A 271,424-nucleotide genomic window follows, 5' to 3' on the forward strand; every position below is an offset into this window, starting at 1 on the left:
GCAGGGAGCTGGCGCTGTGAGAACACGGTCCTCGGTGTGCTCCCCAGGAACACAGGAGTGTCGGTGCCCAAGTGTCACGGGGTGGGGTGGGGCATTTACACGGGAGAGAACCACAGACACACGTGTGACGGGAAGACGCGAGGGGCACGGAGGGCCGGGGACGCCGCGGCGCCCACACGTGGAAGTACACAGCAGAAAGGCGAGAGGGGCAGGGGGGCTGGCGGCGGGCGGGGGCACGCGGGACGAGCTCGGGGCTCCTTGAGCAGAACTGGCTGAGAACCCAGGAGTCCTCAGGTGCCTGCCGTTGAGAACCTGGGCGCGTAAACCTGTGCGAAGGAGTGAGAGCTCGGAAGCTCCGGGTGAGCGATAGGCTGAGGACGCGGGCCCGCGCGTGGGGCCCGCGAGTGGAATCGCGGGGACACGGGGGCACTCGGGAGGCCCAGAGCAGCGAGTGTGTGGGGGGGAGGGGAGGCTCCGCCTTGAGGGCTCCCACAGATCCACTGTGGGAGGGTCCGAGGGTCTAGGAGGGCTCGCGATGGGCCAGGGCCCCAGCTCCACCACGGACACCGGGGTCCCCGCCGCCGACGGCTTCTGAAGCGGGCCAGGAGGCAGCAGGCGTCCGGAGGGGCCCCTCAGGCCTCGCTGCTCCCGCCGATGCTGCTGCCGCTGCCCTGCTCCACCCACACGAGGCGGGCCTGCTCCTGCAGGATGCGGCCGCGCACCACCTTGGCTAGCTCCTCGGAGTGGCCCCACGCGTGGGCCGGCACCCGCACCCAGGAGCAGGGCAGCTCCCAGAGCGCCTGCTCCGAGCTGCGGCACTGCCGAAGCAGCTCCGAGTCCCGGGTGCCCGGCCGGCCCAGCAGACCCCTGCCGGCAGAGGGGACAGGCGGCGGTCAGAGGAGGGGACAGACACCGCGGCGGACGGAGGCGGAGAGACAGGGACCTCCTCAAGGAGGAGGAAACGCTGGCCTCACCCTCCCTCACCTGACGTCCCGGACGTTCTTCTCCGTCACCTCCACGTGGATGACAATGGGGTAGATCTCGTGCTGGACCAGCTCCCGCACGCCCCGTGCGCCCAGCTCCAACAGGCAGTGCTTCTTTTCAGGACACGGAGGCGACATTTCACTCTCAGCCCAGAGACGCTGACCTCCCTGCCCCCACTAGGCCCTCCAGGCACAGCCCCCTACAGGGTCCCGTGTCCCCCACCAGAAGGGCCCTGGCAACGAGGAAAGTACCCCAGGGGAAGGTGGGAGACCTGGGGACACAAGTCACGTGCCCGCTCTGGACCTCAGCCTCGCCATCGACGGGATGGAGCGGACCCCACCGGCGCTCCCATGTCTGACAGCCCCCAGCCGGCCCCCAAGGTAGCAGCGAGTCTGGGATGGGACGGACAGGTGAGGTGTACCAGCCCAACACCTCAAAGGGGACCCGCGTTCCACCGCCCCGGCCCCCCCATCCGCAGGGGAGGAGACAGGCCCGTGGAAGGGACGGGACTCGCCCAGCGGCTCTGCGAGAGAGCCCACACTCAGACCAGCTCTCTACCCCAGAGGGGCAGCTCCCCGCCGCCCCAGCACCTACCTTCCCGACGGACTCCTGGATGGTGCGGATCCTGCTGCCCAGCCCAGGGGTGGCAGGCTGGGCCTTGGGGGCTCCCGGTGCTGAGGACGAGCACTGTTCCTCCCCAGAGAGGCTTTCTGCAGAGCGGCGAGAGGCAGGGGTGAAGGGCCCCGTGGGCCCGGCCGCCCGTGGGTGCCGCCCGGCCCTCCCCTCCCCGGGCACCCAGGCTCACCCGCCGGGCACACTTGGAAGTCCAGCCGGGAGCTGGGCAGGTCTAGCAGGTTGCGGATGAGCCGGGGCGCCAGGCACTCAGGCAAGAGCACCACAGGCCGCAGGGCGGACACCAGCAGCGGCCGCACCAGGCTGTAGGGTTTGAGGCTCCGCTCTGGCTCTACGGCAGGGCGGGGGGCAGAGGAGGTGAGGGTGCAGGCAGGGCCCCAGCTCCTCTGTCCTAGGGTGGCCAGCCCCTCGAGCCTCAAAACCCCATCCGCTCTTCTCAAGTCCCCCCCTTTTTTTTCCCCTAAGACCTGCTGCTGTTCCTTTGTGCACATGCACGCATGTACACACACACACACACACACACACAGCAGCCCCCTGCAGGAGCTTTGCCCCCAATCCCCCGCCCGCCTCACCTTTGCCCAACCCCAATTCCAGGTCCTTCTCCTCTCAACAGCCAGAGAGAGGCTTTAAACCTATAGTCAGATCCCGTAAGTCCCCTGCTTTCAACGTGCCAGTGACCTCCCGCGACCCTCAGGAAAGAGAGCACATTCCCCACGTGGGTGACCCAGCCCTGCCAGAGCCTAGAGGGGCAGCGAGTCACGTGCCCCAGCACACGGACCGACTGCCTCCAAGCACAGGGCCTCTGCGTGACTTGGGGAGGCCAGAGCCCCAGCCCGGCAGCTCTTGGCCCAGTTAGACCCCACGCTCCCCTCAGAGCCCAGGTTGCACCTTCCCTGGTCCCCAGACGTGCAGGGCCTCTGGCGTGCGCTCCAAGGCACCCAGCTCTCCTCTATTACACGTGTCACGCTTCAAAATTATGTTTACGGGTACGATGATCTGACTGGCGGGCAGCTGCCTCCCCCTGACCCCCACCCCCGGGGCCATATGCTCCAAGGGGAGGGACCACTGTGTCCCCTGGGCCAAGCACACTCTGTGACAGACCTGGCGTCCGGCTCGCATTTGCTGTACCCGGTGTTCTGCACGCGCGTCACACACAGCCATACCTCTGTGCCTTTGCACAGCTGCGCCTTGTGCCGGGAACGAACTCCTCTTCATCCCCGAAAACCCCACCTCAGGCAACTTCCCTTCCGGGAAGTCTTCCCTCACCACCGTCTTCTTGCCCCTCGGAACTGCCGACTCCCTCCTCCGGGCTCCGCCAACCCCTCTCCCCGATCTGACCCAAGGCCTCCCCCCTACTGCCTCTCAGACACCCGCTCGGGGATCTTGCTGGCACCGGCCGGCACACACACGTGAGAAACACCACTACAACTGCTCCGCCAGACAAGAACAGACCCGGGCCCGCGTGAGCCCCGGGATCCTACACCCCCACGGTCACCTTCGCACACCGGTGCCTCCCCCCAACTGGCTCCCTCAACCCCAGTGGCCCGTCTCCCACCAGGGGGAGCCCGTGTCTCAGGCCCCGGACACCCTGCCCTGCTCCCCACCGGAAGCCCTTCAACGGGCTCTTGCAGGCAGAATGGACCGCCAGGGCCAAAGGACACCCAGACGTGCACCCTCCCAGACACCAGCACGGGACGCGCCTCTGCAGCTGTGTGCTCACCTGAGCAGGGTTCCATCAGCAGCTGCTCTGGACAATCTCCGGCAGAACCTCCCACGTGCTTGGGCTTCACCAGCCGGAGTTGGTCCAGGGCTCGCTTCTTCAGCTGGCGGGGGAGAGGGGGGCACGGAGAGAGGAGCACCTGAGGGCCCAGCCTCCATCCCACCCTCAGCGGGGAGGAGATGAATGGGACCCCCCCCACCCCGGCAGAGGGGCCCCGGCTGCCCCCTGGGTCAGCCCGAGAGGCCCCCTCCCCGCCAGGCTTTCTCCTGCCCCCACCCGGCCCAGCACAGCCCCCCTCTCCCCAGGCAGCTGACGGTAACCATCCCTATGAGCCCAGGGAAGCAAGCCTGTGGGAGCCAGTTAGAGCTAGAGGGGCCTTAGGTCTACAGACGGGGAACTGAGGCCCAGAGACCAGAGCGACCTAATGTCGCCTGAGAGGCAACCTTTGGAACCTCTTCCAATGAATTAGCAACGTGACCCTGGGTACGAAAAAAAAAAAACGGCACCGACAAATGACAGCACCGATGACACCAGCGGCCAGCAGGGAACGTGACAGACACTGAGCCCCAGATGTCACGAACTCACTGAAGCCTTCTACCCACGAGGCAGGCAACGTAACTTCCCCAGTTTTACAGATGAGGAAACAGAGCCTCAAGGGAGGGTCAGGTGCTTGTCCAAGGTGGCGCGGTGGGCTGGCTGGCTCGTGGCAGAGCTGGGATTCCACCCCAGGCAGTCTGGCTCCAGAGTTCTCAGCCCCTCTGGCCTTCTGAGTGATTTCACTTCTCTGAGCCTCACTTTGCCCGTGTGTAGGGCGGCCGGGGGAGGCTCACCCGGCCCAGCCCCTACCCAGGGATTGGAAAAGGGGGTGTGATTGCCATTCTGTCAAGTGCTGGCCGTGGCCAGGCCTGCTCCTGAGCTGCCTCGTTTAATCCTCTCAACTACCCTGGACAGTGAGCCCTGCCGTTGTCCTGTCTGCTGGGCATGTAGGAGATGATCAACCGTGTCCAGGTGAAGGAGCGAGGTGGGAGCCTCCCTCCTCTCCTCCCCCAGGGCTGTCAGACAACGGAACCTGGCCTCTCCCCCTTTGGACCCCACCCTTGGTAGGCCCTCTCCCCAGACCCTTGCCAGCCCGCCCAGCATTGCTTACGTTACTTCGGGGCCCTCGGTGCCGGCTGGAGAGCAGCCCTTTCTCCTGAACTTCTAGGAGCTGCTGGGCTCTGCGGGGTAGGGATGGGGGTGGGGTGGGGTCACATGGTGCATTTGTAGGGAGAAAGGGAGCCCCTTACCTCCTCTCCTCCAGCCCCCTTATCCTGTCCCGGAGGATAGTGAGGGACTGCAGGGGGAGGGGAAAAAGCCTCCTATCCTGGTCCCGGCTCCCTGCGGGACCCGCCCCCAGACTCCCGGTTCTGCGTCACCTCTGGTAATTGGGCACAGTGCCCCGGTCCAGGTCCCGCAGCGTAAGGGGGTCGACCCGTGTGCAGAACCACTCCTGCCGCCGCTTGTATGCCGGGTCCACCAGCCGCAGGATCTCCTGGGCTTTCACACACAGGGCATGAGGGTCTGCACGCTCGGGCAGGGTGAGGTTGGCTCGAATATAGAAGGGCTCAGTGCTCAGCCCCTTTGTCCAGGCATCTAGGGCCTCGTGGAAGGACTGACAGGCTGGACATGGGCAGGGCGGGGGCAGGAGGGAGGGCAAAAGGAGGATTAAGTAAGTCAGGGATCGGCCTCGGGCTCCATCACGCCCCTTTCAAGGCCTGAGCTGCCAGAACCCTACCTCCCCCCTCTTAAAGTGAGAGTCTGAGGCCCAGAGAGGACAGGGACCTGCCCGAGGCTACCAAGCCCACTAGGAACAGAACCAGGCCTTGAACCCGGGTCTCTGGACTCCTGTCATGATAAGCTCCTTAAGGAGGAGACAAAGGACAGCCCGCAAGGGCAAACAGTGGGCGAGGGAAGGGCACTGCTGACAGCCAGGCTGCAGCCAGGCCTCAGTTGTCCCACCTGCATCACGGGCTGGACAAGCCCTCTTGTGGGCTCTCAGCTCTGACCTTCTGGGACCCGGGAGTCCCCAGTCCCTCGGCCCTCGGCCAGACTTACCCTTGAAGTCCATCAGGAAGGGGAGTGTGGACGCCTGGCTCCAGAGCAAGGTTCTCTGCTGGGCCTCACCTTCCAGGCCTGCCCCGTCCAGGCCAGCAGCCTCTGCCCTTGGCTGGGAAAGAAACCCAGGCAGGCAGGGAAGGAAGGAAGTGAGCTTCCCAGGCCACCGCAGCCCTGGGGCTGAAGGGAGACTGGGGTGGTGGTGACATATCCCGGTAATTCAGATACCCCACCTCACAGGGCACCTAGCCAATCAGATCCTTCCCCCATCAACAGGCGTCGTCCTCACCCAGGGTGTCTGTTCTTTTCCATGCTTAAGGGTGGGGATCCATCCAGCCCCTGCCCAGTCAGATTTAATTTACTGCTGGCTGAGGCAGGCCAACCTGGGTGACATCTCTGAGCCTGCCTCTGCTTTGGGTCAACCCCCAGAAACTCCGCCCAGTGACCTAGATCTGCCAATCAGAGGGCATCCAGCCCCAGCTAATGCACTGGCTCCTCCCCCAACTCAGAGGGAGGGGGTCTCACCTCTCTCGGCTCCCCCCTGGCAGACCCTGGCCCGGAGAGCACCCTCCGCACCACGGCCCCAGACCAGCTGTCCCCAAGGAATGACAGGCCGTCTGGGCCCTTGTCCTGGGGCTCAGGCCCCCCGGGGGGCTCCGGCAAGACACTCGGATGGCCAGAGACCTGGGAAGAGAGAAGGGAACCAGGAATTAGAGTTCAGTCAGTATTTCGACTCAGTGCGACATTCCCAGGAGAACCACAGCAATTCCCCAACCGAGCCACGACTCTCACCAACCCTCCCCCAACTCACCCCAGGGCCATTGCACCCGCTGTGCCTGCTGCCCGGAATGCCCTTCCCCCTCTCTTCTGCCTGGCAGATTCTGCTCATCCTTCAAAGCTCAGTTCCAAAGCAACCTCTCCCTCCCCGACCCCTGCACGAGGTTGAGGCGAAGCTTCCTGCAGGATCACACCCTCTGCGCTTGCCCAGAAAGAACACCCTCAGGACCAGCCCACCATCGTGCTCAGCTCTGGGTCCCCAGCCCCAAACACAGCGTCCGGCACATGGCAGACGACAAGTAAAAGCTCGTTATGCTCACAGTTTAGCGGGGGAGGTCACCGTTAGGACACAACACAGACCAGAGATGGCTACAGGCGGCCGTGGGAGCACCGAGGGGAGCGGCTTCCCAGAGGAAGAGGCAGCGGGGCTACCCGGCGGTGACGAATAGAGGCGCTTCAGGAATAGACAGAGAGGAAGGTGGTGCTCCAGGCTGAAGGGCTGGCAGGGGCAGAGGTGTGGAGGACAGAATACAGGATGTGCGGAAGGATTTAATAACAACAGTGATAACAGCGGCAGCAAATGCTTACCGAGTGCTCCCCGTGTGCCAGAAACCATGCTAAGCGCTTTGCCCTAATTAGCTAATTGAACATCATGGGAAACAGCTCCCAGAAAAGGCAAGCTGGAGCCAGCCTGTGGAGGGCACACAAGGAAGGCGTCTGGCCTTCCTCTTGTGGGCAGTGGAAACCACTGACAGTTAAGACAAAGAGTCACCCAGATCCCCATCGTGGCGGGGTTCTTCCTGTCCCTGGATGAGAACCTGTGAGGCCCTGCGGCCGGCGCAGACACAGCCGCCTGAAATTCCCTTCTGTGAGCCCCCCTGGCCGGAGGATTAGGGAAGAGGGGAGGCCAGAGTCCGCAGGGGAGAGGCCCAAGCGTCCCCCACCATCGCCCGCCTCCCCACCCACCCTGGCAACTTCTGCCCACGCAGCCACACTGCCCCCTGCTGTCCGCCCAGGGTGGGCAAGGCTATAAGGACTTTAACACCGTCTGCGCGCATGTGGAGGGGGGGAGTCTTTGCCCCCAGGAGCCCTTCTTGGCTTCCACCCTCTCAGTCAAAACAAACAGCCACGCCCACGGGGCTGTGACCGGACACGGGTGCCAGCCTACCTTCGTAGGCTCCCCCGGCCCTGGGAATGTCCGGGCTGAGTTGATGGGCCAGGGCAGAGATGGGAGGCCCGAAGCTGGGTCTGGCCATGCTGCCCCCTGGCTGGAGAAACACAGTCCCACTCCAGACCCCAGCCTTAACTGTGCCCTAGATGTGGACGAGCGAGCTGGCCGCTTGATTCTGTCACCACATCCATAAAGCCAGGACGATGAGGACACTGTCTCCCACCGTGGGTGTGAGGGTCGGACCAACATAAAGATGATGCAGGGGAGGTGGAGACCAGAGGCCTCCAGGAAACCTCCAACTGCAGGCCTGGCCCCTAAGAGGGTTGTGAAATTCACAAGGTCACGGCCAACGCAGTGTTTTATCGGAACAGAATAGAAAACGCACACCAGCCTCCCCTCGAGTAAACCCAACTATCGTCCCGTGACCCTTTTGTTCCGGGCACGTGTCCTGAGTTTCTGTCAGGTGGGGTACGGTCAGGGGACTCTGAGAAAAGTGGCACTTGCAGGGACTCCGGGGCCAGACGGCCTGGCTGCTTAGCCTGTGGTCCTCAAGAGCCCCATCGGCCTCCGCCTCCCTCATCGTACGTACGACTCAGGGAATTAAGCGTGGGACGCTCTTAGAACGGTGCCACGTTAACTAGGTGCCCGAGAGAGGTTACACAGCTACTGTTACCAGGGGTGACTCAGAAAAGTCACCTCTCCGTGGCCGGCAGTTCCCCCACCTGTTTCAAAGCCACAGACAACCGAGCATCAGGGCTCCCCCAGGAGGCAGCCCAGCAGGCAGCCTGCACTCAGCCCTTCCTGGTACCAGCTGATCGGCCCCCTGCCCCCTACCCCCTGCCTTGGCACACCAGCCCCACCCCCAGCCCCGCCATTCACCCCAAGTTTTCAGGCTCTCCCTGCCAACCTGGCTCAGGCACCGCCTCCTTCAGGACACCCTTGCCCACCTTCCTGAGGGACCCAGTGACTTCTCTGGGCCTCCAGAGTCCCCCTGGGGAAGGGGGGAGAGTCCGCCTGGCAGCTCCCAGGTCCAGTCGGGTCCCTCTCAGCACCAGGCCTCAGCAGACAAGTGGATGAGGGAAGAGAGAGGAACACAAGGCCAGGGAGGGGGGGCAGTCCAATCTCTGGACTCCTGGGTCTCTAGCAACACAGTCTGACTGACCGGGGGGCAGGCCCTGCCAGGGAGACTCACACTGACCCTCCCCTAGTGACCCTCACCCAGCACTCGCCCCTCAGCGCCCCACTTGCACTCTCTGGCCCTTCCTCACTGTCTGTCTGTCCAGCCCTCAGCCCGCCCCAGCAACCCCTGTCCTGCCCCCAAGGCCCTAGGAGCCCAGAAGGGCAGGGGAGGCCGGACCGCTGCAAAGGCCCAGCGCACGGTGAGGTCGCACCATGACCGGGAGCTGAAAGCAGCTTAACCAGAAGGAAGGTCCATCGGAAAAGCCCAGTGGCCTTGGGACAAATTCCCGACTCTCCCTGGGCCTCCTTCTGGTCATCTGTATCATGAGGCTAAAAACACCAGCCTTGCCGGGCTACTCGGGGAACCTGAGCAACAGCAGCGATAAAAACAGCAAAGGGCTAACACTACCGCTCACTCTGAGCCAGGCACTGTTCAAAACACCCTAAGGGGAACACCCGAAGCCCGTGACAACCCCATTTTACAGAGCAGGAAACCGAGGTCCTGGGGAATTTAGGGACTTGCCCCAAGCCCCTCGGTAGCAAGTGACAGGGCTCCAGTGTCTTGTTCTTTCCCACTGTGCTCTGTGCGGGGACACTGCCCCAGGACGCGCGCAGGCACCACCCCACGCACCAGCCAGGCTCTCCCTACCCGCCCCCCCCCCCGCATCTGTCCACATCTTGCTGTCTCAGTCCCCCGTCCCTGCCCCCGCCCCAGTGTGTGTCCTCCCTTCAGCTCCCTCCTCCCCAGGAACTGCAGAGGTGGCCCCATGATCACATGGAGGGGGGGGCAGGGACGGGGCCAGAACCTCCTGCTCCGGTGCCCCCTGGACAGCAGCCAGGACCCCTGCTGCAGGCTGAACCGAGCTGGAGGAAGGGCCAAGGCAGGCAGGAAGGGAGGCGCCTCCACCCCTTCCCCTAGAAGCACGTCCTGCACCGGGAGAAACAATGTCGTGCTGGCCCTGCTGCCGGAGGGCTAGAGTGGGGGCAGGGGCCTGGACCTGGGCCTGGTCAAGCTGCTTCAGGCCCCTGGTCCTGCTCTGCCCCTATTTCTCGGGTGATCTGCCCTCTGTATCCAGCACCCCCGCGTTGCGGCTGTTGACATTCAGTGCTCCCCAGGCCCCTTCCCCAAACGCAAACCTGCTGAGGTCACTGTGGGTCTTAGCCCTGGCACTTTCCAGCTGTGTGACCTCAGGCAAGTCGCTCAGCCTCTCTGAGCCTCAGCTTTCTCCTCTATAAAACAGGGATGTAATCATAACACCCGCCTCCCAGGACGGAGAGAACGCTGTGAGGCAGCCAGCGGCCGGCCTCGCGTTTAGTAACAGCCACATCTTGCTATGTTTCCCAGCGGGCACAAGCCGAAGTCCACACTCCCCTGACTCACACGGCCAGCCTGACTCATGAAGCCCGCCCTGGCCCCCTCCCCCTCCGGCTCCAGTCACCGCCAAGCTCCGGGCCATCCCTGGACAGCCTCTGCCCTCTGCTCTTCCCCACTCACCCAGCTGCCCTCCCTACCTGGAGTTCGAAGTGCACATTCTCGACTCATCTATCGCCCGCCCTCCTGGGACCCATCCGCGAGCCCGACCGGGGAGGTCACTCGACGACCAACACTGACAGAACCGCAACGCATGCTGGGCCCGTCTGCTTCACGACTCCTGTCACGGGCTTGTGGCCAGCCCGGCGGCGGCGGGGCTCCCACCCCACCCACAGCGCGAAGCCTTGCCGGGAGGCTCGGTCCTGCTGGGGGCTCAGCGCCGGGAGGACGGCAAGCAGAGGGGGGTACGAGTAACGACTACCATTTACTGAGCACCTACTTAACAGCTGGCAAAGCAGGGTGCTTTACTGACACGAGTCCTGAACCCCCAAACACCCCCACGCAGAAGAGATCACTGACCACCTTCAGCAGATGAGGAAATACGGAGGCGCCGAGAGGGGAAGTGACCAGCCCGTCACCCAGACGATAAGCAGCAGTGACAGGATTTGAATCCCAGGTGTCTACAAGCCCGAATATTCTACGGTTGCCTGAGGCTAAAGCTGAGCTACTGATCCCTCCCACCCCCTCACCCTGCTCCAGGGGTCTGACACCACCCCCACCCAGCCCTGCCTGGCCCAGCTCTACCACCCCAGGCAGCCGCAGTACCTGTTGAGGAGATCCAGGCCACAGCCTCTGGCCAGGAGGCCATCCGACTTCCCAAAAGGCCACACGCTATCAGAGGACGAGGACGAGGAGAGACCAGGAGACCAGGGCTTAAGCGTCACACTCCCTGGGTGGGGAGAAAGAAGGAGGTTCCGGGGCTCCAGACCAAGCAACCAGGGCAAGCCGGGGCCCGTGAGAAGGGGGCGAGGTGCTCGAGCCCAGGGCTTTCCCAGGACCTTGGCAGGTTTGACACCCCAGGAACACACTGCACCCACTGGGCTCGGGGCTGGGCCGGGGCCAAGGTGACCCTTCGGTTCCCTGGAAGGGGTTGGAGGGAGGGCCGGGACTGAGGAGCCGGTACAGTGAAGCCAGGCCCAGGAGAGAGGAGCAGGCCTGGGCAACGGGTGAGCGGCGTGGCCCAACTCCCCAGGGGCCTCCGGGGCACAGCCGCCCCGCCCGGTCAGGGCACGGGGTGGGGGGCCTCAGGAAGGGGGGCGCAGGCAAGGGCAGAGCAGGCAGCACAGACCTCAGGTGGGCTAAAAAGCCACCCCGGCAATGAGCCCTCCCCACGGAGTCCCTGAGGGCCGTTACCTGTGATGTCCGACATACTGCTGAAGGACCTGGGGGGAGGAGGGCAGGGGAGGCAGGAGCTGAGGCACAGGGGGCATTCTGCCCCCGTCCCTCCTCCCCTGCCGCCTGGCCACCAAGAGGTCCTGCCGCCCCCAAGCACAGGTAGGCTACAGCCAAGGCAGGGGTCCCAGGCACTGGGCACTTGGGCCAACCAGCTCCCCTAAACTCACAGGGCGAGAAGCTAACGGTCCGACCTCTGCCCCACGCCCCTCCCTCTAGAATGCCCTGACCTGTCCCTGAACGCCACCCCCTCCTGGAAGCCTCCCTGGACTTCTCACCCCTCATCTCACCTCTTTCTGCCTCTGTCATTCGTGGCTCCCACGTCTGCTCCCATACCAGACTGTGACTTCATCACCCACCACCCCGCCCCCGACCTGGGTCATGGCCATGACTCTGAGGACCCGGGTCCCCGGAGCCCCGGCCATTTAAAGGCGGTAAGGGGAGGTGCCCACCTAGCTCCGATGCTGGTGCTGGCGCTAGGGATTCTGGGACGTGGCTGTTTTCAGAAATGGCAACAGCATCTCCCTGAGCCTCTACTGCTGCCTCCCCATCCTGCTTACCTCTTAGGGGGTGCGGGGTCCTCCTCACGCTGCCGGCGGAGGATGGAACCGGCGCTCGGGGGGAAGGGCAGGATGGAGAGCCGATTGATCTCCTTCTCGCTATCTGTGGCCTCCTCCTGCCAACGCCACGACAGGGCCTGGGTCACCTCCGATCCGCCTCCCCCACCTCAACGCACCTACTTTGTGCCCGTTCCCCAGATGACAAGTAGGGCCCGGGGTGGAGGCGCGGGCTCTGCACGAGTACAGTGGGGATCCCGTGGCTCCTGGCACCCAGGCCTAGCGCGGAGCTGGCTCTGGGCGAGCTTAAGTAGGGGACTTGGCCTTCATGGGCCTCGGTGTCCTCACATGAGAAATGGGACTGTCGGCGAACTGGAAAGCACCCACAGGTCGGTAATGACATTACACGAATGCTGTCAGCATCCGCACCCCACCCCCGACACGCTCAGGGAGGGCAGGTGTCTTACCGAGGTGTGGGGCTCAGATCCCCCCGTGACGGCTGCTTCCCCAGCTGCTTCCGGGCCTCCCAGCAGCGGGGGGAACTCGCTGAGGCTCCAGGTACTGCTCAGGTTGGAGCACAGGGAATGGGAAGAGGCACAAGCCTGGCAACAGAAGGGGGAGGGAGGAGGTGAGCGGTGCAGGGCAAGGGCCAGCACCGGGGACCCGGCAGAGAATGAGACGGCTGGATCCCTGCTCTCATGGAGCTCACAGCCCAGCAGAGACCGACCATAAACACACAGGCAGATTAAGGAAATAACCCCAAACTGCCAAGAGACCAGGGAAGGAAGGTGCCTAGTGTGGGGAAGGCACTCCCAAGGGCCCACCCAGCCTGGGGGCATCAGAGCACTCTCCAGAGAAAGTGTGGTTTGAGCTGAGGACTCAACGATAAGTAGGTGTTAAGCAGATAAAGTTGGGGAGGATGGTCTAGGCAGCTGGAATGGTATGTGCAAAGGCCCTGAGGCAGGACTGTGACACAGTCCAGGAATTAAAAGACTGTGACCCAGAGAACAAGGCTAGAGGTAGGAAAGGGCCCAGCCTTCAGGCCTCCAGGGCCTGATAAGGGGTCTGGTCTTTGCCTAAGAGCAAAAAAGCCACTGAGGATCTTAAAAAGTAACAAATGACAGATTCATGCTTCCTTTGTTCTATTCCTCCAGGCTCCATGCATCAAATGCTTGGCCAAGGGATCATCTTCAAGCAAACCCAAGAGAGGAAAAGGCAGAGGTCCTAACAGAGGTCCAAGGACTCCTATCTGGTTGACAAGGGGTGCTGGCTGGCTGTATGAACTTGGGCAAGCCCCTGACACTCTCTGACTATACAGTGAGGGAACTGAACTAGCTGGTCTCTGAGCGGCCTTCGGGCCTCATGCAGCCGGGCTTCTCCAAGAATATCCAAAAGCAAACTTGACACCCTTCTTTTTTCTTTTCTTTTCTTTTTTTTTTTTTTAACTTCAAACTATTCCTAGTGCCCCAGGAGCAACCCCAGAAACCCGGAGACCCTTTCCTGTCCCCTGACGCACCGACCCACACCCACCCCAGTCGAAAGTTCCACCAGGCCTGCATATTCTCCGTCCTGCCCGAGAGCTCCCTCCAAGACCGGCATGCTCTTGACCCAGGGCGAGGGCTCCAGCCAGGACCCACACATTGCCTCCTGGAACCTGCATCTTCCCAAGCCCAGCTGAGGGATCCCAGGGGGTCCCACCCCCCAGACTGAGGTCTCCCACCAGGTCCTGCTTGTTCCCAGCCCCGGCCAAGAGCTCCTGCCAGGATCCCAGCATTCCCACCGGAACTCTCGTGCTCCTGCCCCCTGCTCACCTTGAGGCAGGAGCCCCCCTGGACCCGCTGCAGCTGCGCCTCCAGCAGGGCCTTGGCACCCTCCAGGCTGGTGAGCGCGGTCAGCAGCTCGTCGCGCTCGGCCTCCAGGCCCCGCACCTGCTTGCGGTACTGGTCCTTCTCGATGAGGCTCTGTGAGTACTGCAGCTGGATCCGGTCACGGCTCTGGATGGCCTGGGGAGAGCGGCCAGAGAGGGAGAGTGCAGGAGCCGCCCTGACCCAACCGTCCTGCCCTCTCGGGCAGGGCCGGCACAAGACCAGCCGCTAACGTTTATCAAGCGCTTCCTGGGTGCCGGGCCCTGTGCTAAGTATCAGGCCGCCCGCTCAATCTTTGCACCAGCTTTCCATGGTGGAGATTCTCTTTGTCCTCATTTTACAGACAGCCCGGCCAGCGGGCACAGAGCTGGGATCCAGAGTCAGGTCCAGGCTCTTACTGTTTCCCAAGAGCAACGGAAGCCTCTTCTGGGAAACGTCCTGTGTGCCTCGGCCTTTACTCACAGCATCCCAGCTCCCGGGGGAACCAGGGTTCAAACCCAGCCCACTCCACCCAAAGCGCTTTTCCCCACCAGGAAGACCAGGGTCCCTGGGAGCTGGGCCATGACCGGGACCTGCCACCCAATGTCTCAAAAGGAGCGGGAGCCAGAGATGGTGCAGATTCCTGGGTCCCCCCCCCCCCCCTCCTCCGGACCACCTGGGTCACCTGCACCTTCCCCCGACCCACCAGGGGGCCCCGAGGCCCATTCTAACACGTAGACTTCCACTCCTCTAGTAGGATTCGAACTTGGTGCAAGGGCAGCACCTCCCGCCCTTCCCCCCCGCGCGGGGAGCCCCGTACAAGGAGGGCCGGTGACCTGGAGGAAATAGCTCACCCTGTGGCCTCAGGAGGTGAAGGCCAGGGCACCCAGGGCCCGCGAGCCACAACTTCGGTGAATTTCCTTCACCGGCAAATATTAGCAAGCACCGCCCTGTGTAGGCCTTGCCCTCGACGTGAAGGGAACAAGGGCTCCGGAGGCGATGGGTGCCGGGACCCCCTCTCCTCGACCAGGAGCTGGGGTGAGGCAGGTGTGTTGGGGGGTGCGGGGTGGGGGGGGTGGGAAGGTTGGCCTATCTGAGTGCTTCCGGTACCTCGGCCCACTCGCCCCTCCTAAACCAATCAGCGCTCCGGGCCGGGCGGAAGTCTCCGGCTACGGTTCTGGCCCCGCCCACTCCCCCTGTCTCCCGGGTGGGAGCAGCGGTGGCCGCCCTCACCTGGTCGCGCTCCTTCTCCACCTCCTCCAGCTGGGCCAGGACAGTGGCCATGCGGTGCTTGTACAGATCACAGTCCTTCTGCAGCGCGCGGTGCTTCAGCCTCAGGTCCTCCATCTCCTGCAAGTACTGCGGGGCCGGGAGGGGGCAGGGCGGGGCGTGCCCGGCTCAGACCACAGGCCTGGGGCCCCCCCGGGCAAGCTCACCAGCAGGTGCCCGGCGGGTCCAGGGAGAGAGGCCTGAGCCTCAATAACAAGCGCCCCACCTCCCTTGGCTGAGTGGCCTGGGCCACCGACCGACTTCACCACCCCGGGCCTCAGTTGCCCAACCTGTAAAACGGGGGCGACCATAACAATGGTACCTTCCCAGCCAACCTCGGCCTCCCCATTTATCTTTTTTTTTTTTTTTTAACGTTTATTTATTTTTGAGATAGATAGAGCGTGAGTCGGGGAGGAGCAGAGAGAGAGAGAGAGAGAGAGAATCCGAAGCAGGCTCCAGGCTCTGAGCCATCAGCACAGAGCCTGACGCGGGGCTCGAACCCTCAAACTGTGAGATCGTGACCTGAGCCGAAGTCGGACGCTCAACCGACTGAGCCACCGAGGCGCCCCTCGGCCTCCCCATTTAAACTGCAATCTGCCCCCTCCCCCTGCTGCTCTCCTTCACGCACAGCACTTATCACCCTCTGCTACGTGAAGTAACGGACTCGTGTGAGCAGAGTGCTGTTGGTCTCCCCTGCTAGGATTTAGCCTCCGCAGGAGCCGAAGCCTTTGTTCTGTTCGCTAACGACCTCAGTATTTGAGAACAGACGAGTGCGCCTTTCTTAGCCCGGTAGGCACCTGGCGCACAGTAGATGTCAGAGAAGGTGATGCCCGCCCTCCCCCCTGCTCTCCCCAGGAGCCGGTCTGTGAGCAAGGAGGAAGCGGGAACCGGGCAGGGACGGGGCAGGGGTAGGGTAGGGCGTGAGGCAGACGCTACCTTGTCCCGCAGCTCCTCGGCCCACTGCAGCTCCCCCTGTACGGCGTGCAGCTTCTGACAAAGATCCTGCCTGCTGTCCTGTGCCTCCCGCCAGTCATGCTCCAGGATGTCCAGGAGGATGCGCTCTGAGCCTGGGGCCCCCAGCCTGCTGGCCTCCTGAGGGTCATAGTTCAGAGGCCGCCTCAGCCTCCGGCCCAGGGCCCACCTTGACTGTGGCAGGAGGGAGGGGGACACACAGCCCTCGCCCCCGCCCCCTCAGGCCCGCCCCACTAGCTCTGCCACCGTGGCCACGGGCCTTGACCTCTCTGGACCTCCCTGTCCCAGTCTGTGCAGGAGGTGTGGCCCACAGCCCCGCACCCTCGAGGGAACATCTGGGGTGGAAATGAAGTGAATGAGGACGTGCCTGCCCAAGTTGGCCCGGATCTTATTCCTAAACAAGAACCAGGCCCGCTCGCTCTCGCTCCGGCCCCCCGGCCAGACCGCCCAGGGCAGCAGATGGGTGCCTTTTCCAAAGCCTGGCCCCACCCCTCTGACACTGGTTCTTCACGGGGGCTGAGCCTGGCCCAGGCAGGTGGCCCAAGGGCCCGAGATCCAGCCCACAGAGCCACACCCCAGCTGGGCACCCCGACCCTGTGGGAGTCCTGGCTCCCATCCCCCACTTCCTGTGTGGAGCACGGGCCAGACAATAGGCCTGCTGACTGGCCGGGGGCCACCCAAGCCAGCCCCAGGGCCATCCAGACCTCAGGGGTCTGAATCTTTCCAGGGTCACGGGCTCCTCTACAAATCTGAGGAAAGCTGGGGGCCTCTCCCCAGAAAAACGTTCACACGCAAAATCAGGTGCACCGTTTCAGGGAGTTCGGAGACCTCCTGGGGTCACCCACGGGCCCCAGACCAAACACCCGGGGAGGGCCCAGCGCTGAGAGCCCTCCGCTCAGAGCTGGAGACAAGAGGCTAGCCAGGGTTCCGCCTCTGGTTCTAGAATCCTCGTTCTCCAGGTCTCAGGAGGATGGGTGAGCGGCAGGCGGTCTGACCCCCCCCCCCCACTCCCCCTCGCCACCCCTCACACCTGCGGCAGACCCTCCTGGAGCTCCTGGAGCGACGCCGTCAGTCGCTGGTTCTCCGCGCGCAGCTCCGAGACCAGGTCCACACCGTCTGGCTCCTTGTCCTTCTCCTTGTCCTCGGACCCGGGGAGCGGCCCCCTGGCCCTCCGCAATAGGGTGCACTCCTCCTCCAGCCGGCTCACCTTGAGCTTGAGCTGATCCACCTGGGGCCCAAGACATGGGTCAGCCCAAGGAGGGACAAGGCCCAGGGAGGGGCCACCGGCAAGGCCATGGGGAGAGGCTCTGCTCTCTTGACTCCTGGTGCCTCTGGGGTTCCCTGAGCAGCTGGGGCCGGGCTGGGCTGTCCCCGGGGAATCTGCTGCCAGGACTTTCGGGTGGGTGTCCTCCATCCGGCTCGTCTGCCCCACAGCTGGGACACAGAGCACAGGCAATTCGGCCCAGTGCCAGCACGACGGAGGAGGAGGGCCACGCCAGCAATCGGGGGAGCCGTGGTCCAGGCCCGGCGCTGCCTCTATCCCAGCATGACCTGGGCAAGTCGTGGCCCCTCTCAGTGCCTCAATCTCCTCACCAGGAAGATGGGCCCCTTTGATCCCCCTGTTCCACATCCTACCTCCCAAAGTCACTGTAAAACTCCACAAAGACGGGGGGCAGGGGGGGGGAAGGGAGAGGCAGGCAGGGGGCGGGGAGGCACCTGGCTGGCTCAGTTTAAGTCATGATCTTGATTTCAGTTTAGGTCACGATCTCACGGTTCTTGAGTTTGAGCCCCGCATCGGACCCTGCTGACAGCGTGGAGCCTGCTCGGGATTCTCTCTCCCTCTCTCTGCCCCTGCCCCACTGGCACAGCCCCGCGTGTGTCTCTGTGTGTGTGTGGCACACGCACGCTCTTCGCTCTCTCTCTCTCTCCCTCTCAAAGTAAATTTAAAACATTCATGGGACGCCTGGGTGGCTCAGTAGGTTAAGCGCCCAACTTCGGCTCAGATCACGATCTCACCGTTGTGGGTTCGAGCCCCGCGTCAGGCTCTGTGCTGACAGCTCAGAACCTGGAGCCTGCTTCAGATTCTGTGTCTCCCTCTCTGCTCTGCCCATGCTCGCGCTCTCTCTCTCTCTTAAAAGTAAATACATTTTTAAAAAGTTCAAAAAAAAAAAAAAAACCATTAAAAAAAAAAGAATTCAACAAGACCGTAGGTGGGTAGAGGCCTTCAAACCACCAGAGGCTGCCTCCAGAGCTGCCAGGGGTGTGACAGTGGCTGTCTTCACAGCTTTAAGTAAAATCCTGGAGCCCCAACCTGCCACCAGTTTAGTGTGTGCAGCCAGAAGCCGGCCCGGGGTGGGCGGCGGACGGCCGAGTGGTGGCCCGGCAGGGAGGGCTGCATGGGCAGCCTGCTGGATTATCGGTGCACTTGGCCAGAGCTCCTTTCCACGTGGGGTCTGAGGCGTCTGGACGGTGACAAGTCACTGTTGGGGTAAGGGCACGATGACCTCTGGTCCCCCGCGTAGGCGTGTCAACGTCTGGTGCCCCGGGAGTGCCCCGGCCTCGCTTGGAAAATGGCTTGCAGCCCCGCCCCCGCCCCCCCCCCCCCAGCGCCAGGCAATGCCACGCCCCCCCCCCACAGACACACACACACACACACACACACACACCCCATGAGGGTCTGGATGCCGGGTCAAGCAGCTGTACTCCTCCTCCACAAAGGACTCAGAAAGAAATTCATGACTCTCACATTCCTTTCCCCTCACAAAACACGCTTTGTGAACCGCCAGAGAAAGACAGCTAGTTCCAAGGGCCAAGTGTGGTCACACCCTCTCCAGCGAACTGCGGCCACACACCGCGGCCTCCGGCCTGACCCGCGGCCAGCAGGCGCCCCTGATGAGCTCAGAGGACGGGGCCCTGGGGAGTCTCCCCCCCCCACCCCCTCCCCGAGCACCAGGAAGCAGGGATACATTTAATCCCGGTGTACAAACTCACTTAGCACAAAATTACAGTGTTCGGTCCTTAAGTTGATGTTGTTCAGAAATAACAGCTCATTAAATTTGCACCTTATAAAACACAGTAGTAAATCCCGGCCGCCACACACCTGCCCCGGGAGGGGGGAGGGAGGGGGAGGCGACCCAAGCGGCCAAGACAGGCACCTTCAGCTGTTCTGTTCGTTGCCACCTGCAACACCTCTGTTAATTCTGGGGCAGAAAAGCTCCAGAAAGTTCAGGCAAATGTACGGTAGCTACGTGTAAAGAAAATCTTATCTGTTCATCGGAATTCAGCCCTGACCCTCTGGCCCCTAAACTAGGGAAAAGCAGTCCCTATCTGGCAAGTGGCAGATTACCTGCCCCCCCCCCAGGGGGCCAGCCAACGTGCAGATAACACGGACTGAACCTCTTCTCCAACCCTCTACCGCACCCCAGGGGATCCCAGACAGCTGTGCACACACAGGACGTCCCCCCCCCCCCCGCCCCAGTCGCAGGCACACGTCTGCCACTTCAGGGGACCCAACCCAACGGTGACACAGGCCACGCCCCTCCTGATGCTGCTGGACCGGTGGCCGTCACACTTTCCTCTCTGAGAAGCAGAACTTTCTTCTAGGAAAACCTCACAGCAAACCCCACGTCCATGTCAGAGGAAGCAGACGAAGTGAAGCGTGGGGGGAGCCTAGGCCACCCTCTTCACTCCTCGGATCCTGGGAAATGCTCCAGCCAGCCTCTCCGTGCCTCAGTTTCCTCATCCAGAAACGGGGACAAGAGCGGCGTGCCCCCCACCCTGTCCCAAGAGAGTTAACTGAAAAAGTAAGGGAGTTGGTACAGGGCCAACGCTGAGGACTGAGCCCGGAGACTGGAGGTGCCGAACCACTCCTAGGGCATCGTTGTCCGTGACCTCCCGCCAGGATAAGGCAACCGGGGGCGCCTTGCAAGTGCCAGCCTTTCGTCAATCTGCCGACAGTCAGAGGCCTCAGCTGGCCCATCTCGTGCTAAACACCAAGCAGACCCTCAGACGACCGCCTCCCAGCCACCTCACCTCACACCCTCCCATCGGCCACCTGCACCCTTAAGCGGGCCTGGCTGCCTTTCGACCTGTGGCCTCGATGCCTCCGATCAGGATTCTCTTCCCCAAACGTCCACCCACGAGCATGCACGGCCACGGGCTCTGGTGCAATAAGGCACCGGCACCTCCCACCTGCCACCCTCCGTCCCCGGGTACCCACCACCTGCAGCATCACGACGACAGCTGAGGCTCACAGATCGGGGGGCTTCAGATCACACAGTCAGAACCCACCCCAGGGAACCTCGTACAGGACTGTTGGGAGAGAGCGAACCGTGTGCTGTTGGCACCTGTTAAAGCCTCCACGAGCACGAACTCAGGAAGTCCTCTGGACAACTCCCTGAAGCAATAAAACACCGGCTTTACCCCCTCCGCTAAGCCCCAGGAAGGAAGCAAGAAAGCGAGGCTTGGTGTCTCAGCCCCCTCACCCGCCGCTCAGGGGGGACTGGTGAGCTCTCACCTGGACGGGAGCAGGCAGCAAGCAGAGCATTAGGGGCCGGAGGCCAGCCCCGGTGCCAGGCGGACCCGTGCAAAGCCGGGCTGTGCCGCTTCCGGGCTTGGTGACCTTGAGCAAGGGCCTCCACGCTCCAAGCCTCAGTGTGTATGTTTCAAAATGAAATCGCGCGCAGCGGGGTCACGTGACGCGTGTAAACTGCGTGGCGCAGAGCAGCGCTTCATATGCCATCAGCGACTGATGACGACACGGGTTGGAACACCAACGGCACCAGGCACTCAATGTGTCTAGAACCCTGGGTCTTCAACTCACGAAACCGTCATTACACTTGATCTTAGCCAAAAGGCCGAGAAGCGATCACGAAACCGTCATTAACCAAGGCTTCTTCACCTCGGCACTTGATATCTGGGGCTAGATAATTCTCGGGTGTGGGGGCCGTCCTGGTTAGCAGCGTCCCGGGGCTCCACTAACACACTCCTCGTCGCGACAACCAAAAACGTTTCCGGACGCAGCCACACGTTTCCAGGGGAGGGCAAAAGCACCCCTGGTTGAGAGCCACCACCATGACCCAATGAAAGAAGCGCTCGCTACCGACATCCCCGTGACGCAGATGAGAAAACGGAGGCACAGGACGGTGGAGGGACCTGCCCCGTTGTCCGACGGCTGGCACACGGTGGCTCGGGGACACACGCTGGGTACCGCAGTGCCGTCACTGTTTTGCAAAGGTTGCCCCTTCCCCCCTCTACCCTGCCCACCTCCCCAGGGCCTACCGCCAGCTGCAAGTCACGGCTGCGCAGCACGGCTGAGTTCTTCTCCTCGCTGAGCTGTGCCAGGCGCATGGCGATCATGTAGTTCTCGTCCTTGAGCCGCAGCAGCTCCAGGCTGCCCGCCTCCCAGTCCTCCCGCAGCCGCTGGCAGCGCTCCTGTGCCTGCTGTTGCTCCCGCAGCCGCTGCTCCAGTCCTGCGCGCTCCTCCTCCAGCATCCGACCCCGAGCTTGCAATTGCTGTTCCCGCTGCAGCTGGCTCTTGCGAGCCTCCCGCAGCCGTCGCACCTCCGTCATCAGGAACTGGGTCAGGCCCTCGGGCCCCTCCTCATCTGCCAGGGACGGGGGAGAGAAAAGTCAGGGCGAGCAGATAAAAATCCAGCGGGATGGCAGCCTGCACAGAAAAACCCAAACCACAAAAGCACTAGGTGGAAATTCGGGCATGTAGTTTGCTAATTTTGGAGTGGAGAAGGCCTTCCTGAAGAAGGTACAGAATCTAGACCCTAGGAAAGAGAAATTGGACAAGTCCGTACAAAAGTCTGTTGAAGATCTGAACAGTGAAAGATGTAACAAGGAAGTTAAAAGACAGACAGCAGAACGGGAGAAAGTATAACAAATATAACAGAGAACTGGGAGCCACGATATATAAAGAGCTCCTACAAATCAATAAGAAAAAGCAAACAAATACATGAGGGACAACTATTAAGAGGCAAGTTCCAAAACAAAATCGGTTCATAAACAAAGGAAAATATGCTCCAACTCACCAGCAATAATAATCATAATGGTGACAGTAACAGCTACTAACATTTAGCTTCATTCTTTGTGCTAAAGAAATTAATTTAGTTAAGCGCATGACAACATCATGAGGTAGGTACTGCTATTACATCCACTTTAAAGACAAAAACACTGGGGCGCCTGGGTGGCTCAGTCGGTTAAGCATCCGACTTCGGCTCAGGTCACGATCTCACACTCCGTGAGTTCGAGCCCCGCGTCGGGCTCTGTGCGGACCGCTCGGAGCCTGGAGCCTGCTTCCGATTCTGCGTCTCCCTCTCTCTGACCCTCCCCTGTTCATGCTCTCTCTTTCTCTGTCTCAAAAATAAGTAAACATTAAAAAAAATAATAAAATAAAATAAAGACAAAAACACCAAAGCACAGAAAGGTCAAGTCATCTGCCCAAGGTTTACTAACTAGTAAGCTGTGAACTACATGTCTCAATGAAGTACAAGTTTAAAATAATAAGGTATTATTTCTGACAGATCAGAATTGGCCAGAGTGTTTTCACATGATCCCCAGGATTCGTGACACTAGAGCAAAACGTGCACTCATACACTGGTGGCGGGATGAACGTTGATTTAACACTTAAAATACATAGGAGTCTCTGAGAAATTTTCCTTCCCAGATCCTCTCCTCCTGAGACACCCGTTTGCACAAACGTGCACACAGAAAAGACGCTCCCGGGGGCACCCGGGTGGCTCAGTCAGTCAAGCATCCAACTTCGGCTCAGGTCACAATCCGATGGTTTCAGGAGCTCAAGTCCCGTGTCAGGCTCCGTGCACTGACTGCACAGAGCCTGCTTGGGATTCCCTCTCTCTCCCTCTCTCTCCCTCTCTCTCTGACCCTTCCCCACTCGCACCCTGTCTCTCTCAAAAAAATAAAAGTATTCAGGCTTTGAGTTCAGACTAAACGGATTTGAATCCCAACTTGGGCAAACTGCTTCAGGTCGCCCCATGCCTCAGTTTCCCCATCTGTTCAACAGGAATAATGAGAGTGCCTCCCGACAGGGATGGAGTAAGGAAACTCTGTACTGGTGTCCGAGGCACCAGCACCTGTTGTGGACTCACTCACCGAGGATCATGGAGCAGCGCTGGGCAGGTTCCTGGCCCGTGAGCAGCGTGAAGTGCTCGGGGTAGTAGAACTCCAAAGCTTCCAGAAAGGCCTCATATCCCCTCTTGCCGCGGCAGCGCAAGATGTCCATCAGGCGCCCTGGGGAGTGGCAGGGGATACCCAGGGGTCAAGGTCAGGACTTTCCCCAGTGCCTAGCCACTTCCTCCCCTTTCCCTCCCCGATGCTCCAGGGCCCACGTTCCCCAGACTTTTTATTTCCCCAGATTTTTGAGTCAGTGACACACACAGGGGCCTGTCTCGACACATCGGTGGGGAGAGCCTGTCTGCCACAGGCAGGAAAGCCAGGACCCTCCCGCCAGGGTACCTGTGCTGCAACAGCTTCCCAACCCCCCGGCCTACCCCCACCCCACCCCCCACCCCCCCACCCCCACACACACAGATACAGGGCCAGCGAACCCTCCCTGCCTTTTCAATGGCACAGAGGAGTCCCCTCCCTCCCCAAACGCAAAGTAATACACTGTATTTCTCCCACCGGCCAAGGCCTGAAATGCCACCATTGGACCCTCATCCCTTTGCCAGCTCTGGTTCAAGGACACAACCCTGCGGGAGAGGGCACCCTCACAAAGCTGTGACGGGTCTTGAGCACTTAGGGCGAAATAACCCTCCAAGGAATGCGTGGCACACGGGCAGGAGAGGGCAGAGAGAACCCAAGAGATCAAAGGGCACAAGAAAGATGCCGCGTCCATCCACTAGGTCCCAGATCTAGACTGCGGCTGACAACCACAATCCAAGTTCCCTGCTCCAGAGTGGGCCCAGGAAGCGGGAGGCAACTGCAAGGCAGACAAAACCCAGATGCCCGTCTGGGCACCAAAGATCCGCTGGGTCGTGATGGTGGTTCAGGCGGAGGCGGGATGGGGGGGAGGGGGGGGCACCAGAACCCCTGGCCTCCGGCTCCAAGGCTCCGTGCGCCGCGCTCGGAGGACAGTCAGCCCCGGCGGAGAGGCCCGACCCCACGCGCCCCCCGCGGCTCACCGGTGCGGTTGACGCGGCACGGGAAGCGGTAGGTGCTCAGCACCTCCTCCTCGTCCTGCTCGTCGATGACCCGGCACTGGCGCAGATACGGCGTCAGCTTGGCCGGGTTGAGGGAGCGGGTCAGCCGGTGCCGGACGCCCTCGATCCGCTCCCACAGAGCGTCCTCCTCCGCCTCGGACCCCGAGCCGGCCCCGGCCTCGTCCTCCGCCTCGCCAGCCTCGGCCCCGCCCGGCATGGCCGCGTCCTCGGGGTCTGCGGGCCGGAGGCGCGAGGGGGCCGATCAGCAGGGTCGCCCACGGGCCGGGGTGCGCCGGCCGATCCCCGCCTCGGGGGCGTCGCCGGCGCCCGGCCCGCCCGCCCCGCGCCCCCGGGACTCACCCCGCACGCCGCAGCCGCCTCGGGCTCCCGGCTCCGCGCTCGGGCGGCGGCTCCGCCGGCGCAGGGGGGCGGCGTCCGCGGCGCCCCGGGCCCCGCCCCCGTCCCCGCGGCCGCCGGGGCTGCCCGGGCCCCCCCACATCGCCGCCCCGGCCCGGGCCCGAGCGTCCGGCCCGCCAGCCACCCGCACGTCCGCCCGCACGCCCTGCCTCCCGGCCCTCCGGCCGCGCGCCTCCCCCCCGCTTCCTGTTTCCCGCCGGCGCTCCCGGCCCCGGCTCGGCGGGGTCCGGGCGGCCCGCCCACACCTGCCCGGCCTCCGGGCGGGGCGGGGGCGGGCGTCGCACGCTCACCACCCCCACCCCCACCCCCCGCCCACGCCGCGACACACCTTCCCCGCGGCGCGCCGCACCGGCCGCCCCTGGCTCGCAGCCCGCACCGCGGCCACGCGGGCCCGCGTCCCGCCCGCACACGGCGGATACTGTCCCGGGGCTCCCACGGCGCCACGGTCCCACCCAGCCTCCACCGCGCACCCGCTCTGTCCGTCCGGACGCCGCGCGCCCATTCCCAATCCCTGTGTGCTCCGTGGCCATGGCCGTGAAGCGTGGGGCGAGGGCTCGCGGGCCGACAGAACCCCGCCCCCCAGCCCCAGAGCCCTCCCGGGTCTAGAGTGGGGCCACCGAGGCCCTCGGTGCCGGAGCACCGCCTGGGAGCACTCCCTCCTGGTTCCCACCAGGGTCCCTCTCTGACCGCCTCCTGCCCAAGCGGGCAAGCGCTTCCCCTCTTGTACCTCAGTGTCCCCAAAGAGACTGCCAGCTCTGGCACCTTCCCTCAAGCTGCAGGGCAGCCCCTGGGTGGGCACCAAAGGACAGAGGTCAAGGCCGCCTCAGAGATGGGAGTCTGAACTCTCAGGACACCACTACTAACGCCCGTCCCAGGCATGAAGTCTCATCGAAGAACACGGGGGGCCAGGGGCCCCATGTTTCCCAAAGGGTGTGCCTCCAGAGGCTGGATTCAGAAACGCCTGGGAGTGGTTCTGCGGTCAAAGTCAAGTAAATTTGAGAAACACTGCGGCCATCCTCCCCCCGCCTCCCGCCTTGGGAAACTCATGGTCACTTACCAAGATAAAGTCGATACCCATATCTACTGACACATGTGCCATCATCTCTCCACGAATTAGAAATTGCCCGTGGTGCCTGCTGGGAGGGAAGACCAGGAGGGGGCAAGTCCCAACCCTGACCCTTCGGGGAAGTCATCATCCCGGGCGGGACTGAGAAGCGGAGGTAATAAACCAGTGAATAACAGAATTTTTGTAAAGTGTTTGGCACGAAGCTGGCACTCAGTGGCAACAAGAACAAACGGTTTTGAGCTCTTATTATGTATGGAACGTATTTGTGTCCCCTCGTTTTCCAGACTCGAGCTCCTGAAATCAACGACCTCGCAAGGTCGCTTCTCCTATTATCCCCATTTCCCAGGTGAGGAAACAGCGAAAACATAGGGAGCCACGTGGGTGATCCCGGTGGTGCCGTGCGAAGCCTGGGGGGAAGGGGGGGAGTCTGCCCTGCCCTGCGGGAGACCCCGCCACCTGCCAGCACAGGTGCCTCCCCAGGCTCTTGGAGCAAGCAGCCCTGTTCGGTGCCGTGGGCTAACCACGGCAAATTAAATTGCTTGCAGCACTAAGAATAGGGAAAAACTAAAACTGAGGAAGAGGCATGACCGGAAAGGGCGGTTGTGCAGAAGGAACAGCCGGTGCAAAGGCCCAGGGGCGGGAAATCTCACTTTACGTTCCCAAGGGCCCTTCGTTCCCCTCGCTTGCTGCAACTTGCGCCATTCCAAGCCATCGGTCCTGCTCACCAAAGTCCCTGTGACTCAGAACCCCCAGGGGTAGAGATGAGGTGAGTGGGCGGTCCTGCCCAGAAGGCTGGTGAATAATCATCCCACTGGCTTCACCCAGGGAGCCCTGACCCTGTGCAGCGATCTGAACTCATTGCATCTCACGCAAACCCAGAGGGGAGGCCTGTCGCTCTCCCAGGATGAGGAAGCCGAGCTCAGGTAAGGCTATGGGCAGACTGTCCCATCCCAACCAGGAAACCGATGACGTCAACACGCCCTGGGGAGAAGGAGCAGCCTCCGTGTGGACGAGGAAACCCAGCTGAAACCCGTGCTCTGCCCCTCATTCGTTACTGGGCTCCGGGGAGCTGGAACCTCCTTTCCTGGCCTCATTTTCCCTACCCATGCGGTGGGGCCGGCCTGAACAAAAGGAACCCGTCCCATGGCGCGGACCCTGGAAGCTGACTACCTGCCTTCAAAAGCCCCCTTTTTTTTATTTTAAAGGAATCTCGGGGCACCTGGGTGGCTCAGTCGGTTGAGAGCCCGACTTCGGCTCAGGTCACGATCTCACGGTTCGTGGGTTCGAGCCCCGCACGGGGCTCTGTGCGGACAGCTCAGAGCCTGGAGCCTGCTTCCGGTTCTGTGTCTCCCCCGCGCTCTCTGCCGCTCCCCTGCTCGTGCTCTGTCTCTCTCTCTCTCTCTCAAAAATAAATATTTAAACATTTTTTCAAAAATAATAAAGTAATCTCTACGCCCAACGTGAGGCTCAAACTCACGACCCCAAGATCAAGAGCCAGCCACTCCACCGACTGAGCCAGCCAGGCCCCCCTCGAACCCCTTTCTCGGTGCCTCAGGCTCCTTACCCGTGAAACGGCCAGGATAACAGTACCTATCAGGTAGGGCTATTCTGAGGGTACAACGAGTTAACACACCCAGTGCCCTGCACGTAACAGGTGTTCACTAGAGTAGCGGCTGTTGCAATCCACAAGGGTCTGTCTTCTGGGGAAACCCGCGACCCCAGCGGATATGCTGCCCCCCGCCCGGCCACCCCACCGACACGCCCCTCCTGGCTTCAGTGCGTGCACACTTGAGCTCCAAAGAAACTTCCGCGCTAGTCTCTCTGGAGTACTCCTCCTCCGCCCGGAACGCTCTCCCTCCCTTCTCCTCCATACCTTCAATTCTCTGCTCACATGCTCCCTCCTCAGAGAGGTTTCCCTGTCCACCCTGAGGAAAGGAGGCCCTGCCGTCATCTTTCTGTCTCCGCCTCCCATACTCGCCAACATAGTGGAAGGCTTCTTCCGTGCTGGGGTCCTTCTGAGTGCTTTCCATAGATCAGCCCTCACCACCGACCTGGGAATTAAGCCACTCCTACCACCCCATTTGATGGATGGAGAAACGGAGGCTCTAAGCTAAGTAACTTGCCTAAGGGCACCCAACTGGGAGTAGGGGATCTGGGAATATAACCTAGACACGGTCTAGTTCTGGAGTCAGCTTGAGTTTGCTTGGGTTTTTTTTTTTTTAATTTTTTTAAATATTTATTTTTGAGAGAGAGAGACAGACAGAGTACAAGCAGGGGAGGAGCAGAGAGAGAGGGAGACAGAATCCGAAGCGGGCTCCAGGCTCCGAGCTGTCGGCACAGAGCCCGACGCGGGGCTCGAACCCACAAACCGTGAGATCGTGACCTGAGTCGAAGTTGAACGCTTAACCGACTGAGCCACCCAGGCGCCCCGAGTTTCTTTTTCATAGACTTTGTTTTAGGGGCGCCTGGGTGGCTCAATCGGGTGAGTGTCTGACTCTTGATTTCGGCTCATGATCTCACAGTCATGAGCTCTAGCCCCATGTTGGGCTCTGTGCCGAGGGTGGGGCCTGCTTGGGATTTTCTCTCTCTCTCCCTCACTCCCCCCTCTCTCTCAAAAAAAAAAGAAATAAACATTTAAAAAATGGATTTTGTTTTTTAGACCAGTTTTAGGTTCACAGTAAAACTGAGTGGAAGGTTGGGGCACCTGGGTGGCTCGGTCGGTTAAGCGTCAAGCTTCGGCTGAGGTCACGATCTCGCGGTTTGCGGGTTCGAGCCCCGCGTCGGGCTCTGCACCGACGGCTCGGAGCCTGGAGCCCGCTTCGGATTCTGTGTCTCCCTCTCTCTCTGCCCCCCTCCCCGCTCATGCTCTGTCTGTCTCAAAAATAAATAAAACATTAGGAAAAATAAATTTTTAACTGAGTGGAAGGTACGGAGATTTCCCATATACCCCCCACCTCCCCCCATTATCATCAGCTTGCTTTTCAACGCTGCAGAGAGGAAGGCTTCCCGGAGGAGGCAGGGCAGAGGCTGAGCCTGGGAGAGTGGAGCAGATTTGTGCGCACAGACTGGGGAGCTGGCTCCCGCAGCAAGGAACTGAGTGTGCCCGGGTGCAGCTGGCATGAGTGGAGCAGAGAGGGCCTGGAGGGAGCCCTGGGGAATGAAGTCATTGGGTGTTCCAGCCGCCTATTGGCGCATATCAACCCACCCCCACATAAACAGCAGCCAGCTTGTTTAGTTGGCGAACCTATAGCTGGTCTCTGCTCACGTGGCATCAGCTGGGACCCATGAAAGGGTGGTAGAGGCTGGACGGCTGGGGCCCCTCGGGTGCCTCCACCTGCGGTCTCCCTGCACAGTCTGTCTCCACGGCACGGTGGCTTCGGGACAGCCAGCTTCCTACATGGTGGTTCCAAAGACGCATGTCTAAAGAGAGTCAGGGGAAACCATCACACGTTACGACCTAGCCTTGGAAGTCAGCCAGTGTCCCTTCGGTCACCCTCCGCTGGTCAGAGCAGTCGTAAGTTCACCCAGGTACGGGGCGGTGGGGGGGACGGGCGCAGAGCACGGACTGCACCTCTCGACGAAGGACTGGTAACATTCAGAGGAGCATCCGGCTCTTGGTCCCAGGGTTGTGAGTTCAAAGCCCACGATGGAGGCAGAGATTACTTACTGAGGCATAAAACACACTAAGGGGCACAGATCCTGAGCAAACGCTCAGTCGATTTTTTCCTCAGGTGTTCACCCAGGTGACCACGACCCAAACCAAGAGACGGAGCGTTTCCAATGGCCCGGTCAAGACCACCTCCAGAGGCAACAACTCTTCCGTCGTTCATCACCGGGGATTCGTTCCAACGATTTTTGTCCTTCACGCGAATGGAAGCACCCGGCGTTCGCTCTTTAGTCCCTGGAGTCTTTCAGTCACCGCGTGTCAGAGAGAACCTTCCATGCGGGCACGTGCGCCTGTAGATTGTTCTTGCTCCGGAAGAGAATTCCCTCGGGGGACTATACCGTCGAGCGCGCATCGCGGTAGATCCCGTTGGGGGCGCTGTCCGACGGCTGCTGCTGTGGACATTCGGGGCCACTTCTTGCGCTACAGGCATCCAGGCGCTTCTGCCGGATTCCTACTCGAGGTTGGGCTTGCTCGGTAACGGGGGGGGGGGGGGGGGGGGGGGCCTCTGTTCGGCCCCCGGCCACCCACCAGGCAGTCTTGCCACACGAGTGAGTTCCACATCCCCACCAACACAGGCGGCAGTAAGTTGAATTCTAGCCAACCCCCTGGAGGTGAAGTGGAAACCACTTTTTCGAGTGAAGTCTCACCACGAGCCAGTTCCTAAGACAAATGAAAGGGGACGTAAAGCGAAAGCAAACGCTGCAGACAATCGCGACCCTAGCCACCCCAGGGACGTCGCTAAAGAAATGAGCTCAGAAATGGAGAAGCTGTGGGGACTGGGGCCAGCCTGAAATGCACTTCAGTATAGAATTAAAACTAAACAAGGGAAGAGGTTACGGCGGAAACACACACACACACACACACACACACACACACAATTCAAGTGTTATAAACGCCAACAGAGCAAAAATAATATAAACAACATTAACTGGGAAGCAGGAAGGAGGGGAGCGGGTTCAAGGGCAAGGGTCATTCCATCTTCCACCTCAAAGAGTCGGTTCATTCTGATTAAATTGAAATATGTAGTTGTTTTTTTTTTTTTCCCATCACTCCAAATATTCCAAGGGAGAGATGAGAATGGCCGACTGGATACAAATAACCCACCCAAAGACATGCTGCTTACAAGAGACACAATTTCAGGGCGCCTGGATGGTTCAACCTATTGAGTGTCCCGCTCTTGATTTGAGGATCGAGCCCCGCATTGGGCTCTGCAAGGACAGCACAGCGCCTGCTTGGGATTCTCTCTCTCCCTGTCTGTCTCTGCCCCTCCCCTGCTCGCGCTATAAATAAGGACATACATACGTACCTACAATAAATACGATTTAAACATAAGAACACAGGGGCCCCTGGGTGGCTCAGTCGGTTGAGCGTCCGACTGCGGCTCAGGTCTTGATCTCGCTGGTTTGTGGGTTCGAGTCCCGCGTCGGGCTCTGTGCAGACGGCTCGGAGCCTGGAGCCTGCTTCGGATTCTGTGCCTCCCTCGCTTTCCGCCCCTCGCCCACTCACACTCCGTCCCTCTCAAAAATAAGTAAACAGCAAAAAAAAAAATTTTTTTTTTTAGATAAGAATCATGACTAGAGATAAATGGGACATCTCAGTCAGGAAAGATATCATCATCTCGAATTTATAAGCGCCCAGGGGCAGAGCTTCAAAATAGAAGCAAAACTTAACGGAACTGGGGCGCCCGGCGGGCTCAGTGGATGGAACGTGCGACTCTAGATCTCAGGGTTGTGAGTTCCAGCCCCATGCTGGCTGTAGAGATTACAAGAAAAGAAAAGAAAAGAAAAGAAAAAGAAAAGAAAAGAAAAGAAAAGAAAAGAAAAGAAAGGAAAAGAAAGGAAAAGGAAAGAAAGGAAAAGAAAAGAAAGGAAAAGAAAAGAAAGGAAAAGAAAAGAAAAGAAAGGAAAAGAAAAGAAAAGAAAAGAAAAGCAAAAAGAGAAAAAGAAAAGACCTCGTTGGGAAAAAAAAAAAAAAAACAACACCTTGGGGCACGTGGGTGGCTCAGTCGGTTAAAGGTCTGACTCTTGATTTTGGCTCAGGTCATGATCTCACGGTTTGTGGGATCGAGCCCTGCATCCGGCTCTGTGCTGACAATGCAGAGTCCGCTTGAGATTCTCTCTCTCCCTCTCTCTCTCTCTGCCCCTCCCCCGCTACACTCGCTCGCTCTCTCTCTCTCTCTCTCCCTCTCTCAAAATAAAAAACCAACTCAAAAAGAGAAAGAAAAAAAAAACCTTAATGGCACTAACAGGAGGACCAGACGAACTACAGTCATGGAAAGAGACTTCAACACATCTCTCAACAACTTTATGTGAATTTAGCAAAGTCACTAATATGGGATCAGTATACAAAATCACCTTACATTTCTGTCCACTTGCCACAAATATAAAACATTTTTAAACTGAAGCCATTAGACGCCCAGAGGATAGGATAGGAGAAAATCTAGACAGCCTTGGGTTCGGTGATGACTTTTTAGATACAACACCAAAGGTACAATCCATGAGAGAAGTGATTACTCCAAGGTGTTACTTCGTTAAAATTTAAAACGTGTGCTCTGCAAAAGACAACCTCAAGAGAATCAGAAGACAAGCCACAAACTGGGAGAAAATAGTCCTAAAGGCATATCCGATAAAAGACTGGTATCCAAACTATACAAAACTCTTAAAACTCAACAAAAAGAAAACAGACAGCCCAGCTTAAAAAGGGGGGGCAGGGACACCTGGTCAGCTCGGTCGGTGGACTCTTGATCTTGGGGTCACGAGTTACAGCCCCACGTTGGGTGTAGAGGTTATTCAAATGAAAACTAAAAAAAAAAAGAGGGGGGGAGGAGGGACAAAAGATCTGAACAGACACAGACACTGATCTCTAGGTCATGAGTTCGAGCCCCAGGTGGGGTGTAGAGGTTACTAAAAAAAAAAAAATTAATTAACTTGGGGTATCTGGGTGGCTCAACCGGTTAAGCGTCTGACCTTTGATTTCAGCTCAGGTCATGATCTCACGGTTCACGAGATCGAGCCCCACATCAGGCTTAGCGCTGACACGGAGCCTGCTTGGGATTCTCTCTCTCTCTCTCCCTCTCTCTCTGCCCCTCCCCCTGCTCACGCACCCTCTCTCTCTCTCAAAATAAATGAATAAATATTTAAGTAAATAAATAAACTTGGGGCACCTGCATGGCTCAGTCAGTTGAATGTCCAACTGTGGCTGGGGTCATGATCTCACGGTTGGTGAGTTCAAGCCCCACATTGGGATTCTCTCTCCCTCTTTCTCAGCCCCTACCCCACTCGTGCTCTCTCTCTCTCTCTCTCAAAATAAATACATAAACTCAAAATAATTTTTTAAATAATAAATAAACATTTAAAAAAATTAAAGGTGGAGTCGAGCTATATATACTGATGTTGGCTATTAATTGCTTAATTAATTAATACGGATGTGGATATGGATTGATATGATATTAGTTAATTAATACGGATATTAATTACTCCAAGATATTTAAAAACAAACAAGAAGTAAAAAACTATTTTTTTTTAAAAGATGCGCATCAGGGCACCTGGGTGGCTCAGTCGGTTGAGCGTCCAACTTCAGCTCAGATCATGATCTCACGGTCCATGAGTTCGAGCCCCACGTCGGGCTCTGCCCCGGCAGCTCGGAGCCTGGAGCCCGCTTCCGATTCTGTGTCTCCCTCTCTCTCTCTGTCCCCTCCCCTGCTCTCAATCTCTCTCTGTCTCTCAAAAATAAATAAACGTTAAAAAAATTTTTTTTTAAAGATGCTCAGCATATAGCACGGAACGGCACATTAAAACAATAATGAGATCACCCACCCATTAGAAGGGCCAAAATCCAAAACACTGACAACACCAAACGTTGATGAGAACGTAGAGCAACAGGAACGCTCTTTCGCGGTTGGTTGGTGGGAACGCGAAACGCTACAGCTACTTGGGAACACAGTTTGGCCGTTTCTAAGAAAATGAAACACAATTTTCCCATAAGACCCAGCGGGCGCACTCCTGGGTATTTACCGAGAGGAGTTGAAAATGTGAGTCCACACGAAAACCTGAGCATGGACGTCTGCGGCAGCTCCATTCACCGTTGCCAAAACTTGGAAGCAACCAAAACGCCCTTCGGTAAGTCAATGAGTAAATAAACCGTGGCATAGCCACACAATGGAATATTGTTCAATGCCAAACACAAACGAGCCATCGAGCCATGAAAAACACGAATGTATATTACTAGATGAAAGAAACCAAAGACTACATACTATAGGATTCTAAGTCTACGGCATTCTGGAAAAAAGCAAAACTGTGGGGACGGCAAAAAGATCCGTGGTTTCCTGGGATGGGGGCAGGGGAAGGAGGGGTGAATAGACGAGCACAGAGGATTTTTAGGACAGTGAGGACTGTTCTGTGGGGTACGTGATAGCGGACACATATCATCTCACATTCGTCCAAGCCCATAGAACGTTCAACACCATGAGCAAACCCTAATGTAAACCGCGGACTTTGGGTAACAATGTGTCAAGTTGCTCGATAAACCGGGATGTTGACAGTGGGGGGAGCTCCGCATGTAAGAAACACGTGGAAACTCTCTGAACTTTCCACTCAGTTTTGCTGTGAGCCTGAAACCGCTCTACAGAAAATAAAATCTATGTTAGAGAATTAAACCAAACCATCTATGGGAGCGTCAAAAACATCAACTTCCTAGAAATACAGGTTCCTGCTATCCGCAAGTGTTCCTATGAAACTTTTGTAAGCTGAAATGCTATAAAGCGAACAACAGTTACCCTTCGTTTATATGGAAACATGTTTTAGCATTCCCAGGCCCAAAAAACAACCTCTCTTAGGCTTTGCTGATACCTTAGGACACATCTTGCTAATAGACGCACCAAATAAATCCAGACCAAGCGTCGATTTGCAGACACAGTTCAAAGCTCCGGCGGCTTGAGGCTGAGTGGGGTTCTCGGGGCAGGAGCTTGGCGGGGCCCCTCTTGCTGCCTAGGGAGCGTGCGGCCTCTGTGACGGCCCCTTGAAAAACCACCGCGGAATGCTAAAAAAAAAAAAAACCACAGTGAGATTCCATTTCACGACCACTAGGATAGCGGTAATCAAAATGACAAACGGTACTAAGGGCTGGCCAGGATGCGGACAAATTAGAACCCCCTCCCTCACACTGCTGAAGGCAAAAAGGGGCAGCCACGGTGGAAAAGAGTTTAGCAGGTATTTAAAGGTAGAGTTAAAATTTAAGGTAGAGTTACCACATGACCCAAGAATTTTCACTCCCAGGTATCGAATACCCAGGAGAATTGAAAAGATCTGCCCACACACAGGTTTACACGTGATGTTCACCGCAGCGCTATTTATAATCGCCCCAAAGTGGAAACAACCTAAATGCCCATCAACTGATTCGCGAATGAACAAAATGTGTATATTCGTACAATTAAATATTATTCAGCCACCAAAAGGAATGAAGTCCTGACGCACGCTACCGCGTGAATGAACCTTGAAGACGTTATGCTAAGTGAAAGAAACCAGACGCAAAAGGTCACTCGTTGTTTGATTCCGTGTATACAAAACGTCCAGAAGAAGCAAAGCCATAGAGACAGAAGGTTCCAGTGGTTGTCAAATGCGGGGGATGGGGACAATAAGGAATGACCATTACTGGGTATGGAGTTTCTCTGGGGAGTGTTAGTAATATTCGAGAATTGGTGGTGATGACTTTATAACTTCGTAAATGTACTAAAAATTGTACACTTGAAAATGGCGAGTTTTATGGTATGTGAATTATATCTCAATTTCTCATTTTTAAAGAACAATTTTGTGTCGTTACATAAGATCTAAACGAACCGGAATTAAATAAGACCTAAATAGGGGCACCTGGGTGGCTCAGTTAGTTAAGCATCTGACTTCGGCTCAGGTCATGATCTCGCGGTTCGTGGGTTCGAGCCCCGCGTCGGGCTCTGTGCTGACAGCTCAGAGCCTGGAGCCTGCTTCGGATTCTGTGTCTCCCTCTCTCTCTGCCCCTCCCCTGATCACTCTCTCTCTCTCTCTCCCTCTCTCTCTCTCTCTCTCAAAAATAAATAAACATTAAAGTTAAAAAAAAATAAGACCTGAATAAATTGAGGGATATATCATTTTTATGGACGAGAAGACTCAATATTGTAAACATATTGATTCTTTTCAAATTACAGTTTCAACGAAATCCCAGTCAAAATCCCAAGCAGTTCCCCCCCCCGAAATTAACAAGCTGATTCTAAAACTTATATGGAGATGCAAAGCAAAAGTGTTTTCCCTAAAATACAAAAATAAAGAACAAGGGACACCTGGATGGCTCACTCAGTTAAGCAGCCAACTCTTCCAGCTCAGGTCATGATCTTGCGGTCATGGGATCGAGCCCCACAGTGGGCTCCATGCTGAGCAAGGAGCCTGCTTGAGATTCTCCCTCTCCCTCTCTCTCTCTTTCTCTCTCTCTCTCTCTCTCTCTCTCCCTCTGCCCTTCTCCCCTGTTGCTCTCTCTTTCTCTAAAAAAGAAAAAAAAAAAAAGAAAGGACAAAACTGAAGAACTTACTATACCAGATAACAAGAACTATTGAAAGTATAGAAACTCAGGCCGTGTGGTGTTGGTACAAGAACAAACAAACAGACTAGTGGAACAGAACAGAGTCCAGAAACAACACACACTTGATCTATGACAAAATGTCACTGCAGTGCAGAAAGATGATCTTTTCAGTAAACAGTGCTGGGTCAACTGGACAGAATTGGGGAAAACGTGACTGTGTGTGTGTGTGTGTGTGTGTGTGTGTGTGTGTGAAATCTCCCTCTGCCCTCCTCTTATAAGGATACATGTGGTTGTATTTAGGGCCCCACTACATAATCCAGGATAATCTCCCTATCTCAAAATCCTTAACTTAATCGTGTCTGCAAACACTTTGTCATATAAGGTAATAGGTTGCAGAGGTTAGGATGTGCACGTCTTTGGGAGCCCACTTTTAAGCCTACCACAACCCCTACCTCACACCATAAACAAAGTCTACACCTAAGTGAGAAAGATTCAAACAATAAAGCCTTAGAAGAAAATACAAGAGAACATCTTCACGATCTTAGAACAGGCAAAGGTTTCTTAAACCGAACACAAAAGCACTAACCATTAAAATATATAGATATATATAGGGGCACCTGGGTGGCTCAGTCAGTTTAACATCCGACTTTGGCTCAGGTCATGATCTCGTGGTTCATGGGTTCGAGCCATTTGATCTCGTGGTTCATGGGTTCGAGCCATTTGATCTCGTGGTTCAAGGGTTCGAGACCCACGTCAGGCTCTGTGCTGACAGCTGGGAGCTTGCTTCATGGATTCTGTGTCTCCTCTCTGCCCCTCCCCCACTCGTATTCTGTCTCTCTCGCTCAAAAATAAATAAAAAAAAAACATTAAAAAAACAAAAAATTTAAATATAGATATATAGACTATATTAAAGTGAAGAAATATGTTCAATAAAAAAATACACTTTAGAAGAGTTAAAAGACAACCCACAAAGTGGGAGAGGATATTTGCAATCCACATATACAGTAAAAAGTTTCTACTTGTGGGGCGCCTGGGTGGCTCAGTCGGCTAAGCGTGGACTTCAGCTCTGGTCATGATCTCACAGTTCGTGAGTTCAAGCCCCACATCAAGCTCTGTGCTGACAGCTCAGAGCCTGGAGCCTGCTTCAGATTCTGTCTCTCTCTCTCTCTCTGCTCCTCCCTGGCTCATGCTCTGTCTCTCTCTGTCTCAAAAATAAATAAAAACATTTTTAAAAAACTTAAAAAAACAGCAACACTATTTGTAACAGGCAAAAACCCGTAGACTACCCAAGTGTCTATCAAGAGTAGAATATCAAGAGTAGAAATAAAGTGTGGTGTATGCCCACACTGAAGGATCACACAGCGATGAGAGTAAATTAATGTACAACTGCAGACAACAACGGGGGGGTCCCACAAACAGGATGTCGAGCAAAAGAGGCTGCAGACGAAAGAGGGTATGATCCCATTTACACAGGGAACAAAAATAGGTCAACATTTGACAGGTCGAGACCGTGGTTCCCTTTGTGGGGAGTGGGAAGGAGGCCCAGGGAGGGTTCATGAGGGACCCTTTGGGTTCCATGGCTTTATCCGGGCGCTGGCTGCATTTCGTGTTCTGTCTATATGCGCTTACAAGATATATGCGTGTGGGTAGTTACATTTCAATAGAAAATTACACCCAGTGGGCGCCGGGGGGGTGGGGGGTGGAGCTCAGCTGGCCGAGCGTGCAATCCTTGATTTCAGCTCAGATCCTGATCTCACGGTTGGTGGGATCGAGCCCCACCTCGGGCTCCCTGCCGACAGCGCAGAGCCTGCTTGGGATTCTCTCTTCCTCTCTCTCTGCCCCTCCCTTGCTCGCCAGCTCTCTCTCTCTCAAAATAAATAAACTTAAAAGCAAAAAAAAAAAAAAAGGAAATTGTACCCCAAACAGCAGATTTTACGTAGTAGTATGGATCAAATGCAGACATGTAATTAAGGGACAAAAGTAAATGCACAAGGTATATTGCGTGCCACCGTGCGTTTAGAGCAGGAGGGGCGGCGGCGAATATACGCGCGTGGGCGTGTCTACGTGCACGTCTGTAATCCCCCGAAGGGTGTGGAAGAAGCTGCCGTCGGTGGACTGCCTTTCCGGGGGGGGGGAGCTGGAGGCCTGCGTGAAGTTTGCTCAAGTGTATTTTCAAAACTAGTAAGCTAGTTCGCACACACTTGGAAGTATTTACAGAAAAAAAAAAAAAAATGGACACCTAAAAAAAAAAAAAAATGTTCAAAAGCCCAAAAGGGTGCCTCAGGGAAAGGCTGAGCTCTGAGTTTTGGGGGGGGGGGGGGGGGGGGGATTCGGTCGGGATCAGAGAACTGCAGGGGGCCGCCTGAGGCCCGAGGGGGGTGGGGGGCTCACACGTGCACCCGGACCCCCTTTGCGGATGGAGAAACAGAGACCCAAGGAGAAGGCGGCAGCCCAGCTCGGCCCCGCCCGCCCCCATCCCGAGCACAGGTTTAGCTTCCGCTTGTGGATAGCGGCTGCGGCTTTGGAGTCAGACGGGGGTGGAAGGTTGTGTGACCTCTGGGCCGGGGTCCGCTAGCCTGAAAAGTGGCGGTAACAACCCCCACTTCCTACTGATGCGGGCAGAACCGATGGACGGGGGCGGAGCGGCCGCGGACAGCAGGAGCTCTGTAAGTGGCCGCCACTAGCCGACGGCGGGGCGGGGACCCGGCCGGAGCCTCCGTCCGCACTGCTCCGAAAGGGGCACAAGGTGGCGCCCTCCCCCCGCGCGTCCCGCGAGGTCCCAGCCTCCAGGGCGTTGGCTCCTGCAGGGACGGAGAGCAGGGGGGGGTGGGGGGGGAAATCCGCGTGGACTCACGCGATCGCGCACTTCTGGGCCCTGGGGGTGGAAGGGGGGAGCGACGGAGGGTGGCTCTGCTCAAGGAGGCAGGGCGGGAGGGGTTGGCCTCCCCGGAAGGAGGGAGAAGGGGAAAGACGATCCATCTGGATCTTGTTTAGGATTTTGCCCGCGGGTTGAGTGGTGGTCCCCGAAAAGATAGGTCCCGCCTGGAACCTGTGACTGTGACCTCAGTTAGAGAAAGAATCTTGGCAGATGTTATCAAGATAAGGATCTAGAGATGAGATTATCTTGGACTGTCCAAAACCAATGACAAGCGTCCTTGCGAGAGCAGACACCGACCGTATGGGAACAGAGATTGGAGGGGTGCGGCCACTAGCCAAGGAGGCCGCCAGAGCTGGAAGAAGCAAGGAAGGACTCTCCCCTAGCGCCTTCAGAGGGAGCACAGCCCGGCCGGCATTTTGATTTTAGACTTCTGGCCTCCAGAACTGTGAGAGGGTTCATTTCTGTTTCAAGCCACCCTCGTTTGTGGCCATTTGTTATAACAGCCCCAGGAAATTAACACGGATGTTTAAAATCCCCCCCCCCCCCGTTTGGGGCGCCTGGGTGGCTCAGTCGGTTAAGCGTCCGACTTCAGCTCAGGTCACGATCTCGCGGTCCGTGAGTTCAAGCACCGCGTCGGGCTCTGGGCTGATGGCTCAGCGCCTGGAGCCTGCTTCCTTCTGTGTCTCCCTCTCTCTCTGGCCCTCCCCCGTTCATGCTCTGTCTCTCTCTGTCTCACAAATAAATAAACGTTAAAAAAAAAAAAATTTAAAGAAAATAAATAAATAAAATCCCCCCCTGCTGCTCGGCCTGCGGATCCCACCCCCAGTAGCCTACAGGGTGGTACCCAAGCCCCCCACCTCCTGACCCCACTATTTGCTCCCCAGATCCCAACTCCAACCTACCCACTGCTTTCCAAACATGGGCTCTTTCATACCTCTACACTTTTGCTTTCGCTGGTGCTCTGTCTAGGGTGCCCTTCCCTATGGGTCCCCTGTAGAACTCCTATACACCCTTCAAAGCCCTCCCCAAACATCCTCTCCTAAGTATATTCGTGTATCCTGACTCCCAGCACAGCTGGGCTCCCCTCCATTCCCCTCAGCCACTGTGCTTACTCACCCATGTATCATCACAGCCAGGTCAGCTCTGGGTCCCCCACCTTCATCTCCTGCCTTCTCCATCCCCCCCCCCACCTACTGCCCTCGCTCAGGCCTCCCCATCTCTTACCAGACCCTTGTGCCTGCCACCTCCTCGCTGGTCTTCCTGCCCCAAGCGGGTCCTCCAGTCTATCAACGCTCTTGGTGCTTCGACCTATCTTGTCACTCCGCTGCTCAAAAGCCTTCCATAGCTCCCCGCTGCCCTGAGGATGATGTCCAAAGGGAAAAAGGTACCTCACATGCCTCTCCCCACCTCGCACCCCACCCCGGCGATGTCTAACATGCCCATGTGCTACAAGGCCTCTGCGCCTTGGCATAAGCAGTGCCCTGGGAGGCCCCCTCCCTGTATAACAGGCACGCTCTGACCCACGTTCTCTGCAATACCCACCAGTCTGCAGCGACGACAGCTAAAAATATCTTCGGACTGACTGACCACCCACCAGGTGCCCATCTAAGTGCTTTCTACGTGTGGACCCTTGGAGTTCTCATAACAACCCCGGGAGAAAAAGCACCATTACTGTGTCCACGTCACAGGTGGGAAAACTGAGGCCCAGACGGAAGAAGAGATCAGAAATGGCAGAGGTCTGCGCTGTCATTCCTCCCGGTGGGGGCCTCAGAGCTGTTGAACACACTGTTGAAGCCTCCCCTTATTCACCCCGCGGCCCCCCACCCCAGATTAATCGCTGTCCCCTCCGTGGCTTCTGGACTCTGTGCGCACACCCCTCACTGCACTGAGCGGGAGGGACCCGATGACGCGGTGGTCATCCCACCAGGAAGCACCCAAAAACCTTCTTTGCTTCCCTAGGCCCGCGGTAACCGGTGCGGGGTAAGGGCTTCAATAAACCAGAAGGGAGGAGTGAACCACTGAATGGTTTCCAGGTCCTGGGAATTTTTTCAGCCTCCTCAAAGACAAGAATAAATTATGCAAATCTCTGGAGCCAGAACTTTTGCCTTCTCCCTCCCACTCTCCCTCCTCCAACCCCCCTCCCCTGGTTTCTGGGAGGGCACTGGGCTCTCCAGAAAACGCCCCAGGCTCTCTAGTGGCCCGTTTCCTGATCACAGACGAAACTAGAGCTTAAAGCTGGTGAATCACTAACAGTCACCAGCCAGGGCCTGTTGGGGTGTCGGGCAGGAAGGGAGAAACCAGGTGCCCCATCCACCTCCCCTCATCCTACCCCTGCCACCCCCAGCCCCGTCATCACCGTGCGAGTGGCCTCCTGAGCCTCTGTAGCCTGGGCGACACCAGGTGGAAAGGGCCTAGCCCTGGGTGCAGGTGACTTTGAGCAGTTCCTAGACTGTCCTCGCTCCTCACCCCCACTCGGCCACTCCCAGGTTCCAGTGAACCTACAACCAGAACGCTTGCAAACCCGTTTCCCATCCCGGGGCTGGCGACTCACTGATGACACCCAGGGAGGTGCAGCACCCCCATTTGAGAGGTAGGGAACCCACCTCAGGGAGAAGGAACTCCTGAGCACCCACAGGAGGTAAGGAGGACACGGGAAGCTGCATTCCAGCTCTCCGCCTGCCAGAGGGGTTTAAAGCAAGACCAGCCATTTCTTGATTCAAAGGTCCTACTCTTAAAAGGACAAAGTAGGGGTTCCCAGCTCCTGCCCCAAGAGTCTAGAAGCCGCTTGTCAAGTGTTCCAGGGGCTCGAGGCAGGTCAATAAGATGGGAGCGATTCTAAGTACCTACACCTCACAGGATTGTTGTGAGACTCCTATGAATAACATAGAAAGGGTTTAGAGCCGGTGATGCAATACTCTCCAAACTGTAGCTGTTTTTTTATTATTTTTTTTAATTTGTTTAATCTTTATTTATTTTTTTGAGAGGGAGAGAGAGAGAGAGAGACAGAATGTGAGCAGGGGAGGGGCAGAGAGAGAGGGAGACACAGAATCTGAAACAGGCTCCAGGCTCTGAGCTGTCAGCACAGAGCCCGACGCGGGGCTCGAACTCACGGACCGTGAGATCATGACCTGAGCCGAAGTCGGACGCTTAACCGACCAAGCCACCCAGGCGCCCCGTAGCTGTTTTTTTACAGGGTCTTTTGAAGGACTCCCTTCCCAAGAATGAGCATGTGGAGTGAATCCTTGTCATCAGAGAGGAATGCTCCCCACACCTGTCAGGGAGAAGCTCAGGCCTGGGGCCTCCTTATAAATCCTGAGACTTGTCCCCCCCCCCCCACCTGCCAGGTCAGAGTCCGGGGGTGGGAAGCTGATATCTTTAATAAGGGCCCAGGGGTTCCTTGAATCAGCCAAGTCTGGGATCCCAAAAGAGTTGAGAATTCAAGTCACTTTTTGAAGATGCTTCTGGTTAACACACCTTCCTCCCACCTGTCACCCTGTCCTTGGGGGAAAACCAACTTTCTCTTGTTCCCAATTAGTAATACCACTATTCGTAAACTGGTCTAAGCCCTCCCTCGGGCCAGGTGCTTTGCTAAATTAATTCTACCCACCAACGGCCTTCTGAGGCCGGTTCTCTCTTTAGCCCCATTTTACAGAGGCGGACACTGAGGCCAGAGACCTAGGTCCCAAGGTCATAGAGCTGGAACTTGAAAGAGCCAGGGCTCTATTCGCCGCCACAGTGTGGCCCGTGCCAATAGCCCCAGGTCCTCTGAGAAGGTGCCTAGATGCCCCGGGGCAATTCTCTCGGGAGCCTGTGGCCTCTCTGGGTGGCTGCACAGAGCTAGAGGCCAAGGTCTCAGTCCCAGTCTCCAGGACCTTCTCTTCACCATGGCCACGTACCCACACCGAATCCTGCTGGTTCCTTTACCGGACTCCCCTCCGCCTCCTGGACGAGGGCAAAAGCGGGTGCTCCAGAGCCAAGGAAAGTCCAGGCTTTGAGGCACCCCCCACCCCACACGATCTCCCCTCACTCCCTCACCTGCTCCTTTCTCCAGCCCCATCATGTCGCTAGCACCTCTCGAGAAGGGCAGTGCCTTTGACCAGGCTGGTTCCTGGGTCAGGCACACCGTTTCCTGCCTGATGGTAGACTTCCATGTTGAGAGGCGGCCTCCTCCAGGAAGCCCTTCCTGACTGCCGGCTCTGGGTTAGCTGGCTTCTCCGTGCCCCCACCACTGTCTAGAGGATGACTGCCTCAAATAGTCATGACCTTGTGGCTGAAGGATCCATATCTCCAGGTATTCTAAGCTGGCCGGGAAGGGGGCGTCTGGCAGAGACAGAGGACAGGTGTCGCTCACCTCCTTCTGGGTTAGGGAGGGAGGGCAGGAGGGACAGGGCCAGTCTCCCTGCCCTGCCTCTTCCCCTGGCCGTGACCTCCAGGCCCTGGGTCAATACCTGTTGGGCAACCAAAGGACAGATTGGGAGAGGCTGACTGGTGGGGGAGGAGGGCAGGGCTGTTTGCTTCCTGAGGGGCAACTTTGGCCAGCTCCTCCCCTCCACCTGACCCCCGGCGGCACCTGTGCTCTGCTCGGACCTGGGACTTGGAACGTGGAGGGATTCTGTGAGGTGTTGAAGACTTGTCTTGGTCTGAGGTCTCTCCAGTGGTCCTGAGCCTCCAGGCAGCCCCCGCCCCACCCTCCAGAGACGGTGAAGGAAAAAGAAGGCTGACGGAGTTGCTGGCCCGTGGCCCTTGCCCACAGATGAGAGACTGTGGCTGCCAGAGGCTGGTCAAGCCAGAGCTTAAGTCTTGTGGCCCCCGCGGGGCAGGATGGGGTCTGGCCTCCTCCCTCCCGGCTCCCACAGCCCTCCCCTATCCAAGCAAAGGGAGGGCCCTACGGTTGGGGGAAGAGAATGGGGCGTGTCGTCCAGACTTGGAGGGGGCTGTGCCCTGGAGCCACGGATGCTTCCTGCGGACGTTCGGGACGTCGGACTCCCACATTCCTGGCCATTCCAAAGACTCCTCACTCCTCCTCCCTTCTCGCCTTCCCCAGTGTAGGGGGAGGGCAATGGCCTGGGTCTGAGCTAGCAGCGTGGGGCCTCTCGGGGGAGGGACTGAGGTCTGGGCTAGAGGGGCTGCTGCCCGGGAGTCCTGTCCCAGGCACCGCCCCAGGGGTCCTTATGATTCTCATAAACAGGAAGTCCCCCCCCCCCACCCTCGCAGACAGGCCCCTGTGTGTACCGTGGCCGGGCTCTGAAGGCCCAGCGGCCCTTGACCTCTCCGGCTGCTTCCTGTTAGCTGGGCCAGAGGAGAGAGAGGGAGACAGAAATGGCCTGAGATGGGGAGAGGCCTGAGGGAGTGTGAGAGCAGAGAGGAGCACAGTGAGGCTGAAGGGTCAGAGCACATAGTAGGCACTTGAGAAGTAACATGCCCTGGGCTGCGGTTGGATAGGGAGGAGAGGGACCCCCCCGCCCCCGGGGAAAACAGCACAGTTAGAGAGAGGCTGGACCTTCCCACCCCGGCCCTCACTGAAGCCTAGCACATAGTAGGTGCACAGAAAGTATGTGACACCTATGTTTCGGATAGGCAGGGAGGGGGTGCTCTTGGGGGACAGCACTACTGGGGGAAGGGGACAAAGGGGCTCCCCCGGCCCGGCTGTGCCCTGTGGGTGGACAGCCCCCAAGACTCAGCATCCCATTGTCCCTGTCTGGCCCCCACCCCACCCCATCGCTGGCTGGGCCAGGCCACTGTCTCAAGGCCCTTTATTTTTAAAATCCCTGCGGTGTTCCCACCCCAAACCGAAGGAGCCGTGCCAGCCACAGATCCGCCTGCGGCCTGGGCTCAGGGCCCAGAGGCGCTGGGGGTGGGGCATCCGGCCACCCCGCAGCTGCCGAGGCAATTCCGGGAGGACTTCTAGGCCAGCCAGCCTGCCGGGCAGAGTAAGGAGGCCCCTGGGATGCCCCCACCCTGGGCCCAAGGTGTCAGCCCAGAGGCCCCTAGGGCAGCCACCAGATTTGTGTGTTAAGCCCAGGGGCATGTTCTTCTAGACAGCGTATCTTGTCTCCCCAAATTCCACCAAACGTGTATGTGTGCCGCACCTACTGTGCGTCAGGAAGGAGGCACAGGCTCGACCTTGTGGGGGCGACAGGTGGGCCAGTTGTGAAGCAGTTGTGGAAGAAGTCCCCAGCTCCCTCCAGGCTGTGTGGCCTTGGGCAAGTTATTCAGCCTCTCTGAGATCAGGCTCCTCCCCCGTAAGATGGGACAATGATAGATACCACAAAAGGCTGTGGGCCATCTCACACGCACCAAGACAGTCATGGGACCTGTCCTCATGGAGCTTAATGTCCTGGGGCGGGGGGAGGGGGGGTGGGGAGGGAAGGAGGCAGAGGGGGGCCCCTGTATGAACAAGGTCACGGCAGTCACTCAAGACATGACGCAGAGGCACAGAAAGGAGGGTGCTGGTGGGATCAGGGGCGGGGGCAGAAGTGAATTTAGAGGAGCGGTCTTGTAGGCTTTGGAAGAGGTGACTGGGGGCTGAGAAGGAGGCAAATTTTCACTCATCTTGGGGAAGAGGGTTCTGGGCCGAAGGAATAGCGGTGCAAAGGCCCTGGGGCGGGAATGACCTGAGATAATGGGTAGGGAAGGACTTTGCAGACTCTCGAGGGCTGTGCACTTGGCCTTCCGAGTGGTATTGTTATTGTCATTATGTCAAGTATGGGGAGGAGACAGGAATGTCAGGCAGACTCAGGCCAAGGCTGATAGCTGTCCCTGAATCCCTTCCCCTTGGCTTCCTCCACCTAGAGAATGGCAGGCTGGCCATGTGCGTGGGCCCTTGGACTATAAAGGGCGTTCACTCTGGCCCAACTCGTTTTCCCCTTTGAGCCTCCCAACAGCTATGAGGTAGGGCAGGCAGGGTTTATTATCCCTGTATCCATTTGATGGATGGGGAAATTGAGACGGTGGTGGGCCCAGGACGGTGGTGGTGGCTTGCTGAGATCACCTAGCTCATTAATGGCAAAACTGAGCCATGCGCCCAAGTAGCCTGGTCCCCGGGCTAGTCCATTCACCCTGCAGTGGCTCCTGGGGTCCCCCACCTTGACCACCTCCCCCATCTCCTTACCTCCCCCCCCCCCAGCATCTATTCCGGCACCCACAGAGCAGCACACAGACTCCACCAGGAGGTACCAGCCTCCCCCCCCCCCACCCCCAGGCTCTAGCCAGAGAAGAATGCAGCCTGACCCTCCCCGTGGGAGCTCTGGCCAGAGGCCTTGGCAGAGGAGAGGCGGGCTGAGTCAACAAGAGGTTGGCAGGGGCTCAAGCTGCCCACCGAGGTGGAGTCAGAGACCTACATACCCATACCCCATACCCCATCCCTCGCTCTCCATGCCACCCGCCCTGCTCCTGGTCTGGGCACCAGCCAGCCCAGTTAACCCCTGCAGGCCTGACAGAGGAACGGCCTGGTGGTAAGAATCCATCGGGGCGCCTGGGTGGCTCAGTCGGTGAAGCCTCCGACTTCGGCTCAGGTCACGATCTCACGGTGTGCGGGTTCGAGCCCCGCGTCGGGCTCTGTGCTGACCGCTCGGAGCCTGGAGCCTGCTTCGGATTCTGCGTCTCCCTCTGTCCCTGCCCCTCCCCCACTAGCGCTCTGTCTCCCTCTGGCTCAAAAATAAATAAACATTAAAAAAAAAAAAGCTTAAAAAGAATCAATTGATCGATCACCCTGCAGGGAGGTGCTGTGGGACCTCAGGTAGGTCACTCCACCTCTCTGGGCCAGTGGCCTCACCCGTGAGATCCTCTGCTTACCCCTGAGGATGTTGTTGGAATCTTTATGAATGAATAAAGGTCATTCTGCACATAAAAGTGTACCAGCCACTGTGTCTCTCCTCTGCGAGCTGGAGGAGGGATTCCTGGGTTCAAAGGCGAGAGTGGCGCCCCATTGCCAGGGCCAACAAGCAGGTGCTTAATGAGTACTTGCTGTGATGTGACCATTGAGTCCGTGGAATGACTCAGGAAAGTACGAGAAGCCTAAACATCTGTGATCGTCATGACACCCCCCCCTCCCCCGGCCTGTGTTTGCAAAGCTCCTTCCCTAGGCATCTTCTTTGATCACGGGCATTATTATTCCCATTTCACAGAGGAGAAAACTGAGGCCTGGGGAAGCCAAGGAACTGGCCCAAGATCCGCAGCTTGGGACTAATTGGAACCAGGCCTTCTGACTCCCAGGCAGACATTTGGGAAGGGGGAACCTCTGGGGGCATCTGGGTATAGCACCAGGAGGTGGAAGGAGGAACGGTGAGCAGGGGTTACAGAGAGTTGATTTCTGTTCCGTTTCAGAGAGAAGTTCTTGACCGGCAGAGCTGTCCTCTTGGGGTGAGCTCCCAGGGACCAGAAAAGTAGTGGGTACGACCCATCAGTCAGGGATGCTTCTGAGCATGTCCAGCCCCACGAGGATGCGTGTGTGGCACGTGAGGTTCCTTCCCACATACTGAGACTGATGGAACAGGGTCTCCTGGGGGGCTCAGAGCCTTTGCCCTCGAGGCAGCAGGGCACTGGGGACACTGCAGGCATGGGCTCGAATCCAGTGGGAACACTTCCAAGCTGTGAGAGGTTGAGGAAGTAACTTTACCTCCTCGGCCTGTTCCCTCGCCTGCGGAATGGTGCTGCGCGGACCACAGCAAACACAAGCACCAAGCCCGGAGCTCCAACTCGAGTCTGACATTTAGGAGGTGCTTAATTAATATTCCCCTGGCTTCTAATGATCGCCCTCTGGCCATCCATCCAGGAGAGGCAGGAAGAAACCAGGAGCTAAGAAGCAGCGGCAGGGAGGAGAATCATTGGGTGAACCCAAGACTCAGAGCCAGGACCGCCGGGTTCAATTCCCAGCTCCGTGGGAACAGGCAGGTGCCACGAACGAGTTGCCTGTCTCTCCTCTGTAGACCGCGGATGTGAATGCCCTTCATCAACCAAAGGCGGCCAGCTTTTGCTAGAAGAAAATAGATGGACCCACGCACCCAGGAATGAGCCTCTAGGGTGAGGAAGGAGCCCCCAGCCCCATCCAGACAGGGCCACACGAAGCCCCAAGGGCCGGGCTAGGCCGGGGTGGGGGGGGGGGGGGGGATGCTGGAGATGGTCAGGCCAAGGCAGCACTGGCCTCCAGCCCACGGGCCTATCTCTCGGGCCAGGCTGGACGGCAGAGAATGGGCTATTGTCTCTGCTCCTCAAATACTTTTCCTGTCCCCCTGGCCCCTCCTCTCTCCACACCCAGCCCCCAACATCGAGAACAAAGGTCTCCGGGAGGACCCCTCCTCACTGCCTTTCCATCCAGGCTCCTGGACGCCTGGCCCAGCTCTGGAGAACCTGGCTCCATCACCCCTGGGACGACAGGGTCACCTGGCCCTGACCCTGTCCCTCCCCGCCTCCTGCAACGACAGACGCCTCAGACCCCCCCACCCTCGCCTCCATCCATCCACCTGACTGTCCTCCTCAGGGGTGGGGCTGGAGGAACTGACCCTACATCCTTCCTAGTCCCCGAAGCAACTTCTTGTCCTATTCTCCCAGAGAAAGGGAGTCTCGTGCCTGGGGGCGGGGGGCTGGGGGGGCCGGGGGGGGGGGGAGGCCCTTCCCCGCCCCCATTTCCCTGTAGAGCAGTGAACAAGGAATCAGAGCTGAGTTGGCCTGGAAGGGTCCAGCTGAGAAAACTGTTCCATACGGCCAGCCCCGTCCCCAGAGGCGTTTCCGGCCCTGACAGCTGCCTGCCTCCCTCTGGGCCTCACGGCCACGCCCTCCAAAATACCCTTGGGATTAACTGCCATCCTGACCCCACTGCTCCCAACAACCCACTCACACCCAGGCATCACCTCCAGAAAACAGCCGGGGCCGGCCGGCCAGGGACTAATCTGCCATCACCTTGTCCTCCGGCCCCACGCCAGCCCCGGGCCGGGCCCCGATTCCCCTCATTGCTCAGCTGTCACTCCAGCTGACTCCCCGTGGGGCACACACACTCGCTGCACCCAGCCTGGCTCTCCTGCCTTCGGCTTCGCACAGCTCCACGCGTCCGTCCGCCTCTTCCAGGGAGCCTTCCTGGAAGCCCTGCCAGGTCCGTGCTCGGTCTGAGCCTTGTCTGTCTGTGAGCCTGTCTGTTTCATCATATCGGGCTGGGAGCTGGCACACAGTAGGTACTCCACAGATGCTCACCCACACTGAAGGCGGCCACGGGGTGTGTGGCTGCGGGGACTGCCAGCTCTCCGGCGGACCGGCTGTGCAGCCCTGTGACAAGGCCTGCCCTCTCTGGGCCTCAGTGTCTCCACAGCCCTCTGAGGCCCTGACACTCCACAACCAGTGTTGACTCTTGGGGCTCTGCTGTAAAGAGGAAGGAATGGGAGGGCTGCAGTTTCCTTCCAGAAGGGTCTCCATCCCCTGGCTCCCTCAGACCACATTCCTGTCCTCAAGGTCAACCAGGGGAGAAAAACTTGGGGCTAGGTTGCAATCTAGTCTGTTAATGAGGAAACCCCAACAGGGATCCCAAGGCACCCCATTCCTGAGGGCAGCCATCACGGGGGGGCAGAGCAGTGGCCCAGGCTAGCCCAGGCCACACTACAGAGGGCCCGGCGTTCAAGGCCTCTCTCCCATCCTCCATAGTAGACCCTTCCCAGCTCATCCCCTACCCTCCTGAGCCCTGTCCTCTCCCCAGCTTACCTGCGGGCAATCTTACCCCAAGATACAAAGCCCAGCTCAAATAGCACCTCCTCCAGGAAGCCCCCCTAGACCTCCTCCATTAGTCCTCTGGCTCCCTGGCCCCTTCTACCACTGTTTTGGCCCTTCATCCCCACCAGGATCCTGGCCTATATCTTCCCTCCCAGACCAGAAGTCTCTGGAGAGTAGGAACTACACTCCTTACTCACTGCTGCCTCCTCACAAGGTACCTCAACCTAGGGCCTGACCCACAGAGGGAATTTACTTCATACGTGTTCAATGAAATCACCTCCAGGGGAAAGGAGGATGGTTAACAATAGTGATCTCGCTACCCTTTCTTGACCATCAGTTACAGGTCAGGCAGTGAGACTTACGGCTTATCAGAGATGACACAGATGAGGCCCGGGCAAAGTGGCCTGTCCAAGGTCACTCTGCTGGGGAGAGGCAAAGCCGGGATTTGGACTCAGTTTGTGTGACTTGCAAATACACGCTGGGTCGCACAGGTATCGCGTGGGCGACAGTCTCCTTGGCCCCGTTGCCGGTCTACCCTAGCTGACAAGCCAATCTGCCTCACAAACTCCCTCGAGAACCCAATGCTGTCGCCTTCCCCTGCAATGCCTGTGTGTGTCCGAGCCCCTGCCAGGGGTCTAGCCCACAGGGACTCTCCCTAGAGTGGTCCCAGGAGAAGGGCACCTGCCCTTATGGTGGCGGCAATCCTAGACAAGGACTCCTCTCCTACGCCGTGATCATTCGTTCCCCAAACACGCCAGGAGTACGGACATCACCATCTCGTGGGAAGATTCACAGATACCAATATGGAGGATGGAGCAGGTGTAGAGGAGAGGATCTCCTCTGAAGGAGGATCTCCAGGAGGAGGGGACATTTCAAAGGAGCCTTTAAGGACGTTTTGCCCAAGGGTGACCCGCTGAAGCAGGTGAGTGAGGTCTGTAAGTGCGAGAGAAAGGAAGACGTGCCCAGAGACCCGTGAAGGTCAACAGAGGCCAGGTGGGAGTCAAGGCCAGCGCTTCATCGGAAGGATGGGGAAAAGAACGGGTGAATGCATGAAGGGACAGGTGGGTGAGCCAATGGGTGTGGGTCAAAGGATGCTGGATGGAAAGAATGGGTGGGTAGACACACAGGCGTATAAATGGACGGGGGTGGAAGGATGCACGGGTGAGGACAGACGGGTGGAGGGGTGGATGAATGAACGGACGGGGGTGTAGGCAGTGGGTCAACGGAAGTAAGAAGTAGTTAGGTGATTGGATGGGCGTGGGTAGGAGGTCAACGAATGGGTAGGTAAATAGATGGGTAGAGGGGGAGTTAGACGCAGAAGTAGGAGTGTGGGTAGTGTGTGGAAAGACGGGTTGGTAATTGCATCCATGGGCGGACGGACCCCTGAACACTCAGGAGAGAGAAGACGGGGAAGACCAATCAATGGGCCAGTGAGCATCGGCTCAAACTGCCCAGACCCCCCACCCAGACGTCGGGAGGGAAAGGGTACCCGCTCCGCTCCCCAGGGAGAGGCCGGGATGAGGGCTGACGGGTACGGCCAAGCCAACTCACTCAGCTCCGGGATCCCACTCCAGACCTCCCTGGAGCCGGGTGGACAGCCGGTAGCATTACTTGAGTCCCCAAGGGGGAAGTGCCCCGCTCTAGCTGTGTCCTGCTCTAGCTCCACAGAGGTCTCCCTGCCCAGAAACTGCCTCCTTCCCATAAGCCCTAAGCCTCAGCCCACCCGGTCTGCAGGGGTGAGTGGAGGGGGCAGCTGAGCTCTGTGATTAGGCCGAAGGAAGGGGCCCGGTTCCTCTAGGACAGAGGAGGAGCTAGGGGCTCCCAGTAACTCGCTGGGAGACATTTGTTCTGCATTTTACACGGTTATTATGGCTCCCCAGGGTTAACCCCTGCGCTCCTGGCCACCGCCCCTCCACAGGGAAGGGAAAGGGACCACGAGAAATCAGTGGAGGACCAAAGCAGGGGTAATGGGGGACTGCCCATCCCTGCAGCCTTCACAAGGGTGCCAAGACCCCTCCACTCCTCCCATTCTCCAGAGGGGCACACTGAGCTGGATCAGTCTCCGTGGAGAGGGTATTTCAGTCCGGAGAGAGGCTTTGAACGAAGGGAGAGCTGCTCATAGCGTCAATTTACCCGTCTGTAAAATGGGGCAAAGAAGTCCTGACTCATGGATTGCTCCACCGTGAGTTAGTGGAGACAGAGTGCCTGGCACCTTGCGGGAAGGTTCTCAGGCACTGGTCCCCCGCCCCCGGCTGGGAGTTGGAGAGGACAGAGCCAGCGTGCGGTGGGTGGTAACCGTTTCCGCTCTGACTGCTTTCTCAGCCATCTCCGGGCTGGCAGCAACTAGCAGATGCCCGCGCTGGCATTATACCCATTCTACAGACAGAAGAAACCTGAGGCTCAGAGAAGCCAAGTGACTCGCCCACAGTCACACGATGCCTGGGAAGCCGCCGGGCCAAGATCTGAGGTCAGGGCCTTTGCCACGGCACTAAACTGCTTCCTCGAAGGCCAGCCGTTCTGGGGACCCTCTGACTAGAACCACCAAGTAATGTATCGTCTAACCAGGTCACCTTCGAGAGTGAAAGACTTGTTAATAATTATGCTGGGACCGACCTGGGCAAACAGGGAAGTATGGCCATCCTGCCACAGCGGGAGGCTTTGGGCAAGTCATTACACTTCTCTGCAAAGCGGACACGAGGGCGGGATTGTCGCTATGGGGCTCTCACGATGACTAAATGTCACAGTGCCGGTAGGAGACTGGAAGGCCCGGGGTTCATTCGATGTTCAATAAAGGCAGGTTATTACTAACGCTGTTAGTGACAGTGGCCACTGGTCTCTGGCTCCATCACTGCCCTTCCAGTCCATTCTTGGCTAAGAGTAAGACCGTCCAAGTACACATCTGAGGGGCGCCTGGGTGGCTCAGTCGGTTAAGCGACCGACTTCAGCTCAGGTCACGATCTGGCGGTCTGTGAGTTCGAGCCCTGCGTCGGGCGCTGTGCTGACAGCTCGGAGCCCGGAGCCTGCTTCGGATTCTGTGTCTCCCCCCACCTCTCTCTGCCGCTCCCCCACTCGCGCTCTGTCTCGCTCTCTCAAAAATAAATGTTAAAAAACAAAAAACAAAAATACACGTCTGACTCATGCCGCCTGCTGGCTTCCCCATCCCGGCCGGGGCGAGGCTGAACACCTGGCCCAAGGTTAAGCCCCCAACACCTGGCCCAGTTCTCTCCTAGCCCTTGACTGTGCTCCCCACCATCCCTGCCCTTCTTCCTCACCCATGCTCTGCAGCACCCCTGAGACCATCCCCAATTCTCTCCAGGACAAAGCCCCTCCAAGCCTGAGCTCTGACCGACGGGCGTCTCAGTCCCACAGCTGTGCCACTTGAACAAGTGCCGGAATTCTTTGTGCCTCAGTTTCCCCACCCGTCCATCTCTCCAGCTGGGGAAATAACCCCGTCCCTGGGTGGCAGGAGCATTCAGGGAACCGCTGAAAGAGGCCCAGCGCTCCGTGAGCAGCCAAACCTTGTCTCCTCCCCCTGTGTGTCAATATGGCCCTCGTCTCCAGCCAGGACAGCATTCAGAGGCTTTCCGCCAGCCGCGCCTGCCTCCTCCATGTGGATCCTTAGCTCTGAATCTTTGCTTGGGTTGGCTCCCCACACGACACAGGCGTGTGCACTCCTACGGCCCTCCCCCTGCCTATGTGTCCTTTACAACTTAAGTCAGGTATCACCTTCTCTGGGAAAACTTGTCGGGCCCCTCCACTCCCCTGCAGGCTGTTAGGGGTGTCTCCGGGCAAGGACAGCCCCCAGGATTTTCTGCCTGTCCCCAGGGAGCTCACAGTCTGAGGGGAGTATCCGAGGAGGGCAAAAAAAAAAAACATGAGGCAGGGATCAGAGCCCTGTCTCCCCTCCTTGAGGGTGACACAGGTGCCCGTGCATAGCTGTCCCCTGCCCCTCCTGGGTAGGGTTTCGGGGAGGGGGGTGCGCAATAATGCTTTCTAAACCCATCCATCTGAGGTGTGATCTCATCTACCTGTTCCGCAAGCCTCCTAGGTGCTGACAGAGCAGAGAGCACTTAAGAACGTGACCTCCGATGCCTACTGTTATTATCTTATTTTACAGATGGGAAACCGAGGCACAGCAAGGCTAAGCAGGGGCTAGGGCAGGCTGGGAAACCAGGCTGTGGGGTTCTAGGGCCCCCGTCCTTGACCACCACACCACCCACCACTCCGCAAGTAGCCTGCTGTGGTCTGCGCCCCCGACGCCCCTGCGGCCTGTAGAGGATTGAGAGCCAGGTGGACCGGGAGAAAGACAGCGGGCATCCCAGCGTGGAGAGCTCAGGGTCCAGGCGAGTCTTTCCGGCATTCAAGGCCCCGGGCGGGCTTCTGGGTTCTCCCAAACTCCCACAGGGAGCGGCTGGAGAGCGCAGGAGCCGGAGTTGTCAGGTCACGGAGCCCCAAGGCCACGCGGGGCGCCGGTAGGGGGAGGGGTGGCCGCACACGACCCGAGTCGCCTCGCCGGGGCTTCCCCGCACGTTCGGCGGCTCCCCGCCCCGCCAGCCCGGCGCCCCCGCCGCCCCCCTCCAGCTCCCGCCGCCACTCGGGGCGGCCCGATCGGTGCCCCGGAGGGGGCCCGGCCCCGCCCGCAGGCGGGAGGGGCGAGGCGCGGGGAGGGAGCGCGCCCACACCCCGCCCCCGCCCCCGGAGCCAGCCCGCGGAGCCCGCGGCCAGGGCGGCGCAGACCGGCCCAGCCACTCGCCCGGGCTGCGCGCCGGGACGCGCCGCCGCCGCCCGGGCCGACGCGCCCGCCCCTCGGCCCCCGGCCCCGGGCCCCCGGGGCTCGCGGAGCGAAGGTAACAGCGCCCCCCTCCCCCGGGTGGGCGTGGACGCCGGCGGGACGGTGGGGGGGGACCCGGCACCCTCTTAGGCTCCCGGGGACCGGGGCGGGGAGGGGGGGGGAGGGAGGGAGGAGGCCAGCCTGCCCAAGGCGCCCCGGGTGCCAACAGGAAGGCCCGTCGCGCAGGGCGCGGGGACCCTCCGAGTTTGGGGGTGGTTTTGCAAGGTCCCGGGCGAGCGGAGGGGCGCAGAGCACTGGAGCGGGCGAGCGGTAAAGCCGGCTGCGGGAGGAGGGGGCGCGCGGAGGGCCGTCTACGCTCCTTCCTGCCCTGGGAAAGGAAGGGAAGGAACGGGGAGGGGGCGAAAGTGCCGGAATGTCGGGCCCCTTGGCGAGGCCGGCGCGGAGAGCGGGAAGTGGGGGGCGGGAGGGACCGCAGGGGAGATGGACCAGGCACCCTGCCCCCTCCCCAACCGCCGCATTCCAGGCCGAGCAGGGATGAGGTCATCCCGTCCGGTTCCCCTCGGGCCACGACAGCCGGCTGTCCCTTCTCCCCTCCCCCGTGGAGCGACCCTCCCCATCCGAACTCCTTGCCTCCCAGAGGGAACGTTTTCTGGCCAAAGTCTTTCCCGGACTTCCAATCTCGACCGGCCTCGACATTGTTCTGTTCTTGCCTCGACCACGCAAGGTCCGCCCAGCTTGAAGCCCATTTGCTAGCCCGGGAAACTGAGGCCTAGAGAGGCGGTGGGACTACCCCCCGAGGCCGCAGCAAACGCGTTGCGGGGGCTGGAACCCAGGGCTGTGCGACACTTGGGCCACGGCCTGCCCGCCTCACCGAGTGGAGGGCTTGGGCTCTAACCTGCTTTCCTCTTACTCCCCCATGGCCCCTGGTGCTCCCATCTAACCCCTCAGAGTCCTGTCCCAGGGTCCGCGCTGCCCTTGCAAACAGCTTGCTGCCCCTTTCTGGCCTCACTTTGCTCGTGTCTCCACCTTGACCGGGTTGGGGGATGGGGTGTGCCTTCCAGGGGTATGAGAGGCCCCAGGGACTTGACGTTTTATTCCAGGGCCATAGCAGCCCTCATCCAGGCACCGTCACGCTGTCCAGCGGTCTGGGATGTTAACCAGCTGGACACTGGTGGGGAAGGGGCTGTGTGCGTGTGAGTGGCCTCCTGGATGACAGGTGGTGAGCTGGCAGGCACCAGTACCTGGGGTGACCCCCAGGTGAGCGCAGGGGTGCAGCCGCCCCAGCCTCTGCCCCCTCCCCCAATGTCAGACAGCCCCCAGCCTCCTCTGAACCACAGGTGCCTCCACAGCGGCCCCTGTCGGCCTCTCCTAACGCGCGGTCCCTGCCCTCGGCCTCAAACCCTGTCCTTGCGTCATTACCACCATTGAGTAACCTCTTACCAAGTGCCCCCGCCTGACTGTCTTCTGTAGGGTAAATATGAGGACTGCTAGGACACCCAGGCCGCTTGGTGACCACTCTTGCCTGGTCACCGGCACCGAAGCCGCACAGCTCAGCCTCCTGCTTCCCAGGCCTGCCCTTCTGGAGCTCGGCAGCTGGGCTTTGCCTCCTGCCACAGCTGTTCCCCTGCCCCTCGCCCCGCCGCTGTGGTCCTATCCCTCCCCTGGCATTTACTAGTGATGGTGACAGAATCCTGGGGAGGCTGCCAGCCACACCACTTTTTTTTTTTTCTTGCTCTGTGACTCGGGGCAAGTCGGTCCCCTTTTCTACGCCTCATTGTTTTCACCTGTAAAATGGGTGTCATGCGCATCAACAGGGAGGTAGGCTTTGCACCAGGACGCCTGGAGCCCTTCTTCCTCCAGGGCCAGATGGGACACACCTGATTGCCAGCGATACCCTGAAGTCAGTGTCAGGTGCCAAAGAGCTCCCACCAAGGACGCCCAGAGTCAGAGATGTTCGTGTTCATATGTTGGATTTGAACCGGGGCCGCCTGACTCCGGGACCTGGGGGTTTAATTACAGCACCTTCCTCTCTTCCCGCTCCTTTGGGAAAAAACCAGATTTCGATGCTGTTATTGTTTCCCACGTGGGAAAAACGGGTCCCCAGTAGCACTGCCCTGTCCTTGGCCCCACCACCCGGCAGTGTCTCTCTGTCGCAGCGGGCAAGGTGGAGAGGTAAGGAGAGACCTTTCAGAGGTGCCCAGGGGCACTGGGGAGGTGGGAGCGTCGCAAGATTGGAGCAGAAGCTGGTCTCGAGAGTTAAGGCAGCCATGGGGATTAGGTGGGGGCCAGAGTCCTCTCGGTGGAGAGAAGAGTGGCTCCTTCAAGGTGGACGCTGGGAGAGAGGTGGGTGGAGCCACACGGCAGACACAGTGGCCCCTCACGTGGCATTCAGAGTGACGCCCCCGCCCCCGGCCCATTCCTTTCCCGCCCAGAGATTCATCCGTCGTCTCTGCAGAGCTAGGAAACCTGGCCCGTGCCATGCACCTGCCAGGTGACCTTGGCCAAGTCCCTTCCCTCGGAACCTCGGCTCTGCTTGTAAAAATGGGCTCACCCTCGTGACCTCAACAGCGGGGCCTTTGGAGTCGGATGACATCATGTAATGGGTGGCCAGCTGCAGAGTGCTTCCTAACTTCAGCAAACATTCCACGAGGACTTCTTGGTGCTGGGGGTGCCAGGGAAAGGGATGATTCAGACACCCCCCCCTCCAAGGGGGAGGAGTTAGGGCTGGGGGGTGGATCAGATGGTGGGAAGGGACCAGAATGCAGTCCGAGAACAAAGCTAGCTTTGTTTTATTGCTTTCTTTGTTTTTTATCTTGTTATTTAACCGATTTTGAATTTCAAATAACATTCAAAGGGCAGTATTGAGATTTTGTATGTTGGAGGTGGCAGCGGTATTTAAAAACAAGAGGAAAAAAAAAAGTTGAGGCACACATCTAGGTCTTATCAACTTTTATCAGCTGAGGCCCCACACCTGTGGAGGTAAGTGACTTGCTCAAGGTCACCCTGCGAGGCCTTTGAATCCCCCACCTACCCTCACTTGGAAGGTGGCAAAGGGTGATCCTTTGGTATGAAGGTCATCACTAAGATCTCCTGTGATTGAACCCCTGTTGATTTGGCACCTGGCTGGTGCGGAGCCCAGGCTGGGTGCTGGGAGGGAGGAAGGCAGGAAAATCCAGGCAGCCGCCCCACCTTCAGAGTGTGTTGCCAATCTAGGGAGACAAGACGGGGCTCCAGGAGCCGATCAGAGGGCCATGAGTCAGAGGCTCTGAGTTCAAGTCTCAACTAGCTCTCTTGATAGGACCTGGAGCAAACTTGGACCCTTTGTGGGCCACAGGAAAACCAGAGGTCAGACCGTAGGCTCATAGGTGTCCTCCAGACTGCACTTTCTATGATGCTAGAAGGGATGGGGTCAGACCAGAAGAAGCTTAGAGAAGGTTGGGGCTGGGGAGGAGGTGGGGGAGATCAGGAGGGGACGGAGTGGGGAAGGAATCGCTTTTGGCACCTGCTGAGCTCTTTCCAAAACTTGTTGCCTGACAACAAGGCTCCTACGTCAATTTGAAAAATTAATGGTAAAGGTCTTTCCTGCGGGCCTTCTCAGAGCCTTGAATACGCTCAGGCATGCAGTAGGCAGCTGGAAAAAACCACTTTTGACCACAGGATCCTTTTTCCAGGAAGCACCTTGAAGGCGGAGGGTTCTAAGGAACCTCTGCGCAGGCTGTTTACACAGCAGTGCACAAAGCCTGTGGCAAGGCACCTCCTCCCTCCTGGCCTCTCCGAGTGAAAGACAATTTCACCCACAGAGAAGGGAGGTGATTTGCTCAACGCGCCCGCAGAAGAGAATGTAGCTTGGGGCTCGAGGACTCTGGGTCGGGAGGGCTCTGCCTCACCATTTTTACTATGTAGCCTCAAGCAAGTCACTTCACTTCTCTGTGCCTCAGTTTCTCCTCCCTAAAATAGTGCCTCCCGGGGCGGCTGGGTAGCTCAGTCGGTTAAGCGCCCGACGCCAGCTCCGGTCATGATCTTGCGGTTTGTGAGTTTGAGCCCCGCATCGGGCTCTGCACTGATGGCGTGGAGCCTGCTTGGGATTCTCTCTCTCTCTCTCTCTCTCTCTCTCTCTGTTCCTCGCTGCTCGCTCGCTCTCAAAATAAGTTAACTTTAAAAAATGAAAGAATACAAAATAAAATAGCACCTCCCTCCGGGGTGTCGTGTGAATGACACGAGTAACAGGTCATTTCTTGGCACTTAGTAGGTGCTTCATAAACGGCCTCCGTACAAGGACCATTCATGCTTTTTACAGAGAGACGTCTCAAGCGTGCAGCCCGATGAATTGTTTCGTGCCCCTCTCCGCTCCATACCTGTTCACAGGCAACAACCACAATTCCTACTGGGTCACTATTGTTTGCTTTGCCTGGTCCTAAGCGTCGTCCTCCTCCCGGAATTGTCCGGCCTGTCGTCTGCGCGCCCGCTCAGCACGTGGGCGGTATCCCCCATCGGGGTTGGTGGGTATAATCACTTGTTCCCTTTCGCTGTGTGACCCAGGATCCCCAACGGGGCCTACCATCGTTGTCTTTCTTTCAGGTCTCCACCGCCGGCCAGAGAGGGGCAGCTGGCGCTTGAGGCGCATCTGGTACCTTCTCCGTGTCGGGACAGGCATCCGTAGCGGTTTCCACGGGGCCGAGAGCCAGGCCTCAGGGACACGCGAGGGGGCAGCACCTCAGGAGCGCACAGGAGCAGCCTCCGTCCACCCCCCTTCCTCTGGGAAGGAAGGAGCTGAGAAGTGGATCCTGAGCCCCGGCCCCGGGGAGGGGGGGGCCCGGACCATCCACCGTGAAGAGCGGGAGCTGATGCCAGGCCCCCAGGGGGCCGGAGGAGCCCCTGCCATGAGCCTGGGCAAGCTCTCGCCGGTTGGCTGGGTGTCCGGCTCACAGGGGAAGAGGCGGCTGACGGCAGACATGATCAGCCCCCCACTCGGCGACTTCCGCCACACCATGCACGTGGGCCGCGGCGGGGACGTCTTCGGCGACACGTCCTTCCTCAGCAACCACGGTGGCAGCTCGGGGAGCACTCACCGCTCACCCCGCAGCTTCCTGGCCAAGAAGCTACAGCAGGTGCGGAGGGTAGGGGCACCGCCCCGGCGGATGGCTTCCCCGCCCGCACCCTCACCTGCTCCGCCCGCCGTGTCCCCCATCATCAAGAACGCCATCTCCCTGCCCCAGCTCAACCAGGCCGCCTACGACAGCCTCGTGGTCGGCAAACTCACCTTCGACCGCAACCCTGCCAGCTCCACAGACGGCCACTCCGGTTACGGTGAGGGCCTGGGCTGGCCACTCGTTCGTCAGGTGCCGAGGCCCAGGGTGTTCGGTGGGACGGCCGAGCCACCAAGTGAGCTCTTTGCCCCGCGTTAGTTTGGTCCCACCGTGGAGGTCAGGCCCGAACCCCAGACCATGGAAGGGGTTGGTGGGGGGGTGGGGCGGGGACAAGGGTCGCAAACCAGCTCACTCCGCAAAGCGCGCTGAGGTTGAGAGGGGAGGGGAGGGCGGTCCAGCTCTCCCCGACTCTAACTCGCCTCCCTGTGTCCGGGCCCATGGCTGAACCAGCCCGTCCCCTTCCACGGAAGCAGCCCCCTCGTGTCAGAATGACACGGTGGCGAGACTGAGAGTCTGGGCTCTGGATTAGAATCCTGGTTCTACCCGGTGTCCAGCACGCCGGCTGACCTCTGCAGGCTCAATCCTGGCCTGTATGTGTAATGGGTCCATTAGGGTCATTGCTAAGACTCAGCGACAGGACGTCGGGGCTTGTTGCTGTGTTTTTGTTATTTGCACAGAACCTGACAAATTTGGAAAAACCACTCACGCGGACAGAAGCCAGGGGGCCCTCCCGGCCGTGGTGGGGGACTGGCAGGTGCAACCTTAGCTCCGCTGGACAGCTCGCCTTGGGAAGCAGGGCCCCTGCTGCCACCTGGTGGCCGTTCTCTGCCCTGTGGCTTTGCCCCACTGCCAGGGGCTTCCTCGGGTGCTCCGCCCCCAGCAACGCAGCTCAAAACTCCGCTGAGGGCTGGTCCACAGTGACCACACTGTGCCTCGGGCATGGTAGTTTTGGAGCCAGAGGCTGGACCAGAGGTCCTTCGCAGGGCATCCGCCTGTCCTTTGAGTCTGTGATTTCTGTGCAGTCAGACCCCAGCTTGCTAGTTCCGTCCCCGTGCCCACAAACCCGTCCACGTGCTATGGGTTCGCCGGCAGCCATCGGCCACTGTCATGCAAGAGGACCGTGGCCATCAGTTGGGACTGCGAGTCAGGACGTTTTGAGCTCCAGGCTTGCCTCTGCCCCCTTCAGACCCTATGACCCTGGGCAAGCCTCTCCCCCTGTCCCAGACTGAGCCTTCCCTTTCTACGTCTGCAAAGTGGGAATGAGAATTGTGTCCATTTTCAACTTCTGGGTTGATAGAAAGATCCCGTGAGAAACTTCAGGGTTCGCTATATTGGAAAAGATGGGAGAATCTGAGGCCGGATGAGAGAGTGACGTGTTAGAGGCCACACAGCAAGCTAGGGTTGGTCCTGGCCCTCCCCACCCCGATTCCTGGTTAGGGACCCCAGCTATGACCCTTCTCCCCATTCTTCTAGGCCCGGACTCCGGGTTCTGCACTATCTCCCGCCTGCCTCGCCCGGAAAAGCCTCGTGACCGAGAACGTGATAGTGCCTTCCCCTCCGAGCCCGAGCTTCGCCGCTCTGACTCCCTCCTGTCCTTCCGCCTGGACCTCGACCTGGGGCCATCTCTCCTCAGCGAGCTGCTGGGGGTCATGAGCCTTTCAGAAGCCTCTGCAGCTGAGACGACCCCAGCCCCTGCTTCAAGTTCCCCAGCCCCTGCTTCAAGTTCCCCAGCCCCTGCCGCAAGACCCCCAGCCCCTGCCTCAAACCCCCAACCACGTGGACACTGCCCCAATGGGGTGACTGCCGGGTTGAGCCCTCTGGCTGAGGTGAGGGCCAGTGTGGTGGGAGAGTGTCCCCGTATACCTGCTGACACGGCCCCTAGCAGGCACTGGGGAGCAGGCTGGGGGGGCAGCCAGGGTAGCCACCGCTATACTGAGATCGATGCCCGGCGAGAGCTAGCGGGGGTCCTGCCCCAGGCTCGGGCTTCTTGGGAGAGCCTGGACGAAGAGTGGGGGGCACCCCAGGCGGGCAGCAGGGCCCCCGTGCCCAGCACGGTGCAAGCAAACACCTTTGAGTTTGCTGATGCTGAGGAGGACGATGAAGTCAAGGTGTGACCAGCTGGCCGTGGGCTCAGGACCCTTCCAGGGCTCAGGGCACTGCCCATGAACAGTGCAGAGCCAGCACCGAATAGCTACGTCCTGTCCACGATAGATGGGAGAACCCAGTTGCCCCCAAGCCCCTCCACGCCTCTGCAGGACAGACATGGGAGGGAGGCCGGAGGAGACCAGGCTTGTTCTGGGACCTGGGTGTTCCCGTGGGCCCTGCTGGGCTGCATTACCTAGCCCCTTGCCACTCTGGACCCAGGGCCGTTCCTTAGGCTCACCCCCCACCCTCTGCCACCCCCACTGGCTGGAGAGCCCAACCTCACAGTATAGCCTTTGTGCTGGAAAAGCTGTCCTTGCTGGGGGGGGGGGGGGACGGGGAGCATACCACACAGGGCCTTTGTCTCCTCTCCCTAAGGGACGTCCTGCCCCAGCTCATCCCGGAGCTGCCCCCAGCAGGGTCCCTCCTGCACCCGTCAGAGCCCCAGCCCTTGCTAAGGCTGCTTCCCCAACATTCCAACCCCAGAGAAAAGTCAGGTGCGACCTCACAGGGGAGGAATCCCACCTTCCTGTGCACCCCAGACCTGCTTCGGGGTCCTGATTAAAAAAGGCTTTTTGATAAAAGGCGTCCTGCAAGATGCTTGGGGACTTGGGAGAACAAAGTCAACTCCACCTGCTTAAAATACCTTCAGCATCGGGTTTGGAAAACCAAAGAATCTCTCCCCCCCACCCCCAAACCCACACCCCCAGGGCCCCCAGCGAGGGGAGGGGCCAAACCAGGGGGTAATGAGTAACCAGGCTGGAATGAATGTTCCAGCGATAAGAGGCCCAGGTGGGAGCCCTTATCTACAGTTCCTGGAACAGCCCCTGGCCCAGGTGCCTGGAACCGGGGCCTGCTCCGTAACCCCCCCTCCGTAATCACTAATCACTTGCCCCGGTGATAACTGCGGACCGAGAGGCTGCAGCGGGTGCTTAGAGGTGTTTGGGAGAATGTCCCAACCCCCACCTCGCAGCGCTCCGACCTTATGCCTCAGTTTCCTTCCCTGTCGCACGAGGCTGCTGGGAGCGCTATGGGAATGACCACAAGCACTGACGCAGGAAGGCTAGGTAAAGGCGGCTTCTTTTGTCTGGTCTCAGGCTCAGGGGAGGGAAGTAGGGTCCCAGGGGCAGGAACTGCTGGCCAGCAGCCGGGACTCAGCGGCCGCTGATCTGTGACGGAGCGGGAGCTCAGGATCGGGAATCCGCAGTGGGGTCTTTGACTCCGGTGCGGTGCTCTCCGCTCAGTCGATCTTGAAGGAGGTGATGCTCAACCCACCCTGTATGCTCAGGTAGCTCAGGTGGCTGTGGCCCATTCTGTTGGGGAAGGTCAACTGGTGCCCGTCTGACAACTTCACTTTGAATCCGTCATTGTCAAAGGTCACGGTGAACTGCGGCAGGAGGGAGGGTGTCAGGGAGGCCGGAGGCCCTGGAAAATGGGCCACGGCAGCCCCGGGGTTGGCCTCAACAGTGCCAAACCCAGGTCTAGGCCAGGGTGCCCCCCGCCCCCACCTGGGCTCTCTCTTTGACACCCTCCTCGGGCGCCTCTCCCCTCTGACCTCACCTTGACCTCTGACCCTGGGCTGAAGCACATGTGACCATCCTTTTGCTCCTCCCCCCAGGTGCCATCCAGTGAGTTGCAGACAATGACAGATTCACTGAAGCGTGGGTTGAAATGCAGGTCGACTTTAGATGACCCCTGGCCCAGATTAAGGGCAAATCTGCAGGGAAAGGGGGTGACAAGGATTAGGGGCCGGCCCTGGGTAAAGCTGCTTGGGTCGTGGGGTCTTGGTTGACCACAAGCTGAAAGAAATCCCAAAAGAAAAGCGTTAACAGAGGCCTGTGCCTTAAAACAAAGGAGGTGACAACCTGCTCGGACTCAGCACTGGAGCGTCATTCCATTTGGCACAGGGACTAAGGCTCTCGACAGGAGGGGGACTGATAGTGACAATCTCAGGAGTTCGGGGTACCTGTCCTTGGGGGAGAGCATTGTCCTTAGGTATCTGAAGATCCGCTGAGTGTGGCCATGAACGGCTAACCTCAAGTGGCGAGCTCCCTGTCATTCCAGGTATTCGATCAGGGGGCCGTGTGACCTGTTGACAGGATCCCTACAGCCTGGGTCAGACCGCCAAGGTCCCTGAGAGTAGAACATTCTGAGTCATGAATAGGGTGCCTTCGCTGGGAGGTCTCAGACCATGACCGTATACTTAGGGAACCCAAGTAGGAGAAAGGAGCGATTTTCCTCTTGGCTCCTACCCTACGCCTCTGCCCGCCTCTCCTCAACCAAAAGCGGTTGCGGATCAGTCCCAAGAAATTCTGTAACCGTGTTCTGCCCACGGGAGAGCCCGAGTGCCGAGCTGTTAACAACGGAATTAGAAGTGCGGCTAGTTCTAAGGGAGAGGATACAAAAGAGACCACTTGGCGCCCCCTGGTGGCTCTCTCTGGTGTAACGTGTGTGAAAGGCTGGCCTCTGCCCATTCAGCTGGGTGAGGAGGGCGGTGGGGGGAGGGGTGGAATTGGCTTTCCCTAGAGACACCTGACCCACAGGGGGCTGGGCAGATCTCTAGGGGCTTCTCTGCCTACCCCCTTCAGTGTCTTTGGGGGACACGGAGTTGAGTAAATAGCACGAGTTATGAAATTCTGGGGGTCCCCAAACCTAGCCTCGGAGGTGAAGGCAGGCCCCTAACAGGAGGGGAGCCAGCCGGGGGCATGGCAGGGATGTGAGCACGAGCAAAGGATTTAAAAAAAAAAAGGCCCCTGAGGTCGCTCTCCCCTGTGACCATCTCACAAGGCTGCCCTGCCTGCCCCCACCTTCCAGGCCTGTGGACAGCCCCCCTCCCCGGGTCGGGCCCACCCGGCCTCTCCCCTTGCTCACCCAACGGCGTCACTGGCGATCTTGCCCTTGATCTTCAGGGTTGAGCCCAACTTCATGTCCATGTTCACGATCTCAAAATTTCCCTGTGCCAACGGAGAAGCACGTCACGCACATGCCCAGAGCCCTTCTGCTGGCGGCCCCCATTCACAGGCACCTTCTCACGGGGCACTGAGCTGGGAAGGGAAAAAGCTAGAGTGCGCTGGTCAGAGCCTTCTAGAACTCCCTCTTCCCTGCTTTGCTTCACTCTCATCCACCCAGCCTGATGAGAACAGCTGAATGTGGACACATGGGGCCCAGCTGGGGGATCCTCAGTATGCCCATCTGTGAAGTGGGTACTGTGGTCTGTGCTGACCTTACAGTTCCCAAATAGGTTCAGGTGATGAAGGCACCCTTAGCAGAACCCCCCAAATGAGGATGTGTTCAGCTTCTGCAAAACCTTGGAGCCATTTTACTAACAGAAAGTGATTGTAACAGAGGCGTGCAGGGCTTGGCCCATCCAAAACCAGGAACTATAAAGCTCTGTAAGTCACATGTCTTGACATGTCCTATCAAAGTCCCTCTCCAGACCTTACTTTCCTCACCTATAAAATGGGCTCATTTGATTTATCCATTCACAACCAGTGCTAAGCCGCCCCCTCTGTGACAGACACTGCCGGGGGCCCTGAGGTTAGTAGCACCCACCTTCAGGCCGTTGGGAGGGGCAAGGTCACGTTTGCAGAGCCCCAGACATAGAGGCTGGCATGAACTACAGGCAAATCGAGGGACGGATACCATTATGATTACTTGCTGTTATGATCCACTCACTCCTTTTTCCATAGGACCTTAACAGCACCTAGATTTCTATATAGCACAAGTTTCCCACAGCTGCTCTGTGGTTAAAGGAAGGGTCTTGAAGCTATCTCTCTCTTTTTTTTTTTTTAATGGGGAGGGAGGATGGCTATTTTTTTAAATGCTTATTTATTTATTTTTGAGAGAGACAGAGAGGGAGACACAGAATCCGAAGCAGGCTCCAGGCTCTGAGCTGTCAGCGCAGAGCCCGGGGAGGGGGGGGCGAGGTGGGTCTGCTCAGACCCACAGACCGTGAGATCTCGACCTGAGCGGACGTCAGACACCCAACCGACGGAGCCACCCAGGCGCCCCTTGAAGCTATTTTCAAAGCTCATTACCCAACACTTACAAAATGTCCCTTTTCCCACATCCATGCTCGGAAGGCGTGTGGTTGGGGGTGGGGGGGAGAGGACACACGCAGCAGGTACCGAAGATCTCAAACATCCCGTGGGAGAACACGTTTACGTTGTGCGATTTCTGTTCACAGATTTTGGGTTTTTTCCTGGAGCCCGCACGCCTGAAACTCACAGGCCTGGGGCGCTTTGCTGACAGCCAAGGGCAGCGTCCTTGGGAGGATAGTCAATGCTCCCCCACTGGCAGCTGCCTTCTTTTTACCAAGGGGCAAGGCGATGCAGTGTGCACACACACGGCGGGCTTGCCCGGCTGTCCCAGGGGCGGGACATTTCAAAAGGCAGGTCTGAAAAGAGGCTGTGCGCAGCCCAGGAGAGTGGAGCCAGCAGCCCGCACACTGGTGAGGCGGGATGACTCTTTGTCGTGGGGATGGCCCGTGCATCCGAGGGTGTGGAACTGGCAGTCTGTATCCACCAGATGCCAGAAGCACCCTCCCCGCCAGTTGTGACAAGCACAAATGTCCCCAGATGTGGCCAAATGCCCCCTGGTGGGAAAAATCTCCCCGCCGTTGAGAAAACGGGGGGGTTAGAGGCAGGAGAGCCTCACCCGTCAGAGGGACGCTTGGTGTGACAGCTGGATTGCCGTCTTGAGAACCAGACAGGCTGGGTTAAAATTCTCCTCCAGCGTCTCACAGATAGACAAGTTTGCCGCTCAGAGACAAGGTTATCCGGTCCCTCCCAAAGATGTTCAGACGTTACCAGAAACATAGATGTCCTGCCACAAAGCAAGCTGTCACAGATGGGCGCTCTGAGGCGCACACACGGCTACAAGCAGACATCGTGAGCAGGCTGAGTCTTCTCGTCTCCCCCCAGTTGCCCACCCACCCCCACCCCCCGGACCCTGGACCAGTCAGGCTGGGGCCCGTGTAGGGAAGAGCACCCCCATTCCCTTACCACCTCCTGGGAGCTGCCTGGCTGAAACAGAAGGAGCAAAGCCCCCAAGGATAGAGGTGGGGGTTGCTACGGGACGGGAGCACCAGAAAGGCCAGGGGCAGGTGCCTCTGGACAGAGAAGGGTGCCGGTGGGAGCGTGCAGACCCGGGATCCCTGTCCTCACTCAGCAAAGTCTGAGAGAGACAACGGGGGCAAAGCCAGTTTGGGGAGTGGGGCAGGAGTCGGTGGTCAGGGATCGAGTCCCGACCCTGCCCCTGGTTGGCTGAGTGACCTGGGGCCAGCTGCCTCCCTTTCTGGGCCTCGGTTCTCCCATCATTAATGTAGGATATTTGGACTAGGTGATCTCTGGAGAAGGAGGAAAGAGAGGGCAGGGATGGGACGACCAGAGAAGGGGAAAGACGGGAAGGTCTCTGGGCCACAAAGTTGCCCTTGGGAGGCAGGGGGTGGGGAGTGCATCATCCCTGCCACACTGACCCCTCCAGTCACGGTCACATCCTGCACCTTACAGGTACTGGCTTGAACAGCGTCTCCCGAAAAGTCACGTCCACCTGAAACTTACGGATGCGACCCACCTGGAAACAGGGTCTTTGCAGATGTAATCAACTTAAGATTTGTTTAGGGTGGGCCTTCAATCCAATGTGACTGGTATCCTCATAAGAAAAGGGAAGAGAGGGGCCCCTGGGTGGCTCAGTCCGTTGAGCGTCCAACTCTTGACTTCGGCTCCGGTCATGATCTCACGGTCCGTGAGTTCGAGCCCCGCGTCGGGCTCTGTGCTGACAGCTCAGAGCCTGGAGCCTCCTTCAGATTCTGTGTCTCCCTCTCTCTCTCTGGCCCTCCCCTGTTCATTCTCTGTCTCTCAAAAACAAACGTTTAAGAAAAAAAAGTTAAAGCCCAGTAGATGTTGGCAGTTATTATTACGGACGAGATACGGAGTCTAGAGAGGGGAAGAGGTAGGTTCCGGCTCCCCCAGCAGGGTGGTGGTGGAGGGAGCGGAGAACATCTACCCTAGAGGGCTGTGGACACCGTCTGTCCGACTTGGTCAGTCTACGGACAGGGAAACTGAGGCCCGGAGAGGGGCAGTGGCTTTCCTCCAGCTGCGCTCCCCCCGCCCCCCACCAGCTGCCCCACTGAAGCACAGATGTGGGAAATGGAGGAGGTGGGCAGTGGGCAAGCCGGCATCCTCACCGACATGGTGGCAGCTCCCGGTGCGGCTCCCGGCGACTCCTGGAGGTCTGGGCTCAAGATCACGCCTCACAGCCCAGTTTATATTCTAGAATATTACACATTAACTCCCCCAAGGCCGTACATGAGGACTTTGGTCCCTCCTGCCCGGGTGTCTGCCCCCCTCACATCTCCCAGGACGGATGAGACGCTCTTCGTCCGGGCACACCCAGCCCAGCCCGGAGCCTCCTGCCCCGTGCCCGGCCCAGCACAGGACCAGCGCCCAGCCGGGCATCGGAAGCCAGCACAACCAGCAGGTGAGCTTGGCAAGCCACCCAAGGTCCTGAGCCCCACTTCCTCATCCTCGAACAGGGAGACTTGCTGTGTGAAAAGCTCGAAGCTTTAAAAAAAATAATAAAATCTTAAAAACAAACAAACAAGTAAATAAATAAATAAAATAATAAGTAATAAATAAAATAAATGTTAAAATAACAATAATAATTAAAAATTTTACAAAAGCTCAAAGCTTTTAAAAAAAGTAAAATCTTAAAAATAAATAAATTAATTAATTAATAAGTAAATAAAATAAATTTTAAAATGATAATATTTAAAAATTTTACAAAAGCTCAAAGCTTTTAAAAAAATAAAATCTTAAAAATACATAAATAAATAAATAAAATAATAATAAGTAATAAATAAAACAAATTTTAAAATAACAATAATAATTAAAAATTTTAAAAAGCTGGAAGCTTTAAAAAAATAAAATCTTAAAAATAAATAAATAATAATAATAAGTAATAAATAAAATAAATTTAAAAAATAACAATAATTAAAAATTTTTTTTAAAAAGCTCAAAGCTTCTCATTCTCTGCGATGTCGAGATTCGTTTTGAGAGACTTCTGTTTTGTCATCTCCCGTCACCCGATGGTTTTTCTGATTGTACGTGTAAGTCTTAAAAACGATACACAGTTGGGGTGCCTGGGGGGCTCAGTCGGTTGGGCGTCCGACTTCGGCTCAGGTCATGATCTCACGGCTCGGTCCATGAGTTCAAGCCCCACGTCGGGCTCTGTGCTGACAGCTCAGAGCCAGGAGCCTGCTTGGGAGTCTGTGTCTCCTTCTCTGCCCCTCCCCTGCTCATGCTCTGTCTCTCTCTGTCTCAAAAATAAAAATATTTTTAAAAATAAAATAAAATAGGGGTGCCTGGGTGGCTCAGTCGGTTAAGTGTCCGACTTCAGCTCGGGTCATGTTCTCACAGTTTGTGACTTTGAGCCCCACGTCCGGCTCTGTGTTGACAGCTCAGAGCCTGGAGCCGCTTCAGATTCTGTGTCTCCCTCTCTCTCTGCCCCTCCCCCAACTGTGCGCTCGCTCTCTCTCTCTCTCTCTCTCAAAAATAAACATTAAAAGGTGTGGAAAAATAAAACTGAAATAAAAATAAAAACGGTACACGGTTGGGGCCCCTGGGGGGCTTAGTCGGTTAAGGGTCCAACTCTTGATTTCGGCTCAGGTTTTGATCTCACAATTTGTGAGATTGAGCCCCGAGTCGGGCTCTGTGCTGACAGCACGGGCTCTGCTTGAGATTCTCTCCCTTTCTCTCTGCCTCTCTCTCTTTCCCTCAAAAATAAATAAATAAACTTAAAAAAAAAAAAATAGGGGCGCCTGGGTGGCTCAGTCAGTTAAGCATCTGACTTCAGCTGCGGTCATGATCTCACTGTTCATGCGTTCGAGCCCCGCATCGGGCTCTGTGCTGACAGCTGGGAGCCGGGAGCCTGCTTCCGATTCTGTGTCTCTGTCTCTCTCTGCCCCTCCCCCAATTGCACTCTGTCTCTCTTTCTCAAGATTAAATAGGCATTAAAAAAATTTCTTTTAGGAGCACCTGGGTGGCTTAGTCGCTTGAGCGTCTGACTTCAGCTCAGGTCATGATCTCACGGTCTGTGGGTTCAAGTCCCGCGTCGGGCTCTGCACCGAGGGCTCGGAGCCTGGAGCCTGCTTCGGATTCTGTGTCTCCCTCTTCTCTGCCCCTCCCCCACTCATGCTCTGTCTCTCTCTGTCAAAAAATAAATAAAAAGACATTTTAAAAATTTAAAAAAAAAAAAAAAAAAGAAGCAGACATTCATAACCTTACCGCCCGGAGGGCACCTGTTCTGTTTATGGCACACTTCACTCCTCACGGTTTTCTGTGGATTTTTATCCCTCTGTCTGGGCAATTGTTTATGCTGCTGCGTTCAGGAAACATTAAACCCACAAATCTATATTTCAGAACTAGATTTTAATGGCAGTGAAATATGCCACTTTTCAATGACTCAATTTATTGGCCCAATTTCCTCCCGCTGAACACTTACATTAATTCTCAACGGATGCCATTAAAAGTCCTGCTGCATTAAATCTATTTGCGTATAAAATCTGACTGCCTCCTGACAACTTATTGAGGGTGGATTCCCAGAAGCGGGATTTTTCTAGAGCCCTGGTTTGGCCAAGCCAGAGCGGTTTCCATCAGAGCTGGCAATGGCCACTCTGGAAGGGGTGGGGGGGAGGCGAGCCCTGCTCAGAACCCTCTGGTGCCAGGAGCTGATGGGACGCCACCTCCAGTCCCCTCCCCGCCCCCAGAGGAGGGTGATTTCCTCCTCTTAAGCCACGAGGAAATCAGTCCCTTCTCGCTTTTCTCCGGGGGCTGCGGTAAAAAGCCCAAGCGAGATAAGGAGTCTCCAAGTGCTTTGGAAACGGAAACTCCCTAATCAACAGAAACTACCCCTTGTAAAGGTGGGATTTTTCTGATTATAATGGTCATCCGGGCTCACTGTGGAAGGTTTCAGAAGAATGCACAAAGTAGAAAGAACGGACACGTTCACTTGTTTTGGGAGAATGTTTAAAGGGGGGGAACACAACCACGTTCTGAATCGGACTCTTTTCTGCGTATGTGTGTGATATGAGTGAAAGATATTTTAAAAGAAAGAAAGAAGGAAAGTAAGGGGGGCGGAGAGGAAGGAAGGGAGGGAGGGAGGAAAGAAGGAAAGAAAGAAACAAAAAATCAAAATCACCCACATTTGTATCTCCAGCCCGGTTCTCTTAAAAACGCTTACCTTCCTGGGGTGCCTGGGTAATTCAGTCGGTTAAGCAACTGACTTTGGCTCAAGTCATGATCTCACAGTTCGTGGGTTCGAGCCCCGCGTTGGTCTCCGTGCTGACAGCTCAGAGCCTGGAGCCTGCCTCAGATTCTGTGTCTCACTCTCTCTCTGTTCCTCCCCTGCTCGTTCTCTGTCTCTCTCTGTGTCTCAAAAATCAATAAACGTTAAAAAAATAAAACTGCTTACCTTCCAGGGCACCTGGGTGGCTTAGGCAGTTCAGCGTCCCACTTTGGCTCAGGTTATGATCTCACGGTTTGTGAGTTCGAGCCCCACATCAGGCTCCATGCTGACAGCTCAGAGCCTGGAGCCTGCTTTAGATTCTGTGTCTCCCTCTCCCTCTGACTCTCCCCCACTTGTGCTCCGTCTCTCTCTCTGAAAATAAAGAAAGAAAGAAAGTTTAAAAAAATCGCATTTTGGGGGCGCCTGGGTGGCTCAGTCGGTTAAGCATCCCACTTCGGCTCAGGTCATGATCTCACAGTTTGTGGGTTTGAGCCCCGCGTCGGGCTCTGTGCTGACAGCTCAGAGCCTAGAGCCTTCTTCAGATTCTGTGTCTCCCTTTCTCTAACCCTCCCCCATTCATGCTCTGTCTCTCTCTGTCTCAAAAATAAATAAACATTAAAAAAAAATTTTTTTTTTAATTTTTAATCACATTTTTGGGGGTGCCTGGGTGGCTCAGTCAGTGAAGCGTCTGACTCTTGATTTCTGCTCAGGTCATGATCTCACAGTTTGTAAGTTCAAGCCCCACACCGGGCTCTGCGCTAACAGCATGGAGGCGGCTTGGGATTCTCTCTCTCTCCTTCTCTCTCTCTCTCTCTCTCTCTCTCTCTGCCCCTCCCCTGCTCACATGCTCTCTCTGTGTCTCTCAATATAAATAAATGAACTTAAAAAAATTGTTTCTAAATCACACTTTTTGGAGACCCTCCATGGCCACGGTGGCCATGTACCACCGTTGCTCGTGGTACAGCGTTAAGTGAATAAAGTGGCAACGGAAGCAGGTTCCCAGGCTACACGATGGGCCTTACAGAGCTGCCCTCCCTGAATTGTGCAGGAGGCCATCAGGCTGCCGTGAGAGGCAGCAGCGAGGAGCAGCCACAGCAAAACTGCCAGCGTGCGCCCCTCCAGGGTGCCAAGAAGGACATCGCCGAGCTGGCCACACAGGGTACGTAGGACTTTGTGCAATGCATGGGATTGAGAGCTTCCAAGAAGAAAAGTAGAAACACAGCCAGGCCTTAAAGAGACCAAGCCTAAGAGGGGAGACGAGCTTGAGCACGGGAAACAACCAAAACACGATTAATTACAAACCACCCCCCACCCCCACCAATGAAAGGCTGCAGAAAGTTCCAGGATCCTGGGGCAGGAAGAGGTCCTCGGATATCATTTGGAACTGGAATCTGGGTGCCATCACTTCCCAGCTATGTGACCTCGGGAGCAGTTATTTAACCTCTCAGATCGATCTCTTCCTCTGTAAAATGAGACCATACGTGTTATAAGGATTAAGGGAGATAGAGCCTGGAGCTTTGTTAATAGTTAACAGATATTATTTATTATTATGACCAGGAGCCCAGTGCCCCACCTGTGTTGGCTGTGAGGAAGGTGGCTCGCCCCTACCCGGCAGGTGCATCTGAGTCCCCAGGCCTGTGGGAATGTTCTGGCAACCCCCCAGGGCCCCATTATGACTTTTGCGAGTTCAAGGCACTTCTGCCTTCATGGGCCCCTTCTTACATTAATATATATATATATATGCACATATATTTTTATATACACATATATAATTATATTTTACAACTGCACTGAATGAATCTATCAATGTACCTATATATAATATGTAATATATTATACTTATATATCATGTATAATATGTAATATATTATATTTAATTTATAATAATATGTAAATTCTATTATAATTATTATATTTAAGTTATATATTATATAGGTATAATATATTGTATATTATATATTACCTATATAATAAATTATACATTATATATTAATATACCTGAAACTACCATAACACTGCATGTTAGCTATAATGGAACTTTTAAAAAATGTTATATATTAAACATTTTTTCTCAGGGGTGGGTGAGATGGGTGAAGGGGTCAAAAGGTATGAACTTTCAGGGGCACCTGGGTGGCTCAGTCAGTTGAGCGTCGGACTTCAGCTCAGGTCATGATCTCACAGTTTGTGAGTTGGAGCCCTTCGTCAGGCTCTGTGCTGACGGCTTGGAGCCTGGAGCCTGCTTCTGACTCTGTGTCTCCCTGTCTCCCTGCTCCTCCCCTGTTCACACTCTGTCTCTCTCTCTCTCTCTCTCTCTCTCTCTCTCAAAAATAAACATTAAAAAAATTTTTTTAATTAAAAAAGGTATGAACTTTCACTTATAAAATAAATAAATTATGGGAGGTACAGCATGGTAACTATATTTAATAATACTCTTGCATATTTGAGAGCTGCTAACAGAGTAGATCTTTAAAGTCCTCATGCAAGAAAAGAGAAAGAAAAACAAATTGCGCGACTCTGCACAGTGCTGGATGGTCACTGGACTTAACCATGGTGGGCATTTCCCGACATACGCAAGTATCAAATCGTTACGTTGCATGCCTGAAACTAACATGATATGACACGTCCATTATACCTCAATCAAAAACAAAAGCAAAAAACCCCACACTTTTTTCTACCCGAAAGTTCGTTTTCTTCCGATTTTAGAAGAAATCAAAACCTCTCGGTGAGCCTCTGGAATGCGTTGGGTGCCTGGTGGGGAGTCAGCCCCCGGTTTCTGGTGACTGTTGCCCACTGGCCCTTCTGCCGTTGGGAGACTTTGATCCTGAGGCCTGTGGGGATCCCTGTCTGTCTCCTGTCCTGTCCTTCTCCTCCTAAAGAACAAACAGCCCAACACATCCTGCTTCCCTCCCTGCTTACCCCCTCCCCAACATCTTCCTTCGGCTGGCAGAGAGAACAGGGTGGGGGCACAGAGGCACCGGTATCAGATGGGTAAGTGTCCTGGCTGTGTCACCTACAAGCTGAGTCGCCATGGCAAATCACCCTCAACTGCAGTTTCTTAATCTGTGAAAGGGAGCCGATAGCACCTTCTTCTCAGGGTGACCGTGAAAGTGTTTTTAATTTAATTGAAAAACTTATCCTATGCTGGGGCGCCTGGGTGGTTCAGTCGGTTGAGCGTCCGACCTCGGCTCAGGTCATGATCTCACGGTCCGTGGGTTCGAGCCCCGCGTCGGGCTCTGTGCTGACAGCTCGGAGCCTGGAGCCTGCTTCAGATTCTGGGAGGACAGCCCTCCCTGGGAAGCCAGTGTCCCTTCTCCCAGAGCCTGGGAAGCTTGGACAGGAACATGTGGCGGGTGAGGGGAAAGATGCTGGTGACAGCCCGATGTACCACCACCAGGTGGCCAGGAGCTCACGTCACCAGGTTAGGGGTTCCATCTCCCGGACGGAGCTGGGGGCTCATGATGTATGCTTTCCGGTCTCCATATAGATCAAAGCCCTCCTAGCCTCAGTCTTTTTCTTTCTTTTTTTTTTTTAATTTTTATTTATTTGTGAGAGAGAGACAGACAAAGTGTGAGTGGGGGGAGGGACAGAGACAGACGGAGACACAGAATCCGAAGCAGGCTCCAGGCGGTCAGCACAGAGCCCGACGCGGGGCTCGAACCCACGGACCGTGAGATCATGACCTGAGCCGAAGTCAGACGCTCAACCGACTGAGCCACCCGGGTGCCCCATCAGTCTTCCTTCGGATGTGTTAGCCTCAGGCACAGGGAAGCTTTTCTCGAGCTGTGTGACCTTGGGCAAGTCCCATAACCTCTCTGGGCTTCCCTTTGTCCATCCGTAGTATGGGAACTGTCACACCTCACGGGGCATACGTGAACCTTAAGGGAGAATGTACGCAAATTGCTAAACGCAGTCCTGAGCCATGTTCAGAGCTGAGTAAGCGTTTGCTGTTATTAAATATTAGTTCTTAGGCCTGCTGGGGTGTTCGGGCTCTGCCCCAGTGGATGTCCAGTCTTGATTCTCCAGTTCTGACCAGCTGACCGTCTGTCCTTCAAGAAACTTCCACAGAGCTCTTGCCTCCTCTGGCTCAGAGATCTTCTTTATTCAACCTGACCACCAGTTTCTCTGGCTCCACTCTGAGCCCCAGCTGCTGGCTGTTCCTGGCCACATGCCCAGCTGGCGTCCCTCCGGGATCACCTAGGTCCACTGGAGCCCTTGGATCATCCCTGCCTCACCTGGAATTGGGGAGGGACCTTGAAGGAGGAAGGAGTTTGGCGAAGTGGGGGATGGGCTGCAGCCACTTAACTACCCCTCCCGCCCCCCCCCCCCCGTCCTCCACTCCTGCCCCACAACCCTTTTCCCATCCCCTGCGATCTTTACAAATGGAAGTGAAAACACCCCCACTCTCCTGCTCTAAACCCTCCAGCGGCTTCTTCCGGCATTTAGAACAAAATCCAAATTCGCCTCTTGGCCGATGAGGCCCACCTGACCTGGTCCTGTCCACCTTGCTGCCTTGAGTCACCCCCCACGTCCCCTGGCCAGGCTGACCGTTGAATTCACCAAGCTCATTCCAGCCTCAAGCGTTTGTCCTTGCCTTTTTCCTCCACCTAGAACTCCTCCCCAGTTTTTGGATGGGCCTTAACGTGTCCATCTCAGCTCAAAGGCGGGGAGGGCGGTGCTGGGTGGATGGGTGGCTGGATGGCGGATCATCAGCAGATGGGTATTTGCAAGGGCTCCAATCTCGTGGCGCACGGCCCCATCACCTCCTCCCTCCCCTCCCCCCCCCCCCCAACACACACCCAGAATACTACCCAGGCCCTTTGGACCAGGGAGGCTCCTTCTCAGGCTCACACCCACCTATGCACACACGGGGCTGGAAGGATTTACAGAAGAGGCCATAATGTTCTGTGTTTGGCTTCGTATAAGCAGCGAGAGGGACATTTTCCATACAGAAAGTCTCTCTAGAAATTAAACAAGTAAATCAAACTGTTTCTATTCCTGGGGTGGTCCTGCAGGGCTCTTCTGGGGGAGAGGAGACCCCAGCCCTGTGCCCCATCCCCCCTCTTCCCCGGGGCCACTCAATCTTCCTGTGGACAATGGAGTCTGGTCCGCTCTGATTCCTGGTCACAGCTGATGGGGCAGCTCCCTGGGGGACAGAAACATCTGGATCATAACCCCCAACCTGGCATTCCCAGCCTGCTCCAGAGCTGCTGGCAAACTCTAGGGCAGGACGATATCTGCCTCAGGGCAGATGGGCAGTCTTTGTGTCTGTAAGGGAAGGGGGACAGGCATTTATCTGCCCTGATGTGGTAAATGGCAGAGGAAGCCCCCCCACCGGAGCAGGCTCACCCCCTCCCAAGGCCTGCAGTCCACCTTGAACCCACGAAGCCGCTAGACAGACCTCCCTCCGGTGGAGTCAACATCTTCCCCGGGGACAATCTCCTCCCCATGCCCAGCTGGCCCCGGATCTGCCCCGGGCCATGCGGAACACCTGCTCAACCACCCTAACAATGCCCGTCCTTCCAGGACGCCTGGGGCACCCCGGCTGCTTCTCTCCAGGGGGAGCAGCCCTTACTTCCACCGCTGCTCTTTTCTTTTTTTTTTTTTTTTTTGTATTAAAAATTTTTTTAATGTTTATTTACTTTGACAGAGAGCTCGGCTCTGTGCCCATCCCTTAGTCAGAATCCATGGAGACCCTTGGGCACCCGGGCACTATGCTCTGCCTCCCAGGGGGACAGAAGGAGTATAGAACCTGGGCCCCATCCTACTTCTACAGTCAACTTCACAATTCAGAGAGGCACCACCCAGAGCAGTCGTGGGCCCTCGTGCAACTCCCAGAGGCCTCTCAGGGGACCACTAGCTGCCAGCACGGTGCTAGAGGAGACCACTTGGGGACACCAGCGGGGACGGTGGCCCCAAGTCCAGAACAGCTGCCCTGCCCTGGGGCTTCAGTGGGATGACATCACCCTCCAGTCCTGACCCTGCCTCTTACGGTGTGATCTTGGGCTGGCCAGGTGGCCTCGGCTTCCTCACCTAGAAAGTTATTTTATTTTTTTAAGTTTATCTATTTATTTTGAGAGAAAGAGAGAGAGCATGAGCAGGGAAGGGGCAAAGAGAGAGAGAGAGAGGGAGAGAGAGAATCCCAATCTGGCTCCGTGCTGTCAGTGCGGAGCCCAACACGGGGCTCGACCCCGCGAATCGTGAGATGATGGCCTGAGCCGGAACCAAGAGTCGGACTCGGACCAACTGAGCCACCCCAGGCGCTCCTAAGAAGTCGTTTTAAAGATTTCTACTTCACAGGATTGCCACGGGGCTAAACGAGAGGACATATGGGTTGGGCTTCACATACAGACTCTGGCACATCAGAGGAGCTCGGCTATTATGATTCTGTAATTAATAGCTAATGGCTGGCATTTCACTGAGTGTTTTCCATGCTTCGGGCCATTGTGAGGCCCCTCACCTACATCATTAGATTCACTGTGAGGTGTTCAGGGGCCTTCACAGGGCAGAAGCTCCGCAGACAACCCTCCTCTCCAGTGAGCACAGGACAGCCCCCAACCTCGGTGTCCCCAGCTGCGGCAGGAGGGGCTGGGAGCCATGGCCTTCCAGCTCAATGTCCAGAGATCTCTGGGTCTTGGTTTCTCCCTCTGCTGCTCCTCCCTGCCCTGGCCACCCACCTGTCAGCTGGAGGTTCCAGGGGCCTGCCTGTAGACTCACATGCCCTTCTCCCCTGCAGATATCTAGAGCCCTCCCAGCCCCGCCCTCCCCAGCCTTCAGGCCCCAGGTCACGGTCAGCCCAGCCCCCAGGAGTTGATTTGCAAAGAGGATAAGGGATTGCTCACCAGAGTCTGTCCGTTTCCTGGCAAAAGGCAGACAACCAACCCACTAGTTTTCAATATCCAGATTTCGGGGCACCTGGGTGGCTCAGTAGGTTAAGCGTCTGACTCTCGATTTGGGCTCAGGTCGTGATCTCACGGTTTGTGAATGTGAGCCCCCCCCCCCCAGTCTCATGCTAACAGTGCAGAGCCTGCTTGGGATTCTCTCTCTCTCCCTCTCTCTCTGCCCCTTGCCCGTTCATGCTTGCTCTCTCTCAAAATAAATAAATAAACTTAAAAAAAATGTTTAAATGGCTACAATGGAAATTTTATGTTATACATGTTATACATGAGTTGCTACAATTTTTAAAAATTAATAATATACTGGGGCGCCTGGGTGGCTCGGTCGGTTAAGCGGTCGACTTCGGCTCAGGTCATGATCTCGCGGTCCGTGAGTTCGAGCCCCGCGTCGGGCTCTGTGCTGACAGCTCAGAGCCTGGAGCCTGTTTCAGATTCTGTGTCTCCCTCTCTCTGACCCTCCCCCGTTCATGCTCTGTCTCTGTCTCAAAAATAAATAAACATTAAAAAATAAATAAATAAAAATTAATAATATACCAAAAAACATTGAACCGTACACTTGTTTTTAATCTTAGAGACAGAGCATGAGAGTGGGGGAGAAGGGCAGAAGGAGAGAGGAAGAGAGAGAATCTTAAGCAGGCCCCACATGCAGCACGGGGCCCAACACTGAGCTCGATCCCACAACCCTGGGATCGTGACCTGAGCTGACATCAAGACTGGGACACTCGGGGCGCCTGGGTGGCTCAGTCGATTGAGCATCTGACTTCAGCTCAGGTCACGATCTCGCGGTCTGTGAGTTCAAGCCCCTCGTCGGGCTCTGGGCTGACGGCTCAGAGCCTGGAGCCTGCTTCGGATTCTGTGTCTTCCTCTCTCTCTGCCCCTCCCCCGTTCATGCTCTGTCTCTCTCTGTCTCAAAAATAAATAAACGTTAAAAAAAAAATTTTTTTTAAAAAAAGAATGGGACACTCAACCAACTGAGCCACCCAGGCACCCCTTGAACTGTACATTTTAAATGGCTGAGTCATAGGGTATGTGAATTATATATCGATAGAGCTATTTTTTTTAAGATTTTATTTTTAAGTAACCTCTACATCCAACGTGGGGCTCAAACTCACGACCCCGAGATCAAGAGTCACATGCTCCACGAACCGAGCCAGCAGAGTGCCCCACAATTGAGTTATTTTAAAATCAGAGCTTCCCTGGACTTCATAATGGCAACTTATTTAATTTATTTGCCTCCTAAGGCCCCACCTGGAGTCTGAGCTCCAGCCACAGGGCACAGCCACTGTGTTTTTAGGAGGTTGTGGAAGGGGGGGGGCTAACCTCTCTCCAGGAGAGAAAGAATTTGCCTCCTCCTGCTGGCCACTAAAAGAACAATCTAAATTAGCAAGAGGGGCACCTGGGTGGCTCAGTCAGTTGAATGTCCAATTTCGACTCAGGTCACGATCTCGCAGTTTGTGGGTTTGAGCCCCAGGTCGGGCTCTACGATGACAGCTCAGAGCCTGGAGCCTGCTTCGGATTTTGTGTCCCACCCCCCCCCCTCCTTCCCCATTCATGCTCTCTCTCTCTCTTTCTCAAAAATAAACATTAAAAAAAATTTTTTAATTACCAAGAAAAATAGCTTGTCAATTGTTAAGCGTCTATCTCAGAAAAATGAAAAATTAAGACATACGTGTGATTGAAAAAACACTTCATAGGGGCGCCCAGGTAGCTCGGTCCCTTAAGCATCTGACTCTTGATTTCGGTCTTGACATTGAGCCCCGAGTTAGGGTCTGTGCTCAGGGTAAAACCCGCTTAAGAGTCTCTCTCTCCCTCTCCCTCTGTCCCTCCCCCGACTCGTGCGTTTTCTCTCTCTCTCAAAAATAAAAATAAATAAATAAAATACTTCATAGAGCTTGAGAGGGTTGTGCAGGGAAAAGTGAGTCTTCCTCCTACCCAAGTTCCCACAACCACCCAGAGGAGGATACCATTCTCCTACTTCCTTCCAGAAATATGTTCCATGCCTCTCAGGTGAAAGCCTGCCATACATACTGTCCCACACTTTGGTTTTATTCTCTTAACAATATATCTTGGAGATTGTTCCGTGTAACTAAATTTCTTTTTTCTCTTTAATTTTTTTCGATGTTTATTTATTTTTGAGAGAGAGAAAGAGAGAGAGAGAGAGAGAGAGAGAGAGAGAGAGAGTGCAAGCAGGGGAGGGGCAGAGAGAGAGGGAGACACAGAATCTGAAGCAGGCTCCAGGCTCTGAGCCGTCAGCACAGAGCCCAACGCGGGGCTCAAACTCACGGACCGTGAGATCATGACCTGAGCCGAAGTTGGCCGCCCAACGGACTGAGCCACCCGGGCACCCCTAGTGGGTTATAATTATAATGCTCACAGTCACTTCTAGGAAGAGTTAGGTGATTGCTAGCTGTCCTAGTATAGACAACGGTTTCCAGAAACACTCCTATCACCCATACCCACGCTCCAGATTCAGCTGGTGTCCTGACACAAAGGGGCAGGGAAAGAGGTCCTATCACCACTCACCACGATATGAACTCTTGGCACCCAATGTGGGAAGAAGGTGGACAATAGAAGAGAACCCAGGTCTGCATTGTGCAGAGCCAGAAGCGAGTGTATGGGAAACTCTTCCAATTTTCAGATGGGTGGAATCACAAGGGGGGGGTGGATTCAGTTCCCGCCGATGCCTGGTTACAAGAGACCTCGGCACCATTGGGAGGACAGTCGACCACACAGCATATGTAACTGTAAATGTGCCACGCACGATTTTCTTCTTTGCTGGGAATCCCGCGGAACAGAATGGATCAGAACACCTCTGTCGTAGGACACACGCCTGTAGCAGCGCAGACTGCGAGCGTCTGTGTGTCATGCCAGACGTTTTCTATAGCAGGACACATTTTGTTCTGACAAAATTTTGCAGCTCCCGATGAAACAGCACAGAAAATTTGGCCTCCCCAAATGTGACAATATTAAAAATTTAAGACTTGAAGGCGGGGGGCGCTGGCTGGCTTAGTCGGCAGAGCATACGACTCTTGATCTAGGAGTTGTAAGTTCGAGCCCCACATTGGGTGTAGAGATTCCTTTTTTAAAAACTCTTTTGGGACACCTGGGTGGCTCAGTCGGTTGAGTGTCTGACTTCAGCTCAGGTCATGATCTCGGGGTTCGTGGGTTCGAGCCCCACCTTGGGCTCGCTGCTGTCAGCACAGAGCCCTTCGGATCCTCTGTCCCCCCTCTCTGCCCCTCCCCTGCTTGCACTCTCTCTCAAAAATTAACATTAAAAATTTTTTTAATTTAAAAAAACTTTGAGATTTATGTGACATTACCAATAACAGATTATAAAGCTGGGAAATCTTTCTTTAGATTTCTTTAACGTTTATTTATTTTTCAGAGAGACAGAGTGCGAGCTGCCAGGGAGGGGCAGAGAGAGAGGGAGACACAGAATCCGAAGCAGGCTCCGGGCTCTGAGCTGTCAGCACAGAGCCTGATGCGGGGCTTGACCCACAAACCATGAGATCATGGCCCAAGCGGAAGTCAGACGCTTAACCGACTGAGCCACCCAGGCGCCCTGAGAAAAACTTTTCTAACATAATAAAATGAAAAACTTTTTTTCGATCAAACATGCTGGAAGCCTGACCTTACTTTCTCCTTATAGAAAATATAATAAAGTTACTGCTCTCTGAAGAGGATGCAGCCCAAATTGTAGAAAAGAAAAAGAAAAAAAAGTATTACATGGAATGTCAGGCAGTTAAGAAAAAATGTCTTATTGCTCTGGCTTTACGATTATGGTATTTGTCAGCTTTTTAAAGTTTGTCATTTATAAGAATGTGTTTTTTCAGTCTCAATGAATACCTAATTTTATGTTCTTTTATTTTAGTGAGGTCTCCAAATTTTTATAAACTTCAGGCTCCATAAAACTCGAGTTCACCCTGTCCTGATGTAACTTGCATTGCTTACTTTGGGTATCTGTCCCAGAAAGAAAGGAAGGAAGAGAAGAGAAGAGAAGAGAAGAGAAGAGAAGAGAAGAGAAAAAAGAAAAAGAAAAAGCCTGGATTAGATAAATGACCTCAGAGACTTCTTCCAGCTCCAGAATTCTCTCTGTGGGAAATGTGCCCTGCCCCCCTCCTCCCAACAGCTGCGACTCCAACAGAAAGACAAGGAAGTCCTGTCTTGGAGCTTATCCGAGTCTTTCCTGCTGTACTTGGAGTCCATTTCCGGCAGGGAGACAAAAACACGGGTGTGCAGAGCTCCGGAGGGAGAGGTGAAGACAGATACCTTGAAGGTCCAAGCTTTGGGGGGAAGGAAAGGACAAACGGATAGGACCCAAACCCTAAATGTAGAGAACTGCTATAACAGCCTCTCCCGATATAACAGCAATAGTTACCATTTAGAGCTTTCTTTAATTTAGCATTTATTGAGTGCCTACGGTACGTTAGGTGTGGTACATGTAATCTCTAATCCTCCGCCAGCCAGGACTTGAGGTGAAGTGACTTGCCCGAAGTCGCCCGGCTCTGCTCTCTCTGCCCTGCACACCCTTCCCTCCAGCCAAGTCCTACTTCCCACATAACTGTCTTCTCTTGGGGAGGAAATTCCTGCTCCTACTTTGGTTTCCTGTTCACGGGCACCTCCTCTCTCTCACCCCTCAGTTCACCACCAGGATAATTGGTCTTGCCCTCCCCTGCAGCACTTAGAATATACCCCCAGAGGATGTTGATAGTGCGGGCTCACAGCTCCCTGGTGCATTGTCTTCTTGGCCTCACCCCGCTTGAAATTCTATTGTTCATTTCTGGGTTTATCAGTTTAGTAGAATGTAAATTCCACCAGGGCGCATGAATGAACGCTACGCATCCATCCATCAGCAATTAACAAAGGGCTATATTTGCATATTGCCTTCCGATTGGTGAATCCCTTCGTTTCTAGTTTCCTCCCAGCCAGTAGGGTGAGGGTCAGAGGGTCGGCATCTGTGGCCACACTTCCTGTAAACCAGCTCTTCCTACCCACTGGAAAAGGGTGCGGGTGGGGGTTGGGGAACCACCCTTCATTCCCCAGCCTTTCCTTCCTCCCTACCCCTGGGGTTGGCACACAATCTAGTCACTGGAAAGGGTGACTTCACTTGGTACATCTAAGAACCAGAGCGGGGAAAGGTTGATGTTACAACGAGCTGGGGCAGAGGGAGGCCAGGAACCAGGGTCCTACTATGCTGCAGAGATCGGCCACATTGTGGGGTCAGACCTTTGGGGTGAGTCTGTGTAACACCATCTCGGATCTGGGGATCCTTGGGGATCTAGATCGGGCAGGTGCAGGAGGGCTCAGGGAGCAAGGGGTGGACTGTACACAGAGTAAAGCTCAGGGTATGGGCTGCAAATTCCTGGGCCACCCCCCACCCCCAGCGAGTCCAAGCTGAATACGAGGTTGTCCAGAAGCCTGTGTTCTTAATCAGCTCCCTGGGGGATTTTGACACAGTAGTCACCTCAGAGAAAATCAGCAGAGAGGCGCCTGGGTGGCTCAGTGGGTTAAGCATCCGCCTTCGGCTGAGGTCATGATCTGGCGGTTTGTGAGTTCGAGCCCCGTGTTGGGCTCCGTGATGACAGCTCAGAGCCTGGAGCCTGCTTTGGATTCTGTGTCTATATCTCTCGCTCTGCCCCTCCCCTGCTTGCTCTCTTTCTTTCTCTCTCTCAAAAATAAATAAACATAAAAAAAAAAAAAAAGGAATCAAACAGAAGTTGGTGGCAGCACCCCATTAACTTGCGGCCTCAGTCAAGATTTTCTTTAACCTCTCTGGGCCTCAGTTTCCTCCTCTGTAAAACGGGGAGACTAATCCCCACCTCAAAGATATATAGACATGTAAAAGTCAGGGCACACAAGAGGTGAGTCGATGACTAGTAGCAAATTATCTTTGTCATGGAATCAAAGCAAAGACAGTGAAACAAACTGTCACACAGGAGATGCTCATCCGCTGGCCAACCCCCCCAGGACATGGAAAAGTTCAATGAACAAGTTCCTTGCCCTGGTGGCCTCAGGCCTCTCCCTCTACACACTAGAAATGACCCAGTCCTCCATGAACCACATCTTATGTTTACTGACCTACTGTTTCAGGCAATCCAGATTTTCTGGGAAAGCTTTAATCGCAAACAACCAATTAGATCATTTTCCATAATATAGGCTTTATATTTGCACCAAATTTATCTTTTCTTCCAGCTAAAAGGTCATTCTTTTTCATAAAGATAATTTACTAAATGTACAGGGAAACAGAGCTGAATTTTAATACTTTATGAGGCTTTTCACTGGTGTAAATTCATACATCAGTGCAATCATCTTCCTTATACCACGTGGCCTAGTACTGATTCAGGAAATATGAGCCCGTATCCCTTGTCCTTTTCACATACATAAGAGGTTGAATGCTATATGTTGCCTGTACCCTATCAGCTTTCTGATTCTTGCTTTCTCCTCGGTCAGCAGTAGAACCTGGAATCGTGATTCCTGGAGCTAAGCACAGACTTTGGGCGCAGAGACTCAAGCTTCCATTCAAATTCCGACTCTGCTGTGCTTAGCTGGAAGACCTCAGGACCTTTGCACTTGCTGTTCTCTTGGACACCCTTCCTACAGCTAGGTCCTTCTCAGCTAAAACATGAACTCATCAGAAAGGTCAGCCTGGCCTCTCCATACACGGTCTCCACTCCTCACATCAGCTCATTTCAGTACTTTTATAATTAATTCACCATATTCTGTTTGCTTTTGTGTTTTCTGTCCTTTGAAGGCAAGGGCTTGGTCTTACGTAGGCTCTTGTGATGGAGGCTGTGTGGGCATATTGGCCAGTCACGTCCATACACGGGGCCTCAGAAATCTCATCTGTAAAAGAGGGATAAAAATCCCCAGGCCTGAGGTCTGTGTGAGGATTACAGGACACAATGACACCTGCGGTTCTTTGTGCCTCCGCCCCCAGAGGTCAGCCAGGAAGGGAGACGGATGTGATCCCGGATCTGGCTGGAGTCACAAGGGCTAGAAACAAGGCCATGTCTCAGCTTGTTCCTGGACCTCCTACAGTTCCCCCAAGAAACGATTGGGTACCCTCCTACTTGCCCTCCAAGGTCTCTCCCATTTCCTCTTTCTTCCCTGCCCCACCCATCCTCACCAGGCTTTCCAGGGTTGGAAGGGGTTTTCCTGGGAAGGAGATGAGGCATGAAGCCTTTGGAGGTCAGCATGGGTTGGTTCATTACAGGTGCTTCAGGGAGAGCCCTGCTTTACTTGTCATCTCCCCTCCCCCACCCCTGAGCCCAGGGTTCCCAAGGCACCCAGAGCAAGGCATGGAAACGGAAACTGCTTTCAAAGGCCAAATTCCTGCATTCCCTGTCTCCTGTGCTGGCCCCCCTTCTTTTCACCATCCTCAGGCTTTCTTCCTCCTGCACCTCCTACTATGACCTCCAGTCTCAGCCAGATCCTACCTGCGGTGGCCACAGCTCCTGGGTCTCCCTCACCAAGCCCTATTCTTTGGGACCCACTGCGGTACAGCCTAGAGCTTTCCTTAAGAGCACGGCCTGACTCCCCCCAGCCCCCCACACATGTACTTTGCAATGTGGGACACATTCCTGCACCCCCCCATCCATGAAACTTATGAATAATAGTTCCTACTCATTCATTTCTTCAATCCATATCTGTGTGGATATGTGCCACAATTCTTTTAAGCTTTGGAGATACGTCGGTGAACCAAACAGATGAAATTCCTTGCTCTCCTGGAGCTTACATTCTGGTGGGGGAAGACACACACACACACACACACACACACACACACACTGAAAAAAAAAGAAAATAATAATAAAAAATATAATAGAAACATTCAGCAAGGAAAGTGGTTGGGTGGGGAGCATGTGTTGGGGGGTTCACTTGGCAGACACAATTTCTTTGAATTCTCACAAGCACGTTTCAGTGGAGAAGCCTGAGATCTAGAGAAGCTAGGTGATTTGTCCAAGGTCATGCAGTTTGAAAAGCAGTGAAGTCAGAATTTGAATCTAGGTCAAACCCATGGTATCTTTAAAAAGTGATTCCTGACAATGTATATGCCTCTGAATCGGTGCGGTAAATACAGTTGCCTTTTATTTCTGGGACAATTCTTTCAGTAATAAACAAACAGAAGAGATCTAAGTACACATTACGTTACAGCTTTTATTGAGGAATGCAATAAACACACATATCATTTTCCTGTATAATTTTAATGGCCTGCGGGAGAGAATTTTAGAAAAGCATCTCAGTCGGCTGAATGATGAGTTTAGGGAAAAAACTGACTCAGCACAAACCCCTCATCCCCCCAGATGAGGTCACTGCAGTTGGGCAAGGTGACTCGAGGTCGTTCACCAAGGCGATCACCAAGCCGAACCGGCTACACCAGATTCCCCTGTCTTTGCCGCTTTAACAGTACGGGGCACTTGGTGGCTCCAGAGGGCGCTATAGACTGGTTCCCCAGAGGACCGCCAGGGGGCGATAGACTGCAACCGACCTAGGTGAGCCGGGGACCGACTCCCACTGGGAGTGACGTCATCTGGCGATCCCGGGCCGCGGATGCGAAAGTCAGATGAGGGAGATTTCTGATGAAGGGAGAAACGGCAAGAGAAAAGACACCGAGGCTAGGACGTCGGTCCATTCGGCCTTCCCTGATTTCGGATTCCCACTGTTGCCGCCTGGACAGCTCTAAAACAAAAGCCTGACTGTCGCCACCCATGACACACTGTTAAGGACATCAACATAGCTTACAGAAAAAAAAATCTAAACACAGACCTGCATGATCTTGCCGCGGCCTAATTCCAGGTCAACGTCCCCTGGAGCCCTATTGAAATACTTTCAGTTCTCTAAATTCATCACATTCTCTCTACCCTTTGAACCCTGAAACCTATGGTTCACTCCACCTGAAATACTGTTCGCACCAGGTTTACGGAGAACTACGTCTGTCTTTCAGCTACATGTCACCTCTGGGACATCTTCCCAGACAAGAGCCCCTCCCTCATCCCCTCTACCCCTCAACTTCAGTTTGGAGTCGGAGGCCCCTTCTGAGTTGCCACCACCGTATAGGCTTCCCCTATCACACTGTAATGAATATCCGGCCTTGCCTTTCTCCTCCAGCGCCCGTCACAGAGCAAAGCAAACGTAGTGTTCATTAAACGATCGCAGAATCAAAGCAGAGATAGCACGGGGTTTAGGCTCTGCCATTCGTGTGACCTCACACTATCTGGCTCGTGGGTTTGTTGGGGGGGGGGTAAATACACTAATGCATAAAAAGTGCTTAGAAAATGCCTGGAACATTGTAAGCACTCAACAAACTTTGACTTCTTTTCCCAGCGGCCAACGTCCGTCATTGCCCTTTTAAGGGACCCTCCCACTTTCCATACAAGCGGAAGTACGCAGTGAGGGTTCCGGAAGTGACCTTAGAGCCCCTCAGAAACATGGCCGCAGAGCATTCTTCCGGAAGCCGTCACGGGCATCTTCGTGACGCAGAACGAGTTAGAGCGTCCCGTGGGGTTACCATGGTGCAGCTCTCAGCCCCCATTCTCTCCGCTTCCTCTCCCGCCTGAGCGCCGGGAACGGGAAGGCGGGCGTCGGGTCCCGCCCGCGACGTAGACACCACGGGGGGGGGGGGAGGGGTTGGGAGAGCAGGTGACGCTCTAGGCGAGCTCGTACGAGTCTCTATGGTGCCGAGCGCTCCTGTGCGCCGCTCCCGCGAGTCCGGGCGGACGTTGCCCCTTTAATCGGCGGAGGGCGGTGCCGAGGAGGTCCCGCGAGAGCGGCGGGGGGCGGGGGGCGGTGCCGAGGCTGGGGGCCTGTGGCGGATGGAGCCCGCGATGGAGCCGGAGACTCTGGAGGCGCGAATCAGTGAGTGTCCGGGAGGGGCGCGGGCCGGACCGGAACCGGAACCGGGGGCACGAGGCGGGCCCCTTCCCGGCGGGGGCGGGGTACGCGGCGCCCCCTCCCCACGCTCCGCCTCCGGCCCAGGAGAGGCGGCGCCCCGAGCCGGTCCCTCCGACCCTGGGGCGAAGGAAGACCCCCGGCAGCTGCGTGGACCGTCGCTGGGAGCGGGCGCCGCCCACCTATCCGATCCTCGGGCCGGGACCCTCGGGGAGCAGTGAGCTGCGCCCGGCTCTGTCCGTAGAACCCCCAGGACGGAGACTGTAGTCCCCAAAGCCCCGAGGCCCACACTTCTCCCCTGAAGAGCGGGCCCTCCGAGCCATTCTCTTGGGCCCGGGAGGGAGCAAGCCAGCGGCCCCCAAGGCTGCAACTCAGACCTGGGCGGGAGGGCTCCTACTCTCCGCGGGCCCCAGATCGTCCACTCTGGCTCTGCATGGCGTGATTCCCTCCTAGCCGTTCCTTGAGTCTGCAGCTCCTCTCAGATTTGCTCGCTTCCTCGCCCAGGAGGGGAGGACTCACTGGCCCATCTGATCCTCCAAGCTCTGGCCGTGCAGTGAGAAACCTTCAAACCCTATAGGCTGGACGGGGTCCCGTTTGAGACTCCAGAAGTAATATCAAGCTCTGTATCACTAGCCTCGGCCCAGCCCCTCAGATTCTGTACCTCCACCCAAGACTCTTCCCAGCTCTTGCTGACCTTCCTCCAGAGGCCCCTGAACCCCTTTCTCTGTGGCTTCTCGGGCGCGGGTTCCTATTACTCAGGCTTATGAATCTCCATAACCACCTGACCTCCCTATCCCACACTGCTGATGGAGCTCCTCGGCTCTCACAGCTTTCCTACTGGACTCTCTCTCCCTAGGCTAGTGACCGCTCCCTCCCAAGTCTTTCCTCTCCTTGGGCTACCTCTCGGCCAGGGCCTCAGGGAGACCTCGGTCTACCTTCAGCTCAGCCCCTCGGCCCCCAGCACACCAGGGAGCTGCACAGGGTGGTTTGGGGTCATGGCCAGCCCTTTTTGAGCCAGTCTCGAGCAGAATTGAACTCTGAGGTTGGCCCCAGAACAACAACATTTCCAGGCGTGTTTCAGAGTCCCGTCTGGCCAGTGGAGGGGGAGGGCGTGGAGAGGAGGCACTCGGAGGCCATGGAGACTGTTTCAGAATGCCCAGGTGTCAGCAGCAACTTGGGAGGACGGGCAGGGCCCTGGCTGACAGATCTGACATATCTCAGGACTTGAGGGTGATGCAGAACTGTCTCATGTTTAGCAAAGAACGGGATTTTCCGAGAGTCCAGAAAGAGTCCGATCTGAGAAACAGGAGCCAGGACCCCTGGGTTTGGCCGTAGGGCTGGACTCTAATAGACTGAGGCCAAGATTGTTTTCCTTTTTCTTCCACTTTCTGCACTAGCAAAATTGCAAGCTCTTCCCTTGCAGTGGTTGGAGGTAAAGAGTAGCTTCTTGTAGGTAAACGACGATATTGTCACCGCTGTGTAGTGACAGGGGACAGTCATGCTCTGTTGTGAAACACTTCCCCCTTGCCCTCCCTGGGTGTTCTCCCTTACTGCCTGCTGGGGATTTGGGGCTCAGGCCAGCGAGGTTGGTCAGCTGTCCTTGGACCCAGCGGCTCTTACTCGGAGCCAGATGCAAGGGAGAAAGCTGATGTCTCATGATGCCACCGCTTTTTCCTCCCTGGCTTCTGACTCAGGACAGTTTCTAGAACTAGCTTCTCTGTCCTCACTCAGACTCATGTGTCTGCCATTTTTAAAAGACTTCCTGTTTTAGGGTCCCCCAGGCAGATGTCATTGAGAGGGCCAGCTCTAACCCCATTCGATCTTTCTAAATCCCGACTGGTGTTCCCCAGCCTCCGGCCATGTTGGGGGGGCCGGGAGACAGAGTAGACCGCCACACTTTCCCTTGGTGGGGGGGTGATGGTTATTCCTGGGTGGTCAACAGGGGCTTGCTTTCTCCGAGGGACTAGAGGGCTTTGCAAGGCTCCTGGAACAGAGGTTTCTATCCAGAGAGAAAATGCTTCATTCACATCTCTGCTCAGCTGTACCTCCTCTGAGAGCTCTCCCAGAGAGAGAAGCGCCCCCCCCCCCAAAAAACACTTTCTATACCTTCTCCTTGCTTTGAGTTTCTTTATGGTACTTCACAAGAGTATACAGCGTTATGTGTTTGTTTATCTGAGTAGTTGGTGTTTCTCTTGCTGGGCCGCCAGCTCCAGGAGGGCAGGGATTTTGCCTTGTTCACTCCTGTGGCCCCAGCACTCAAAATATTTATGAATAAATACGAAGTGAATAAATACTGCCAGGCGCCGGGATCCCAGAACTCGACCTCCCACCACAGCATAGGACCCAAGCGGGCAGGCACCACATGTTGGGTCTCAGCCTCCTTCTGGCCACAGATCCTTCTCCGTCCCACCTCCTAGGCTGTGTTTCCACCACACCCCCTGCTCAGTATCAGGCTTGAGGCAGAACAGGCCAGATAGGGTGAAGCTTAGAGACCGGCTCCGGGGAGGTAGGTGGTGAAGATCCAGCTCTCACCTTGCGTAAAGTATTTTGTCATCTAAATCGGTCCACCTTTCGCTCCAGCTTTACAGATGGGGAAACAGAGGTTCAGGGAAGTTACGTGACCTACTTGATTGTTTTTTAACCGGCATTGGGTGTCAGGGAGGCGACTGGGCTTGTGTGTCGCCCCCTCCTGTCGAGCCGTTTGCCCTTTCCCGGCCACTACCCACCCCTGGACTCAGACTCCCCCACAACCTGTGCCGGCGGCCGCTGAGCCCTCCTTCCTTCATTTGTTTGCCAAGGGGAAATGGGCGTGTGCACAAGAGGCTGGGATGCGGTGCGACAGCAGGCTTGGGCCCACGATGAAGGTCAGAGCTGGGGGACAAAGAAGAGAGAGCTGATCCAGCAGGGCCGCCCTGGGCAGGAGCCAGGGTTAGGGAAGACTTCTTGGAGGAGGTGATACCTGAGCCGCACTCCTTCCAAGGTCCTTCACGCTCTGCCCTGTGCTCAGTGATCCGCATCTCTCCTCCTCACGCACGGCCCCTTGCTGTTCCGAGGCATGCCATCCCCCCAGCCTGGTTAGCTCCCGCTTGAGTGTTGCCTCTTCCGGGCAGCCTCCCTGGCCCCGAGCCCAACCAAGTCCCCTGCAAGTGGCTCCTTTACCTCCCTCTGTCATGCTGTATTGCGAACCTAGCTTCCCTTGGCTCACTTCCCAGCCACATGGCTCCTTGAGAGCGAAACTGTGGCTTCACCCCCCCCCCCCCCGCCCCAACCTCTGGATCTGAGTGTAAATTCCCTGAGAATTGCGGGAATACTTTTCAGGAGCAGAACTAGAGGAGGTGCGGTCAGGTAGGCAGACAGACGTGCAGCTGCAGAGGCGGGGGCACTAGGGAGTAGGGGAACAGCCCCTGAGCACCATCTCTAAAAGTGGGGCTATTCAGGGAGAGGCTGCAAGGAAAAGCCCGTGGACGGGAGCTCATCTGTCCGTTGATGCCGCTGAAACATCATCACTCAGGTCTTGAAGCTATCGGAGCAGGAGGTCAAGGGGACTCTTTTTGCCTGTTCGGTCATCCCCTCTATTCCCTATTGACCAACTGTCTTGCCAGAGGAGGAAGTGGGAGAGGCAGGGACGCCTCCCCCAGGCCACGACGGTCCTCTCTCCTACAGACAGAGCCACAAACCCCCTGAACAAGGAGCTGAATTGGGCCAGCATCAACGGCTTCTGCGAACAGCTCAACGAGGACTTTGAGGGGTAGGTGGCCTCCTCTTTTGCTCACCTACGCAACAGAATCCACCTGCTGGGCCCACGCCAGACCCTGGCCCCCGGGGCAGAGACCTCAGTGGGTCGAGACTCCGTTTCCGTTCCTGATGTGCTCACAAATTAACGATGGTAGTGGCCCTTCTGTACCACCTGTGGGCCACCCGCTAACCGAACCCATTTTACAGGTGAAGAAGCTGAGGCCCAGGGGACTCGGGTTCCCCACAAAGAAAACGGTAGTCCTGGGCTTAAGCCCACACCTCCCTGAGCCCCGGCCAAAGCTTTGTTGGGACGTGCTCCCCAGCTGGGAGGAAGCCAGTAGGCCCTTTGCTCCAGGAAGAACGAGAACCGCCTGCGTTAGAATTACTTGTCAAAAACGCCCCTTTGGGGGCTGTGCGCAGACGGGGACTAGACTGGCAGGGGGCTTGGGGTAGGTTTGCTGGCAGGCTCCCCAGGTGGTGAAGTTTGAGGAGCGCCGCTTTCCCTCCACCGCACCGCCACCAGTGCGGGCGCTCCGCTCCGGGAGGCCACGCATACGGTGCGACATGTGTGATCCAGAGTGCAGCCGCCCGGGTGCGAATCCCACCCCTCCTTTGGCTGGGTCAGCTGGGCGAGCCTCCGTGCCTTCTCCTGTCACGTGGGGGCGATAGTCCGGCCTGCTTTGGAGGGCCGGAATGAAGGTCGGGCACGAAAATGCACGTGAGGCACCTCGTACGTCATAAGCACTCCGTGTTAGTTGTCGCCGTCACCAGTGACAGGCCTTTTACGATCCAGCAGACGATGTCACCACCTTCACCGCGAAGGTGCTCTGATTTCTCCCGGCAGAACGTCCTGTGCCCCCTCAAATTCCCAGGGAGCCGTGTCCGCCCTTCCTTCATGGCACATTGTCATGTTGTGCTCCCAGACGGGACCCTTGAGAAGGCCGTGGTCCCCTCTCCCGCTCACAGTTCTCGGTAACGCCAGGAGAGGGACTGAGCTCGTACCTTTTGAGGGTCCCTGGCCCCTACTCCCTGTCTGCCCCTGCCCTGTCCTGCTACAGCCTCCAGGCCTCTCCAGTCGGAGAAGGAGCAGGGCCTTTGCATCTACCCCACCGAAGCCACCAAGGGCTGTGCTCCCAGCAGGGGGGGTGTGGCCGCCCTCCCCTGGGTTGCCTCGGGCTCCAGCCGTTTGGGCTTTGTGCTGTTCCTCTCGCCCAGGCCCCCGCTTGCCACCCGGCTGTTGGCTCACAAGATCCAGTCACCGCAGGAGTGGGAAGCGATCCAGGCGCTGACGGTGAGAAGGGGAGAAAGGGTGTGCCGGCTGTCCCCAGACCACGTGGGTGGCCCCCCAGGGAGGCCAAGACTGAGGTTTTTGGTTTGTTTGTTTTTTTTGTTTTTTTGTTTTTTTAGAGAGTGCTTGAGCAGGGGAGGGGGGGAGAGTGCGGAGAGAGGGAGAGAATCTTAAGCACTCCACGCGGAGCGTTGGAGCCCCACACAGGGCTCGGTCCCACAACCCTGGGATCATGACCTGAGCTGAAATCAAGAATTGGACACCCTTGACTGAGCCAGCCAGGCGCCCCCACATCAGGCCCTTCTGTAGAGCCCAAGGGAAGGGTGCCCAAATGGCCTAGATTGGGGGTCTGGGCTGGCCCCTAGGGGCTCACAGCCTCCCACCCCAGCCCTGCACAGTTAGGCCTTGCGTGGGGAAGAAGCCCCTTAGGATCATCTGGCCCACGGGTTGCCTGCTCCAGCTCTGTGTCAGATCTCTGGGAGGCCAGTTAACCTACTGAATGAGGCCCCCCCCCCCCCCCCCCCCCCCCCCCCCCCGCCCAGGCCTGCTGAATCTGAGTTCCTTTGGCATCCGCACCCAGGAATCTGCATGCCTATAAAGCTCCCCAGGTGCCTTGTAGAGTTAACTCAGCCCATCACTGGTCTCCAGACCCAGGACAGTGCCGTCCTCCCCAAAGGCTGTTCAAGGGCTGACGCTGGACTCAGGCCAGAGTTTTTGAAGCTAGGTCAGCAGAAGGGTGGGGGGTGGGGAGGGTGTGCTGTCTGTGGCCCCCAGGCATGGGCCACATAGCAGCTCACCATAAAGCAAGGCCGACCTCAGAGGGTAAACGTTTTTCTGTTAGTAGTTATGTATTTGTTTTAACAAGATAGGGTTGTTGTTTTTGTTTTTTGTTTTCTCGACTATGGGCTAGTCCTACGATTCCACGAATACGTACTGTAAGGCAAGGTAAATGGTGCCTGTTGAAGTTTAGAAAACTACCAAAGGGGCACCTGGGTGGCTCAGTCATTCGGGCGGCTGACTTGGCTCAGGTCATGATCTCACGGTCCGTGAGTTCTAGCCCCGCGTCGGGCTCTGTACTGACAGCTCAGAGCCTGGAGCCTTCTTCGGGTTCTGTGTCTCCCTCTCTCTCTAGCCCTCCCCCATTTGCGCTCTGTCTCCCTCTGTCTTTCAAAAAATGAATAAATGTTAAAAAACAAATTTTTTTTTTAACTACCAAAGAAAAATAATAGGAAAATCATTCACAAGTGGTGCTCAGGTGTGGCCAGGCTGTGGAGGGGCCCCCTCGATGATGCTGTCACTGGCCCTCGAGGGCACCCGCCCCGCCTCGTGTCCTCAGGAGTCATTCTCGCCCTCCGAATGCCCATCCCTGGGCTTCCATGCCCTGGTCGAGGTATGGGAGGGGGGCTGCCTCCTCTGACCCTCCCTGGGGTTCCCCCCCCACCCCAGGTGCTGGAAACGTGCATGAAGAGCTGCGGCAAGAGGTTCCACGATGAGGTGGGCAAGTTCCGCTTCCTCAACGAGCTCATCAAGGTCGTGTCTCCCAAGGTGGGTGCTCCCAGCCTGAGCTCAGGCCTGCGCCATCAATGGGGGCACGTTGAGGAAGGAGGACGCCCTGTGGGAGGCAACTGACTGCCCTCATCCTGGGGGTTCCCGCTAGGGTTCCCACTTCTGCTCAGTTGGAACTCTGCCTGGCATAAACACAGACCCTTGAGTCCAGGACAGTGGGGTGTCCAGAAGGAGGGCTCCCAGGCCACCCGGTGGCTGGTGGCTCTGGAGCCACTCTTGGGGCCACTCAGGCTTAGTGAGGAATGACCGTAGGACATAACGCGCAGCTGCTGGGCCAGCTTCCCCAGCACGGCCACTCTGCCTGTGACCTCTCCCCACCTGGGTCTCCACTGGAGGGTCTCCCTGTCCCCACCCCTCAAGAGTGGCCTCCTTGAGGCTTTGGATGCTGAGGACCCAAATCTGAGTGGCGGAGCCTGCTGATGGCCTTGACCGTTTGGGGCGGGGCGTGCTCCCTTAGGGCATGCGCGTATTTGATGCCCCTTGGGTGAGATCCCACCCCCTACGCCCTTCCTCCGTCACACCCCTCTCCTGACCAGAGCAGCTGAGTGTCCCAGCTGGTCCCCCATTCTCTTCCCAGGAGGCGACTAGTGTGAGATCCAGTTCCCTCAGCCTAGTTTGCTGCTGAGAGAGACTGTGCGTGGGACCCAGGGCTGAGCTCGGTTCCACACCTGCCCCTTCCCTGGCCAGCCCCAAGCCAGGTGGCTCCTTCCTGAGGTCACAGAGTTAAGCCATAGCGGACTGGCCGGAGGCAGGCGCTGGGCTCTGCGCCTTACCTGTGTCAGCCCTGCGTCCTTACCGTGATGCCACCGCCGTCATCCCCACCTGACAGGTGGGGAAACAGACGCTCAGGGCTGGCCCGGCTAGTGCGCGGCAGAGCTAGGAGGTGAGCTCAGTCCGCCAGGCTGGTTGGGTGGGACGGAAGGGCCCCGCAGGCCGAGGCTCCCAAGGGGGTCCTGGGGAGGCAGCCAGGTGGCGGCTGGGGTTGGGGCGACAGGGAGTGGGGCCGGACGACGGCAAAGGCCTGCCCTCCCCTCGGTCTCTGAAGTACCTGGGCTCTCGGACGTCAGAGAAGGTAAAGAACAAGATCTTGGAGCTCCTTTACAGCTGGACGGTCGGCCTGCCCGAGGAGGTGAAGATTGCAGAGGCCTACCAGATGCTGAAGAAGCAGGGTGAGGCACCAGAGGGGGGGCTGTGACCAGCGCCCCCTTCCCTCCTACCCGAGCTGGGGCTCCGGCAGCTTCTGGCAGCAAGGTCGTGGCTCTGCCCTTTAACTTCTCAAGAACATAGAGCTATGGGGCCTTTTTATGGCTCTGTCTGAAGCTAGGTTGGGTGGAGAGAAGGTGAGTGTGGGTCAAACTTCCCCTCAGAGAGTGGCCCCCATGGAGTGGCCTCAAAATGTGGGTGCCTAAATGCCACCACACAGTTTGACATTGTAGTTCAGGAGCCGATCGTGGCCCACTGGAGTCCAGAGCCAGCATGCAGGAGAGACTGTCCTCCACCCTCCATTCTACCCTGGCCACCCCCGCCCCCCCGCCCCCCCCCCCCCCCGCCCAGTTCCATTCCACACTCTGGCCCTGGGCACGGTTGACGGCCTTCCCACCACCGTCTACTCCAGGGATCGTGAAGTCAGACCCCAAGCTTCCAGATGATGCTGCCTTTCCCCTTCCTCCTCCACGACCCAAGAATGTGATCTTTGAAGATGAGGAGAAGTCTAAGGTGAGCTTCCAGGGAGGGGGAGATGAGGACCCTCAGGCCCACTTGGCCATGAATTCCAGGCCCGGCCATGAATTCCAGGCCCTTCCCTGAAGCAGGCTTGTGCTGAGCACAGTCATGCAGCGGGTGACAGGCACGGTTTATCCAGCACTTCTGTGTGCTGAGTACCTCCCGTCCAGTGTCCTTGCATTTAATAAACACAAGAGCGTGCCTGGTGTCCCTGGGATTGGTCTGAGGGCATTTTATAGGCTGGGCAGGAGTTTGTGTATTTTTGTCTTTGACCCTTTCAATGATAATTTTATTAACTTTGTGTTAAAGAAATCATGTGCTCACGGGCAAGAAATTAAACAGCCCAGAGGAGGTAAGATAAAAAGTAAAAGCTCCTATCCACCTAGTCCCAACCCCCAGAGGGCTCGTGCCGTTGAGTTTCTGGCACATCCTTTGAGAAAGATTCCCTCACGATGGTACTCCCACATCTGGTGCCATCCATCAAGAACTTGTTTGGGGAGCGCTCGTGTGCAATGCCTCAGTTGTCCTGACGGCCACCCCATCAGGTGTCGGTGGAGGCTCACTGTTTCATGGAGAGCTTAATAAGTGCTTTATGTCCCTCGGCCAGGAAGTGGGGAACCGGCACATGACCCCAGGCCCGGTACTGGGGTCACTGTCATGCCCCCCGTGTCCCTGCAGATGCTGGCCCGCTTGCTGAAGAGCTCCCACCCCGAGGACCTCCGAGCAGCCAACAAACTCATCAAGGAGATGGTTCAGGAGGTGATCGCCAAGCCCATGGTGCAGGGAGGAGGCAGAGTGGGGACTGGAGCAGGGCCGCCGAGGCGGGGTTGTGTGTACGCCTACGGGGAACCCTGCGGCGACCCAGCCAGAGGGCTGTCACAGCCAAGAAAGAGCTGACAGATTGGGGGACCCCAGGGGACAGAGCCAGGACCGGTGTAGGGGGGAGAATGTCCCAGCAGCTGAGCTGACCTGCTCAGGTTGGGCTTCTGTGAGGCTGACTGCCTCTTCTGTGATAAGGAAATAGAAATCAGGCCTTGCTAAGTGAAACGTATGCATATGCGCTTACTTATCGTAAAGAGGGAACGCTGCGCACTTAATATCCAAGCAAGTATGCGTATGTCGTGGGTGCGGGCTGAAACTTTTTTATTTGATGAGGGTAGGCCATCAAAGCTTCAGCCTAGAGACCTACAGGGAGGAAGTCCTAGGTGGTGTTCTGAAGGGCAAGCTGCGTGTCCTCATAGCACAGGGAAAGTCAAGGGTGGCCCCTTTCGAGGAGGGTGATTGTGTCCAATGGCACAGCGCAAGCCCCCCTCTTGTCCCGTGAGGGAGGGGTGTGCATGGTAAGCCCAGGGGCACGGGACGCTGGGGTCACTGGAGATGGTGTCTGAGGGCCCCGGAGATTCTGACAGGCCCGTGCAGAGGCCTGGGACCTGAGGGCGTTGGCAGGAGGAGAGGAGGTGAGCGCAGGGTCGGCAGAGGGCTTCTTGGACTGGAATGCCCTGGCCTGGGCACGAGCGCCTCGTGGCAGGGTCTGATCTCACACCGAGCCAGGAGACTCTGGAGTGCTGTAGGCAGTGCCTGGCTGAGAGCAGGCATGACCTGGGCTTTCCGGGGCTGATGCCTCCCTAGGACCAGAAGCGGATGGAGAAGATCTCAAAGCGGGTGAGTGCCATCGAGGAGGTGAACAACAACGTGAAGCTACTGACGGAGATGGTGATGAGCCACAGCCAGGGTGGCGCCTCTGCCCGCAGCAGTGAGGACCTCATGAAGGTACCCCGCCTCTGCCACCCAGCCCCCACCCTCTCCGGGTCCCCGCCGGCCCGACCCACCCGCCCTCCTGTCCCCAGGAGCTGTACCAGCGCTGTGAGCGGATGCGGCCCACGCTCTTCCGACTGGCGAGTGACACAGAAGACAATGATGAGGCCCTAGGTGAGCGCTGGGCGGTCAGCCCTGTCCCTCCGACCCCTCCCCCGCTCCCTTCAGGACTTGCTAACTATCTGCAGTTGGCAGGACCCACCACCAGGGGGCCCCCCTCCTCCAGCCCCGACCTTGGGTTTCTCCACCTCGAGGAAGCGGAGAGCAGGGGCTGATATGGTCATAAGATCCTACGGGCCAAGCCTCTACTCAAGCCCACGAGCTGAACAAGCTGAAAGGGGAAGAATTGTCCCCATTTCACAGCTGGGGCTCTGGGAGGGAAGGGACTTGCCCAGATCACAGAGCATAACAGTGGCCGAGCCAGGGTGGACCAGGAACTCTCTCCGGATACTGCCTCCCTCCCTGCTAAGGGCTGGACACCGAGGGCAAATCCCACAGGCCTCAACGGTTCCAGCGCGGGGCCCCGTGACTCTGTCACAGCCACATATCGGGTTGTCATCCTTATTCTCTGCTACCACGTCAGCCAGTCTCTGGGGCAGCAGTCTGGGAACCATATTAGCCCTTGATTCGGTGGGAGTTCACTGAGTGCCTCCCAGGTGCCAGGCACCTGGTCCTTGCCCAGGCGACTTGCTGCCCAGACTCCTCTAAGCCTTGGCCCCTAAAGGGATAACATTGGTAAGGGCCTAGTTTGTGCCAGGCACTATTGAAGGCCCTGGGGGCACGGCAGTGATTAAAATCGACAAACGCCAGGGGCGTCTGGCTGGCTCAGTCAGTAGAGCATGCAACTCTTGGTCTCGGGGTTGTAAGTTCGAGCCCTGCGGTGGGTGTAGAGATTGCTTAAAAATAAAATCTTTTAAACAAAAGTCGGCAAAAACCATATTCTCCATGGAGCTTGTAGCCTAACGAGAGGAGAGAGGCAGTGGGCAGTGACCGTTTGTCAGATGGTGGTCAGTGAGGTGGAGAACAGCCGGCAGGGAGGGGACTGGGGAGTGGGGGTGAGGAAAGGCCTCCAAAGACCCCAAGGCAGGGAAGGAACGAAGCCACGCAGAGATGCGAGGGGCGTCCGCACGGCAGAGCCAGTGTGGAGGCTGAGGCCAGAGCATGCCGCCGTGTTCGGGGTGGTGGGGACGGTGGATGAGGACGGGCGGTAGAGGGTCTGAGTGAGTCGAGCAGACGGGACGCCCCCAGCCCCAGCCCCTCGCCAGCACTGCGGTAGACGCAGGGACCTCCTCTCCCCCCAGAGGCGCCCGTGTTCCCTCAGCTTAGTGTATTCCCTCCTGCCCCTTCCAGCCGAGATCCTGCAGGCCAACGACAACCTCACCCAGGTCATCAACCTGTACAAGCAGCTGGTGAGGGGCGAGGAGGTCAACGGTGATGCCGCAGCAGGCTCCATTCCGGGTGAGGAGACAGCCAGGGGCGGGGGGGGGAGGGGGGCGCCAGGCGGGAGTGGCACAGAGCCCAGGGCGGAGCACTGGCTCCAGAGCTGGGGGCTGGGAGTGCCAGGGTGACCCTGGCCCCTTAAGATGAGGAAGGCCCCCGGGGACAGAGCTTGGGGGGAGTCTCTGCCAGGGCTGCAGCTGTGGGGGGAGGAAGTGAACATGGGGCAGAGGGGGAGGGAGGCAGGGTTTGGCAAGGACGAGTAGAAGAAGGAAGGCCTTTCTTTCACTTGATAAATCTGGCACCTGTTGTGCGGGGCTGGATGGCACCCTCCGTGCTTAGTTTCCTTACCGCGAGGTGCGAGAGAGGGGTTGACACCTAACCATGGCAGGCTCGGCCCCAGTAAGGGTAAAACGACAGCCCTGGGGACGCACAGAAAGGGTTCGAACGGGCCCAGTTGGGGAGCAGTGGGGGTGGACGCTACCACGGAAGCAGCCGCGTGTAAGTGAGGCTTCAAAGGATGGGAGGCAGTTCGCCAAGTGGAGAGAAGGAGCGAATAGGTTCTGGACAGAAGGAACTCCCTGTGCTAGAGAAAGGGCCTGGTGGCAGATTTCGGGGGCAGGGCAGCCTGGCCAAGGAGGGGGAAAGAAGCAGGAGGGCTGTGAGCGGTGGGGGGGGGGGGGGGGTGCAGCAGGCTGGCCTCCAAGAGCCTGAGCGTCCTCCACGCAGAACGGGCCTGACTCTCCTTTCCTCCCAGGGAGCACCTCGGCCCTGCTGGACCTCTCAGGCCTGGATCTCCCTCCCACGGGCACCACCTACCCAGTCATGCCCACCCGCCCCGGTGACCCGGCCAGCCCCGAGCAGCCTAGCACCTCCGTTTCCCTGCTCGACGATGAGCTCATGTCTCTGGGTGAGGAGGGGGCCGGGCCCAGAGGAGGGCGGGCTGGCCGCAGGCGGCGGGGGAAGCGGGGGGATGCCCGCAGCATGTGAGGCAGCCTGGATCCCACGAGTCCCGTGGAGGGTGGTGTGGGCGTTAGGCCCATTTCACAGCCCAGGAGGCTGAGGCTCAGGGAAGTTAAGGAGTTGGCACGAGGTCTTCCAGTCAGAGGGTGAGACCGGCCAGCCTCTAAACCGACCTCTGCCAAGCCCGCCACACCTCGGCTCTGGTGGCCTGAGGGAAAGCCGGCGAGATGTCTCCGCGGCAGGTTAGAGCCTAGAATTGGGAGCCGCCCGGCAGACGGTTTCCCCCACCCCCCTACTTGAGAGCGAGAGGGGCAAAGAAGGAGAGGCCAGGCCCCGTAGCTCCAAAAGCTCCAGGGAAGCCGGTGCCAGAGCACCAGGCGCCCCGCGCCTCCAGCCAGTCCCGGACTACAGGTTCCAGAGCCACAGGGAACCAGGCGCACGCCTGGGGAGGACGCAGGGGGCACCCAGCCAGCCAGGCAGTTCTCAGGATTCCAGCTTCCAGCACAGCCCCCTCTGAGAGCTTGAAGCGGGAGGACGTGGTGACAGCCTCTTCACAAGGGCCCTGAAGTTACTTAAAAAAAAAAAAAAAAAAAAAAGAGAGGTTGAGGTCTGTCAAAAGAATCTCGAAAGTTACGTTGGGGAACTGACTTGGAAACCAGGAGTCAGACCGTGAGCCAGTTCTGAGGTAAAAACCAGACCCGACGGACCAGAAGCGTCGGTGCGCCCGCATGCCGGGCGAGTGGCTTCCCTCACCCCTGCTGCCGCACCGTCTGATCGCAGACCACCCTCCTCCCACCACGGGAGTGGGCGCCACCAGCGTCCCCGCTTTCCAGACGCGAAAGGACGGCTCCCAAGGCTTTAGGAAGGCTAGGTGCCCAAAGGGGGGCACGCGAGTCAGGACGAAGCGCTCGGATTCTGACGCCTTCCTCTGAGCCTCTTTGCTGCTCTGACTCCGCTCGGCGGCCAGGAAAGGGACATAAGGACCGGGAGTGCATCGTGAGGGATGAGGGGACGGCAGAGCAGGACGAGCTCCCCTCTGGGCCCCGCGGCTGGCACCCTCTCCAAGGGGGTCTGCCCACAGCGTGTCCGTGGGCCCTCGTACGCATCCCATCCACCTGCCCCCTTTCCGTTCTGAGCTGGGGGTGCCTCAGGGAGAGGGAGGCCTGACCTGTTTTACAGGGAGGGAAGGATGGTCCAGTGACAGAGCGCACACGGGCTCATCTTCCCCAGCAGAGCCGGGACCGGGCGGCAGCTGCCCGACTGGGCCCGGCCCCCAGCGAGCAGCTGCCGCAAAGCCACCTTCTCACAAGAGGCAAGGTGTGCTTCGTACTTCCTGTCCCCAAGTTGCTTCAGCGGAGCCCTGAGCCTCCAGCATCCGTTGGTTTCTACTCAAAGGGAAAGGAAATGTGGGAACAGGAACCAGAAGGGCCAGGGCAGCACCCGCCCAGCCTGGGGGAATAGAGGAAGCCCTGGGACCACAGGGTCGGGGGGGCTCGTCCTAACCGGCTCTTTGTGGCAGGAAGGGCGAAGGGTGGAGGCGGGGCAGGCAGCGGGGACTTCCCGTCCGCCACTGTTGAGGCACTTCATCACATCGGCCTCCTTTATTAGTCACGACAGTTCCCTCAAGTCTTGCAGATGAGGCCCAGGGAGGTGGGCACCCTCCCGAGGTCACACGGCCAAGCGGCAGAGCTGTGTTCAGACTCCAGCAGCGAGGCCACGTTCTGTCCGGGGCCGGATGCTGCCACTTGCCGGCTGTGTGGCCTCGGGCAGGTTACTCACCGGCCTCAGTGTCCGCTTTGTCAGCCCCGAAAGAGGGATGACAGCCCCACGCGCACTCGTCAGGATTGTTTGAGGATCGAGTGAGCCCCGCGTCTGAGGTGCCCGACGCTTCCGGGCGTGTGACAACAGTCACCGCTCGGTTGTCCCTGCTCTCGGAGAGGTGTGCCCAGAGGAAGAGGCCCGGCAATCAGATCCTCCGGTGCCTTGCCGGTGCCTCTCAGCTCTTCAGGCTACACCTCACCGATTCGGGATTCGCTAGCAACGGGCTAACTTGTCTTCTGTAGGTAAAGCCTGTGGCAAACTTGGCCCAGGGTGTGCTTCGGGTCAGACCGGGTGGGTGACCCCCTGCCCTCTTCGAGTCGGCAGGCTAATGAGCGGAGCCATCCAGAGGGCCCACGGCTGTCCTTGGCGCCAGCCGGCCAGCCCTGTCGGCACGGCCAGGGCAGATGGGGTCTTTAGAGCCTGCCCCCCGTTCAGCCCTGCACCTGTGTCCCTGGGGACGCGGCAGCCCAGCCCAGCCTGGCTGCTCGGAGTCTGGGGCGCCGCCTGCCCCCTGGCGCTCGGAGGCCGTGGCCGCGTGGGGGCAGAATGCCGACCCCTGCCCGTGGACCCTCCCCCGGCATCTCCCACTCCGTCCTCCCTTCCCACCATCCCTGGGCTCTGGGAGCCAGCTGACCGCGAAGACAAAAGTCCCGATGTCCGTAGTTGAGGTGGCTTCGGAGTGCAGGAGTGGAAGCATAAGTGGGCGTGGGGAATGGGCCTTCAGGATCTTTGGTTCCTGCTTCTGCTCTGCTGCCGGTTCCCTCTGAAACTGGGTTTTCTCGTCTGAGCTAAGCCTCTTGGGGCGATACAGGGGGGAGGGCGGGAGCCAGGGACCCCAGGCCAGCACGCAGCCCCCCAGCTCCCTTGCTTCGGAAGACCTCTAGCTCCTTTACCTCTGTCTTGCTTCCCTTCAGGCCTAAGCGATCCCACACCCCCTTCGGGCCCAGGCTTGGATGGTGCTGGATGGAATAGCTTCCAGGTAGGAGGGCCAGGAACCAGCACGACCCATCCTGAGGTAGGGTGGCTGGGACAGGCAGCCTGCAGCGGGCAGTGCAGAAAGAGGGCCCTGGGGCGGGGGTCCCCGGGGCTGAGGCTCCTGTCCTGACCTGGGGGTCCCCGGGCAGGCATTCTCTCCTCAGCTCCACACTCTCTCCTTGCGAGTCAGCGTTGAGATGAGGTGAGGTTCCCGTTCCTTTTCTCCTGGTGGTGACTTTAAGGTCCCTGGAACGTGCTGGTTTCTAGAGTAGACCCCCCCCAGACCAGGCCGGCCCATGAGACGGGCGCAGGCCAGCAGGAGTGTCGTCCCCTTCCCTGCTGCTGCTTCCCCAGATGTCACCCGCAGGGAGGGGCAGGGGCCTCAGGGCAGCACCAGGCGACCCCGACCCCTCTTCGGCACCGCCCTACCCACCTGCGTGCTTTGTGTGCCCAACAGTCGTCTGATGGCGCAGAACCCCCCGCCCCGCCTCGGGTTCCCAGCGCGGACAGCCAGCCCCCGGCACCGATGTCTCTGCCGGCGAGCAGCGGTCTGGACGACCTGGACCTCCTGGGGAAGACCCTCCTGCAGCAGTCCCTGCCCCCGGAGTCCCAACAAGTGCGGTGGTGAGGGCGCAGCTTGGCTGGGGTGGGGTGGGAGTGTCCCCCGCCCCCAAAAGCATCTGCTTCCGGGCTCTCCCAGGCCCCGCGGCCAGAGGCCCGGTGCCCGCGTGCTCCCGTGAGCAGCCGTGGCTAATGGACCACCGCGTGCCAAGCGCTGCACTGGTCTTGAGGGAGGCAGCGGTGCCCGAGGCAGGTGCAGGGCCCATCCCGTGGAGCACAGAGCTGCGTCCCACCGGGCAGGGGCGGGGGACAGGAGCTGCCTGTTCCAAGGTGAGGAGACCAAGGCCAGAGAGACAGGGAGGCCTCTGAGCTGGCCACCGGGGACAGCCGGGAAGCCCGGCCTCTCCTGTGCCCCCGATCTCTCGGCCCCCAAAGATTCACCCCCCCAATGCCACGTCCCCCAACAAGGGAGAAGCAGCAGCCAGCCCCCCGGCTCACACTCCGGGACCTACAGAATAAAAGCAACTGCAGCTCAACCAGCTCCAGTGCCGCCGGCCTCCTCCACGCGGCGTCCCCCGAGCCCCCTGGGCCTCCGCAGCAGCCCACGACGACCGAGCTGTCGCTGGCCAACATCACTGTGCCCCTGGAGTCCATCAAACCCAGTGAGTGGGCCGGGGGTGCGAGCGGGTCGAGGCTGGGCCGGGTCAGCACGCCGCCCAGCAGCACCCCCACCCCCCACCCCCGTTGTCCCGTTGGGAGCGCGTGCCACTGCGTGACGCAGGGAGGAGCTCTGGGCAAGACCCTTGTCCTTCGCGGGCCCCCTGCTTCATCCTTCCCAGAGCGAGGGCAGCGTGCTCTGCACAGTCCAGGCCTCCACAGGCAAGAGGACTCCTCACGCTGGCTGCCGGGTGCTCCCTCCCCAAGAAGGCAGGACCAGGACATAGAGGTCCCGGGTCTCTCCAAGGTCACGAAACCGAGCCAGGATAAGGATGTAGGTCCAAGTCTGAGCTTCTGCTGCCCAGGGGCAGCTGGGGACCACTCACAGCCCAGGTCAGACGGATGAAGACTGGCCGGTCGTCTCGGCCTTGTCCGTCTTGTAGGTGCACCTTGACCAAGGGCATCACCCCTTCAGTGTCCCCAAGAAGTGGCCGATGGTGCCCCTCTCTTACCAGTAGGGAAGGCCCCGAACACCGGAGTGACTGTGCTAGAGTCACACGGTGAGAGCTTGACTCCAGCTCACCCATAGGCCTGCACTCCAGCACTCCAGGGCCATAGTCCCACGGCCCTGGGGGATCCCCCGCCGTCACTCAGCCCAGGGTGTGCGTGTCTTGCCTCCACCGACACGGTAGAAGTTCGCCCGCCCCGTCTAGGTGCCGGTCTGTACCCGTGGCCCCACTGCTTCCGGGGTAAAGGCGAGGACCTGAGTTTGTGGATTCGAGTGCCTGCTGGGAGCCGGCTGGACGTGCTTGGGCTCGGGCCTGGCACCCCCCCCCCCCCCACCCATCGCCCTGTCCCCTTTCCCCTGCCAGGCAGCATCTTGCCAGTGACGGTGTATGACCAGCATGGCTTCCGGGTCCTCTTCCACTTTGCCCGCGACCCGCTGCCCGGACGCTCGGACGTGCTGGTGGTGGTGGTGTCCATGCTGAGCACCGCCCCCCAGCCCATTCGCAACATCGTTTTCCAGTCGGCTGTCCCCAAGGTGACAGGAGCGTGCCTCCTTCCTCTCAAGGCAGGGTGACCCGGGGCTGGACAGGGAGCCAGCCGGTGGGGGGCAGGGGGTAGGGGATGGAAGGGAACCCAAGGACAGAGCCCCTGGCCCCCTAGAGGAGCTGGCAGGTAGACTGGGCCTGGTCCCTCAGAGGGTGGGGACAAGAAGCCGGGGGCTCAGCTGGGCCCTGTCCCGCCCTGCTGTCCGCAGGTCATGAGAGTAAAGTTGCAGCCGCCCTCAGGCACGGAGCTGCCGGCGTTTAACCCCATCGTCCACCCCTCGGCTATCACCCAGGTCCTGCTTCTCGCCAACCCCCAGAAGGTGAGGGGCCCGGCTGTGACGACGCGCCGCTGTGGGGGTGGGGGCGGCCCCTTCTCTCGCTCTGACCCTCTGCGTTCACTGTCTCTGCCCCAGGAGAAGGTTCGCCTCCGCTACAAGCTTCTCTTCACCATGGGCGACCAGACCTACAACGAGATGGGGGATGTGGACCAGTTCCCCCCACCTGAGACCTGGGGAAGCCTCTAGAACAGGGAGGGGTGGGGGAGAGGAGGGGGGAACAGGACTGGCCGCTGTCTAGCCTGCGGGGGGAAGGCTGTGGTGGCCTAGGACACCCTATGTTCCCACGGCGACATCCCCTGGGCCTGGTGCTTCTCCCCTCACCCCTGCGGCCCTCTCCTTACTCGTCTCCTCCCCTGCGCAGATGGACCCAGCCGAAGACTGGGCCTGGGTTTGCACTGCTGGGGACCTTGGCCACAGGGGAGAGCCTAGAGCAGGGAACGGCTGTCTGGCCCTGGAAGGACTTGGGGTCATGGGGGAGAAGCATGGCTGTCGGGCAGGGGCCAGGACCTCAGGCCCAGCCCTGACCCCAGCCTGGGGTGGGGTCATCCCCACCCGTCTCTTATGCCTTATGGGAAGGCCCAGCCATAACTTGGGGGCCATGCTGGAGCGGGAACCAGCTCAGGCCTCCTCCGTAGGAACCGGGTGACTGGCGGGGGGGTGACGCCTGCACCCCCAGCTCTTTGCACTCTCTGCTGTGTGGTTTGACTCTCTTTGCTTTTCTTTCTCAGTGGCCCTGTGGTCACCATCTCAGGGGGCCCGGTTGGGGGAGCCCCACCCGTCCCCCACTCCTCGTGGGGCTTTCGCTCCACCCGCCCACCCCCTTGGCCATCAGGCTTCTTGCGGGGCTGTGGGGGCTGTGACTGCTGGCCCTCCGAAGGTCACGCCAGAGCCGGGTGGCCCCAGCTGGAGGCTCAGGGCCACTGGGGTTCCCGGTGCGTCCCCTTCAGTCCCTGGCCTCTGCCGGGGCCTCCTGTGGGCAGCTCACCTCTGCCCGTCCGTCTGTCTGTGGACAGAGTGGGGTCCGCGTGTGAGTGAGAGCGGGAGTATTTATGGAAATAAAACGTCCTTTTTCCTGGACCAGCTGCTCTCCTGGCCCTTCTGAGGTGGAGGCCGATGGGGGGCCAGGAGTGGGAGGTCCCTGGGGCCGCCCTGTAGACCTCTCCGGCTCTGTGGCGATCAAGCCGGGGTTCCTGTCCTCACCACCCCCGAGCCCTTCACCGGAAGAGGTGGTGCTGAGTCACCAGAGAGCCGTCCCAGCTGGAAGTGAGCGGCTCAGACCCGCCAGGAGCTCCAGCTGCCGCAGACGCTGGCTGGGAGGCCCCCGGTTGCTCACAACTTCCTCCTGCCGCTTCTCGGCCCTCCGCGCACAACCGTGGCGCAGCACCGCCCCGGAGGGCCTTGCCTCGGCTTCCCCAGAGACTGCTCCCAGGAAGCAGGGTGCTAATTGCAGCTGGTTTCTAGAGAGGCCCCGGGGATGCTGCGCTGGGCCGCCCGCCAACCCCAGCTGCAGCACACTTACCCCTGGTGTGAGCGGAGTTTAGGCCCCGGTCCAGGCGCAGGGGGGAATGGCGTGGCCACCGCGGAGCAGAGCAAGGGGGAGTTAGCCCCGGGGATTGCGTGATGTGGAGCCGGCCCCACATGCTGCTCTGCAGGAGAGGGTTCCCCTTTCGAAAAGTCTGGGCAAGGCTGCCTGCCGTTTGTCCTCCCTAGCAGATGATGGGAAGGCCTGCATTTAACAAGCCGGTTTCACTTTGCCCAACCTTGTCCTTCCCGGGCTGAACCTCTTGCCCATGGATACCATCGGGACGCGCTGGAGAACAGCCTGGGCGCTTTTTTTCGTTGAGCAAATGAGGCATGTTTCTCTGTGCCAGGCCTCACTGGACGCACAGGGTGAGAGCTTCCCATCGGTGCAGATACCTATGGAGTGTCCCCCCCCCCCCACCCGACACACGCACACACACACAAACACAGCCCTCCTGCAGCAAGGCTTCCAGACGCCCTGACCCCTCCACGCCCCCCCCCCCCCAAGCCACAGGGCCTGGTTCCTGATCCTTCCCCACCAGGCCAGACTCTGCGCGGACAATTGTGAGGTCCCTGAACGACAGCGTCTAGTAGGAAGGTTCTTCTAAATGAAACAAAACTTTACTCCCTGTAATGCCGCCCCATCCCAGGGGCACCGTCCGGAGTACTACCTCTTACCAGCTGTGGAAGGGCTGCTGGTTGGGGTGGGAATGTGTGCAGCTTCGAGCTGGGAGTCTGGGCCTGCTCTCAGCGGGGTCCCTGGCTTGCTGTGTGATTTTCGAGCAAGGTGCTTCCATTTCTGGCCTTTGGGTTCCTTTTTTTTTTTTTTTTTTTTTTTTTACAATTTTTTAGATTTATTTCTTTTTCAAGAGAGAGAGTGCAAGCTGGGAAGGGTCAGAGAGAGAGAGGGAGAGAGAATCCCAAGCAGGCTCCGTGCTGTCAGCACAGAGCCCAATGTGGGGCTCGAACCCATGAACCCTGAGATCGTGCCCTGAGCCGAAACCAAGAGCCAGACGCTCAAACTGCTGGGCCACCCAGGCGCCCCCTTTAGGTTCCTTTTTGATAGTGGGGAGGGGCCCAGTGAGCTACAAGCCCCCGCTGAGGCCTTCTGGAGCATCCTTGAGCAAAGGGGTTCCCCAAGCTCTTGGCCTGGAGTGACCCAAATGCTCCAGGGACAGGGATACCCCTTTCCATCTTCCCTTTTTCCTGGTCTATCCGTCCCAACTGTCGGCCATCCCACAGGTGCCTCTGAGCAGCCCCGTGCCAGGCTTGGCCCTGCGGTCAGCTCACAGGCTGGCATGGAACCTACGAGCCGGGAGCTCAGCATGTCAGGGCAGAGCGATGGGAGGGAGGTGGGGCTGAGGTGCCACAGGAGCCCCGCATCTGTCTAGAGGGCTGGGGGTGGGGTCTAATCATGGGAGGCGGCCCTCAGCCTCCAGTCCCTGGAGGAGTCATCCCCCAGCTTGGGAGTCATCCCCCAGCTCGTGGGTGGATCCCACCAGAGGTCCGGAGCACTGCCCAGGAGACCCAGAGCCTCTGGGGGTGCTTGGGCTGGACGGGGGTGAACGGGGTAGGAGTGTTCTGTCTCTCGAAGGGTCACCCCCACCCCCATCTCGGGAGCAGTGGGACTTCCCAGACCTCGAAGCCACACTTCCACTTCTATTCATGCGGCTGGACACAGCAACTCGTTTGGGTTTCTTTTTTGGCAACCGCAGCGCACTGCTTAAGTTTGTGGCAGCCACAAGAAGCCCGTCTCTGCTGCCATCCGGCGCTCCCTGCCCCCAGTGTCCGCACAGGCGGAGAGCACGGGGGCCAGCCCGGGGCCCGGCCTGGCACAGACCTGCCGCAGGCACCCTCTCCCGCCGTCCTCAGAACGGCCTGTAGCGATGGGAAACTGAGACCCCAAGGCACACGTTAGGGCCCCTGAGTCCAACCCGCAGTCCTGGGAGGGGCCGCTCTGTCTCCCAAGCCCTCCCCAGCCCTCCGTTGGACCGCTGTTCCCTGCAGTCAGGGTTAAGGGCACAGGCTCTCCGGGGCTGCCAGGATCGTGAAGTCCCCCCTGCCCCGGCCCCACCCCCGGGTTTCCTTCTGGCAAAGTCGTTCCGGCTCGAGACGGCAGGGGGGTTTTCAGAGCCCCCGAGATCATACCACACGCCTAGCTGCTCTGGGCAGAAGCCTCCACTCAGAGCCCAGCACGGATATGACCACAGACGAGCAACCTGTCAGAGTGTCTGAAATGCGGCCCCACGGCTGACCCTTGCTAGCACGGCCTCGGCGCCCAGCCCCCGGCCTCCCTGCGCAGCCGACACTTCCTAGACCGTCCCAGGCTTGCGCAGTCTGTACAGAGGCCCCTGGGCCCCCGGAGCAGCCCCGGGGACGAAGGAGGGGGCAGGGGCCGGCGTTTCTGGAGTCTCCAAGCAGTGCCATCTGCCAGGAGAGCACACGGGGGCTTTGGAGCCTGTCAGATCTGCTTTCCAACTTGGCCTCTACCGCTTAACCAGCTTGGGACCCGGGGCCAGGGGCTCTGGTCTCCTCACCTGTGAAATGGGGACGAGGATACCGACCCCACCCCACCGGAGGATGTGCTGGACCACACGACAATAGGAGCTACTGTCCCCAAGAAGGCAGGACACACAGCGGGGGGTGGGGGGGGGGCACTTAGGCGGAAATGGGGGCAAGGGTCTTTTCATTCCAGACTTCGCAGGCTGAACAAGAGGAAGCAGGGCCGGTGATAAGCATTTCGCACGTGAACCCATCCAGCCCTCACAACGACCTGTCAGGCACCCGCTCTCGTTCTTACTTCACCAAGGACACGGAGGCTCAGGTCAACCACCTCGTCCACGGTCACCCAGCTAGCGAGAGGCTGAGCCCAGCTGGCCGGCTTCGTCCACACACACTCAAGCTCTGTTCTAGCCGTCTCTGGGGAGGAAATAAGTGTCCATTGATACGATGCCTCCACTTGCCATTCAAGCCAGCCCTGTCTCTTGAGCTCCTGTGACCATGGCACATTGCCAGGCCATACAGGATTCGGCACGAGCGGAGGAGACCCAGCCAAGTCAACAAGCCCTCGGCGATGCAGCGTGCAAAGGTCTCGTGACCGGAGAAGGGGCTGGCCGGTGACCTCCGAAGCCCCCACGTGTGCATTTGCAGCTCTAAAACTACAATCTCGACCTTCACTGATGACACTGCGGGGTCCAAAAGTCTCTGATGACCACATCCTTCGGAGGGGCGGCCTACGATCCAACCTTTGGGGCGTCCGACCCTTTAGGATTCGGCATCCAAGTGTGCTGGAGCTTAAGTATACCCTAAAATGTACCCCTCACCCGGCCAACAGGCACAGCAGCCCCACCCAGACGAGACAGAGAAGAGGGTCAGACTGGAGGGGAGCCTGGCGCCCGGTGGGGAGGCCCAGGCCTCCGCTGGGCGGATCATATGGCCCCGGTTGTTTCCAGCTGCTGCTGCTATAGCCCCACATGTCCTGACCCCTCTGCAGGCCTGAGCTGGGGCTCAGGCCTGGGCAAGCCTAGGGGGGGAAAAGGGAGAAGCCAGACCTTGCCCTCGGGGACCTTCAGAACAGCTGGGGAAGTGGACAAGCCCAGACCCAGTGTGTTCCAGGCTGGAGGCAGGGCTGAAACAGGGCGGGGACACCATACAGCCCAGAGGTTTCCCAGATGGTAAAACTGTGGTACCTGGCGGCAGGCTGCTGGCTTAGGAGGTTTCAGTTTCCTATTTGTGCACCCATTAGGTTGTGCCCACTGCACAGATGGGGGAAACGGAGCCACCACGGTGTTCCGGGATCCGGTCGGTGAGGAAGGGGGACGGACAGGCCAGGACTAGAAGCCAGGCATTGCAAACCCGAGCCCTACGTTTTTTTTTTTTTTTAATATTTTTTTTAACGTGTATTTATTTTTGAGACAGAGAGAGACAGAGCATGAACGGGGGAGGGTCAGAGAGAGGGAGACACAGAATCCGAAACAGGCTCCAGGCTCTGAGCTGTCAGCACAGAGCCCGACGCGGGGCTTGAACTCACGAACCGTGAGATCATGACCCGAGCCGAAGTCAGCCGCCGCCCAACCGACTGAGCCACCCAGGCGCCACCCCCCCCCCCCCCCAGCCCTACATTTTAAGCAGCCACGTCTACACTGGACTCTGATTTCTCCCTCCATCGAGGCATTCCTCAAGCCTGCCCTTTCGCTAGAGTCCCCACCAGCGGTCTTCCAGTGGAGAACGGGGAGGTGGGCTAGGGAACCTTGTCCGGGATCTCCTTGGGCCAGCTTGAGCCCTGGGCTCGCAGTTGGGGGGCTCTGACTCCAGCAGCAGCAGCTGGAGGGTCGTTCCCTTCTCGGCCCCTCCCCCACCCACAGCGGGCCTGTCTGGCTCTCCCTTTAGGGACTGGAGGAGCAGCAGCCAGCGTCCAGTGAGTCCTCCCTGTGTGCCAGGCCTCATCCTCGTCCTCGTGAAGTACCCAGTCTGCCCACGCACACACGGTAGGGGCTCAAGTAATCCTCAAACTAAGTTAAAACTCGCAACAAAGCAAAGTGCAATGGGCGGGGCCGGACTCTACCTGATGCCCCGCCCTCTACCCCCAGCCCTGGGGCCCCTGATGCCGGAGAGGGTGGGGGTTCAGAGTAAGGAGAACCTACCGTTGCCCAAAGTCTCTCATGTTGTATTCACTAACAGTTATGGAGCACTTTAAAAAAAAAAAAATTTTTTTTAACGTTTATTTATTTTGGAGACAGAGAGAGACAGAGCATGAACGGGAGAGGGTCAGAGAGAGAGGGAGACACAGAATCCAAAACAGGCTCCAGGCTCTGAGCTGTCAGCACAGAGCCCGACGCGGGGCCCGAACTCACGGACCGCGAGATCATGACCTGAGCCGAAGTCAGCCGCTTAACCGACTGAGCCACCCAGGCGCCCCTGGAGCACTTTGTTATGGAGCAACTTTGTTTTGGGTGGAGGGCCAAAGAAATCACTCCTACTGAGTCTGGGGGATCAGAGCAGCACCCACATCACTGCCTTCGGAGAGGAAGGGCAAGGACTGGAGAAGTTTGCTGGAAGAAGGGACTTTACCGATGGAGGGAGCAGGGTGTCAGGGAGCTCCTCTGGAGGGTGGGGCACCCCCCCTTAAAGGGGCAGCGGGAATAGGCAGGGTTATCTTGTCCACTCCTCGGGATGGGCAGGGCCAGGACAGCTGGCCCATCAGGCCAATAAAGACGGCAAGTCCAGAGTTCCCGGGACTTGTCCAAGGGCACAAAGGAGCAAGGTGGCCCCAGGAAGCCAAAGTCCCCAGCCAGTCTCCAGTCGGGAAGCAGGCAGGGGTAACCTTTAGCTCAAGGTAGCCAGGGAATCCTTGGGAGAGGGAACCCCGGGGGCAGCATCCTTGGGCCGGCCCAGATGGGCCAGTACAGGTTGGAGAGGCCTGTCCTTGGCCTCTGCCTCCTAAGCGTGGAACTCTCTTTCTCCTTTAAAACGGGTGCGAAAGTGGGCTCCTGGGTGGCTCAGTTGGCGGAGCGCTGGACTCTTGATTTCGGCTCAGGTCGTGATCTCGGGGTTTGTGGCATCGAGCCCCTGCTTCAGGCTCTGCGCCATCAGCCATCTCTCTCTCCCTCTCTCTCTCTCTTCTCTCTCTCTCCCCGGCTCTGCCCCTCCCCCTCTCGTGCTGTCTCTTTCTCTCTTTCTCTGACTCTCAAAATAAAGAAACTTAAAAAAAAAAGGGGTGTGTGTGTGTGTGTGTGAAAGTTATTTAAACCCACGGCCGGCAGGCCTGCGTGGGGGGCAGGAACCCAGAGGCCACCGCGGGTGGCCGGAGCCGGCTTACCTGCTTCCCGCCACCGGGGTTGGGCGGGGCGGGGCCGGGGGCGGGGCTGCCACACAACCTGTGGACGACCAGGCGGCCGCCGGCCCGACAGTCGCGGGGACCGGCCGGGGGGCCTGCGGGGGAGGGGGGGCCCGGAAGCCGGGGACGGGCGAGAAAACAAACTTGGAGAGAGGAGTGACCTGGGGGCTGGGGGCGGAGTCGCGCGCGGAGGAGGAGGGAGCGAGCGGCCGCCGGAGCGCGGCTGGCCCAGGAAGCGGAGAGCGCCGCCCACCCATCCGGGGAGAGAGCGGCACTGCGGGCGCAGGCAGGCTGGGCCGGGGGCTGCCGGGCCCTCGCCCCCCCCCCCCTGCCCCCCGACCGTGACCCCGCGGCCCCCCAGCCCGCGCCCAAGATGATGAAGAGGCAGCTGCATCGCATGCGGCAGCTGGCCCAGACGGGCAGCTTGGGACGGTGAGTGTCAACCCGCGCCTTCCCGGCCCCAAGCTCACCCCCGGCCCCGGCCCCTAGGGGATGAGGGGTGGGGGAGGCGGGGACGGCTGGACAGCCGCCCTCTGACTGGCCGGAGCCCCTCTCTTTCTCCCTCCCCTGTGGGATGCCACCCCCACCTCCCGGGGCTCTGGCCGGAGGGGCTAGGCCCTTTGGGGGAAAGGGGCACCGCCACCCCGATTGGAGCGGAGTGCAGGGAGGATCAAGGAACCTGGGTCTTCTCTGCCTCCATGCGCCTCTTGAGTGGATGGTCCTCCCTGGCCTCACTTGTCCCCTCTGTACAATGGGGACAGCTGACCGTCTCTGGTTGCCTGAGGGAGGGGGAGGGGCGATCAGGGCCCCAGACCCTGGGGGAGGGGAGGAGACTAGGTCCCGTCGTGGAGGGCTGAGGGGCCTCCCTTGTCCGGCTGTGTGCCTCTTCCCCCCACCAAGCCCAGAGGCCTCCAGCTTCTCTCTCTTGCTTCTGCTTTTCCCAGCCTCAGGTGGAAACATCCCTGGGTCTCTGTTCTCCCTCCCCCCGCCCCCCCCACCCCCCCGCCAGCGCCTGAGCCCGTGGGGTGGAAGCCAGAAGTTTGGGGAGCACCCAGGGCCTGTTTTCTCTCCTCTGCCCCCTGTGTTGCGAGTTTCCCCGTTCTCTGGGCCTCCGGGGAGGCGACTGGGTGTCCAGAGACCTGGCTCTAGTCTTCAGCTACACAGATGCCTGTGTGAGCCTGGGCAGTCAGGCCCCCTGGCTCCGGGCCTCAGCGTCCCGTGTGTCCCCGGGCAGGGACCCAGGGCCTGCCGACCACCCCAGGCCAGAGTCCTGCGTGACTGACAGCCCAGGAGTGTGTGAGCTCACACACTTCCCGTTCTTGGGGCCACCCTGGCCTCCTTCTCCCCGGGGTCAGCAGAAGACAGAGGCTGGGCCCTGGGGTGGCTTCTCAACTCCACTGCCTTGGGTTTCATCCGCCCTCTCGCAGGACACAGCCCTGGGTGGAGGAGGAAAAAGTCATGTATCCTATTCCCGCCCCCACGGAATGTGCTCCGACTGGGATGAGGCAGGCAGGCGGGCCACCCAGGGCGGCCTCCAACGAGGAGGGGCACTGGGAACGATCGGGGTCCAGGTGCCCTGTTGAGGGGGCAGGGGGAGGCAGGGGGTTTCCTAACCTGGGCCGCCTCAGCAGAAGCTCCTCCCTCCCCGCCCCCCCAACAGCACCCCGGAGACTGCCGAGTTCCTGGGGGAGGATCTGCACCAGGTACGTGCCCGGGCGGGTGGCAGGGCAGGCCCGCGCAAGCTGTCAGCAGAGGGCCCCGCGAGGACGAGGACGCCATTTGGGGGGTCGGGTTGAGTCATTCCCCAAGCTGTTGGCCATGGGGTCTCCAGGAGGAGGGAAGAGAAAGGTGGTTCCTGCTCTGGGAAAGAACAGGGCGGTGGGGGGGGTGGTGAGTGAGGGGCGACAACCTGCCACGCCGTGTAAACCCAGAGCCCCCCCTCGCAGGTGGAGCAGCGGTTGGAGCCAGCCAAGCGGGCGGCCCACAATGTCCACAAACGGCTGCAGGCCTGTCTGCAGGGCCAGAGCGGGGCAGACATGGACAAGCGGGTGGTAAGTGGGGGCGGGGGGGGGGCGGGAAGGAGGGGCCTGGACCGAACACCTCTGTCCAATGGGAGAGGGAGGTCGGGGCTGGGGTCCCCCTGCTAGTCTGAGGCTCCGACACCAAGAGGGTCCGGACTGCTCTGTCCCAAGACCCCTCAGGCCATGTACCGATGAGGCTCTGTCTCTTCCCCACCCCCTTTTGGACCCCGCCCCCATCTGCACCAACCCCCCTGAGCCAAGGCCGGGCCTCGGACAGCACCTGAACTTCTCGATGCAGTCTGCACCCAGAGCAGAGCAGAGCAGAGCAGGCCCCCTGCACTGAGGCAGTGGGGGAGGGCTTCCTGAAGGAAGTGGCAGTTGGGCAGATATTAATACTCACTGGTATTAATCAGCAGCATTTGTAGACTGATTACCGCTAGTCTACGGCTAAGATAGGTTAATGCGTTGCCTCACTTAATTGCCCACGACACCCCCTAGGAGGAGGCTGCCTTATTAGCACTTTGTACCGAGGAGGAAATGAAGTCAGAGAGGTAAAGTCTTAAGGTCACACAGCTAGTAAGTGGCAAAACTGAGATTTGATCCCTGGTCTTTCCGGCCCAAGCTGGTGCTCCTAGTAGCTCTCAGTGGGAGGGTTTTGAGCTCTGCGGTGACTCAGTCCAGCCACATATGCCCTGGGGCAGGGGAAGGTCCCGGCTCCCAGGGTGTTCCCAGTGCCTCCGTTCTCCTTCCAACTGTGTCACCTTGGGCAAGCTCCTTGCCTTCTGTTCTTGGTTTTCTAGCGTGTGAGGGTACTTGGTCATTCCTTCCTGCCCAGTTGATTGGTTTCTGGGAGGGGAAAAGGGCACCCCAGGTGGGGTGGGGTCAGGGGACGGGGCCACAGGGAGATGTCACTCCTCCGGGCCTCGTCATCATCCGGTCTCTACTCCTACCTAAGACTGTGGCCCTCCCGGCTTCCCTCTTCCCCTGTCCACACCCAGTGCCTCAGTGGGGCTCTGCCCCCCGAGAAGCCTGCCTTGTGCTTGGGTGGGGTGGAGGGAGGCTCACTGGGGGCCCCTGCTCACAGCCCGCCCTGCCCTTCCTGCAGAAGAAGCTCCCCCTCATGGCTCTGTCCACCACAATGGCCGAGAGCTTCAAGGAGCTGGACCCTGATTCCAGCATGGGGTGAGCAGGAACGGGGTGCCAAGCGGGGGATCTGGGCTGGGAGGGGTTCCAGGTGAGGGACGGGTGACCAGGATGGGGGTAGTTAGTGTCTTGAGCTGGGGGCGGGGGGCGGCGTCCAGGTCAGTGAGGGCGGCCAGGTCTGGGAAGGTGTTGGCTCAGCCAAGATTGAAGGACAGATAGAAGGGGCAGGGGGTGACGGGGAGGGAGGAGGCCCCATCACGTGTTTCCGGACGGGAGTGAGGAGCTGTGGGGGCTGGGCCCACCGGTGTTGTATCCACAGGAAGGCCTTAGAGATGAGCTGTGCCATTCAGAACCAGCTGGCCCGCATTCTGGCCGAGTTTGAGATGACCCTGGAGAGGGATGTCCTGCAGCCGCTCAGCAGGCTGAGTGAGGTGACCTGCCCCCTGCCCCCTCCCCGCCCAGCTTGCCCAGCCTCGGCTCCCACCTCCCCAGCCTGCCGACCCCCTCCCTCCCCGTGTACCTGCCCCCAGGAGGAGCTGCCGGCCATCCTCAAGCACAAGAAAAGCCTGCAGAAGCTGGTGTCTGACTGGAACACCCTGAAGAGCAGGTGGGAGCCGTGGTCCCTGGGGGGGGGGGGCCATGCCTAGATCAGCCCATAACGGTGGCCACAGAACCCACACTAGAACAGCGGGGACAGGGTCCACTGGGTAGTGTATGTACTTGGGGACTCATCTGGTCTTTAGGAACACATGTGGTGAGGGTACATGTGAGAGTTCGTCTCTGAACATGGGTGTGCGCGTGCGCATGCCAGCCGGGGGTGACTCCAGAGCCTGGGGTAGCTATCAGGGATCCCCCAAGATCCCTGGACTGCAGGACGCCCCCACCCTCCACTCTGGAGCTCGGTGGCCGCGATCACCAAGCCCACCGCCAGGGGGAGCCCCTGAGCACTCATGGCCCAGGCTGGGCGGAGGCCCAGGGCAAGCAGAGCTCTGGGATGTTCATCCATAAATCCCGAAACCTTCGGGGGGTCAGGTATGTGGAAGGGACACTTGGCTCTGGACATGCAACGGGGACAGTGACCCCCCCCCCCCCCACCTTGGGATCGTTGCCAGGCTCACTCAGGCAGCCAAGAACTCGGGCGGCGGTCAGGGCCTGGGCGGTGGCCCCGGCAGTTACAGCCACACGGCCACCGCCACCAAAGTGGAGACGCTGAAGGAGGAGGAGGAGGAACTGAAGAGGAAGGTGGAACAGTGCAAGGTGAGCGAGCACTTGGAGTTCCCTGGACGTGAGGGGGTGGCGAGGGCGGGTACTGACCCCATTTCACAGGGGAGGGAAGTGAAGCTCAGAGAGGTGATGTGACTCACCCAAGGCCACACAGCTAGGAAGCAACAGAGCCCAGGATTTGAATCCAGGCCGTCAGCCTCCAAGCTGTGTGCACTCTGCCACTATCTTGTGGCCTCTTGTGTCTACACCGTACACGTCATTCCTGGGAGGCGGGGACTTGGGCTACTCACCACGGTCTCGGTGTGTTTGCTGAGTGAGCAGATGAATGAATGGTGACTAATACAAGCCACCGTGCTTAGGGTATGAGGCACAGAGATGAGGACTAGACGCCGTAAAAGTCCCTTAAGAGCCGGGGTGGCTCAGTCGGTCAAGCGTCTGACTCTTGATTTCGACTCAGGTCATGCTCTCGCGGCTCGTGGGTCCAAGCCCCGCATCGGGCTCTGCCCTGACAGTGCAGAGCCTGCTTGGGATTCTCTCTCTCTGTGCCCTTCACCTGCTTGTGCGCTCGCTCTCTCTCTCTCTCTCTCTCTCTCTAAACACACAATATATATGTAAGAGTTCGACGGGGGGTCCCTGTGGGCCATCCCCAAGTGCAAACCTTGGCAGAGAGAGGAGAGTTGGCCGGGGCCTTCCACGTATAGCTTGGACAAGTCACGAACCCCTCTAGGCCTCAGCTTCCCCTCTTGGCAAGGGGTGTGAGCCTTCCCCTTTCTGTCCCCAAGGACGAGTACTTGGCCGACCTTTACCACTTCGCCACCAAGGAGGACACATATGCCAACCACTTCATCCACGTGAGTCCGAGAGTGGGCTCCGGCCAGTGGAACTCAGGGGTGGACGCCAGGGGCCCCCTGAGACACCCTTCAAGATGTGGGAGGGAGGGGTGTGTTCTTAGGGACTCCAGGGGGGAGGCTCAGCTTCCCTCACCCACCCTGGGGCCACCCCCTTGTCCCCGCAGCTCATGGAGATCCAAGCTGATTACCATCGCAAGTCTCTGAGCTCACTGGACACGGCCCTGGCTGAGCTGAGGGAGAACCACAGCCAAGCAGGTGGGGACCCAGGCGGACCCAGGGGACCCCCCCTGCCCCCAGCCCTGCTCAGGGCATGTTGAGATGCTTGCACTCCATCCTGGGAGGCAGTAGGGAGCCCCGGATGAGTTCTGAGCAGATGCGTTCCGATTCGATTTGTGACTGAGAAGTCACTCTGCCGTGCAGAGTGATGGAATGAAGGGGAACAGAACAGGAGTCGGGAGACCTTTAAGAGGCAGGAGGGAAGGGGTGATGGCCCGGGCTAGGGGCGACACAGTGGAGGTGGGTAGATTCGAGAGAGATTGGGCAAAGCAGTAGCCCTTGAGGATGTCTGGGGGCGGGTGGGGTGGGGGCTGGCTGTCCAGGGACGGGGGGAGCCCGGGCCACTGATCTGTCTCGTCCCTGCAGACCCCTCCCCCTCGATGACGGCCGCCCCCTTCTTCAGGGTGTATGGGGTGTCACTGGGAACCCATTTGCAAGAGCTGGGCCGGGACATCGCCCTGCCCATCGAGGCCTGCGTCATGATGCTGCTTTCTGAGGGCATGAAGGAAGAGGTGGGGCCCGTGGGGGCAGGTTGGGAAGGGACACGGGGGCCGGAATCCTTAGAGCACAGGTGCCTGTGAGGCCACGGCCTCCTGTTGCCAAACTGACATCACGGCCCACTGAGTGATGTTCATGGGCAGCCGCTAAGCCGTAAACCCTTTCCACGTCTTGCTCCGTTTAGTCATCCCCAAAACCCTGGGAAGGAGCCTTCACCAGCTCCATTTTACGAGGGAGAGACGGAGGCCAAGAGGAACACGGGCCCAGTGGCACACGAGATGGTGTCAGTAAAGCCAGGGACCCCCATGCAGTCACTGCCTCACTCTGCCCTCACCCGTCCCGTGCACCTTGCCGGCACTGGTCTGTCGGCTCCTGCCCCGAGGACAGACCCTTAGACGCGGAGCCTACTCGCAGAGCGACCTGGGCTTCTAGACAGTGCTGCCGGGCCTCCTTCCTCCCTTCCGCGCCCACCCAGACGCCTGTGCCCCCACCGCCTTCCCCGCTGCCCCCAGACTTCCCACTTCGCGCCGAGTCCTAGACCTTGAGAGTTGAGGGCGGCCACGCATCCTGTGGTCCCCACTCTGCCCGCCAGACCGGGTGGGGACACAGGCCCGGTGAGGGCCGAGCGCCCACCCCGAGCGAGCCAGGGCCTCCCGGCCAGGGCGTTCTCCCCTGCCGGCCCTCCGTGACCCCCGCCCGTTTCCTCTCGCACCCCAGGGCCTCTTCCGCCTGGCCGCTGGGGCCTCGGTGCTGAAACGTCTCAAGCAGACCATGGCCTCGGACCCGCGCGGCCTGCAGGAGTTCTGCTCCGACCCCCACGCCGTGGCAGGTGCCTGCCCCGAGGAGCCCCGGGAGGAGGGCCTTCCCCCCAGATCCCTTCCCCTCAACAGCCTGAAATGCTCCCGTGATAGTTTGGCTGAGGGCCTGATCATCTGCCGAGGAGACACCTCCGGAGACATAGGGGTCCTTAAAGTGGGGCCCATGATGTGTACGTACATTTTTCTGGGACCAGGTCCACCAGCCTTCGGCATTTTCTCCAAAAGGCCCATGGCCCAAAGAAATGATCAGATCTAGACACATTAGTGGGAACAAGGGCCTGGTACCCAACAGATGGAGAGAGCTGGGCACTGGCGTGGAGGTAGGGGGCTTGGGGGACTGTGTCTAAGCCCCGCCCCCCCACTCCTGCCCTGCCACCGCTTCAGGTGCCCTCAAGTCCTATCTGCGGGAGCTGCCAGAGCCCTTGATGACCTTTGACCTCTATGACGATTGGATGAGGGCGGCCAGGTGAGTTTATGCTGGGGAGGGCAGGGCTGCAGAGGTGGGGCCCCAGGGCCCTGGCCTGGCTCACCGGGTCTTTCCCCGCTACCCAGTCTGAAGGAGCCAGGAGCCCGGCTGGAGGCCCTCCAGGAAGTGTGCAGCCGCCTCCCCCAGGACAACCTCAGCAACCTCAGGTGAGCATTTCTGAAACCACAGCTAAGATGGCCTAGTCCTGTCTTCCATCCTAGACCTTGAACCTCTGAAGCCACACCACCTGGCTTCAGATTCCCACCTCTGCCACCTTGTGGTCCGAGGCAGGTGAACTGACCGCTCTGTGCCTCAGTGCCCTCATCTGGAAAACAGAGAGCATAGCAGTCCCTACCCCGCAGGGTGGCTGGGAGAGTCTCAGCTTAGCTCAATGCCTGACACATATATGGTGCTCAGCAGGTCAGCCGATTTAACTATTAAAACATTTTAGGGGGTGGTTCAGTCGGTTGGGCATCTGACTCTTGATCTCAGCTCAGGTCGTGATCGCAACGGTTCGGGGGATCGAGCCCCGCATCGGGCTCTGTGCTGATGGCTCAGAACTTGGAGCCTGTTTTGGATTCTGTGGCCCCCGCCCCTGCCCCTCCTCCGCTCATGCTCTGTCTTGCTCTGTCTCTCAAAAATAAATAAATGTTGGGGCGCCTGGGTGGCTCAGTCGGCTGAGCGCCCGACTTCGGCTCGGGTCGTGATCTCGCGGTTCGTGAGTTCGAGCCCCGCGTCGGGCTCCGGGCTGACGGCTCAGAGCCTGGGGCCCCCTTCAGATTCTGTGTCTCCCTCTCTCTGCCCCTTCCCCACTCACACTCTGTCTCTCTCTCTCTCTCTCTCAATAATAAATAAACATTAAAAAAATTTTTTTTCAATAATAAATAAATAAATAAATAAATAAATGTTAAAAGCAATCAAAAACAAATTTTAAGCCACCTGATGGGGTGCCTTTGCCACTCTTTGGAAACCCCAGGCTGAGAAATTCTCAGGCCTCAAGGGCGTCAATGGGTGTTCATGGCCAAAGACGCCCTGTCCCTGGCCAAGCCCACCTTCTGCCTCCCCAGGTACCTGATGAAGTTCCTGGCACGGCTGGCCGAGGAGCAGGAGGTGAATAAAATGACGCCCAGCAACATTGCCATCGTCCTGGGGCCCAACCTGCTGTGGCCTCCCGAGAAAGAAGGGTGAGGGGCTGCAGCTCGGGGGAAGGCGGCAATCCCCACCCCACCTGTCCGCTGCTTATTTGTTCCCCCGGGCCTCAGTTTCCCCATCCTTGGAGTGGATCAAGCAGCTCCTCTTCTCCAGGCTGCCGAAAGGAGCGTGGACCCCACGGGGCTTTGGAGATAGGCATTCTGGGTGATACTGGTAGTGGGCTGCCTGGAAGGCTGGGAGCCCAGCGATTTCGTTCCAGCCCCGCCCCTCGACCTTCCAGAAATGCCTTTAGGAAGCTCACTCTCCGGACCTCCCACTGCTTCCTCTGTAAATTGGAGAGAAATCATTACCAGCTTTCAGGGGTTTGGCGTAGGGAATTAGACGAGCAAATGGAGAAATGTTTTATGCACCGTAAAGGGCGAGGGGTCATTATAATTCACCCGGCCACAGACGGCACAAAGATTTCATTCGTTTGCTGAGGACGATTACTTGGGCGAGGCAGCCTAGAGCCGAGAACTACGAGGAAGAGGGTCCCGTCCCTGGCGAGCGATGCCTGCTGTGGGTGAAGGAAGGGGAACATTTGGCACGTGGGCGACACATTTGTCATCCCCCAGTGGTCCCTGAGCTTTCTGAGAACAGGCACTTGGCGTGATTGGGCCACACAGAGTTGGGGTCGCTAACAGGTTGCAGAATGGATGGCTCACCCCCGTTCCTTTTTTTGCCCCAGGGACCAGGCCCAGCTGGACGCAGCCTCAGTGTCCTCCATCCAGGTGGTGGGCGTGGTCGAGGCTCTGATACAGAACGCGGACACCCTCTTCCCGGGAGGTGAAGTTCCCGTCTTTGTGAACGTGTCCCCTTGTGCCCTCATCTGCCCAGCTGGGTGCCCTCCAGACTTAGCTTCCGTCCCTGGCGGCCTCATTATGAGGCCCGGAGCAAATTGCTTCTCTGTCGTGAGCCTCACTGTCTCCCCTGTACAATGGGGATGATCCTGCCTGCCTCGTGGGATTGTCGTGAGGCTCACGTGGGAGTAGGGAGGTGCTATGTGGTCCAGATAACGTCGGGGGAAAAGGAAAGAGGCCCTGATGTTGGCCGAGGCGGGAAGGCTGGCGGAGGTTCTGGAAGCTAAGACCTGCTTCCTTCTGTCTGCAGACGTCAACTTCAACGTGTCAGGCCTGTTCTCAGCCCCTGTCCCCCAGGACAAGGTCAGCAACAGGCCAGCTTCTGAGGAGCTTCCAACGATCGCTGTGTCCACACCCGCTCCAGCCCCAGCCCCTGCCCCGGCCTCAGCGGCTGCCAGGGAAAGGTAAGGACGGATGGAAATGAATGACCCCCATCTTTGCCCCAAGATGTCCAGCTTGAGGCACGATCTCCGGGCTTCCAACAGCATCTTGGGAAATGTCATTATTGTATTTTCCATCCCAAATACCAGGATTCCCCATTTGGAGTGGACGGGGTGGAGACCCAGAGGCTGTATTCCTCTCGGCCTCTAATGTGCCTCCTCGCTCGTCGTATGGCTGTTTACTGAGCACCCACTATGTTCCAGGCACTGTTTCAGGCCCTGGGGATTTAGGGAACTAGGGAGCTGATCAGCTGGAATTTTGTAAACACCTTCCAGTGTTCTCTTTGGTCCTTCAGATCTCGAAGGGCTCCGTCGTGCATGTTGTCTCCATACCAAACAGGCACTATTCTGTCATCACCCAGGCAGGGCGCAAACCGTGACTTTTCTCGGAGGAACAAAACAGACAGACGCTGGCCTTAGAGCTTGCTTTCCTAGGGCTGGGGAGAGAGAGCCAAGAAGTACATCCATAAATGGGTACTGTCATGGCAGGCAGTGATACGTGCCCTTACAGGAGAAGAGAGCAGGTTAGGGGGAGGGAGTGGGGCGCTGCTCTAGCCTGGGGATCAGGAAAGCCTCCCTAAAGAGGAGCGAACTGAGCAGAGACCTGGAGGAAACCCAGAAGGAGCCATGGCCGCCCCTTCTGCTCCTTGTCCGTTCTCTGCCTTCTCGTGGCTGGAACATTCAGTGGAGATCCCACGGAGGCCGAGAGCCGAGGCCCTGCTTTCTACCTGCCATCCTGGCCCATGGGGACCCACCCGTCACAGTATCACATGGAAGCCAGGGGTTCAGCGGACCCAAACTCTGGCCAATGCCAGGAGCGTCTTCTTGAGGGAGGGGGGCCCAGCCTGGGCCCAGTGACAAGGGGCAGGGGACAAGTCCTGGGAGGATCCAAGGTTAGCCTGGTGCCTTGGGAGTCTCCCCAAGATTCCAGACTTCTGGGAGATGGCCAAGCTGGACCCTGACCCTCTCCTTCTTTCACAGGATAGAGTCCGAGGCGCCCCCCAGACCAGCCTCTCCCAAGGTCAGTAGGAGCCCCTCGGAGGCAGCCACTCCAGGGGAGGACATGGCTCGAAAGAGTAAGTTGGCCAGGGGAGGGAAGGGGGGAAGCGGGTGGGCAAGGAGAGGAGCTGGGCGATCAGACCATCTCGTGTTTTCGGACAGCTGGGAGGCCAGGAATCCAGGTGGCTAAGAGCCTAGGTTTGCTGCCTGATGCTCTGGGTTCAGATTCCGGTGCTGTGACCTTGGGCAGGTGACTTCACTGTCTGCCCCCTCAGCTTCCTCCTCTGTGTAATGAAACAATAACCACACCTACCGTGTAGGGCTGTTGGGCAAATTAAACGGTGCTCTCCTGGCTGGCAGCTGGTACCCAGTAAGTGCTCGATAAAGGTTAGCCCTCCTCCTGAGCGTAGCGGGGCTGTGGATTCCGGCCCCTCAACAGGTCCAGAGATCAGAGTGAAGAGGTGGGATAGAGGCTTCAAAGGGCTGGTGGGCTGGGGGTGGAAAGAAACTCGGGGCTCCTCTGAGCCCCTTTGGTGCACTCACCTGTTGACTTGGCCTAAAGCCCAGCAGGTGAGAAGGCGCAGGGTTCAGATGAGGGGTCACTGCCAGTGATCAGGACACTTGGGAGGGCCCAGCCAGCCCAGGAGGCACTGGAATTTTCTCCCTGGGGGTACAATGGAGAGCTACAGGACCCTCCGGACCAGCATGGGGTTGACAGGTCACACAGGGGCCTTCCTGCAGGAGGAGGCGTCCAGCCACCATTCCTGGATGGGGGCAAGTGGGATAGGTGTTCACCGGAGCTCAGCACCTCAAGCCCCTGAAGGTCTTTGTGTCAGCCCTGGGAGGTCCAGGCTCTCATCCCATCTTAACGATGAGGAAACTGAGGCCCCAGGGGGGCAAGCGATTTGCCCAAAGCCCACAGTGGGTGGAGGCAGGGCTAGGACCCGTGTCCAGGCCTCTTGGCTCCTCAGCTGCCTCATGCGATCGGAACGGTGTAGCAGGATCTCTGAAAACCAGGGTGGGTGGCTCTGGTGGCTCCTGAGAGGTGAGAGTGGCCCAAGAATCCAGAGGAACGGTGAGCGTTTCTTCATTCAACGACTGTGTATCGATCCGTGCCCCGCGCCGTGCTAGCCAGCGCCGCACGGGATGGCCTCGCTTAGTTTACGTTCCAGCCGGGGACTCAAGCAAAATAAAAACGGGCATAGTCATTTCAGAGGGCAGCAGGTCCTGTGAAGAAAATACAACAGGAAACTATGACAGTAACTGGAGCAGGGCAGGGGAAGGGACGGCCTAAGTGACAGGGAGCCGGCCGTGGAAACCGTGTTCCCGGCAGAAGGAATGGCAGGTACAAAGGTCCTGCGGTAGCATGGAGCTTGGTGGACTGGCCACAGGCAATGTGGATGCCTAACTGCCCCTGTCCTTCCTCCACAGCTAAGCGCCCAGCGCCAGCCCGGCCCACCATGCCGCCCCCCCAGGTCTCCAGCCCGCGCTCCTCCCCTCCAGCCCCACCCCCGCCCCCTGGCTCTGGCAGCCCTGTGACCCCCCAGGCCCTGCCCCGCCGTCTGGTCGGCAGCAGCCTCCGGGCCCCCACGGTGCCACCCCCCTTGCCCCCCAACCCCCCGCAGCCCGCCCGACGCCAGAGCCGGCGTTCGCCAGCCTCCCCCAGCCCGGCCTCCCCGGGGCCGGCCTCCCCTAGCGCAGTGTCTCTGAGCATGCCTGTGCAGGTGGACCTAGGGGTGGCCACAGAGGAGGGACGGGCCCCTGAGGTTGTAGGCAGGGCCTCCACTCCCCCGGCCATCCCCCCTCAACCCCGGCCCAGGAGCCTTGCCTCAGAGACCGACTGAGCTGGCGGTTTCCCCTGCAACAGTCAGCATCTCCTCCCTCCCACCGGTCTACCCGGGACACAGCCCTCGCCCTTCCCAGGGCTGGGGGCCTCCAGCCTCTGCCTACAAGTGCCTCGGTGCCCGCTGGGTCGGCCCCCCTGGCAAGGAGGACTCAGGCTAGTCCTCCACTTCCAGACCTTTTCGTCCTGAATCCACACTGGGCTTGGGGGCCCCTCACCCGACTCCCAGCTCTCTGGCAGGGTCCCAGGGGAGCCGCCGGAAGGAAGGAGGGGCCTGCCCGCCCCTACAGGACTCTTATTTGTCTCTTGCCAACGTATTTTTTTGTAAGGCTGGTAAATAAATTATTTTGGACAACACCGGAGCAGCTGCCCAAATGCTAGTTGGTTTTTTCTGCCCTCCAAATAAAGAAGCCACTTTCATAAAGGGGAAGATCTTTCCTGTTCTTTGCCTCCTTTCTTTCTTGCTGTCTGGAATGATAAGAGCCGGCATTTTTAGCTCTTACTCTGTGCTGTACATCGTGCTTTTCCACGCGTGGTTTCCAGGGACTCCTCTCCCTGGGAAGTGGATCCCGTCACCTTCCTACAGGTTGAGGGGACTGGGGCTCAGAAAGCGACCTGCCAGACACACAGCAACGGAGGCATGGACGTGGAAGGAGGACGCGGGTCTGATTCCAGAGCCTGGGCCCGTCCCTCACATCCAGAGCAATTAACTGCCTAGTGTTCCACTTTCCTCATCCAGGAAACAGTACAGCAGTTTCCACCCCAGGACTGTCGTTCCGAGAATGAAACGGGACATTCCTATAGAGACCAAAGCATCACCCTTGCACACAGAAGCGCCCTATAAGCACTGGCTCCCGTGAATGCCAATCCCCCCCACCCCTGGTGTTCTCAGAGTAGGCAGGAAAGGCTCCCTCGAAGAGCAGGGATGGATCTGCCTGCAAACCGCTGAGGCTGCTGGGTGCTGCACCCTGAGCCGGACCCCGGCCTCAGCCCAACACCCAGGGAGCTCCTGGGAACAGACACGCAGGAGAGCTGACAATCAGAATCAAGTATAATGGCACCGGGAGCCCATGTGAAACCAGTTAGGGGCTGACCACCGAACCCAGACTCCTGTCTTTGTGTGTGGAGGGCACAGGTAGGCTTCGTGGAAGAGGTGACTCAAAGAGGAGTCTTTCAGGAGTTGACCAGGTGAAAAAGTCAGGGGAGAAGGAAGAACATTCCAGGCTAAGGAGACCACCTACTACAGGAGCAAAAGGCCAGCGGGCATTGGGGACCGGAAATTATCTGAGCCTCAGAGAGGGTTGATAGGGTGTGGCTTTTCCCAGGTTGCTCCTGGGGGTCAGGTCTTCAGAGCCTTCTCAGACAACTCGGAATTTTGACACATGCCTCCCCGAGTAGGGACTTAGGCAGCTAAGTCACGCTATCGCTGCTGCCTGAGCCACTGACTACTGTTGCTCTGGCTCCTTCCCTCCCCAGGGTGCTTAGTGACAGGCTGCCTCTCGCAGCCTGGTGACCCAGTGCCTCTCCACCCTGGCCTCACAGTACAACCCCTATGTCATTAAAAAACAGCAAATAAATAAATAGTCTCGGGCCCCACCCAATTAAGTCAGGATCTCTGGGGTGCTGCGTCGCTTTGGTATTTTTAAACAGCATTTGTCAAAGTCACCGAACTGTACATGTAAGATCTGCACATCTTACTTGTATGCAAATTAAACCTCAAAATACATGTTCCCCGGGGGACTCTACCAGCCAGCGTCGAGAACGACTGGTCTAGGCCAAGGGCCCCAGCGCTCGAGAAGACACTATGCGCCTCTCTCCTAATCATACCCACACGCTTCTCAGGACTTGGCTCAGAACCGGAGCGTCCAAGGTTCAGAGGGCAAGGGGTTCCGACCCAAAGGCAACATCTCCCTTAGCATCTGTTTTCCTCCTAGCAACTAAGCTTCTGATTGGCTGGGGAACGTAAGCGCGGCTCTCCGCTCCAGATTTTCTATTCGTAACTCTTTACTGGCCAAGAAGAACGTCAGTTTATCCTTTCAAAGGCTAGTCGGGGTTGAAACTCGGCGGCAACTGGCCTAGCAGAGCTGGGGGGAGGGGCGAAGGGCTAGGCTCGGTCTTTATTGGCCTCCGCCCCTCGGCCGCGGCCGCGATTCACCGTGCTCTCCAGGCTCTGTTAGCTCGGGGCCTCGGTCCTCTCCGAGGTTCTTCCCCCCATTGGCCCGCGGGCCAGGCCGTGACTCCGCCCCCTGGCCCTTCCCGCGCGTCGATTGGCAGCGGCGGGGAAGGGGGCGGGCTGCGGGCGAGCGCGCCGTGCCCGCAGAGGGAGAGCCGCGCGGCGTGCGGGCGTGCGAGCGGCCGGCCGGCTGCATGGCGCGCTGCGAGCGGCTGCGCGGCGCGGCCCTGCGCGACGTGCTGGGCCGGACGCAGGGGGTCCTGTTCGACTGCGACGGGGTGCTGTGGAACGGCGAGCGCGCCGTGCCGGGCGCCCCGGAGCTGCTGGAGCGGCTCGCGCGGGCGGGCAAGGCGGCGCTGTTCGTGAGCAACAACAGCCGGCGCGCGCGGCCCGAGCTGGCTCTCCGCTTCGCGCGCCTCGGCTTCGGGGGCCTGCGCGCCGAGCAGCTCTTCAGCTCCGCGCTGTGCGCCGCGCGTTTGCTGCGCCAGCGCCTGCTCGGGCCGCCGGAAGTGCCGGGCGCCGTGTTCGTGCTGGGCGGCGAGGGGCTGCGCGCCGAGCTGCGCGCCGCGGGGCTGCGCCTGGCGGGGGACCCCGGCGAGGACTCGGGCGCGGCCCCGCGCGTGCGCGCCGTGCTCGTGGGCTACGACGAGCACTTCTCCTTCGCCAAGCTGAGCGAGGCGTGCGCGCACCTGCGCGACCCCGACTGCCTGCTCGTGGCCACCGACCGCGACCCGTGGCACCCGCTCAGCGATGGCAGCCGGACCCCCGGTGAGCGCGGGGCTGGCGGGGAAGCAGGTGGGGTGGCAACGTGCGCTTCACCTCCGCGCCGAGGGGAGAGGGGCGAGGAAGGGGTGTCTCCAGGTGACAGGTGGGGAACCGGAGAGATGCGAGGGCGGTTCCCACCCTGCAGGAGCCCAGGGGAGCGTTTTCATGGCCACGTCTGGTAATTCTTGAAACTGCCACCACTCGAGGGTCAGTATAGTAGGGTCTCCGTTTAACAGATGAGGAGACTGAGGCCCGTTGCGGTTCAGGGGGGTTGCAGGCGGAATCCAGGTCCTCGACCCCCCAGCCCTAGCCTTACCGAGCCAGCCTCAAGGATTCCTGTCCTTTTGTCCTACCCGCCATCGGGGTGAGGTCGGAGAGTTGGGAACAAAGCCTGGAAGGATTGTCCCCCCGTCGAGCGGTTGGAACACCATTGGCCGCGGCAGATTGTAGGTGGGTGTGCGGGGAGCCTTAGAGGTGGATGGAGTTTGACCCAGGGCCCTGTAATCTTAAATTACATAACGTCGGAGCATCTCTGTCCTGGGTGTAGAATGGGATTGCTAACCATGCCAGTTTCCTCAGAGGGAGAGTGATCAGGGTGAGTGCCTGGCACATAGTGGGTGCTCAGATGGTGTGGGTTGTATCCAGAGCCCTCTCCTGTTAGTACAGAGCTTCATGAAGTACCTTGCTGTTTGTTCTGACTTAGTTTCTAAATTACTCCGGAGCTGGGAGTTACTGTCCCGTTTCTCAGATAAAGAAACTGAGGCTAAGAGAGGGGAAGCGAGCTGCCCAAGAACAGGAAGACCTGAACTTGGCTCTTGTGGCCACCCCAGCCCCCACCCCAGCCCCATCCAAGGCTCTGTTTGCTGCTGTCATCTGGATGTTCAGGCCTGCAGAGGAGGCGGGAGCAGGTGGAGGCTCCTACATCTTGGAGGGTTTGAATCAGTCAAGAGCAGACGGTGGCAGAAGCTGACAGTGGTGAGTGTGTGTGGACAAGTCACTACCCAAGTCAGGAGGCTGAAGGTAGGGACAGATCTCCCATCATTCCCTCCTCGCCGGTCACCTGGGCCATGCTATGAAAAGTGAGTTTCTCCCTGGAGGCTCACGGTTCAGGTTAAGACTGGGTTAAGGGGCCCTCTAGGACTCAGGAAGGGTGGTGTGGATGAGCCCCCGAGAGAGGGGCCAGGCCCTGCCTACGCCTGCCTGCCCCTTTTATCTCTGGCCCCACCTGATTGGGTCACTGGCCCTGTTGATTGTTCCCCCAACCTAGAGGGGGAAGCAGAGGCTCAGCCGTGTTTGTGCACAACTGACAGAGGCGGCTTTGAAACGGTGGTATAGAAATGTACTAAAAAAGTCCCGTCGTGCGTAAAATCTGAACTAACGCAGCGGGGGTCTCTCACCCCCGTTTCCCCCTCCTTTCCCCTCCCCTGGTGGGTCTCCTAAATGTGTGTTTACCTTCTTGCCCACATGGCAGTCACTTGAACTGGCAAATAGAAATGCCTGCTGTCTGAGGACTATGTCACCACTAAAACACGTGACAGCCTTGGATGACAGGATGTTAAATGAAGTGGGATAATGGTAGTCTGAGGACAGAGCTCTCTTCACAGTTGCCCCTGCCAGGATGCCCGCTCCCCTACGGTAGGGATCCCTGTTGCATTCGCTGCTCTGTGCCCAGTGCCTAGCACAGAGCCTGGTAACTACTGGCTGAGTGGATAAAGTGGGCCGTGGGGGGCTGAGGGCGATCAGCTCTGTCCTGGTGGGAAAGGAGATTGCCGACCCGGCCGAGACCAATCTTGAGCCGAGAAAAACACTTTGGGGGTGACTCAGTTGAGCCCTTCCCATCCCGGAAGGAATTTCTAACCCGGGAGGCAAATGGCTTTTCTTCCCTACCCAGTTATCAAGAAAGCAAGCACATTCTAGGTCGGATGTCAAGGAGAGCCTCCCAGGAGTGTTGCTCCGGGTCAGCTCCGCCCTGGTCCCGTGACACTGGGGAAGTTCCTCCTCCTCCCTCTCCTCCTCTGGGGACTTGCTGGGCTGAGGATTTCTTGTCTTTTTTTTTTTTTTTTTTTTTTTTTTGAGAGAGAGACAGATCATGAACAGGGGTGGGGAGGGGTGGGGCAGGGAGAGAGAGAGGGAGACAGAATGGGAAGCAGGCTCCAGGCTCTGAGCTGTCAGCACAGAGCCCGACACGGAGCTCGAACTCACGGACCGTGAGATCATGACCCGAGCTGAAGTCGCATGCTTAACCGACTGAGCCACCCAGGCGCCCTGAGGATTTCTTGCTTTCGAGCCTGCTTTATCGTTCTGTAACTTTGGCTTGACTGCTCAGAATGTCATCCTTTGTGAAAGGAGAGAGGCCCAGGGCATTTGGGGTCAACCCAATGGTGTACTGACAATTGTTTCATAACTGGGGGGGGGAGGGGGGCTTAACTGATACCATTGCCCAATTTCTGTGGCACAAGTACTCCCACCATGGCCAATTTCAAGCTACCAGCATAAAGTCACTGACTGTGGAGTTGGGAAGGTTTGTGCACACACCATTATACAGTATTTCCATCATTACAGATGTAAGCAATCTCGAGAGCATAGATGATGCTAGCATAATTAGGAAGAAATGAGTTTTGAGAACTTAGTGCCTTTGTTTTCAACAATTAATTTGACTGTACGTTTAGACGGTAAGTTGACTTTTCATCGCGGCTTCAACAAGCAGTTCACCAAATTCCTGAAAGTGAAGCATTCAGCACTCCCAAGCCGGGACGAGCCGGCCCAGTGCATGACTGGGTCCGACCCACCCGAACACATATCCTTTGTCTGCTGCTCGCGAAGCTGTGCAGCCCCGGATGAGTTACTCAGGGTTCACAGAGCATCAACTTTCTCACCCGTGAAATGGGCTTCCGTGAGCACCCAGCACAGCCCACTTTAGAATGTGCTCAGTAAATAGTGATTATCATCATCGTTTGTTCAGGGACATTAATGCGAATGCAGAACCGTCTGGCACAAAGATGTGCCTGTGGGACGGGCACAGTGGACTCATTGTGTGGGGCAGGAAGGTACGGGGCTGGGAGTCAGGACTGCCCTTTTCTAAACAGTCCTCCTATTGTTAAATTCTTGGGCATGTCCACAGTTTTGCTTATTATAGTTACTGGGGCCGCGGACATCTTCAAGCATGTAGCTTTTTGTCTCCAGTTTGAATTTCTCTGCCTGTGATCGCCTTCCCGGCCAAGGCCGACTGGGGCAGAGGTGCGAACGTTTCTGTGCCCTGCTGCGTTCCAAAAGGGCTGTGCCAGTTTCTGACGCCAGGAGCCCACATTCCTGTGGCGGTAACCACACTGCTGCCTATTAAGTACTTGCTGCTTTCCAAACCGCTTGCCCCTGCGAAGCCCACAGCACCTCTCGAAGGTGGGCAATTGTCACTTGGATCCTCCTTTTCCAGTGAGTCCAGGGAAACTCAGAGAGGGTCACGTGGCTTGCCCAAAGGCACACAGCTGCCAGGGTCCAACAGTGAACCCCAGACGGGACTGACCGCGCCGGGCCCGGTTACACGCAGTGGCTCACTCACTCAGCCCCTACCGGGCCGTGTTAGAGATGGGGAAACGGAGGCACAGCGAGGTTAAGTGGCCTTCCCGAGGCGGGTGGAGCTGACGGAGCCCGAATCCAGGCATCTGGTTGCAGTGTGTACTCTTAACCGCTACACGAAGACGGGGAAGATTTTGACCCATTGCAGTGCCTAATTTGACCCCCGTGCCACGCCGCCTCCCTGGAATTCTGTTTCCAAGCCTGCATGCCTCCCCTGCGACCGCTCGGCACTGACCACGTCTCCATCTCCCTGCAGGCACCGGGAGCCTGGCTGCTGCAGTGGAGACAGCCTCGGGCCGCCAGGCCCTGGTGGTGGGCAAGCCCAGCCCTTACATGTTCGAGTGTGTCGCGGAGCACTTCAGCGTGGACCCCACCCGCACGCTCATGGTGGGTGACCGCCTGGAGACCGACATCCTCTTCGGCCACCGCTGTGGCATGACCACCGTGCTCACGCTCACAGGCGTCTCCCGCCTGGAGGAGGCCCAGGCCTACCTGGCGTCTGGCCAGCACGACCTCGTGCCCCATTACTATGTGGAGAGCATCGCGGACTTGATGGAGGGGTTGGAGGACTGAGCCCACCCGACCAGCAACCGCAACCCTCCAGCCCGATCCCGTAGATGGAGGCGAGGGGCCAAGAGCTGCCGGCCCCTGGGCCCCGTTTTCTGCAGCCTGGTGGGGTTGGGACCCAGGGAAGGTGTGAGGGCCCTCACGTCCCCTCCCAGTGGTGGCCGGGCACTCTCTGCTGTTCCGGAGGCTGTCCCCCTACCCCTACCAGTTCGCCCTGGCCTGACCCAGCCAGGTGGCCTTATTTCCTGCCTCGTGAACTCCCCTCTTTGAAATCTGGGCCTTGTGCCCGCTGAAGATTTCCCCTAACCCTGAGCACTTAATCCCCAACTCCTTCCCTGGGGCCTCTAGAGCCCTTCCTCCCTCCAGTCCTGGCCTTGGGTTCCTGCTGACCAGTCAGAGGTCTAGGGAGCCACCGGCCACTATCGTCCTGATCCCTGAGTGGACCAATCAGAAGGCAAAGTGACAATGACCCTTTCAGGTCCTCACTCCTGGGTAGACCGATCAGAACACCAGGTAATAATGACTCACTGGTCTCTTCGATCCTAAAGAGAACAACCCAGAAGTCTGAGAGAGCGTGGCCTCTTGACAATCTGGATCTGACTGGACTAGCTAGGGGTCCAGATTTCTGTCCACGTGTGTCAAGTGCTGAAGACACCCACCCCTCCACAAACGTTGTGATCCGGGGAGGGCCCACCCAATGGCTCTGGGGGCTTCTGTGGCCGAGAGCCCCACCTTTCCCTGATCATGGTACTGGTATCAGTCCAGCGTTGATGGTGGCCACAGCGGGGGAGGGGCTTTTGTGTCCCCCTGTTGTCAGTGTTTGCTGTGCCACTTCTCCCCCGTGCCCGCCCCCGGCTATTTATTTATTTATTTATTATTTATTTATTTATTTTCGTGTGTCAGTGATGGTGGGGGCTGGGCCTTCCCGCCACTTCCGCCTCTGTCGTAACCAGCCATCCGGTACTTAATAAAGTGCGAGCGGGAAAGCCTATGTGGCCTCGAGTGTGTGTGGGCCACGGGGCGGGAGGAGGACACCCCCCCCCCCCCCCCACTCTGCCTGAGCCGGGTCCCCACAGCACTGGCCGGCTTGGCAACCTTCCTCCGCAGGAAATGACCCACCCCGGTCGCAGAGCGTTTTCTTCTTTTTCTAGATGTATTGATTTGTTCTGAGAAAGAGGGAGCATCCCAAGCAGGCTTTTGGCTGTCGGCACAGAGCCTGACGTGGGGCCGGAACTCACGAGCTGTGAGATCATGACCTGAGCCACAGTGAAACCAAGAGTGAGCGTCTTAACCCACTTAGCCAGCCAGGCGCCCCCGCGGAGTGTTTTCCTGTGCGCTCAGCCCAGTAGCGCTTGATGCCCCGCTGGGTCTTTACATCCTGATGTGTTTCAGTCCTTCCGAAAACTCAGCCAGTTTCTATCGCTCGGCCCCTTTTGCCTCTTGGGGAATGAGGATCAGAAATGCGGTGTTAACTTACACAGCAGCACACGTCTAGAAAGCGTGATCTCCTGAGACAGGGTTTGAACTCCCGTTAGCGGATTCCAGGGGGCTACAGCGCCCTCTCTGCAGAGACCCGACAGGAAGGAGGTCCTGGCTCTCTGGGAGCTCAGGTGAGCTCCTACACCCCCATCCCACCCACCTTCGGGCTCCCCTCCCGCCTGGGATGCTCCTGTGACTCCCCCCCCCCCCCCCCCCCCCCGCAGTGAGCTGGCTGAGGGGCTACGGGCGGGAGGTGTCACGATTGCTCCAGGCCTGTCACTGATTGGCTTGTCGCGAGCTTGCACAAGGCCTTCCCGCTCAGCCTGTTCCCTCCTGTGTGAAGCGAGGGGTGCGAGGTCTGGGCGATGTTCGCCAGGGTGGTTCTTCTGGGGAAGAGAAAGTGCTGACTGAGCCCGGCTGCATCACGAAGTCAGAGCCCATTTTCCCTCGCGGGGACTTCTGGCTGTGACAGGAACTCAGCTCGGCCTGGCTAAGGCATGAGGAGTTCATTGTCGGCCCCTGCGAGGCGCCCCAGCCCTCCAGGTGCACCCGCCTTTAGCTGTGCTCATCCGACCGACATCCAAGGGCTGAGGCCACATGCCCATCTCAGAACCTGCGCCGGAGGGGATAGAGCAGAGTTCTTGGCTAGCCTGGGACAAGTTCCCGCCACCCCACCCCCCACGTCCCCAAGGAGTGCCCACCTCCCGGCTCCGCTCTGGACCTAGCGGCCCCTCCCCACCGTCCCTGTGGACAGAAACCTGACTTCCTTGAGCGGAGCACACGGTGGCCTGTGAATCAGAAGGGGGAGGCAGCCCAGTCCCAGGAAGTGACTCTTGATTGGTTTAAAGCTTGAGTCTGAGCCAATCATGGTTATTTGATTCCCCGGCTATCCAGTGATTGGTTTAGCCATGGACTTGCGGTACACTTCTGACCCTCAAGACGGGGAGGGCTGTTGGGAGATCCTGGGAATGTTTGCCCCACTTTCAAAGAAGGACATGGTTGGGGGTGCCTGGGTGGCTCAGTCGGTTAAGCTTCCGACTTCGGCCCAGGTCATGATCTCCGGGTCCTCGAGCCCCACGCCCACCTCTCTGCTGTCCGCTCAGAACCTGCTTCAGATCCTCTGTCTCCCTCTCTCTCTGCCCCTCCCCCGCTCATGCTCTCTCTCCCTCTCAAAAATAAATATTTTGAAAAGAAGAACATGGCCGGAGGAGGGAAACACTCTTCTGGGCTTTGGGTTCGGAAGTTGTTGGCAGCCGTTCTGTGATCATGAGACCCACCCAACAGACTTCTCCACTTCAGGTGGCAGAGCAGAAAGATGGGAAGAACTTGGGGCTGGCTGTTTCCCCCAACTTTTTAATTTTAATTTTTTAAGTTTATTTTATTTATTTTTGAGAGAGAGAGAGAGAGAGAGAGACAGCAAGAGGGGGAGGGGCAGAGAGAGGGAGAAAGAGAGAATTCCAAGCAGGCTCCACACTGTCAGCACAGATCCTGATGTGGGGCTCAAGCTCACCAGCCCTGAGATCATGACCTGAGCTGAAATCAAGAGTTGGACACAACTGACTGAGCCACCCAGGCGTCCCGATTTTAATTTTATTCTAAGGATGTTATTTTTAAGAAATCTACACCCAACATGGGCTTCAAACTCACAATTCTGAGATCAGAAGTCCCATGCTCTGCCAACTGAGCCAGCCAGGTGCCCCTTCCCCAACTTTTAATTCAGAAAAAAGGTTTGTTGTTTAATGTTTCTTTATTGAGAGAGAGAGAGAGAGAGAGAGAACAAGCAGAGGAGGGGAGAGCAAGAGGGAGGAAGAGAATCCCAAGCAGGCTCCGTGCCGTCCACGCAGAGCCCCACACGGGGTATGATGTCATGAACAGGGAGATCATGACCTGAGCCAAAACCAAGAGTCGGACACTTAACCCACTGAGCCACCCAGGCACCCCCAGAAAAGTTTTAAACCAATATCTCAGGAAGCTGATGACCCCAATCCACGAAATGAAACAACTCCTTCCCACTACGCTCTCTGGTGTCCATAATTTCCGGTTTTGTCTCCCTCCTCCACCCCCACCCCCACCCCCATCCACTACCTTCTTGGTGACCAGAGGCCTTGGAGAGACTTTCTGGTGACTGCATGATGTTTCCCTTTGGAGGTGGCTGTGAGGCCAGTGACAGGAGCTCAGATTCACTGAAACCTGAGCTCGGCCTAGCATCACCTTCCCGCCTAGCACTCCGGTGATTTCATTTTCACCATTCAGAGGAACCACAACCAAGGGATGGTCCCTGTGGCTTTTCCCGCATTTCCTTATATGTCCAGTAGACCAAGTCCCCGCGAGTTGGAGTCGTCTCTAAATTCCATGGGTAACTTTTACCATGAGTAACTCAGCACCACACAGCTGCCACGTGGCGCCTCGGCTACTCGGGAACCGAAGGTTCCTCATCCCTGCCCTTCCTTTCTCTTCCCAAACCACATGTTTCCATGAGCCTGGGCGGTTCTAGCAAATCCCACTTCTCCGACACCACCTAAAAGGGAAAGCTGTTTCCTCTACCCGCAGAACACTTCTGACACCAGATGTATGGGTTTTCCTGCACCGAGTAAGTCTGTAGTCTTCTGTGGACACCAACTGGGTGTCCTAGAATTCGATCCTGGCACCACCCAGAGTTAGTGAAGACTCCACAGGTCCACAGGTTAAGGGTCCAGTCCCATGAGACTCCCTTTCCCCCCACCTCCACCTTCCTCCTCCCCCCCCCCCCCGCCCCGATCAGATGCCACTCGAAAGTCCCGGGTGTCACCTGAGCTTCTGACCGACTGGCTATAAATTGGAAGTTCCCAAAGCCCCCTTCTCAGATTCAATCATATGCTGTAACAGCTCACAAAACTCGGGGAAACACTTATGTTTACTGGTTTATTGTATAATAAATGATATGTAAAGATACAGATGAACGGCTGGATGGAGAGATGCACAGGACAAGGTCCAAAAGGGTCCCAAGTGCAGGAACTTCTCTCCCCATGGAGTTAGGGTGATGTATGCCTGCCAGGAACTTCCAAGGGATTTAGGAGCTCTGTGTCAGGCACCTGAGTCAAAGACCAAACATTAAAACAAAAGACCTTCCCAGCTCTTTTGTCACTTAGGAAATCCCAAGGGTCTTAGGAACACTGGTAGGAACTGGGGTCAGAGACCAAATATACATTTCTTATTTTCTCATATCCCCCAAGTTTTATTTTTACTGTTTTTTTTTAAATGTTATTTTTGAGAAAGAGGAAGTACAAGCTGGGGAGGGCCAGAGAGAGAGGGGGGGAACAGAGGATCCCAAGCAGACTCTGTGTTGACAGCAGAGTCTGATGCAGGGCTCGAACTCACAAACCAGGAGATCACGACCTGAGCTGAAGTCAGATGCTTACTGGAGCCAAGCAGGTGCCCCTTCCCCAACTTTTAATTCAGAAAAAAATGTTTGTGGGTTTTTTTAATGTTTATTTATTTTGAGAGAGAGAGAGGGCATGAGCAGGAGAGGGGCAGAGAGAGAGGGAGACAGACTCGAATCCCCAGCAGGCTCCGTGCTGGGCCACCCAGGTGCCCCCAACTCCCCGAGTTTTAGTTTAGAGAAGTTTCAAAACAGCAGAAAAGGTGCAGCAGTGGGATAATGAACCTGGATCCCCAGTTGTCGATATTTGACCAATTTGCTCAATCACCCTTTGTATATATTTTGCACTGATTCACTTGAGAATACTTAGCAGATGTTAACACTGTTCACCCCAATTCCTTTAGCTGGCCTCTCCTAGGGGCAAGGACTAATCCTGGATTATGGCCACATAGAAAAGCTAGGACTGTCTCCGCAGCCATGCTCCACAATCATACAAGAACCCAGATCCCGGATGATTTCATCGAGCCACTGAATTAGCTGCCACGGAAACCTCCTCGGTCCAGATTTTTGTGATGTGAAAGTTTCCCTTAATTTTAAGATGATTTCTGTTGATGGGGCACCTGGGTGTCTCAGTCAGTTAAGCGTCTGACTTCAGCTCGGGTCATGATCTCACGTTTCGTGAGTTCGAGCCTGGCGTCGGACTCTGTGCGGACAGCTCAGAGCTGGGAGCCCGCTTCGGATTCGGTGTCTCCCTCTCTCTCTCTGCCCCTCCCCCACTTGTGCTCTCTCTCTCTCTCTCTCTCTCTCTAATAAACATTTTTTTAATAGTTTTTAGAATGATTTCTGTTGAGTTTTCTGTTACTTGCCACCCAAAAACTCTCCTGATACACAGGCCCCAGGCATATTCTAGAAAACATTAAAATGCACCCCCTTCCCTTAAGTCCCACATTAAATATAGGCGGGGTGGGGAGGTTGCTATGCATTTCCAAAGCATTTTTATACGTTTGAGATATTATTTGGCCATGGGGATCTAAGGTAGGAGTGACCAACCTCTAGGAAGACTTGGACACACTTTTGAAATAAGAAAATTCAACCCAAGAAAATTGTTTCCAAATGTTTCTGTTTTTACCACCACCAGGTTTAAGCGGGAGTACAATAAAGGTTGATTCATTTCCCAGTTTTACCATTCCAGAGCCAATACATTTTTTCTCTTCAGGTCTTAAATATTTTCTAAGCTCTTAAAGAGCTCTCCGCTTCCTGCGAGTCTGTAATTATGGCAAAAGAAAACGTTACAAAAATAAAGACTCATGCCTGAGCCCTAGAGGGCTAATGAATGGCAGGGCCTCAACCCCACCCAGACCTCCTGGGAGAGGAGAGGTAGTTCCCCAAAGACGAGTGAGGGCCTGTAATCAGAAGGGGGACAGACACCAGGGGGGAAGGCAAAAGTGACAGGAGCCCACTGTGTGTGGGGAGGTGGCTGTCTGGGCAGCAGACGAAGGCAGGGAGGTAAGACGGATGGGCAAGGTAAGTGGGGGCTGGGAGAGTGCCTGAGCTTAGGGGGCATCCCCCCACCCTGCCACCGTCCCTTCTTCCCTTCATGGAGCAGGAGGAAACGATCACTGGTTTTTTACATTTATTTAGTTTTGAGAGAGAGAGTCCGAGCACAAGTGGGGGAGGGGCTGAGAGCGAAGGAGACACGGAACCTGAAGCAGGCTCCGGGCTCTGAGCCATCAGCACAGAGCCCGACGTGGGGCTCGAACCCACAAACCCGCAAGATCATGACCTGAGCCGAAGTCGGTCGCTTAACCGACTGAGCCACCCAGGCGCCCCGGAAAAGATCACTTTTTGAGGTCCAGGTATCCCGGGATCACGTTCTTTCCTTGGCTCCATAGACGGAAGTCACTTCAGCCCTAGCTCCCTGTGTGACCTTGGCCAAGTAGCCGGTCTCTTTGGGTGGCTTCTGCTCCATCCTTAAATGAGGGAGCAGATCAGGTGCAGAATCTCTGGGGTCGCTTCCTGCTGTGACTTCTAGGACTTCGGAGCCTGCTCTGGTCACCTCCACCATCCCCGGCTGGGCCAGTCAGGTTGGCTGAGGGGTGTGGATGGTGTTTCAATGCGTCTGGCAGCCCTCCCTGCCACTGCCGGCTGGAGGAGGGACTGGCTTCACATGGGCAGGGCAGGAGCGGGCAGGACAGGGCAGGAGTCGGCAGGCTGGGAAGGGCCGCGCTGGCCTGGGTCCCCGTCCAGAGGTGCTGAGCTCATTTCTAACAGCAGGAGCCAAGGTCCAGCCTATAGAGCTGCCTGTAGAATGGGGGAATATCCCAGAGAGTTCACTGCCCCTGCTGCAGAGCAGTGAGGGAGAAGGAGAGCCCCCCTGGTGGGGAGCCTTGGCCTTGAGGGTGCAGAAGAGAGAACTAATGTGGAGCCCCCCCACGTCACCTCTGTAATCCTGCAGCCAGTCAGTGAATGCTAACGTTCCCACTTTCCAGGCCTGGAAACAGGTTCGGCGAGGGTAAGGTCCTTGGCCGCAGTCACAGCCAGGCAGCCCCCAAATTAGGACTCGCCTCCCTTCTCCCGATTCTGACACCGGCTTCGTTCATTTCGGGGCCCGGAGCGGCTTCCCTGTGCGGTACATCCCAGCTGGCAAGCATCAGGCAGGGGGGAGGTGTAGATGAAATGAGATAATATATGAAAGCAAGGCGCCGGGCACAGGGCCCGGCAGATAAGCGGGTGCCATCGCTAGGAGGCCCCGAGGACTGGGCGGGAGCTCGGCACACACAGTGCACCTGGTCCCTGCCCCCACCCGGGAAAACCATGACCCGTGTTACAGGGGACACTGGAATCTGGAGGGACTCCCTGCTCCAGCATAGGCAGGCAGGGACTGTTGGGGGTAAGGTGGGGGTAAGAGGGAGACTTCCCAGAGGTGTTGACCCCAGAAAGGTAAGCTCAGCCTAGAAAGAGACAAGAGGGAAGCTAAAACCTTCTGAGATTGTGGGGGCGGGGGGGGAATCACCTATTTAGTGAAACAGACATGAATTCCACCCCGTAGTAACCTTGTGTAGGAGAGCAGGGTTTCACCTCCCCAGTTTACAGATGGGCAGACTGATTTGCCAGGATGCCCTGGGGGACGGCGTGGCAGGGCTGGGACCGGATTCCAGACTCCCCGGACTCCCAGAGGGGCCTTTCCGGAGGCCCGTTCCCCACGCCATGCCGATTCTCTACCAGCCCTCAGCTGGCCAGACCCTGGAGAATAAAGCAGCCCCTCGTCCAACAGCAAACGCTTCGTGGTGCTGGGCTTGTCTTCCAAGTTGGGGGAAGCAGGGGGGAAGCAGCTCTTGATGCCCTGGGAGCCCACCTGCTGGGCTGGGACAGCCAGCCCAGACCCACGCGACGCAGCCAGGAAAGGACTGTGCCGGAACCACCTCTGCTCCTCGGTCCAGGACTCCTCAAATGCCCCTATTGCTTGATCAGGCGGTGTCCGTGGCCCTTGGAGGGGAAGCACACAGGAAAGGCCTCGGAGCTGGCTCCGCCCACCCCCTCCCTGCATTGAGGTTTAGGAGAGGCCCTGGAGGAAAAACTGAAGCAGCTGTGGTTGGTTTCGGAGGCTTGGTCTCCGAGGGGTGATGGGCTCAGACAGGGGGCGGCCTGCGTCGAGGCCCAACGAGCCCCCCCTCTTCCCACTCCTCCTGTGCCAGGGGTGGGCTTCAGTCATCCGGAGGAAGGTGGGGTGGAGGGGGGGCAGCGGAGGGCCTGGCCTCCAGATGTGTGTCCCTCCTGGTCCACATCTTCGGTGCTGGCAATTTCAGAAGGGAGATGGCAATGCGGAGAAGGAGGTCCCAATGACAACCCTCCGAGTAAGTGCCCCACCTTGCCTAGTGCTCCCCATCCCCCTCTCTCCTCCTGGCTCCTGGGTATGAGGTGAGCACCCCTCCAATCCACCCTCAACTCTTGCTGCAGCGATCTTCCCTGTAACTCGTGTCTGTCCTCAATACTCACCTTCCCTACAACCTTCTGTGGCTCCCCAGCACCCTCAGTTAAAACAATGGCCAAGCCCCTTAAAGAGGCCCTTCATGATCCACGTACTGTTGGCCTCCCGGCCCCATGCCCCATCTTTCCCCAACGTACCCCAAACTCCAGCCATGCCCAGATGGTCACTGTTCCGGTCTGCGCCTTTGCTCATGCTGGAAAGCCAGGCCCTCCTTCTTCATCCGTCCTTCAAAACCCACCTTCTTCACACTCTGGACACTCTCCTCGGCACCACGGTGCTTGTTCATGACTTCCCTTAGAGCCAGCAACATGCTACTTACTCAGGTTCCTGGCCAGGTCCGGCCCCAGCAGTGTGCTACCTGAAAGCAGGGGCTGGATGGAGTTCACCTTTGACTCCTCACAGGCCAGCGTATAGTAGATGCTCAGTAAAATGTCTGCTAAATGACTAGAGAAAGAAAAGGCAGTGCCTAGCCTTGGAGAGACAGATGGGAAGCGAGCAGCAGGGGGGGGATGTTCACAGGGGGGACCCCAACCCTTCACGGCTCGGCCCATCCCGGGCCGCCTCCCAGGCCTGACTCTCAAGCCGGAGGCTGTCAGGCAGGGGCTTTTGGACGATCCCCAGCAGGCCCCTCAGGAGGCCTGAGGCCTGAGGCCTGAGCCCCGGAGGCAGCAGCGTCAGGCCTGGCACCCGGCCCAGCCTTCCTTTCTTCAGCGCTAGCGAGAAGCCTGAACAGCAGCCACAATCCCTGCTTCCGGGGGAGGCCCGGGTGGGGCCAGGGCCTTGTGGTTAATGGTCCTGGGCTCTCTGCAGAGGCCTTGCAGCGCGGCCACGCCCTGGTCCCTGCCAGGGCAGCCTCCAGAACCCCAATTCTAATTCCCTGAAGGACCCTGTATCCCCTCAGCCATCTTCTCTGGCTACCCCCGGAGCTCGGCCTGCTGGCCCTAGGCCCCCTTCCCGCCAACTCTCGTGCCTAACTCATCCTCAAACTATTTTCCATTGGCTTCCCCCAATCCCTGCCACAGCACAATTTTTTGGGTGGGGGGTGGGGAGGGATGAAGGAGAATGGGAGGTGGAGCCTGGACCCCGGGGGAGTGGTTAAAGAAGAAGGGGGTTTACCGCTCCGATTGGTCACCTCTGCTCCCGAAGGGCTTCAAAATTCCATTGACTCCGCCTCCAGTGGGGCCCCCTTCTCTGTCCTGACTTGCAATTGGTTGGGCGCCCAGGGGGGCGGGACTCACCGGAGTCTGGTCCAGTTAAAAGGGTGGGAGCGGCCCCGGGGGCCCATCTCTCTCCTAGCGTCTTGAGACCACTGGTGCCGCAGTCCGCAGGAACATCCTCCTGTCCTCAATCATGGCTTGCGTGAGTGCGGGGACCCCGCTCCAAGGCCCAGGGATGGCGTGGGGGCAGACAGAGGAGAGTAGGCGCAGATGATCTGGGTTCTAGTCCCCAGGGTGTGGCTTGGAACAAGGGCCTTCTTTCTTCTGGGCCTCAGTGGCCCCGTCTGTAAAATGGGGGTGGGCGCCATGGTCCCCAAAGGCCTTCTCTGGCTTCAGACTTATCTGAATTCCTTCAGGGTCTGACAGCACAGTTATTTCTGCCAAGGTTTGACATTTTGCAGCTCCCTGATAAGTGGGAGTCAGAAGGGTGTGGCCAACTGGTGGGGTAGGGAGGCACTTGAAGGACGCCCGAGCCGCTGTCCCTTTCCCCCTCCTCCACCCCAAAGAGCCTCCTGTCCCCTCCCCCTCCTGCAGCTGTCCCCAGTCGCTGGGCCAGGGCAGAGTCATCCTCTGCTCCAGAGAGCTCTGCAAAGTCGCCAGGATCTGAGACAGGCTGCCCGGGAGGGCGCCTGCCTGGGTTAGTGGGTGGAGGGTGGTTCTGTCCAGGCTAGTCGGGTGGGGGCTGGGTAACCCTCCCCGCCACTCCCCATGCTGGGAGACGGGTGCTAAGGGAGAGAGAAGGAGGCGAGCCTCTTCCACAGGCCCCGAGGGAAAGGGTTCACGGTTCTGGCAGAAGGAACCACTCATGCCGGTTAAGTTGTGCGCTCGATCTTGCTAGTGCTGAACCAGCCAGGCTGCTGACTCCGGCCGGTGGCCACTCTCCCTTCTGCAGAGGGGCCTGGCTGCGCCCCTTAGGGGTCTCTTCTCCAGCCCCTGCCCCTCTCTGCACCGAGGGGCTCGAAGGGGATGGTGGGGGATCGCCCAGCCCCGGGCTGTTTCCTTTCCAACCGAAGGGCAGACCTCTCCATCCCCCTTCCTTTGCCACCAAATCGCAGTGTCACTCACTCCGAGTCAGATTCTCTCCATCTATTAAACCAAGGGATGGAGCATAGCCACTCTGAATCCAAAATCCTCAAGCCGAACCGCAAAAACTTCAGATCTTGGCTTCTACGACCTCAGTCGTGTTACAGATAGGAAAAGGACCCGGTTGGGAGCAGGCACTTGCCCAGGACCACACCGAGAAAGAGTCTAGAACTTGCTACCGATTCCCCAGGCTTTCCGCAGGCCGGGTCTGAGGATCCCGGGCGGGGACGACTCCACCCCCGCCGCCCCACCCCCGGGCACTGCGTCCTCTAACCCGGCTGGTTGTGGTCTCGTCTTTGCAGGGTCTGGTCGCCAGCAACCTGAATCTCAAACCTGGCGAGTGCCTCAGAGTGCGGGGCGAGGTGGCCCCCGAAGCCAAGAGGTGAGGGGGTGCGGATTGGGGGGCGGGGGCAGGCGGCTTGGAGCCCGAGGGTCCGGCCCCGCGTCTGGCAGGGGCGTGGCCGGCCAGGCCCCGCCCCTCCCTCCGGCTGCGAGGGGGGGTTGTCGGCGGCGGCGTTTTCTGAGTGAGTCACTTCCTCCGCGGGGTCTGGACGCCCCCTGTATACTCGCCCCCTTCCCTCCCTGCCGGAGCCTCTTAAACTAAACCAGCTGCGGCCTCGTCATCTACCTTGGCTGGCCCTGCCCCCACGGTGCGCGCGAGCCAAGGCCGCGGGTGGGGGTGGGGGGGCCCGGGAGAGGGAACGAGGGGTGTCGCCCCGCCCTTGGCCCTCGGAGGTCCTTCTTTCCCGCGCTCTTCACTCACTCAACCTTTCGTCCCTCCGGTCCTTCCTTCATTCCTTCACGAGGCCAGCTGCCTAGTTTCTCAGCAGCCGTGTGACCTTGGACCAGTCCTCCAACCGCCCGAGCTTCAGTCTTACCCTATCACGGAGGGGGCAGGTGGTGGTGTGGAGGAGGTGAGATGCTGGCTCGCTCTCTCTCTCAGCGATGCTGGTGATGACCAGCGGACGTTAGAAAGAGCCGTACATTTCACGTGCATTGTCCATTTCATTCTTACCCCCACCCCCCACCCCCGGGGGCATTGCTATTGTCTCCACTCAGCAAATGTGTTATTGCTATTGTTATAATTTTTTTAAGTTTATTTATTTTGAGAGAGAGAAACAGTGTATGCAAGCGGGGGGGGGGGGGGAGGTTGGGGTGGGGAGGAGGAGGGAGAGAGAGAGAGAGAGAGAGAGAGAGAGAGAGAGAGAGAGAGAGAGAGAATGAGAATCCCAAGCAGGCTCTGCACTGTCAGCACGGAACCTGATGCGGGGCTGGAACCCATGAACCCGGTTATTGTTATTATGTGTTTATTTGCGCCATCGTTATTGAGCACCTACTGTGTGTCATCATGCTGGGCACCGGGAGTGCAGAGATATACCAGACAGGACACTTGCCCTCCCAGAGGTCACCTTCTGGAAGGAGTCCCCATCCTTGACCAAAGGGACACTAACGTCGGTGAGCGAGAGTCTTGGCCGTCAGCACAGCAAGACCCTTAGCGATCCTTCTTGTACTGCCGCCCACTGTGCAGATGAGGAGACTGAAATCCACAGAAGGCCAGGGACTTGCTCAAGGTCACACGGCAAGGAGGTGGCAGGGCCAGAACTAGAGTCCAGGTGTCTTGCCTCCCCGCTCAGTGATGGTGCACTGAGTGGCCCCGGCTGGTCAGTCTGAGGGGGCTGCAGCTGGCCGAGAAGGCCTCAATGCCCCCTGCTCCCCCCCAGCTTCGTGCTGAACCTGGGCAAAGACAAGGACAACCTGTGCCTGCACTTCAACCCTCGCTTTGAAGCGCACGGAGACGTCAACACCATCGTGTGTAATAGCAAGGACGCGGGGGCCTGGGGCGCCGAGCAGCGCGAGTCCGCCTTCCCCTTCCAGCCGGGGACGGTCGCCGAGGTGGGCTGGGGCCTGGGGGCAGTGGGCTGGGGCGGAGCTGGGTATACTGGCTAAACACCTAGGTCCCACCCTCCCCTCCCTCCTCTGCCCCAGTCCCCTCCCTCCCCTTGCTGCGTGATGGCCAATGAGCTGAGCGCCAGCCCCTCTCCCAGCCTCAGCAGCCCCGCCCAGGAAGTGGGGCTGCTGTTAGGGCTCCTTGAGGAAGTAGCTCTCCGAGGGCCCAGGACCTGCTGGCTATGACTGCCCAGCCCGGGCTCCACACCACTCACTGCCCTTCTCTGCCCCGCCAGGTGTGCATCTCCTTCGACCAGGCCGACCTGACCGTCAAGCTGCCAGATGGACACACATTCAAGTTCCCCAACCGCCTCAACCTGGAGGCCATCAGCTACCTGGCAGCCGATGGCGACTTCAAGATCAAGTGCATGGCCTTTGACTGAAGCCAGCCGGCTCATGGCCCCTAATAAAGGCAGCTGCCTGTCCTCTCCCTAGCCCAGCCTCGTGTCCTCGTGTGTGTGTGTGTGTGTGTGTGTGTGTGTGTGTGTGTGTGTGGAGGGGGGAGGGTGCGGGAAAGAGGGTTGCCACCAATTCCCCCAGGCTCCGCTCCTTTCTTCGATTCCATTCACCTCCTCGGTGCACACCTCTTAAGTGCCAGGGACATATTCCCCTGCAGGGACATCTTCCCCTGGGTCCCCAGGGCCAAACAGGGAACTCGGTGCATAGGAGGGGACTGGTGTCTGCTAAGTGAAACGCAGTCACAGTCCTCAAACAGCTCCGAACCCAGTGAGCCCCAGCACACAGTAGGTGCTCAAAAGATGCCGAATAAATGAAACCAGGGGGAAAGAGGCATGGACAGACCTATCCGTGCCATGGTTATCTGATAGCACAGGGGGAGGGGGCGGGACCAATCCCTGAGGCTCCCCTCATTGGCTTTCGTGGGCCAGAAAGAGATCTGGTTCAGAGTGTGGGGGCTACGAGCTGTGTGGCCTCGTGCATGTTAACTGACCTCTCTGAGCCTATCGGAGGGCTGTCCTGAAGATGAAATGATGTGTGAAGCAGGACAAGTTTAATGCCTGGCACAAGGTGGGGAGCAGTTTCCCATCCCTGCTGCACTACCTCGCGAGACATTCTTACCCGAATTTGAAGGGGAGGAAAGTGCTTCTGCATGATGACAGGACCCCTTGGCCTGCACCGGGCCCAGCTGAGCCCTGTGGGGCTCCCCAGGCATCCCAGCTTTGTGGGGCCCAGGCCACATACCCCAATGCTGGAGTGTAAGGGCAGCCAGGGTGCTAGTCTGGAAACTGCTGGTTCCGTGGCCCCGGGGCAGGACCCTCATCCCGACTCCGGGAAAGATGGGCTTGGGCAACGGGCCTTGGCCTTTTTTTTTTTTTTTTTTTTTCTTCTCTTTTTCCTAAGTTTATTTAGTTTTAGTAATCGCTACCCCCAATGTGAGACTTAAACTCCTGACCCTGAGATCAAGAGTCACATGCTCTTCGGACTGAGCCAGCCAGGCAGCCCCTGCTGGCCTGTTTCTGTAGAGGAGGAACTGGGGTGTGGAGGGACCATGCCAGCACCCCCGCCCCCGCAGACTTGCAGCTTAGCCTCCAGGCCCCCAGAGGCCTCCTGCAGGGCAGAGGAATTCGGGGAACTCACTCGGCCTGAGATGAGGTGTCCATGTGTCTCTCCTCTTATTGGAGAGACGTGTCCAAAGACGACACGTCTTCAAGACCCTCCAGGCTCTGTCACCCCAGAGGGCGGTGTTTAACCCAGCCCATCACACTTCCTTGTCACAAGCGATGGGATCTGAGCTGGTGGCCGGGCCACCCTGCAGACCGACCATTTCCCAGCACCTCTTCCTTCCTGCTCCCTGCCGCAGGACCCTACCTCCCTGAGAAACAGCCCCCAGAACCGAGCCAATGTTTTGGATGACTCAGGCTCAGGACCTCGGTGTGGGCTCCCCCCAAACCCTAGGGCACTATCTCCTGAGCTGTGTGTGTATGCGGGGTGGGGGTGGGGGGTTGGGGGGAAGGGCTGGCAAATTTCATTCTCCGGGCAGCGCTGGGTGTGGGACTCACAGTGGCACTTTTCCACCCCGAGACTTAGTTTCCCTATCTGTAAAATGGGAGTATTTGCACCTGAGCCCTTTTGGGTGGCTGATTCCCATCTCAGTGGGTCCCCTAGGGAGAACATCCCTATAAGACGGCCCCAGGAGGATGGCGTGCACACGCTGGGGTCTGCCACGAGCCACACCCCATCTCCGGGCTCTCCTGGGGCACCCGAGTGGCCGCCTGAAGGGAAACGGCTTTGGAAGTCTGGCTGTGGTGGGGCGCCCTCTGCTGGACAACGGAGAAAGTGTCTCTTGGACTGTCTTTTCCCGGGCCTCGGGGTTCAGCCCCACTGATGCTCCTTAGGCGGGCTGAACACCCACAATACACCAGGTCTGGGAGGCACTACAACGGGGCAGAGGAAAGCCCTGGGGCAGATAGGGAATGAAACCACTGGGTTTGGAGGAAGGAAACTGGGTTCAGAGTCAAACACGCCTGTGTTCAAACCCCAGCTCCATCACTGTGTGTCCTAGGACCGGTTGCTAGACCTCTCTGAACTCAGTTGCCTCATTACCGAATTGGAAAAATACTCGTATCCACCCTGTGGGATTGTTGCAAAGATTAGCTGAAATAATGTAGAGAAATGCATGGTGCCCGGCACCCAGTAGGTGCTCAGTAACCATAAAAATGATTTCAAAGGAGAAACCCATCCAAAGAGGGGTAGGTGTTTTAGACCATGAGCTGCCATAAAGGGCTCTCAAGTTTTGGAGTCTGGGTGGGGTACTAGGCCCTTGTCTCCTCTCCTGGGGCAAGGGGACCTGAAATGCCCTGGGAAGTGTGGAGTAACGGTGCCTGCCTGAGGTGGCAGGCTTCGCTCTGCACTGGAAGCTTCTGGACCCGAGGTCTCCCAGAGCTCCGCAGGGGCAGGCAGGCAGCAAGGGCTGGATGGGCTGCAAGAGCCAACCACCCAGAGCTCCCCACACAAGGTCCTGCAGAAGCAGCTGTCCCCTTCCTCGGTCCCTGTCTCTGTGTCAGGCTGGAAGTTCGGGGAGGACAGAGGTCAGGGAATGGCTCTGTACCCCACTTACTATTTGAGCCACTTTGGCCAAGGCACTTCCCCTGCCTGAGCTTCCGTTTCCTCACCTGTATAATAGGGGCGAGAGCAGCGTGCGAGGCATGTATTACTTATACACAAGTCACAGGGAGGTTGGCAAGGTCAACTGAGATAATCCACGGGAGGCCCCGAGAACATTCCTCAGCACAGAGGAAGACTGAACGGGTGGACCGTGGAGAGGGAAGGAGCCCAGGGAAGTTTATGATTTATCAAGTCCTGCGGCACTTTTCATCTATAGCCAGTCTGCTTGGGGCAGCGGAACCTGGTAAACAGCAGGCAGCAGCCCTGAGACCCAGTGCCGGGGATCCAGGAGGAAGCCCAGCATCGCTGGGGGCATCACCGGAGCCAGGGCAATGCTTCTACCCAGAGGGAGGGTACCAGGGGTGTTTTAGGGTGTGGCCACTGAGGGGCAAAAAGTCAGAAGGGCAAGTGTTCATCACCCTGAAGCCCCACCATTGGGGCAGTCCCCTGCTGTGCCCTGGGTTCGAGGATAACTTCCTCTCAGCACCCAGCATGGAACCCTTCAGGCAGAGCCCCCTTGTGAAATGGGTTCGACATTCACAGAGAGATGTACCCACTGTGTGTCTGGCTCCTTCCAAAACGCACGGTCAGGGTCCACATCTTGCCCTCCAGAGCGGGCACGCGAGCTCCTGGGGGAGGGATCCCTCAGGCCAGTGGCCCAGGGAGCTGGACCACGAGGCCACAGACTCAGGTTCAAGTCCCAGCTTGGACACAGAGTAGCCCTGTAACCTTGGACACGTTGCGTCTGCTGAAAGAACACATCTCTTCTCCGTGTGCCTGGCACACAGTAGGCACTCGATGCACGTGTGTTTACTTGCTCTCTGGGCTCCCGTTACTTGTCACAGGAGAAGGGGGCGGAGTCTTAAGGGCCTTTTATTCCTCTGATGTCCCTACTCTCAGCTAGTTCTGGGGTCACCTCCTCTGAGAAGCCCTCTGCACTGGAGGAGCCAACACTGAGCTCCTGCAGCCTCCTGTGCTTCTCCCTGCACTGTGACCCGGCACTGTGACCCTGCCAGACTGGCCAGTCTTTAAAAGCAAGGGTAGCAGCTTGTCTGCGGCACCCAGCACAGATGAACTGAGATAGGGGATTCAGGCATACAATCCTAGTTACTACAACGCCCCTGCAGGTGGTGTTCTACTGAACGCCTTCACATGCGTGCCCTCATTTTCAGTAGAGGATGTGCTGTCACACCCCCATGGCACACTCCGGGAAACTGACACACAGACAGGGGAGACGGCTTGTGTCGCAAACACGTGCAAGGCATGTCTTACTTACACACACTGTGACATAACTCACCTTTCCTCAGAATCGTGGTTCTCAAAGCGTGGTCCGTGGACCAGCAACCCCTGAGAACGTGTTAGCGATGCAGATTATGGGGCTCATTCTAGACCGGCTGAATCAGGAACTCAAAGCAGGTGCAAAGCCATTTGTGTTTCAGCAAGTCCTCTGGGGGATTCTGACGCAAGCCAAAGTTTGAAAACCACTGCCTTGCAATAGCCCTACAAAGTCACTGTAATTATCCCCATTTTACAAATAGGCCAACTGGGGCAAAGCAAAGGCAATTGGTCCAGAACCACAGCTGTACGTGCACGACCAGGGTTCTAATCCAGATAGTTTGGCCCCAGAAGTGTGCTCTTGGGAGACCACCAACGAGTTGACATCAGAATCAAAAGTAAGATCAGAAATATTTGGCCCGTTTACTAATATCTCCGTACTGAGCACCTACTGCACGCCGGCCACCGTGCTAGGCTCTGGAACCTCGCTTTCACTGTTGCTAGTCTACGAGACGGATTGGGGTTAGGAATCACGGAGGGGGAACGTCCAAAACGCAGGGCTGGGGAGGCCGACCCCGCGGCCCCTTTAAAAGGCGGGGCCTGAGGAACGGAACGACGGAGCCTAAGCGCGCGGCGCGCCCGAGAGGGTAAAAGCGGTACACCCGGAAGTGTCTTAGGCGTGCGGGCGGCGCGCTGCCGGAGGCCTCACCGCTATGGGCCGCAACAAGAAGAAGAAGCGAGATGGCGACGACCGGAGGCCGAGGCTCGTTCTCAGCTTCGACGAAGAAAAGCGGCGGTGAGTGCCAAGCCTGGAGCGGATCTCCTTCGGGCTGCCGGCCAAGGCCACGGCCTGGCCCGGGCGGCTTCCACTCACGCAGAGGTCCCTTCCGGCCCCTCCCTCTTGGCGTGGCCCGTTGCCCCCACCCCTCCCCCTTTCGACACCAACCCCCACTGCGGAATGGAAGCGGCCGCTACCGGCCCCCAGCGTGGGGAATGGAACCGCCCGCCCCGCCCTCTCGTCGCTCACTTTGCACCTTGCTCCTGCTGTGTGCTCTTCGGCTGGGAGCTGGCGGCTCGTAGCGGTGGCTTCGACCTCCCTAGGCCAGCCCAGCCGCCCCACACGCGGTAGACTCAGCTGTTGGTGATGAGTGATGAGTGAATGAGATGAGAGTGGCTCAAGTTCACGTATTCACTCGTCAAGACGTGTGCTGAGCTCCTTCGGTGTGTGTGCCAGCCTGATCGCAGGACCCCTGAGTTGGACCCCTGAGCCTCAGCGTCCAGTCCGTCAGATGCTATCCATTCAGAGTGCCACTTTGGCATATGGTAGCGGGTCAGCGAAAAACCTAGTGTTGGGCCCCGGAACATTTGGGGATGGTGCAGCCAGCACTAGAGAGATGAGAAGGAGCCAAGATCAGATAGGAGAGGGGAATGCTGGAGCATCGTCAGGATACACAGGGTGGCGTCAACAGGCCCTACAGTTGGGTCCAGGGGGCAGGTGTCCTGGGCAAATGTGCCAGTCGGGTGGAAAGTTTGCAGATGTCTGGATGAGGGTGGCCTTAAAAGTGGCCTTGCTAAGGGGGCTCCTGGGTGGCTCAGTCGGTTAAGTGTCCGACTTCAGCTCACGGTTCGTGAGTTTGAGCCCCACGTCAGGCTCTGGGCCGACAGCTCGAGCCTGGAGCCTGCTTTGGATTCTGTGTCTCCCTCTTTCTCTGCCCTTCCCCCATTCACACTCTGTCTGTCTCTCTCAAAAATGAATAAACAAAAAAAAAAAAAATTAAAAGTGGCCTTGCTAGAAATGGCTTAATCCCCTGGGTAATGGAATTTGGCAATGTAGAAGGGCCCCCACTGGCCTTGTTGCTTGAAGTCGAGAGCCTTGGAGGGTGGTGGGTGGAAAGAGGCAGCATCTCCCTCTTTTTCCTAAACTTACACTCTCTATGACCTTTCGCAAGTGACCTAGCCTCTCTGTGCCTCAGTGTCCCCATCTGTAAACGGGGAATTGGTACCTGCTTACAAGTTGTGAGGAATACGCGAGTTAAACCCGTGTTAATTTTCGGAGCAGTACAGAAGTAGTGGTTTTTCTCTCCCTGGAGTGAGCCTTCCTTTCCTTGTGTCCCCTCCTGACTCTCCCTTGCCTCTTTCCGGTAGGGAGTACCTGACCGGCTTCCATAAGCGGAAGGTAGAGCGGAAGAAGGCAGCCATTGAGGAGATCAAGCATCGGCTCAAGGAGGAGCAGAAGAAACTCCGGGAGGAGGTGCAGGGGGAGGAGGAAGGGGACTAGGGAGACAGAGAGAGAGAGTGTGTGTGTGTGTGTGTATGTATGTGTGTGTATATACATATATATATATATATCTGAATATATATGTATCTGAATATATCTATATCTATATCTGACTCCCAAGGGATTTACAGCCTTGGTTAGCCTTAATAGGGGTATCTGCAGGAATGAGGGGAGGTGTGGGCAGGCCTGGGGAGCAGTTTGTACAGGTAGAATCATGGTGGGCCCAGGTCTGGGGAAGGTTCAGGATGGAATCTCCTAGTGTTTCATCCCGAGCCACACATGGTCTCACTCACCCTGGAGGGGAGCAGTGCTCTTGCCTGGGGTTGGCCGGAGAGGCCATACTCACTGTATTCCCTTCCCTTTTGGCTTTAGCGCCATCAGGAGTACTTGAAGATGCTGGCAGAGAGAGAGGAGGCTCTGGGTAAGTCCCAGCTTTCCCCGGACCTGGAGAACAGCTAACAGGCCTAGGCTTTTTTTTTTTTTTTTTTTTAATCCTTTGGTGGGTGAAAGGGGAGAGGTGTGGGGGCTGCACAGAAGCCAACTGCCCTAGCTCTAGGCATCTTGGTGGTGACCTGGGGGTCACGGGTGGTGTTCAGGGACGTCTAAATGTGAGTGGATCAGAGACGAGGAGGACAGACATCTTGGTAAAGCGATTCCTTAGCAGAAAGCCCAGTTTCTGAGGCCTGGAGGGACTAGGGGTAGAGGGAATGGGCAGCAGCAGCTGCTGGGGTCACATCGGGTTTGTCCTAGATGAGAACCAGATGGTCTGAGGTCCCCCTGGAGCATCAAGGGAGGAGTTGAATCACTTACATTTGTCCACAGGCCAGGCTCTGGAGCCGGTGGCTTCCCTGGACACTCTCCCATAGAGTAGCGGGGGCCGCTGCGCTCCAGGGCTGGGAGGGGGGTTAGAATCTGGTCACTTGTGCTATGAGGCTGCGACCCGCTTCTTTGCCCACCTTGCACAGAGGAGGCAGACGAACTGGACAGGTTGGTGACAGCAAAGACAGAGTCGGTGCAGTATGACCATCCCAACCACACGGTCACCGTGACCACCATCAGCGACCTGGACCTCTCGGGGGCCCGCCTGCTTGGACTGCCCCCACCCGAGGTGGGTATAACTTCCGGCCCCAGGAGGGAAGGGGCCCAGGTGCAGACCGGCTTGTCGGGGTTGCTAAGTGCTGGCCCATGTCCTGGGGATTGCAATGCCGGGGGCTCTCTCCCTGCTGGGCGCTCGTTAGAGCCCAGACCAAATCCCTGACCCTGGGGCTTCCAGAAGCCAGTTCCATGCCTGAGTGGCTGTGGGAGCGTGGGCAGGTGTCTGCCTTGCCAGCTTTCCTTTCTGCCCCAGTAAGTGGGGGGGGGGGGGGGGTGTCACTGGTGATAGCGCCTGTCTTGTGGCGGTTGCCGTGAGTGTAAAAGCGGTTAATCCGAGAGAAGCACCTAAGATCGCCGTTTATTGTGGTCACTCCGCTGCACGGTAGCAGTCACACGGAAGTTGTCAGGCTTTGAGCTGGGAGGTGTTAGCAGGTTGCGACCAACATCAAAAAAAAAAAAGGATCCCCCTCTTTTAAAAGCACTCAGCGCGCCTTGACTAATGACGCACCGAGCCGTCACTGAAGGGCGGACTGAAAAACGCTGCTTTTGGGTGAAGCGGCAGCGTGTCGTGTTCCGCTTCCGTTGGTGTCACAGGCTGTTCGCCTCGGCAGGGGCGGGGGCACCGACTGCTGGGGGTGTGAGCGAAGGGAGAGGCTTGGGAAGTGACAAGGAGATGCTACGCGGGCGGACCGGCCTCAGCTCTCGACAAATAAATACAAGTGAACAATTAAAGAAAAGGAAAGAGAGAACGTCATTGAAAACATTAAAAAGCCTCCCAGTTAAGTGTCATCTGAGACGTTTATTTCCGGCTGAAGTTGTGTCTCCCTGGTTGTGTGGGCCTTTCCCGGAAATACCTGTACGTACATGGTTACGAGGCAAACCACACTTCCTGTCACGGGTTCACGTGTCCTTAAGTCCTGAGCTGCTGCCTTGTCACGCCCTCAGTGGTCTCGCCCTCACCTTCTGTTTTGTGCTCATTCTTCCGCACAGTCCTCCCGGCCTCCGCTTACGGTGGACGGTCAGACGTTCACAGGTGAAAGAACTCGAAAACTGGGGGTGAGGCTCTGAGACACAGCTCTTCCCCGTGTGATCCCCGCTTTGGGGGCACACGTGGCTTTTCCACCCGCGGCCTTCTCCGAGCCCCCGAGCCGGGCCTCGAAGCGGCAGGCCATGCCCTCGCGTGACAGAGCCGTGACTGCTCGGGGTCAGGCTTCCCGACCTGCCACTCTGTGTGACAGTCCTTGTCCTGTGCTTCTTTAGCAAGCGGCCGGGCACGGGTCCGAGGAAGAGGCGTCATCCACGGAGAAGCTGACCAGAGCCTTACCCAGGAAGTCCAGAGATCCCCTCCTGTCCCAGCGGTGAGCCCTGGCCTGTCCTCCCCTATGACACTGCTCCCTCGTGGCTGACAGTGGTGGCCGCGCCTGTGGAGTCGCCTCTCGCTGGCCTGTGGCGGGTGGCACGGAGCAGGTGTGGAGCCTGGAGCAGCCTCTCTGCTTTGCCTGTTGAGGAGTCCCTCCCTCCTTACCGTCCCCCACCTCCACTCCTTGACAATGGCCAGCCCTGGGTGCCTTCGGTGCCTGGGGTAAAGGCCTTTTCATGAGCTGAGGAGCTGGCAGGGCCTCTGGGGTCAGAGCCGGCTGCCTTTGGCATGCGTGTGGTTCTCCCGGCACTCAAGGCCTGTTCCGACGTCCTCCGGGAGCCGGGCAATCAGTCACCCCGCCACCCGGCCTCCCACCCATGCCTCGTTCCCAGCCTCACCAGCCTTGCACCCTCCTACAGGATCTCCGCTCTCACGGCTTCGCTGCATGCACACAGTCGCAAAAAGGGCAAGAGGAAACATCCCCGGCGGGCCCAAGACTCCACCAAGAAGCCCCCGAGTGCTACCCGTACGAGCAAGACCCAGCGCCGCCGGCTGACGGGCAAAGCCCGGCACAGCGGAGAGTGAGCCCCGAGAACCAGGCCACGCCCCAGCCTGGGCTGTCAGGGGCCGTCCTGTCTCCGCCTGGCGGTCCCAGGAACCCAGCACTGCGGGGGTGACTCTGCGGCCCCGGCTTGGGAGGCAGTTCCTCTGTGGCCCAGAGCTTGGACGCTGGAAGGGGGCAGGCAGCTGAGGAGCTGGCTTCCCTCAGGAGGAGACTTCAGAGCCAAGTCGGGGGCATCTTACTTAGTGGGAAGGCTTCCCACCGAGCCGTCCTCGGATTTGTGAAGCTAAGTGCCCCTGTGGTCTGTTTGTCCCTGACCCTGGTGCCACGTGCCCAGGGCAGGCTTGTGAGGGGGTGGAACCTGTCGGGGAAGTGGGTCCGTCCTCACTGTCCAGCAGTCTTCCCCGTGGGGGTGAAAAGGTCGTGTTGGGTCTGGGCCCCCTCACCCGGGCTCCAGGCCAGCATAACCACTGCTAGGGTCCGGAGTCGTCCTGCTGCTCTGCGAAGCGGGCCGCCGAGGCAGGTGGCTGAGCGTTGCCAGCCTCTGCCCGTTACCGGCTGAGGCTGTGGGTCCGTCCCTTCTCCGTGGCTTCCTTGGTCCCCTCAGCTGAAATCGAAGTGCTGGAAGCAGATGAGTTCCAGAGCATTCCCCAGCCCCAAACTTGGGCATCCTCCCCAGGCTTCCAGCAGCTCGCGGAGAGACACCGATCAAGGCGTGATTAACCCCTTTTAAAGAGAATGTGTCTCGACTCACTCGAAAGCGTGGCGGTTCCCAGGCAGACCCCTCAGGAGGCCAGCGGGTGTTCTGCAAGGCTGCTGGGTTTTCACGCCCCCCGTCCCTTCCTTGTCCCCGCTTGTGAGTGAGCCGCCTGACCCCCCCCGTCCCCTGACCGAGCAGGGTGGAATCCTGCCTGCAGCAGGTAGATAGATGTACGGTGAGGACCACCGGAGCACCTGTCGAGGAACCCTGTGAGCCGCCACCACCCTCTGCCGCTCGCTGGCTCCTGGGATTCTGGCGCGGAGCACAGGACCTGTGACCTGGCTCTTCAGCCCCTTCCACCTGCTCTCTCTGCTGCTTCCCGGTTCTCGGGGGTGGGGTGACTCCCTCCGCCCAGCCGACTCCACCCTGGGCAGAGGGTGGGGCCCGCCAGCTCTCCAGGTGGTTCTAGCGCTCAACCCAGGGCAGCGAGCGTGAGCCTGGCCCTCACAGGCCTCCGGGAGCAGAACAACACCCCGGGTCCGAGGGATTTGTGCACGCAGCAGGGCTCGGGTTCAGATCCTGGCTCGGCCCCTTGGCCTCCGCGTGAGCCTCGCCGTGCTGACCTCTCTGGGTCTGTTGCCATGCGTAAGATGGCAAGACACCTACCTCTTAGGGCTGCCCTGGGGCTGAAAGGAGCCACTTCCCAGGTGCACCTGCAGGGTGCCTACGGCTGCCGCTGAGACATCTGACCCACGTCTCGTCTCCCATCCCCAGAGACACGGGGTCACTCACCACCCACATCTACGGTTTGTGCCGTTTACAAGTATTAAATTCTCAGCCACTCTCTCCTGTGTGTGACATCAGTTCCTCCAGCAGACCGAGGAATTTGAGTCAGCGATTTTGCCAGTCTTGGGACCAGAAGTGGTGGAATCAGAACCCTCTGGAGAACTTGTCTTTTCTCCCTGGAGCCCCTCCAGCCTCCACACCTGGATTTTTTCCTCTCGCCGCCGTCCCGTTGTGTGGCCTCCCGGGCTTGGGGCTTCCGGGAGCTTTATAAAGAAGGACTGGGTTTAGCTGCATATAATATGAAGCAAAATTTAAAAATAACTGGCTTACTTGAGAGGAGCTTACCAGGGAAGTAACTAGCCGGGGGGCCGGGATGGCAGACTTTTTAGCCTTTTGTGCTATTTTTTTTTTTTAATGTTTGTTTATTTTTGAGAGACAGAGCACAAGTGGGGGAGGGGCAGAGAGAGGGAGACAGAATCCGAAGCAGGCTCCAGGCTCCAACCTGCCAGCACAGAGCCCGACGCGGGGCTCGAACTCGTGAACCGCGAGATCATGACCTGAGCCGAAGTCGGACGCTCAACCGACTGAGCCCCCCAGGTGCCCCTGTTTTGTGCAATTTTTAACACCTGGCTTCCACCTCGTGGTCCAAGATGGCTGCTTGAGCCTCAGCCATCACACCTGCCTTTCAGCCAGCAGGTGGGAGGATGGATTGAGGAGCATGCCCCTCCTCCTTGTAAGAACCTTTGACGCTTGTCAAGTGCCATTAGTCCAGCAGAAGGCAAAGACGGGGCAGGAGGAAGAGAGCGGACTGCGGTCCTTTCTGGAGAACTATGTTCCCAAATAAGAATTGAGGCTTGTGCTACTATGGGGAGAGTCGGTATTGGGGTACAAGCAGTGGGGTCTCCCCCGGGAGCTGAACATACGAGGAAAGGGCTGTCGGGAGGGGATCCAACCCTATGGAACTAGAGCCACAGCAGATGCTTTTCTGTTCCTCGGCGACTGCACTGAGCTTCCCCGACATGTCAGGCCTGTGCTAGGAGGAGCAAGGCCATCCGCTCAGCAGAGGACAGGCTCTCCCGGTAGGTTGTGTTTTGGGGTGGTTGAGCCCCCCCCCAGGGGGACGCGTGGGCAGGCCTGGTGGAGCTACCTGCCTGGGGGGCAACCACGGAGGAGACGGTTCCGGGCGGGGGAAACCTCTGCTCTCATCCTCTCCAGAGCCCCCCGGAGCCTCATCGGCTCGAAGCCCCCCGGGTTGGACTGTCAATGGCTCCGGCAGGGGCTTCCCAGCTTCTGAGCTGAAGACCTCACTGCCTTGTTCAGTTGTGAGCGGGTCCCGCGTGACAAACGTCCTCCGGGTTTTGAGCCGACATCTGCCTCTTCCAGATGTGGTAGGCGCCCTTTAGAAGTTCACGGACTGCTCACAGCCTCTCTTGCTCTGTTCTGAGCCACCTCCTCCGGGAAGCCTTCCCTGACCCCTCCTCCAGCCCCAGGAATTAATCCTTTTCCCATGTGGGCTGCAGTGACACTTGGTGTTGCCTCCTTTCAAACACTGAACACATTGTAACCTGGTTATGTCTGTTTCCCAACCCCCTCGCAGGCTGACCATAAGCCCCCTAGTGAGAAGTTGTGTCCAAAGTTGTGTCCGTAATTGCTGTGTTTCTCCTCCTGGCCCAGGGCCCCTCTCACTGTGGGTCCTCAACCAATCCTGGCTGCATCACATGGGACCCAATTCCCCCTCCCCACAGGTGCTCCCAGTAACTCTCTGTTCTAGAATTTTCTGGCCCCAGTTTGCAAGTTTCTGTTTGCCTGTCTGCAAGTTTCTGAATCTGTTTTCCTCCTTCCCATCGCCACATCCATCTCTCCTGGGGCCCGGGTGAAACAAACCTTCCCCGTCCAATGAACTTTGCCCTCTCCCTTGCACCCTAGTCAGCAGGATTGCCAAACAACAACCAAAAAACAAAGAGGCTGGGAAAGCAATTTATCAAGCCCTTCTCTTGTGTCAGACGGTTACATTATTAACTCAGAACAGCACTGTGAGCGGATATTAGCTCCATTTGACGGGTGAGAAAACTGAGTCTCCAGGTACATAATGTCAGAGGTTACACGTCATGGCTAAGAAGACACAGTCACTGCATCCCAGGGAGGGGGCAGACACATGGGAGTCCCTCTGGAGGTCAGAGGTTCAGCAAAGTATTAGAGGGCCCAGAGGGGCACAGAGCAGAGACAGGTGACCCTTGACCTGAATCTTGAGGGACGATTTGGACTGGCCAGGCGGCTGCGGGAGGGGATGAGCTGGCAGGTGGGGGGCAGCCAGGGCTGAGCTAAGGATCTGGACCCTTAGCTTGCAGACACTGGGACCCCCCTGAGGTGGGGTTGGGGGGTTGGCAGGGGAAAGTCGGGGTCAGTGATTGTTTTAGAGACATCCCCCCCCCCCCCCAGCCCAGTGGCAGCGTGGATGGTGCACTGGGTGTACTGGAGGCTCCAGGACCCTGTTGTCATTCCGTGAGAGGCAGGGAGGCCCTCCTCTCAGGCAGGTGTCCATTCACTCCCTCCCCAAGCATTTACTAAGCACTAAGAAGTCCCAGCCGCTGGGGATCCACTGGTGAGCAGGAGAGGGCAGTCCCTGCCCACGGTCGACTCGTGGCTCACAAGCTATAGCTGTGGGGACCAAATGGAGAAGACTAGAGGAGAGGTATTAGTAGCATTTATTGAGCACTCACTGTATACCAGCCACTCTACCTGGTTTCACTCACTGAGCTCTCACAGTAACCCCACGGTCTAGGCAATGCCATTAAGCCCATTTTGCAGTTGAGGCACACTGAGGCGGCCCCCTCGTGAAGCAAGCCATACTCTCGATACAGACACGAATACTGACCCATTGGCTGAACAAGCCGCGTCTTCCCTTCCAGGGGCGCACTCACATGGTCCACAACACGAAAGACACCCTAGGAGCCATGTGAGTCTTGTACGAGATCTCAGCTCAGCACAGTGAGCCCTTTTCTTAAGGCCGGGGAAGCAGGGAGGGCTTCCCGGAGGGCGTGCCATTTCAACTATCACTAAGGGAATAAAAAACCTATCTGTGAGGGGTGCCCGGGAGGCTCAGTGGGTTAAACGTCTGACTTCAGGTCATGATCTCGTGGTTCCTGAGTTTGAGCCCCACATCAGGCTCTGGGCTGTCAGCATAGAACCCCTTTGGATTCTCTGTTCCCCTCTCTCTGTGCCCCTCCCCTACTTGTTCCCCCCTACCCCCACCCCCCACCCTCTCTTTCTCAAAATAAATACACTTAAAGGAAAATCTATCTGTGATTTACCAGTTCAGGAACACTGCATATTAGCTTGGTCTGACTCACAGAGTATTTAAAAACAATTTGACTTAAAGAAACAAACAATTTGACTTATACTCTGGTTTCTCTTCAGATCCTAGAAGTCTTTTGCCCTTGACTAAAGATCTCTGTGAAGAGGAACAAATCTGAGTGTTTACCCAATTTTTTGAGGCAAAAACCAAACCAAAACCAAAACAATTTGACTTAGCCATATTTTAAGATGTTGAGATTTCATGCAGAAGTTCAGGTTTCTGGCTTCTTCAGTAAAAGTAAGCCTGGCTGCAATTTACAAAAAAAAAAAAAAAAAAAAAAGGGGGTGGTGGTGGGCAGGAGCCTGGGTGGCTCAGTCAGTTAAGCGTCTGATTTTGGCTCAGGTCATGATCTCGCGGTCCATGAGTTCAAACCCCACATCAGGCTCTGGGCTGACAGCTCGGAGCCTGCTCGGATTCTGTGTCTCCCTCTCTCTCTCTGCCCCTTCCCCACTCACTTTCTCTCTCTCTCTCTCTCTCTCTCTCTCTCTCAAAAATAAACATTAAAAAAAAAAAAGTTTAAAAATTTTAATTAAAAAAAAGAAAAGAGAAAAGTAAGCCCGGCCGCCCTGATCACCACTTCCCAGGTGGCCATGGGCTGGAGCCAGCCCTGATGACCCCATTAGAGACTGCGGCCTTCCTGCTTCTGCTCTACTGGGCCACGCCCCCTGCATCACTACCGCGCCTGCCCGGAGCACATGATCCTCCGAGGTTAGGATGACCATTCCCACAGGAGAGTGAGGAAGCCAAGGTCAAGGTCAGAGGGGTGGAGTGGGTCTAGTAATGTCAGGGGTGGTTCAGCTACCCCAGACCTCTGGGAGAGCGGATCCCAGCCACAGGGAACAGCATGAGCAAAGACAGAGACGAGCAGGCACAGACAGATTCTTCAGGGAGCAGAAAGGGGATTGTGAGGCTGAGATATAATGGTGACAGTGGGGACGAGCGCTGCCCTGGCTGCCGTTGCGCCCTTAACCCTGAGCCATCTGAGCCATCCCACAGGACTCTGGGACTGTGTTTTTTAGACCAGGCTCCGTCGTCAAGTAACTGAGTGGCTTTGGGCAACTTGCTTAAGCCGCTTCAGCCTTGAGTTTGACTCCTATGAAACGGGGATGGTGACAGCTGCCCTTCTCATCACAGGGAGGTGCTGGGAGAAACCCCATCCTGTATGCAGACAGGTCAGCTTTGCCCCCTTGGGAAAAGGAGGGGCTGTTACTACTTAGATGATTAAAAGCCCCGCTTTGGGCCTCAATCACTCTTAGAGCCACGGCCCCCTCCAAGAGTGGGGCTTCTTTCAAGAGTCCCCGGGGTTCCCTGGCCTCCTCCTCCTGCCTCCTGTCCAGTTATCTCTCCTTCAGGACCCTGGCTTCTGCCCACCCTCCTACCATCTTCTCCTGCCCTCCAGGGGCCCAGCCAGGCAGCTCCAGAGCTAGGGAGGGCGCTCGGGACAAACCTGTCCTGCCCCAGGACTTTTCCCCTCCTCCCTCCCTCGCTCTACTCTCTACTCCAGCCTCCACACGCTGTCCCCTCAGCCAGTCTGTTCTTCCCCAGGGCCTGCAGGCTCACTCTCTCTTTTCCAGGCCTTTGCTCAGATGTCACAGGTCAGAGAGGCTTTCCTGACCACCTTATTTCAGATGTAATGCCCTCCCACACCAGCCCCTTCCCGGCTTCATTTTTCTCCTTGGCACCTCTCACCAGCCTACCTACTCCATATATTGTTTATTTATCTTGTTTAGGGTCTGTTGCTCTCCACTGCAGTGTAAAGCACCAAGAAAGCAGAAGATTCAATCTTTTCTTTGCTAAGTATCCTCAGCACCGCCTACCTACAAGGTAGGGGCTCCGTTGAGTATTTCATGAATTGAATTGTCAGGAGTGCGACCGTGAGTTAGCTCCAGGTTTTATTGTTTGGTGGCGGAGGGGGGCTAAAGACCCCGGGGCCCTGTCCTGAGCTTCAGACTCACACCAGATGTCTAACCCACCCCAGGCTCAGAGTGGTCAAGTAACTTTCTCAAGAGCACACAGCCAAGAGTCGCTAGAGTCGGATATTGACCATCGGTCTCCCTGCTCTCTGTGTTGCTCGCAGTAATGGGGATCAAGCTGAAAACTCGTGATCCTTGTTACTAAACTATGTTTTCACCCATTCCATCCTGGGTCAGGATGCCCTAGTTCAGGGGCTATCTCTTCCATGGGTCAATGGGCTTCTCATCTCAGAAGGAGGCACATTTTATTCATGTTACCCTCTCCCCAGTGCCCAGCACAGGTACATGTGAATGTCCGAGTGAATTAGTGAATGAAGATGTTCTGTGGTGTCAGAGGACGTCAGGCACACCAGGGTTTTAGTCTTGGCTCTGCCTCTGACTAGCCGTGTGACACTGGTAAGTTAATTGTCCTTAGTTGCTGTGAAATGAGGATCTTGGTACTTAGCCCTTTGGGTTACTGTGTCCTGATGAATGTAAAGATTCTGGAATAGGAGCTGGCACATAGTGCAAAATAAATATTAGCTTAAAAGGGGGAGGGGGGAGATTAAAAAAAAGAGAGAGTTGTGCATTTTGTAAGTGAGTTCTACGTCAGTGGAAGCGAGCAGATGGAGGCTGAAAACGCCTGGGCGTTTCATTTCGTCCCCACAGGTACTACTACCCTTCCCATTTTACAGGTAAGAAAAGTGAGGCACAGAGAATTTAAGTCTTCTAGCCCGACATCTGGGTCAAGACCAGCCTAGGGAACTGTAGAGGGGATGCATCGACGGGAAAGAGGTCAGAGGGAGGCAGCCCTGCCAAGTGCCAGCCCTCTGATGGGCCCCCTGGGAACCCAGACCCAGCAGCTCGGGCTAAACGTGCGGCCGGTCCCGCGCTCGGAGGCTTCTGGGCGCCGCCCGCCTCCGCCCCGCCCCTTGCCCTCGGGTGGTCCAATCTCACAGCCCTTATGTAAATGAGGTGCCTAGAGAGAACCTATGCGCGAGCGGCAGGGGAGTGGTCTTCGTCCACCTCCCGGGCAACGTTCTGATTCATTGTTAAAATAGGAGCTGTGACCCCGGCATCCCACCCGGGCACCTCCTGTGCGTGGAAACCCGAGCCGAGGTCAGTAGTACTGCGCTGCGGAAGCGGGGGAGGGGAGCGGGGAGAGGAGGCCGGTGGGGTAAGGGAGAGAGGGGCGAGGCATACGGAGAGGGACTGGCTGACCCGCTGGAGAGGTCCAGGAGTCCATTCTCCGGGTGGGGCATGAGTGTCCGCTGAAGGTTTCCCATTGTTACAGCCACACCTAATGTGCATTTTTGAGCATTCTGCCAGTTGGTTGGGAATAAGGAGGAGGAGGAAGCGGGAGCAGTGAGGGGCACACGGAACAGAGCCCCCATCCGCCCCCAGGAAGATGAGCGGCGTATTCCTTCTCAGGCGATGCTCCTTTATATGGCCAGACCAGGAAAGAACCGCCCAAGCTGGGCGGAACCGGTTCGCGCCCCCTCCACCACTGGGGCAAGGGACGTCTCCGGGAGATGATGGCCCAAGAAGGATCGAGGGGCAAGTGGGTACCTCCCTCCAAAACACACATACACAACGGGCCCTGCCACCTCCCCAGGTCTGATGGTGGAGAAGCCAGGAACCTTCGCCCTGGCTGCCCCAGGGGAGGATGAGAAATTCCGCAGCCCTCAGCTGAGATTGGCAACCAAGGCTTTATCCCCTGGTAGGCTTTGCAGGAAACTTGCCAGGTGAGGACAGGTGTGTGGGCTGGTGACCTGGGGGCACCGCAAGGTGCATGGGATTTGGGGAGATGGGTTCCTCTTCTGTCCCACCCTCCTCCTGGGGCTCTGTGTGCGTGAGGAAGGGATCTTCAAGTCACTCTAGTCGGGGCATCTCCCCTTCCCCCCTCCCAGGGCGTGGCATTGGAGCTCTCAGTGGCCTCCCCCAGATGGGAGAGCTCTGTGCTCAGCTCTGTCCCAGCTCTGTCATGGGAGAGCTCTGTCCCAGCACCAGTTCAGCTCCTGGGACCTAGAACAAGGTATGGACCCTTGGTGAGTCTTCGATGCCTCATCTTAAATTGGCATTGGCTTTATCTACAATGTAAGATAACCGTGAGAAAAGGCACTCGAACTTTAGGGTGCACTGAATCACCTAAGAGACTTTTTAACAACGCACAACCCCAGGCCTCACACCTCCAAGAGATTCTGACTGGGTGGATCTGGGGAGGCACTGAGAATATATATATATATATATATATATATATATATATATATATATATATTTTTTTTTTTTTTTTTTTTTTTTTTTTAAGTAAGCTCTGTGCCCAACATGGGGCTCGAACTCACAACCCGGAGATCAGGAGTCACATGCTCCACTGATTGAGCCAGCCAGGTGCCCCGGGAATATGCATTTTATGAGCAGCTCGGCTGAGTCTAATGCAGGGTCCTTAGAACAGACTTTGAGCAACACTGTGGTAATGACTAGAAATCACATGTCTAAATGCTTGGCAGAGTGCCTGGTGCTTAGTGGGTGCTTCAGGAGTGTTTAAAAAAAATTTTTTTTTAATGTTTATTTATTTTTGAGAGAGGGAGACAGAGTGTGGGTGGGGGAGGAGCAGAGAGAGGGAGACACAGAATCCGAAGCGGGCTCCAGGCTCTGAGCTGTCAGCACAGAGCCCGACGCGGGGCTCCAACCCACGAACCGTGAGATCATGACCTGAGCTGAAGTCTGACGCTTAACCGACTGAGCCACGTAGGCGCCCCGGGAGTGTTTATTGAGTGAATAAATGAATGGATGGATGACCTTATTTCCTCGGTCCTTGTCTGTCTAGGGGCAGCTGAGGCCGGGTTCCGGGTGGTCCACCAGCCAATTACCTGGCCCTTGCCTGCCCCCCTTTCTTCCCGGTGGCCACCATCGGATCGCAGGAGCTGCCGTGGCCTGACTCAGCCAATATGGAGGGGGGTGCTGGGACTGTCCCCTGTGAACACTTTGAGGCCAACGTGCTTGCCCAGGGTTGCTGTCAAAACTGCTTTCACCCCGAGGAGGCCCACAGAGCGAGGAGCCAGGTAGGCCAGCTTTCCTGAGCGGGTGTGGTGTTCTGGGATGGGGATGTTCATGACGGATTGCCCCTGGCTGGGCCACTCACTTGCGGCCGAACCCAGACACTGGCCTTCCTCCTGGGCAGAACCCCGGTTCTGCCGTCTGTTCCACGAGGTGCTGGGACCACAGTACGTTTCCCAAATGTGAGTCACTCTCCTCCTGCTTTTATGATTTTTTTTTTTTTTGCCATAGCCTCATACAATCTAGTACTTACTTTATTGTTCTTTAAATAAACACCCTTTTAAACTTTATATTGAAACACAACTTTATATCATCCCTATAAATAGAAAACCAGGATCGTATCCTTTATATAGAAGGTTAGAAAGGAAGAACGAAAAAAAAAATCTGAAACGTCTTTAAATTCTAACTAGAGAGTCTTGTCGGCTGAAGGCCGGTTCTGAGCCCGAAGCTTGCTGTCTCTCTGTTACAAAGGGAGATCGGTGGGTGTTAGGGAGACATTAAAGGCACCCCAGCACCCACAGGAGACTTTCTCCTTGAAGGTATTAAAGGAGCGAAAGGGAATGTGTTTTCTCACTTGGCAACCCATGTGGTCTTAGGCCAAGCCCCGCTGCACGTAAACCCAGAGCCCTAGGAGAAGCAGGGGACCTGTGAAGCTCCACGGACCCCTCCAGCCTTGACCCCGCCTGCCTCCGCCCCCCTCCCCCCGCCCCCATGGCTCCATCATTCCCAGAGGATCCTGAGGCTCCTCTCAAGCCTGGCAGCCGGTTTATGCAGGGCGTCAGGCTCCACGAGGTGGCCATTATAAGGGAGTTGCCGTTCAGCTTTGAAAGCAGGCAAGCCAGAGTTCCAAACCTGGGTTTGCCCTTTACCTGCTGTGTGGCCTGGGGCCACTTACCCTCTCTGGCTCCACTCTCCTAATGGTTAAAGCGGGACAACAGGGCGTTCTCAGGGCATCTGGCACTGTGTAGCCCGAGTCACATGTGGTTAATTCAATACACATCAGTTTCCTCTCTCCCGCCTTCCCGACCCGAGAAGTCGATCTGGAGGATTCTTTTCTACCTGTCTTGACACCACCGATAACAGCTCTCTACCCTCCGCCCCAAGTTCAGGGAACATGCCTGAAAGCCCCGTGGGTCTGTCTCTGAGGCACATGCCCTTCCCCAGGGGCTGGGGAGATGGCACGTGTGGGAACAGGAGGAGAAGCTTAGATACAGACAGGTCCGCATTCTAGAGTCAATCCAGCCACTTCTGGGCTGAGACCTGGGGCCAGCTCACGTGTTCACACTGTTCATACTGAACGGGTGCTTAAAAGGTGCCAGGCGTTATGCTACCCGAGAGTATGCAGAAGTGGCCCCAGGTCCCAGGGCAACCCTCTCCCTGAAGCTTACTGTAGCTCCCCTAGGAACCTGGGTCCTGGATGCCTCTGTGCTCTGCTCTCAGCTGAGCTTTCTATAGGCTGAGAGATGGGGGAGGGATTATCCCTGGAAATCACATGGGCCACCAGGTCAAGGCCAGGGTCTGCACGGAGGGAGGTGGGAGGGTCCTGCTGTCTGCCAGGCACACACATCTCTTTCAATGTATTTATTCTTTTTTTTTATGTTTATTTTTTTTTGAGAGCGCGCGAGAGAGACAGAGTGTGAGCAGGGGAGGGGCAGAGAGAGAGGGAGACACAGAATCCAGAGCAGACTCCAGGCTCTTGAGCTGTCAGCAGAGACCCTGATGCGGGGCTCAAACTCATGAACGCGAGATCATGACCTGAGCTGAAGTCGGACGCTTAACCGATTGAGCCACCCAGGCGCCCCTATTCTTTTTTTTTTTTTTAAGTTTTACTTATTTAAATAACCTCTACACCCCATGTGGGGCTCGAACTCACAACCCCGAGAACAAGAGTCACATGCTTCTCTGACTGAGCCAGCCAGGCGCTTCTCAGCGTATTTATTCTTAAATGTGTTTAACATCCTATTGATTTAACACTAATGAAATTCTCTTTAATGGTTTTACATTATTTATTATACATAAGATGTACAGACCAGGTCCTGTTCTAAGCCCTTTACAAGTATTAACCCGTTTAATTCTCGTGACACCCCTAGGAGGTGGGTGCTTTTATCACCCCGGTTTTGGAGATGAGAAACTCAGGCTCAGAGAGGGAAGCCACCAAGCTGAGGTCACCCAGCTGGGAAATGGAGGTGCCAGGATTGGGCCTGATGTCTGTCTGAGGCCAGAGCCCGTGCTGACCCGCCAGACAGGAAATCAGAGCCAGGGACTGGCTACTGGGACTGCTCATGGGGACAGTGGGTAGTGTCGGGGGCTGGGGGTGAAAGCAGGGAGGAGGTGCCATGACAGGCGGGGGGGGGTCCTGCTTGGGCCCAGCTGGGCTGGACCCCTTTTTGGTACCCCGCGCTTCTGCTCCCTCCTCATTCATGTGGCAAGGTCCCCAGGGCGGCCAAGGCGCCAGGATGGGCTGTGGATCTGACACCTCCCGCTGTTGAGTTCTGATCAGAATCTGGCTCCGGGGCAGGGGGCGAAACTGAACCCAGACGGGCCTCCTCTGGCTTGGACGGCACGACAGATACGCCGGCCCCACTCCCGGGCGCTGCCCAGGGCCCGCGGGTGGCTTTCTTGCAATCCGGGGCAGTCTCTGCCCACCCTGAACCGTGGCCAGGCTGTGGCCTCGGCCCCGGGCGCTGAGCTCCGGGGTCCCCGGGGAGCCCGTGCCCAGGCCCCCGCCCCGCCCGGCTCTCAGGTGAGCGGGCGGGGATCAGGTTCCTGCGGTTTCATGTCCCGCATTGTTCTTGGCTGGGCCCCGGCTTATGAAAGAGTAATGAGGGGCCCCTGCTCGCAGCCGGCCCCTCTAAGGTTTCGCTGCCTCGGCCGCCGCCACCACCACGGCCCAGAGTCAAGGCCTGGGAGGGCGGCAGCGTGGGGGCCTGAGCCGGAGCCCCCCGGGGACGAGGGTGCTGACAGCCGCCAGCCGCCACCGCGGAGCCCGCCGCCCAGGTAACCTGAGAGGAGGCGGGGTGCAGGGTGCTGTGGCCGCTGTCTCCCACCTCCAGGGAGGGCCCGCCACCCCGGGGAGGTGGGGAGGGATGGGGGGGCCTTCCCGGAGGTGAGCGGCCGTTCCCCCCGGGTGAGCCCGGCACCAGCCTTCGCAGGTGTGGCCCTGCTGAGGGCGAGAGAGGGACAGAAGGGCCTTGGGCTCAGGGCCCCACCCGCCCCCCTGGGACCTGGACCCTCCCGCCCGCCCCCCCCCCCCTCCCCCGGAGCCCCCTGCCCCTCCTTTAGCCCCGAAAGCCTCTCCTTCCTCCAAGGTCTTTCTCAGACCTCAGACTTCCTTTTTCTCCCATTGCCTTCAGTCCCCAGGCCGGGCTGGTCCTTGTCCTCACCCTCCCCTCCTCACCCTTGTTTTCCAGCTACGGAAGACCCCACCCTGCTTTTGTGTCCCTTTGTTTACCTCCCACCTTCCGGCACACACGTCCGCGTGCAGCAACACGCATGTAGTAATGAACTTAACGCAAACGCGTGTGTTAGCGGACCCACTCCCCGGACTTGCATACGCACGCACGTGGGCCCGCTCGCACCCGCACGGGCTTTTGTGCAAACACATACCTGTCCACACACATGTGCGTGCACACACCCTCTATCTCCGCCAGCCCCCCCGGCTTGGGTCCCAAGAGGCGCTTCCAGCCTGACGGACAGCTCTCCTTGAGAAGCCTGAGATCCCAGGAGGAGATGCCTGGACACTTCCATCCGGCCTGGTGGGGGGAGGGGCTGCGTGGGGGGGAGGGGAACCCCCACGTGGGCCAGGAGCTGCCTCCTCTCTCCAACTCTGCCCCAGGAGCCGGGGAGCCCTCCAGGTGCTGAGGTGCCTTACTGCGACCTGCCTCGCCGCCTGCCTGTCTCTGAGGGTCCTCTCGGTTCCTCGACCTCCGGCTGCCAGTCCGTGGTGGGCCTGGGCCTTGGGCCAGGGCCAGAGAGGTGGGTAGAGCCCCAGGCGTGGGGAGGGGCTCCCGAGGGGAGGATGCCCTCACCCGCCCCCACCCTGCACCCCTTCACGATGGCAGGATCTGTCTGTGCTGGCTGCCGGTGTGGGTCATATGGTCAGGTCACACGGCCTGGGCATAGGCAGGCAGTGGGCATGTTCCTGGGGCCCTAGCTCAGTTTGCTCTGGGGAATGGAGCTGCCAGGCACCCACCCCGCAGGGGGCATGGCCCCCCACCGCTCACATTTCCTGGTTCCCTTTGCACAGCTTTAAAAGATTAAACAGTGTCAGCATTGGAGGGGGGCGGGGGCGGGGCGCGGCACCTGTTACTACCCACCTACCTGCTCCAGGCTCTGGGATTCCCTCCACGCCCAGGCCTGAGCTGAAGTCCCTCTTTAGGCCAAGGTGCCTTGGGAGGTCATGGTTGAGGGTCCGGAAACCTGGGTTCCAGCTTCAGTTCCATCCCTGATGGGCAAAGGGAGCATGGGCAAATGTTTCCCCTCCTCCATGCCTCAGTTTCCCTGTTTAGGAAATAAGAGGAATTGAATCAGATTGGCTTTGCTTGGGGAACATGCATTCCTCACAGGGAGGTATTATTTTAAAAACAAAACAAAAACCAGCTCTGCCATCAAATATGTTTCAGAAAGGCTGGGATGGACAGATTTGAATATCTCTCTTGCAAGACTTGTCAGCACCTTTAGTTTGCTAGCGGGCCTTGGGCTTCGGGGTAGGGGAGGTAGGAGAAGTGTGTGGTATGTCCCAGACTCATTTGACCATGCAGCTGTAGCCCTTCCTAGCTCTGTGACCTTGGCCAGTCCCTTGACCTCTCTGAGCCTCACTGTCTTCATCTATACAATGGGTATCATTACACACGTTTCAAAGGGAGACTGTTGTAGCTGAAAGAGGTGGTCCATGTGAAGAGCCCAGCACAGAGAGCCCTTGGTGTTAGCTCCCTCCTTTGCTCTGATGCGAGGTGTGTGTGTCCCTGGGTGGGGGTATCACTCCCTAATTCCCATGACTTTTGGGGGAAGAAGTCATAGGTCTGTCTCTTCTCCCAGGGGCCCGTCAGCAGGGTCCTCTGCAGAGGGCCCCACAGCCGCCCCCAGGAGCCAGGGACAAGAGGCAGTGCCCTACCTGGAGGGTCTGGCCTCCTCCCTGAGCAGCAGCTTCGACGAAGGCCCCGACTCCGGCACCAGCTCCAGCCCTGAGTGCGACACCCCTGATGATCCCAGCAACTCGTCCTCCGTGGTGAGCTGGGGATGAAAAGCTGGGGACACGATCGCCCCTCTGTGCCAGCCCTGGGGTCCCGCCCACGACTCCAGACAAGGGCTGAGCCTCTCACACCAGGGAGCCGGGCCAAGGTCCTCTGGAGATTTAGCCAGCTGGGCCAACCGCCTGGGAGGGGTGCGGGGTCTCTGCAGGGCGGGCCCAGGGGGCTGGGGCTTGGTTGCAAAAAGACAGAAGGAGTTTCAGGTGAATCACCACCCGGGTCAGCCTTCCCAAAACTCTCAAGGTCACAGAGGGCCGGGATGTCGGGCGTGCTGTCTAGACCTCGGACAGAACTGGTCCTGAGCCCTGTCCTGGTCATACACCACTGAACTCCATGACCAGCCCTGGGATAGATCTCCGAGGGACAGAGGAGAGGGAGCAGGCTGGGGGGCCCAGGGAAGGGCTGGGGGCCATCTGCCTGGGAGCTTCCGGGGGCACTCACCCCTCAAAGGGCTGTCACAGGGCAGAAAAGGCAGGCTATCTGTGAGACCTACAAGGGGAAGTAATGGGATGGCAGGTGTGGGCTCAAGAAGACTCACCACCCGCTCAGAGGTAGAGACTTTTATGGCCCCATTTTGGGGCAAGAAAACTGAGGCTTGGAGAAGGGAAGCAACTTACCTAAGGCTACCTATCTGGGAAGTGGAGGGGCGAGGCTTTGACCTCTCTTCTCTCTGGACCCTGGGAGTGCCTCTGGGGACTGGGGGCTGCTGTGCCACTGCAGGGAGTCCAACTGCCCTGGGTTCAAGTCCTCCTCCCACCTCAACCGTTTCCCAGCTGTGTGACTTTGGGCGGAGTTCTGAGCACGAACATACATGCCTACCTCGTGGGCTGATTGAAGGTTAGCTAAGTTCGTGCCTTAAGGAGCCCAGCACAGTGCAGGGCATTCAGCAGGTGCTGTTTCAATGTCGGTGCCTTTCCCTTCCTTCTACCCGTCTCGTGCTGGGGGCACAGGCCCAAAGGCTCCAAATATGCTTTTCCTCCCTTCCCCGGCAGGACTGGGACACTGTTGAAAGGCAGGAAGAGGCTCCCAGCTGGGACGAGCTCACCATGATGATCCCAAGGAAGCCCCAGGAGGGGCCCAGAGCTGACAGTGCCCGAAGGGTTCCGTGTCCCGTCACCCGGGCCCCTGCGGGAGGAGATACCGCAGGCCAGAGAAAGGAAGGTGAGTCCTTCCAGGCCAGGTTGGTCCCCGTGACCACAGGTGTGGTGATGGCCTGAGGCCTGGCCAGATCTCCCTGGCCATCTGGGTCCCCTGGCACAGCTTACTTTGGTGACCCGAGTAATCGTAACAGTTCCCATATAATTGAGGAGCGGCCATGGCGTGCCATACATCTGCTGTATTTATTTTTATTATTATTTGTAAACGTTTATTTATTTTTGAGAGAGAGAGAGAGACAGAGACAGAGACAGAGACAGAGTGCGAGCAGGGGAGGGGTAGAGAGAGAGGGCGACACAGAATCCGAAGCAGGCTCCAGGCTCCCAGCTGTCAGCACAGAGCCTGACGCGGGGCTCGAACTCACGGACCGCGAGATCATGACCTGAGCCGAAGTCGGACGCTTAAGCGACCGAGCCACCCAAGCGCCCCCATGCTACTTGCTTTAAATACATCATCTCACGACTCGTTGGTTAGGATCAGGTTGCAATTGACAGAAACTGGCTGCACATAAACGGAATGACTCACGTAAGTAAAAAGTTTAGGGGTTTGTGACTTCAGGCATGGCTGGATCCAGATGTTCAAATACTATCAGAAATCTGGTCTCTGCTCTGTTTCCTTCCGCGCTGCCTTCATTCTCCCCCAGACCTTCCCGCAGTCAGGGCACAATCAGCAATATCAGTACCAGGCTGTAGCCTACCTGTATATCAGCTCCCAAGACAGAGGGTGCCATCTTCCCATAGATGTTGCTCATGTCCCAGGAAGGGTTCTCCCCGGGACCCAGCATGGGTCATGTGCCCGTGCCCTGGTGATCAGGGATGGGGTCAGACCCCTGTGCACACCTCATGGCCTAAGAGCGGGGGAAGAGATTGCCCAAAGGAAATCAGGGCGATGTTGTGCGCAGAGAAAGGGAAAAGGCTACCCGGCAGGCCAAGCCCCCAGATGCCCATGGCACTGGTTAGCGTCTCGCTGACTTGTGAACCCAGTGTGGGTGATGGGAGCGTGTGGAGCATGGGAGATGGGGGGAGAGGAAGCGCGTGGGGGCGGGGGGCCACCCACAACTTGCCCCTCCCTCCAAACCTGGTTTTCCTGCAGTCTGTTCCATGTCCCCAGCATGCTGGAAGCTCAGGCCCCAAATCGTGTGTTTTCCCGATTTCTCTCTTTTCTTTACCCTTTATATTCAATCCTCAGCAGCTCTGGTTAGCGCCACCTGGAAAACACACCTCTCAGATCTGTCCCCTTCTTGTCGTCTGCGCAATACTCGCTGGCCCAGCCACCGCTGCCCCTCGCTGGGATTGTGGCCAGAGCCCCCCCAGAGTCCCCGCTTTGCTGCCCAGCGCTCTTCTGCCATTCCCCACAGCAGCTGGAGCCATCTTTTAAAAACATGAATCAGGTCTTGTCATCACCCCACCCCCACTGCCTGGCCCTATCAGCACTGGGGAGAGGGTGCATGGGAAGAAGTAATCTCACAGGGAACACAGGGAGCCAACTGCCTCCCGGGAATGTGAGTGGCCTGATAGGCAAGTGGGATTTTGTACGAAATACCTGCTTTCTTGCTTCTTTTTTTTTTTTTTTAATGTTTATTTATTTTTGAGACAGAGACAGAGCATGAACGGGGGAGGGTCAGAGAGAGAGGGAGACACAGAATCGGAAGCAGGCTCCAGGCTCTGAGCCGTCAGCCCAGAGCCCGACGCGGGGCTCGAACTCACGGACCGTGAGATCGTGACCTGAGCTGAAGTCGGACGCTCAACCGACTGAGCCACCCAGGCGCCCCTTGCTTTCTTGCTTCTAACACAGAGGCAGTGGAGTGGGCGAAACTCACTGTGTGACCTGCTCGGTCGAAGTCAGTCACCACTGTCCTCCCCGCGGCAGGCTCCCAAACTGCAGGCAGGGCCCCCCCCCCCCCCCCCGCCGCCCCCGAGGCCCAGGAGGAATTAGCCAACGCCCAGCTGGCTGAGAGACAGGACACAGTGCCCTAGGACATCTGTAGAGCTTGGCTAGTGTGTGCACGAGTGGGGCTGCAGGAGTGAAGTCAGATCCTGGGTGGGCCAGGCTGAAAGGGATTCTTGAGATGGGCGGGCAGGGGAAGAAGCCAAGGTTGGGGGCGATGACCCAGCTGGGAGGCACCGAGAGGAGTGACAATCGCCATCTCAGCCAGCACCCAGGCACGGCGTGGGAGGCGGCGCTCAGAGCTGGAGGGTGGCAGCACAGTATCATTGAGCTCCTCTGCTGTGCTTAGCACTTTTCCTAAGCCCGGGAGACACAATGGAAAACTAGAAGGCGAGGCCCCTCCCCAGATGGAACTGGGAGGCCAGTGGGGGCGGCCAGAGCCTTTGCCCAGCCAGGGGAAATCTCTGGAATTTAATTCAAATGCAGTTGGGAGCCCCTGATGTTTTTCCAGTCTTTTATTCTCAGATAATTTTTTTTTTTTTAATGTTTATTTATTTATTTTTGAGAGAAAGTTCGCACAAGCAGGGGAGGGACAGAGAGAGAGGGAGACACAGAATCGGAAGCAGGCTCCAGGCTCTGAGCCGTCAGCACAGAGCCCGACGCGGGGCTCGAACTCACAGACCGCGAGATCATGACCTGAGCCGAAGTTGGACGCTTAACCCACCGAGCCACCCAGGCGCCCCTGAGATCGTTTTAAATTTATAGAAGAGTTGCAAAGCATACAGAGAGTTTCTGTTCTACCCCTTGCCTGGTTCCCCTAATGCTGACATTCTTCTAGAGCCGTAGTATAGTTACCAAAATTAAGAAATCAACATTGGGACGTTATAGTGTCAAAACTGTAGACTTTATTTGTATTCGCCTGTTTTTCGACTCCCGTCCCTCTGTGGTCCTACCGTCCCATCCAGGACCCACAGTGCATTTAGTCTCCATGTCTCCCCCATCTCTTCCAGTCTGATGGCTTTTCAGTCCCTCCTTGGACGCAGGGGTGAGTGATCTAGCCAGGTTTCCTTTTGGAAAGGATCTCCCTGATTGGGACGATGAACCTGGGGGCCCACAGCACACACGTTGGGGCATCAGTTCGTCAGGCAACAACGAAAAATTTAAGCGCTGCTCTCTGTGTGGTTCTGGCTCCTGGCTAGGCGCCGGAAATTCAGACTTCGGTGACAGCAGCTCAGAAAGTGTGGAAAGAGACAGAGCTTTCCCAAGCAGGAGGAGAGGGAATCTTAAGCACGGCCTTTAATGAAAGCAGTTGTGGTTCCTTCGAGATGAGGCCACAGTACCCTTTGCTTCTCTCCTGATGAAGCAGCGGCCCGGGGACACGCACAGAGCCGGCGGCCACCCCATGCCGGATGACCAAAGGATAGGGGGGCTGGTGGGTGACACCAAGGTCATGGCGGCCCCTTCATGAGGACGGGAGTTGTGAAGAGGTGCCTGCTTAGGGCAGTTACAATAATCTCTTAGACCAGGGCTGCTTATGCAGTAATGTGCATGCAAATCACCTGGGAATCTTATTAAAAGTAGATTCGGGGCAGGGTGCCCAGGGCGGGTTGGGGCGGGGGTGAGGGGGCTGAGATTCTGCGTTTCTAGCAAACTCCCTGGTGAGGCTAATGCTGCAGGTTCACAAAAGGCCAGCCCATCCTCATGGCAGCTCTGACAGAAGCTTCTAGGGCAAGGGCCTCTCTGGGTGTAAGGAACGGGAGCTTTCTAGAACGATCACAGTGAAAGAGGCTCATTAGAAGAGATGGGGGAATTTCTCAGAACCCAACCGCAGGAGTAGAACAGGGAAAGGGAAGTTGCTAGATGGCTGCTGCTGGACGCACCCTGCCACCTCCCTCTCGGGGGTTACATGGGCTGTTGCCAAAACTGCTCTCTATGAATTTGTTCCGGGACCCGCAGGCCATGTGCCTTTCCAGCCCTGGAGCCTACCTCCCATTGACTGAGTCAGGCTGGGTTTTCAATTTCAAATCCCAGCCTCAGCTTGAGAGGGGCCACTAAGCCCCCTCCAATCTGCCTTATTTAGAGGGGTGGAGTCACCTCGTATGGACAGTGGAGCCTCTAAGAAGGGGCTGTGGGCTCTGCCTTCATCATCTCCTCTCGGGGCGCCTGGGTGGCTCAGTCTGTTAAGCATCCGACTCCCGCTTGGGTCGTGATCTCGCGGTTCGTGAGTTCCAGCCCCGTGTCGGGCTCTGCGCGGACTGCTTGGAGCCTGGAGCCCGCTTCTGATTCTGGGTCTCCCTCTCTCCCTGCTCCTCCCCTGCTCACGCTCTGTCTCTCTCTCTTAAATATAAATCAGTGTTAAAAACAAAAAACTCATCTCCTCTCTCCAGACACCTGCAGCGGGAGCCGAAGTGCTGGTCAGCACTGGGCCAAGCTCCGGGGAGAAAGTGGATACTTTTTGGAGCAGCACCGCTCAGCGCTGACCCAGGCTTCCTGTGCAACGCCACAGAGCGGACCTCGAAGTGCCACCCCCCAGGCTTCCTCTCTCCATCGTTCTACCCAAAGGGACGCTATCCAGACTGCTTCCACGCAGCTCACTAACCCCCGAGCCTCCTCTCCCCCACAAATCACCCAACGGGACAACCCCAGGACCTCTTTCACACAGCAAAACACCCCCAGCGCATCCTCTCCTTCAAGACTTGCCCAACGGGATAACCCCAGAGCCTCCTCTCCCAACAGAACCACTCCACGGGACAACCCCAGGACATCCTGTGCCCAACGGGACAATGCCAGAGCGTCCTCTCCCAACAGAACCACTCCACGGGACAACCCCAGGACATCCTGTGCCCAACGGGACAATCCCAGAGCCTCCTCTCCCAACAGAACCACTCCACGGGACAACCCCAGGACATCCTGTGCCCAACGGGACAACCTCAGAGCCTCCTCTCCCAACAGAACCACTCCACGGGACAACCCCAGGACATCGTGTGCCCAACGGGACAATCCCAGAGCCTCCTCTCCCAACAGAACCACTCCACGGGACAACCCCAGGACATCGTGTGCCCAACGGGACAATCCCAGAGCCTCCTCTCCCAACAGAACCACTCCACGGGACAGCCCCAGGACATCGTGTGCCCAACGGGACAATCCCAGAGCCTCTTCTCCCAACAGAACCACCCAACGGGACAACCCCAGGACATCGTGTGCCCAACGGGACAATCCCAGAGCCTCCTCTCCCAACAGAACCACTCCACGGGACAACCCCAGGACATCGTGTGCCCAACGGGACAATCCCAGAGCCTCTTCTCCCAACAGAACCACCCAACGGGACAACCCCAGGACATCGTGTGCCCAACGGGACAATCCCAGAGCCTCCTCTCCCAACAGAACCACTCCACGGGACAACCCCAGGACATCTTGTGCCCAACGGGACAATCCCAGAGCCTCCTCTCCCAACAGAACCACCCAACGGGACAACCCCAGAGCCTCCTCTCTCAACAGAACCACTCTACGGGACAACCCCAGAACATCCTGTGCCCAACGGGACAACGCCAGAGCCTCCTCTCCCGACAGAACCACCCAATGGGACAACCCCAGAGCCTCCTCTCCCAACAAAACCACTCCACGGGACAACCCCAGGGCATCCTGTGCCCAACGGGACAATCCCAGGACCTCTTCTACCCAAAAGGACAACCTTAAAACCTCTTGTACCCAATGGAACAACCTCAGAACCTCTTCTAGTCAACGAGACTACCCGCAATCTTCCTCTCGGCGGGACAACCCTGGAACTTCCTCCCCTCGATGCTCCACTCAACGGAACAATCCCCGGAATGCTTCTCCCCATCGTACTAACAAAGATATCCCCTGGGCCTCCTTTCCCCTTCGCCCAACCCAGAGTGAAGGCCCCCGAACCTCCTCCCCATCTCGCTCCAAGCAAAGTGAGGTCCCCTGGGCATCCATTGCCCTTCGGCCAACCCAAGGGGACAGGCCTCAGACCTCATCTCCCAGTAGGCCAGCTCAGCGTGACCCACCCTTGTCCTCCTCTGGATCTACTCAGCATAGCCCACCACCCCGGGCCACTTCCTCTTCCCATAACCTGGGCCACCACAGTGCCTCCCGGACTTCTTCACCTCTGTACCCTGCTACCCGCGGGGCACCCCAGACCTCTTCTGAGCCCTCCCAGCCTCCATGTTCTGTGTGTATTGGGCATCGGGATGCTCCTCGAGCTTCTTCCCCTCCTCGCTATTTGCAACATGACCCCTTCCCTTTCTTCCCAGACCCCCATGCATCTGAGAGTGAATCACCCCAACACAACCCCCCCTATATACCTCCAGCTGTGTGCATCGGACACCGGGATGCCCCCCGGGCCTCCTCACCCCCCCGCCACGCCCAGTTTGATCCCTTTCCCTTCCTCCCAGACACATCAGATGCTGAGACTCAGTCCCCCCAGCATGATCCTCCTCAGTTCCCCCCACCTGTATGTATCGGGTACCGTGATGCACCCCGGGCCTCCTCCCCGCCGCGCCAGGCCCCAGAGCCCTCCCTCCTGTTCCAGGATCTCCCCAGGGCCAGCACTGAGAGCCTTGTCCCCTCCACAGACTCTCTGCACGAGCCCCCCCACATCCCCACCCCTGTGTGCATTGGGCACCGGGATGCCCCCTCTTTCTCATCCCCACCACGCCAGGCCCCTGAGCCCTCCCTTTTCTTCCAGGATCCCCCAGGGACTAGTATGGAGAGCCTGGCCCCCTCCACCGACTCTCTGCACGGCTCCCCAGTGCTGCCCCCCCAAGTGTGCATCGGACACCGGGATGCACCTCGAGCCTCCTCCCCGCCCCGCCACCCCCCCAGTGACCTAGCGCTCCTGGCATCCTCACCTCCGCCGGGCAGCTCCGGGGGCTCCCGGGGCTCGGCGCCCCCTGGGGAGACCAGGCACAACTTGGAGAGGGAGGAGTACAGCATGCTGGCCGACCTGCCCCCGCCCAGGAGGCTGGCGCAGAGGGAGCCAGGCCCCCAGTGCGGCAACGGGGGCCGTACCCGCAGCCCTGGCCGTGCAGAGGTGGAGCGCCTCTTCGGGCAAGAGCGCAGGTGAGCTCAGGGCGGGGTCAGCCAGGCGGGGTGGGGAGGAGGCTCGGCAGCAGGACAGGTGGAAGGTTCACAGGCTTAGGTTGGCAGATGGAAAGGGTTCAGACCCCCCACCCTGCCACTTACTGGCTGTGTGACCTTGGGCAAGTCACTTCATCTCTGTTTCCACATTTTCAGAGGTGTGTGTGTGTGTGTGTGTGTGTGTGTGTGTTTTTGACAACCAAGTGATGCTATGTGTAGCCTAGTGGTTAAGAGCAATAGACCAGGATCAGGCGGGCTGGGGGTCAAATCCTGGGTCAAATCTAACTCCCCAGCCTATGGGATCTGGTAAAGTGATTTAACCTACCTGAGCCTCAGTTTCCTCATCTGTAAAATGGGGAGAACGTTAGTATGTTAATTTAAATAAGGTTTTTTTTTTTTTTATGTTTCTCTTTATTGTTGAGAGAGAGAGAGAGAGAGACAGAGACAGAGCGTGAGCAGGGGAGGGGCCGAGAGAGAGGGAGACGCAGGATCAGAAGCAGGCTCCAGGCTCTGAGCTGTCAGCACAGAGCCTGACGAGGGGCTCGAACCCGTGACCTGCCAAAGTTGGACGCTTAACTCACTGAGCCACCCGGGCACCCTTAGTTTAAATAAGGTTTAACTCTCAAACCCTTTGCTTGATCCAGAATCATCGGTTTATTTTATTTTTTCCTTCTTACATGAGGGAGAAGAAACTAGCCATGGTTCTTTTCTGCTTTAACAAAGGAAACTCATGGGTCCCCATGCGTTTCAGAAAACAGAGAGATGTCAATTTAAAACGAATGGCCAAAGCCACCTATTTTAAATAAGAGAACGCACAGCATTACAAATTTTTTAGAAGTTAAAGGTCGCTTTCCTGGGATGTGGCGACAATGCCTCAAGTCCAAGTATTTTATGAGTCTCCTCCTCCCGAGTGCTGCGCGGGCGGTTCATGGCCCCACACCGTCCGCTTTGCCACAGCAGCGGGGAATGGAAACATTTCCTCCCGATCTGGCTGAGATTTCTTTCTCCAGCAGTTCCAGCCTCCGAGTTTTCAAGGATCGGGGCTGGAATGCCATTAGTTAAGGTCAAGAGAACAAAAAGTTGGTCTGGGAGGCTCAAAACTTACAGCGTATAATTCAATGAATTACAGCGTATTTAACTAAGCCTGAGCTGCACAGCCACGCACAACCTAATTTTAGAACCTTTCCATCACCCTAGGAGCAGGTAATATTTTGCATTCCAGAATTCCTCTTTGTTTTCCTTTAGGCAATATTGTCTCTTAGGTTTGATTCTACTTGAGAAACCATATCTCTTACTCTTCAAATTTCCTTTTCCAGTGAGTTTTATCCATTTAGTACCCAGGTGACAGCGTTTGTGGTCCCCGGCATTAGCGTAATTCTTTCTTTGGCCTTTTTGAAAAACACACTAAGAAATTTTTTAGAGCAGTTTAAAAACAAATTTTTTTTTTAAGTTTATTTATTTTTGGGGGAGAGAGAGAATCCCAAGCAGGCTCTGTACTGTCAGCATGGAGCCCGATGTGGGGCTCGATCTCATAAACCCTGAGATCATGACCTGAGCTGAAACCAAGAGTCGGACACTTCACCGACTGAGCCACCCAGGCGCCCCTAGAGCGGTTTTAAGTTCACGGTATTGAGTGGAAAGTACAGAGATTTCCCATTTAGCCCCTGTTCCCCCCCCTCCCCCCATACACAGCCTCCCGGACTCTCCACGTCCCCCACCAGCATGAAATATTTGTTAGAAACCATGAAGCTACATTGATACATCATTATCACCCAAAGTCCAGAGTTTACATCAGGGCTCACTTTCCATGGTGTATATTCTATGGATTTGGACAAATGTATAACGGTGTGTATCCGCCATTGTGATATACAGAGTAGTTTAACTGCCCTAAAAACCCCCTTTGTCTTTGGTCTTCTTATGATGACTGTTTTTGGTCCAATATCATTTTGCATACCTTTGATTTGATCTGATAACTCAGCAGGGACACTAAAGTCTTTAAACCAAAGTTAAATTTTCTTCTTCTCCTTCTCCTTCTCCTCCTCCTCCTCCTCCTCCTTCCAGGGATAACTTTGAGACAGACAAAGTGTTTAGAAGTCTGGAAGGTGTTTGTACTTTTGTTGACATTCAATTATTTTTACACAGATACTTCTATTCATTTTATTCTGCTCTCTTTGAAGTTGTTTACCTTTTTAAGGCTTTATTGCAGTATCGTTGGTATATAAAGAATTGCATATATTTATTGTATACCTTTGGGGGAAGTAGACTGTTTGCTTTTTAATCAACGTTTTATAACTCTACTGCGTAATTAATTTTTTCCTCTCGTATGGCGCTTTTTCCAAATAGGAAAACATTTGTCCCCTGAAGACGAGCCTTTAAAACCTATTTCAGTATCTGTAAGGGACAGACCAAAATTTATGAGTGGCTAGCTATGGAGCCATACTTCTATTTTCTCCCATATGTTCGACATGTATTTATTGAGCATCTATTCTGTCCAAGCATTGTCTACCTGAGCCCGGACGATTTCTCTTAAAGGGCTATCACATTCTGCTTATTATACATCTTCCACATCGTCTGGCACTGGTTAAAAAAAAAAAAAAGCTATCACTTAAAACATGAGGAGTTTGGGCTTGATATCTTGATATCTTAACACACACACACCCCTCCTAGATGCCTTTGGAATCCCTTATCTTAGCATCATGTAAGCATTTTGTAATCTCTTGAATTCAAAAGAGTCTTCATGGAATTTGCTAGACTTGATGGCTCTTGTCCTTTACTACTCTCTGGAAATAGAATGGAGCCCATCCAAGCTTCCAAGGGAAACGTGTTTCCTTTGCCTCTCCCTTGGGGTAGGCACATCAACACTGATGGCCCAAGGGGACACTGTTGCTTCAGCATCGCAAAGGCTGGGTCTCTGTTGGCTTCTCGGAATCTTCTGGAGTCCTTTCCTCCCATGTCTCAAATCCACACGGGGGGAAACTTCTCAGAAGGGCTCATTGTTGAGCACGCTGGAGTTTATTCAGCGCATCCACTCGAGAAAGCGCACATTGGCCGGTCCACCTGTCCACCCTGCCCTGAGTTTTTTTTTCGCCGTTATGCCCCCCAACCCAGTCACGTTTGGGGCTTTCGCTTCACGGAGCCTCCAGCGCCTGGTTCTGTGGAACACTCACTCTGCGACCTCAGATCTCACAGAGCAAGGGCCTCCCGTCGCCTCAAATAGATTAAAAATGGAAGCTGACCAGGCACCCCCTCAAACTCTGAAACACTTGCACCAGGGAAGAGAACTTTGGTTTTCTGTGAGTCAGTCTCCTTTTTTTTTTTTTTTTTTTTTTAATTTCTTTTAACGTTTTATTTATTTTTGAGACAGGGAGAGACAGAGCATGAACAGGGGAGGGTCAGAGAGAGGGAGACACAGAATCTGAAACAGGCTCCAGGCTCTGAGCGGTCAGCACAGAGCCCGACGCGGGGCTCGAACTCACGGACCGCGAGATCATGACCCGAGCCGAAGTCGGCCGCTTAACCGACTGAGCCACCCAGGCGCCCCGAGTCAGTCTCCTTCTAAGAGCTGCTAAAATCTCAACGGACTTTATGGGTCTGGTTCTAATGACATTGGAAAAGCTGTAAGACCACCCCCAAAATGCCAAATTCATATATATGTATTTTTTTCTACTCTCCAAAGTGTCCGTGGAGTTTCCGCGCAGTTCCCAAGCCAGAGGCAGGCCGAAGGCAGGCCTGGCTGCGCAGAGGTCCCCCCTCCTTCCCTTTTGGCTGGCTCGGGGGAGGCCTAGCACCGAGTGGTCTCTTTCAGGCTTCCCTCACGTCAGCCGTTAGAGACCCAGCTCCCTTGGTCAATTTAGATGAAGTCAGACCTGTTGAAATACAGTTCCACCGGAGTAGTTGGGTCTTTGGTTTTGATGACCTTACCTAGGGGAGGGGAGAGGTGTGCCCAGATTCTGTTTGGTTCCTACCTCTCAGGTCACGTTAAATATTAACAGCCACGGCTACCAATTATTAAGCAAGACGGTGGACTGAAACCAGGGACTTTTTACAGCTTAGAGGTTATCTTCATTGGACTGGGCAACCGTGCCTGAAGTCCAGGTGCCTTAGAAGTGCCACTTGTGTGGACAGTTTGTGTTGGTCTTCTCTGGAATTGTAGAGGATGTTTCTTCCTTCTGACCTTGCTAAGAGGTCCTTTACTGACAGCTCAGATGGCCTGGAGTGTTCAAGGCTAAGTGCCGGAACCCTCTTGGTTATGGAGGGGGACAAAAAGACGGGTCTGGGAAATCCAAAACTCACCATGTAGACAGGAAAAGGGCAGAAAGGATGGGATGTGGGGGCACATTACACTCTGTATCTCCCGCCCCCACCTCACGGGTTGTGTGAGACAAAGTGGGGTGGTCAAGTGTTTGGCACCTGGGACATAGGAAGTGCTCAATAAATGTTTGCTGTTCTGATCATGTGCGCACAGTGCCTGGTACACAGTAGGTGCTCAATAAACCTTAATTCCCACAAAGGCCCGTCTAACCTTTATCTAGGGGTGAGTGGTGGACTGCTGGTGGGGTGGGAGTCAGAAACAGGAGGTCCTGAGTGAGGCGGGAGGCAGTCAAGACCAAGGCGAAGCCCCCTACCTGTGTTTACCCCTTTTTCTCACTTCACCCCATGAGGTGGGTAGATTAGAGCGGTGTCGACCCTCCTCATTTTTCAGAAGGGGAAACTGAGAACCTGAGAGGATCATCCCTTACTTAAGGCCCTTCAACCAGCTCCTGGAGGGTCCCTGGATCTCCCACATCTCCTGCCACCGTTGGGGGCGGGAGTAGAGGAGCCGGGATGCTGGGACAGTCCCAAGGGCCCTCAGAGGGGCGGCTGCATTTGCTCATAGGAAGTCCGAGGCGCCGGGGGCCTTCCAGGCCCGGGACGAGGGGCGGTCGCAGCGGCCCAGCCAAGGTCAGAGCCAGCTTCTCCGAAGACAGTCCAGCCCTGCCCTCAGCAGGGAGGTGAGCACTGCCAGTCTGCCCCGGGCCCCTGCACCCCCCCCAAGAGGTGGGCCACCACTTCTTCCCTCCCCCAGGTGGCAGGCAGGCGGTTCGAGAAGGGAGGTCCTTTGTGAAACGATCAGAGTCCCAATCGCGGGTGTCCAGCTTCCCCCGACCAAAGAGCCAGCAGCTCTTAGCAAAATTGAGAAGGACCCCAAGTTACTGTCTTAAAGAGGGCCCTTCCGTGCTGGCCCCTTCCTTCATTAGACACCTGCCATCTCGAAAAGTTTTCAGGGAAAGCCTCAGACGCATCAGTCCAGCTCTAAGGGCTATCTCTTCCTCGCTGGGGATTTGGATTTTTAAAGAAACTCTTAGCAGGGCCTGACCCAGTGGCGTGGGGTGTTGGTGGTGGGAGTTCCGGCACCTGCTAGCCCAGGGTGGAATCAATATCTCGGGGAGGGGGGCACGGGGGAGCCCGGAAAGTAAGCATTTTGAAGATCTCTTTCTGAAAGTGAGGAGACTGGGTGAAAGGGAAGAGCTCACACCCCCAGGGAGGAAAGACCCTAGGTGCTTTGCGGCCCGCTTTCATCCAGCCTGCTGTGAGGACACAGCCTGCCTCTCCCCAGTTTCCTGTACTGGAGAGAGACCACCCCCTCACTTATCCTCAGGTAACCAAGCCCCTTGCGAAGCAGGCAGAACCGGCCCGACGGAGCCAAGCGGAGCCCCCTCATCCCAGGAGCCCCGAGAGGCGGCCTGAAGGGGACCGGAGGCTCCAGGGGTCCTCGCTGCCCCCGAGGACATCAGCCCGGACCCCTGAGAGGGAGCGGCGGCCAGAAAGATCTCTGGAAAGTGGCCGGGCAGGCCCAAGACAGCCTCCGGGGGGCCGGCAGAGTCAGGAGGAGTCTCCGGGTGCCCAGGGCCCTCACAGATACCTGGAGAGAGGCTGGGGCAGCCTGCCAGAGCTGTGTCCTCACCAGCCTACGAGCCCCCCGGAGAGCTCCAGGGTAGGCCCCGAGACCCCCACCACCACGGGCCGGGGTGCTGAGGGAACATGCCCACACCGGCATAGCCCTGAGAGGCGACCCGAGCTTGACTGGAGGGACCTCGTGGGCCTCCTCGGGGCACTCCGAGAGGGGGCCTGGGCCTGCATGGAGGCGTCGACGCTCGCCTCCCGTCTTCCCAGGCTAGACTGGGAAGGCCTCCTGGAGCTCCTGCAGGCCCGGCTGCCCCGCCAGGACCCAGCTGGACACGGGGGTACCCTGGCCACGGCTTCGGGGCCAGAGGTGGGTTCCCCAGCCACAAACGGTACCCTGGAGCGAGAGCGACAGGGCCAGCCTGACGGCTGGGTGGAGGCCACCCTAGTCAATGGACAGAAAGCTGGGCCGTGGCCCCAGAGCTCTGCCCAGCCACCCAGCCCTGACTACGTCTCCACCCAGTGGCCAAAGACCAAAGTGACACGTGGACCGGAGACCTCGACTATGGCTACTCTGGAGGAGATGGGCCAGCCGGGGAGCAGGAGCCCTGCAGAGGGTCCCAGCTTGCCAGAGTGGGAGGTAAGTCAGTGTCACGTCCAAGGGGCAGCCTGAAAGTCAGCCTCAGCCGGACAAGTGCACACCTTCCGAGGCTCAGCCCTAATCCCTCCTCCCGACCAAAACTTTTCCAACCGCCCCGCAGTGATACTGACCAGCATTTACTAGATGCTAAGCCCCGATCTGAATGTTCTGTGGGTGTTTTCCTCATTCAATTTCCATAGCAACCTGATGCGAAAGGCACTGTTTATTTACAGATAAGGAAACTGATACTCAGAGAGGTTAAGCCACTTAAGATCACACAGCTAGTAAGGGCTGGGGCAGGGGTGGACCGCTTCAAGCAAGGTGCTCTGACCAGGCATTCTCCCTTCCTGGCTGCACAGTCCTTGGCTTGTGTTGCCTCTGATGGCTCTTACCTGACCCTGGCTGGGACGGCAACCAGTGTGGTCGAGTCCCCCTGACTTTCCTGCTGTATTCTTTTTTTTTTTTTTTTAATCTTTATTTATTTTTGAGAGAGAGAGAGACAAAGCACGAGTGGGGGAGAGGCAGAGAGAGAGAGGGAGACACAGAATCCAAAGCTGGCTCCAGGCTCTGAGCTGTCAGCACACAGCCCGATGTGGGGCTCGAACTCATGAGTGGTGAGATCATGACCTGAGCTGAAGTCGGACACTTAACTGACTGAGCCACCCAGGCATCCCTCCCTTCTGTATTCTAAGTTCCTCAAATTTAGGACAGCTTCACTTACCCCTTTCTGGCCCCTACAGCTTCTCTTGGGCACAGAGAAGAGGTTGTACAAATGCTCATTGGGTTGAGTTGAGTGCTAAGACAGGCTAGTTAAACGAGGGCCTACTATGTGCAGGCCTGGGGCCTGGCACATAGTAGGAGCTCACCAAGTCCCTTGCCTGCCTCCTTGGCTCAGGGGCAGGGTCACAGGGTCGGTGGTACTCTGGTGCTGCCCGGAGCGTCTACCTGAAGATGGTGGGTGGGGAGGGTCCTGGAGCCGAGGCCGGGCAACCTGGCCTCAGCTCACTGGGAATGCAGCGTGTGGTTGGGGCACCCGGCCTCTCTTGCCCTGGTCTTACCCTGTAAAATGGGACCAACTTCTTCCCTCATAGGTACCCACTGGCGTGATATGGAGGCTCCTGCTCGTTCATCCAAGCCCCCTCACTTCCTTGATGTGCAGCCCAATGCTGCCTCCCTCCTGGATGACAGGGGAGGGTTTCCAGTGTGCCGGGCCCTGGGCTTGGTGTTTGACGTGCTTTGCCATCTATGTGCCTCAGCCTGACCCGAGGCTCAGCCTTAGTCCGCCATTTGCCGGAAGTCACACATGTACACGTTGTGAGAAATCAGATCAAACCTTTAACTCCAGAGCCCGCGCTTTTAACGGCCATGTTGGTGAAGCCTCTGAGCCCATGGCCATACTGGGGAGCCCCCTCCCCTGTATTTCCCTGAGGCTTTTATCAGTCTATTCTCTAGTCAACTCAATGCACAGACCCGAGATTTGCAGAGATGAACCAGCTTGGTCCTACCCTCCTGGTCAAAGGGGGGCTGGGGGGCTTGGAGCCCCCCGACCCAAGAAGCTGCTGTCACTGGGGCTCCAGTTGGCCACCCTCTATGAAAATCCTTGGCATGGCTTCCTCCTGGCCTTCCTTCTGGCCCAGATTTGCTCTCTACTGAGCCGGCTGCAGAGCTCTCCAGGGGCATCTCCCCGCCTTTGCACATGCTGTTCCCATTGCCTACGATGCTCTTCCCTTCCCTCTCTTCACTCACCAGACACTTGCTCGTCGTTCAGGTCTTAGATCAGGTGCCCTGTTCTGAGGTCCCCTCCCCGAACAGCCACCCCACCTCGGGGTTGGTAACGTTCCTCTTCTGGGCTTGGTGGTCCTGCTGCCCTCCATCTGGCCACACTCAGCCGTCATTCCTCCTTAAGAGAGATGAGCTGCATGAGGGCTGGGGCTGTGCCTACTTTATCTCTGCACTTCTAGCCCCTGGCCAGACACACGGGAGGAGCTCAGCCCCAATGGCTGAGTGATCGGTGCCTACAAGACACAAATGGAGGATGGGTGGGTTGGCGGGGGTGGGGGGGTGGGGGGGTGGGGTGGGGAATGATGGATGAATGATGGACGGCGGATGTGTAAATGGGTGATGGACAGATACACAGATATGATAAATGATAAAAAGACGCTGGATGGAAAGTTAGACGGGTGAGGGGTGGAGCAGATAACAGGTGTTGGACAGATAATGTTTGCTTGGATGATAGATGGGGCGACGGATGGATTGACGGATGAACACGAGTGGAACATGAACGGATGGGTGGATGGTGTGCGGATAGGTAAACGTGGAATACGGATGATGGGTGGCGAATGGATGTGGTATGGGTTGAGAAAGGATACTTGGCTGCGGGATGGATGGGTAGACCATGGGTACATAGAGGCTGGATGTAGGAGTGGGATAATGGATGCTGGATGGGTTAGTGAGTGGAGAACGTAAGGTAGACGTTGGACAGTTGGATGGACAATACATGGACCTATTGATGTTGGGTGCTAGATAGATGTTGGATGGACGGGTAAGGAGGTGGATATGTGAATGGAACCTGGCGAATAACCTGGGCTAAGCTTTGTTCCTTCTTACCTCCAGTTCCGATCAGAGGAGCCTGAGGCATCAGAACCAAGCAAAGGCCAAGACTCACTGACCGACCAGAAGCAGGCAGATTCGGTAGTTGGGTCATGGGTGTGGGCACACAGGGAGGTGAAGGGGAAGGGAAATCAGGTTGGAGGCGGGCTGAGGTCCTCTGATACGCTCTAGGGTCGTCCAGACCGGGGTTGGCTCTGCCATGGGGGTCATCTGTGTGCGTGGTAGGGCCCTGAGAGAGGGGCTCCGGAGGGGCTGGGCCGCAGAGCCACCTTTCGGCTTGGGGACCGGGGCAGGTAAATGATCCTGGGGTCAGAAGCCTGGGGCTCTGCTTTTGACCTGCTAGGACGCCCTGAAAAGTCGCTCCCGTTTTTCTGGGTAAATGGCAGTTTGACCCTGATGGTCTCTGAAGGTAAGGTCCTTCTGGTTCTGGAGGGCTGGGCAGGCCGGGAGAAAGCGTAGGGATTCCAAGAGCTGGAGCCAGAGAACCGCTGAAGAGGGCTGAGGAGGTGCGGCAGTCAGCTGAGCCTGGACGGTCTCCAGGATCCTTGGGGCGGGAGGGATGTGTGCAGGGGGTGGGACCCAGCGAGGCTGCTGGAAGGCCAGGCAGCAGCTGGAGCACAGTGCTGTGCCCCCCCCCCCTCCCCACAACCTGCCAAACAGACTGTTCTCATCACCCTCAGCCTCCAGAGAGGTGAGGTCACAGCTGACAGCCTGGGGCAGGAGGCAGGGAGGAGACGGGCCGCTTGGGGCTATGCTTTCCTCATCCTGCTCTGGTTCCGCTGTTTCCGGGTGCTGCCTCCAGAAAAGAGAGTGAGAGGGGGGCATCTGCCTGGCAGCCTGGAACCCCCATTCTGGCCCTGCCGCTAATCAGAGCTGGGGCGATTCTGCCCAGGCCCTCATTGCTGAGGAGGAAACGAGGGGCAGGAGCGTCATCCCAGGTCACACAAGCCAGGCAGCGGCTGACCTCAAATTAGAACCTGGGGCTCAGGACCCCCATCCCGCAGTCCCGGGTGCTGCCTGGATGTTGCTTCCTGGCTGTCCTGACCCGCCGTGTGGCCTCCTGAGGCAGCAGCAGGACTCTAATTGCTTGGTGGCCAGTCTCCCCGTCGGTGAAAGGGGAGGAGACAGAGGACTGGTCACTAAAGGCGCTTCCAGCTCTCACAGGGGCTCTGGCAACTTGGCTTCTTCCTCTTTCTGGGTCATTTCTTCATACTTCCTGGGGCCAGAGCTTCGTGAACGAACCGGAAATAGCAATATAGGGATCCCCCTCTAATCTCCACGAAACGGGCCCATCCCACCAGCGGGGAAACCTCTCAGTCCATCCCCAGGCGACCTGGATTGGACAGAGCTGGTAACTGCCTCGTTCGTTTGCTCGTTCGTTCGTTCATCGATTCATTCATTCATTTATTCACGTACACTTAGTGAGCGCTTTCTGCTTGCCTGGCTGTGGGCCAGAAGTAAATTGGAGCGCGTGAAGCTCCTGGCCGGGGCCCTGCTGGGGGAATGTGGTGGCAAGGTGGGGAGCGGACTCCTTCCCCCAAAGCCCTTACACCCCACCGACAGATAAGCTCTGGACCCCGAAGAGTGGGGACCCCTGGGCTCTGGCCTACCTCTCTGCCAGTAAGCTGCTATGGGACTTTGGGTAAATGCTTCTGCTTTCTTGGGGCCTGTTTCCCCAACAAGGATGACTGCAAAGGGGGTGCCTTTGGGGACCTTGCCGGGAGTGGCTGCAGAAGTCTGTGATTCCTTCCTTCCATAAAATGGGGAGAGTAGGCGGACGCGGGATAGAGATTAGGGGCACTTGTGTGACCTCTTGGTGCCACACGGGTGGACGCCATGGGGAAGATGGGCCCAGAGGTTTTCTACCTCGAGAAACTGGAAATATGTAGTTATACGTCAGTCTCTTGATTATTTAACATCGGAACCTAATGCAAAACAATCTGAAAACCCTATGCAGGCTGAACGCACATCTGGGGCGTGTACTCCCCTCCTTCCTACTGGCCACCTGTGGTTTGGCTTTAGGGGGTGAAGTGCACGTCCCCAAAGGTGCTGAGCCCCAAGAGCCCTATCAGCCAAACACCCCGTAGTGTGAATGAGTTAGCAAGCTCTTTTTCTTGGCAGCTCTGTGAGATAAGAAACATGAGAGCCCTGGGCCTTTCAGGTAGGCATGGCAGAATAGGCAGGGGAGACTGTAGTCAGAGACCCCCCCCCCCATCCCACCAAAGGGACCTGGGGGCCAACACCGGACCCTGTTTGACAGGCAGACAAGAGGCCAGCGGAGGGCAAGGCTGGGAGCCCACTCAAGGGCCGACTGGTGACCTCATGGCGGATGCCCGGGGACGTTCCCACGCTGTTCAATCCGTTCCTGCTGTCTCTGGGGGTCCTCAGGTGGCAAAGGGTAGGCTGGCTCCAGCGGGGTGGGAGGGATGAGGGTGGGAGAGAGGGGGAGGGGAGGAAGGAGGTTGGCGTTACCCAAAGGAGGGAAAGTGGGGGCTGAGAGGAGGGAATTGGGGCTCCCACGCGAGAAAGGAGAATCCCACTTCTAGGACGGGGCTGGGGCTGTTTTCAGTTTTCAGGGTGAGGGGGGCGTTGAATAATCTATACGGCTGAAAGCGGCCAAGCAGCAACTGAGCCAAGGGGAGCCAGGTTGGGGGGAGGGAGGGAGGGATGGCCTGAGGGGGGGCTCTGGGATTGCAAAGTGTGTCTCAGACCTGGGTCTCAGCCAGTTTCACAAACATCTGGCATTACGTAACCTACCCCCTGCCCAGAGAGGGCTGTAAACACTCAGGCCTCTGGTTCAGGGTTTCCTCAGGGGCAGGGAGGGCAGGCAGCTGTGACTCGCTTCCTCCTGCCCTCTTCGCAGCAGAGAGAAGGGGCCTGGTCTCTCCAGGGGCCACTGGCAGGCGCGTGGGGTCTCTTCTCTTGTCGACAGGATGACTCCTGTACTCTCTCGTTGGCTCTGGGTCCAGCACGAGGCTGGGCACGTTAGAGACAGTATACCCATTTTGCAGATGAAGGGACCGAGGCTCAGGGAGGTGAGCTGGAGTTGCACGGCTCGGGTTGAGGGGAGTCGGTCTCCTGCTGATTTTCCTCATTCTTAGATGAGAGACTGGCTGCAGCTAACCCACCCCAAGCCTCAGTTGCCACATCTGTTTAATGGGGCAGAATCTATAGCGATGCTCAGGGCTGCAGAGAGGGCTCAGGGAGATCAGGAGGCACAGAGGTGTGACGGTTGGGGGCGTCCAAACACTAACTTTTCCCACCCGGTTCCTAACTTCCTCTCTGCTGCTCTTTGGGAGTTAGGGCACTCGGGTGATGCCCAGTTTTCTGGGCAGAGTGGTACCTTCGAGCCATGGGCGGGAATTACCTTGTCACACTAACTAAAGGTCACCAACATGCAGCCGGTCTGGCAGGAGGGAGCAGGTAAGTCCCTGGTGGAGAGAAGGGGAGAGAAACGGGGAAAGGCACCTGGGACAATGGTGCTGGTGATGATAACCAGCATGTATTTGGCACCTAGTTTGTGCTCAGCTCGGTGTTCGGTGCATGGCCTGCCTGATTGCGTTTAATCCTCACCACCGGGCATACGAAGTATGGTTCGTGTTGTCCGTCTTACCAGAAGGAAATGAAGGGCACTGAGGAAAAACACGACTTGTTCTAGGTCACACAAGGGGCAGAGATGTGAACCCTCCCACCTCTGGGCATCCCGTTCTCCAAGCCCTCCTTGCAGCCCCGAGAATCCCCACAGATTGTTTTCCCCGTTAGACAGATGCGGTAACTGAGGCTGAGTGGGTGTGCAGCCGTTTTCTCATCTGGGAATGAGGCAAATCAAGAGCTATGGGACGGAACTGCCAGCGGAGTCTCCCAGACGGTTACTTAGAGCAGCTTCAAACATCTCTTGGGGCGGAGGGTGACATCGCTCTCCAAGGTCAAAAGCCAGGAAACCTGGGCTTGAGTTCTGTCTCTAAGTTGTATGGCTTTGGGACGTTGTGGCCCTCTCTGAGCCTCATGCTGCCATCCTCAGTAGAGTCAAGTTTAACAACGGTTGGATGGATGGATAACCCCCAAGTTTGGTGGCTCTCTTTAATAACTCACTCCTGGGTCCCTGAGTCTGTCCCGTCTCTGTCCCACTAGGACAAGATGTGGCAAGGGAGTCATTTCTCCATTTGTGCATTCGCTCATTTGACCTGTGTTTACTGAGGACCTACTGTGGACTCCGAGATATAGGCAAAAACACTGTGTCTGCCCACAAGCTCAGTGTGGTGAGGACACTGACACGTAACTGGTTAGAACACAGTGCGGTCATCATTTTAGTGGCGGAATGTCCAGATGCAGGGAGCAGCGGACAAGGAGTTTCTACCTCTGGGCTGGGGGCACCCCGGCTTCCTTTGGACTGAGACCTGGAGGGTGAGAAGGAATTTTCCAGGCAAACGAACATTTGGAGAGAGGGGAAGGAGGGGCGGGAGAGAGGGGGGGGGGGGGCGCGGAGTGTATGTGTGTGTCGGGGCACAGAGGACAGGAAGAGAAGCTGTTCCAGACCCTGCAGAGAACAACATGTGCCGTCCCATCTGAGGTACAAAGGACCTGGTTTATTCTGGGAATTCCCAGCAGTCCAGCGTTATGTATCCCTAGCATGTTAAAACGTGTGTGGGCAATGATGGAGGACAACGGGCAGGGGTCAGATTCTGATGGCCGCTGACCGCCTCTGCAACAAGAATGCAGAGCTGATCTATTAGCACTGTTGAACTTTGAGCAGGGGAGTGAACTGATCGCTGGGTTGAGGGCACTGAAAAAGGAGTCCCAGAGGCCAGGAAACCAGCAAGGAGGCTGGTCGGGAGCCACCGGACCAGGGCACGGGTGGTGGCAGGTGAGGTCTTCTGTTCATTCACTCACTCTCCCAAGGACCAAATGCCTAAGTGAGGTAGAGGGGAGAGCGGGAAAACTCAGCCCGTGGAGACAGGAAGGCCGGCGTCTAGAGGAAGATAGGCTTATCCTTGGCCTCCTGCCTCAGGGTGGAGGAGAGACACCCAGGGGGAAATGCTAGGAGAGAACTTCAGCCCCTGGCCCTCCATTTCTTTATCTGGGAAATGGGGAGAGCCATTATAGCCGTGAAAGCAATAATGTCTGAACCCCAAATTGAGACGGCAGAAAATTGGAAGCTCCCCTTGCCTCCCCACCTGAACATAGCTGGCTAAGGATAAAGGGGACGTTCTAGGGGGGGTGACTTAGATTAACAATTAATCCTTACAGGAACATCAGGCCATAGTAGCATTCTCCCCTTTTACAGAGGGTGAAGTTGAGGCCCAGAGAGGGTAAGTAATACTTTGCTTCAGGTTAACTGCGGGGTTTGAATCACCATGCCACACAAGCAACCACTGCTTTTTCAACAAATTCCACGAAGGTCCCTCCTCTGCTAGGACAGATGAGCTCCTGCGGGCGAAAAGGCCTCTCACAAACTGCCAAGCGCTGGGAATGTGAGAAAAGTGTGTACGCCCACATCCAAGAACCCAAGATGGGGTTCTCAAGCCGAGAAAGACCCGCTTGTACGGAGGGGCCATTTGGAGAAGGCCCTACCATTCCAGAACTCGCTTTGTGCTTAGATTACGTGCTAGGAATCCCGTCTCTTCTTACTGTGTGACCTTGGCCAAGTCGGCTCACCTCTCTGAGCCTCTGTTTTCTCATTAGTAAAAGGGGGACAAGGACACCTCCCTGTCAGGTCTGTGGTGAGGGCGACATTAGATTACACAGGTCATGAGCGGGGCTCGGCGAGTGGGACCTGCTGAGTTGTTAGTACTGGCTGCATTGCCCACGTCTCCGTCAAACCGCGGCGCCGAGCCCTTAGTGAGTGGAGCCATCGCTCGGTCCGGCGGCTCGCGGGAGCCACCGCAGGGCGACTGGGCGCCACACCCAGCTGTCCCCGCCCAGCACTCCCGCGCCGGGGCCCGACCGAGTCACCTGCACGCAGGGTCCTTCCTTCCTCCCAGCGCGCCCGGGGCGGGAGCCCAGCCCTCGACTCCCTCCGCCCCCATCCGCCGGCCGCGACCGCCCTCGCGCGCCCGTCCCGTCGCGGTAGGCCCCGCCCCCGTCCCGTCCCGCGCTCCCATTGGCCCGCCCGCGGCCCCCGCGGCTGTTTGTCCCGGCTGCCTCGCCGCCCATTGGCCCTCCCGGGTCCTCCCAGGAAGTTTGAAAAAAAAAAAAAAAAAAAAAAAAAAAGTTTTATGGGCGGATGGAAGGGGCCGGGGCAGCGCCGGGGAAGGGAAGGGCCGGAGGAGCGGCGGCGGGCAGCCGAGAGGGGCGGCGGCGGCGGCGGGATTCCCGCGCCGCTGGGCCCGGCCCGAGAGCCCTCTCCACTTCCCTGCCTCCTGCTCCCGCCGCCCCGGGGCGCCGCCATGACGGTGAGTGCCCCCCCACCCCCCGGCCCCCCGGGCCAGCCCTTCTGCGCCCCAGGCCGGGAGGAGAGTGACCGCCCGAGCCCCAGCCGAGCCGCTCCCCTCCTGGGCACCCCCTTCACTTCCCGAAGGCGAGAGGAGGTCTCGGCCGGAAGACAGGGCGACCCCAGCGGCCCCAGCTGGCTGTTCTGCCTCGACTTCCCCCAGCCTCCTCCTCACCTTTCCGGACTAGGAGCCCCGGCGACCCCGAGGAAACGGGAACTCCCTATCCTGGGCAGTCCCCTCTCCGCCTACTTTTGTGGGACCAGTCACGGACAATTTCTGATGGCCCTTTTCCACCTTCCCTCCAGCCCCCTTGGTGAAGACCTGACCTGATTCTCCCAAGCTGCCAGGCCCGTAGGGACTCCCAGGGCTCCGGGCAGTGGGAGGAGCGGAGAAGGGCCTGGCCTGGGTCTGGGGTCTCGCCCAGGGCTGGAGAGGGGCGCTCCCCGGCTCTAATGGGTCGCGCTGATCCAGGCCTGGGAGGACTGCCTACCCGCATGGGCGCCCGAGGTTGAGTGGGTGAGAAGGGGCCGCCCCGTCCCACCCCGTCCGGGAGCCCGTCCTGGGATTTCCGAAGTGGCACGACGCCGTATTCTCCTCGGCTTGCCACTTCGCAGCAGCACTGGGGCCTTGGCTCGGAGCAAGCCCACGAGTGGGGTGGGGGACACGATGGCAGAGATTTGTCTTCCTCTTGGGGATAAGCCCTCCTCCGGTTACATCAATACCTATGCCTTAATGATCATACTGAGCCTCGCAACGGAGTGGGCCTTTATTCCCATTTTACAGTTAGATAAACCGAGGCTTGTGGGGGGGGGGCGGTGGTGAGTTGCCCGAGTTTACCCTGAACGTAAAGGAACGAGTAGCCTCTTTTCAGGTCAGTCTGGCCCCTTGACCGTGATGTTCTGGAAGGGGAGGGGCGGGGCTGCTTTTGGTTTCTGGCTAGAGTCTTAGGGAGGCTCTGACAGCCTTGGAGGGTGGGGTGATGGAGTGGAGCTCGGTGCGTTTGCGCATGCGCACATCCCCTTTCCCCAAGCTAGTGGAGACCCTAAGAAGTGAGCTGGGCTGCTGGGGGTGGGCCCTCAGGGCCCCTGCCCCTAAGAGTATGATGACCTGGCCGCTGCTTGGACTTCCTCGGCCTCCGCACATCCTGCCACCTCCCTGCTGGCTCTTCCTGTCGTCAGCAGCCTCCCTTTGGTCAGAGAGCCAGAGGGATGTGGGGGGAGGAGCTGAGTCAGTGTCCTGGCCGCCCACCCCCAGGCCCCAAGCCCTTGGCCCCCGGGGAGGGTGGTTGCATTGCCTACTGGGTGCCTGCCAGATCCTGAATTGGGTGCTTTCATGCTACCCGAGTTGATCCTTTAAGGATGATTGTAACTCCCCATCTAGCAGATGAGAGCACTGAGGTGTAGAGAGGGGAAGTAACATGCCCCAAGTGACATAGCTCGGCCTGGGCTGAGCCAGCATTTGTATCTCGGTCTGCCCCAGTTTTCTCGCTGGGGCTAGATAAGAAATGTACACAGCCGCCTCTCTTGAGAAAGGCCATGTTGAACGTGTGGGGGCACTTGAAGGAGGGACAGCATATCCCTGTGGTGCGAAGGGGCTTTCCAAAGGAAGATGCCCAGCTGCGATTGTAGGACTTTATCAGGTGGAAATGGACGGAGGGAGGGAACAGTGTAGACAAAGGCTGGTGGTCGTGTTTGGGGAGTGGTGACAACATAGAAAGGGGACCTGGGAAGGAAAGCCTCCAAGGCCAGGAGAAGCGGTTTAGGCTTTGGTCAGGGACACTGGGGAGCCAAGAAAGGTTTTGGAGCAGAGAGGCGGCTCATGATCACCACTGACGGTGCTTTCTGGGTTCATCATGGCTGCCTTCATGCCTGAGCCTGCCCCAGCCTGGTGTCCCTCCTGGGCCTCTTCACACCCTTTCCCTCTCTCCTGACCTCTAGCCCTGAGCTCAGAGAGCTGCAGGAAGCAAATGGTAAAGTGGCCATGAATGGGTAAATGCCTAAAGGCCTGGAGTCAAGATCTCTTCCCCCTCTTTTTGCCTTAGCCCTGTGTAGCCCTGCCCTTGGAGCCTCATTCCCTAAGCCACCGCCTGGCATCAGATTATATACCTGTCACTTGTTTATTGCCTGTCTCCCGAGTTCCACCAGGGCAGGGGCCACATCTCCCAATCGCAGCTGATTTCCTGGCCTAAAACAGTGCCTGATGTGTTGTTTTTTTTTTTTTTTTTTTTTTCACAAACATTCCCTTAGCCCCTTGGTCCTGGAGGGTGAACAGCACATGTCCCTAATGGAGTTGCTTCTACTCTAGCCTGTGAGGGATAAGGAACTGGCTTCACGATAATCACAAATGCAACAGAGGCTGTGGGAGGGCAGCTGCCATTGGTGTGTGTTGTGTGCAGGGAAAGGGGCCTCAGAGGTGGCAATTAAGTTGGGTCTTAAGGCGTGGGTAGGGGTTTGCCTGGTCAATGGAGGAGGAGGAAGCCTGGTACTTAAGCGGAGGACTTGGGCTGGTGCGGAGGGGCCTGGAGTCCCGCTGTGCCGGGGATCGGAGAGCATACGTGGTGATATACGGTTCCCTACACGAAGGGGAGGCTGGGCTGGGAGGGTGAGCTGCGGCCTCTGTGCCATCAGGCAGCTGGACCTTGGTTTGAAACCACCTAGAGCCATCCCTGGAGGTTCGGAGCCGACTCGGGGCCCTAGGCCTTTTTGAGAGGTGTGCTTAGAGGAGGCCGTGTCAGTGGTCCAGGCGGGTGGGAGGCAATGCTGAGCTGTGGCCGCGGCCGTGGCCATGGCCAAAGGAAGGAGAGGGCAGGCCATGAGAGCTGGCCGGTACTCCCGAAGGGACAAAGGGAAAGTGAGCTGCCTTGGGTGGAGGGAGGGTGGCTGGGCCTGAGTGGAGGTGTGGCATGAGAGATTTAGACTAGCAGACCTCTTGACCCCGGACAGAGGTTCCCAGGTGACTGCAGGACCTGTCCCCCCCGCCCCGCTCCCGCCAGCAGGTTTAAAATCTCACACTGGCATCCTCCTCCCTCCAAGGTCACTGTGCCCATCTCGTACCTGACATGCTCGAAGTGTGTTTGTACCAGCTTCCAGAGGGTCACCGAGCTCCTCCACACGGAGCTCATTCAGCCCTCTCACAAAGCTTTGGGGACGGCAGGACCCCCACCCCCCGCACCCCTACCCCCAGCATCATTTGCTACATTAGGCAGCCAGGGCTCAGGGAGGGGAAGGTCACAGGGACCCTTCCTCCCCCCCTGCTTCCCAGGCACCCCTTGGGGTCCCAGACTGTCATTCTAGCTGGGGAGCCCTTGCTCAGCTCTGGAAGCCTATGGCTGATCCCTCAGCCCTGGCCCAGTCTGAATGGCCCGGTGGTCTGCTCGTCCTTCCCAGGGGCTTTCCCCTGGACAGCAAGGCCAGCTCTGTGGGCCATCCCAGATAGCCTGACTTCTCAGAGCCAGGGGGTGAGGGTGGAGACTGCCCCCAAAGCACAGGAATTTCGATCAGGAAGGTAAAGGGGGGGTGGGGGAGTGATATTTATTCAGCAGGTTTTTGCCGAGGCCTAGTCACCGTGGGCCAGACCTTGGGGGTCACTGGAGGTCCCGGTCTGAAGGGAGGTTACCCAGGTGACTCGGTGGCCCCGAGTGTAGCTGCCAATCTTCAGTCTTCGCTTGGGACCACCCCGGGCAGCCTCTGGCACTCGTGGGGAACAGGGTGAGGAAGAATGGAGAGAGACAGGGCAAACACAGCCCCAGGGTTTCCCAGCTCTGAGCCGAGCCTGGGTCCCCTCCCTCAGACAGGTATGCAGGGAGGGGCTGCCCTGCAGGGGTGGGGCTGCTGGCCTGCTGAGATCCAGGGGCCCTGGCTGCACAGCCTGGGCTGTGGCTGGCTGTGGATGTCCAGGCCCCGGGGCCAAGCCCCTCTTGGGCCACTTCCTCCACCTGAGGAAGAAGAGAATGGGGAGGAAGGCGGGTCAGGGGAGGTGGCCAGGTCAGGTGGCTCCGGTTTCCAGCTGCTGTCTCTGCTGCCCACCCCACGGAGCCGAGCTGCAAGCTCCTTCCCAGGCAACCAGACACCTTGGCCTGGTGAGGCCGTGATGGCGGTACTGATAGGTGGGCTCAGGGCCATAGCGACAGGTGGCCACCTCCTCCCTGCCCGCAGCTTGGCCCGCCCTGCTCTCCCCGCTGCCAGCGGGCAGAAGCTGACACTCTGCTGAGGGACCAGGCCTTAGACACGAGAGAGAAGTCTGCCGGTGGGCAGGGAGGGTCAGGTGGCTGGCGCCCATCAGATGGGCGTGGCCAGAGAAACCACCCGGATGAGCATCTGTTTCATCTAGGTGGGGGTGGGAGGGGGTACCTAGCTCACAGGCCTCTGGAACATGCAGCGGCTGGGAGCCCCCCGACCCCGGGGCCGCGCCCCCCTGGGCAGCACCCGGCAGGTAGGGCTTGCCTCCACCGAAGTGCTATCTTCCTGGCCCTTCCGGAGATCTCTGACCCCACCCTGGGCCTGGCTCCATCTTTCAGAGTCTCCAGGGGACAAGGGAAGGGCAGGGCAGGGCTGGTTGGACCACAGGAGGGTCAGTGGGTTGGGGATGAGCGGGGGCTTTAAGGCATTTTCCTGGTGGGCCTCCTGGCCTTGTCGGTGAGAGCGACTGGACAGTTTGCTCAGCCCTGCTGGTTCAGGCTGTTCTCGGAGCCCTCTGGGGTCTCTCTCCTGCTCTTTCGTGAGGAAGTAGGCTGGCAGGAGGGGAGCCTGGCCACCTGTGGTAGATGTGCCAGTCACCCTGCCTGCCGTCTTGGCTCTCAGAGGTTGTCGGGGACAGGGGCCAAGGCTATCTCAGTGGTTGGGGAGCCTGCCCGGATTTGGAGGTTACCTGGGCCCTCAGCCCCCTCTCCTGGCTTTCCAGGACCTCAGTCTCGCAGGACTCAGGGGGCAGGATGGGTACAACACTCCTTCCCCAGCCCCAGTTGGTTCTCCAACCGGGCCTAACTTATGTGCCTCCTTATCTCTCCATAGCCCGATCTGCTCAACTTCAAGAAAGGATGGATGTCGATCTTGGACGAGCCTGGGGAGGTAGGAGGGCTGCAGTCAGAGGGGAGGGGTTGGCCTGTGCAGCTTCAGTGCCCCAGGGGGTCTTTGGGGGCAGCCCAGGAGTCTGAGCTGCTTCCGCAGCTTGTCTCGGCCTCTAGAGAGCTTGGCCTCTGAGCGGAGGGGTGCAGGTGGGCTCAGAGTGGGCACCCTGAGAGCGGGCATTTCTCGTGCAGTCAGGGTGGGCCTTGGGCTGAGGGGGTGGGAAGCAGAGGCTGCTGTCATCTTGGCCCCCTGGGACAGTCTGCAGGCATACACGGTGGCAGGGGTAGAGGCCTCCTAGCCCCTCACGCCCTACGCCCTATCCCCTCCTCTCACTGAGAGCCCCTGGGCCCTCTCCCCTCTTGATGACCCTGACTGGGTCTGAGGGTTTCACAGAGGTCCTCTGGCCTGAGACATTACAGATTCCCCCAAGACTCAGCCATGCGGGAGCCTCTCCCTCCTCATAGAAGTGGGTCTCAGAGCGCAGGCTCGGAAGTCTCACCCACCTGGGGCTCCCCTGGTTACGTCCTCTGTGAAGGACGTACGTGAAGTCTGTGAAGATGTTAAGTCCACGTCTATGAAATGGGCATATGGATAACGAGGATTCTTTCCAGGGTAGACAGCAGGGTCAGAGAGGTCGGGCCGTGTAGGGTCTCTGCCATAGCTCAGCTAATGACCCTTCCCTGTCTCTAACGTGTCCGTCCTTAGAACCGGGAGGGACAGCGGCCTGTCGCTGGCTCTGCCCTTTCAGCTGCCAGGCTGATGGAGTCTGGGAGCTGGAGCTGGCTCCCTGCCCGCTCAGCCTGGGAGGGGACGTCTCCCCACCCCTGTCCTGCATGCGCCCGTGGCTCGGGTCGGCACGCAGCCCGCATGCCGGGGAGGGCCCGGAGCCAAAGGGAATCTCATTGTGTTTCCTCCCCACATGTTTTATTCCCTCCAGCCCACAGCCTTCCGTTCCTGCTGCCTGCTCGCCAGTCCTCTGGTGGCTACGCTCCAGGCTCACACAAGGCCTGGCACCCTGCCAGTGACCCTTCCCAGCCTCCCCACCCAGGGTCTCTGGAGGGCAGAGATTACAGGCCCCACCCAGAGCTGGCCACTGCTCATCTTCTTTCACAGGGTTTTGGAATGTCCGAGCTGGAAGGGCCCCGGGAGTTCAGCCAGCCCAGCCCCTTGGTGCACGGACAGGGGACAGGCCCACAAAGCTTACTTCTCCTCTGGGCCTAGTCACCGCTTCGGTAGACCCAGGCCTAGAACTTGGGCTGCCTAAGGCCATAGAACTCCATCTAGCTCCTCAACTGTCATAGACTAGGGAGGGATAGACACTTCCGACCTTCTTATTAGCCCTCCTTCACAAGTGCCAAGAATGGAGCTCAGAGAGGCCGAGATACTTGACCAAAGACACACAGCTAGGGATAAAATCGCTGTAATCTAGGTCTCTTGGAGGCTCAACCCCTATTTCTTCGGGGAGGCCGTGTAGAAAGAAGTTGAAAGTGTCATCCCAGCACACCCCTGAAAACTTGCCATTTCTTGAGGAAAGAAGCCTAAATATTTGAAATAACAACGTGGATGGAGTTTGGTGATGTGGGGGAGCCCCCGGAGGGCTGAGGACTGGGTGATATGTGCTGACCCTGGTGGTGGGCGGACCTTGACTGGCATTCCAGTGAATGGCCAGAAGCCCAGAGGCGGGCTGAGCTTGGCACATTGAACATCAGGCTGTGGTGGCGCCCCAACCCTTCGCTGTGCGTCCTGCCAGCCCAGCGCCCGCCGGAGCAGAGAGCGGCACTGCAGAAAGGGGCCCAAATCATAAATGTGCAGATAACGCACTCACAAGCCAAACACGCGTGTAACCAGCAACCCGATCAAGAAACAGAATAGGACCAGTGCTCAGACACCTACCTCCCCCCCCCCCCAGGCCACCTTCCAGTCTTACTCTGGGAGACTTGTCCTTGGTTACTGAGGGGGTCCAGAGGGCCATGGGGAAAACGACTCGCAAAGCTCTGCTCCCTGACTTGCTAGGTGAATGGCCTTACACAGGTCACAGCCCCTTCCTGGTCTGCCCTGGGGCGGGGGGGGGGGGGTCGTGCACTTGTAGGAGCCTTGGTGATCTTGACGGAGAGGGTCCAGAGGGCTTTGTTGCTGTCAGCAAGTCAGAGAAGGGCTCCCAGGAGGACAGGGAAGGTGTGGTCACTGAGGAAAAGCCAACCCCTTTCACAGACGCTGCCCCTGGAAGGGCCAGGCTGCAAAATCTGGATTTTCTGACTCTTCTCTGACCCCCTCCCCCGCTGGCTCCCCAACAGGGCAGCTTAGGGGGCCGGGGCCCCCACGGTCGACCTGGCCAGACCCAGGACAGCTGTAGAGTGGTGCACGCACACACCCTTTCGTCCCACCCTCCCTGCCGCCCCGTCCCCTCGCTCACCGCCACGTCTCCTTCACAGTGGAAGAAGCATTGGTTTGTGCTGACAGATTCAAGCCTTAAGTACTACAGGGACTCCACCGCAGAGGAGGTGAGACAAAGTGGGGAGGCTCCCCGCCGCCATCAGGTGCTGGGGAGGGGGGTGTCCCCGGGAGGGGCTTGGGGGGCCTAGGTGGGGAAAGTGGAAATCGTGGACCGTCGTGGCCTTCCCGCGGCAGGCAGACGAGCTGGATGGCGAGATCGACCTGCGCTCCTGCACGGATGTCACCGAGTACGCGGTGCAGCGCAACTATGGCTTCCAGATCCACGTGAGACTCTGTGCGGGGGGGAGGGGCCTGATGGGGGGGGAGGGGCTTCCCTCGTTCACCTAGAGCCCCTGTCCTCAGAGCCAGTCAGAAGCTCTGCCGCCGGCACTTTGCGTGTCTGGGGAGACCCCGGCTGTCACTGGGGCTGAATGTTGGGGAGACCTTGGAGCCAGCTGGCGGAGGGGAGCTCATCCCCAGGCGCAGGACCTCAGATGCCCTCCTGCGGGGGACGGGCCACCCTCCCTGGGGGTGCAGGGTGGCGAGGGAGCGGTGGGGCTGGCCGTGTGGCAACCTGCCCGTGGGATGGACTTGCAGACCAAGGATGCTGTCTACACCTTGTCGGCCATGACCTCGGGTATCCGGCGAAACTGGATCGAGGCTCTGAGGAAGACCGTGCGGCCAACCTCCGCCCCGGATGTCACCAAGTATGTGCCGAGCTGGAGCGGGACCTTGAGGGAGGCGCTTCCTCCCGCATCCCTGAGTGGGGTTCTGGCACACGCCAGAGGGCCCCGCGGCTGTGCCTCCCGGGCCTCAGTTTCTCCATCAACAAAATGGAGAGAGGGCAGTGAGCGTTCTTGGCACCCCCCTGAAGATACTTTGAGGTTTGACTGCCATGCCTTTATATTCTGCGACAGCCCGAAAGGTGGGGAGGGGCTTTGACTCTTTGGAGAAGATGCCAGTGAGTCAAAGACACCCCCCTCACCCCCCCCCCCCACCACTAGGTGGCTGATTGTCTATGCACCGTGGGAGCTGCGTCTAAGCCAGTTGGGCAGAGGGTGTCTGGATGGGGAGCTCTCACTCTCTGGAGGTGACTAGAGGGTAGGAGGGCTGAGTAAGCTGGTGGCAGAACCCGCACACAGTGTGAACCCTAGCCGCCTGTGCGGGGGGCGGGGAATTGCAGCTGTGGGACAGCAGGAGCAGAGTATTGTATCGGGAGGCCCCCGGCACGAGCCCCCCGACCTGGCCATACCTCGGCCATTCGGCGTCCGGCCAGTGACTTACTTGTCTGAGTTTCACGTTCCGTATCTGTCACGCTGAGTGCGGCCCCTCCTTCACGTGAGGGATGTGCCCAGGAGCCCACTGTAGACTCTGCAGGTCTACGCAGCCCGACCGTTACTTAGTCTGTAGTCTCAGCTGCTGTAACAAAGAAGCCCCGAACACAGTGGCATAAATAAGGGCGAGATTTCTTTCTCTCTCCAGAACAATCCAGAGGTGTGCCCTCCAGGCCTGGTGGGGCAGCTCCGTGGCCCACGACTCCCGCCTTTGGCTCTGTCCTCACGGAGTCCCAGCCAGGGGCCAGGCCAGGGCACGTTTGGTCCTGGAAAGGGTGCCGCCTCTCACACCACTGGGCAGAATGTAGTCACGTGGCCCCACAGCTGCACGGGACGCCGGGAGGCGTAGTTTTTGCCTGGGCAAGTAACGGAAGAAGGGGCCGACTGCCGCCGTTCATGTTCTGTGCACCCAGAGGTCACTGTTCACCCCCTCAACCGTGACCGTGGGCATCTTCCCCTTTCCACTGTGAGCCTCTTGAACCCAGGACCCTGCCTCAAACCGCACCTTCGTAATAACACTTTGATCAGCCTTGGCAAAGGGCTCGCGGTCGCTTTAGGCACATTCACTCGCCTAGTGCTCACGCCCATCCTGTGAGGGGCACCGTTGTCCCATGTTACAGGTGCGGTCACCGAGGGTCAAGGAGGGAAGCCAGCTCTCCTGGTCCCTCTGCTGCTAAGCGTTGGAGCTGGGATGGTTCCCAGGGTCCTTTAATGATGAATCTCTAGTTGTAACCTCTAGGTTGGGTTGCTTCCCCCACCGGGGTCTGTGCCCGGGCCCTGGCACACGGGTGGCGCTCCAGAAGCGCAGGCTTGGGGGCTGAGCGTCACACGTCCCTCCTGACGGGGCTCTGCTGGCACCCTAGGCTCTCGGACTGCAATAAGGAGAACACGCCGCACAGCACCCAGAAGGGCTCCCTGAAGGCGGGGGAGCAGCGGGTGGGCTCTGAGGTCATCGGTCGGGGCGGCCCGCGGAAGGCGGACGGGCAGCGGCAGTCCCTGGACTACGTGGAGCTCTCCCCGCTGACTCAGGGCTCCCCGCAGCGGGCCCGCACCCCGGCCCGCGCTCCCGACCGCCCGGCCAAGCAGGAGGAGCTGGAGCGGGACCTGGCGCAGCGCTCCGAGGAGCGTCGCAAGTGGTTTGAGGCCACGGACGGCAGGCCCGTGGAGACGCCGGCCGGCGAGGCGCCGCGCCGGGGCCCGGGGGCCCCCCTGACCGAGGACCAGCAGAGCCGCCTCAGTGAGGAGATTGAGAAGAAGTGGCAGGAGCTGGAGAAGCTGCCCCTGCGGGAGAACAAGCGGGTGCCTCTCACCGCCCTGCTCAACCAAAGCCGCGGGGAGCGCCGCGGGCCCCCGCGTGACAGCCACGAGGCGCTGGAGAAGGAGGTAGGCATCCCGGCCGGCCTCGGGGAGCCCCCTCGCCCCACCGGCGCCCCGCCTGTCCCTGCCGTCGCGCTGTGGCGTTTATCTTGCATTCCTAAAGTGACGGGAAGCTCACTCCTGATTCACCGTGTGGTGCCCCAGACTCCCGTGAACCGGAATCTTGCTTCCTGGACCTCGGTGTTTTCTCGTTTTGGGGTGTTTTTTTTTTTTTTTTTTTTTTTTTTTTCCTCCTTAGTTTTGTCCTCCGCAACCAAAGAGAAGGGGAGAGGAGGGAGAGAGCACTTATTAGGCATCTTCTGAATACCTCGTCCTAGGCCTCCTTTACCTACATTGGCTCATGTAACCCTCCCAAGCGGTCGCGTGGTCCCAGAGGGTAGACCTTGTCCTGATTGTCCTGGCGGGAAACTGAGGCTCAGACGTTTCCCTGCCGCCTGCAGGGATAAATATCTGTGATCACAGTGTCCTGCTCCCAACCCCGTTTAGTCTTCTCTGGGACAAAGTTCTCCTGGGTCACTGACCTGGCCATCCAGGAAAGTGCTGGGACGTCCCCTTGGCCTGCATTTCGGCCGCAGGCCGCCTCCCTTTCCCAGACCCAAAGCTCCTCACTGCCTGCCACCAGACCCTTGCCGGCTTCCAGGTTCCCTCTGACCTCGCCTCCTCCCCCTGTAGGTCCAGTCTCTCCGCGCCCAGCTGGAGGCGTGGCGCCTTCAAGGAGAGGCCCCTCAGAGTGCACCCAGGCCCCAGGAGGACAGCCATATCCCCCCGGGCTACATCTCGCAGGTGAGGCCGGGGGGCTGTTTCGTGGGGGCTCGGGGCAGGTTTCTGGTTGCCGTGGCTTCAGAGAACAGCTAACGTTCTGGGAGCGTAGCGGAACCCGTGCGAGGCATTTCATATGCGTCCTCGTATGTCATGTACCCAGCGGGTAGACGTGATCACTGTGCCCGTTTTGCAGACAAGCCACTGAGCTATGAGAGGTTATGGGACTTGCCCGAGGTCAACTGAGCTGCAGATGTCAGAGGTGGGATTTGAGTTCGGTTCCGGCTGACTGCAGAGCCTGTGTGTGAGCCCCCATGTGACATTCTGCACGTGGACCCCTTCTCCCACACCACCCTGGGGAAGGAGGGCCAGTGGGGAATGGGATCCCCAACGGGCAGGCCCCCGGGGTCACTCCCTAAGCACAGAGAAATCCTGCCCGTGTTTACCAGGCCAAGGCCCGCGGGATGTGGGACCCTCCAGTGGCCCCCAGGGGACACTCCGTCTGCCTGGGACAGTGGTCTGGTAACCGTTTGACAGAAAAACCCATGTGTATGTAAACACATACACACTAACGTACGTTTCCCATAAATTTTACTGATCGAAAGGATGTGTAGGACACAGTGTGCAAGTACAAAATATATAACTTTTATTGTGAATTCCACATATATAGCACATTGCCTTTTCTCGGAATTGACTGTGACTTTCATTGGTTTTTCCGAACGCTTGTATGCACAGCTAACTGACAAGCGAGTGTCGTTCTGCCGTGCGTGTCGGTTGACAGTTTGGTTTGTGTTCACGAGTAAAACAAAAAGACATCTGTCAAAACTCTAGTTGATCAACGTCACTTGCAGCTTCTTAGCCGAATTGGAGAATAGTTTCCTTTTGAGAATATTCCATTTAGAGTTATTTTCTCAGGTCCGTGTTCTAGTGACAATGTGATGGTCGTAGATGTGGCACGCTGGGAAGTTGAATCTGCATTGTTAGCGTTTTCTCATCCCTCGCTTAAGTCAGCAAAACACTAAATCAAGCCCTGACGTGCAATGCTCACCAATTTCCGTGGTGTAAATACTCCCACTGTGGCTGATGTCCCTGAACACCGAATCGGGAAGATACACGTGCACAGAATTATAGAGCGTTTCCGCCATACAAGACACAGAAGATGTAAATAAACTCAAGAGCACAGGAACACCTGGCTGGCTCAGTCGGTGGAGCGCGGGACTCTTGACCTCGGGGTCTTGGGTTCGAGCCCCACGTTGGGTGTAGAGATTACTTAAAAATAAAATCTTTAAAAACAAAGAAAAAAACCTTAAGAGCATAAACAATAATAAAATGCAGTGAGATAATTAGGAAGTGATGAATGAGTATCACCTTTGTTTTTAACGTAGTTAATTGTAAACGTATATACTTTAACTTTTAAAATGGCTGCGCTTAATCGTGTCACAGAATTGCAAAATATATGACCATCAGCTGTCGGCCGTCAGCCCGCCATTGCCTAAAGTAGAAAAGAGTGCTGGGATCCTAGGCTCTGTGTGGGCGGGGCCTTCTAGAAGCTCCAGGGTTGGAGGTCGATGTGCGGGGCTCTCAGGCAGGCTTCCGGGGGGCGGGCATTGAGCAGAGCACTGGTTTGGGGTGGGGGCACGGGCTGGGGCCAGAGGTGGAGGGCCGGTGGGTGTCTACAGTGGAGACCTCCAGCAAGCCAAGGAGTTGGGATCTCATTCCGCAGACCTGAGGAGATTTGGGGTCTGACAATGACGTGGGGAAAGTGGTATTGGGGTGGAGGGGGGCTTGGGAGGGCACAGGGCCAGCGTCAGGAGCTAGGACGGTGACCTAAGGAGAGAGGGCTGTAGGAGGGTGTGTGGAGAGGAGAGGTTAGGACTGGGTGACTGGGCCCAAAGCAGATAGAGGAGAGCCCCTAGGTGCCCTGAGTCTGGGCGGCTGTGCAAGGCCAGGGAGCCGTCTGGAGCTGAGTGGTGGGTGAAGCATTCAACTGAAGGGAGACCTGGGCCAAGGGGAGTTAGGACCTGAGTAGGGGAGGGGGCGTGACTTTGGGGTCACCTGACATAGGGAGGGGTGCGATGAGGGAGGGACCAGTGTTGTTAAAGGCTCTCTAGAGGTCAGAGGACAGAGTGGGTGGGGCGTCTTCAGGCTGGGTGTGGCTTAACACCACAGCCTGAGGCAGCTGGGACACCCTCAGAGACCCCCACCCGGAGGGCCTCAGACTGTACTTGGAGCCCTTCGACGCCCCAGGGGCTACCTTTCTGGGTGGGTCCATTCATAGCCAGGGGTATCCGAGCAGCCTCTTCAATTTTACCCTTAGAACCTGCATTAGATTTCCTTTAGGGAAAGATTTCTGTCCCTCCAATGAAGTTCGAAAAGCACTGCTCTGACTTCTCAGCTTCTCGATGGGGAAACCGAGGCCCAGAGAGGCGGTGAGACCCTCAAGCGGGAGGCAGACCTGTGTCTGCATCCCAGGCTTCCTGGTGCCCGTGGGGCCATTGGACACCACAAAGGCTGTCGGTGTTTTCATCCTGTTAGGTTGGGATGGGAATGGTACAGACGGAATTGGGGGAGGTGAGAAGGGAATGATAAGGAAACAAGCCAAAGACGGGAGTGGAGGAGGGGCCCCAGATGTGGAGGGTGCCAGACAAGAGGAGCTGAGCTATCTGTGTCCCCTTGCCAGCCCGGGAGGAGGTGGCTGGGGATTCAGCAGACCCTGGAGAGTGGACGGCTGGGGAGAGATTCCCCAGCCTGGTATCTTCGTCCTGGAATCTTTTAGCTTGTGGGGCTTCCATAGACAGCAGCTGGGTGGGGGGGGGGGTGGTTCTGGGGCTTCACCCACTGGGGCTTTGGTGCCTCCTTTGCCTCCCTCCAGCCTAATGTGGGGGGGGTGGTTACAGGCATTTCTTCATCTACTTTGATCCCTGTCAGAGGTGGCTGCCGGCCTTCGGGAAGATATGTCAGAGAGAATAGCACTTGGCCTTCTAGGAGCCCCTCCTCCTGGTCTCGGTCCTGCCTCTGACCCCCTATTAACTGCCGGGTCCGCCTGCCTGATCTGGCCCTTTAAGAACATCAGTCCCCACCCCCTGTGCTGCTCCCATCTCTGTAGGTGGGTTTATCTTAGGGACCCTCATGAGTTGGCCTTATGGGTCTTTTATAGATGAGGACACTGAGGCTCAGAGTGGGGAAGGGGCTCGTTCAAGTTCACTCCGGTACAGCGAGGCTCTGGACCCAGTGTGTGGAACTCCAAAGCTATATTCTGTTGTTGTCACTGGAGGGACACGGAGGACACATGCAGAGGGACAGATGTTCCCTGCCCCCCACTCAGAACACCTGGACCCAGGAGGCCTGGCCCTTATAGCCCTCTGGTGTGGCTGCTGGACAGGTGGAGGTCGGTCCCCACCCACCATGCCCTATGGTGTCGGTGGGGGGGTGGGGGGGGGTGGAGTATACTGTCGCATCTGGCCCTCTGCTTCGATTTCTTCTTGGGGCTCTTGCCCTTCCCTTTTGAATGATCTTAAATTCAAATATATAAGAAATATGTTTACATTTTCGAAAATAATTCAAACAAATCAAAAGGTTAGAAATAAACACCTGAGCTCTCCTTCTGCCTGCTCCCACCCCAGGGGTCACCTTGGTTACCTTTGAGCACATCCGTATAGTTTCCTGTTGCTCTTGAAAGAAATTTACCACAACCTTAAATAACCCAAAGTTACCATCTCAGGGGTTTGAAGGACGGTAGCCTAACGCGGATCTCGCCGGACTCCAGGTGGGGCCCATTTCCTCACCTTTCCCGGCGGCTTGTGGCCACCTGTGCTCCTTGGCTCCTGGCTCCTTCCCTCATCTTCAAAGCCTGCAACGGAGAGTCTGGTCCCCCTCGCTTCCCGCCATTGACTTTCCGTGGTCACTTCTCCCTCTCTGCCCTCCTGCCTCCTCTTTTGCAAGGCTCGATCCCATCCTTTATTTAAGGGCTCCCCCGTTAGGGACTCGGACCGTGTCCCGTTTTCATCTGTTTCACCCTCGTCCGCAGGTCTTTATACATGTGACTTTCTGCTAGGTCGAGGGATGGGGTTACTGAAAGTGTGGTGACGCCATCAACTGCCCTCGGCACACCCGTCACAGCTGACTCTCCCAAGCGGTGGGCATTAGCAGTCTTCTAAATACTTGCCAGTCTTCTCTGCAGGCCCTGTGTTGTGATGTCATCAATTTCAGTTCACTTAGCACCTGCCCCATGTCAGGCCCTGGTCCAGACGCCGGGGACTCCGAGCTGGGTCAGGTCTTCCCTGTCTTGGGAGAACTTCTAGTCCAGCAGAAGCAGAGCCTTCGGAGGCAGGGGAGAGGCCGTCCAGAGGCAGAGCAGGGAGGACACTGAGCTGGGCTGCAGGCCAAAGTCAGTTATCCCGGAAGAGAAAGTAGCGGAAGAACGTTCCAGGCAGAGGGCTTAGCCTTAGCTAAAGCTCAGAGATGTGAACATGCCGTGACTGGCGTTCCCCATCTTCCTTGGTGGGGAAAGGCCCAGGCTGAGGCCACGAGGGTCGGACAGGGGAGCAGGGACTTGGCCCCACAGGATAGGAGCCTCAGAAGGGTTGGAAGCAGGAGAGTGACAGGGTGAGGTTTGTGGACCGGGGGAGCAGGCGCAGGTGCGGCCGGTGGCTCCCGGCTCCAGGGGGGCGAGGTGGAGAAGCCTGCCCCTGAGGCTCCCCGCCTCGGGCTGGGGAGGGGGCCCGTGTCCTGGGCAGTGGGGGCAGCCCCGGGACGTGCCGGCCTCCCGCCCGCAGGAGGCGTGCGAGCGCAGCCTGGCCGAGATGGAGTCCTCGCACCAGCAGGTGATGGCGGAGTTGCAGCGGCACCACGAGCGGGAGCTGCAGCGGCTGCAGCAGGAGAAGGAGTGGCTCCTGGCCGAGGAGACGGCGGCCACGGCCTCGGGTGAGAACCCTGCGCCCCACCAGCCTCCCAGCTGCGGCCCCTGGCTGAGTCGGGGACAGCTTTCGATAAGGGGGGGGGGGTCTCAATGCGAGACTTGGGAAAACGCACCGGGGGGGGTTGGAGCCCCTAGAACGGGCCTCTGCTCCTACTTGAGAAAGAGAAACCAAGGCAATAAAAGGCTCCCCCCCCCCACCCCTACTGTCCCCCTGGGTTGTGACTCCTCTCCCTCAGGGGCCTGCGGCCACTGGGGGGTTTCGCCCCCAAGCCGTACACACGCACGGAGCCCCAACTCCGTGCTCAGGTGCGCGCTCTGTGCTGGGGTAGAGCCTGCTCAGCCACAGAAGTGCCATCTCCCCGGGTGAGAGGGCCAGACCCTGGGCAGAGCGGGAGGAAAGGCGTGAGCCTTTGCCAAGCCCCGTTCTGGGGAACGCGAGCACCCTTGGCCCTTGCAGTGCCTGATCGAGGGCCCCCCATTTAACAGATGAATAGACGGGCACAGAGAGGTTGGCGACTTGTCCAGATGGCGGAGCCGGGGATGGAGCTCAGAGCACCCTGATTGCAAAGCCGTGCCCTGAACCCCACCCCCTGCCCTCCCAAGCCGGAAACAGGAATGCCCGAGACGTTGGACAGCTCCCTCCCTCCCTGTGTTCACTGGGCACCTGCTGTGTAGGTCTGGTACATCCTAAGCACTTCGGAGCGGTTTGCAGAGTGATAGGAAAGGACGAGAGAAGTCACGTGATCCAGAACTTTCCCACCTGTCAGCGCTATGCCACGTGCTTCACACCCCCGGCGGCCCCGTTGGCCCCTCATCGCAAACAGCCTGGGGCCAGTGTGTTTTGCATTTTAGGAAGATAACTTAGTACATCAGTTAGATATCCTTCCCAGCAGAGTCTGGACTCTCCCCTGGAATCTAGCACTAAGGTTTTTACAGTGAAATTTCTCAGAGTCATGCTGAATGTGGGCTGAGAATGACCGCAAGTGGCCCTGCGTCTGTTCGGGTCAGGGATTGCCACCAAAAGAGTTATGAAAAGCTCTCAGTGTTCAGAGCCTTCGGATTTGAGAATTATGGATAAGATTATGGGTGAGGGCTCATTTAATCCTCCCAATAACCCTGCGTGAGTGTGGAAACACTTGGTCCTTGGTTGCTCACAGCCCGAAAAATAAGCCAACGGGAGCATTTACTGGGCATTTACTTTGGACCGAGCATTGCTCTAAATGCTCTACATGCATCTTCCAATAACCCACGAGAGAAGGTGCTATTGGTAACCCTGTTTTCCAACAAGGGACTGGAGGCAAAGAGTGGTTAAGTGCCCTGCGTAAAGTTGCATAGATTTGTACCAGCTGCGGCCCCTGCACTCCTGACCGCCGGGCTGGGCAAGGGAGCTGGGCCTTGTTAAAGAACCCTCCAGGCTCTGCAGGGATGGCCGGCTGTGTGGGGCCTCACCCGGACATGACCAACAAGACGTACCAGTGGTCAGATGCTGAGGCGTCTCCCCAGCACTGTCCCGTCAGACAGGGATTGTCACCCTCCCTTGATAGATGGGCTCAGAGAGGTCTAGCAACTTACCCAAAGCCCCTCAGCTCCTGATACAGCCTGGTCCAGTGTTCTTTGCTCCTGCCTGCATGGTATCTGTGGGGCCTTGGAGGAGGTGGAGCTTACTGTTGCTGACCCCTCCCCAAGATCCCCCCATGCCTCTGCCCTGCCTCCAGCCATCGAAGCCATGAAGAAGGCCTACCAGGAGGAGCTGAGCCGGGAACTGAGCAAGACACGGAGTCTCCAACAGGGTCCAGATGGCCTTCGCAAGCAGCACCAGTAAGCTGGCATCCGGACCCTGGGGTCTGTGGGCTGGGCCTCGTTCTGAGCTAAGGGCCCAGCTGCCCACCTTGGTGTTTATGAGGCAGGAACCTATGCCGAGGCCCCTCGGCAGAGGACACATCATTTTGCCCCCAGCTGAGACTCCCGATCAGCCACCTGGCACAGGGAACAGAAGCGGTGGGGCCTCAGCCAGACCCCCGTGCCAGTCCACGGAGATAGCTCTTCAGACCCCTTCTTCAGCCTCCCCCTCCTCTTCCGGTTAGTGTCCCCTAGAGCTGGGCTACAGTACCACCCTCAGCCAGTAGGTGTCCCTCCTGGCCACGGAGCACAGTTCTGGGATGTTAGGACCTGGGAGGCCTTTGAGGCTTAACTCAGCCCCTCATACGGGAGGCACCTGCGGCCCAGAGAGGCTGTCACCAGGTCACACCCCCACAGTGGACTGAAGGCAAAACTAGGGCGGGAACCCGGAGTCCGGAGCTGCTTTGAGTCTGTCTTGCCCCGAGTCCCATGCCGTCCTTGCCGTCCTCCGCCCCGCACAGGTCGGACGTGGCGGCGCTGAAGCGGGAGCTGCAGGTGCTGTCCGAGCAGTACTCGCAGAAGTGCCTGGAGATCGGGGCCCTGACGCGGCAGGCCGAGGAGCGTGAGCACACGCTACGGCGCTGCCAGCAGGAGGGCCAGGAGCTGCTGCGCCACAACCAGGTGAGCCTGGCCCGGGATGGGGGGCTCCGGGGCCGGCGGTCCATCGTCCCTGCGCTGACCGTCCCTGCCCCCCAGGAGCTGCACGCCCGCCTGTCAGAGGAGATCGACCGGCTGCGCGGCTTCATTGCCTCGCAGGGCACCAGCGACGGCTGTGGACGCAGCAGCGAGCGGAGCTCCTGTGAGCTGGAGGTGAGCGCCCACCCCCGTGCCGGGCAGCCTGGCTGGTTCTCGGGGCCCCGACAGGCCGGCTGTGCCCTGCGGCAGGGAGTGGCATCGCTTCGCGCGGGGCTGGGCCCCAGGGAGGAGAGCCCTACAGCCAGAGTCCAGCCCTCCCCTTCGGGTCCTGCCCCCTCCAGTATCTCCTCTGTAGAATGAGGCTGGCACCCCCCTTACCGGGAGAGGCTGGAGTGAGAAAACGTGTGTGATCCTAGGATCACCTTCGTGTTTTATTTTATTGTACGAAAATTTATATATGGCTCTACTCTGTCTGGAGCTTCTGTAAGTCCTTCATATCTGTTAACTTCTTGAATCTTCGAACCAGCAAGGAGAAATCAGAGAGGGCTTCCTGGAGGAGCCTGCCCATGGGGTGCGGTGGGTCTTGGTGCAGGTTGGGGGTTGCATCTTAGGGGCCTGAGGCAGAGAGAGCCAGGCTGCAGGGTGCCGTGGGCCGGGGTGGCCCTGGCCTTTGGCCCTGGGTCAGCCTGGCGCCCATGACCCCAGGTGCTGCTGCGGGTGAAGGAGAACGAGCTCCAGTACCTGAAGAAGGAGGTGCAGTGCCTCCGGGATGAGCTACAGATGCTGCAGAAGGTAGGGCCTGACTGGGGGCCGCTGGGGAGGGAGCCTCTGGACCCACCTGTGAGCGCCTGCTCTGTGCCAGGCACTCTCCTTGCCTCCTCATGTCACGGCTCTCCTCGGGCCTCTCCCGAGGACAAGGTGTCCTTGTCCCTATTTGGAGACAAAGAAACAGGCTAAGAGAGGATAAGTGATTTGGCCACGGCCACACTTGCTTTTATTTATTCGGCAAATTTTTATTGAGCATCTACTGTGTGCTAGGCGCTGGAGAGACAGCTGTGAACAGAAAAGACCCAAGTCCCTGCGGGGTGGAGCATGCGTCCCAGTGAGGAAGCTGCGTGGCTGGCAGTGGGGAAGGGCCCGGATTTGGGTCCAGGGTTGTGAGCCTGGCCTGCCTGGTGCCACGTCCCTAAGTCTTTGACATCCTCTGTGAGCATGTGTGAGTCAGACTCATGGAAAGGGCCCAAGGCTTGGGCCAGGCCGACCTGGTTCACATCCTGGCCGCTCACTGCCGAGTGGCCTTTGCCTCCCTGAACCTCGGCTCCCGTCTCGAGAGGTGAAAATGATCCTGGAGGCTCACTGGGCCGTGCTGGGAGGGTGTACTCAGGGCTAGGGGTTGCCGAGGGGGCGCCCCAAGGGACAGGGCCGTAGGGCTGTGCAGGGGCCTGGCTGCTCTGTGCCGGCAGAGAGCGCCGTGGGCCTGGGCCATGTAGGCGGGCCAGGTCGGGGAGGCTTCGTGGCCTCACGGCCCCTCCACGCCCTCCCAGGACAAGGAGCGCTTCGCTTCGGGAAAGTACCAGGATGTGTACGTAGAGCTGAACCACATCAAGACACGCTCGGAACGGGAGATCGAGCAGCTGAAGGAGCACCTGCGCCTTGCCATGGCTGCGCTGCGGGAGAAGGAGTCGATGCGCAACAGCCTGGCCGAGTAAAGGTAGGTGCCGAGGGGCGGGCACGGCCGAGCGGGGGCGGGGCCAAGTCGGGCACTGGGCCTGGAGGTGCGAGCCCAAGGCTCATCCACCCCCGACTCACCGTGCCAGCGGGCCCAGGGCGCTTCCTTCTCGTGGCCTCCGTTCCCCTTTCTAGAATGGGGACAGCCACACCCGCAGCCTCATCAGCCCGCGGCCCTCCTCCCCGCTGCTGGCTCAGCTGCGTCGGCCGCGGTGGCAGGTGCCGGGCGCTGGCCCCACCTTCAGGCCTGGCAGCGTGACGCGCATCCCTCACCGGCCACAGTGCTCCTTCCACCGAGCTCCACACCTCCGACATCACGGATGGAGCCTGGCCCCCGACTTAGTCTTACGGCCATCTCTGACTTACCAGGCTTCGGAGCATTTTTACGGTGGCTTTCCTAATGCCGGCTCTACCTGGAGCTGCTGCTTTCCCTTTCTTTTTTTTTTTTTTTTTTTTTTAATTAAAAAAGTTTTTTTTTAGTGTGTATTTATTTTTGAGAGCGAGACAGAGTGCAAGCAGCAGAAGGGCAGACAGAGGGAGACACAGAATCTGAAGCGGGCTCCAGGCTCCGAGCCGTCAGCACGGAGCCCGACGCGGGGCTCGAACCCGCGAACCGCGAGATCGTGACCCGAGCCGAAGTCGGACGGTCAACCGACTGAGCCACCCAGGCACCCTTGGAGCTGCTTCTTTCTGACCAGTCCTTGTGGACTTCCCGAGACGCGCAGGAAAGGCCACCCTGTGGGCCAGGCCCAGCGCCGCCCTTGCCTGGCCTAAGCCTGCCGCTCCCCGACTCTTGTCTTCCAGGTCCTGGTGGCCGAGCCCCGCAGCAGACGCCCCCAGACTGAGGGGACCAGTCAGTCGCCCTCCTTCCTGCCGGATGGAAGTCAGAAGCCAAGCTTTCTCCCCGCCCGCTGTGGGCCGCACGTGCACTCGTCCCCACCACACACACGCACACAGGTGCACACACACACGCGCGCACACACACACACACACACACACACACACTCTGCGTATCTGAGCGCGCCCCTCGCACTGGGTCTTACCTTTTGCACCTTCTTCAGGATTTTATATGTGAAGAGATTTTTATATAGATTTTTTTTCCTTCCCCCCCCCCCAACACTTTATACTTTGAAAAAACCAATTCCTGGACGCTGGCTCCCCCTCTGTCTCCAGCCACGGGGGGCTCAGGCTTCTGGGCCCGTGGCCCTGCCCCAGGGGGTGAGGGGGGGGGTCCAGCAGGGGCGCAGCAGCGGCCACGGCAGCGTTGACTCTGGTGGGAGAGGCAGGGAGCCAGCCAGCCACCCTCTTCCTACCCTACCTCCCACTAACTACTTCCTGCCCTGAGGGGACCCACACCTTGGGACTCTGGACAGAGGGACAGATGGGCAGAGGGAGCCGGCAGCTCCCTAAGGCTTCACCTCCTCCTCTGAGGGGGTGCTGGGCACGGAACCACTGGAGCCGCCCCATGAAGGCGTTTCTCTTCTGCTCCATGAGCCTTCTTAACTTAATAAAATATTCCCGCGGCTCTGGCGTCTAGGATGGCTGGGGCAGGGCGGGTTATGGAGGTCGGGGCTTCACCACCCTCCCCACCCCCCTCACCCCCCACTGGCACTCCTTCCTGAAGGGCGGCCTGGGAGCTCTGAGGGCAGAGTTGAGAATCTAGTTCCTCCATCAGGGCCACGGCTTTGCAGCGCCAAGTGGGGTTTGCAGACCAGCCGCGTCACCAGGGAGCCGGTTAGAAACTCCCGAGTCCGGGCCCCGCCCCTGCCTACTGAGTCAGAATCCGCCCTGTGACACGGACCCCCGGCGATTCATGTGCACCTCAAAGCCTGGGACGCCCTGGAGTGGGCGCTATAGGTCTAGGCCTTGGAAAGACGAGGGGAGCTGAGGCTCTGACCTGGGGCCAGCCACATCCCCTCTCTAAGCCTTAGTTCGCTTTCCTGTCAAATGGTTGCCTTTCAGCCTCGGTCCTCTATTGAGGCTGTGCCCAGAGGTCACGTCCAGCCCTGGGCAAGGTGGGGGCGGGTGGTGGACGCGGCCACCCCAGGCCCACCAGGCTGGAGGCCTCATCCCAGCCGGCCAGCTGTGCGGCTCCCGAACCCTGGTCCCGGTTGCCAGCCACTTCGAGCCCAGCCCGGCTGTCCCATCTGCAGGGCTGTAGCTAAGGTGGGAGGGCAGGTGAGCTGGCCTCACCCCCCACGGCCTTCCCCATCAATCCGGGCCGGGCACCGGGGGAGGTGATCAAGGACTGACCCTGCCCCCACCGAGGGCACAAAAACAGGTTGGGTCCCGGAGGTCGTGGGCACCCAGAGGGGACCCCGACCCAGCCTGCGGATCGGAGAGGGCTTTTGAAGGTGGCTTTGAACTATGTCTTTTCCAGATGGAAAAAGCAGGAAGGGCATTCCAAGTGAGGGAACGGCATGAGCAAATGCCCTGTGAACATCCCTGGTGTGTCCAGGGCAAGACCCACAGGGGAGCAACCATGTGGGTTGTGGGGAAGACGTCCCATTCCCTGGCCAGTGATGGGTTTAGGAACGATGTGATCCCATTCCCTGGCCCGGGAGGTAATTCCAGCCAGTGAGTTGCCGGGGGGCGAAGACTTGAGTGGGGGTGGAGGGCTGGAGGGGGTCATCTGGGAGGTGTTCCTTGCTCTTAAGAAAAGGGTACAAGAAAGGGAGGGCCTCTCTCTCCCCGCCTTCAGATGGTGTTGGGTGAAGTCCCCATGTTGCCACGACTTTGCCTCATCGATATGCTAAAAACGGCCGAGTAGAAAGAAGGAAGAACCGGGACCCCCGAGCCATCAAATCGTCCAGCCTCGGCACTCACCATACTCTGTTGCCTCCCACCAGCCCCCCTGACATCCCTCCACTCCGTCCTCTGCCTCCAGGACCGCCTTAGCCCAACCCGGCCCCCCCCCCCCCCCCATCTAGCACCTGGGCCATGGCAACATCCTTCTCGGTGCCTGCCTCCCACCCACCCCCTCCTCGGCCTCCAGGACAAGCTGGACAATCGGGCCAACGTGGGAAAAGTGCTCCACCTCTGAATGAACGAGTAGATTGTGGTCCATTCATACGTTAGAAAACTACACGCAAAAACTTGGGTGAATCTTCCAGACAAGGTTGAGTGAGGCAGCCAGACACAAAAGAAGACCTGCGGTACGATTCCGTTTATGTGAAGTTCAAGGCAGAACTGTCACTATGGTGACGGTCATCCGCACAGTGGGTGCCTCTGGGCCGGGGACGGACATGGGCTAGCAGTGATCACGAGGGAACTTTCTGGGGTGCTGGCAATGTTGGAGATCTTGACCTGGGTAGTGGCCACGTGGGTGTATACACATGTAAAAATATACCACGCCGTGCACTTGGTGATTTGTGCATTTGTGTGAGCCGTGTCCCCCAAAAAAAACCCCAAAAACAAAAAACCTAGGGTTCCAGCAGGTGCCCGGGTGAGCTGCCCTGGGGAAAACCCAGTATCCTGTCACACGGGGGAATTTGGCCAAAACCACGTGATGTGGGTGCAAGGTCCAGCCTCAGGCAGCCGGGGATGTGCTATGGAAAAGAGCACAGGCTGGGGTATCATACCTGCCCAGGTACCATCTACAAACTTCTTACGACTGAGGCTCGAAAGTGCTGTGGTGTCGCTTCCATCACATCGGGCAAAAACAGGTCACGGGGCCAGCCCAGATTCAAGAGGAGGGGACAACACCAGGGCATGAATGCTGGGCGTCATCTTCCTTCCCCACTCCTGCCGAGAACTCTGTGGAGTTGTGTCCCTCCGCCCAGCCCTCCGCTGTTGGAGTTCCCCAGAGTCTGTCCCCAGCTCTCCTGCCACCGTCCACCTGTTCTCCTTGAGTGCTCATCGTTGGCTCTTGGCCGTCTCCAGCCCAGACCTTTCTCAGGGACGCCAGACCTGAGCAGCCTCAGTCTCGAGGCCACTGCCAAGGCCCTGTCTTCCCTCCAATCTGTGGCTCTTCAGTTAGCTACAGGGAGCCACAATCAGCACAGAGGATGCAGCAAACCCAGGCTGAGAGGTCAGGGGAGGCTTCTTGGAGGAGGCCGTGCTGGTGCTCAGCGGGAACTAGCTAGGCTAGGAGGGTGGAGAGCATATTGGAGGTCGGGTGAACATCATGTTCAAAGGCCCATAGGAACATAAAGCCCATTCTGGGACAGGGCAGCTGGGTTTGGCTAGAGGCAGGCACGGAGGGATCCGAAATGAGCCCAGAGGGTCAGGCTGGAGCTAGATTCCGATCTGCGTAGACGGTGGGGACCATGGATCCAAGCTGTCACTTCATTCTTAACCCGGTGGGGAGCCACAAGGGAGTTTTAGGCGGGCAGTGCCCTGGCTCAAGGACAGCTGCCTGGGTGGAGACGGGGGTGTGGGTGTCCTCAGCTCGTGGAGGGTAGGGAAGGCCGAGGGTTGGCTGGGGGAGGGGGGGTGGGGGGTATGTAGCCTGGGGCAAAACGTAGGCCGGAACTTTCACAGCAGCCAGAGAAACTCGGAATGCTTCCAGAAGGGAGTGGCCAACAGGGGCTCGAAATAAAGGCCCACAAAGAGGCCACCGACTTTTGTCAGGCCACAGAAGGTGGGAAGCTGTGTGGGGTACGGGGTGCTCTCAGGGAGGACAGAGTTCTGTCACTCCCTTGACAGCCACGAGGCTCCCTTTATTAGACCTCCAATCACCCGGCCCCACCACGTTCGGGGCCTTGGGACCCTCACCCACTCTCTCAGTGGGCCACCCTGCGGCCGCTCTGGTGGGGCAATGTCACCCCACAGTGCCCCCCCCCAGGATGCGCTACCCCTGCAGACCCTCCCCCTCCCCCATCCTCCCTTTTCTCCCTTCTCCCCTGCTCTGAGCCCGGATGCCCCTCCCTCAGCCTGCACACACCTGCGGAAGGCACACCCGGGGAGGGGGGGGGAAGCGGGGGCGGGGGGGGGGGAGATCTCAGGCCCACGTCCCCGTCCACGGGCCGCCAGCCTCCATCACCTCCTCGCTCCTAGCTCTGCCATGCGCAGCCAGTTACAGAACTTTTCCGTGCCTCGGTTTCCCCGCCTGCAAGTTGCGGATAGCCGAGCGGGCCTCACGGAAGTATCGTGAAGCACCAAAATGAGCCAATCCACGTAAAAGGCCGAGAAGAGTGGCAGGGCCTAGCGGCGTCATGCAAGCATCGGCTGGTGCTGTCCCTGTGACGGTTGCCACCGTTCCTGGGGGTCACGGGGACCCCCTGAGACAACAGGAGTGAGACGTACAGCCCGGGGCCCGGAGTACAGGGCGCGTTTCGGAAACCGCAGCCGTTGTTGCGCGGTCTGCAGTCAGAAGTCAGCTGGACGCCCCGCCCCCCGCCCGCCCCAGGAGGTCTGGTTCAACTTGGCCCAAACCCCAGTTCCAAGGCCCGCGAGCATCCAGACCTCTTCCTTCCATTTTGCCCGGTTCCCACCTGTCACTTCCCTCTCTCTCAGGGCAGGACGTGTTGCCAGGTCCGAGGCCAGACCCTTCAGTGCAAAAAATAGTCTCGGAGAGTGTCCCGTCGAGGAGCTCACGACGTCTCGCCTCTCGCACCATCACCACCGCTGGCAGGGGTGGGGGCACCCGGCAGCCTGGGGGGAGTCCGGCCTGGCCAGCGGGTAGCGACCCTTCCTCCCCACTGCGTCCCGCCCTTGGATGCGGTGGTTTATCCTTGTTCATTCTCCCCTCCTCCCGTCCCCAGACGCCTAGCTCTTCCCCTCCCGTCCGATCTGCGCCCCATCGGCCTGGACTTTTTCTTTTTTTTCCTAACATCCATTTATTTTAGGGAGAGCAAGACAGAGCACGAGCGGGGGAGGGGCAGAGAGACAGGGGAGACCCAGAATCCAAAGCGGGCTCCAGGCTCCGAGCTGTCAGCCCAGAGCCCGACGCAGGGCTTGAACCCACGGACCATGAGATCACGACCCGAACCGAAGTCACCCAGGCGCCCCTTTTTTTTTTTTCCATTTTAATGTTTATTTATTTGCGAGCGAGAGAGCTGGGGAGGGGCAGAGAGAGAGGGAGGCAAAGGATCCGAGGCAGAGCTCCGCGCTGTTAGCGCGGAGTTCGAGGCGGGGCTCGAACCCACGGAGTGTGAGATCATGACCTGGACCAAAGTCAGAGGCTTAACCAGAGGAGCCACCGAGGCGCCCCACCAGCGTGGGCTTTCTGAAACAGAGCTGGCGCTCGTTTCCCTTCACGAAGCCCTGCCCAGTCCCCTCAGGTCTTGGCACACGAGCCCCTCCGCCTGCCCCTTTGGACTCCCTGGGCCCCAGGCTTCCCCAGGAAGCCCCCTGCCGCCCCCGAGGGGGACCAGCCATGTCCTTGACTGCCTTCCCTGCTCTCTTCCATACCTACCCGCCCACTCCCTGCCTCTCCCCTGGTAGAGCCGGGACTTGGACCAGTCATCATCTGCCACCTCCGGGAAGCCCTCCCAGATACCCCAGTTGGGGCTGACTGACGGCTCTGGCTTCCACAGCTTCTCCACTGGACGTGTTCTTTCCACATGGCTCTCCCAGACTGTGAGACCAGCTCTGGTCCTCTTCCGCTTCCCCAGGGCCCAGCCCAGAGCACACGGAGCCTCCGCCGGATGCGCGTGTGTTGACTGACTGACTGAGCGGCAGACCAGAAGCGGGCCACTACCCAGCCGGGCACCCTCTAGGCAGGGCACAGCCACGGCCTCGGCCTCGCCGGCGCACCGGATGGCAACGGGCCGGGTCTCCTCGCAAACCGACCGGGGCGCCTGGCAGCCGGCCCGAGGGGCTGGGAGCGGACGGCAGCTTCTGGCACCTCGCAGGGCCCGGGGTGGAGCTCTGAGTCACCCTTGTCACCCCAGCGTCCCATCTGGACTTTATGAGGGCCCTGCAGGCTCGGAGGCCAAGGCGGGGAGGGGCGGCCGGCTTTGACCGAGCTCCCGCCGCGAGCAAACATTCTGGACGGCATCCCTGTTAAGGCTCACAACAACCCTTTGAAGTAAGCACCTGCTGCTGTCCCCATTTTCCAGAGGAAACTGAGGTTCAAAAGGGGGACGTGACTCACCCGGGTCAATAATTCAGAGGCTCACATCTCGGCCCATCTGTCTCCAGCGCCGCCTCCCCTCTACCTGTCGCAGCGTCCGCCTTTGGTCGGCCCGGTGAGGCAGGGGCACAACCATCCCCACTTTCGAGTTGAGGGGCCCGAGACTCAGGGCAGCAAAACGAGTCACAGAGCTGGTTGCGTCCCCGGGGCCTCCGCGCCCGGGGGGGGCTTCCTGAGCTGACCGAGGGCGTCCCCTTGGACGCTGCCCGGAGAACAGGTGCTCCGGGTCCCCCAGCTGGGGGCGTAGGTGTGAGGCGAGGTCCGGGCGCACCTCTGCTGGGATGACTGGAACGGGCTCCACGCTCCTGCCTCAGTTTCCCTAGTAAAGCCGAGCAAGAGCTTCCTCCCCCCGGGGACCAGGAAGGCTGGGGGGCCCCAGAAAGGACAAGAGGGGGTTCCAGAGGTGCCCGCGTCCCTGGCTGGCCCTCGTCCCCTCACCATCCCGCAGCTCCAGACTCACCCCACGTGTCGTGGGAGGTGCCAAAGCCCCTTCGGTGTTGTTCCCTGTCTAGACCCCCGGCCCCGCTCCCTCCACTCCCATGCCGGACCCTCCCGGCTCTGGCCGCCCTAGACGCAGGCAGTCGGCTGCCTCCTCCAAACTCCCCTGTGGCTCCCCGAGGCCAGCATGAGTCCTGGCTTGGCCACCCGCTGGCCCTGTGCCCTCGGTCGAGGCGTCTCCAGAGCGAGGCCCCAGCCTGCAGAGGGGGGGCAGCTAGCTGTGACCTCCCGGCCTCCAGCCGGTTCTCTAGTGCTCCTGATTCCTTAGGGGGAGACAGGTGGCCGGTGTCACCAGCCCCACGCCCAGGCCCGCCCCCCCCCCCAGGACTCGGGCCCCGACTGCGTGCTGTCTCTCGCCTCTTCCCTCTTTTCCTCCGTTCCGTGGCTGTCCGCGTCTACACAGGACCATGCACTGCAGCACCGGAAATAGGAAAGTCACCCCCACGTGTGCCACGATGTTTAAAATCTCTCGGGGGAGTTTCACACCCACACGCCCCCCCTCCCCCTCCCCCCCCCCCCACAGTGAGAAAACCCAGTGCGAAGGGGCCCCGGGACAGTGTTTGCCTCCGGGAGGGGGCGGGAAGGCCGGGGGGGACAGAGGTGGAAGGACACTCATTCCGAGATCATACGCCTTCATTTGGCCTGAACTGTTTTTCAGGTGCACGCGACACGTGTCCCCAAATAAATAAAAGCCGGGCGCCCGAGTGGCTCAGTCGGTTCGGCATCCAACTCTTGATTTCGACTCCGGTCGTGATCTCACGGTCTGGGGGTTCGAGCCCCGGGTCGGGCTCTGTGCTGATCGTACAGAGGCTGCTTGGGATTCTCTCTCCCTCTCTCTCTGCCTCTCCCCTGCTCGCTCGCTCACTCTTTCTCTCTCCAAGCCAATCGATAACCTTAAAAAAAAATAAGTGACAGTTAAAAAAAAAACAATGAAATAGCTCCCAAGGGAGCCCGGGAGGGGGAAGCCACAGCCGGAGGCTGGTTCAGCCACGGACCTGCTCCTGTTGACTCGTTTGCGTCTCTCCTGAGAGGAGATTAACAAATGGAATCGGGCGGGGTCACGAGGGCGCTGGGCCCGCACACGCCTGCCCGCTGAGCGGCAGCCCTTGGCATCCTTGTTAATGTCCTGGTCGGGCCTGTTCCGGGCGCCCGGGTGACGCAGAAGTGAAGGGACACACCCTCGCCCCGCCTGGGGACAACAACGCCCTCGAGGGCTGATGGCACAACCGTCCGGGCTAGAGGATCCCGGGCGGGCCGCAGGCAGAAGGGACGCCGGCCCCCCGGGGTCTCCGAAGATAAGGAGGCCCCGGCAGGGGACAGAGGGGGGGAAGGGGGGTCCAGGCTGGGGGACCAGGCTGGACACACCTGTAGCCACACCGCACGAGCGGCAACAGATGCGCGGTCGTGAGCGCCTGTGCGCAACCCCGGCCCGTCCTGCACACGCTCTCGCCCACGCTCCCCTGCCCCCGTGCAAGGCCCCGCACGGGCCTGGACGGGAGGCAGGTGCTCGCCAAGCAGGAAGGCGTGGGGGTCAGGGTGTGGGCTGGGGACGGACGGCGGACTGCCTGTGTGACCCCAGGCAGGTCCCTGGACCTCTCTGTGCCTCCGTTCCCTCCCCTCTCACGGGGGGACAATAACAGCACCGACCTCATAGGGGAGACCTGAGGATTCGATGAGGCAGTTCCTGTACCATCCAACGGCTGTTGACCGGTACGATTTCTAGCGTCGGCTCGGGTCACCATCTCGCGGTTCGTGGGTTCGAGCACCGCGTCCGGCTTGGGGCTGACAGCTCGGAGCCTGGAGCCGGCTTCGGGTTCTGTGTCTCCCTCTCTCTCTGCCCCTCCCCGGCTCACGCTCTCTCTTTCTGGAAGCTGCCTTCGCAGACCTGCTGAGAAGGATGGACCCAGGCTGATGGGGGACCAGGAGCCACACTCTAGAGCCACTGAGTCAGAGGCTGCTGCTCTGGAGGGCGCGAAGCCTCCAGGCTCACGGAGCGTGTTCTTGGCCTGGGAGCCCCTCGAGGGCCGGCACAGGTGTCCCTGCGCCCGGCACGGAGCCTGGTGCCGAGCCGGGGGCCCAGCTCGTGGCAAGAGTTGACTTCCTGTAGACGAAAGTCGTGTGGAATTCCGAAGAGTTGCCTTGGGGGCTGGCCAGTTCGTCCTCCCCTCCCCTCTGAGCTGTGCGTTTCGTGAAGACGGGGCTCACGTGTGACTTGCCTTTGTCCCCAGAACCAGCTTTTGGCAGAGCGGTCGTCAGTGAGTGGCTTAGTGAGGATGTATTTGATTGTGAGTGGCAATGACAATAAAAAAGAAAGATATGTATTTATTTTATGCAGAAAAGTCTGAAGGGAAGGGTGCCTGGGTGGCTCAGTCGGTTGAATGGCTGACTCTTGAATTTGGCTCAGGTCATGATCCCAGGGTTGTGGGATTGAGCCCCACGTCTGGCTCCACGCTGACCATGGAGCCTGCTTAAGATTCCACACCCCCCCCTTCTTTCTCTCTCTCTGCCCCTCTCCCCTGCTCACGCACCATCTCTCTCTCTCTCAAAACTATTACATAAACATCTTTTTTTTTTTTAAGTTTGAAGGGAGGGATCCCAGGCTGAGCCACAGCGTCTGGGATCCACTGTTTACATAGTTAGATCTAGGACCCAGGCTCCATCATGCACAGCCTCCATTCACAAATGCACCTCATGGCCCAAGATGGCTGCCCTAGTGCCAGCCAACACATCTGCACCCCAGCCAGCAGGTAGGAGAAGTGAAGCGAAGAAGGGACGAAGGGCCTAAGCCAGCTTTCTCTCGGGGAAGTTCTAGCACAAAACTTCCACTTATATTCCTTTGGCCAGAACCTGGTCACAGGGTCACTCCAGCCGGAAAGAAGCTGGGAGAGGCAGTCTCCACTTCAGGTGGGCCTGGGCCGAGAGGCTGTGTCACCGCGCTCCAAGGGGGCCCAGGGTGTTGGCTCCACCATTATCAGTATTTGCTCACTCAGCCGTCTAAGAGGCAGAGAGCATTTCGGGAAGCCTTTGTCGGGCTGGGGACACATCACCTGTACCCAAAGAAGGAAGGACTCTAGTGGCACCCCGGCCCGTACTGCCTGTGCAGAGAGGGGCCGGCAGTAACTCCCGCTGCCCAGAGCTCAGCGGAAGAGTGAGAAGGACCAGGTGATGGTGAAAGGCATGCTCTTTAAAATCCAACCTGTTTGGGGGCGCCTGGGTGGCTCAGTCGGTTGAGCATCCGATCCTCGATCTCAGCTCAGGTCTCGATCTCAGGGTCATGAGTTCAAAGCCCGCTTTGGTCTCCATGCCGGGCATGGAGCCTACTGAAAAAAAAAAAAAAAAAAAAAAAAAGACCGTTATTTACCATACAAGTGAGTTACGTGAATTTTTGAGAGCGAGAATGAGCAAATGAGCTAAAGAGAAAAAAGGATCGTCATAAATCTACCACCTAGAGCTCAACTTCATTACTTTGTCGACTATCTTGTCAGTTTGTTCTATGATCCTATGGACACACATAGCTATCCATTCTTATATGGTTCTTTTCGTGGAAAATGTAGATACTCTTCATAGGCTCGCACTACACATAGGCTATTTTAAAAACCCCGAATTCTAGGAGCTCCTGGGTCAGTCGGTTAAACGTCCGACTTCGGCTCAGGTCGTGATCTCGCGGTTCGTGAGTTCGAGCCCCGCGTTGGGCCCTGTGCTGACGGCTCGGAGCCTGGAGCCTGCTTCCCATTCTCTCCCTCTCTCTGCCCCTCCCCTGCTTATGCTCTGTCTCTCTCTGTCTCTCAATAATAAATAAACATCAAAAAAATTTTTTTAAAAAGTTGTGATCTCTCCAACTACGTTCAGAAATAAGAAATTCCTACATTAAAAAAAAATTAAGCAAAGCCATATGGAACTGCCAGTCAGAGCTTTGGAGGAGCGGGAGAAAATCCACAGCTCCCACACTGAATTGACGTACATCTTAGCCAAAAGGAAAGACACTCAGCACGCTTATGAGTCTCTACAGCCTTCTTGTGGGTAAACACATCATTTCTGTCCAGGTGTCTGAAATACCAACAGTGAGGACAAGTGGTGACATTTAAACCGCACTGATCAGGGGCGCCTGGGTGGCTCGGTCGGTTAAGCGTCCGACTTCGGCTCAGGTCATGATCTCACTGTCCGTGGGTTCGAGCCCCGCATCGGGCTCTGGGCTGACAGCTCAGAGCCTGGAGCCTGTTTCAGATTCTGCGTCTCCCCCTCTCTGTGACCCTCCCCCGTTCATGCTCTGTCTCTCTCTGTCTCAAAAATAAATAAATGTTAAAAAAAATAAAAAATAAAAAAAAAATAAACCGCACTGATCACATGTCAGGCACTCTTCTAAGTGATATATACATGATATACATCATTTGATGTATCACGTGATATATATCGTTCATTATATACCTGTTGCATACACATATCTGTACACACGTATGTATACATTTAGTCTTCATGGAAACTCTCTCAGGCAAGCGCCATGATTCTCCCCAGTTTACAAGAAAAGAAACTGAGGCACGGAAGGGTCAGTTTGCCAAGAGCCTCATACCTGTAAGTGGTGAGGCTGGGATTTAAACGCAGACAACATGGATCTCTGGTGCTTGGGACTCACCACTATGCTAGACTTTGTGGATTTCTTGTGGGTGGATGAGGTCCCCTGAGTTTCGAGGAGAGAACCCACAGGCCCAGAGAGGGTTAGAAAACGACTTTGGGTCACACAGCAGATTTGGGTGCTTCATCCACCCGAACTGCCTTCTACCGTGTTCATTTTATTGATTTATCTTTTCAATGTTTATTTTGGAGAGACAGAGCGCGAGCAGGGGAGGGGCAGAGAGACGGGGAGACACAGAATCCGAAGCAGGCCCCGGGCCCTGAGCTGTCAGCACAGAGCCCGACGCGGGGCTCGAACTCACGAACCGTGAGATCACGGCCTGAGCCGCAGTCGGACGCTTAAGCCACTGAGCCACCCAGGCGCGACTACTTTCTACGCCGTGAGAGATCGCGACTCCAATATTTTACATTTTAGAACTCTCATACAGTGAGTATAGAATTCTCGGCTTCCCTAATTTGATTATTTGGAAATCTTGGATTCGAGGAGTCTTTGCCTTTCGTTGCCAAAAGCTGGGGCTAAGGGAGGTCATGGCTCCTTCCTCTGGGCAGCCAGGAAGCAGGCTGCCTGGAGGACACTGGAGCGTTGGGAAGTAGCTGGTTTAGGCCTCTCAGGGGGGAGGGACCGTGACCCTTTTGCCAACTTGTCCTGGAATCTCCGGGCTTGTTTTGTGTGTTACTTTCAAATGCCCTAGTCCCCCCACCCAGGGACCCCTCCTTATCTCCTCCTCCAGATGGGCTCTTGCTCGCGTGAGGGGCCCCAAGGTCAAGCCCAGCTGCCCGCTGTGAGAGGCAGAGCACATGTCCTGAGGTTAGGAAGCTGGTGCTGACATTGGGTGTTTTTGAAAAACAAAAAACAAAAAGAAAAGAAACGCGAACGATCCATCCATGTGCCCTGGGCTTCAACGGCAGGACCCGTCCGCCGGGTGACAGAAGCAGGGCCCCAGGCTTAGGACAGCGCGCTCCGGGGCCTCTTCTGGGAGACCCCCACCCCCAGGGCCTCCCGTGAACTTCCTGGCTGTGACTGTCCTGTCCGGCCAGTGCTTGCCCATGGCTGGAAAAGACCCAAACCCTGAGCACGAGGGAAGATGGGTGGGTGAGTCCAGCAAGGAAGAGGTCCCAGAGCAGGGCTAAGCGGGAGACGCAGGCAAAGCCCACAGGCAGAGCTGAGACTCACTGTCCTTAATAGGAGCCAGGCGCGACCGCCGAGCTGGGGACTAGGTTGGGGTTTGGCCTCATCCTGAGATTGATGTGGGACGAGGGCTGGCTCAGGGGTTCTGGAGTGGGGGCCCGGGTGGGGGGGGGGACAGCCCATGGCATGAGCCTGCAAGGGGTCTCCGGCCTGGAGGTGCCAAGGGGTGGGGAGAGAAAGGGCAGGTGGGGATGGCGTTCGGCTGGCACCCTGCCTCTCTCCCTCGGGTGTGGAGCCGAAAACAGGCTTTGGTGCCGCGTTCGGCCTTGCAAACTTGTCCTCCAACTTACTCTGTACATTTTCAAACCTATAGATGAGCTGCAAGAATCGTACAACAGGGGCGCCTGGAGGGCTCCGTCGGTTAAGCGTCCGACTTCGGCTCAGGGCACGATCCCACGGTCTGTGAGTTCGAGCCCCGCGTCGGGCTCCGTGCTGACGTGCTCAGCGCCGGGAACCTGCTTCGGATTCTGTGCCTCCCTCTCGCTCTCTGCCCCTCCCCCCGCTCTGTCTCCCCCAAATAAATAAACATCAAATAAGAAATAAAATAGTATAAAAAAATAAAAATAGAATCTGAGCTCCGATCAAGGATCAGGCGTTGCGTTTAGTTGGGGAGTTTCTTTTGTCTCCTTTCACCTGGAACACGCCTCCTGCCTTTTGCCGTCTCTCATGACTTAACGTGTTTGGAGGGTCGAGGCCTGTCATCTTGGAAAACGTCCCTCGGTTTGGGTCTGTCCAGTACTTTTCTCATGATTGGATCCAGGCTGAGTTTGAACGGTCTAAGGCTCCTGGCTCCTAGGGGGAAGCCGTTATCCAGGCGTGTCGACTTAACGTCTGGTGCCTGTGACCTGGGGGAGGGGTGCCCGCCCGGCTCCGGGACTCTCGTCATTTCTAAAAGTCTCAGGTAACCCCAAAGGTGACAAAGGTGATATTTCTGTGGGGTACAAGTGCCCACCCAGCGGGATCAAAGAGCTGCTGGTATTTACTTGTCTATCAATGGTTTGTTCGTGTCTTTTCTCCGGCTGCCGGGGTGGGGCGGTGGGGGGGGGGGGCGGGTACCATTTTTCTCTTAAGGATTTGTAACCACTATTCCCTACGCTACAGATATTTACCGTTCATCATATTTACTCTGGGGGGTTTCTTTTCCATATTATGTTTTGTCTTTTCATCATGTGTATGTTTTTGGACATTATGAAGTCTCTCTCTTTTTTTTTTTTTTTTTTGTCAAAGTCTCACATTTAAAAAGTAGTATTATTGGGGCGCCCGGGGGGCTCAGCCGGTTAAGCGCCCGACCTGGGCTCAGGTCCTAATCTCACAGCTCATGAGTTCAGGCCCCGCATCGGGCTCTGTGCCGATGGCTCGGAACCTGGACGGAGCCTGCTTCGGATTCTGTGTCTCCCTCTCTCTCTGCCCCTCCCCTGCCCGTGCTCTGTCTCTCTCTGCCTTCCGAAAATAAATACGTGTTTAAAAAAATAAAATAAAATATATAAAAAGTAGTAGTATTTCTTTTAGAAAATAAATATAGGACACCAAAATTATTTTGTGCGGTTTGTAAATTTGTGCTGTCGTCACAGGCCGCTATTAACCTCGGTTATGCTTTTTTTTAAATTTTTATTTATTTATTTATTTATTTAATCTTTATCCTTGAGAGACTGAGCGTGAGCAGGGGAGGGGCAGAGAGAGAGAGGGAGACACAGGATCCGAAGCGGGCTCCAGGTTCCGAGCTGTCAGCACGGAGCCCGACGCGGGGCTCGAACTCACAGACCGCGAGATCGTGACCTGAGCCGAAGTCGGACGCTGAACCCACTGAGCCACCCAGGCGCCCCTCACTTTATTTGTTTTTTAATTGGCATCCAAGTTAGTTGGCATATTGTGCAATAATGATTTCAGGAGCAGATTCCAGTGATTAATCCCCTATGTATGGCACCCAGAGCTCACCCCAACAAGCGTCTTCCGTAATGCCCCTTGCCCATTTAGCCCATCCCTGAAGGCTCTGTTTTCATTGCAAAATGCATGCGTGTTGTTCACCAAACTGAAAACAATATAGAACAATTTTAAATAAAAACTTAAAAGAATAGAGCTGTACAAAGTAAAAACTCAGAGCCCATCATGGCGCAGGTCGGCTTGTCAGAGAAAACGGGCAGGAATACTTTGGGGGGTAAGCGCGCACACATCCATGGCCGCCCCCCCCCCCCCCCCCGCCCAGCTCGGACCCTGGCCACAGTGCTGTGCGGTTGTCTCTTTAACCGATCTCGCAGGCACCGGCGCGCATTTACTGGTAAGAAGCCCAGTGTCTCCCTCTTGAGGTTTCTTCCAGAACAGTCTGATAATCCCAGGGGATCACGCAGTCCAGAGGAGGCCGGTCTCACTTCCACAATGCCCCGTCCTGCCTGCCCCTGAGCCCCGAGGTTACAGCCCTCTCGTTTATACCAGGAGCTTAGTCCTCGCTCCCTGAAGTGGGAATGACTCCAGAATTGGGTGGGTCCAGCATGGCTTCCAGCCCCAGACGCACATGGAGTCTGCCCCCCACCCCCACCCACCGTGAGGTATTGTGAAATGCCTTGGACTTGGGTCACCTGGCCACACCCCTTTTCCCACAGAGTGAATTCCCTCTCTGGGGGCATAGGTGTCCTCGCTGCCAGCTGACCTCGGTCAGGACTCTCCCAATTCAGACGGCAGCTAATCTGACCCACTGACCGGCACAAGGGAGAACTTGGGCACCTGAGCTCGCTCCTCCCGGGGCTCCCAGGCCAGCTACAAGTGTGCCCGCTTCATTCCCAGATTAAGGGAGGGTCAGCTTTGACGGTTAGTGAAGAGCATGGGGCCAGACCCCTTTAGGCAAGTTCCTTCCCCATCTGTTAAAGGACAATAATAGAAGAGGTAATACATCAGGACTATGGACAGAGCACTTGGCGCAGCCCCCGGCACGTAGTAACTGCTCAATAAGTGTGAACTATTATTTTATACCCAACACATATAGGAGCTCTCTGATTTCCCTATTTTGTAAAAATGAGATCGCCCACACACATTTTTCTTAGCTTGCTTTTCTCAAGCAGCCTTCCAGAGACATTTCCCATGTCTCCTCATGCAGCCTCCTCACCTGTGTGAGAGACGCAGAGCCCTCCAAAGGATAGCGTCCGTGAAGTAGATTAAGCCATCTCCGTAAAGTCAAAAGCCTTCGTCTTTTCCTTGGTGATGCCTCCCGTTGTATTAAATCTTAGGAAGTTCGTTCAAGTTTGACTGTGAAGCTGTCCCCTGCATTTTTATTCCTGCATCTCAGGAGTGTTTGTCTTTCTCTCCATCCTTTGATCTCAGTCCACAGGGGATTGCAAATGTGTTCCCACCAGGGAGCAGTGGGCGAGAGGTCAGCTTCCACCGCATGAGGAGGGACCGGGAGAGCTGTCTGTTAGGGCAGGAAAGGGGAAGGCCGGCCAAGCAAGGATCCTGGTGTGAGAATCCCCGGCCACGACCATCTTGGGACCCACCCCATCCTCGCTTCCGCTCCAGGAACCTGGGAGTCTTTCTGGTTCCTCCCTCACCCCCAACAACAAACCCTTTAGCAAGCCCTGTGGGCTTGTTCTCTTAACTATTTCTCACGTCTGCTCCTTCTTTCCTCTTCCAGGGCTGCCTCTTTAGTTCAGTACCCGCACAACTGAGATGGCCCACCCCCCCTCCGTTCTGCCCTTGCCTCACCCATCACCCACACTGCAGCCTGTGAGAAGCAGTTGGAACCACCTGGAAAAGCTGCAGCTACGCTTTTTGCCAACTCCTTCCTGCTTGCACCAGGACACCTGCTGGAGAAGAGTCACAACAACCCGGTCTGGAAAGCGAGAAACCAGAACCTGGAAACAACCCAAATGCCCAACCAATACGGTGGTGTATTAGTCTCCTGGGGCTGCCGTAACAAGTGTCCCCAGCTTGGTGGCTTAAAGCAACACAACTTGTTGCCCCGCAGTTCTGGAGGTCGGAAGTCCAGGGGCGCCTGGGTGGCTCAGTCGGTTAAGCATCCGAGTCCTGATTTCAACTCAGGTCATGATCTCACGGTTCGTGAGATCGAGCACCGAATGGGGCTCTGTGCTGACAGCATGGAACTTGGAGCCTCCCTCAGATTCTGTGTCTTCCTCTCTCTCTCTCTCTGCCCCTCCCCAGCTCATGCTTTGTCTCTCTCGGTCTCTCAAAAAGAAATAAACGTTGAAAAAAAGTGTTGTTTAATGTTTAATAAGTCCAGAATGGGTCTCACTGGGCTTAAAGTCAAGGTGTCAGCGGGTGTGTGTTCCTTCTGGAGGCCCTGAGGGGAGGATCTGGTTTTTGCCTTTTCCGGCTTCCAGAGACTTCCCGGAACCAAACACTCCGACAGGGGCAGCTCGGGGGACCCCTGGCTCGCAGAAACCCTGTGTTCTGTCAGGATTGGACATTTTGAAGATGGGTCAGGTGTGGGAGGCTGACAGACCAGGGTTCCTACTGAACCTCTCCCTTTGCAAATCACTAATAATACCCATTATATAGATTTTTGCGTAAGTTAAATATGAGAGCTGATGTATACACCCAGCATCTAATAGATGTTAATCTCTGGAAAAGAAAGAAAGGGGAAGGAAGGAAGGAAGGAAGGAAGGAAGGAAGACAGAAGGAAGAAGGAAGGAAAGGAGGGAGGGAGGGAGGGAGGGAGGAAGGGAGGAAGGAAGGAAAGGGAAGGAAGGAAGGAAGGAAAGGAGGGAGGGAGGAAGGGAGGGAGGAAGGAAGGAAAGAAAGGGAAGGGAAGGAAGGAAAGAAGGAAAGGAGGGAGGGAGGGAGGGAGGAAGGGAGGAAGGAAGGAAGGAAGGAAAGGGAAGGGAAGGAAGGAAGGAAGGAAAGGAGGGAGGGAGGAAGGGAGGGAGGAAGGAAGGAAGGAAAGGGAAGGGAAGGAAGGAAGGAAGGAAGGAAAGGAGAGAGGGAGGGAGGGAGGAAGGGAGGGAGGAAGGAAGGAAGGAAAGGGAAGGGAAGGAAGGAAGGAAGGAAGGAAAGGAGAGAGGGAGGGAGGGAGGAAGGGAGGAAAGAAGGAAGGAAGGAAGGAAAGGGAAGGGAAGGAAGGAAGGAAGGAAAGGAGGGAGGGAGGAAGGGAGGGAGGAAGGAAGAAAGGGAGGGAGGCTTGTGGGCTCTTTCCATCTTAAAAGCCAGCAATGATGGGTCAACCCTCTTTCGTGATGCCATGACTCTGGTTCAGGCTCTTCCCCCTCCCACTTCTCCCATTTAAGAGCCCCTGTGATGGCACTGGACCCCCTGGCTAATCCAGGCTAATTCCCATGTCAAGATCAGCAACCTTAATTCCTCCTTGCTATGTAACAGAACAAGTACACAGGTTCCAGGGACTAGGATATGGATGTCTTCGGGAGTCATTCTATCACAAGGAGAACGGAGACAAACTGTGGCCTTTTCCTCTAGTAGAACAGACCAAACAGTCGCCCTGGGACGGTTGCCCTGGGCAGCGGACCTCACTGAAGACTTCCTTGCCAAACCCCCCCGACGTGGTCCCGTGAGGTGTCCCCAGGTCCCTTGCAAGGCCTGAGAGGGATACCAGCAATGTGGGTCAGATGGTTCATTAGTAAGAATACATTTGTGGATTTTGTGATGCTTGTGCGATTTACCAGCTTAAAAAAAAAAAAATCTGTAACCTGTTGTGAATTCTCTTCTCATTCTAAATACAGTTTTTACCTAATTTTACCTCTTGTAGTATAATTTTATATGCCTTTTAAAAAGTGTATTTACTTATTTTGAGAGAGAGAGAGAGTGAGCATGAGCTGGCGAGGGACAGAGAGAGAGGGAGAGAATCCCAAGCAGGCTCCCTGCTGACAGCACAGAGCCCGAGGCGGGGCTTGATCTCCTGACCGCGAGATCATGACCTGAGAGGAAAACCAAGAGTCAAAGCTCAACCAGCTGAGCCACCCAGGCGCCCCTCTAACTTTGTACGCTTTTTTCTTTTTTTAATGTTCATTTATTTTTGAGAGAGAGAGCGTGAGCCAGGAAAGGGCATGGAGAGAGGGGGACAAAGGATCTAAAGCAGGCCCTGTGCCGACAGCAGAGAGCCCGAGGTGGGGCTCGAACTCATGAGCCGCGAGATCGTGACCTGAGCTGAAGGTGACGCCTAACGGACTGAGCCACCCAGGCGCCCCCCCCCCACTTTATACACTTTTAAAAGAACCTCCCAGATTGTATAAACCCCAAGCCCTACAAACCCAGAATGTGCTCCAACCACAGCAGCGAAAACTATTTGCACCAACGTGGACGACCTTCCAACAGACACCGAGTGAAAAGAAGCAAGTCACAGAAGACAATCCTTGTGCGTCACAGAAGCAAGTCACAGAAGACACCATTTGTCTGTGGCCCCAACCCAGGCAAAAAGTAAAAGTAAAAAAGTAAAAAAAAAAAAAAAAAAAGTAAGCTATATCGTGTACGTGGATGCACACACATATGGGAAAACTATAAAGAGAAAACGAGAGAATTCTTTACATAATTCAGGATAGAGGCCACAGAGATGTGATCAAGGAGGAGTACAGAGGGGGCTCCCGAGGGACAGGAGACGCGTGGCGTGTGAACCTGAGTGGTGAAACACAGATTTTTGTTCCCGTATTACCTCTAGAATTGCATATATGTCGCATACTCTCTTGCATGAGTGATGGTCGTTAGAATTCAAATTTTTGTTTTAAAATAACTGGAACGGGGCGCCCGGGTGGCTCGGCCAGCTGAGCGCCCGACTCTTGGTTTCCGCTCCGCTCCTGATCTCCCGGTTTGTGGATTCGAGCCCCGACAAGAGTTTCCGCTCCGCTCCTGATCTCCCGGTTTGTGGATTCGAGCCCCGAGTCGGGCTCTGCGCTGACCGCGAGAAGCCTGCTTGGGATCCTCCCTCCCCGTCTCTCTGCCCCTCCCCTACTCACTCTCCCTGTCTCTCAAAATAGATAAATAAACTTCAAGAAAAAAACAGAGTGAAAAAAATGCAATAAAATAAAACGACTGGATTACCTTTTTAAAACAACTTCAAATTTTAAGCTGGAAAACTCTGCCGTGGCTTCTCGCTTAGAACCAAATCCACGCCCCTTGCTGTGACCCAAAACGCCACGTGTCCCGGCCTGCTCACCTCTGATGGCATCTCACATCCCCCCACGCGGGCACCGTCTCTATCCAGTCGCACAGTCCTCCCCGGCACCTGTTCTGCGTAAACGCGCCCGTCGCCCCCTTTCACCGGCCCCTGTTGTTTTCCTGCGTGGAGCCTGACCATCCCAATTCGCGATGTTACCGATGCCACTCCCCCTGCCCCCTGCCCCGTCACTGGACTCTGAGCCTCAAGAGGCCAAGCGCAGGGTCTGTTCTGGCACCCCCTGGGGCTCCCCGACTCCTGAAGGGTTTTAACTTGTACGGTCTCAGACTCTGAGCTGCACGAGGCAGAAGAAGTCTCCAGAAGAACAGCAAATAAGGCCCGGAGGGAAGGGGGTGGGGGAGGAGAAGGGGTCAGTGGACGGTGGTCCCCTCACTCAGGAGGGCTGGCCACTACACCCGGGAGGGCAGGGTTCCCGCCTGTCAACAAGGTTCTGGGGTAACTCTTTGTCTGGGAACCTGCCGGAAATAAGAGCTGCCCCTCCCCCCCACCCCCCCACGTGAGCTAGGTGTCGCTTAGACCTTTTAAACTGAAAACCAACTGACTTTGGGGGGCACCGGAAATCTAACAGGGACTTTACAAACGCCCCCCTCCTTCCTGGGGCGCCTGGGTGGCTCAGTCGGTTAAGCGTCCGACTTCGGCTCAGGTCATGATCTCGCGGTTCGTGAGTTCGAGCCCCGCGTCGGGCTCTGTGCGGACAGCTCGGAGCCAGGAGCCTGCTTCGGATTCTGTGCCTCCCTCTCTCTCTGCCCCTCCCCCGCTCACGCTCTCTCTCTCCTTCAAAAATAAATAAACTTAGAAAAAGAAAAACAACAAATGTCCCCTCCTTCCCTACCAGTCACACCGCTGTTGAGATGACCAGAGGGCGCCCGCCCTGCCTCTAGAACACGGAATAGCCCTGGAAGGGAGCTGGGACGCACTTGGTGCCACGTAGATGTGGAGGGATGTTGCTCCCATCCCCCCATCCTCTGTACCCCATAGGCGCGTGGGTAACTGTGGGGGCGGGGGTGCGGGGAGACCAATGGCTTCCCAAAGATGTCCAAGGCCTGATCCCCACAAACTGTGAATATGTCTACGCTGCGCGCCAATGGGGGATTAAACTGATCTTGAGACGGATATGAGCCCGGATTATCCAGGGGGCCCAATGTCATCACAGGGGTTCTTAAATGGGGGAACAGGGAGGGGGAGGAGATGGCGTCACTCCTTCGTGCTGTTTTAAACCTCCGTGTTTGGAGTACTTTGCTGCAGGGAGTTGTCTCACGGGACCAGGGCTTTGATTTTGCAAGATGCAGGGTTCTGGCGATGGGCCGCACAAGAGTGTGAATATACTTAACACCTACTGAACTGGACCCTTAGAAATTATGAAGATGGGGGGGTGCCTGGGTGGCTCAGTCGGTGAAGCGTCCGACCCATGATTTCAGCTCAGGTCATGATCTCGGGGTTGTGGGATCAACCCCGAGATCCTACTTGGGATTCTCTCCCTCTGCGCTTCTCCCTGCCTCACCCTCACTCTCTCTCTCTCTCTCTCTCAACAAAAACAAAAACAAAACAAAAATAACAAAAGCAAAACAAACGTGGAAAGAAGTGAGCATCACCTTAAAGGAAGAAGCATTTCTCGCCGGGAAGAAAAATCTGCAGACCTTTCTCTCCCCTCATCGTAGGTATAATCGGTTTAAAAGGAAGGGACACACGCAGTCATTCGCTTATTCGACGCAATGAAGTGAGGGGTCGCTTACTTAAGGACAACGGCGAGAATCTATGACCTTGGTGAGTTTCTAAGAGATGGAAGGATGGCCACCGGTGATGTTAAAGGGACCCCGTCCCCTGAGCCATCAGCCTGGCCCGAGGACCTCATCCACTGCATTTGCTCTTGAAAAAGCAGCAGATGGGGCGCCTGGGTGGCTTGGTCGGTTAAGCGTCCGACTTCGGCTCAGGTCATGATCTCACGGTCCGTGAGTTCGAGCCCCGCGTCGAGCTCTGTGCTGACCGCTCAGGGCCTGGAGCCTATTTCAGATTCTGTGTCTCCCTCTCTCTCTGCCCCCCCCCCCCCCGCTTCTCTCTCTCTCTCTCTCTCTCTCCAAATAAATAAACTTTAAAAAAATATTTTTTTAATGTGTCCCAGCATTGCCAAATGTCCTTGGGGAACGCAAAATTGCCTCCACTTGAGAATCACTGAGCTGAGACATGCAGCTCTGGAGACTGGGAAGTCAGGCGAGCCTCCTGGAGGAGGCGCTCCAGGGGCTGTGCCTTGACCCTGGCTGAGACTCCAGAGGAGTGGGGTCATCGTTCTGCCCTGGCGCTCACTCCCACCCCCCCCCCAACATTTTTGGCTGGCTCGTCTTCCTCCACTGGATCCTGACATGCTGGGATCTCACCTCCGTGGCCCCTTCCCCTTCTCTCTCCACCTCTCCCTCGAGAAGGGCGGCACTTTGCTGCAAACCCTTCCAATTCCCCGTCTCCAGCCCCCGTCTCTCTCCAGAGCCCCTGACTCTTTGTCCAGGTGCCTCTAGACACCTCCACCCGGAGCCCTCCAGGCTCTGCAGGCCCCATGTGGCCAGAGCAGTCCTCTCCCCTCCCCAGCACAGCCCATATCTTGGCCTCCGTGTGGACACCCTCAGCTTTCTCCCCCTCGTCCCCCTCTGAGACTTGTTGGTGTGATCTCTTAAATGTCACTGAAATCCAGCCCCTCCCCTCCATCCCCACAAACTGGTGTCATAGGAGACTTGCCCTCCAGGCCACCATCACACTGCAGCCGGAGCTCCTTCTAAGACGCCAACCCTGGGGGCGCCTGGCTGGCTCAGCCGGCAGAGCATGCGACTCTTGATCTTGGGGTTATGGGTTCAAGCCCCACGTGGGGTCTAGAGCTCACTTAAAAAAATAAAAAAATAAATGCCAACCTGATCACGTCACACACACTCCCCTGCACAAAAACACAAAACATCCCATGGGGCACAAAAACATCCCATGCCCCTTCTGCCCAGCTGCAAGGCCTGGGTCCCACTCCTTTCGGATCTCTGCCTGAGTCACTCAGTCACCTCCCTTCCGCCTGTAAAGTCACCTACCTTCCCATGCCCAGCCTTCACTCCTGCTGCACTCCTGCACTACCCCCCCAGCCCCCCCCACCACCCCCCCCCCCCCCCCCCCCCGCCAAGCCCTGCCTGAGTCCCAGAGAGCTGGAAAGCCTCTTCGAGACTCTCCGGTCAAACGTCTTCATTCTCCAGACGAGAGTTCCACGAGGGTCTCCGGTTCCATGAGGGCAGATGACGGCCTTTGCTGCCCTGGCTGGTGGCACCTGAGAGGTTGGCCTCTCCCCCGCCCCACCTTGACACGCTCTCCTTCCTCACTGGCCTCCAGGACACCCCTCCTCCCCAGATCTGCTTCTTACCTCCCTGGCTGCTCCTTCTTGGTCCCCGCTGCCGGTGTCTCCTCCTCACTCCCACCTCCCCAGGTCAGTGTCCCCAGGGCCAGGCCTTTGTCCTCTTCTGATGTGCTCTCCCTCCGATCAGCCCACGGCTTGAAACGCCAGCTGCCTGCCCCCAAATGGGCATCCGATATACCTCAGACTCTCTCCCTGAACCGCAGACTCAGGATTCTCCTACTCACCTGCCTTCTCAGCATCTCCAAGCACACACCTGGGAGACATCTCAAACCCAACCCACAGCCAGACCCCTCAGACCCGCTCCGCCTTCAGTCTTCCCTGCCTCAGTTCACCACAGCTCCGTCTCCCAGTGTTCCAGCCAGCGTCCTTGGGGTGCCCCTGCGACCTGATCCCTTCCTATCCCCTCCACTGCTGCCACCTGGGCCAGAGTACCATTCTCTCTCACCTGGGCTATCTCAACAACGTCCTAGCCCCGCTTCTGTCTTTGCCCTCCGCAGCCTCTTCCCCGCACAGCGACCAGAGTTAACCGGGGTTGATTTTTGACTGTGGATCCCAGAATGTCCCTCCTCTGCTCAAAACTCTCCAATGGCTCCCATCTCATGCAGGGAAGAGCCAAAGTTCCGTAAAACCCCATCTGGCCTGTGCCTCCTTCACTTCGGCAGCTCTTAGCTTTTTAAAATTCATCTCCTCCTGTTGTCCTCCTTAATTCAGCCACCCCGTACACTCCTACCCCAGGGCCCTTGCACTGGCTGTCTCCTTTGCTTAGAAGATTCTTCCTCCAAGAAAAAGAACGGCTCCTTCCGTCACCTCCTTTGAATCTTTGCTCACGTGGCGGCTGCTTTTTCTTTTTTAAAATTTTTTTAAATGTTTGGTTATTTTTGAGAGAGACAGCATGAGTGGGGAAGGGGCAGAGAGAGAGAGAGAGAGAGAGAGACACAGAATCCGAAGCAGGCTCCGGGCTCTGAGCTGTCAGCGCAGAGCCCGACGCGGGGCTCGAACTCACGAACCGTGAGATCATGACCTGAGCCGGAGTCAGACGCTTAACTGACCGAGCCACCCAGGCCCCCCACGCGTCGGCTTCTTAATGAGGCTTCCTCCGACCACCCTGTTGAAAACTGTAAACCACCGCCTCTCAGCACTGCCCATCACCTCCCCCTTACCCTTCCCCAGTTTTGTCTTTGCAATTATGGCCTTCCAACACACTGTGTAATTGACTTCTTTATTTGGTCTGTTGCTTATCTATCTTTTCAACTAGAATGTCAGCTCCACAAGGGCAGGAATCTCTTATCTCTCGTTCACAGCTGTATCCCACTGCCTACCCCAGTGCCTGGCACTTATCTGGGCTTCAAAGCCCAGAATGAGCGCGTGCAGTGCAAGGTCTCATGAGACCGCAGGTGGCGCAGTGGGAGTCACTGGCTTGGGAATGTCACCCTGCCACCCTCCTTCAGGCTGACCCACCTTGGACAAGCCATTCAGCCATTCTAGACCACCTCTCTGGAAAACGGAGACGTTATAGCTGTACCTGGGGCTTAATAAAGGCTGGCACGTGCAAACACACGAACACTAGGAAAACTTGACCCCTGGCGTTCTAACGCAATCTACACTTTTCCATACAGGATTTCTCGTTCTTTCCCCCTGGCAAGAGCCCCAGAGGTAGGTAGGACAGATCATCCTCGGCCTTTCACCTTTTTACAGGTGGAAACAATGGCAGGTGGAAAAACAGCCAGGAGGTCTGGGCAGATGATGTCTGACCCCTCCCCACGCCGTGGCTGACCGGCGATTCCGATGCTCTAGAGGGTCCCCGGGCGAGGGGAAGGGGGGTGGGGGGGGACAGAGTGGGGCTCGGCGGGCGCCCGGGGACTACATTTCCCAGGAGGAGTTGCCCGCAGCTCTGTGGCTCCCGGTTTTTTAAAGGGCTCGCGTTAAAGGGGGCGGGGGAGTTCCGCCGTCCGCTGGCCAGAAAACCGCTCTGCTCTGCGCTTGGTAGGGACCCGAGAGCGGCCTGCGGGGGGTGCCCCGCCAGAGTCAAGAAGCCCCCAGACCCTGCAGTACCAGCCGGGCGAGGTGAGGCCAAGCCAATCTGGAGGCGGCGTTTCCTCATCTTGTCCCCCTCTGCCTCGGACTCTGCGCCCAACTCCCGGCCCCCTCGCTTCCCCTCCAGTTCTAACTGGGGCGGGGGGCGGGGGTGGGGAGGAGGAGGGGGGGCGGTGAACCTCGCAGCCCCGGGGCGGGAACGTGGGCTATCGGGAAGCCCGGGCGACTCCGAGGTGACCCTTCTCTCCATTTCTGGCTTCGGTTCCGGGAGAGAATTTACAGGTCTCTGGGATGGGCAGGGGATGTGGGATGTGAGAGCCACAAAATGAAGGGAAGGCCTGGGGGCACCGGGAGCTGAGCCTCACAGTGCACCCCCATATCCACCCTTCCGAATCCGGCGGTCTCCACGGTAAAATGGGAGTAGTCGGGGGGAGTGATCACGTTGGCCGCCTCCCCAGGCTGGAGGCTCAAAGGATCAAGAAACGAGAGCAAGCAGTTTGCAAACTGTAAGGCGCTGTGTAAATAAAATTATTTCATCATCGTGCCAAAGGATTCAGCTAGTCCTTATTCTAAGACGCCGAGGGACGTGGCGAGGGGGTGGGGGCGGGGGGGGGGGCGTACAACATCTCGCACCCGGGGTTGGCTATTTGATTTGCCTATTTCCCCGTCCAGATCATAGTGGGAACCAGAATTGTCTTTGTAAATAACCAAAACGAACCCACCAGAATGTTGTGTTTTCAAATCAGGAAACTTCGGCGGTAATTGACATCATCCAAATAAGAACCTTGACCTTTTGAACTAACCTGGCCCTTGGTGGCTTCCTTCCCCTGCCTGTGCCACCAAGATAAGCCCGGGAGATGGCATCTGATACCGAGTCTCAGGCCTCCCTCTCCCGCCTCCCAATCATTTGGATTAATCCATCCCTTGGTGTATGTGGGGGAAACCTATTAATTTCCTTGGCCTCGGAGACTCCCCAGGTCCAGTAAGAGCCCTTCCCCCCAAGAGCAGCTACGAGCCCCCCCATCCCCCATCTAAATACTCCAATCATCCCCCTCTCCCCTCCCCAACAGCCAGTGCCTGCAAACAGCTCCCGACCATACCAGAGGCACGTTCATCATTTTGACCAGCTATAAACCCCCCACTCCCAGGGCATTGTTTACGTGAAGAGTGCCGGGCCTCTTTGCTTAGGGAATAAAAGCCGGTTTATTGTGGGTGGGGGCTCAGGGAGAGAGCATCCCAGAATCTCAACCCAGGGCCCCTGCCAAGCGGGCCCTGCACGTGATTAGGCTGTGTGTCATAGACAAGGGGTCCCAGGAACTCTGGCGTCCCTTCTGCTGGCCTCTGGGCCCCTAAAGCCCCTCAGAGCCCCTCAAGACTCCCTTCGGACGGTGACGCCCCCGGTCGCTTCATCTTTACCTGCCAAGCAGCACGGAAAAGATGTATACATTTTAACAAAGACCTCGCATCCTCCCGGCAAAATGGCGGTGGCCCCGGCCACCGCTCCCCGAACAACTGCACACTTTCTGAGGATTCTTCGGGACCCCAGGAACATGACCCCTTCCTCCCCCTCTCCCCCGGAGTCCCCATGCTCGCAAGTTCCCAAAGCACTCAGCGCCTCTCTTCACCCCAGGGGCCCCGGGGACAGTCTCTTGCTGGAGTCTTTGGGACAGCTCCTCCATTGCAGACCCCCCCACCCCACCCCCCCACTGCCTTCAAGGGGCCCTGGGAGGGGGACTGGACCCCCGGATGTGCCTCAGGGGTAGGGACAGCAAGGTTCCGCCCCTGAGACCCCGAAACTCCCAGGCTGAGAGAGGCATATAAATGAATCCCCGATTGGGATATACGGGCGATGTGGGGGTCTTTGAGGAGAGCAGAAGACTCGGGAGACCTCTCCTCATCCCCTCAGGGGTCCCGGGCAGCACCGGGGGTCCGGCCTCAGGAGGGAACCTCCACGCAGAGGTCAGGGGTCGCGCTGGGGGAGAGCAGGCAGAGGAGGGGGAAGGGACAAAGTTTGAAAGTGCCCTTCCAACTCTTCCAGGGAAAGTTTGCTCGGGGGGCCCCAAGGACTGAGAAGAGGTAGAGGTGCGGGGGGCCCGATGGTGGGATGACCCCCGAGAGGTGACCGGACCCTGGGGGAGCGACCCCTCCCCCCTGTCCCGGCTCGGCCCGGCTGGGAGTCGCCCAGCTCGGGGCAGCGTGTGTTAGTTGGGGCCGCTTTCCAGCCGCTCCGCCGGGCCGGGGGGCACCGCCGCGGCCCGGGAGCGGGATCCCTGGTAGCCCCGGGGGGGAGCTTTGCTACGGGGGGTTTCCCGCACCGGGGCTCCAAGGCCCCGCAGGGCCAGCCCCCCGCAAAGGGGAAATGTGCAGGCGCACCAGCCGTCCTCGGCGCCGTTTGGGGCGCGTGGCGGGCGCGGGGGGCGGCGGCCGGGCCGGCGGGATGCCCGGCGGGGGAGCCCAGGGAGCCAGGCAGCGGTCCCGGGCGGCGGCGGGGAGCGGGGAGGCCCGGGCCGGGGGGAAAGGTCGGATTTGCTCGGCGGAAGAAACACAGATGGCGGCGGCGCGGCGCCATTCCGGGCCGGGAGCAGGCAGCCAGCAGCCCTGTCCTCACCGCGGTCCGCCCGCCGCCGCTAAATACCCGGATGCGCCGCCCGAGCGCCAGACGCGGAGCTGGGAAAGGGGAGGCAGAGGAGGCGGAGGCGGAGGCAGAGCGCGAGCCAGAGACCGAGCCCGAGCCAGAGCCCGAGCCCGGCGCCGAGACCGACCGACCGACAGACCGGCGGGGCTGGGCCACGCAGACCCGGCCCGGCGAGTCCTCCCGCGACCCGAGCCAGGTCCCTGAGAGCCGGGGCCCGGACTGGCCGGGGACTCGGGAGCGCCAGAGCAGATCCCGAGTAAGGCTTTCCTCGGCCTCCGACGAGGGCTGGCCCTTTTGAAGGCGCCTCCTTCAACCGCAGGACCAGACAGGCCACCATGACCGAGAACTCCACGTCCACCCCTGCGGCCAAGCCCAAGCGGGCCAAGGCGTCCAAGAAGTCCACAGACCACCCCAAGTATTCAGATATGATCGTGGCGGCCATCCAGGCGGAGAAGAACCGCGCTGGCTCCTCGCGCCAGTCCATCCAGAAGTACATCAAGAGCCACTACAAGGTGGGTGAGAATGCCGACTCGCAGATCAAGTTGTCCATCAAGCGCCTGGTCACCACTGGGGTCCTCAAGCAGACCAAAGGGGTGGGTGCCTCGGGGTCTTTCCGGCTGGCCAAAAGCGATGAGCCCAAGAGGTCGGTGGCCTTCAAGAAGACGAAGAAGGAAGTCAAGAAGGTGGCCGCCCCAAAGAAGGCAGCCAAGCCCAAGAAGGCTGCCTCCAAAGCTCCCAGCAAGAAGCCCAAAGCCACCCCAGTCAAGAAGGCCAAGAAGAAGCCGGCTGCCACGCCCAAGAAAACCAAAAAACCCAAGACTGTCAAAGCCAAGCCAGTCAAAGCATCAAAGCCTAAGAAGGCCAAACCAGTGAAGCCCAAAGCCAAGTCCAGTGCCAAGAGGGCCGGCAAGAAGAAGTGACAATGAGGCTTTTCTTGTGGACACTCCTGCCTGTCTCCTGTTTTCTGTAAATACTTTTCTCCTTTCTTTTCTCCTGATCTTCACCTGCAATCCTTTGCCCCTTTCTATCCTGACTGTATAAGAGACAGAATTTGGATTCCTCAGACGTTAGGGAATAATTCATTTTTCCTTAACCAATCGTGCGAAGACAGCAACAACAAATCTCTCTGTAATGATGAGAATGTACTTTTGTTCTGTTGACTTGTTATTAATCTACTTAATGGGTTTGGGGATTTGGATGGGTCTGTGTGTTTTGTTTGGATGGTTTGTTCACTATGAAGGTAGAGGGGCGGGAGAGAATGGGCAAGGCAGCTTGTTCTGACTAGATGAGGGGGAGCCCAGAAATTGTTAAGGTTTGTGGGAGTATCTTTGAGGTGAGCTAGCTTTCTCTAGGTTGCTCACCCCTGTGAAGAGTTTCCGAATCTCGGCGGGGAGAAGGGAGGGGTGGCAGCAGCTGGATGGCAAAGAGGGGGGGGGACCCTCTCTGGGCTGACTTCCATCTTGCAATAGTGAGCAGTGGGGGGTCCAAATCCAGTTTCCTTCTCACTGTTGGTCTGCCCCTGTGGCCTTCCTATTGTCCTAGGGAAGGGGGGGGGGGGTCCATGTGACGGCTGGTCTGAGAAGCTGTGGCTTCTCTCAGTCAGCTGGAAACTAGTCATTGGGGGGTCTTTGTGGCTTCAGAAAGTCTCATGTTAAAATGGAGTGGAAACTTTAGGGGAAGGGTGGGGACTCAGTCAGCCAAGTGCCTCAGTGTGCCCTGTTAAAACTTGGGTTTTTCCACACCATTGGATTGTATCATAGGACTTTTTTTTTTTTTTTCTTTCCCCCTGGTTTTTGGTTCCTCCTGTACAAGAGGTGGTTTTGCTTGGTGGCCTGGTGGGGCTCCAACCCTGCCACCCGCCACTTAAGAACCTCGCGACCTCTTTACTTTGGAGTCTTTTATAAGTAGTTGTAGATGGGGGAGGGGGGGAGTGGGCGGGGAGTGGACAGTAAGACATACTGCAGTCAATTTTGAATTGCTAAGTAGCTTCACAGAGCTAGGTCTGTGTGTATGTGTGTATATGTATATATACATATCTAGGGCTAGTACTTAACGTTTCACACCCGGGAGCTGGGAGAAAAAAACCTGTACAGTCTTCTTTTATTTTTAATAAAGTAGGAAAACGCGTCCTTGCGCGTGGTCAAACGCCCTCCCCCCCCCCCCCCCCCTTTTTTAAACAAGTGTTATTTGTGCCGGGAAGAATTTGCTGTCTTTGTAATTTTAAAACTTTAAAATAAAATCGAAAAATGAAAACACCTCGTTGGTGCGTTTTTCCTCCTTTTTTTGAGGCTGGAGGCGAATGAGGAGCAATGGGGCGGGCGAGCAGGGGTGAAATCCGGGGACGTTTGCACCTGAGAATGGGAGAGGGTTCCAAGAGTTCGACAGGGACCGGGGCACTGGGCTGCAGAGGACAGAGCGTGCCTCAGCCTGCTTCTAGGCTCTTGCCTTTGGGGTCCAGAGTGCACCCCCCTTTCCTTCCAAGCGGTGGGTGTGTAGGCAGGGAATGGGAATTGGGGGGGGAGGGGGGTCTGGTGGGCTGGGCCCTGACGCGCCACCCTCCGCGGAGGCGCCTCCCCTTCCCCCACAAGGAGCGCTCCGGTCTCAATTTACACATCAATCCACTTTCATCCTCTGCGGATCCCGCCAGGCCCCGCCCCCACCCATCCCTGGGCCCGTCTCCCCGCCCCTTTAGCAGCCTTCTTGCTCCGATTGGTTGGTGTGGCCCAGCCCCCGGGCACGTGACCAGGCGGCGCCAGCGCAGCGCGCCGCTCTTGGACGGGCTGGGGTGCTGGGGTGAAGCAGGCACGATGTGGGCCTGTCGCCTCCTCCACGCTGGTCTCTCCGCAGCCCCCCGCGGCCGCCGCGCGCAGTCGGCGCTGACCCAGCTGCGTGGCGTCCTGGAGGAGGAGCTGGAAGCGATCCGCGGGGCTGGCACCTGGAAGAGCGAGCGGGTCATTACGTCCCGTCAGGGGCCGCGCATCCACGTGGACGGTGTCTCCGGAGGTAAACACCCCCCCCCCCCCCCCCCCCCCCCCCGCCACCGGCCTGCGAGTCTTCGGACCCGGCTGGGTGTTCGAAGGCCCTTGCGAGGCCAGCGCTGGAATGGAGGGCCTGAAGGCAGTGGGCGGGTGGGAGTATTTGCACACGTAGCCACTGGCGCCTTTCCTATCTGGCTGACTTTACGGCTTCCCAGTGGTAGGTGTTAACCCAGTTAAGCCTGTTTACGCGGAGGAGGGTGGTTTGCCCTTGAGCACCTTTTAGACTCAGACGGTGGGACTGGAGTGAGGCCCAGTCCTGTGAGAACGTGAGAAAAAAAAGAGAGACACTTAGCTGGTTCCCAGCTGGCTGCTTCAAGGAAGGGTGGAGGAAGGTGGGGCCAGAAGCCCTGCGTTTCTGGGGCTGCTGTCCTGTGCTGGCCTCTACCAACTGCTCAGCACGTGGGCTCCTGCAAACCCCGATACAGGGGATAACGAATCCCATTTTACAGACAAAGAAGCTGAAGCTCAGAGATAGGAAATGGCTTTGCCCCAAAGCCCTTGCTAGCTGCAGGCAGAGCTGGGCTTTGGTCCAGGTCCTCTGGTACATTGGAGCTGGAAGGTCACCTAATGGGTCAGAGAAGCCAAATGCCTGGCCAGAGTCACAGCGAGCGAGGGGCCTGAGGGCTGCTGCAGAAGCCACACCATGAATTCGTCCACTGGGACTTCCTCATTTCCTTTTTTTTTTTTTTTTTTTAATTTATTTGCTTTGAGAGAGTGTGCTCGAGTCGGGGAGGGGCAGAGAGAGGGAGAGAGAGAATCCCAGCCAGTGCGGGGCTCACATGAACTGTGAGATCATGACCTGAGCCGAAATCAAGAGCCTTGGACGCTCACCCAACTGAGCCACCCAGGCACCTCCCTCATTTCTGTCTAACCGGTAGTCGCTATCTATCTTGTCTGTGCCAGGACCCAGGTGGGTGCTGGTTACAAATAATTTCCCAAGCCTGCCTTCTGCTCAGGAAATCGGCCTGGATCCTTGGTGCTGTTGTACTCATTTGTAGACTGAGGTCCCCCCAGATCTGTGCCTTCCCCTCAGGGGAAGCTTGGGGCAGGTCCAAACATGGGAAAGTTACGAGGCACAGGTTCTCATCTCCTAAGCTGAATGAACCTCGCCCCCTATGGGCCTCAGTGTCCCCCTCATGCCAGCTGTGTTCACTTCCGGGTTTATAATTCAGGAGTTGATGTCGCAGAAACACCCCCCCCGCCCCCCCCCCCCCCCCCACACTTTAGGCATGTGATTCTTACCAGGCAGCAAAGTCAACTGTGTAGAGTCTGAGGTCCACAGAGGGCACCTGAACCAGCCCTTTTTTACCCACGAGGGAACCAAGGCCCAGATGAGGGCTTTGCTGGTAGTTTTCAGGGACAGGAGAAGCCAGTGAGGTAGGGCTACATTCCTCCTTGGGTGGAATGTGATTCAGAACCAGAGTTTCAACTTCTTACCCTTCAAGGCACCACTCTGAGAGTCCTTTCCTGACCCTCCCTGTCCTGTGGCTACTGGTACTTCCTAGGGGCCCCTAGTTCCCGTCCTGCCCCAGAATGGGTCGTACTGTGTGGTTGTTGCCTCCTCAAGGGTGAATCCATGTTCGTTTCCTGAGTCCCCAGGGCCTGGCACTGACACTTTTCTAAGCCCTTTCTTGCCCTGAGCTGCCGTGTCCATACCTTCTTCCACCTCAGGAATCCTTAACTTCTGTGCCAACAACTATCTGGGCCTGAGCAGCCATCCCGAGGTGATCCAGGCAGGTCTGCAGGCCCTGGAGGAGTTTGGAGCCGGCCTTAGCTCCACTCGCTTCATCTGCGGGACCCAGGTACCCAGTGGCTGTTGCGGGGGTTGGAGGGTACCTTGTCCCCAGCGCTGGGCACTGACCCCGACTGTCTGCTTCCCACAGTCAGCAGGGCCCGTTTAGCCAGCTCAGCTCATCCCAGGGCCCTGGGCCCACTCGTAGCCTGGTGCCCTACACCAGAGAGGCCGGGCTCGGGCTTCTGTTCTGTTGCAAAAGCAACTTGACCTCTCTGAACATCCCTTTTCCCACCTGCGTGTAAAAATGCCTGGAACAGTGCCCGGCCCGTACCAATGCTCCCTAAATGTGGACTGTTTTATTTTGTGAATGTTACAAAATAAACATACGTAAATGCGAAACAGCCCTTAGGTGTTCACTCGTTATCAATACTCCTGACAGTCGTTAGGTGACGGGTGATATTCTTGTCTCTGTTACAGAGATGAGGACGCTAAGGCCCAGAGAAGTTAAATGACTTACCCCGAGGGCACACACCTGTTAAAATGGGATTTTAACCCACGTGGCTGGGCTCAAGATTATTGATTATTATTACCCATCTCCTGAGCAAGGGGAGGGTGAAGTGAAATCAATTATCAGAGGCAGAACTCCTAACTCCCAGCCAGGGCACTTTCCAACAAAACCCTCACCCAGACTGGACAGCTTTCAAATATAAAAAGCTGAGGCCCACATGAACCTACATAATCCTTTTCTTTGCCATTAAGCAACCAAAAAAGGCACTTAGCTTGAGGTCGGGAAGACCTCTTCCCTTGCCAATATCACCCATAATTCCACATGAGACCCCGGTTACAACGATCCAACCAGGAAGGGACACCTAGGGAGTCCCTGATTCCTCAGTGAGAACCATCCGCCAGAGGCCTGTCGGCTCTGGGGGAACCCTCGCAGTGAAGGGAGCCCAGAACTTGTTGCGTGCGACCCCGCGGGCATTAACACCTGTTTCGCTCTGTTTCTTTAGAGCATCCACAAGGATCTAGAAGCAAAGATAGCCCGCTTCCACCAGCGGGAGGATGCCATCCTCTACCCTAGCTGTTTTGATGCCAACGCTGGCCTCTTTGAGGTGTGAGGGGGCCGCAGGTGGGAGTTGGTGAGGACTGCTAGGCTGTGGAAGGCTTGGGAGTGGACAGGCAGAACCTGGCAGGATGCCAGCGCCATGCCTACAGCCCCAGTGCCCATTTCTTATGGAGGTTAAGGTTGGGCCAGGTAGGTGCTCTAGGAGGAATCCTGGGGCCTTCGTGGGGCCAGCTTGCAGGGCACTGGGGGGATAACCTACATCAGCAGGAAGGCTGGGGGCAGCAGGGGCCAGGGACCCACCGAACATGTTCTCCCCTGCTCTCACTGGATCAGGGCCCTGGTCTGGCCCAGTCGTGGGGCCCCGGGGACCCAGATAGAGGCAGATGGGGGCTCCTTGCCTCCCTGTCCAGAGGAATGCCCTGGATGGCAATGAAATTTTGACTCAGGTAGACATGGGGAGGGAGAGCCCCTAGGTGGTTGGGTGATAGCTGTCCTCCAACTGCCTTCTTCCAGGCCCTGCTGACCCCCCAGGATGCAGTCCTGTCGGACGAGCTGAACCATGCCTCCATTATTGATGGCATCCGTCTCTGCAAGGCCCATAAGTACCGCTACCGCCACCTGGACATGGCTGATTTGGAGGCCAAGCTGCAGGAGGCCCAGGTGGGATGAGGCCCAGGTGGGGCAAGGCCCGGGGATGACAGAGGCAAGAACTGGGCTCTTGCCCAGCTCTTCAGCCTCCCCACCGGTGAATTAAGATCCGAACCCAAATCCCTTGGCCCCAAGGCTTTATTCCATTGTACCATGCTGCCTTGACTTTTGGCACCTTATGTGTGGCAGGGCCTGCTAGGCATATAGGTGAGATGAGCTCAGGGATAGAAATTGCCCTACCCCACCCTCCCTCTCAGAGAGGAGACTGAGCTGTTCTCGCTGACCAGGACTGCCCCTGAAGAGGTGGGCAAGGCTCAGAGAGGCACAGGGGAGGGATGGGATGTTCCAGCCCCAGCGCAGTATGCTTATGTGCCTACCTCTGTCCCAGACACCGGGCAAGGTGAGCTCTTAGAGCCTGAAGCAGCGCAGAGAATGGGTAGACTGGCACAACGTGAGACACTAGCCATCACCTGTCCACGTCTTCTTCCCTGCAGAAGCATCGACTGCGCCTGGTGGCCACGGATGGGGCCTTCTCCATGGATGGTGACATCGCACCCCTGCAGGAGATCTGCCACCTTGCCTCTCGATATGGTGCCCTGGTCTTTGTGGATGAATGCCACGCTACCGGCTTCCTGGGGGCCACAGGACGGTGGGAGCATGCATCACCTGGGGCCTTGGGTCAGGCTTCTAAGGGCGGGTGGGAAACCAGGAAGCCAGCCCCTAACCCGTGATCCCCGGGCACTCAGGCAGCCAGTGGTGACAGTGGTAGCTTCCCTTGCAGGGGCACGGATGAGCTGCTAGGTGTGACGGACCAGGTCACCATCATCAACTCCACGCTGGGGAAGGCACTGGGTGGAGCCTCAGGTACCTGTCGGCTTGTGCCTCTGAGGTCCCCTTATCCACATGCAGAGCCCTGGAGGGGTCTCCGGGAAGGTGGTGAGGAGAGACTTGGGGAAGAGAGCAGCATGGACCGCCCTCTCAGGAGGGTAGGCTCTGGCACCTGGCCTCTGACTCCCACCTCCGTCCCTGCCCTTGTCCTCAGGGGGCTACACAACAGGGCCTGAACCCCTGGTGTCCCTGCTCCGGCAGCGCGCTCGGCCCTACCTCTTCTCCAACAGCCTGCCCCCTGCTGTCGCCGGCTGTGCCTCCAAGGCCCTGGACCTGCTCATGGAGAGCAATGCCATCGTCCAGTCTATGGCGGCCAAGACCCAGCGGTGCGGTCCCTGGCAGGGGTGGGGCAGGTTGGGGTCGGGGAGCTGCCCCTGTGTGCCCCCCGGGCCCATGGCTCCATGCCTACGGGTTCTGCCTCCGCCCCTAGCGTGTCCCCAGCAGATTGCACCGGGATTCAGCCCTTTTAGCCAAAAGCTGCCCGCCCGCCCCCCTCCCTCTTCTGCCTCTGCCTTTTCCTTCCATTTCCTGGTGCATTTCTCTGAGAACGATGCTGTGTCTCCCCGCCCTGTCAGTCCTGTCTTTTTGCCCGCCGTTTTGGTCTGCCTGTCTCTCTGCCCGTCTCTCCATCTGCCTCTCTGGGTCTGCATCTGTCTCTCTTGGTCCATCCTGCAGACTTGGGCACAGATCTTGGATCACATGCCCAGCAGGAGTGGGTGTGAACGCCCCACAGCCCCCTGGCTACCTGTGACACCCGGCTGTGCCCCACAGCTTCCGCAGAAAGATGAAGGCTGCTGGCTTCACCGTCTTGGGAGCCAATCACCCCATCTGCCCTGTGATGCTGGGTGATGCCCGGCTGGCTTCTTGCATGGCAGATGACATGCTAAAGAGAGGTAAGGAAACTGGGACAAGAGGACCAGCCAGGGGTCCTAAGAGAAAAGAGAAGGGAACCCCTAAACTGTGAACGCTCCCCCATACCTTCACCCTACCGCCCGTTTTAAACCTGCTGTCTGTCCAAGCTGAAAATCCCAGGCCGTGACGCGGTCGCATGTCTGCGAGACCTTGAGCACCTCCCTTGTCCTCTGTGACCGTCAAGAAAGTAGGACCCGTGTGTCATGTCCCTCAAAGCCTGCCTGGCTCCGCTGAGCCCCAGGCTGACCCTTTCTGCCTTACCAGGCATCTTTGTCATCGGGTTCAGCTATCCGGTGGTCCCCAAGAACAAGGCCCGGATCCGGGTGCAGATCTCAGCAGTGCACAGCGAGGAGGACATCGACCGCTGTGTGGAGGCCTTCGTGGAGGTGGGGAGGCTGCATGGGGCACTACCCTGACCTGGGCGGTGACAGGCACAGCCAAGGTCCCCCTCCCTCCGCATTAACGAAAGGGGCCTTTGGTCAGCCCAGGCCAGACGCTCTGAACCCTGTCACAGTCCTAGGACTGGGCTGGGGCATGGCCGGCGCTCGTGATCTTGTGTCAAACAACAGTGTGAAACTGGGCTGACACGTTGGTGTGCTTTATTCTCTCTGAGCAGGCCCAGGCCTGTGACCAGCTGAAGAATCAGGCAGGAGCTGGGCTTCTGAGGGCAGGCTCCTGGGTAGATCTCAGAGCTGACCACCTGCCCCAAGTTAAGATGAGACCCAGGCAGCTGGGATAATGCAGGCAGGGGCCACCATGTGACACAATTGGATTCTGTGCTGCTCTAAAGGCTGGCTGAGCCCCAGCCCTGCAGGCCCTTTCCCGCCCCACCCACCCTACTTACTCCACAGCCTCCAGAGTTTAGCCCTGGTGGACACTTCGTTTTCTGCTCCCTGTCCAAAGGATGGCTGCCAGCTGCCCAGATCAGAAGGGGCCGGGCACCCCACCCCATGTGTGGAAGGAGGGGCAGAGGATTTAGCCCCAAAGGAGAGAATGTGGGTCACTATAGGAAAGGCCCCTGATAGTCTGGAACCATGTATTCTAGCCCACTTTGACTCTGTGGCCTTCGGCCAGCCTTTTTCACCTGTGTATGCGTCAGTCCCAGTGTACCGAGAGCGGATGTTAGTCGATGACTCTCGGGGTCCTTCCATAGCGCTCCTTCCGAGGACTACTGGCCTGCTGATCGGCCAGCAGGGGGCGCAGCGAACTCAGGCTCCGGCTGCTATCGCCCCGCCCCCTCCACCATCCAGGGCTTGGCCTCCCAATTGTTTGGGCAGCCCGGGAGAGCCGATTTGCTGCTGCCAAGGCCCCGTCCACCCTTGTCCCCAACAAAGGCTCGCTGCTCCCCTAGTGGACGTGATGACAACCCCCTTCCCGCAGTCGCTGTCCCTGGTCCTTGCCTCTCCATTGGCCTCCCCACTCAGCTTTATGGGCGCGGTGTCGGGCGCCGGGGAGGATGGGGGCTGATTCACGGCAGCGCCAGCCACGGCGTGGTGTGGCCTCGGGAAGCACGCACCTCGCTGGGGGTAGGGCAGGGAGGGTGAAAAAGGACCTTCATTAACAACAGGGAAGTTGTCTGTCCCCTCGCACCTCCGTCCCAGCCCTCAGCCTGGATGTCAGAACGAACGATCTGGGGGAGCTGCGGCCAATTCACTGGGATTCTGGGACTCCTAGCTTGTGGTCTAGAGGAGCTTGAGGCTGGGAATCAGGAGCTCCAGGGGCTGGGAGACGGCAGTGCAGAGAAGAGGACTGCTGTGGCCACATCAGCAGCTGAGATATTTGCAAGCCGCTGCCACAGGGTAGTGGACCTGGCGCGGGCGCATACAGCGGAGCCCTGGCGCCAGCCCCGGGCCAAGCCAGCAGCTTGACGTGCGCGATCTGCATAGGCCGGCGGATGAGAGCGGGTGGCCACAGCCGGCCGCGGGGCTACGCGTCCCGGCAGCAGGTGTGGCGTATCCAGCGAGGCCAGAACGCGGGGCCCGGGCCCACCCGCCAGTGGCGCAGAGCACGCGCCGCCTCTTCCAGGGGCTCCCGGGCGCCCCCGCTGTCATTGCGCCCCCCGGCGGCCGGCGGAGGCAGCGGCACGGCCGCAACACCCTAAGCCGTTTTGCCGAAGTAACGCGCCCTGGCGTCAGACAGCTCGCGGGGCTGCGCCGGCTCCCGTCCGCCGCCGTCCAGAAGGGCTGGTAGGAAGCAGCAGCAGCAGCTCTGGGCTCACGTGTTAAGGCCCACTGGTGGCGGCCCCATGCCAGCGACAGGCGGCGCAGGGCCGGAAGGCCGGCCAAGGATCAGCCGCACTTCTGCCTCCTGCGGGCGGGGAGCTTGAGAGACCACTCTCACCGCGCGCTGTACGCGTCCTCCGCGTTGGGCTCCAGGTTCAAGGCTCCGGCCGCCTGGAGCAAGGTTAGAGGTGGCGCCAGGGGTGCGCGGGGCTCGGCCATGACCTCGCGTACTTCCGGCCTGCCCCGTGGCCGGCCCTCTGTGGTTCCCTGGGTCCTCCCGCTTTCCTTCCTTCGCTCTGGCTCTATCAGCGGCTCGGCCTTGACCTGCTGGGAGCTCTTGCCCTAGTTCTGCAGCAGCCCGTCCAGAGCCCTGCCCTGGGCCGGGGGGGGGGGGGGGGGGGGGGGGGGGGGGGGGGGGGGGGGGGGGGGGGGGGGGGGGGGGGGGGGGAGCCTTCCAGGCTGGAGGGTCCTGAGGGGATGGCGGGGGGAGGGGGGGGTAGTGTGTCAGGGCTCTTGAGGGCTTTCCGGGTTCAGGGTGGTTGTAGACCTCTGACAGTCAAGGATTCTAAAACTTCAGCACACTGAGGCTAGGATCCTACAATGCTGCCTTTCGGTGATCATGACATTCTACACTTTTTTTTTATTAAAAAAATTTAGGGGGCGCGCCTGGGTGGCTCAGTCGGTGAAGCATCCGACTTCGGCTCAGGTCATGATGTCGCGGTTCGTGAGTTCGAGCCCCATGTCGGGCTCTGTGCTGACAGCTCAGAGCCTGCTTCTCTCCCCCTCTATCTCTGCCCCTCTCCTGTTCACACTCTGTCTCCTTCTCAAAAATAAACAGTAAAATTTTTTTTTCATTTAATGTTTTTATTTTTATTCATTTATTTTTTATTTTTTTATAAACTTTATATCTTTATAAAAATATTTTTATTATTTATTTATTTTTAATGTTTGTTTATTTTTGAGACAGAGAGAGACAGAGCATGAACGGGGGGGGGGGGGTCAGAGAGAGAGGGAGACACAGAATCTGAAGCAGGCTCCAGGCTCTGAGCTTGTCAGCACAGAGCCCAACGCCGGCTCGAACTCACAGACCATGAGATCATGACCTGAGCCGAAGACGGACACTTAACCGACTGAGCCACCCAGGCGCCCCTAATGTTTTTATTTCTGAGAGAGAGAGACAGTGTGAGCAGAGGAAGGGCAGAAAGAAGGAGACAAGGTATCCAAAGCAGGCTCCAGGCTCGGAACTGTCAGTGCAGAGCCCGACGTGGGGCTCGAACCAAGAAACTGTGAAATCACGACTGGAGCCAAAGTAGGAAGCTAAACCGATTGAGCCACCCAGGCGCCCCCCCCCTTTTTTTTTAAGTTTTAAAGTTTATTTATTTATTGGGAGAGAGCACACGCACAAGCAGAGGAGGGGGAGAGAGAGAGAGAGAGACAGAATGTCAGTGCAGAGCCCTGGCTTGAACCCACGAACTGTGAGATCATGACCTGAGCGGCAATCATCAGTCAGATGCCTAACCAACTGAGCCACCCAGGCGCCCCACATTCTACACTTCTAATTCCTTCATTCAATTCTGATAGCTCTGAATTCCGGACAGTCTAGGTATGATCCCTAATATCTTCTGGTTAGTGAATGTCTGCTTCCAAAGATTCGGGGATGCTCTGCTTCTGGGGTAAGTGACATCAGGCTTTCAAGAAACAACCTCTGAGCACTGGTGAAAATCCCAGGGGTGTGGGAGGAGCTAGCCTGAAGAGTCTCTTCCCCAGCTCCTTGGGCCTTGAATGCAAGTCCTGACTCCATCAGGTCCCCTCTGTTTTCTGTCCGCTTCCACAGACTTCCTATTGACATCCCCTCCCCCCAACCTCCCAGCTTCCAGAAAGACATTCAGTCCCTGCCGCCTCTCCTCTCCCTTCACTTATTGCAAATTGTCTTCTGCCCCCACTACACGTGTCCAGTTTACCCACCACCTCATTGTCGTGAACTCCAGTGTGCCTCGTCCCTCCAAGGGGCTCGTCTCTCTAACCTTCTGGAAGCATTTGGCCATGTGGCCTACTCCTCCAAGAGTTCCAAGCAGAAGCCCACGCGTGACTGACTGAATTACCCAGCCATTTACCAAGACCAATTAACCTCTCTGCCTTTTGCCCCGACAAGAGGCTCCTAACGGATCAGGCATTAAATCATTCCCCCTTCCACGCATCCTTTTCACCCCAGGCCATAATAAACTAATTATAAACGAAACCGCGCAGATCCTGTCCCCACTCTAAAATTTTCACTGGGTCCTCATTGCCCTCAGGCTAAAGCCAAACTCCGCATGGGCACAAAACCCCTTCGTCTTCAGCCAGACTGAAGCTTAGGAATGCTGATGGGCCCCGGGATTCCAAGGGCCTGGGAGAGGAGTCCCATCTGGTCTCCAGAAGAGAGACTCCTGTTCTGGTTTCCTAGCCTAGGGCACTCCATTCAAGATGAGGAATCCTTTCTGAGCTTGGGTTAGAGCTCTACTTGGAGCAGGGAGGGAAGATGGAGTCCTTTAGGCAGGAGGTGAGAGTACCAGCAATGAATGGGCTGGGCCCTGGACACGGAGGGGTTAACTCCAGAGCGACTCTCAGAGAATCAATGGGTTACTCACTGCAGAAAGAGGCAGAAGCAGCGCAGGGAGGCAGAAAAGAACCGGGCAGAAGAGCATGCCACCTGGGGGAAATCAGGGACGGGGGAGGAGGAGGGGGAGGAGGCAGCGGCAGGCAGCGGCTAGTGGCTACTCCGGAGGGAGTGCTCAAGTCTGGCTCAGCAGAGGAGGTGCCTTCAAGGAGAAGAGAGAAGTGGGAGGCAGACCCGCACCTGCAGGGAGGCGCCAAGGGGCAGCCACTGAGCCAAGAGGCAGCCTCAGCCTGACCCGTCCACCCGGGATCAAGCAGGGCCCAGTGCCCAGAACTGAGGTGGGTGTTGCCTATTCTGACCTTCGGGGGGCTTGCTGCATGCTGGGGACTGGGGGCGCAGGTATTCCCTTTCTTCCCTCCTCCCTGCTGCTCCCCCCCCCCCCCGCCCCATGCCCTTAATTTGTCCCACCATCCCGGAAGCCCCAGGCACGCAGGGGGATCCACAGGTAGTAGCCGATGTGGGCCGCGGGGTGGGGCAAGGGTGAGAGCGGGCACAGCTCGCATAAAGGCACGCACGAATACTTGCACGCGGTCAGAGGCACCACCTGTTACAGGCTGTCGGCACTCCAGCCTGGGAGCCAGGGCACCACGGTGGCAACAGCCCCGATCTGCCACGCCAGGGGTGCTATTCAGCCTCCCGTGTCCCCTCTCCCAGTGAGCCTCAATTGCCTCTTGTGCAAAGAGGGGGCAGTGACCTGTACGGTTTTCCCAGCTGTGCCACTGTGGGGCTCTCACCAAAGCGGATTTTGCAATGACTCAGGGATACCACCCATGCTCTGCCGCCTTTGACCCACGTCCAAGAGTCCCCCCTGCGCTTCAAACCCCACGGGGAAATAAGGTAGTAGATATACAAGCACCTTGGGTTGGAGCGGCCCCTCCCCCATCCGCCGTGTCCTCACCGCATTCTGCCTGGAGGCGCCCACCTAGTAATCACCTTTGTGCCCTGAGCCCTGGGGGTGTTCCCGAGCAAACGGAGAAACCCACCTCAGACACCTACGTGACTGCCAGGCTTGCCCCGTGGGTCTCAGTGGTCACTCTTGGCTCTGTCTCCCCACTCCCATCCCCACCCCCCATGAGCTTCCCGCCCCCCCCCCCCCCCCCGAGACCTGGCCAGGCCCAAGCTAGGGGCCGGGATCGATCGAGCGAGCCCCCGGGGTCACGTGACCAGAGCTGGGGGCTCCTGCCTGAGCACTCCAGCTTCTTCTCCCCAGGTGCCCATCGGAGGGAAAGATGGCTGATGCGCAGAACGTCTCGCTGGACGGCCCGGGGAGTGTGGGGGCCGTGGCCGTGCCTGTGGTCTTTGCCATCATCTTCCTGCTGGGCACAGTGGGCAACGGGCTAGTGCTGGCCGTGCTGTTGCAGCCCAGCCCCAGTGCCTGGCAGGAGCCGGGCAGCACTACGGACCTGTTCATCCTCAACCTAGCGGTGGCCGACCTCTGCTTCATCCTGTGCTGCGTGCCTTTCCAGGCCGCCATCTACACACTGGACGCCTGGCTCTTCGGGGCCCTCGTTTGTAAGACGGTGCACCTGCTCATCTACCTCACCATGTACGCCAGCAGCTTCACGCTGGCCGCGGTCTCGGTGGACAGGTGCGCTCTATCTGGGGCCCGGCTCGGGTGGGCTGAGCAGATCTCTTAGGAAGGCGCACACGCGGCCAGGGTGCGGTCCCACCTGCTTTCGCGGCTCGACACTTGGGGTGCAACCCAGGCTCACTCTCGAGCTGACGACCCCCCGGGGCAAGCCCCTTCCCTCCGAGCCTCTAAGCCAACCCGGCTAGGGGCCAGGCACCGCTCTAAGCGCCTGGCGTGTGGGTTCCCCTCACCCCCGCAGTCCACCCTGCCGGGCTGGTCGCGCCGTCGCTCCGGCTGTCCGGACGCGGAAGGCCAGGCCGCCGGCCCAGAGGTGCGGCCGCAGCGTCCACGCGGGGGCGAGGGCGCGGGTGGGGGCCGCCCGCCCTCCCGCCTGCCCCGCTGACCCGGCGCCCGCCCGCAGGTACCTGGCCGTGCGGCACCCGCTGCGCTCGCGGGCCCTGCGCACGCCGCGCAACGCCCGCGCCGCCGTGGGGCTCGTCTGGCTGCTGGCGGCGCTCTTCTCCGCGCCCTATCTCAGCTACTACGGCACCGTGCGCTACGGCGCGCTGGAGCTCTGCGTGCCCGCCTGGGAGGACGCGCGCCGGCGCGCCCTCGACGTGGCCACCTTCGCCGCCGGCTACCTGCTGCCCGTGGCCGTGGTGAGCCTGGCCTACGCGCGCACGCTGCGCTTCCTGTGGGCGGCCGTGGGCCCCGCGGGCGCGGCGGCGGCGGAGGCCCGGCGCAGAGCCACGGGCCGCGCGGGGCGGACCATGCTGGCGGTGGCCGCGCTCTACGCCCTCTGCTGGGGCCCGCACCACGCGCTCATCCTCTGCTTCTGGTTCGGCCGCTTCGCCTTCAGCCCGGCCACCTACGCCTGCCGCCTGGCCTCGCACTGCCTCGCCTACGCCAACTCCTGCCTCAACCCGCTCGTCTACGCGCTCGCCTCGCGCCACTTCCGCGCGCGCCTCCGCCGCCTGTGGCCCTGCGGCCGCCGCCGCCGCCGCCGCCGCTGCCGCCACGCCCGCTGCCCCCCGGGCGCCCGCCGCGCCCACCGCCGCGTCCGCCCCGCCACCGCGGGCCCTGCCGGTTGCCCCGGGGACGCCCGGCCTCGCGGGAGGCAGCCGGCGGGCGGCGGCCGGGGCGGGGGGCCCGGGGAGGAGCCCGCCCGCGTCGGAGAGGCCGGGCGAGCCTCGTCGGCCCCGGGACCGGAATAAACCCGGTCCGCCTCCACTCTGCCGGATGACCGTCTTTCCGTCATTCCGCTTCCCGCCGGGGCACGACGGCGACGAGGGGACGCGCCAACGCCGGGGGTCCTCTGAGACGCACTGGCCGAGCTGGGGCCCCAGCCCCCGTGGATGCCCCTGGGCGGTGAAATTGGGTCACCCCCGCGAAGCGCAGCCCCCTGGCCAGGCAGCCCCCAGACTCTGTCCACAGCCGGTCTGGCGGGAGGGCCGTTCCTCTGCCCGCCCTTCCGACCCGCTCAGCACCTTCTAGGCCCTGCTTCCTCAACCACCCTTTGCGAAGCCGCTTCTCCCTTCCAGGCTGTGTGGCCTGGGTCATGTAACCCCAAGCAGCTGATTTAGCAAAGAGTCGTGAAGCATTTACTGCGCATCTTACGCGGTGCTACGTCCTTCAATCTCATTATCGAAGCAGCTTTGCAAGGTAGATACATAATTAGTTCCCTTTCTGCAGATGTAGAAACCAAGGATCAGAGAGGTTTAGTAATTCGGGGGGCCTGTCTGAGTCGGTGGAGTGTGTGACTCTTGATCTCGGGATTGTGGGGTGGAGCCCCATGCTGGGTGTAGCAATTACTTAAAAATAAAATCTTCAAAAAAAAAAAAAAAAAAAAGAAGAAGAAGAAGAAGAAAGAAAGAAAGAAAAAGGTTTAGTGATTTGTCCAAGCTCACATAGCTAGTGTTTGGCGGAAGTTGGATTCAAACCCACCGCTATTTAACTTTTTCTGCTCAGTGGAACCGCCTTCGCCACTTTGGGGGCCTCGGCTCTCAGTTTCCAAGGTTTCCAAGGTTTTCCTTGGCTCTTCCTGACTCCTGATCCTGCATCAGCCCTCTTCCCTAAACCAGCAGCTCCCACGTTTGACTCGATGTCTGGAAATCTCAGAGAGTTCCCAGTCCTCTTCTTTGGGACAGTTCTGTTCAGTACTCGGGCCGGCGAGTCCTGATGGGCTTGTCCCAGCTACCGAGTCCCAGGTCCACGGCCTGACCCAAGCCCCTTGGATTATTTCTTTCAGCCATTTGGTGCTCCCAGATCAGGTGAGAAACGGAGCCCCACTCGGGTCCCAGCTGGCCTCCCAGCAGTCCCGGCTGCCCTGTGGCCCCCACCCTCCCGTCCATGCACACAGCAGGGTAGTCGGTGACTGTGGAAACCTCCTAATTAACCAATAAATCAGTCCTGACGGTTGCAGAACTACCCAGTTCCCTCCCTCCCCCGCCGCCTCACCACACGCCAATAATATATATTAGCTTCAGGCTGAGGCCTAAGATCTTAACGGCCTCCTCGTCCCCCTGGCACACCTCCCGGCTGCCGGGCACCCTGGGAAGGTCCCTCACTGACAGTAGGCGGCTGCTGAGTCCTCCTCGCTGCCTGCCACCTGCCGCAGACCCAGGGGTCAGTGTCGGTCACCCTTCACACGGGGAGGCTGAGACCAGCTGGGGAAGTGGCTGCTTCAAGGGCCCAATCGCAGGGGCCTGACACCTGGGCCAGCGTCCCTTCTCGCACATGTCTGCTAAGGTTCCCACGGCTGACTCAGGCCACAGCAGTGGGAGTGTTTCCGGGACGGCAGGGGCGCGATGCTGCCGGCTTCTGCAGCACCCAGCACGGCCTCTACCTCCCTGAGGCCCTCACTCACAGCTCCGCTGGCTCGCCTGTGCCTCGCAGACAAGAGATATTACCTCCCTCTTCAGAAGGGAAAACTGAGGCTCCAGGAGACGAGGGAGCTTGGTCAAAGTCAAATGGCAAATGCGCGGCAGAGCTGGGATCCTAACTGGGCCTGACAGAAGGCTCTCATGGCAGGCCAGGCACTGGAAGAACATCTAAGACTATCTGAAGTTCGCTGCGTGACAATGGTGAGTGCCTACGGAGGAGAATGGGGAGAGGGGCGCCTGGGTGGCTCAGTCGGTTAGGCGACCGACTTCGGCTCAGGTCATGATCTCGCAGTTCGTGGGTTCGAGCCCCGCCTCGGGCTCTGTGCTGACAGCTTGGAGCCTGCTTCAGATTCTGTGTCTCCTATTCTCTCTGTTCCTCCCCTGCTCACGCTCTGTCTCTCTCTCTCTCTCTCAAAAATAAACAAAGATTAAAAAGAAATTAAAAAAAAAAAAGTGACTTCCACTCGGGTCATGATCTTGCTGTTCGTGAGTTGGAGTCCCACGTCGGACTCGGCGCTTGGGATTATCTCTCCCCTTCTCTCTCTGACCCTTACCTGGTTCGCTTGCTCTCTCTCTCTCTCTCTCTCTCTCTCAATCAATAGAAGAGGAAGCCCAGAAGCCCCAACTAATGGAGGACAGTATAGCCCAGACCAGAGCAGGCACAGAGCAGGTATTTGGATACTTGAAGATGGAGATGACCCTTTCCTTCCTTCTTTCCTTTACCCCCCAAACATTTAAGTGCTTTGCCTAAAGCTGTGCCACGAGGGGGAGACAGAGAGGGCAGGACTTTGACCTGGTCCCTGCCTTCCAGGAGTTCTCAGTCTAGCTGGAGAGCCGAATATCAAAAGAAGAAACGAGAGAGCACCGTGTGATGGGGCCAGAACAGGAGAACACCCACAGTTCTGACCGGGCGCAGAGGAGGAAACTCCTGCCTTCCTGAGCAAGCCAAGTAGGAGTCCCACAGGAGTTAATACGCATTTAATTATCCCATGTCATATGCATCTTCCTAAAAGAAAGGTGAAAAGGGCCTGCCAGGTGGAGCAACAGCCCATGCCAAGGCTGGGAGGGGTCGCGGGCTTGCGCAGCCGAAGCAGGGCAGGGTGAGGCCTGGGAGGCCAGGAAGCTGGGTGCAGTGAGATCCCGCAGCCTCCTGGGCCAGCTGGGGGGCAAGAACCTTCAGACAGGTGGTGATGCCATTGAAGGGTTTCAGGACGGGCCCCGTCAAGCATGTGGTCAAATGGCCCCCAGCATTTCTGTGCAGAGGCTGGACTGGAGATGCCAGGCTGGCAGCAAAGAGCACAATCCGGGGGGTGCTCCGCGAGCCCCTGGCCGGGGAGGTTGCCGCCAAGGGCCTGGCCTACGGCTGGGAAATTGTTTTGCCCTGGATTTGGCAGGAAGATTGGTGGCCTGCTGCCGGGCTCGGGCCTGGCCTCGGAGGCTCCTGGGTCTGCTTCAGGGGGCTAATGAAATGCTTGGAAGATAGTCGTAGGATTTCGGTTAGGAGAGCGCTGTGAGTCCTGTAGGGCCACAGGCAGGCGCCGGGGGCTAGGGGACAGGCTGAATGAGCCCTGGCTATTCTCCGAGGCCCAGAAGAATCCACCAACCCGAGCCCCCTGTAGGATCTCAGGCTGAGCCTGAGGCAGCCTGGGGGTCCTGGCAGGAGCTTAGTTGGAGGGAGGTTCGAACTCTGCAGTCTCCTTCCCTTCCTATTTGTGCAAACCTCTTAGGGATGGGCCCGCAGCGCTCATGCCTTAGCGCCTGCAAGGCACAGACTTCTTCTGCCAGAAAAAAAAAGGCAGAAGCATGGGGGTAGGGGGGAGCCCGGAAGACCGTAACCCGGCTTGGGCAAGCAGAGAAGTCTTCCCAGAGGAGCTGGTGCCCAGGCCAAGTCCTGAAGTGGGAGTTAATTAGGGCAGATGGCAAAGGGAAAGACGGAGGAACACACATGTGCACGGGCCACCCGGAGTCAGGCACAGCGTGAGGGGCCAGGGGCCTGGGACAGGGTACGGGGGAGTCTCAGCAGGAAGGGAGGTGGGAGAGGTGGGGACAGTTGCAAAGGATTCTGTAAATGTTGTCTGAAACTGAGGCTGCCCTTTGTCCTGAGGGCAACAGGGAGCCACCGAAAGGTTGTAAACAAAAGGGTAAATTTACCAGATTTACCCTTTAGGGAACTTTCTGGCTGCAAGGCAGGCTTTCAGGGGGGTGGGGGCAGAAGGGGGGGGGTGGGGCAGGGAGACCAGTGAGGAGACTGGCGTGAGAATCTGCATCGATGAACGCATCCAAGATGTTGACAGTGGGTAAGGAGGTACGGACAGACAGGACAACCACTTACAAGGTACAGTCATTGGGACTTGGTGACTAAATGTTGGGGGGTGTCCCAGATGACATCCCAGACTTCTGGCTTGGGCTACTGGGGGTGGCAGTGGGGATAACAGGGGCACAGGCTTGAGGGGGAAACGTGCTGAGACTTCAGGGCCACGGGGGGGTATGGTAGGGGGTGTCCACAGGGCACCTGCTACGCTCAGGCCTTGTACTTGGCCCTGGATTGTGTCTCATCTGCTTTAGAATTTGGAGATGGAGAAACTGAGGCTCAGAGAGATTAAGTAACTTGCCCAAGATCACAGAGCTAGCCCCAAACAGAGCTGGGTCTACCTTGGGCCTGATTTCGGTTCCACGGTCTTTAGGGAGAAGAGGCAGGAAGCGGTTGGCTGAAGCAGAGGGAGGAACTTGAATGTGCAAAGGTGACCCCCAGCCTCACCCCGCCCTGTGTGACAACTGTAGCCAGGGCTAAAACTCGGTCCTGGGGAGGGTGGGCGAGGTGAGGGCCCTGGCACAGCTACTGAACCCCTCACCCGGCTTCAGGCTGGCGGGAACAGCATCATCTATCAACTTCGAGGTGTGTGCCTGGGGACATAAATGCCAATTAACCGCCCCGAGACTTCCTGTTAATGAACATCAGTTCCTCAGCCCTGACGCAGGGCTCATTTGTGAGCCGCTGGCTGGATCCAAGGAGGCACGAGGCCAGAGAAACAGGCGGTGCAGGGGTGGGATTGTGTCCGGGGTGAGAGGACAAGACTCTGATTTATGGAGGCATCTGCTTGCCGCCAGGTTGTTTTAGGGGCTCAGGCTCTGTGTAGCAGTGATACCGAAGCAGGAGGAGGGGTAGCGTGGAGGGATGGGGGGGACAAGGGTACCAGCTTGGAGTACCTGAGACTTAGGGGCCATTGGGGGGTATGGTAGGGGATGCTGGGGAGGGTGCCGGCCCGAGCATCTCATGGACTTGCCAGGTCCAATCAGAGAGGCGGCACAGCGCAGGGGTCAAGGCCCGGACTTCGAGGGGCGCCTGGGTGGCTCAGTCGGTTAAGTGTCCGACTTCGGCTCAGGTCATGATCTTGCGGTTCGTGAGTTCAAGCCCCGCGTCGGGCTCTGTGCCGACAGCTCAGAACCTGCAGCCTGTTTCGGATTCTGCGTCTCCCTCTCTCTCTCTGACCCTCCCCCGTTCACGCTCTGTCTCTCTCTGTCTCAAAAATAAATAAACGTTAAAAAAAAAAAAAAAAAAAAGGCCCGGACTTTGAGCCACACTGTCAGGTTTGAATCCTGCCTCCTGCACTTCACGTCTCTGACCTCTCTATGCCTCGGTGACCCGCAGGACTGAGCTCTGTCTGAGCCAGGTCCCAATCGAGGCAGACCACCCTGGGGTGCTCACTGGCTGCTACCCACTGTATGCGACATTGTCAGGGCTTCCCAGGCAGGTCCCCGTCTCCAGCACGCCCCTCACAATCGAGCTGAGGAGGCACGACTTACCCACCTGTGCCCCTCTGGGCGCGCTGACCACCAAGTGCTATCCTCCCAGGCTTTCGGAGTGGGAGAGAGTCACCAGGCTGGCATGGACCAATCACAGGGACAAGAGGACACCCTGGTGCCTGGCCTGGGGCTTCGGGAAAGATGCCTTTGCTTCCCTGAGCCTGTTTCTTTATGTATAAAACGAGTTGATCATACCTCCCTGAAACGCTGAGGCCTCAGTGTTCACTTGAGAGCGAGCCAGTGTCCCGGGGGGGGGGGGGTTGGGGCTGTATGTGATTCCCTTTGGGAGGCAGAGCTGGGATGGGGGCGGGGAGCCAGGGACTTTGTTGGGATTGCCCGGGCATCGGTCCAGCTTCCTGACCTCCTAACCTTGCCTTGGGCTCCATAGCTGAAGCAGTCTGGGAAGCAGACTGATAGGGATAGTGGCTTTCTCCCAGAGAGACTTTTCCCCTGCAGCTCATGGTGCCCGCTCTGGGTAAGAATGCACCTGACCTCCAGGAGGTGACAGCCTGCCTCGCCTGGCTTCTGCCACCAGAACACATCTTGCAGACCTCTGCAGCCACCTCCCCCTCTGGCCGGCCTCTCGTCTTCCTCGCCCCAGCACTTTCCAGGCAGTCTCCCGGTCCCACAACCAGCTCACGCCTGTCCTCCAGCCCCCAGGCCTGGCTCACGCTGCTTCGTCCACCCACCCAGCTCTGCAACCACCCTGGAAGGCTTGTAGTAATTGAGGCAACCACCAAAGGTCACCAAGGACCCCTCCGGAGCCCTGCCACCTCATACTGTCCTTTCTCTTACCCCCAGGTGACCAGATGCCTGCTTTGTCCACCAAGCATGCCGTATCACGTGCCTGGCAAGAAAAGGGCCAGACCCTCCCTACACCCGAGACTGGTCATGGAGACTGAGATGTCCCCTAGTAGGGACCATCGTCCGTTCATCCCGACTGAGTCCCGGGGGACACGGGTGGACATTGGCACTTTGGAAATCTTGGCAGAGATTATGTTAGACCTGGGCTGGGCCCCGGCAAGCTACTTTCTCTCTCTGAGCCTCAATTTTGTGCATCTAGAAAATGGCGGCAGCAATATGTTGGCTATCTTACATTTTCTAGCAAACACTAAATCAAAGGACTTGTATAAAGGGCCTCCTGGCACGTAGTAGGAGCTCAGCCAATGTCCTCGCTCTCAGTTTTAGGAAACTCTGCTTCCGAGAAGGCTCTAATTTCAGGCATGGTGGAAACAGCGGGAGCGTTGGGGGTGGGCCCAGGTTCGAGCCCAGCTGCCCAGTTGGATCCCTCTGGCAAAGCCGTATTTTTTCCTCGCCATCAAAAGCAGTAGCAAGGCTAGTTATTTCGACGGATGGTTGTGAGAACGTGTGAATATTCTTCTCCAAGCACTTAACCTCTGTTTGCCAGGGTTTTTGTCCTTTTGTTCACTGCTGTATTCCCACCTAGAACATTGCCTAGACCATAGCCAGTGTTCAATAAGTATTTATTTTATTTTATTTTTTACATGTATTTGTTTTTGAGAAAGAGAGACAAAGCGTGAGCGGGGGAGAGGCAGAGAGCGAAAGAGACATAGAATCCTGAAGCAGGCTCCAGGCTCTGGACAAGCGGTCAGCACAGAGCCTGCGGCGGGGCTCGAACCCACAAACTGTGAGATCATGACCTGAGCCACCCAGGCGCCCGACAATAAGTATTTCTAACGTGAATGAAACGTGAGGTATAAAGCAAAGGACCCGACCCCGAAGGTGACATCAAAGGACGCGGATTTCTTCTTTCTGCCTGCCCCCACATCCTCCCCTCTTCCTGCTCCACAACCCCCCACCCCGCCCCTGCCTGCAACTCAGTAACTCCCAGAGCAGCCGGTAATAGAATTAACGCCTGTGCCCGTAACCTCTGCAGAGTTCTCCATCCTTCTCCCCCCCACCCCCGCCCGCCCAGCTCAGCCAGCTTAGGGCCCACTTGTGTGCTTTCTGACTCACGCCAATGTCTGGCGCTGACTTTAACTGGCTGGCTCTTCAGACAGACTTGGGGTTGCAGACATTTCCTGGCTGGAAATGGGGTGAGGCAGATTGGCTGACTGCCTAGCGGTCTGGCAAGTGTTTGATGACTGGCCTATCGGGCTGGGGAGGGAGTGGACCATAGCCCCTTCACTTGTCCCAGTGACCCATTCTCCTGGTTTTGTGGCTACAGGGCCAGGAGTGGGTGGGTGAGGCCAGGAGGAGGCTGGAGGGATGCATCCTGCTCTCCAGGTGGGGATGGCTTGGTCCAGGCCAAGGGCTTTTTAGGAGTCAGCCAGTGAGTCTCTGTCAGGCTGTTCTAGAAACACCTGAAGTCATCTCAGGGCAATTTCGTAAAGTCCCAGAACCCTCCACCCTCTCAGCTCTGCCAGTGCAAAGCAGGCTGCCTTGGGAGATGGCTGGTCTCAGAAGTACCTAGGTACCCGAGTACCTAGGATGCCCTTGGCAGGGCTCCTACCCCTTTGCTCCCTAAGTTCTTTTTTTTAATTCTTTTTTAATTTTTAAGTGTTTATTGTATGTATTTATTTTTATAATTTTTTTGTTTATTATTTTTGAGAGAGAGAGAGAGAGAGAGAGAGAGAGAGACAGAGTGCCAGCAGGGGAGGGGTAGAGAGAGAAGGAGACACAGAATCGGAAGCAGGCTCCAGGCTCCTTCCTAGCTGTCAGCGCAGAGCCCAGCAGGAGGCACCAACCTATTAACCTCGAGATCGTGACCTGAGGCGAAGCGGCACACTTGACCCGCGGAGCCACCCAGGCGTCCCTGCTCCCGAAGTTCTGTAGCAAGGGTCCCTAACTTTTTCTGAGTGTGGACCCTGCTGCGAATGAAAGCTATGGCCACTTTTATCGGAAACACACGTGCACACCCTTCACACAAAATCTTGCACAGTTTCTGGGGGTTCGTGCCTCTCCGAGAGCCCATTTATTGAACCCCTTAGCCCTGAAGCTGAGAAACAGCTTCAACTCTCTCCAGGGTGATCGCCCCAGGGGTAGGGTGTGGTATGGAGGCCCAGAGGGGCGGGACCCAAGAGAATGGGCCCACTGAGTTTGAGGTCCATGCCCTCCCACCCCTGCCTCCCCTTTTGCCTTGACCCTCTCCTGCCCAGCCCCACCCCCGGGCTCATGGGCCAAGGGGCTCGTGTGTAGGCATCAGCCCCAGCAGAGCCTCTAGTGAGGTCAAAGTCAAACGTGCTCCTGGACCTGAGTGGGCAGAAAAGCCCCCCACCCTTGTACTTCTCGCACTCCCCTCTCCTCACTCCGCCCCTCACTCCTTGCCTTTCACAGCGCGCCCCTCCCCTCAGCACTAAAGTTCCCCTCAGCACTGCCCTTCCCCACGGCGCCCCGCCCCTCGGCGCGCCCCTCCCGTCGGCACCGCCCTCCCTCACGGCGCCCCTCCCCTCAGCACCGCCCACCCCCACGGCGCCCCGCCCCTCGGCACCTCCCTCCCTCCCGGCTCCCCGCCCCTCGGCACCTCCCTCCCTCCCGGCGCCCCGCCCCTCCGCGCGCCCCTCCCCCTCAGCACCGCCCCCCTCCCCCCGGCACCCCTCCCCTCAGCGCACCCCTCCCTCACGGGGCTCCTCCTCTCAGCGCGCTCCTCCCCTCCCTCAGCCACGTAGACAGGCCGTCCGTTTACTCCGCGGCAGCAGCTTGAGCTCCGGGGAAACTCGTTTGCTTCTTCGGCCCCTCGCTCTCCCCAGTCTCGGGCCTAGCACGCTTTCCCTTCCCCACCCCTGCCGTCCTGGTGGGGCTTCTCCTCTCACAGGGTCCTGAGGGCGGCCCCCAGCCGGTATCTCCTACCCACACAGATCTTTTCTCTTCGGGGCCTGGGGAGCAGCTGGGCTCCGCGGGTTCAATTCCGATGTGATCAAGCTGGGCTTTGGGGGACAAGCTCCCTTCTGAAAAGTAGCCAGGGCCCCGATGAGGTGAGAGGGCAAGCGGGGCAGAGCCAGGGTGGACGTGGATGGTGACGGGAGTGGGGGGGGGGGGGGGGAGTCTGTCTTTACTCCGCAGTCAGCGCCTTGGAGAGGGCCAGGCGGTGCCTCCCCCCCCCCACCCCGCGTCCCCCCTCTTGTGGCGGACCCCTGCCGTGAGGCGCCCTGCCTTCGGCGGCGTGTCCACTGCCCACAACGCGGGCAGAGTCTGCTCCCGCAGGGGCAGGAGTGGGGTACCTCCCTTACAGTGAGTCCTGCGCCTCCTCGAGTGCCTCAGTCTCCCGAGGCTGCAGCCACAGAGAGACGTCCACAAACTTGGTGGCTTAAAACAACACACATTTATTCTCTTACAGTTCTGGCGGTCAGAATTCTCAAGTCAGACTCACTGGGCTAAGGTCAAAGTGTCAGTAGGGCTGGTTCCCTCAGGGAGATCTGAGGGGAGAGAATCTCATTTCCTTGCCTTTTCTCGCTTCCGTGGGCGCCTGCGTTCCTCAGCTCTGACCCCTTCCCGCTGTGTCTCCTGCGCACTCTCTGACCTGCTTTCCTGTCACCCGGGTCCCTGCGATTGCATCAAGCCCACCTGGGTAGCCCAGGAGGGTCGCCTTGCCCGAAGACCGTTAATTTAACTATGTCTGCAAAGTCCCTTTTGCCCGATGAAGTCATGTTCACTGGTCCCTGGGGATAAGAACGCGGCCATCTGGGGCGGGGGAGGGGACCTCTACTCAGCCCACGACAACTAGGCTGCAGAAGGGACCACTCCGCCCTGCTGGTATTTCAAAGACTGGGAGAAAAAGGGGGGGGGGGGCCTTTTCTGCCTTGGGTTCAGCAGGGTCCTTCCAAGCCTTGTATTTCTAAGGTCTGGGCTTCACCAACCCTCCCTTCCAACCGGAGACACTCACTGCAACGTCTCCTTGAAAGTCAGGTGGCAAGCCGAAATCTAACTGCTGGTGAGGGGTTCAGGGCCAGCCAAGAAGCCCCCGAGGGTGCCGGCCTTAAGCCCACACCCCGCTGGCTGTGACAAGCCCACGGCCCGGGAGGGACACAGAGAAGGCCCTGGGGCCTGCCGCGGGGGGCAGGGAGGCCACGAGACGAGTGAGGCCCGCTAGGACAGCGCGTGTCGGCCGGAGCTCAGGCGTGGCTGCTGTGCTGTGGGAGCGGAGGGGGAAGTGGGGGCTGTGGTCCCCGCCCACAGAGATGACAGAGACCGTGGCTGGGGGCGGCGCCGAAGTCACGGAGCCTCTGTGAGAGTGCGTCTCTGCCCCGTAGCATCTGGGGGCAAGGCCTCACCAGACACGCGTGTGGCTCCCAAGTCCCAGCTTCGGGCTTTTCCTCTGTGATGAGAGAGCAGCGGGGGCAGGGGGAGGGCAGCGGCGGCAGAGCAGGAAGGCGGGGAGCCTCTCTTGCTACCTCTTCTCCGTGTTCTGCATCTGCAAGCTGAGGGACGTGAAGCTGGCCAGGAGGTCGGTCACCTCATCCACCTGTGGGACAAAACCACGGCTCTGTCACGGGTGCCACGACGGGCCCAGCTGTCTCGGCCCCCGATCGATCTCCACCCTGATGCCCCAGACTCGGGAGGGTAGGCGTTGTCTCCTGGGGCACGTGGTGGCTTCACGGACTGTGGAGCAGCCGTCCCATCGATAGTCCTGGACTCCAGCCGGTCTCAGACTGTCCCAGAGAGAAGGGCCACAAGTGGCGTCAAAGGACGCAGACGGGGGCTCTGAGGTCCACAGGGGGCTACAGCCCCCCAGCCGCGGCCTCTTTCTACTCTGAACGTCTAGCTGTAGCACAGCAGAGCGGCACCGGCCCCGAGGCTCCCGCCAGGCCCCGGGTCTGGCCCTGCCGCCGCAGCTCACCTGCTCTCTGGTGCTCGTCATCTGCAGGCGGGTGCAGAGGTCGTCCAGCCGTTCCCGCTGCTCGTGCCGCCCCAGGCGCTCCAGGTACTCCCTCAGCATCTGGATGATCTGGAACAAGGGGCCGGGCTGAGTTGCTGGGGGTCTCGCTAGGTGGCAGAGAGAGAGAGCTGCCGCCGCCGCCGCCGCCGCCGCCGCGATGCCCAGTGGAGCGCTGGCCGGATGGGGTCGGTGTGAAGCAACCCAGGCGCCCGGGTGCTGGGGGCAGAGGCGTGCCTGTCTGTGGTTCAGGCGGCACCTGTCCGGCGCTTCTTTGTGCCGTTGGCCCAGCGTGAAGGGCACTCACCTGCTTCACCTCCAGCCGCACAGCCTCCAGGCACTGGGAGTGGCCCTCCTGCAGGATGTTCAGCTTTGACTTGGCCAGGTGCAGGGGCGTGCGGCCAGCTCGGTCCAAGGCATCCACACGGGCCCCTGCGGGAGCAGGCGGAGGTGAGCGCGCCGGGGGTGAGGGCGAGAGAGGAGGGCGAGGGGGCGGGGAGCACGTACCTCCTCGCAGCAGTGTAGTGATGACGGGGACATGGTTGGTGCAGGCCGCTGAGGAAGAAGAACAGGGACCTGAGAGTCCGGGACACCAGGGCTTGGCCCGGTGTGCCAGCTTGGCTGCAGTCGCTGGGACTGTGCCTCCAGGTGTGCCTGCACCAAGGCAGCAACGGGGCGGGTCCAACTCCCTCCCCGTTCAGCTAGGGAGACCGAGGCTTGGGGATGGGACCTGCTGCACCGCGAGCCATAGTGTGGGTCGGCCACGGGGCAGGAACAGGCTTCAGGTCTCACCTTCCCTAGCAGAGCTCTGCTGAGCCATTGAGGTTGCTAAAGCAGCTGTGCTCAGGACCCAGCCAACCGGTGACCCAAGGGGGAGTCCATGAGAGGCAGACTGGGGGGGTGGTGGTGGCCCCGGGGGCTTGAGCTCTCCCCAGATGATAGGAGATCCTGCTGGGAACTTACAGGCAGGCCCCCGGGCTCTCCATCAAAGGAGCCTATCTGTGCCGCAGAGAAAGGTGTCCTGGAGGCTTACCCAGGTGCAGCGGTGTGTTCCCCAGCCCATCTCGCTGGTTGGGATCAGCCCCGTGGTCCAGGAGCAGCTGTACTGGAAACAGGAAAACCCACAAGGACTCTAACCGCCACCCCTGCCTAGCTAAAGAGGCTTCTTCAAAGTGTGGAATATTGAAAGCAAATACGGTTCTCTAGGTTGTTTCATACATCCGTTCGTTTGTTCATTCGTTCATTCATTCATCCACTTACTCACAGGGTTCACGTGCAGGATTCTGAGGGCCAGGAACTACGGATTCTGGGAGAGCCTCCTGGCCCATGCAGGTTTGAAAAGACT

General features: G+C 58.0%; 14 protein-coding genes, 3 long non-coding RNA genes, 1 other non-coding gene and 1 pseudogene across 37 annotated transcripts in view; 14 read left to right on the top strand and 5 right to left on the bottom strand.

The window, feature by feature from the left end:
* Positions 1-217: 217 nt before the first annotated feature.
* On the bottom strand, positions 218-24,528 carry CARD10 (caspase recruitment domain family member 10). Its single transcript, XM_042993215.1, is given in 22 exon segments — positions 218-867; positions 985-1,097; positions 1,579-1,694; positions 1,790-1,948; positions 3,338-3,440; positions 4,485-4,554; positions 4,753-4,996; positions 5,432-5,543; positions 5,957-6,087; positions 6,090-6,115; positions 10,696-10,819; positions 11,284-11,312; positions 11,883-11,998; positions 12,347-12,481; positions 13,691-13,882; positions 14,957-15,082; positions 15,929-16,084; positions 16,995-17,192; positions 21,245-21,570; positions 23,084-23,221; positions 24,115-24,366; positions 24,493-24,528. Coding segments are annotated over 21 exon segments (3,084 nt in total). The 5' UTR covers positions 24,350-24,366; positions 24,493-24,528; the 3' UTR covers positions 218-632.
* A 15,422-nt stretch (positions 24,529-39,950) lies between these two features.
* Positions 39,951-40,755, top strand: LOC122240157. The gene is made up of 3 exons (XR_006219515.1): positions 39,951-40,090; positions 40,252-40,394; positions 40,666-40,755. It is a non-coding gene; the product is annotated as an uncharacterized LOC122240157 (long non-coding RNA).
* Positions 40,756-54,193: 13,438 nt separating this feature from the next.
* Positions 54,194-62,549, top strand: CDC42EP1 (CDC42 effector protein 1). Of its 2 annotated transcripts, none has more exons than XM_042993217.1 (3): positions 54,194-54,248; positions 58,772-59,500; positions 60,814-62,549. In XM_042993217.1, the coding sequence occupies exons 2-3, from the start codon at positions 59,038-59,040 to the stop codon at positions 61,452-61,454; spliced, it is 1,104 nt and encodes a 367-aa protein (XP_042849151.1). In that variant the 5' UTR covers positions 54,194-54,248; positions 58,772-59,037; the 3' UTR covers positions 61,455-62,549. The 2 variants fall into 2 exon arrangements, with proteins under 2 accessions (XP_042849151.1, XP_042849150.1); XM_042993216.1 differs by lacking the exon at positions 54,194-54,248 and adding an exon at positions 58,491-58,692.
* LGALS2 (galectin 2) lies at positions 62,545-67,720 on the bottom strand. 3 transcript variants are annotated; one of them, XM_007096410.3, is made up of 4 exons: positions 67,670-67,720; positions 64,354-64,436; positions 63,043-63,199; positions 62,545-62,869 (listed from the first exon to the last, which is right to left on the bottom strand). In XM_007096410.3, the coding sequence occupies exons 1-4, from the start codon at positions 67,673-67,675 to the stop codon at positions 62,723-62,725; spliced, it is 393 nt and encodes a 130-aa protein (XP_007096472.2). In that variant the 5' UTR covers positions 67,676-67,720; the 3' UTR covers positions 62,545-62,722. The 3 variants fall into 3 exon arrangements, with proteins under 3 accessions (XP_007096472.2, XP_042849153.1, XP_042849154.1); XM_042993219.1 differs by lacking the exons at positions 64,354-64,436; positions 67,670-67,720 and adding an exon at positions 63,348-63,864; XM_042993220.1 differs by lacking the exons at positions 64,354-64,436; positions 67,670-67,720 and adding an exon at positions 63,449-63,860.
* A 19,439-nt stretch (positions 67,721-87,159) lies between these two features.
* GGA1 (golgi associated, gamma adaptin ear containing, ARF binding protein 1) lies at positions 87,160-106,552 on the top strand. 4 transcript variants are annotated; one of them, XM_042993221.1, is made up of 17 exons: positions 87,160-87,512; positions 91,209-91,293; positions 92,496-92,571; positions 94,015-94,113; positions 95,180-95,303; positions 95,750-95,850; positions 96,535-96,615; positions 97,486-97,626; positions 97,704-97,785; positions 99,022-99,129; positions 99,866-100,018; positions 102,807-102,871; positions 103,325-103,491; positions 103,897-104,090; positions 104,958-105,127; positions 105,347-105,457; positions 105,551-106,552. In XM_042993221.1, the coding sequence occupies exons 1-17, from the start codon at positions 87,470-87,472 to the stop codon at positions 105,659-105,661; spliced, it is 1,911 nt and encodes a 636-aa protein (XP_042849155.1). In that variant the 5' UTR covers positions 87,160-87,469; the 3' UTR covers positions 105,662-106,552. The 4 variants fall into 4 exon arrangements, with proteins under 4 accessions (XP_042849155.1, XP_042849158.1, XP_042849156.1 ...); XM_042993224.1 differs by lacking the exon at positions 87,160-87,512 and adding an exon at positions 87,588-87,762; XM_042993222.1 differs by lacking the exon at positions 87,160-87,512 and adding an exon at positions 88,170-88,705.
* Positions 106,553-113,139: 6,587 nt separating this feature from the next.
* On the top strand, positions 113,140-125,922 carry SH3BP1 (SH3 domain binding protein 1). Of its 2 annotated transcripts, none has more exons than XM_042993225.1 (18): positions 113,140-113,264; positions 114,493-114,535; positions 114,779-114,883; positions 115,959-116,035; positions 116,316-116,427; positions 116,527-116,603; positions 117,109-117,253; positions 118,003-118,071; positions 118,236-118,326; positions 118,714-118,859; positions 119,563-119,674; positions 120,048-120,129; positions 120,216-120,296; positions 121,197-121,313; positions 122,009-122,106; positions 122,431-122,584; positions 123,602-123,696; positions 125,051-125,922. In XM_042993225.1, the coding sequence occupies exons 1-18, from the start codon at positions 113,206-113,208 to the stop codon at positions 125,461-125,463; spliced, it is 2,076 nt and encodes a 691-aa protein (XP_042849159.1). In that variant the 5' UTR covers positions 113,140-113,205; the 3' UTR covers positions 125,464-125,922. The 2 variants fall into 2 exon arrangements, with proteins under 2 accessions (XP_042849159.1, XP_042849160.1); XM_042993226.1 differs by having other exon boundaries at positions 113,164-113,264; positions 125,692-125,922.
* A 1,901-nt stretch (positions 125,923-127,823) lies between these two features.
* On the top strand, positions 127,824-133,519 carry LOC102959923 (pyridoxal phosphatase). 5 transcript variants are annotated; one of them, XM_042993227.1, is made up of 4 exons: positions 127,824-128,403; positions 128,770-128,850; positions 129,104-129,375; positions 132,230-132,494. In XM_042993227.1, the coding sequence occupies exons 1-4, from the start codon at positions 127,830-127,832 to the stop codon at positions 132,410-132,412; spliced, it is 1,110 nt and encodes a 369-aa protein (XP_042849161.1). In that variant the 5' UTR covers positions 127,824-127,829; the 3' UTR covers positions 132,413-132,494. The 5 variants fall into 5 exon arrangements, with proteins under 5 accessions (XP_042849161.1, XP_042849162.1, XP_042849164.1 ...); XM_042993228.1 differs by having other exon boundaries at positions 129,149-129,375; XM_042993230.1 differs by having other exon boundaries at positions 129,123-129,375; positions 132,230-132,315.
* Positions 133,520-139,146: 5,627 nt separating this feature from the next.
* On the bottom strand, positions 139,147-144,033 carry LOC102963166. 5 transcript variants are annotated; one of them, XR_006220245.1, is made up of 5 exons: positions 143,648-144,033; positions 142,482-142,866; positions 141,503-141,723; positions 139,817-140,863; positions 139,147-139,678 (listed from the first exon to the last, which is right to left on the bottom strand). It is a non-coding gene; the product is annotated as an uncharacterized LOC102963166 (long non-coding RNA). The 5 variants fall into 5 exon arrangements; XR_001511804.2 differs by having other exon boundaries at positions 139,817-140,017; positions 140,733-141,723; positions 143,648-144,030; XR_006220243.1 differs by having other exon boundaries at positions 139,817-141,723; positions 143,648-144,031.
* Positions 141,163-146,046, top strand: LGALS1 (galectin 1). Of its 2 annotated transcripts, none has more exons than XM_042993231.1 (4): positions 141,163-141,231; positions 143,968-144,047; positions 145,387-145,558; positions 145,849-146,046. In XM_042993231.1, the coding sequence occupies exons 1-4, from the start codon at positions 141,217-141,219 to the stop codon at positions 145,993-145,995; spliced, it is 414 nt and encodes a 137-aa protein (XP_042849165.1). In that variant the 5' UTR covers positions 141,163-141,216; the 3' UTR covers positions 145,996-146,046. The 2 variants fall into 2 exon arrangements, with proteins under 2 accessions (XP_042849165.1, XP_042849166.1); XM_042993232.1 differs by lacking the exon at positions 141,163-141,231 and adding an exon at positions 142,627-142,724.
* A 4,620-nt stretch (positions 146,047-150,666) lies between these two features.
* On the top strand, positions 150,667-157,146 carry NOL12 (nucleolar protein 12). Of its 3 annotated transcripts, none has more exons than XM_007096406.2 (6): positions 150,667-150,806; positions 152,156-152,261; positions 152,661-152,709; positions 153,254-153,396; positions 154,644-154,741; positions 155,163-157,145. In XM_007096406.2, the coding sequence occupies exons 1-6, from the start codon at positions 150,724-150,726 to the stop codon at positions 155,326-155,328; spliced, it is 645 nt and encodes a 214-aa protein (XP_007096468.1). In that variant the 5' UTR covers positions 150,667-150,723; the 3' UTR covers positions 155,329-157,145. The 3 variants fall into 3 exon arrangements, with proteins under 3 accessions (XP_007096468.1, XP_042849167.1, XP_042849168.1); XM_042993233.1 differs by lacking the exon at positions 150,667-150,806 and adding an exon at positions 150,958-151,135 and having other exon boundaries at positions 155,163-157,146; XM_042993234.1 differs by lacking the exon at positions 150,667-150,806 and adding an exon at positions 151,255-151,340 and having other exon boundaries at positions 155,163-157,146.
* Positions 153,850-153,979, top strand: LOC122240672. The gene has a single exon (XR_006220444.1). It is a non-coding gene; the product is annotated as a small nucleolar RNA SNORA21 (small nucleolar RNA).
* Positions 157,147-160,188: 3,042 nt separating the features above from the next.
* Positions 160,189-160,294, top strand: LOC122240600 (annotated as a pseudogene).
* A 4,696-nt stretch (positions 160,295-164,990) lies between these two features.
* Positions 164,991-187,850, top strand: LOC122240543 (TRIO and F-actin binding protein). The gene is made up of 8 exons (XM_042993716.1): positions 164,991-165,160; positions 168,991-169,130; positions 170,193-170,382; positions 171,397-171,565; positions 175,834-178,528; positions 183,423-183,537; positions 184,185-185,069; positions 187,683-187,850. Exons 1-8 carry the CDS (start codon positions 165,047-165,049, stop codon positions 187,848-187,850), a joined length of 4,476 nt encoding a protein of 1,491 aa, XP_042849650.1. The 5' UTR covers positions 164,991-165,046.
* Positions 187,851-193,894: 6,044 nt separating this feature from the next.
* LOC102969651 (TRIO and F-actin-binding protein) lies at positions 193,895-217,620 on the top strand. The gene is made up of 14 exons (XM_042993235.1): positions 193,895-194,071; positions 199,120-199,176; positions 201,609-201,677; positions 201,805-201,894; positions 202,207-202,316; positions 203,807-204,326; positions 204,993-205,103; positions 209,855-210,002; positions 211,713-211,815; positions 212,358-212,517; positions 212,593-212,706; positions 213,238-213,324; positions 214,077-214,243; positions 215,065-217,620. The coding sequence occupies exons 1-13, from the start codon at positions 193,895-193,897 to the stop codon at positions 214,239-214,241; spliced, it is 1,911 nt and encodes a 636-aa protein (XP_042849169.1). The 3' UTR covers positions 214,242-214,243; positions 215,065-217,620.
* Positions 217,621-225,122: 7,502 nt separating this feature from the next.
* LOC122240158 lies at positions 225,123-231,438 on the bottom strand. Its single transcript, XR_006219516.1, has 3 exons — positions 231,356-231,438; positions 230,752-231,054; positions 225,123-225,156 (listed from the first exon to the last, which is right to left on the bottom strand). It is a non-coding gene; the product is annotated as an uncharacterized LOC122240158 (long non-coding RNA).
* Positions 231,439-242,949: 11,511 nt separating this feature from the next.
* Positions 242,950-245,078, top strand: LOC102967873 (histone H1.0). Its single transcript, XM_007079393.2, has one exon. It carries the CDS (start codon positions 243,161-243,163, stop codon positions 243,743-243,745), a length of 585 nt encoding a protein of 194 aa, XP_007079455.1. The 5' UTR covers positions 242,950-243,160; the 3' UTR covers positions 243,746-245,078.
* A 496-nt stretch (positions 245,079-245,574) lies between these two features.
* Positions 245,575-251,697, top strand: GCAT (glycine C-acetyltransferase). The gene is made up of 9 exons (XM_042993236.1): positions 245,575-245,828; positions 247,535-247,665; positions 248,609-248,710; positions 249,178-249,324; positions 249,807-249,961; positions 250,094-250,176; positions 250,355-250,526; positions 250,972-251,093; positions 251,377-251,697. Exons 1-9 carry the CDS (start codon positions 245,633-245,635, stop codon positions 251,526-251,528), a joined length of 1,260 nt encoding a protein of 419 aa, XP_042849170.1. The 5' UTR covers positions 245,575-245,632; the 3' UTR covers positions 251,529-251,697.
* Positions 251,698-257,219: 5,522 nt separating this feature from the next.
* Positions 257,220-258,774, top strand: GALR3 (galanin receptor 3). Its single transcript, XM_042993717.1, has 2 exons — positions 257,220-257,578; positions 257,982-258,774. Exons 1-2 carry the CDS (start codon positions 257,220-257,222, stop codon positions 258,772-258,774), a joined length of 1,152 nt encoding a protein of 383 aa, XP_042849651.1.
* Positions 258,775-268,509: 9,735 nt separating this feature from the next.
* ANKRD54 (ankyrin repeat domain 54) overlaps positions 268,510-271,424 on the bottom strand; it is an 11,443-nt gene continuing 8,528 nt past the window's right edge. For both annotated transcript variants that reach the window (XM_042993238.1, XM_042993239.1), the window contains exons 4-8: positions 271,113-271,184; positions 270,587-270,634; positions 270,387-270,511; positions 270,044-270,151; positions 268,510-269,668 (exon numbers count right to left, since the gene is read on the bottom strand). In XM_042993238.1, the coding sequence (XP_042849172.1) occupies positions 269,594-269,668; positions 270,044-270,151; positions 270,387-270,511; positions 270,587-270,634; positions 271,113-271,184 (428 nt within the window). In that variant the 3' untranslated portion in view covers positions 268,510-269,593. The remainder of the gene's footprint in view (positions 269,669-270,043; positions 270,152-270,386; positions 270,512-270,586; positions 270,635-271,112; positions 271,185-271,424) is intronic.

Source organism: Panthera tigris, chromosome B4 (assembly GCF_018350195.1).
Source record: "Panthera tigris isolate Pti1 chromosome B4, P.tigris_Pti1_mat1.1, whole genome shotgun sequence".
Classification (NCBI taxonomy): Eukaryota; Metazoa; Chordata; class Mammalia; order Carnivora; family Felidae; genus Panthera; species Panthera tigris.

What these genes read in the sequence shown, in the direction of transcription:
- CDC42EP1 (XM_042993217.1), top strand. Translation starts at nt 59,038, where the DNA reads ATGCCAGGCCCCCAGGGGGCCGGAGGAGCCCCTGCCATGAGCCTGGGC. An exon ending in AGACGGCCACTCCGGTTACG is followed by an intron (nt 59,501 to 60,813) that starts GTGAGGGCCTGG and finishes CCATTCTTCTAG; the next exon opens with GCCCGGACTCCGGGTTCTGC.
- LGALS2 (XM_042993219.1), bottom strand. Translation starts at nt 63,541, where the DNA reads ATGACAGGGAGCTCGCCACTTGAGGTTAGCCGTTCATGGCCACACTCA. An exon ending in CCAGTGCTGAGTCCGAGCAG is followed by an intron (nt 63,200 to 63,347) that starts GTTGTCACCTCC and finishes CTTTCCCTGCAG; the next exon opens with ATTTGCCCTTAATCTGGGCC. An exon ending in GCCCAGGGTCAGAGGTCAAG is followed by an intron (nt 62,870 to 63,042) that starts GTGAGGTCAGAG and finishes CTCCTGCCGCAG; the next exon opens with TTCACCGTGACCTTTGACAA.
- GGA1 (XM_042993221.1), top strand. Translation starts at nt 87,470, where the DNA reads ATGGAGCCCGCGATGGAGCCGGAGACTCTGGAGGCGCGAATCA. An exon ending in TCAAGGTCGTGTCTCCCAAG is followed by an intron (nt 94,114 to 95,179) that starts GTGGGTGCTCCC and finishes CGGTCTCTGAAG; the next exon opens with TACCTGGGCTCTCGGACGTC. An exon ending in TTCTCGCCAACCCCCAGAAG is followed by an intron (nt 105,458 to 105,550) that starts GTGAGGGGCCCG and finishes TCTCTGCCCCAG; the next exon opens with GAGAAGGTTCGCCTCCGCTA.
- SH3BP1 (XM_042993225.1), top strand. Translation starts at nt 113,206, where the DNA reads ATGATGAAGAGGCAGCTGCATCGCATGCGGCAGCTGGCCCAGACGGGC. An exon ending in TGGAACACCCTGAAGAGCAG is followed by an intron (nt 116,604 to 117,108) that starts GTGGGAGCCGTG and finishes GATCGTTGCCAG; the next exon opens with GCTCACTCAGGCAGCCAAGA. An exon ending in TCAGCGGCTGCCAGGGAAAG is followed by an intron (nt 122,585 to 123,601) that starts GTAAGGACGGAT and finishes CTTCTTTCACAG; the next exon opens with GATAGAGTCCGAGGCGCCCC.
- LOC102959923 (XM_042993227.1), top strand. Translation starts at nt 127,830, where the DNA reads ATGGCGCGCTGCGAGCGGCTGCGCGGCGCGGCCCTGCGCGACGTGCTG. An exon ending in CGATGGCAGCCGGACCCCCG is followed by an intron (nt 128,404 to 128,769) that starts GTGAGCGCGGGG and finishes CATCGGGGTGAG; the next exon opens with GTCGGAGAGTTGGGAACAAA. An exon ending in TTGGCCGCGGCAGATTGTAG is followed by an intron (nt 128,851 to 129,103) that starts GTGGGTGTGCGG and finishes GTTCTGACTTAG; the next exon opens with TTTCTAAATTACTCCGGAGC.
- LGALS1 (XM_042993231.1), top strand. An exon ending in GTGGCCCCCGAAGCCAAGAG is followed by an intron (nt 144,048 to 145,386) that starts GTGAGGGGGTGC and finishes GCTCCCCCCCAG; the next exon opens with CTTCGTGCTGAACCTGGGCA. An exon ending in AGCCGGGGACGGTCGCCGAG is followed by an intron (nt 145,559 to 145,848) that starts GTGGGCTGGGGC and finishes CTGCCCCGCCAG; the next exon opens with GTGTGCATCTCCTTCGACCA.
- NOL12 (XM_042993233.1), top strand. Translation starts at nt 150,969, where the DNA reads ATGGAAGCGGCCGCTACCGGCCCCCAGCGTGGGGAATGGAACCGCCCG. An exon ending in AGAGAGAGAGGAGGCTCTGG is followed by an intron (nt 152,710 to 153,253) that starts GTAAGTCCCAGC and finishes CACCTTGCACAG; the next exon opens with AGGAGGCAGACGAACTGGAC. An exon ending in TTGGACTGCCCCCACCCGAG is followed by an intron (nt 153,397 to 154,643) that starts GTGGGTATAACT and finishes GTGCTTCTTTAG; the next exon opens with CAAGCGGCCGGGCACGGGTC.
- LOC122240543 (XM_042993716.1), top strand. Translation starts at nt 165,047, where the DNA reads ATGGAGGGGGGTGCTGGGACTGTCCCCTGTGAACACTTTGAGGCCAAC. An exon ending in CGCAGGCCAGAGAAAGGAAG is followed by an intron (nt 171,566 to 175,833) that starts GTGAGTCCTTCC and finishes TCCTCTCTCCAG; the next exon opens with ACACCTGCAGCGGGAGCCGA. An exon ending in CTCTTCGGGCAAGAGCGCAG is followed by an intron (nt 178,529 to 183,422) that starts GTGAGCTCAGGG and finishes ATTTGCTCATAG; the next exon opens with GAAGTCCGAGGCGCCGGGGG.
- LOC102969651 (XM_042993235.1), top strand. Translation starts at nt 193,895, where the DNA reads ATGGGCGGATGGAAGGGGCCGGGGCAGCGCCGGGGAAGGGAAGGGCCG. An exon ending in TCTTGGACGAGCCTGGGGAG is followed by an intron (nt 199,177 to 201,608) that starts GTAGGAGGGCTG and finishes TCTCCTTCACAG; the next exon opens with TGGAAGAAGCATTGGTTTGT. An exon ending in CCCCGGGCTACATCTCGCAG is followed by an intron (nt 205,104 to 209,854) that starts GTGAGGCCGGGG and finishes TCCCGCCCGCAG; the next exon opens with GAGGCGTGCGAGCGCAGCCT.
- LOC102967873 (XM_007079393.2), top strand. Translation starts at nt 243,161, where the DNA reads ATGACCGAGAACTCCACGTCCACCCCTGCGGCCAAGCCCAAGCGGGCC.
- GCAT (XM_042993236.1), top strand. Translation starts at nt 245,633, where the DNA reads ATGTGGGCCTGTCGCCTCCTCCACGCTGGTCTCTCCGCAGCCCCCCGC. An exon ending in GCTTCATCTGCGGGACCCAG is followed by an intron (nt 247,666 to 248,608) that starts GTACCCAGTGGC and finishes CTGTTTCTTTAG; the next exon opens with AGCATCCACAAGGATCTAGA. An exon ending in ATGGCGGCCAAGACCCAGCG is followed by an intron (nt 250,527 to 250,971) that starts GTGCGGTCCCTG and finishes TGTGCCCCACAG; the next exon opens with CTTCCGCAGAAAGATGAAGG.
- GALR3 (XM_042993717.1), top strand. Translation starts at nt 257,220, where the DNA reads ATGGCTGATGCGCAGAACGTCTCGCTGGACGGCCCGGGGAGTGTGGGG. An exon ending in GCCGCGGTCTCGGTGGACAG is followed by an intron (nt 257,579 to 257,981) that starts GTGCGCTCTATC and finishes GCCCGCCCGCAG; the next exon opens with GTACCTGGCCGTGCGGCACC.